This window comes from Nyctereutes procyonoides, unplaced genomic scaffold, assembly GCF_905146905.1.
Source record: "Nyctereutes procyonoides isolate TBG_1078 unplaced genomic scaffold, NYPRO_anot_genome, whole genome shotgun sequence".
Lineage (NCBI taxonomy): Eukaryota > Metazoa > Chordata > Mammalia > Carnivora > Canidae > Nyctereutes > Nyctereutes procyonoides.
In genome coordinates, this window is record NW_026575139.1 from 28,356,422 (window position 1) to 28,580,082 (window position 223,661).

The following is a 223,661-nucleotide window of genomic DNA, read 5'->3' on the forward strand; positions in this document are numbered from 1 at the left end:
AGAAATATATTTAGATTAATAACATTTTTACCAGAATATAACAACCAATACAGTTGAAACTTGTCTGATTTCATAATTCTTCTCTTGTAGCTTTTGTGATAGTACTGAGCTAATAATGAAATAGAATACACACACAAAAAAAAGATTATTTCTAGTAGTATTTCCTACTGTTACTGTTTGTAAGGTAAGAAAAAAAAACAAAATAGTTTAAAAAGATATCTTGGATTTATTCATTCATTTACCCTTGATTTTTCTACATTTTGTGGCTGGCTTTGAGAAGACAAACTCAAAATCATTAGCAAAAGAGATTAGTCATTTGACTTTTAACATAAATACCTGAGAACAATGAATGGTTGTAGCTTGGTTTCTTGCTAATTGAAATGACAACACAATATTTATAAATTTTTTTTATTTATTTACTTATGATAGTCACAGAGAGAGAGAGAGAGAGGCAGAGACACAGGCAGAGGGAGAAGCAGGCTCCATGCACCGGGAGCCCGACGTGGGATTCAATCCCGGGTCTCCAGGATCGCGCCCTGGGCCAAAGGCAGGCGCCAAACCGCTGCGCCACCCAGGGATCCCCTTTTTTTTAAATTTTTTTTATTTATTTACTTATGATAGTCAGAGAGAGAGAGAGAGAGAGAGAGAGGCAGAGACACAGGCAGAGGGAGAACCTGGCTCCATGCAGGGAGCCTGATGAGGGACTTGATCCCGGGTCTCCAGGACCACAACCTGGGCCGAAGCTGGCGCTAAACCGCTGAGCCACCTAGGCTGCCCACCTGTACTCTTATCTAATTAATATTTTCCTTAAGTAAATTTAAGACTTTTATCTAAAATTTTATTTATGATGGAACTATGTAACTATGCAAATCAGAAACCAGAACTAATTGCCTTAAGTAAGTTGTAGAAAATGTATACACTGCCAACAAAGTCTGGGTTTATATTCTTACCTGCCCTTAAGTGAAATAAGGAGACAGAGAGAGAGAGAAGAAGAGAGTAGCAATTACTGCGGGACCAATAAATACAAACTGGCACCATTTTGAGACTTTATCCTTGGTGTAATAGAGTTAATTACAAAGAAGTTTTAAAGGGAATAATCTTTTTTTTATGGTCTGATGCTGTTGTGACTTAATGCCACTTTGTTTAGTACCCATAATCATCTTGTTTATAGCCATGGCCTACTTTGGGAACATTTCTTATAACATGGTCCCCAAACAGAACACACAGCAGACCTAAATTCCTAATTGTTTGATTTTTCACAAGTTACTTCATTCCTTTAAGCCTTGATTCCTCATTGTGAAAAAGGGATAATATATTTACATTTCAGATCACTTTGAGAATTAAATGAAGTAATGCCCACAATGTGTCTAGTCCTGTGCCTGGAGTTTATTAAAATATATGAATACCTTGGGGGCACCCAGGTGGGCTAAGTGTCAATTGGTTAAGTATCCTACTCTTGATTTTGGCTCAGGTCATGATCTCAGGGTCATGAGATGGAGTCCCATATTGGCTCCATGCTGAGCATGGATTTTTCTCTCTCCTCTCTCTCTGCCCCTCCCCCCTCCCCCAACCATTAAACTTTCTCTCTCTCTCTCTCTAAAACAACAAAAACAAAACAAAACTATGTGCCAAGCACACCTCTTTGGGGCTCAGGATCTAGAAGAACATGTGACAGAAAATGGCTCTGCTTTCATGGAACTTACAGTCTGTTGAGATAAAAATCAACCATAAACTCAACAAAAGAGCAAGTCATTCCAGGCAATATCGATAAAAGCTCTATAATAAATAAAATGAGGTACTATGAAAGAAAGTGGTGTTTATGGAATGCTCATTTTCATCCTGATTTTCAACTGTATATGATTGGTATTCCATATATGGAGAAAGAGATGAAGGCTATTGAGAATATGCTTGTCAAATGAGATAAGCAAAGGGCAAAAGATGGAGAATGAGTAAGAACTGCAGTTTAAAACATAAATACATGGCCCAAATTTTAAAAGTCTGTACTGCTCTAAGATGTGCCTTCTTAAATGTTGTTCTTTTTTTATTAAATTATGTTCTATAGAACATATGATCCTCTCAGAAACAGAGAACATTTCATTGTTCATTGTCATGGAAAGGAAATACAGTTGGGGCTTTATCACTTGCTTTTGTTGTGGTTGTGCTTTAAAAAAAAAATAAAAAAACAACTTCAGAAATTACTGTATTATGTAATTATGTCATGTGTGATGAGTTTGATTTTAGTAAAACTAAGAACATCTTGTCACATAATTCAGGCCCCTAACTACACTTTCAGTCCGCAAATTCTGAGTTGGGCTGGGCTCGGAAGTCAGCGTGCTGATAGGACAGAATGGGAATAATTAGGTTTTGTATCTAAAACAAAGGATGGATTTATATAGAGAGAACCAGTTCTGAGATTTCTGAGACCTATTTTCTGGCCCATGAATGATAAATGAACTCATTTGAGGCACTGCAGATTAACTTTAGAGGGCCAGGAAAAAAGTTTCCTGTTTTCCAATCCCTTCATCTCCTAGCCACTCTAGTCATTTGCAGTGACTTTGAATCCTGTTGCTCTTACTGGACTCTGTTTAACATCCTTCCCATGTCTAAATGGCTTAATTACTGAAATTAGATATTGAAGAATCAATTAAGAGTATCTTGTTGGAGACAGGATACCCAAATAGGGAGTACTGAGAAGGCAGCTACTCCCAGCATCCTTCATCTCAGTCCTAATGGAATTCTGCTTTTCCCTCTCAAATAACAATAAATCTTTTGAGCTCTGTGAAAGAAGCAAAGATCAAGCTGATCCTCAGAATGAATCTCCTCTTCTACTTCTTCAAAGATCTAGTCGTTTGAGTTGTACTTATTTTCTAATGTTTTCCAATGCAATTACCAGACACAAAAGAAAATTACTTCCTTTATCATAACTGAAAACACCATTTCCTTTTTCTTCTAGTTTTTTATGTTACATTTTAAATCAATGAGAGTCATGTAAATTTAACTTTTTTCTCTGATAGTTCACAGCAAGAGACTTTCATGGTAAAGCCAGAAATAGTTGCCTTTTTTTTTTTTTCTCGTGTAAGAACTCTTACCTCTAACACAAGTCGTTCGAGGCTGTTGGTTCATAATTTACTTTAGAAACATAATGATTTTTATTTCCCAGAACAGCATTTGAAAATGTTTAACAGACTAGATGATGTAGTGGAAAAAACTGTGATCTACTTCTGACCCAGTATTTACTATTTGTTTTCAGCAAGTGAAATCTGAATTCTGAATCCCCAGTTTCATATCTGTGGAACAATATTTGTCCATGGTGCTATTTGGAGGATGAATCAAACGTGGAAATACATATGTGCTGTTTTTAAACTGCCAAGGCTGGAGAATCCCTGGGTGGCTTAGAGGGATTAGTGCCCACCTTCAGGCCAGGGCATGATCCTGGAGACCGGGGATCGAGTCCCACATCAGGCTCCCTGCATGGAGCCTGCTTCTTCCTCTGCCTGTGTCTCTGTCTCTCTCTCTCATGAATAAATAAATAAAATCTTAATAAAAATAAACTGCCAAGGCTGCTACAATGAAGTTTTATTATTACCACGGTGCTAGAAGAAAAACATGAAAGGGCTCATAAAGCATAGCAATAGTTAATCTCAGTTTTTAGTGCTTACTTTATGCAGCTATTTGCATTCATTTGAATGCTTTCAAATATCATTTTGAGAGTTTGAAATGCTGCTGAATGCTGTATCAGTTCTGCTCTAAAAAAATCCAGGAGATGACTACTGAGATTCCAAATACAGAATGAAAGAGCAGCTCAGATCCACCCTTACCTAGCCACACTCCATCAGTCTTGACATGTGGATCAGGGTACAGGTTTAAAGACTTCATGAAAATTTACTTCGAGCAATAATGACACAAATGATACACCATCCATGATGTGAATTCAGTGCCAAATGTGTATTAACATTTTGAGATCGGCCTGCCTCCCATACATTTGCTTCTTTCACTCATTGTCTCTTCCACCAAACCTACCATGCAGGAAAACCTCTGATACGCAAAGCTGTTGGGAATTTGGTCTTTGTGGCTGTGTCATCTAGAGAGCTCTTTGAACTCCTGATTAGTTCAGAGATTTTAGGTCTGTAGCAGATTGGAGACCCTTACAAGGCTGAAAACATATTGCATTTTATTTGGTGGAGTAAAGGTGAAACTAAGTAGAGAAGAATGAGGGAAAGAGGTAAGAGAACAGAGCCTAAGAGATAATGACACACTGTGATGGTTAATTTTATATGTTATCGTGGTTATGCTATGGTGCCCAATAGTTTGGTCAAGAACTAGTGTAGACGTTACTGTGAATATATTTTTTAGATGTAACTTTTAAATTAGTAGGCTTTGAGTAAAGCATATTACATTCCGTAGTGTGAGTGGGCATCATCCAAACAGTTGAAGGCCTTAAGAGCAAAGACCAGTTTCCTATTGAAGAAGAAATTCAGCCTCAAGACTGTGCCAAGAAACCTTGCCTGAATTTCTCATTTGCCTGTGCAATTTGGGCTCAAGACTATAACATCAATTCTTACCTGAATTTCTAGATGCAAGCTTGCCCTATAGATTTTAGACTTGCCAGCCTCCACAATTGTGTGAGCCCATTCCTTCTTTTGAAATAAAGATTTTATTGATTGATTGATTGATTGATTGAGAGCATGCAGGAGAAGGGGCAGAGGGAGAAGATAACAAGTTTCTAGATAAAAGTTGTGGTTGTTTTTCCTTCCAAATTCTAATCTTATCTTAAGGATAATACTTTCTTCTTAAATTATAGCCATTCACATATTTTCTTAAAGTCTATTCCTGTGCTTTGGAAAGAAATCTAAAATTTGCTGTCTGTACAGAAATGCTAACGCTATAAAATTTGTGTTCATTCTGGGAGGCCTGGGACACCATTTTTTTTTTTTTTTTAAAGAAAATGTTAGAAGGGAACTAACATTTAGGAGATTGGCACAGAATTGTTTGAAAAGATTAAGAGGAGTGATGACTATGGATGTAGTCTGCATGTTTGCACACAAAACAATCAAGAATAAGCTGACTTAATTATCTAGACATAACTGTGCCAGTCTCTTTGAGTGCAGAAGCCTGTGTTCTGCTAAGAGAGACAAAGCTAAAACAATTATACCAATATTTTTCGGTTCACAAAACTTTTTGCTCAGATCCATAAATAAAATAATAAAGCAAAAAGTATATATATAAAAAAAGAGTTGAGCTGCTTGTTCAAGGCTGTAGGAATGACCAGAGCAGGGCTCCACTGGTTTGCTTAAATTTCCCACTTAAAGACTACATGTCACAAAAATTATAGGAGAATGATTATAAGGCTATGGAAATTCAAAAGAGAAAATGCCAACATGACTGAACATGACTGAAAATGCCAACAAGACAGACTTTGTTGGGAAGCTGACACTCTATAGGTCGGGTTTGGATGGGAAGACGACAAGAAGGGAAGTATCTAGGGGTAGCAAGAGCATGAGCACACGTGCATGAGCACACGTGCTAGAAATGACAAACTGAGAAATTAGAAAACTTGAGAATTTTCCACATCTTTGAGTCCTGACTTCCTTTTACTTAATACCCTCAACTCATTTCTCTCTTCTTGCATTTTAGTATAAGCAGTCAGGAGGAAACGAGCTTCTTTAAAACTTTCCTGAGCAATCTACTCAGATAAATATCTGATTTTATGGTTTCCAAGTTCAAACTTCCACAAAATACTAGAACACTCGTTAAGCCAAGTTTCTGCCATTTTAGGACAAGGTTCTCCTTTTTTATGGTTTCCAAAAACAGGTTCCTTATTTCCTTCTGAGATCCCCCAGAAAGATCTTCAACATCCATATTTCAAACAATCTGTTTCTGATTAGTTATGTATTCTCCAAGAAGATAGAGTCTATCTCTGAAGCTCTTGCTTTTATTTCTGAACTCTTACCAGAATCGCCTTCAACATCTATTACTTCTACCATTAGTTCCTTCACAGCAATGTGGGCTTTTCCCAGCATGGCCCTCCAAACTCCTACAGCCTTATTACCCCTTACCCAGTTCTAAAGCTGCTTTGAGGGATCCCTGAGTAGCGCAGCGGCTTGGCGCCTGCCTTTGGCCCAGGGCGTGATCCTGGAGACCTGGGATTGAATCCCATGTCGGGCTCCCAGTGCATGGAGCCTGCTTCTCCTTCTGCCTATGTCTCTGCCTCTCTCTCTGTGGGTGACTATCATAAATAAATAAAAATTAAAAAAAAATAAAGCTGCTTTGACATTTTTAGGTATTTGTCAGAGTAGGACCCTACTTCTTGGTACCAAAATCAGAGGGGAAAATGAATGAAATGATCTTTTTGAAGATTTTTATTGAATTAAGAGAGAGAGCATGAGCGAGACAGAGCAGGGAAGGAGAGAGGGAGAGAAGGGATCTCAAGCAGACTCCCCACCCAGTGAGGAGCCCCATGTGGGGGTTCCATCTCGTGACCTGACCCAAAATCAAGAATCGTATACTCAACCGACTGAGCTACCCAGGGGCCCCTGAAATGATCTTTATTGAAAAAATATAAAATTGTATGTATAGGAAAAAGATCTGATTAGTAATCCCAGAAAACATCTAGGTGTGGAAAAAAGCAAAAAATATGAAAGTAAAAGAATAAACTCTAGAATGACCAACATTAAGGAATTAATAAACTGGAAAAAAGAACTGAGAATTTTACCCAGGATGCAGTACAAAGAGAAAAAGTGAAAAGGTTGTTCATATCGAGTGTTCTTTGAGAATCACTGTTTCATAAAATTGTAATGGATTCTAGTAAAAGATAATAGAGGAATATTGGAACAAAGTGGTCAAAGACATAATAGCTGAAAAATTTTAATATAAATAAAAATTGCCCCTTTTATTTTGATATTTAAAAGAAATTTCATACAAACATGCCATTATTCCCAAACATATCGCACACCAATATCATGTTTTTTGTATAATGAATAAAAATAGTATATCCAAGAACATGTGAATCAGGCTGTGAAGTCATATCTAAAACAAATACTCAAACCTATGTCTTATTATTGCTCCCTAAAATTTCATGTGCTGTGTTCTACAGAACTCTTGTTTTAAAACTTACTGTTTCTACCAATCTCTATAAAATCTCTATACTCTTAGAAAATTTAACATATTCATTTGTACATTTTTTTGGGGGGGGGGGTAGACATTTGGCCAGGCTTTAAAAGTAGTATAAAACTAACACAAGATACAGTTGTTTACAACAGGAATTTGGATTTTCTGGATAACATATGAGCACACCTGTGTAATTCCTAATGGTCAAAGCAGCATATGAGCTAATGTCTAGTAGGGTCAAGTGCTCATGTTTTACAAAGAACAATTAAAATGACATCAGGACACTTGACGGGATGAGCACTGGGTGTTATTCTGTATGTTGACAAATTGAACACCAATAAAAAATAAATAAATAAAAAGAAAGGGAGACAGAACATGAAAGACTCCTAACTCTGGGAAATGAACTAGGGGTGGTGGAAGAGGAGGTGAGTGGGGGTGGGGGTGACTGGGTGGCAGGCACTGAGGTGGGCACTTGACAGGATGAATACTGGGTGTTACTCTGTATGTTGAAAAATTGAACACCAATAAAAAATAAATTTAAAAAATGAGATCAGAAAGGCTTTGAAATTTCTGGGAGTGGAGAACCCAAATGGCTAACCTACTTAGTGTGTGGCAATGCAGAGTCCAAGAAGAGATGAGAATTATAGGAGAAAAGTGAGTGTGATTTGTTCAGGAACCAAGGAAATGTCTGACCCAGATAAAGTAAAGGATCTGCACTGGGAAAGAGTGAAGACAATACTCATTACTAGAGCAGGCTGCATTTGTGGAGGATCTTAAAGAGGACATTTTTTTCACGAAAAAAGGAAAAAAAAAAAAAACCCAAAGATATATTGAAATCCATTGATGGCTTCTTGGCAGGGAGTGAAATGTTAAACTATGAGTTAAGAAATAAATTTAGAGAAATGTTTAATAATGTTCCAAGGATCATTAATTAACGGGGTCACTTCAAAAGGGTCAAATAATGTCAAACAAATGTGGACAAAAAACTGGAGCATTTGACTTCCAAAAGGAAAGTATGAATTTCCCAAACCTATTTAACAAGGGAACCCTTTCTGGGAAAGGGAAAACAAGGTACGGATCATATATTCTATATGCACTGATAACAATCTCAGTCTATACACTGGCATATGTAAGAAATGTACAGTTCTGTAGTTCTAAATAGCTCACTTGATGTCTAGTTTGATTCTCTCTTCCAAGACTGGTAGAGATTTAGGATTTCTTAATTGCCCCCATGAATGTGTCTATGTTCCAGAGTATTCTAGTATTGGGGAGGCTGTAAAATGGTGAAGTGGCACTTATCTGGTTGCTCTGTGTCATTGATAAATAATAGCCACTGAGGTGTCCAAACTGCTATCTGGTCCTGGGAATTTGGTCTGTACTCCTGTTGCTGAGACATGTCTTTCAAACTCAGTGGCTTTCTATTTCTTCCATACTATTCTAGGACTGATGGAGTCAGTCCTTTTACTAACTGATCTGTTCCATGTTGAGGCATAAAAAACTTTTACTAACTGATCTGTTCCATGTTGAGGCATAAAAAACTCTGCGTGGACATAGAGGGCCCCATCTTTCTTAGACACGTCAGCTCACTATTCTGTGAGGAATTTCTGCTTCCGTTTGGTTTCCATCCAGGAAAAGGTGCAGATATCCCATGTACCTACCTAGTGGTTTTGGGCTTTCCCCATGAGATTGCCACTTAAATCTTCTACTCTAAGCCATGAATCATTTTTGTTTCCTAGAAAGCTAACTCCATACAACTCATAAGCAACATAGAGCTCCCTTTTCCTCATATTCTCCTATTGCTTTTATTCTCTGAGGAGATTTACTTACCTCTTAAGGCAGCTTAAGACAGGAAGAAGGATGAGGGAAGGAAGGAATACCTGAGGTAAGAAAGGAGTTATTTCAAAGATACCTCCTACCATACTTGGAATACCCCTTAGGAAATGCTGGTGTACAGAACTGAGGATTAAAAGCCAGTGAAGAAAAAGGGTATGTGTAGTAGTGGTGCAGCCCTGAGTTGTATTATGTGTGGTCTCTGTAAATAATGCCTCCTTGTCTTGTAAACCACCATCTTTGGCATGGTCCTTTGCACACTCCTCTCCCACATTAACTCTTAAAAAGTCTCTCTTGCTTCTGGGAACTCTTTTTCCACCATATGAAAGGAGAAGCTACCTTATGGAAGACATGGGGACCAATTGAGAGCCAGCGCCAATAGACAGATACCTAGGTTAGTTCCAGATGAGCTGCAGGCTAACTGCAAGTGCACAAGTGACCTCAGCTGAGACCAGAACTGCTCAGATGAGCCTCCACTGAAGTGCTATGTGAATCATAACCAAGTGAAATGGTTGTCTAACCTGCTGAGTTATGGATTTTTATTATCCATATAAAGACATACAACACAACACAAAAGCATGTAATATGATAGATATGGTAGACATTGAAGATAGAGGAGGTATTTTGTAGGAAGATATCCTCAACATGAATATATGGGACCCAGGAAAAAGCTTTAAATGGAAATAGCTGGGTCTTGGAAGGGGTTCATTTTCATTTATTGGCAAAATAAAGAAAAAGGAAGTGTCAAGTGCCATTATGGAGATTCCGGTCTTCAGTGAGTTAGTAAACTGTAGACATGTAGGTGGATGGACCCATGCCAGATGGGGACTTGGTATCATTCTGCAGTTGTGCCTTTTTGGAAATCACTATCACTCTCACTGGCTGGATTCAACAGGCGGTTTTTCTATCACTGATGAAATAAAAAAACAAACATTTGTCTTATATCAGAATACTCTCAGAAATGACACTAGAATCATCTTAATTCCTGATGACATGGATTACACTAAAGAAAAAACGAAGACATGTCAAAACTATGGAGGGATTGATGATATGTGTCTCTAGGTTCTGAATCTAAACTCTGTTTTACAAAATGGGGTGTTGCCAGTTAGCAATTATCTAGGCTCCAATGATACTCGTACTAGTCTCAGCGGAATTTTTCCTAGTTCTATTAATTGCTTTTTTAGAAATGTCTTTTACACAAATTATCTTATTTAAACTTTAGAACAGGGATCCCTGGGTGGCGCAGCGGTTTGGCGCCTGCCTTTGGCCCAGGGCGCGATCCTGGAGACCCAGGATCGAATCCCACATCGGGCTCCCGGTGCATGGAGCCTGCTTCTCCCTCTGCCTGTGTCTCTGCCTCTCTCTCTCTGTGACTATCATAAATAAATAAAAATTTAAAAAAATTTAAACTTTAGAACATTTCTAAGATTTAGACATTATTTTCATCCACATTTTAGGGATGAATAAACTGATACCGAGCTAGAGTAATTGACCCAAGGTCAAATAGCTGATACAAGGGGACACTGGAGTTTGTAATCTGGAGGTTGTTTGACATCAAGTCAACCTCAAGTCAAGTCCTTTTCTCTCAATGATGCTGGTTCTTTTCAACTCATTTTACAAAGCACGTGAATCCTGTGGTGCCTCTAGAGGCACTGATTAAAGAGAGGAGGGAGGAGGAATAAAAGCCCTGCGCTCTGGTTTCAACCAGAACACATTTATATATTACAAACAGAAATAAATAATTGCATATTATATGCTTAACTACCTATATAATATCATATATATGTGGGATCCATTTAAAATTTTGTTAGAAAAAATTCCCAAACACTGTATCATACCATGCTATCCCCTAATACTGTTAGAAACTTCTTGAAGTTTCTATGCTTTCTTTGGTCTCCAACAGTGTGAAACCTCCCTTGACCTGTGAGCCAGCCTTCAGAAGGAGCAGCTGGGAATCATTGCCCTGGGGATGTTGTGGGCTCCAGAACAGGGCTAAGTATCTGCCAGACCTCCCCCCAACCTTGCTGTCTGCCTCTCCCTAAAGCCAATTAAAATATTCACAGTACATGCAGCCTCTCATTGTTATCACAACTCATTGAATTCTCTCCAAAGAGACAAGTGATGTCTTCTCCAAATATCTTGAGGCAATTTTCAATCAAAAACTTTACAAGAGAAACCTGTAATACAAAAAGACCACAATGTGGTGCTCTTTTCCATATGGCATTGCTAGAAGTCACATTTTGTGTATAAATCTTGGATCTAACCAAAAATGTGAAAGACTTCTAAGAATTCAGAGTTGATAAAAATATAGAAACCCGAGTTCTCTAAGAAATATAACATAAGAGTGATACTTTCCAGTGTACTTTGGGTATAGATTTGAAATACTACTCGTCAGTGGGCTATAGTTCAATTTGTGGCCTAGTTTTATAACTTACACTGTGATACCAATGGTTACATCTTTAAAACTAGGGTAGTTTTCAAAGTAACCCAATTTATTAAACTTTACTTATTTTTTAAAATTTTGTTTCCAGTACATATTGGGTTGTGACTTCTGTTTAATATCTTATTAAAATGTATAAAGCATAGGCAAAAACTTATGAAATTCATTTCATCAATGAGAAAATATCTTATTTGAAAGTGGAGATTCCTGTGGAGTTTTTCTTTTTTTTTGAGGAAAAACTCACATGGCTGCAGAGAAAAACATGTCTGTCAAACCGCAGTCCCTTCTCATGTCTTGCTTTTCCTAATGCTGGCTCTCAACAGGAGTTTGGGGAAATGCTATCTTCTTATTAGGCATGTGTAGCTCCATTAGGATGTTCTGGAATATTCTACTAGTTTCTGTCTGATGTAGCAGAGGCAAAACAGTAGCCAAGTATTTTTCTAAATGAGCCACAACTTGCAGATGAAGGCCAATGTGTTTGAAGCCATGGGTGCTCATACTGCCCAAGTCACCTAGCAAGTGCCAGTAATGACCAGAGGAGCTGGGTGTTGTTACAATTGTGTCATGAGGAATCCATGGCTTTGCACAAGGTTACAAGCTCCCCCATCAAGGATCAGCCTGAGTTGAACCTTGGCTTGTCAAACTCCAGAGCCAAGGTTCTTTCCTACCATGTTACACCACTCTTCTCTTTCTTTTGTTTAGTCAGTCTAGTATTCTATCTCCTGGATGGAAAAGAAGCGACTCAACTGCTCTGCATTTCCCACATTAACAACACCCCTTCCCGTATTCCACCAGAGTAGGGTAAATAACGCTGCCATTCCAAGGTTCCTATGAAAATGTGCACTTTTCAGAACTGATCCATCCGATTTACTACTAAATATTGAAGATACAAAGCATGGATTCTAAAACCCAGTGGACATGAATGAGAGCTCTCTTACCTTTTTTATATACTTGTCTTCCAATTCCAAGATGCAGGACTTAGGTGGACAAAGAATGCTTGGGGCTATACACACTGATAAATTATAAGCTGTCATCTGATTGGATAAGGATTGTTGCTCAGTGTTGTATAACAACACTCCAAAAAGGTACCTCAAGAGAACAATATTTGCTTTTGGCAGCTGGGCTAGAAGCCTAAAGTCAGAACGATGCACTTTTGAATAAGGCAAGTCATTGTACTTAGGAAGCTGGAAGTATAGAGACGGAGAACAGAGAACATCCTTCTAGATCTAGTACACAACACGCTGTAGCAGAATTCCAGGCAGGAATGTATACAAAAATGTTTCACCGAATTCAATTTCTGAGCTAACCCACTCTGGTTAAATGTTTGACAAACTTAAGATTATACCACTGGCTGTTGATGCTCTAGCATCTGTCTTAGGCCACTGAATTTTGTCTACCAGTTTCATATATTGAGAAGGTGTACAATGGCTAAGGATTCCACATTAATAATGTCAGGAGTAGAACAATAATAGCCACAAGGCATGCCTGTATTCTGAAACTGGCCTCCATGGGTGTGAAGAATTTAAACTCTTTGGCACCGATCATTATTTTAGTGGACAAAGTGGCAAAATGTATGCCAATATTTTCCTAATAGTATATTGGTGTATTTCTGAGAAATTACCAGAGTAGAGTAATTATTGCATCATTACCTCTGGGCTGCATTTATTTTCTCCTCCTCGGTCGCTTCATTAATAACACCAAGCTATTTAGCATAGAGGTCAGATGACAGTATACTTCCTTGGACATTTTGAAGAAAATCCTTATGTAGATAAAAAAAAAATACACACACACACATATATTAGAAAATATATATTGGAAATATTACAGAGAAAACACTTAGTTGAAAACTTCAGTTCACTTCCTACTTCCTTCATAGATACCTAAACTGTGACCCACAGAGCTCACCTCTGACTGTCCACTGACTTGCACATGCAAAAGCAGGTGTGTGGATTTCTTTCAACAAAAACAAAAGCATTAAAGCAGAGCCTAGGCTTCAGTGGAAAGGAAGACAAAGCTCCCTTTCATCATATGGCAGTTACTCTTTTGTGTACTTTTTTGCAAAGTACTACAAAAGCTACTCATAATTGCATCATTCTTCATTTCCTTAACTGTATAAAAGTAGATGGTCTAATGGCAAACTCATGATGGCCCTAGGATATATTCATTTCTAGTGTAGGCCAATTCTCCAGATAGTTTGACATGATACTATCCAGGCCAAGGTTGCAGAGTCTGATTCTCCACAAAGATTAGTCAATTTTAGGAAGGGAAAACTTCAGAAATGTCTAAGAACTCTGCCCACGTGGTCACCATCTTCATAGTCTGTGCTTATAACACGGAAATAGAAAAGACCCTACTAAGTCTTGCTAGAAACATCAATTCCATGTGTGCACCTTAAAGAGGGCAACACTTATCATGCTATTCGACTAACTAACGTATCATCATTCTTCCCCCTCTCTCTGTATGCCTATATATATTTTAATAGTGTGTTTTACTGTAGCCCAGTGTAGTAATGGTCAGGGACTATTGTTATTTATTGCATAGCTGAAAAGTAATGGGGGACAAGGAAAGACCAAAGGTGAGAAGGAAGGACCAAATATGACCTTGATTCTAAGAGTGTCGTCATTACTGCATTATCACAGTTTTGTTGACAGCTGTTAGCAAGTGCCAAGGTACATGGATTAAATTATCTGTTCTAGTTCTCACTTCTTTCTCCATTTCCCTTCTGGCAATAGAACTGGATATCTGTGATTCAGCTGTATAATTTCAAAATTAATCTATTTCTTAGGTCGATCTATTGATTTTTCAGAATTCCAAACTACTTTTGTCTGTTGCACTTACTCCAAAAGTTAACGATTAATCAAAAGAGGCATATACCAAGAGCTGGTTACCAAGTCATTATAAACTTGGGTGGTGGGCTAGACATCACAAATATTAACAAAAGAATGCTTAGGATGTGGTGAAAGGAGACACAAATGGTGGAATCCTTCCTCCATGACTTACAAAGTAAAAGGAATTAAGAAACAGGAGACAATGACGGTTAAGAATGATCTGGTCGCCTTACTGAGTTTTGGATTCCTCATAAAGTAAACATGTGCTTACTACTGTAAACTTCAATACATATTTTCAAATGTTTCATAGAATTTTTCTTTTGTAAACTGCCTTCATTAGTAGGGTGGTGAGGATGTCGTCAAAAGCAGGATGTTTGCTTTGGTAGACATTATGTATGTGTCAGTGTATATTTTGAAATTTATTATTATTACTAGTAGTCATATTAGTATTAGTATTTTGCATGGAGTCTTTAGGTGGGCGGTGTGTGGTGAAAACAGAAAGTATTTCTAATGTATGGGGCTTTTAACTCCTACAGTAGCTTCCTTAAATTTTGATTTCATGAAGTGTTTTCCATTGTGTCAAGTTCTTCACAGTTATGCCTATGATGGTTCTTGGGCAATCATAATGAAAGACACCAATCACAGCTTCAGTTACTCACGTGTGGATAAAGCTAGAACTTTCCCCACCTTTAAAACAGATGCTACCACAAGAACAGATTCGCTGTCCAAGTTCACTGTGTCCCCAGAATTTAGTTTCTCCTTTAGGATGGTGCATGATTTTATACTGGCTGATTTTCTGCAGATGCCTTCTGTGAGTGGTCCTTTCCGATTAATAAAGGAAAGCATATCCTGTAAGATAAAAAGGAAGAGTATATGGCATTTCATATCTCAAGCCCAGAGCAAAGCTTGCTTCCTTTTTGAAAGAGTTAGGCTATGGGATGGTATACGGTTTTAGAGCTGGGGGGACAAAAAGTCAATTTAGATTCTTTAGTTAATGTTTCTCTATAGTTTCTACCCAAAAATCCACCTTACAGTCATACCCTGAAACACTGTAATCACTTATTTCAATCAGATTTTTTTTATTGAATGTACTCTTTTAAATCAAACTTCCGTGTTTCACGGCCTTTGTGGAATCCTCACCTGTCTCCTACTTTACCAGTCTTTTATCCTTATTCCCTTACATAGATGCTCTTCCCCAAGTATGGAAATCTTTTTGCCATACTCATTTCCCATTTGTTGATTCGTCTTTAAGTGATTGCATCCTCCATTCCTACTATGCCTATTTCCTTTCCTCTTTTAAAATCGAGCTCAAATGCTCTCTTATTCTCTCATTACATTCCCTTCATGAGTCTTTCACTGTCCTTTGCTCTATCTTCATGTCCTCTCCCTGCAGTGTAGAAAGATAATAGGGGCTGGAGTCAGATAGACCAAGGGATCAGAAACCTATTATGCTTCTGATCATTTGTGTGACCTGGGGCACATGCGAACTGTATTGAAACCTTTCTAATTCATTTGTAAAGTGTGGAGGATGATAGTTCTAGCTACCCCCTAAAATTGCTGTGATGCAAGGACTGGGGTAGTAGTAGCATGTAACTAATGTGGTAAATTTCTTTACACCTAGGATAACATTCCCAAATATAGTGCAGGGCTTGCAGAGGTACTGGATACTCAGCAAATTTCCACACTGACCATTCAGTACTCCGATTTGAGATAACAGGCCAAACTCTGTGGCTGTCATTTAACATACTCTGTTAGGATTAGTGGATTCATATTTGCTGCAGGAGGAGTCTTTAGGCTTAGGTAAGATGTTTTCAGTTGTTAGATTAAGTAGACTCAGTTGAAGGAGACCTGAGACTACTGTAAGCTCAGGAAGACAATGGCAGAATGTGAAGATGATTCATGCACAGTCCATTTTGACTGATCTGAACAGGCCTACATGTGTCTCTGTGGAAACAAGTGGAATAGACAAAACGTCCTGTTGTATTGGCCTCATGACTCTGCAGTACCTAAATCAAATGACACTACCAAAGCTTCTCAGCCAAAGCCAGGGGATGTCTAATGATTTCTCCATTTGGGGGTAGGGCTGCATGAGAACATTGGCCTCTCCGAGCTCCCCCTCCTCAGGAAGGCAAAAAAAACACCAAACTGAGACCTATGAGAATTGGGAAGGGCAAGTTGTCATTATCACAGATATCTGTGAGGGAAACTCCAAAGAGCGGTCCTGGTTTTTTAGAAGGTGCAGCTGTGCACTGGTTGTTCTGGCAAGTGCCAACATACAGGCAAAAGGCTGAGTTTCTGAAGGCACTGCTTTTCATGGTCTTCTGGCCTGAATCTAAGGAAGAAGGGAGATTAGTGTGTTTTAATTCACTTAGCCTTATTTTCACCATTGCCATTATACAGCATGTTCAGTGTTGTGGCTAGAAGAGGGAAACTGAGTCATTTGTTGTGTAGAACTCCCCGTGTTCCAATGTTGGCTAACAGCATCCTCATGGCGTTGATGAGTCCTTGCCCATATCCTTCAGACAGATGGTTAATCCTAGAGACTTGATCAGACTCAAGGTAAGTATTTCCTGTGCCATCAGTTACTGTTGGTTACACTGCATCAGGAGGCACTGAACCTGTTTGTTGTTTGTTTACTACTGGTGTAATCAGTGGGTTCAGGTGTCAGATCTGATTTTAAAAGCTAGAAGGATTTGATATGCAAATCAAGCTGAGTTTGGTAATCCTCTGCTTTCACAGCCAGGCCCCCCTCAGCCTCAGATTTCCTCTTTGGCTTAATGAGTGCTCAAGTTTCTACCATCCAAAATATCTGCCTCTCAGGACACAATTTGCCTGACCCTACTTCTCTGGTTCCTCTGCTCTGGGCCATCTTCAAGGATGACTTTCTGCAGGCAAGGTCCTTGGGAAGTTGTCATTACATGCGGGCTATGTGGTGGCTGTGTTTTCTTGTCATACCCCACCAACCCACCCAGAGATGATGTTTTCAGTTAAATATGTTTAACATTTACTGAAAAGAGCGTAAACCACAATGAAGTGTGGAAACACACTTCCTCACATACAGACACACTCAGACTTACATGTATATATACATCTATACACAAGTACAAGGCTTGAAAGAAAACATAGAAAAGGACAAACAATGAGAGGTTATGAATGCATTTATTGACCACCAGTTTTCAGAGATGATTTTTAATTACTCAACATTCCCTATCAAAAGAAGAGCTTTCCAAAGAAAAGGTGATCAGCAGTGGAAAGCTGAGTTGAAAGTTTCTACTGCTCAGCTGTGAATGTTGTCCTTTGAAGATACCTTAACATTGCTTAAATAACTGAATTCTTTGAGTCAACAGATGAGCCAAGCTGTCGAAGGATAAACAGATGAGCAACATTTCACCAAATAACCTTCAACACCTGTAGTGAGTGCATCACCACCTCCACTCATGTGAGTGCCAGCACTGCACCAGAAGTATCCTGGTTCTGCCACTTAGGAAGCTCAACATTTTAAAGCTTCGGTTTGCTCAACTTTAATATAAATGATGCTGCCTACAACGCATTAAACTAAATATAGAATATACTACTCAGCACAAGACAAGGCTCAGGGCAGCCTTGAAAGTGCTCTGGGGATATAGAGAAAGAAAGGAGTAATGGTCTACCTACAAGATTTAAAACAAGCAAACAACCTTCATAGAAATGAGTTGGGTCTTGTTGTCAGACTTTTGAGTTTTTCCAAGCTTGATTTAGGGTAGGTTTTGCATTCTTGCCTATACTGTTCCTCCTCATCGATGACAATAGCTCACCCAGAAAGAATATTCTGTGTGTCATGAATTGTTTTTAAGTGTGGAGACATGAGCCAAGAGAAGGCACTTGAAGAAAGGCAAGTGGCTCACCTCTCCCTTGCTTGTTCTGGGCTCGGTGCCTGGGCTTCAGGATCAGCTGGCTTTGCATCTCTGTGATCCTCTGCTCCAGAAGGAGGGACTCCTGAGTTGTGGAAGGAGAGATGGAGTTCTCTGGTTCCTTTGACAGCAGTTTAGTAGATGGAAGATGGCTCATTTTAATTCCATAGGGATGTTCATGTCCTGTATGGAAAGAAACCTGAATATTCAGACTGATGGTGATGGCTGTCCTCAAACCTACCTTATCATGAGTGTAAGCATCACCCTGGTATATTTTGCTATTTTTCTGGGACTTCTAGATAAAGAAGGCTGTGCCTCCTGAGGGAGCATCATAGGCACCCTTGTCAGGAACACTCTACACAAAGTGTGTGCCCAAGGGAAAGATTTTAAGAAGAGAAAAAACTTTAAAGCATGTTACTTTGCTTGGAATACATATATTCATGAGTGCATTAAATAATGCTGACTTTTGCTGTGTTTCTATCTGAGAATATTTAAGGTTTTCTAGTTTGTGCCTTGTTACTAACTAGATCTATACATCTTAGCCAAATTACTTGACCCCATCGAGCCTTACATTCATTCTTTGGAATGCTTGTCTGCACACAAACTTATCAGAGTGAATCTATTAATAAGCATTGGTGGTTAATATTTTTTATTTTTATTTTTTGGTTAATATTTTTTAAATATAAAAAATATTTTTTAAATATTTGGAGTATATATTAAGAATTGCTATCTTCACTATTCTCTCCAACATAATGTCAGTTGAACAGATTTTTTTTTTTTATTTCCTTTTGTCAATTCTCGAGCCAGAGCTACTCTAGAGTCGTGGTATGGGTTGCCCTTATGCTTTATGGTTCCCTCCCCACTGATGCCCTCCCTCCAAGGGATGTCCAGCCAGGCAATGATCAGAAGGAAGGCTGCACAGAGTTAGAAACACAGAAGCAAACTGTAAAATGATGGTTAGAGAATAGAAAACCACACCCAGAGCCATCCAGAATTGCCTGCCAAGTGATTTGTTTTGCTCTTTTTTGCTTTAAATTGTTTTTCCTCTCTAGAGAATTCTCAAAGATCCTATGCTATGAATTTCATTTTTTAAGAATAGAATGAAAATTCTCATTCTGTCATTTCAGATTTATTATTGAATGTACCTAAGGATGCTTTTGCTGTTCTTTTCATCTGTCATAAATGCAATGTTCACAAGAATCCCTCACAGGGATTTCCCTCTATTAAGAAAAAAGAAGCTTCTATGACAGCAATACAACCAAACCTAGATAATCAGGAGTTAATCCACAATTGAGAATTGAGAGTACGTAAAAAAAAAAAAATGCATTTTTAATGCTGCTAATGGATCATCATGAACGACAGTCTCTTCTGATTCCTTAGAGCTGTTTTCATGTGTGAAGCTATTCAAAGTCTAAAAAGTTATCATCTACATCATTTTATCTAAATTAATGCACTTCATTAAAAATATATATAAGTATTTAGCTTTTTTCCTTTTTACTGCTAACCAACTTTTTTTAGATTTTATTTATTCATGAGAAACACAGAGAGAGAAAGAGGCAGAGACACAGGCAGAGGGAGAGGCAGGCTCCATGCAGGGAGCCCGAAGTGGGAGTCAATCCCAGCTCTCCAGGATGACACCCTGGGCTGAAGGCAGCGCTAAACTGCTGAGCCACCAGAGCTGCCCCTGAACAACTTTTACAAAGATGTCAACATTAATTCAAAACAGGAAGTGTGTCAGAAAGGGAGACAGAAAATGAGAGACTCCTCACTCTGGGAAACGAACTAGGGGTGGTGGAAGGGGAGGTGGGCGGGGGGTGGGGGTGACTGGGTGACAGGCACTGAGAGGGGAACTTGATGGGATAAGCACTGGGTGTTATACTATATGTTGGCAAATTGAGCACCAATAAAAAATAAATTTATAAAAAAAAAAAAGGAAGTGGTACTGGGGGGATTTTGTTCTCAGTGATGTGCTTTGTGACTCTATAGTCTAAGACTGGGAATATATACTTTGCAGAAAGAAATTGTTTAAAGAAAAAAAGAAATTGGTTGTTTAGATTTCCAGATTATTTGAAAAAGAATCATAGCCTCACAGGTTTATTAAAAGGATAAAAAAAATTCATGTAAGAAGGAATGCTTTAAGGTTTCTAGAAGAGATTATTGTCACCATTAGCATCCATTACTATACTTCAAGGTCTGCGACAGATCCGGTCTTATTTTTCTTTTTTTTAAATCCGTCCATTACTGGAAACACTAAACAATTTTGTTAATCCAAAGATTTTTTTTCAGAGAACTTGTGCTAATAACTATTTTAGAAGAGGTGCAATCTGGGATCCCTGGGTGGCGCAGTGGTTTGGCGCCTGCCTTTGGCCCAGGGCGCAATCCTGGAGACCCGGGATCAAATCCCACGTCGGGCTCCCAGTGCATGGAGCCTGCTTCTCCCTCTGCCTGTGTCTCTGCCTCTCGTTCTCTCTGTGTGACTATCATAAATAAATAAAAATTTAAAAAAAAAATAAAAAAAAAATAAAAATAAATAAAAAAAAAAGAAGAGGTGCAATCTGTTTATCAATAACCTTAAGAACAGTGATGGAAAAAACCTGAGAAACAACAAAGTGCAGGTGATTTCGTCAGTGAAGACTAGAGGAGTTTAAATGTGATTATCTCATTTTCTTTATTATGCAGAGAAAACTGGGCACAGGGCAGGGGTGTTAAATACATAGCTATACCTGGATTCAGAGACATAACTGAATTTTAGAGGATTCTCACAAAATAGAGGCTTATTAGTAGTTAGGAACTAGAATTCAAGATTGAATATATGAAAAATAAATGTATGGGGAAAATTCCAATCCATTTTGCTTTCATACCTAAGTGAGTAAGTAAATAATAATTTTTTTTAAGATTTTATTTATTTATTCATAGAGACACAGCTAGAGAGAGAGGCAGAGACACAGGCAGAGGGAGAAGCAGGCTCCATGCAGGAAGCCCGACGTGGGACTCAATCCCGGGTCTCCAGGATCACACCCCGGGCTGCAGGCGGCGCTAAACCGCTCCGCCACCGGGGCTGCCCAGTAAATAATAAATAATCACACTTTTTCTTTTTTTTTTTTTTTTTTTTTTATTTTTTTAATTTTTATTTATTTATGATAGTCACACACAGAGAGAGAGAGAGGCAGAGACACAGGCAGAGGGAGAAGCAGGCTCCATGCACCGGGAGCCCGACGTGGGATTCGATCCCGGGTCTCCAGGATTGCGCCCTGGGCCAAAGGCAGGCGCCAAACCGCTGCGCCACCCAGGGATCCCTAATCACACTTTTTCAAGACAGCTCTGTTTGTCAGATAAAAAGAAGTAGAAGCAAAAATTTACATTTCTCTCCCTCACTAGATGATAGCTGCTGAATGAAGAGATGTTATCAGTGCTTGGGAAACGGTACCTGGTAATTATTTAATAAACATGTGAGTGAATAATGCATGTGATTTTCACTTTTAAAGATTTTGAAGCTTAAGAAAGAGCAACCATTACTTTGAAACTTAGAGTTACAATTTTGAACCTAATCAATCCCATCTTAGATTTTCCTTGACACTTACCAATTAGTGGAAGTTTTTCCTTGCCAGAACTCGCCCACAGCTGGTAGTCTTTCTCAGAGCCCTTGGAAACAAAAAGAACTAGGTGTCATAACAAATCTTTCACAGTACTTGAGGAACGCATTTCCTTAGCATATCTGTGTTTCCAAAAAGAAAGAATTGGGGCCAGGATAAGTGGTATTTGGTCCATGGAGGTAGCTATAGTACTTGTTAACTAGTTCCCCTCACAGCTTCCAATAGACTGTCCCAGATCCTTGTCATTTTTGATAAAGACCGGGAAACCACAGTACAGCCAGCCCCCCATATTGTGGGTGGCCCATGGCATAAGAAATGAGATTTGTGTCCCTTTACTAAGAGGAAAAGTCTCATCTCAGAGTCCTCTCTTCTGCTGTCTCTAGACTCCTTGGATAACATTGGCTTTTGTCTCCAAATGTCCCTGCCCAGAGATGCATATTGTCCAGAGAGCCATATACTCTGCTATGACCATTCCTGAGCAAAGTAACTTGAGAGACATAAATAGCTCAGCAGCCCTGAGCAAAAGGAGACAAATGCCCAAGAGACCTTGAGGAGATAGTGGACGGAAGTCAGCCACTGGCTTTGGTGCAGGCAAGCCCCACTTTAGGGAGAGAAAGGATGAGGACTCTAGACAACAGGTCAGATGCAGAAAACGATTACTCCCAGCAGAATTATTGCCCAGTAATACTGGAAATCCCACTTTGAAACAAACAATTCTAAATTATAAAAATTGCTGAACTATTTTAAAGAGTCTTCCAGGAGACTAAAGCAAAAAATGTTTGAAACGGAATTTTTGGTAATAGTTACCATGTTTGCCCTTGACTCTTTTTTTTTTTTTTAAGATTTTATTTATTTATTCATGATAGTCACACACAGAGAGAGAGGCAGAGACATAGGCAGAGGGAGAAGCAGGCTCCATGCACGGAAGCCCGACGTGGGATTCGATCCCAGGTCTCCAGGATCGCGCCCTGGGCCAAAGGCAGGCGCTAAACCGCTGCGCCACCCAGGGATCCCTGCCCTTGACTCTTGATTAAAAATCATGGCCTTCACCTTATGAAGGAATGTCATGGGCACAGGCACAGTACACACACACACCACACACACACACACACACGGAGCTAAATCTGCTCAAAATTGTGTTGCAAATAAGAAGTAAGAGCTAATAAGGTAGGGTAGGGTTTGGAAATGCTATGCTGGAATCCTTTAAATCAGGTATACATAAAGCCAAGTAGCCCCAGTTCTTCATTAAAATAGTAATTCTTTGCCTAGTTGACATTGATCACTTGAAGCAAAGAAAATCACAAACACGAAATAAAATGAGTTATATCATTACTCAATCTCCCCAACTTCATCCCTCAAACCACTCACTCTCTTTTCCAGGATTTAATTCTTACTTAGGGTTTATATAGCATACAGGTTAGAAACGTATGTAGAGATGTGCTTTAGTCAGTACATATAAATTCAATTTTATATTGGATGTATTATTAAATGTTGTTTGTACAGAAGTCATTGATTTCTTCTGCCAAATTCTAGTTGCTCTGAAATTTTAAAGGGCTTTATTATACCATTGGGTCAGACAGAATTTGCAAACAATCTTATGATTATGTCATGTCACATTTAGAGAGGATTTTGAATAAGAAGCTGTGCTTTCCAAGTGCTCCCTTTGGTTCTCTCCATCTATCACTGTCCCTCTTTTTTCCCTTATAAAACCTCATCCTCAAATATATTTCTCTTTCATAAAAAGATATCAGCAACTCACACGAGCACCATCAAAACATAAAGTGAACAGACAGTTAAAACCAAAACAAGATGAAAGTGATATGTACAAATGCCCCAGATCCATGGTCTTATTCAGAACTTGTCTTCGTCCTTACCAGTTCATAAAGGGTATGAGCTGCCTCATCCTCAGGATCTGCATCAAAAGGAGGTAGCTTGTAGCCATCTAGTCTTTATGTCAAAATGTACAACAGATCATGTAATTTAGGATTCATTAAACAGATTGAGTCCTTCCTTGTGTGATAACTAGGGCCAATAGGGATGGGGACATATCAGAATTGAAGACACAGAAAGAAGAGTCCAATAGAGGAGGAAATATTTAGAAATTTAGAAACATTTTGGATTGTCTGTATTTAAAATATATATAATAAACTGCATGTTGTTATTAGCACTCTAAAATTATAGCCCGGGAGGAGGGGCAAGATGGCGGAAGAGTAGGGTCCCCAAATCACCTGTCCCCAACAAATTACCTAGATAACCTTCAAATCATCCTGAAAATCTACGAATTCAGCCTGAGATTTAAAGAGAGAACGGCTGGAATGCTACAGTGAGAAGAGTTCGCGCTTCTATCAAGGTAGGAAGGGGGGGGGTGGATAAAGAAATAAAGAAACAAAAGGCCTCCGAGGGGGAGGGCCCCGCGAGGAGCCGGGCTGAGGCCGGGGCGAGTGTCCCCAGGACAGGAGAGCCCCGTCCCGGAGGAGCAGGAGCTGCACCAACCTCCCCGGGCGGGCGGAAAGGGGCTCGCAGGGAGGTGGAGCAGGACCCAGGAGGGCGGGGATGCCCTCGGGCTCCCTGGGACACTAACAGACACCTGCGCCCCGGGAGAGTGCTCCGAGCTCCCTAAGGGCTGCAGCGCGCACGGCGGGGCCGGAGCAGCTCGGAGGGACTCGGGAACGGCTCCGCGGAGGGGGCTGCGGGGCGGGAGCGCGAATCCAACAGCGCAGGCCCCGGAGCACAGGGCGCCGGGACACAGCCCAGGATCCGGCCTCCCCCGGGACAGGAAGAGGCCGGGAGGGCCCAGGACAGCGGGGACGCTCCTGCCCCAGCTGAGCAGATCAGCGGCCCCGCCCCGGAGCCTCCAGGCCCTGCGACGGAGACCGAGAGCCCGAGCCCCGAAGTTCCTGAGGAGGCTGAATCCAGGCTTCCAGAGTTGCCATAGCAACTGCGGCTGTTCCTCCTGGGGCCTCACGGGGTAAACAACCCCCGCTGAGCCCTGCAGCAGGCAGGGGCAGAGCAGCTCCCCCAAGTGCTAACACCTGAGAATCAGCACAGCAGGCCCCTCCCCCAGAAGACCAGCTGGACGGACCAGTTCCAGGGGAAGTCAAGGGACTTAAAGTCTACAGATTCAGAAGATACTCCCCCGTGGTTTTTTTTTTTCTTTTTTCTTTTCTTTTTGATTTCTGATTGCTTCCCCCGCCCCCTTTTTTTCACCTTTCTTTTTTTCTTTCTTTTTCTTCTCTTTTTTTCCTTTTTTTTCTTTTTCTTTTTTCTCTTTCTCTTTTCTTTCCTTCTCTCTTTCTCTCCTTTTCCCAATACAACTTGTTTTTGGCCACTCTGCACTGAGCAAAATGACTAGAAGGAAAACCTCACCTCAAAAGAAAGAATCAGAAACAGCCCTCTTTCCCACAGAGTTACAAAATCTGGATTACAATTCAATGTAAAATTATAGCCCAATTTTAGGCTATGACTTTGAATTTGCAGAAAATTTAAAATGGGAATATAAGAATAGCACTCATGTATAAGCTAACACTATAGCTTTGCTGCCTTCAATCTCTAAATTTGGAAGGACAAAATATGACTTGATCTACAATAATCAGCTGTCTTATGATGGGAGGTGCACAACACACACACACACACACACACACACACACACATACATACACACACACGAATCTCAAAAGTCAAAGTTGGTTCTTAAAATAAAAATAGTTTGTAGGCAACTTACGGTTATTCCCAGCATTGGTAGTAACGTTGATAGTGGCATTTGCCGTGTCTGTATTTGTCACTGTTACAGTTACAGACTGTAAAAATAAATAAGAAAAATTGCTACAAACTTTTTAAAATCTAAAGCAAGTGACCAAATCATTGTTGTCAAATTATTACCCATACTCCAAAGGTGAAGCTTGTTTTCAGGTAATGACAAAGTAAAGCACATGTAGAACACAATCCCTTAATTATATTTTCATTTTTTATATATAACATGGAGCTAGAAGGAAACATGTCAGTAAAACATATATTTCCCTCCAAGAATTTGTGGCATACAAAATACAGCAGCTTAAGCAAGGAAGAGAAAACCTGAGAATTCCAAGAGGGCACATGGGGTGACCCTCAGCTCCTTAAGGCTATTTCCAAAATGGAGGTGGGGGGTAGTATTAAAGGAAGGCACTAGATACTATTCTCTCTTACTGAGTTGTGTTTTTATAGTATGGCTCAGTTCCTTTGTAATTACATAGTCAGTTTCAGTAAAATCAGAGTAAGAACTGGCTATGAAAGACACTTTTTAAAAACTACTATTTAGTCCGTATTTTGTTTGTGTCAGGCATCATGGTTACTAAGACTTCCATTGTTGAAATCTGTTAAGACAAATAAAACCAATGAGTCTAGGAAATGAGACTGAAAATGTTAGAAGTTTATGTTCCATTCACAACTCTGCCAGCGAGTAGTTACTTATAATAGCCCTCTATCAGACCATACATTGAAAAACTGCTCCATACAACTAGGAAAAGTTTACAGAAAATTTTCTGAAAGGGGTTAATAGGAATCTGAGATGATATCTATAAAACTATCTGAATTCCAAAAGTCATTTTAAGATAAGAGAATATATAACCAGAACAGTTACTATGCATACAGTTTTTATAACATTTTTAGGCAATGGGGCCTGTGTCCTTCGGGAAACAGTGCATAAAGACAAACAGCACAAGTGGACACCCACAGACCTTGAAAATATTAAAAACAAAGTTAAAAGAAACTCTTTCATAATTCATTCCTTGTCCTTTCATTGTATTTTTCTTCTTATGAATTGAATGCAATCACTGGATATGACAGATGGTCCAAAAGTAATTCAATAGTAATTCAAATAGTAATTCAAGGGATGTATATTTTCCTGCATGTTGTAGGTTCTCCCAACAGACAAATTCCATTAGATAGAAGTCTCTCTAAACAACTTCAGAAAAATAAACTATTTTTTGAAATAATTCAAAAGAAAAAGTTAGTTTTTGTTCATGAGTCAAACTGTTGTTACTTAATATGAAGAACCAGGAAAATGTGATCAATTTTCAAGAGCTGAAGGCACACCTGAGATGATCTAGATGCTTAGACTATTAGCCAAAAACAGGTGTTAAAATAATGCTCAATGATACAAATGAAAATATGCTCACAATAAACAAAAATAGAGGCATCTTAGTATAGAAATAAGTATTTATGACTTTTCCTTTTTTGAGAGGAAAAATATTTAAAAATAGAAATTTTTATCTGAAAAATAATTTTAAAAAATTTACTGACTAGGCTACACTGCATAATGGAGATGACGAAAAGAAGTCAGTGATTTGAAAATAGATACTAGAAATTATCCAGTCTGAAGAAGAAAAGGGGGGAAAGATTGAAAAAAATAACAAAGCCTGAGGGATCTGTGAACAATGTGAAAGTGTCTGATATACAAAGAATGGGACTGTCAGGAGGAGAGAAAGAGAGATAATGAGGAAGAAAATATTTGATGTAATAATGATTAAAATTTCCCAAATTTGGTGAAGACAAATATATAAATTCAAGAAATTCAGAATATGTCAAATAGGACAGATTCAAAGAAAACCACGCTTAGGTACTTCATAGCCACACTGCTGAAAACCAAAAATAAAGAGGAAATCTTGAAAGCAGGTAAAAAAAAATGATAAATCACCTACGGAGGATTAATGTTTGAATGATCACAGACTACTCATCAGAAAGCATCAAGACCAAAAGACCAGAACATCTCTGAAGGACTAAAAGGAAAAATTTTTTGCAAACAAAATTCTACATCCCCAAAAACATCCTTCAAGAGTCAGTGTGATAATAAAACCATAAAACTACAAAAAAAAAAAAAAAGAGTCAGTGTGAAATAAAGCCGTATTCAGATAAAAGAAATTAAGTAAATCTGTTTGCACCAGTTCTGCACAAGAAATGCCAAGAATCATCTCTCTACGATGAAATGAAACAGTGCAGTGGGAAACTTGGATCTTTAAGAATGGGTGAAGAACATCAGAAATGTTTATTTTGCACAAACTATACCTCAATAAAGTTGATTTTTAAAAATTTCAAGGTAATTTTCCAAGGAAAATCCTGAATGTAAATCACTGCCACAATTGATTTCAAAGGCAGAGACAAGAATGCGCTCTGCTACTAGAGAATTCTTTCTCCTTTATGCAGTGCATCTAACCAGCACTTAGAAACAGATAAAAATATTTGCATGGCTTTTGCTTTAGCCGGGAATACCTCTTTTTTTCCACTTTCAAATACTGTTTTGTGTGATCTAGAGCTACTTTAAACTATAACAACCACCACAAAAAAATACCACTTAAAGATACCCAAAGTATCTTGTTCATCATTGTAAATGTCTTGGCTACTGTACTACAATTTCAGAAATCAAATTTTACACACAAAACTGGGCCAATTGGTTTGATTTTTTTCTCCCAACGGTATAAAGAAAATGAAATAGAAATATGCTGATCCCTTAAAAGTGTCATCCCTCTTAGTTCAATTCAATCCTGATATTCCTTGGAACAAAAGACTTTCCAAAACTCCTCTTCATTTGACATAACTACTAAATGAAACACCTGATCCTTAAGTGGATCCTATATTATTGAGGTTAACTAACAAAATGAGAAGGGAATAGCAGAGTAAAGTAATATACCAAAGTTAAATGCACTAAAGATGATAACTGTAGAGTATCTTTATTCTTAAGAAATGCTTAGGTTTAAGGAAAAAGGGCCACAGTATATATATGACCCTCAAATGTAAGTATACACATACATGTAATAGACACAGAGAAAGAAAATAAATGATAAAGCAAAATGGAATAAAGTGTTACTAATAGGTGAATCTAGATAAAGAGTATACGGGGTGTTTTTTATATTACTTTTATATTTACAACTTTTCTCTTGAGTTTATAGTTATACCAAATAAAATATCTGGAGGGGAAAAAGAACTGTGGAGACAATCCAGACCATTCTGTATGAAAGTGGTGGATATTGGAAAAAAAAAAAAAAAAAAAGGTTGATTCTAAATCACTGTATTACAAGCCACTATAAGCAATTAGATGGATCCAGAAAAATGTTATAGACACTTAACATCCAATACTCTTTCCTTGCTTAAGCACTGTAGTATGTATTCCTCTTGCTTCATATTACCTAGGATGCAGTTTTTAGGTCTATAAAGAAGTACATGGAGAGGGGGAAAAAATATTTTTCCGCATGGTACATTTCTAAATATTCTCTCTCTCTTCCTATCTTTTTGTTCTCTCCTTCCTCTCTCCCCAACTCACTGCTTCCTCCCTCTCTGTCTCTCCACCTCTATCTCCATCTGTTTCATTCAGTCAGAATTAGGAACCCGGAATTTAATTGTTGGTCTTAAAAATACTTACACAGGCGCAGTTTTTGATGTTCTCAGTGAAGATTTTGAGGGGAATGCTTTTTGGCTGCTCCTCCACTTTGGCTAGCATGATGTACCTAATCGAATTCGAGAGTAACCCAAAATAAAGTAAGATAAATTACCTTCCTTTCAAATCGATTTATATTGCTCATACTTTCAACGTACTTCGTTATTTTTAAATGCATATAAATAAGCTCAGCAAAACCAAATTTTGGGTTGGAAGGAAACATGCAAAAATATTTCAGGAAAATAAGCTGTGACTCAGAAAACAATAGATCACTCTCGTCATGTGAGATTTGACCAGCAGATCCAGTCACCAAAGCTTTCCTGCCCAGACCAGAGGGCCTATTAGCACCTTCAAATGTAGGAATGAGAAGTTGCTTTGAGCATTACTCAGTAGGGTAAACTGCACTTACGGAAATTTAATATACGTTTTGAGAATAATGTTAACTATAATCGTGAGGTTGGAGAGTGGGGAAGATGAGAGTGATAACCAGAATTTCATCAAAAATAAGCAATATATGCATGTAAAGGAGAGCAGGTTATTTGTAGTAATGGTCAGGGTACAGGTAAATAAGGAATTACTGGAGGATAGTGTAACAATTTCTACTAAGAGGAGGGAGCATAGTTTGGGGGCACTGCTTTGAAGAGATTTACATGTTTTCATCATGGGTTAAAGACTTTTAATAAGTATACTGACAAAATACCTTTGAAGGTAAGAACGCCATTTTTCCTTTCGTTCCGAAGAACTGCAATTTAAAAAATGAGAAGAAAAAAATTGAGGAACGTACAATACTCCTACTAACATATTAAGATCACCATTCCAGATTAAAAATATCAGCGGCCCGTTCTTAAGGGATGTGGATGTGTAAATTGTACTCCCCTTAGAGTTGGGCTTTTGATGGACTCCACTCTTTTGAGAGTGGTATTAAAGCAATGGGAAGTAGATCCTAAAGAGGAAGAAAAGTTGATTTCAAATCTGAAAACTTAATTGTGACTATGTGATGCAAGCTATGTGATCACAGGCATGTTGTTAACCACTTTGATATTTAGTTTCCAGAACTGGAAAAGGGTTAATTATAGCTCAGAGTGTTCCTGCAGTTGCAAGGGCTATTCGGATATAAAGAATATTACCATTCAAATTAAATCACATTTAAGAAATTTAGCAATTTGATGGAACCGTCTTGGCTCAGAAACAAGAATATCTTTTTAGGAAAAAAAACACCTGTAATATTTTTATTTCTTTTTACATATGGCAGATTTTAATATGTTAAGTTAGTTCCTAAAAACCTTATTCTTCATCACTGTGATCTTCTGAGAAAGATCAATCCACTGATGCAAAATTACTAAAGACCAGTATTTTCTCTGCTAAAATTTTCACAGCATTTAATATCCAAAGTTGCAAATGTCTTAAGGCTCATTAACACGTGGACTTATCACTTACCAGCATTTTTTTTATTGTGGTAAATTACACATAAAAGAAAATTGACCATTAGTGACAGTTAGTATATTCACCGTTTTGTGCAACCATCGTGACTGAACATTTTTTATCACCCCAAAGCAAACATGTGTCTATTAAGCAGTCACTCTCCCTTCCCTCCTGTCCCTAGCTCCTGTACCACGTTTTGTATATTTGTTGATAAACACTTGGTTTGTTTCTTCTCTTTCTTTCTCTCTTTTTCTTTCTTTCTTTCTTTCGCTGTCAACAATGCTGCTACAAAAGTTTGTGTATTAATTTTTGCGTGGACATATGCTTTCCTTTCTCTTGCATATATGTCTGGAGGTCATATGTAATTCTGTTTCACTTATTGAGGAGCCATCAAACTGTCCATGGTGGCTGCCACATTCTATAGCTCTACCAACAACACTGCTCCCCACCCCCTCCAGCACCATTTCAGGACCTGTTGCATCAAGAAAGTAGAATGCCCATTTAGTGTCCCAACCTGCCTAGGTGCGTAGACACAGCTTCTAGTTACTCATGCCAATCTGCAGAACAGTAATAATAATCAATAACAAAAGCATTAGGTGCCAGGAGTTGTTATAAATGCCTTCTATGTATTTTTACAGCCTTTTGCTTCCACATTTTCCTATTAGGGGGAAAAAAATTTCTTGGACACTCCCCTACCAAACACTTTTTATATTCCCATTTGAAACTGTTTCCTTCCACTTGCAAGCTGGAGAAGATATTAAGCAATGGGAACTGATGATCTTTATGGAAAAGAAGACATGCAGAGAGGATATAAATACATGTTTCTTCTCAATAATCTTTGAAAATTTTTCATTAAGTCAACAGCTGCATTATAGGATTAATAAATTAACAACTTGTAAACATTTTTGTTGTCTTACCTTTATGATGACGTGTGAGATTTTGGTGGAGTGGGGTGAGGAGAAGAAAGCAGTGTGTTAAGTGCAACTGCATAAAACAGGAATGAAGCTTGGGGTGTGGATGTTTCAAACAGAGATGCAAGTGTGGCATGATCCCTGTAAACTCAGAGGTGGCTGCTCAGGATATCAAGGGTCAAGAGCCACATTCCCCATCCTCATGTCAGCCTAAGAATGTGTCTTACACAACTAACCTCTACTCAATGGAATCATATTTTTGTTTTAGATTGTCACCAACTGAGATAATCTGTACACAGCAATTCAGGCAACCTAGTATTCAATGACATGATCAATTTATTTGTATAATTACATACTATTGTTAAGGGAATTAACTTGGGGGTGTAAAAGCAATCTTTCAAATTTAATTGGACCCTTTAATAGTACTTGCTCAAGAAATCTTTTCCGGTGATTTAAAAATGCAGATACTCCCTGGGAATCAGAGGGCAGGATACAGGAGAGGAGACCTTGAACCTCACTCTGTTGATTCTCCTTCCACATAACTACAACACCTAACTCAAGTGGCTACTAGAGCCCATTTGAAAAACCATTGATCAAAACCGAAGGAAATTACTCCAGTAGTTCCCACTATACATTATCTACTTGCTTCCATGTGGATATAAGCACCTTCTTAGGCAGAGTACAAGGCAAAACAAGTGTCATGGGAGGTCAAAAAGTGAGTCACCAGCTTGGTAAACAATAGATTACAATGTTATCCTTTTCAAGCCATGTAAATACAGAACACCAAACCATCAGTCTTACCTGAAGGTGGCCACGAAGTTTACCGTGGGCCAGCCCAACACAAAGGACCTCCCAGAACGGATGTTGGCATCTCTCACTATATCCATGCAGTTGGCAATCCACATGGTGTTCAGTGGTATTTTCTTTTTTATCTTAAAGTTTTTATTATACCTAGAAAGATCCCAAACAAGACCTCTGTTAGTTCATTTCAAAAATGTTATGGGAGCAGCTGTGCTCATTAGAGACCAGTTCTCACTGCTCCAGGGCAAATCATGCCTCCTGCATCTCTGTTACCCTCTGTGCACACACAGCAAATGGTTACATGGGCCTTTGCAATGTGTATGTTGAGCAAACTCTGGCTTGGAAACCTGAAAACACTTACTCTAATGGCAGCAAATAGCCATATTTTTGAATGGTGAGTGTTGAGTAACCACTGTATATTTTAGAGCTTTGTAAGAAAACCATTAATTCATTTGCTATTGCTGGATTTGTTACTTATTACACATAATTTTTATGGCTATATTGCAGTTAATTATTCATTTATGACTTGCATACTTCAAAAAGTGTTTGAGGGGCTGAACAAAGGTACCTGATACATGACTTATAAAAATATTTTACAATTTTTTTTTTTAATTTTTTTTTTTTTTTTTTATGATAGTCACACAGAGAGAGAGAGAGGCAGAGACACAGGCAGAGGGAGAAGCAGGCTCCATGCACCAGGAGCCTGATGTGGGATTCGATCCCGGGTCTCCAGGATCGGGCCCTGGGCCAAAGGCAGGCGCCAAACCGCTGCGCCACCCAGGGATCCCCCAATTTTTTTTCTTAAGAGAGACAAACCAGGGGCACCTGGGTGGCTCAGTCAGTTAAGCATCCAACTCTTGGTTTCAGCTTGGGCCATGATCTCAGGCTCTTGTCATGCCCCTGTGTAGGGCTCCCCACTCAATGAGGAGTCTGCTTCCTTTCTCCCTCTGCCCCTCCCCCTGCTCATGCTTGCTCTCTCTCTAAAATAAATAAATAAATAAATAAATAAATAAATAAATAAATAAATAGATAAATAAATAAATCTTTTAAAGAGTGTGAGGGAGAGAGATGAAATCAAACAAACAAACAAACAAAAAAAGCTCAGATTAGAAAGATTTAAGTTACTTTCAACCTTAATTAAAAAAATTTATTTTCTAGCCTTTAAAGCATAGGTTATTTTCAATTTCCCTTCTTAAAATTTTGTCCATACCATTTTCCCTTAGATTCTGGCTAAAACGAAAAAACTGTTAGCCTACAGACTGAGCCCGACTGAAAAATCATCCATCCATCCATCCATCTGTCCATCAGTCAATCCCAGATCAGTGGTCTGGAGATCTTATATGTAAGTCATGGATACTTCCCATTTCTCTGAGGAGTCAGAAGGGGAGAAACGGGTTTTTGATAATTTCTGCCTAATCTTCTTTGACTTCAAAGATGAAAACCACCACTGATTTATTTTGGTTGATTAATTCATTTTTTTTTAAAGATTTTATTTATTTATTCATAGACACAGAGAGAGAGGCAGAGACACAGGCAGAGGGAGAAGCAGGCTCCATGCAGGGAGCCCGACGTGGGACTCGATCCCGGGTCTCCAGGATCACACCCCAGGCTGCAGGCTGCGCCAAACCGCTGCACCACTGGGGCTGCCCGGTTGATTAATTCATTGATTAATTTGGTTAATTCACAACTTTGACTCGCAGGTGTGCTTGAGATTTAAATAGTTACAAGTCCTATAAGGGATGCCTGGGGAACTTGGATCCTCCACTCTGGAACTCCTTACTATTCAGAAACACATGTGGAAAACACTGAACTAAACTGAGATGAAAGACACTTTATGTGCAAAAATCCCTATGACTCCACTGATTCATGGAACAATTAAAGCTAAAACTCTTCAACGGGATTTATGAAATAAAAATAATCTTTTAGGAAGCCCACTTGAAGGATAATCTAGATTCAAAGCTTAGGACACAATGAATATAAATATGATGGATACCAACATCTTTCCACATTTTTTTATTTCAACATTACACCCAAGTACCTGTACGCTTGAAGATTTTTATGGAACATAATTAACAGATAAAATCATTTTTCTAGAGAGTAATTCCAAAGGCATTGTCACGTCAAAAATATATGGCCAAGGGGAATGATAGACAGATATCTGCTTGTTTACAGATTTTTTTCTTTCTAATATAGGTATCTGTGTATATACAGACACCTAAGATCCTGTGTGGAAACTTCCAAATACACTGACCTGGAAAAAAGCATCCAAAAACCTTAGTTCAATAAAGCACAAGGATTAGTTGAACCAAGGAATTATCCTAGAGCCCAGAGCGTGGTTTCTACTCTCCTATAACATTGTGAACACTTATCATATGCCAAGCTCTGTTCTAAATATTTTATAAATATAAATATAAAAAATTTAAAGTTCAAGCAACTACACTAAATGGTCTCTATTAGCTCCATTTTGCAAATAAGGAAACTCACAGAAAGTTTAAATAAGTTGTCAAACGCAGGAACCCAGACAGCCTAACTCATAAGCCCATGTTTGTAACCACTTGGCCATGAAGTAACCTTTTCATCTTTCCTACTCTCAGCCTCATTTCTGTCACCAGAGCCATCAGGCTTTCTCATGGGATTTATCTTGGGAGTGAGAGGTTAAATCTCAAGGCATTATATTAATAAAGCCAGTTGCTAGCTTGGAAATATTTAAAATGTATTACAACAAAGCTTTATACTTCAATAGATTCTTCTAAGGTCTTAATGTGTTTCTTTAATTTCAATTCCTGACCCAACTGGATTATCTCAGCAGAAATTAGAAAGTGTTAATCTACTGTAAACTGACTCAAGAAGGAAGAGGAGGAGAACTGCAGTTTTTATTTCTAAAAATTGTCCTTTATTATAGTTGTATTAACATGATAGATGTCCTTCTTGCTTTCCACTACCTTAAACTTTATGCCAGATGTTAAGCCCCAGTGAACTGTGGAGTTTTGCGGGCTTCTAAGGAGATCTCATCTAAAATAAGAGGTATTCTCTTACAAATGTTGGGAGCAGGGATCACAGTCTATTCTGTAACTATTTGTCATTTCACTGACAGTGAGTTAATAGTCATCTTCATCTTTTGACCAAATTAAATTCATTTTTTATTTCATTTCTACGTTCTTTAATAACTAAGAATGAAGAATGTGATGTCTAAAGAGGGTGTGAGCTAAGTTCAGTCCCTTTTTCTAAATTCTTCACGGGTTTCTACTAGTACAAATATCTTAATATTTTGTCAAATAGATACTATTCTCTCTTTTTTAAAGATTTCATTTATTTATTCATGAGAGACAGAGAGAGAGGCAAAGACATAGGCAGAGAGAGAAGCAGGCTCTCTCTGGGGAGCCTGGTGAGGAACTTGATCCCAGGACCCCGGGATCATGACCTAAGCCAAAGGCAGACACTCAAACACTGAGCCACCCAAAGGCCCCAAGTAGATACTGTTCTTAAAAATAAAGGAATTTTTATTTTAATTTTTAAAGTACTTTAATTTTTAAAGTAATTTTTATTTGAAAAATAATTTAGTATTCTATGAATGTCAAAAATGATAAGGAAGGTTCCATTTGACTTCAATTCTTGTGAACACAAGTTTCTAGTGTATGAAAGAAGTGACAAAAATCCCCAAACAATTTTCACTACTATTAACATCTTGTACAACTGGAGAAATAGAATTTCTTTGTGAAGAAACAAATATTTAATTCCCCTCATTTCACAAGCCAAAATTCACTAATTCTGACCAAAAAAATAGGTAGAAAATAATCAACTATTTATTCAATTTCTGTTAAGTTCTGTAGTGTCAACCTAAAGATGAGACAGTCTCCAGCTGAAGCCTGAGGGTGAGCTGAGGTAAAATGGAACCTGGGTCACCCTACCCCCTTTTTATAGCTAACTGGGAAAATTAGGCACTAAACTCAGATTATTAATTTGAATAGATTGATTGAGGGTATTGATTCCTCCATGTAAGAGCAAGGCATGACAAGGATGAAATTTGTTTGGTATTTCAGGGGCTATTCCTTTTTAGTTGTTTCCTTCTAGAAAAAAAAAGGTAATTTTTTTTTTAATATTAACAGTGATCATAAATATACCCAAATATTTACTATGGGAATGATCTCATAGTAGTTTTGTAAAGATTGTGGCAAGCATTAAGTGCTGCTTGCTACTGCTATGGAGGAAATTGTGTCTCCCTCCCACTGTTTTCCCGCCTTCTTACCATAAAGCCCTCTCTGCCAGTATCATCACGTTTGGAGATAGAGCTTTTGAAGGTAATTAAGTTTAAATGGGATCATCAATGTAAGGTCCTAATCCAGTAAGATGGATGGCCTTGTAAGAAGTGGGAGAGATCTGTATGTGTGTACATACATGCATTGAGGAAATACCTTGGGGTATACAGTGAGAAGGCGGCCATGTGCAAGCAGAAAAAGAGCTCTCACCAGAACCTGACCGTAATGATATCCTGAACTAGGAATTCTAAAAATCTGTGTTCTCTCTATATCAAAGATCTTGGCTTAAAAATGAAATTCAAATGCCTGTGATCACTTACATTTTCTAATATTACCAATGTATATATAAAGTATATAAGATAATCTTTTGGGAGCTGAGTCTCTTTCAAAGAACATTAACAAAAAATTGATAAAGATTTTGTCACATAAAAACCCTTGAGTAGACATAAGGACATATCTCAAAAGCAATATGTGAAAGATGAAAAATGTTCATCTTGTTTTGTCATAATGAACCACTCGAAATAAAAATTCAGCCCTTCAATAGATGCAACTCTCTAGTGGAAAAAGAACACTGTCTTTATATAAAAATCTTTTTAGCAGAACATCGTAGGCTCTGTAAAACCCGCTGAGAGGTAAGCAGCACCCAGGACAATAAATGGTTCTAGTAAGAAAAGGAAAGTCTTCTCCTCTCCCTAAATGCTATAATAATTACAAAGATGAAAAAAAAAAAAGACAAACATATTCCTCTTATAAATTGAATATGAGTAGTCTGCAAGGTCCTAACAACCAGGAAATGAGTTTGCTATTTGTTAGCATGTCTCGTGGGCTAAGGATGGAAGGGTACAACATGGTATGGGAGGAGGAACATGGCCTTGTGATGAAGGCAGGCCTGGGTTGGAATCTCTTGTACGATTTCCCTTTGTATGACTGGGCCATTTCTGAGACTTCCTCTGTCCCCATTTTCATCTCTGCAGCCTGTGGATGATAAAAAATACTGGCCTCGGAGGGCTGTGAGAAGAATTTTATTTATTCATGAGAGATACACAGAGAAAGGCAGAGACATAGTCAAAGGGTGAAGCAGGCTCCCTGTGGAGAAGCTGATGTGGGACTCGATCCCAGGATGCAGGGATCACGACCTGAGCCAAAGGCAGATGCTCAATCACTGAGCAACCCAGGTGGGTGAGGCATCTGTGACGTACCTAGTGTGGTTCCCAGCATGCATCCCACATATTTTGGTCTCCCATACTCACCTTGGTTAAATAAAGAGAACGGTAACTAGTCTGCATTTTTAAAATAATGACTTGGCCCTCTGTCAGGAGGAGTAGAATCTTTCATATGGACCTCATGCCAAGGCCTGGACATTCTTTTTCTCTTTGTCCTCCTTATGACATCACCACCTTCAAGGTTACATCTATGGGCAACTTCCCTAATCTCAAATATATTTTACTGCTATCTTTGCCTCTGATTTTTTTGATACCTATATTTCCTTCATTTTTCAATTCACTAAGCATTCTGATCTATTTCTTACCAAGCAGATTGGAGTTAGTTGTTTACTCAATGTAAAGGAAGGGTTGATTTCAATAATGAAAGAATCTAGGTATTCAAGGAATGTTCTATGAAATTCAGGAGAAAAGAGAGAATAGAAGTGGTAGCACCACATAGTGAATAAAAGCCTGTGCTTTGAAATAAATAGACCTAATTTCAAATGTAGACTCTGTCAATTACTAATGTGGTAACCTGGGCAGCATTAGAACTCTGAGCATCAAGGTTCTCCAAAATAAAAATAATCCCATCTTGCAGGGTAGTTGTAAGGTTGGACAAAATTAGGTACATAAAAGTTTTTTAGCATAATATCTGACATGTAGTAAGCCTCTGATAAATTATTAGTAATGTAACTCAGATGAGTATAGCATTTTGCCAAATTATTACTAGCATGTCTTTACCTATGACATGGCATAACTGGGATCTAGGGTGAAGGCAGTAAAAAAGAGGGGGTTAGTCTTTTCTCATGACCAAAACACTTCTTGATATTTTGTTTGTGGGAGTCTTCTTTGTCTTCCATGTTTTGTGAATAATGCAAACAGAGATGGAGTAAGTAAACAGGGGACCTTCCATGACCTGCTCCCAGACGTTTACTGAGCAATCATCATGTTCTAGACTGGATATTTGATGCATTTGTGTTCAGGGTTGAGAGGAAAGTGCACACAGTTGATTCTTTCTCCTACATTCCATCTATCTGCTCCATCTTTTTTTAAAAGATTTATTTATTTATTCATGAGAAACACAGAGAGGAGAGAGAGAGAAGCAGAGACATAGGCAGAGGGAGAAGCAGGCCCCCTGCAGAGAGCCTGACATGGGACTCGATCCCGAGTCTCCAGGATCAAGCCCTGGGTTAAAGGCAGCGCTAAACCCCTGAGCCACCCGGGCTACCCAGCTCCATCTTTCCTTTTTACTAAACTGCTAAGATAGAGCCCTGATACCATCCATCAGGGCTATTGCCTCCCCTAACTAGTCTCCCTGCTTCCCCTCTTGCTTACCCATCCATCTATTATCTACCAACAGTCAGAAAAATTTGTTAGAAATATAAATAAGATTTGGTCAGTCCCCTAGTTAAAAATCCTTCGGCAAAATATTTCCACTTTTTTTTACCATGGCCTGTGAAGACCCTGTGTGACTAAACCCCTGAGCACAGTATCATATCTGATAGCATGGCCCACGCTCTGGGCTATAGTCAAATCAGGCTTCCCTGAGCCCCTCTCTCTGAGGGGTCAGACTGTACCCATGTAGGCCTGCAAGTCCCTCAACCTCGATGGCTCAGGCACATTGTCTGGGAATGTGGCTGCTTCTCCTCTCATAGATTTGGTTTTAATGCTCCACCTCAGAGAGGCCCTCTTAGACTATTCCTCTCTAATACATTCCCACCCTCTCCGCACAGCCCCCTATCCACCTTCGATCAGTAGCACTAATCATTAGCATTCCCCCTCTTTTTTTTTTTTTTTATCATTCCCCCTCTTATTTTTATCATTTGTAAGTCACAGGCAGGAGAGACAGTGGCCTGTCACATTGTCAATTGCATTCACTGCAGGGACATGACACAAAACAAGACCTCCAGAAGTATTCATGGAATGAAGGATTCAAGCATTAGCAAACACAAAAGGGAAAAAAAATGTAATGTTTTCTTATACTAAGTGTTAATGGGAATGCAATTTTTTTGAGAATCACAAGAGCACGAAACATGGTACACCTACTTGGTATTAGACATCAGCAACGAATCGCTGTACAAGAAAAGCTGCCGCGGCTGCCTCCACCAGCCTTTCTTGAGCTCAACGGGGCCATGGATGAGCACGGTACGAGTGGCACCCTCAGATGATGTAGGGCCTTCGCTGTGGGTGTCCACCTCCACAGACGAGCTCTTCCTGCAACACATCAAACACAGAGCAGCTAGTTACTAGTCAAATACACAATATAGTTTAATGCCAAGTGTCAAGGTTCACACAACACTAAAATTTAGTCTCAACCCCCAAAGCAGAGCTCCAGAGCTCAGAATCAGGGATCCCTGAGTTACAGAAAGCTATAGAAAGAGGTGAGGTCACTTGGGGAACTGATGCAGAGGGAGGACAGTTTCAAGGATGAAGCCCTTGGGCATCCCAACACTTAGAGGTGTGGTGGAGAGAGCAGCCAAGCTAATCGTGAGCCATTAGGTAGGCGAGAGCCAAGAAGCCAAAAGTAGAGCAGATTACAAGAAGGTGAATGAACAACAACAAACTGGACAACTTGTGGCCTAATATAAAATAAAGCAATGTGTGAAGAACTAATTACAATTTGCTTTTATGTTAAGATAAAAATGAAGATAACTGAAGATCCTGGATATTGACCCCCATCTTATCTAATTCATTTTCAAAATTGGGTAAAAATTCTCAAAGATCAGCAAACATACTGGAAACCTCAGAAAGTTTCTGAACACAAGAGTTCAGCCATTGCTTGGCTAAGCTCTGACAGGACTTCCTGGTCAACATAGGTAAAACGACTCAACTGAATAGAATGTAAAAATTCTTTCATAAATAGGACAGGTATTTTCATAGACCCGCTAAAAATTCTGTCTCACGGAGAGAGAGAGTTGGCTCTCTCGTGGAGCCTAGAAAGTGCCTCTGCCTCCCCTAAGGATGTATAAAGCCTGTTCCCTTCTGCTCAGCAGCACTGAATCTTCTGAACAGGAGCAGCTTTTCAGGAAGCTGGTGCTGAAGTTACTAATTAGTTTCTATGTATCAGAAGAAACAAAAAGAAAACAACACTTCCTGTGATTGCTGGTCTGTCTGATCAGAAATAGTGTATCAGAAGACTACCTCATGCGGTGAATCCTTGAATGACCCCCTGTAAGTTCAGCATGCTTTTTGATTGATGGGAACATCCTTTTTTCTTCAATTCGTGGGACAGGAAACCGAGTGAGTCTACAGCACTTGGCAGAGTACTGTCAAATGCTTGAAGCCTGAAGATTCCGCAGTGCTCCACGATCACTGCCATTATGATGTCACAGATTCAAGGCTCATGTCATAACTGCAAAACTGACATACTGGTTTCCCTATCTTGGCCTCCAACTTTTGATTTTTTAAAAGTAATCTTTTTTATTTTGAGATAACTGTAGATTCATTTGCAGCTATAAGAAATAATAGAGAGATGACATCAGTTTTTTACAGATGGAGTCTTCCAGAGACACTTCCATCACCACAAGGGTCCTTCCTATTACCCATTTACAACCACACAAATTTCTTTCCCCCTCCACCACCTCTTTAATCCCTGGCAATCACAAATCTGTTCTCCATGTGTATAATGTTGCCATTTCAAGAATGTTATACAGATGGGATCACATAGTTTATGACATTTGGGGATTTGCTTTTTCCCATTTGATGTAACTGGAGACTCATCTGGACGGCTGCAAGTATTCACAGTTCATTTCTTAGTGTCCCTTAGTACTACATCATATGATATGAATGTATCACAGTTTGCCTAACTACCTGTTGAAGGAGTTCAGGATTGTCTGCGGGTTTTGGCTGTCACTAACAAAGCTACTATAAACATCTGCATACAGGTTTTTGTGTCAGCATTAAGTCTTCACTTCTCTGGGCTAAATGCCCAGGACTGCAAGAGCCAGGTCATATGGTGGCTGCTATGTTTTGTTTTTTAAGAAATTGTCCAACTGTTTTCCAGAATGGCTGTGCCATTTCACAGTCTCCCTAGTACTGTATGAGTCATTCAGTTTCCCCTCATCCACATGAGCATTTGGTGTTGTCATTTTTTATTTTAGCTATTCTGATAGCTGTGTAGTGTGATATCTCACTGTGGATTTCACTTGCATTTCCCTAATGGTTAGTGATACCATTGATAACATTGATTTGCCACCTGGGCATCTTCTTCAGTGTCACAGCATCTACAGGAGCCTGTTAAAAACATGTTATATGAAGACGGTGTTACCTTTCTACTAGGAAACTGGTGGTTTTAAACTATAGAACACTTCTGAAAGAAACTGAGGAACACACAAAGAGATGGAAAAATATTCCATGCTCATGGATTGGCAGAATTAATATTGTGAAAATGTCAACGTTACCCAGGGCAATTTACACGTTTAATGCAATCCCTATCAAGATACCATGGACTTTCTTCAGAGAATTAGAACAAATTATTTTAAGATTTGTGTGGAATCAGAAAAGACCCCGAATAGCCAGGGGAATTTTAAAAAAGAAAACCATAGCTGGGGGCATCACAATGCCAGATTTCAGGTTGTACTACAAAGCTGTGGTCATCAAGACAGTGTGGCACTGGCACAAAAACAGACACATAGATCAATGGAACAGAATAGAGAATCCAGAAGTGGACCCTGAACTTTATGGTCAACTAATATGCGATAAAGGAGGAAAGACTATCCACTGGAAGAAAGACAGCCTCTTCAATAAATGGTGCTGGGAAAACTGGACATCCACATGCAGAAGAATGATACTAGACCACTCTCTTTCACCATACACAAAGATAAACTCAAAATGGATGGAAGATCTAAATGTGAGACAAGATTCCATCAAAATCCTAGAGGAGAACACAGGCAACACCCTTTTGGAACTCGGCCACAGTAACTTCTTGCAAGATACATCGACAAAGGCAAAAGAAACAAAAGCAAAATGAACTATTGGGACTTCATCAAGAGAAGGAGCTTTTGCACAGCAAAGGATACAGTCAACAAAACTCAAAGACAACCTACAGAATGGGAGAAGATATTTGCAAATGACATATCAGATAAAGGGCTGGTTTCCAAGATCTATAAAGAACTTATTAAACTCAACAGCAAAGAAACAAACAATCCAATCATGAAATGGGCAAAGGACATGAAGAGAAATCTCACAGAGGAAGACATAGACATGGCCAACACGCACATGAGAAAATGCTCTGCATCACTTGCCATCAGGGAAATACAAATCAAAACCACAATGAGATCCCACCTCACACCAGTGAGAATGGGGAAAATTAACAAGGCAGGAAACCAAAAATGTTGGAGAGGATGCAGAGAAAGGGAACCCTCTTACACCGTTGGTGGAAATGTGAAATGGTGCAGCCACTCTGGAAAACTGTGTGGCGGTTCCTCAAAGAGTTAAAAATAGACCTGCCCTACGACCCAGCAATTGCACTGCTGGGGATTTACCCCAAAGATACAGATGCAATGAAACTCCGGGACACCTGCATCCCGATGTTTCTAGCAGCCATGTCCACAATAGCCAAACTGTGGAAGGAGCCTCGGTGTCCACCGAAAGATGAATGGATAAAGAAGATGTGGTTTATGTATACAATGGAATATTACTCAGTCATTAGAAATGACAAATACCCACCGTTCGCTTCAACGTGGATGGAACTGGAGGGTATTATGCTGAGTGAAATGAGTCAATGGGAGAAGGACAAACATTATATGTTCTCATTCATTTGGGGAATACAAATAATAGTGAAAGGGAATAGAAGGGAAGGGAGAAGAAATGGGTAGGAAATATCAGAAAGGGAGACAGAACATAAAGACTCCTAACTCTGGGAAATGAACTAGGAGTGAACTAGGAGTGGTGGAAATGAACTAGGAGTGGTGGAAGGGGAAGAGGGTGAGGGTGAATGGGTGATGGGCACTGAGGGGGGCACCTGACGGGATGAGCACTGGGTGTTATTCTGTATGTTGGCAAATTGAACACCAATAAAAAAAAAATTTCTTATTAAAAAAAATTAAAAATAAAAAAATAAAGCTTGATTTTATAAAATATAAAAAAAATTTAAGAGTTTTGTGTCACAGGGATTTATTTATTTATTTATTATTTATTTATTTATTTATTTATTTATTTATTTATTATTTATTTATGATAGTCATACAGAGAGAGCGAGAGAGGCAGAGACACAGGCAGAGGGAGAAGCAGGCTCCATGCACCAGGAGCCTGACGTGGGATTCGATCCCGGGTCTCCAGGATCGCGCCCTGGGCCAAAGGCAGGCGCCAAACCGCTGCACCACCCAGGGATCCCGTGTCACAGGAATTTAAACAGTGGCAATATACATAGCTTTGCAGTTTCGAGTTCTCCAACAAATTAAAATCAAATAATTGGAAATGTTTTCAATATGGAAAATATACAAATGAGATAAATGGCAGAGACCTCTTATGAGCAATGTTTCATTACTTGCAGATTATCATTAGATAATTTCAGAACCTAAACAAAGACTCTCAATATTCAGACTTCTTTTCCTGTATTTTACATTTAATATCTCCCTACCTATATTCCAGAGTCAAAGTACTTGACCAAAAGGTCTGATTTAATAAGGCATTTAGCTTTATGGCAAAAGTTATCCATCTACAATTACTACTTTCAAGGACTTGACAACAATGCTGATGTGATCTGCTAGTTCCCTTTTGAACAACGTGCAATAATTTATGCCAACCCTGTATAAAGTCATACAGGTAACAAAAATGGAACAATTATGCACAGTTCAACAGATGTATAATGTTGTGTTGTTTTCCCAGTCTAAAAATTAACCAGTGAAACATAATTTATCAACTATACTTGAGTTGGTTTCAGGAAAACTGCATCTGAGAACTACATCACTGTCCTTACCTCATCCTCAGTCATGGTGGGAATTTTATAGGCCACCATGCTATTTATTTTGTGGATAGTAGTAGTAAATGAATGAAGACAGACTTCCTCAGAATTGGTAATAAACTGTGGTCCCGACTCTTCCCATTTTTCAGGTACAACCAAATCTTTGCATAAATCAGTAGGTCAAATGAACCTAAATTGGGGATAAGATCATTAAAGTACAATTATTTTTTGAAAGGTACAACTATCCTTCCTGTCTCCCTCACATGTGAGCCACCTATCATGTCAGAAAAGCTAGTTTAGCTTGATCTCTAATCAGTTATATTAGCTAATTGCATTTCTTCAATGGAAATTTTAGTACAGAAAATACTGTACTCCTTTTTACTTAATGAAAAAACTCGAGTTTTTTTTTTCTTCAAAGAGAAAAGCCATTAAAGATATTTGCAGAAAGTATATAATTAATCACGAGGCAGCATGAATCTAAGCCAGAGAAAGAGAACATCTTGGTTCTGTGACCGCTGTATCCCAATGCCCAGAACCGTGTCAGGCATACAGTAGGCATTTAGGGTATATCTGATGAATGAAGGAGTAACTAAGCTAGAAAAGAAAGACACAGTTATACCTGTAAGTCTTGATTATATACAAGGAAATGTGTAGAAAATAAAAGTAATGGAAGAAATTACATCAAAATATTCAGGAGTACTGTAGGAAACTTTCATTCTTTCCCTATTCAGCCCTTGTAAATAAATGCAACCAGCATTACTTTAGATTCATGACGTTTTTCTCACTTATATACCATGACATGGATAATTAAGAAAAAAATTCAACAAAACTAATTCTTAAATAGCTTAGTCTTTCCACAACAAATCTGAACCAATGTGAAGTCATATAATACTTATAAGAGACTTCCAACAGCGGCAGAAACGTCACGGTATCTGTGATCTGTCGGATCTCATCCTGGATAGCCTTCTGAGACTTTTCTCTGGGTGTGCTACTGAAGAAACCAAATGAGTTGATTCATTTTAAGTTTTAACAAGTTATTTAAAACACTGGTAAGATTATTTGTTTGATTAAATGCTTCAAAACTCAAATTAAGTAATGCATTCAAAAGGAATTTTTAAAAAACGATTATAATTTCATTTATTATTCCAGTTTTTAAGGCTGATCTTAGTATCAGGTCATTAAATCACAGATGACTAGAAAACCTGCCAAGTGCTTCAACTCAGGAAACATTCAACATATTGTAAAATAAAGATAACAAGTAGTATCTAAGATCTTTAATTGGCATAATCATTTTGGCATTTTTAGTAATACCTAAATGTCTAATTCTGTAGTGCTTCAAATAAGATGTTATATCAAGTTGTTTTTATAATTAAACATTTTCTAAAATAGACCAAAGGCTTCAGGAACAAACTACATTTCATTATGAGAGAGAGTTCTGAGTTTACAGGTAAGCATGCCTAGGACAATGCTAAGAATTAGCATATAATGAGGGGCATTTCCCATCCAGGGGATCTAAGAACTTCAGTTCAGAGTGTCTTAGGAATTTCATAGCATTAAATGAAATACAGTAGAGCTGCATATCAAGCTAGGAGAAAGTCTAGGATAATACTTCATGGTTAAAAGTACCTTGACAACATCCATTAAATGGCCCACCTAATACATCATATGTAGCTTACATATAGCACCATAAATACTAAAGGTTGAAATTTATGGATTTTAGACTAAGGGCAATTATATTAAAAGTACACTATACAAGTCCATAATAGGCACGACTCTTTTGTGAGCCCAGTTTGTGAGTCTAATTCTTCTTCATGGGAGATGAAAGATCGAAACTAACATAGCTAGAAACAAACTACCTTACACGAAACGAGTTCAATATAGTTAGAACTCATTTAGTCAAGAAAACAAGTTTTGGAAAAAAAAGATCTATGAAAGTGGAAGCAGTTTAATTCATACTTACCTGTCATCTTTTGCAGTCTTGTCGCACTCAATATCAAACTGCCACCTTTCAAGGACTTCACCGCTTTCAGTATTTGAGATGACTACCACCAGTTTCTGAACTGAACACTTGTATAATCAATCTGCAGTACATAACAAGGCATCTTTTTTGGTTCACTGCATTACAAAGTAACTCTTTCCAGGTCTCACTTTCTACCCTTAGCAAATTCCCACCACGGTATTTTGGAACTCCTCCAACCTGTACAGAAAACTTGCCTCACAATAACCTAGCTCCCCTTTTCCAATTCTCAGTATCCGTACCAGATGTAGTTAGTACTGAATGCTAAGGACAGAGTAGTGAACATGCAGTATACTCTAATCCAAGGTAAACTGCAGAAGATGAGCATTAATCTAATCACTACAGCAATAAATGTAAAATTTTAATTGTAATAAATGCTAAGAAGGTGCAGTGTGTGATCCAATGAGAGAATATAGGAAAATTCGACTCAGGAATTCTCACTTGACTTCAGTTCTGCAAGTAAATACCATTAAATATGCAAAAGGTTACAGAGATTGAACAATTTGCCTTTAAGAAGAGCAATTCCTCCATTCTAAATAAAATAAAAGGGACAGATTAAATAGGGAGATCTACATACAACTGAGGTGAAAGGTCATCACTGTAGTCTTAAAGGAGACAACCTAAAAACCAGTAGCTTAGGCAGGGCTTGCTTCTTCACCAAATGAAGGTGACATAGATTCTTAGTTACTTCTACGTTTCAGGCTATATAATAATCTGAGTATAGCCCTGGGTGATTTAGCCCTGAAGATGATAAAAATACAATTAACAGAATTTAAAAAATAAAGCCTCTTGAAACAGAAAAAATATATGTATATATGACTCAGGAATTTAAAAAAAAATTACTGTAATGTTTTTTTGGAACTAGTTTTGGAAGGTCAAATGAGGAGCCAGGGAGAAACATCCTATAACACAGAAAAATTAAAAGTGAGACTCCTAAGTAGAGAAAAACATGGGGGGGAAAAGAATAGACGGAGAACAAGTATTCATTCAACAAGTATTCAGTAATTTCTTGAGCTAAGAAAAAACAATGAGTGTTCAGATAGAAATGGCTAACTTACTGGCAGGATTTTAACAAAAACGAATGAAGACAGTAAGACATTAAAAAACTTTATTGGGTACTCTATTAGTAGTATTTTTTTTTTTAAGTTTAGTTCCCAGGCTGGATCCAATTTCATTTTCTTTTATTATAAAATAATGATGGTTTTAATCTCTAGACAGCTATAGAAAACATATCATGTTAAAAATATATAGTGGATTTCTCTCCAATAATAAACACCATCATAGTTATGTAAAATTCCAACTTGTTCCACCTGGCTACACGAAATGCAAAAATCAGAGGGAGTTGATAGAGACTGTTTTGTGAAGCCAGATCAGATTCCTAACATCAACGTATTTAACCCACTCAAAATGTGGTAGGGAAGAGTGGACTTTCAACTTATTATTTGCTTCCTTCTGATTGAGAATCACTATATTTGAGATTGCAGTGTTTTACACCTCTTTGTATAGAGCTGAAAAACGAACACCAAGATGCCAGAAATTACGGGCCCAAGAAGGCCTGCAAAACTCAAAATGGTTTTCAACAATTAAATACCTTGTGAGTCCGTATTTCTGCACTCCGGTAGAGGTTTCAGATGGATATATGCCACGCTGATATAAAATGCTGTTGATGCCAAATGCTGAAAACAAAAGGAATGTTAAAGTCATTTTCACTTTGTAACTCTGTAAAATAAAACCTATTTAGATGTGGCTGCGGTTTCATTCATGGTATCAAACCGAAAAAGCTAAATGTACGTTTGTGGGTGTCTTGCTGAAAGCAGAGTAAGTGAAAAGTGCCACTGAAAATCCTTAAAAATGTTGCTTCTAAGTGAAAACAACACGATACCTGCGTTTATGCAGAAATAAAAATGCCAAACCGCATTAACCTAGTGTCAAAGTAGAACTACAAGCTCACAGGTTAACGCAAGCCCCAATTCAGGTTATGTGACCTGTTGAAATAGGTGTTGAAATAGGCTTTTGCGTCTGGGATTAGCAACTGATTAACCGGTCCAATGCTCCAGAGCAAGCCTCTCCCTCACTTTTCCCTCCTCTTCTCCTGCCGGAGTCTATCAGAGGGTACAAGACCTGGTCCAGGACAGAGTTTCCTAAATCTAGTCCATGGCCGTCAGTACCGGAATCAAAGCTTGGTGGATGGGCTGTTCAAAATAAACTGGGGCTCCACCCCGCTCGGGGTAGGGCTGGGGCCGGGGCCGGCAAGACTGCCGGACCCGCAGTTTAAAGCCAGGCTGCTGGTGGAGGGGCCGCACCTGGGCTTCCCGCCCCACCAGGAGCAAGGCGCCCGGAGGCGGCGCCTGCATCCGCCTCTTCCTAGGTTAGATTCTCCAGCCAGGGGGGCGCTGCAGCAGAGAGCCGGCCCCCCACCCCCGTCCCCGTGCCCCGCCTCCGGGGCCGGGCCCGGGCCTCCAGGGCGGCCTGGCCTCAGTTCTCCCCGCCCTCTGGCCTGCGCGAGGGGGACTTACAGAACTCGGCCAGCAATTCGGCGCTCCCGCGCAGGGAGATGCCTTGCTCCCGGGAGAGCTGCAGCGCCACGGCCAGGCCTATGGACGGGGGAGCGGCTGCTACCTGGCAGACGCCGACGCCACAGCCTCCAACGGATCCCCGCCACTCGCGTGGAAGATAACGACGCTGCACGCCCCGGGCCCTCCGCGCAGCCGCGACGAGCCTCTCCGCCCGCCCAGCGCCAGTCTCCTCGCTCGCCGGAGAGGGGCGCGTCGCGCAGGCGCAGTGGGTAGGCGTGGTCAGGCACTTCCGGGTCGTCGGGGCTCGGCGGGGTCCCGGCGGGGCACCTGTACTTGTGGTCGCGGGGCCGCAGCTGGGGCGAGACGCCCGCTCCCGAGGTCTGCGGAGTGAGCGGCCCAGGATCCCAGTTCGTCAGTTTCAAAGCTATTTTCTTTCCTTTTTTTTTTTTTGTTCAAAGCTATTTTTGAATCCCTCTTAAATTATGAGGTACTTGGCCTCATCTGCTTTTGCTCCTTTCTTTCTCACCAAAATCTATTCCATATATCTTCTTGCAAAATATTCATTTTAATCTCATCTCCTTATTCCCTCTTCCCTGGTAGCCTATTGATTTCGTCTTCAGCTGAACTGCTGGTCCATTTTCATTCATCTACGTTATTACTGATTTCTAGTCCTGGTTCCTATCACTTCCAATGAACACCTGATTTTGACATCCCTGTGACTTTGGGTTTTGGTGTATTCTCCCATTCTCCACTCCCTGATGCAAGAGTGTTTCTTATTTATTCATTGTCTACTTATTCAATAACTGTTTATTGATATGCCATCCACCATGCTAGGTACTACAAAAAGAGTTGATGAACCACACAGTCCTTTCCTTCAAGGGCTCTCACAATGTATAATAATAGCTCCTTGTCTATCTCCTTGCAGGGCTTCAGAGATATTTCAAAACTGCTTCATCCAAGCAGTTTATACCTTAGATGCCTTGCGTAGTAGTCAGAATTCAAAGATGATCTCCAGGAGCACAGCTCCCAGGCCTCGAGCCCGCGCGCAGCTCCCCCAGCCCGAGTGCAGCTCCCCGAGCCCGAGTGCAGCTCCTCGGCCCGCGCGCAGCTCCCCGAGCCCGAGTGCAGCTCCCCGGCTCGCGCGCAGCTCCCCGAGCCCGAGTGCAGCTCCCCGGCCCGCGCGCAGCTCCCCGAGCCCGAGTGCAGCTCCTCGGCCCGCGCGCAGCTCCCCGAGCCCGCGCGCAGCTCCCCGGCCCGCGCGCAGCTCCCCGAGCCCGAGTGCAGCTCCCCGGCCCGCGCTCAGCTCCCCGAGCCCGAGTGCAGCTCCCCGAGCCCGAGTGCAGCTCCCCGGCCCGCGCTCAGCTCCCCGAGCCCGAGTGCAGCTCCCCGGCCCGCGCGCAGCTCCCCGGCCCGCGCGCAGCTCCCCGAGCCCGCGCGCAGCTCCCCGAGCCCGAGTGCAGCTCCCCGGCCCGCGCTCAGCTCCCCGAGCCCGAGTGCAGCTCCCCGGCCCGCGCGCAGCTCCCCGAGCCCGAGTGCAGCTCCGCGTCCCCGAGGGGTGCTCCCGCAATGCGCTCAGCTCCCCAGCCCGCGCGCAGCTCCCCGAGCCCGAGTGCAGCTCCTCGGCCCGCGCGCAGCTCCCCGGCCCCGAGTGCAGCTCCCCGGCCCCGAGTGCAGCTCCCCCGCCCCGAGTGCAGCTCCCCGAGCCCGAGCGCAGCTCCCCGGCCCCGAGGGGTGCTCCTGCAATGCGCTCAGCTCCCCGGCCCCAGTGCAGCTCCCCAGCCCGCGCGCAGCTCCCCGAGCCCAAATGCAGCTCCCCGGCCCCGAGTGCAGCTCCCCGGCCCGCGCGCAGCTCCCCGAGCCCGAGTGCAGCTCCCCGAGCCCGAGTGCAGCTCCCTGAGCCCGAGTGCAGCTCCCCGCCCCGAGTGCAGCTCCCCGAGCCCGAGTGCAGCTCCCCGAGCCCGAGCGCAGCTCCCCGGCCCCGAGGGGTGCTCCCGCAATGCGCTCAGCTCCCCGGCCCCAGTGCAGCTCCCCAGCCCGCGCGCAGCTCCCCGAGCCCAAATGCAGCTCCCCGGCCCCGAGTGCAGCTCCCCGAGCCCGAGTGCAGCTCCCCGGCCCCGAGTGCAGCTCCTCGGTCCGCGCGCAGCCCCCCGAGCCCGAGTGCAGCTCCCCGGCCCGAGTGCAGCTCCCCGAGCCCGAGTGCAGCTCCCCGGCCCCGAGTGCCGCTCCCCAGCCCGCGCGCAGCTCCCCGCGCTCAGCTCCCCGGCCCCGCGCCCAGCTCACGGCCCGCGCGCGAGGGCAGCACGAGGCTGCGGGCCCGCGGGCGCTGCAGCGCGCTGCCGGGCGGGAGGCTGGGGGGCCGGGGTCGTGGCCGCGCCCCGGACGGGGTCGGCCCGGGCCCGGGGGCGGCGGCGGCTCCTCGCGCGGCTCTGGGGGCGCGGACACCCCGGCAGAGCCCCCCCCGGGGTGGGGCATGGCAGCCGGGAGCATCACCACGCCGTCCGCCCTGCCGGCGCCTTCCCGCCCGGCCACTTCAAGGACCCCAAGAGGCTGTACTGCAAAAACGGGGGCTTCTTCCTGCGGATCCACCCCGAGGGCCGGGTGGACGGGGTCCGGGAGAAGAGCGATCCTCACGTCAAACTGCAACTTCAAGTAGAAGAGAGAGGCGTTGTGTCCGTCAGAGGAGTATGTGCAAATCGCTATCCTGCTACGAAGGAAGGTGGAAGGTTACTGGCTTCTCAATGTGTTACCGACGAGTGCTTCTTTTTTGAAAGATTGGAATCTAAGACCTACAATACCTACCGGTCAAGGAAATGCTCCAGTTGATAGGTGGCGCTGGAACGAACTGGGCAGTATAAACTTGGACCAAAAACAGGACCTGGGCAGAACGCTATACCTTTTCTTCCAATGTCTGCTAAGAGCTGATCTAAATGGCAGCATCTGATCTCATTTCACATGAAAGAAGACGTATATTTTAGAAATTTGTTAATGAAAGAAAAGAAAAATGTGTACAGTTATCTGCTCGGTTTGGATAAATGGTCAGATAACCTTTTATATAAAAGTAAATATTTAATCATTGCCTTACTAAAGAAAAGGTAACAAAAATGCCTGGAAAATGTATAGACTTCCACCTTTTATACTGCATTTGCGGGATCCCTGGGTGGCGCAGCGGTTTGGCGCCTGCCTTTGGCCCAGGGCGCGATCCTGGAGACCTGGGATTGAGTCCCACGTCGGGCTCCTGGTGCATGGAGCTTGCTTCTCCCTCTGCCTGTGTCTCTACCTCTCTCTCTCTCTGTGTGTGACTATCATAAGTAAATCTAAAAAAATTATATTGCATTTGCCTTTATCTAGTAAAGCTTACTAGGAGCTACACTCTCTTCCTTACATTTGCTTCATTTGAAAAGAGGCTTTTAAAATTTGCACATTTTCTTCAAGTAAGTTTTCTTCATGTAAATTATACTCTGAGAAAATTAAAATCAGATATTTAGTTAACCCCAAATGTCCACTACTTTTTATAATATGGCACACATTATTCTGCACGTACAATTTACTTAAGATTTTTTAAAATATGCAAATATGGATTTAATCCATTCCTGTCATAGTTCTGTAATTGTCTGTCAGTTCCTTGTGATAGAGTTTATAGAACAAGCCTGTGTAAACTGCTGGAAGTTCTAGCGTGGTGAAATCAATCTTGTCAAACCTTTCTCTGTACCCATAGAGCAGCAGCCTAGTGACTCTGCTGGTGATGGGAGTTGTATTTTCAGTCTTAAGCATTCATGCTGGCAAAAATTTATGGTGAATGAATATGGCTTTAAGCAACAGATGATATACATATCTGACTTCCCAAAAGCCCCAGGATTGGCGTGCTGTTGCAGAATGCTCAGGAGGGACTTGAACTCTGATTTTATACCAGTCTCTTCAAAAACTTCTCGAAATGCTGTGTCTCCTACATAAAAGATAGGTGTACAAATCAGTAAGGATCACATTTTGAGAATTTTAATCACCAAAGATTTTCAGATAAAGTAGCACTATCCAAAGGTTGGAAAGCAAAACTTCAACATAAATTCTTTGCCTTCTGGACATCCTGAAATACTAAAGTATTTTCTTACAACTATACATCTTAGAAGCTTTTTGAAATAGCAAATATTTCTTTGGCTGCTATTTGTAGGCTTACCCACCTGGTATGCATATTTTGGGGGTCACATTTTTAATCTCTTCTGACTCTATTTCCCAAAGTTGAAAACACAGGTTCTTGCTGTTAACACTCTTACATATTTCTTCATTATTTCCTGTTTGTGATCATCCATCAAAACTGCCTAAATTTATACATATCAGTATTGAGAAAAATTGATTCATTCTTCCTTACAAAAGTCTGTAGAGCTGCAGAATGTTCTGAGCTGTGAAAAGTTCAAAACCTTCCTGGTGATCTTGGGTGGGACTGTCAAGCCTCTAAAGTCATAGAAGAGTTTCATTTATAACCATTTTGTTATGCTCCCCTAATTATTCTGTCAGGGGAATCCCAGTAGTAATTTTTGGCATTCCCTTTCGTTTCTTGAGATTCCAAAGAACTATTTTATCAAAAGTGTCAAAAAAAGAAAAGAAAAGAAAAGCTTAAAAAAAAAAAAAGAAAAGCTTGCAATTTACAGAATTTTATAATACAACATGGATTTCACATTTTATAAGGTTGATTTTTCAATATTATGCAAATTTCTGGGACAGGATTTTGATCACCATTAATATTTCTGTGGTTGCTTTTTCTAAATCTCCAGAAGAATCCCCTAAATGGGCTTTCTCTAATTTTGTGATGCTTTGTCAGTGTCTCCTAAAGTGTTTATGAGAAACTCTTTAAAAAGCTGCCTTCTTTGCTAAGTTTGCTTAGAAGCTTCCCAATTTCACAATTGTCACAGGTATAGATTTTTGTTCAAACACCTCTATTCAGTGCTTCTATTTCCTTGTTTGTCAAATAGAAAATTATACTGGTGAAGAATAGGTAAGGAAGAAGAAATCAAGGGAAAACATCTCAATTTTCCTGTAGTTGGACTATTGCCTTGTCTTAACAATTGCCTACATAAGCTCATGTTTGTTTTCTAAGAAAAAACTATAGCAATATGCACAGGAAAAACAAAGTGTTCTAAAATGTAAGACATTTGTCCACCATTTTAAATTACATGCTGACTTCCCCTTGAGATTTTCCATAGATTAAACATGGTTTGAAATTACTGTTTTAAACTAAAAACATTTATTTTTTATTTATTTATGATAGTCACACACAGAGAGAGAGATATAGGCAGAGGGAGAAGCAGGCCCCACGCACCGGGAGCCCGATGTGGGATTCGATCCCGGGTCTCCAGGATCGCGCCCTGGGCCAAAGGCAGGCGCCAAACCGCTGTGCCACCCAGGGATCCCAACTAAAAACATTTAAAAAAAGAATTTATGTGAATAAAAGGAGAATCTTCCTTAAGAAAGATAATCTTCAGCTGGGAATACAATAGATGTTTATTAAATTTGTTACAGGTTGTGTCACTAGTCTTAAGTGAAATCAGCAAATGACATTTACAATTTAACTATTGTTGAAATGTTTACTCTGTCAGCACTTTTAAAAAAATAACCATGGGGGTTCCGTTAAACTCTTACTACCACTAATCAAGAATTTGGCATTTCAGTCAGAATCTAGCCTTTTTTATGTATCATGGAGGCACAGGACAGGTTAGTGAGTGAATCTACCCTACTCAGTAGTCACTTGAGCTGTTGATTAGAAATCAGCACTGCCTGGGTAGTTTGATCAGTTTAACTTGAATCAACATATTATGGACTAGACTAAACATTGATTGGGTATATAAGTGCTTTTGCATCCAGGGTATGAGTGACTCCTTCCTCCTCAAAATGGAAATCTTTACCCCACAGCTTTTTTGCCATGAATTTAAATTTTGTTATCCAGATAAACTGCTTTATTCTGTTGTACCTTTATTTTAACATACTGTAAGCTCAAGTGAAATAACATTTACTATTTTATATGTTTAAGGAACATAGGAAAAACCAAGAAGTTTTCGTGTTTTTTTTTTCTGACTGAGAGATATGTTTAAATATGTCACAGTGTTTTTGTTTAGTTACAGGACAGTGGAATGGAGTTTATTTTGTTATTTCTAGTTTGTAATATTTAACAATAGGGTTAGGTTGAAATAAAATAGGAAAAACTGCAGAATGTGGATTTCCCTGATCTTTCCCTCTGATTCTGGTGCACTGATGAGCTCTGAACAGACCCCCTGCTGCTTTCTGGTCCTTTGACCATGCAGGAGATTCTCTTCCTGTGGATGGTAATGATGATATTTTAGAAAGGCAATTTCTCTGTTTTTAACCTTGTAGATACTTTTGTACTATTACGGTATTATATTAAAGCCTGAAGATTGTATTCTATTTTGTATATGCCCCCCTTAATATTTTAAGTGCTTCATTTACCTAGTATTATCAAAGAATGAAGGATTCCAAACAAATGTGTTTCCCAGTTAACTAGAGTTTACTACTCAAGAGCTAATAGGAATGTGTGCACATTTGTGATGGTTGTATTCCTAAAATATATACACTCCTAAATACAGAGTTTAAAGAAAATAATTTCAATACTTAGGTAATTTGGCTCAATCTCAAGGATAATCTGTTGTGTTGTAAGACAGAAATGCTCTAATATGGACATAGTCTCCAGAATTCTATTGTCAGTTATCATTTCTAGCTGCTTTCAGGGTTTTATCAGTTCTAAGGGAAAGCTTTAATTTACATACTCCAAAGCAATATGATGAATGCCAGCTGCTTTTCTTGTAACTCCTCATGGCTGAGGTATATATATGTTCTCTAGATAGGTAGGGTTGTTGTGCCAACCACAAATACTTAATTCAGAATTCACTACTTTTTCTGTTTGTTTTTGTTTTTTAATTTGGACTTGAAGTGTTCTGGAGTACATTTAAACCTAAAATCATGTATACTTGGCTTGAAAATGTGTTCTTCATTTGCATTTAAATATAAGTAAACTGAAAATTCACAAGATCCATAAAAACTCAAAAGGAAAAAGTCAATTCATTTGAGAAGGCAAGATGCAGAGGAGGAAGCTAAACATACTTCCTGTAGCCTAATTTTTGCCCACTATGGATTGGGTAAGGATGTAAGACATAAATTTAACTAGTTCACACACACTCTCATATATCACATAAGGATAGTATGAAATAATTAGGTGTTCCAAAATAAATGGCCCCCTCTTTCACTACTTGCACCACCACAAAATCTGTTATTTCAACAGAAGACCTAAGCAATGGAATCTAAGCAGAAGATCCTTAAGTACCTACAGGCCAAAATTTGCTATGGACATATCTCAGTGTAGTAAATTTACTTATGGTTTGTTAGGAGTTGGCTATTTACTGTTTATAGGGCATTTTTATCTGTAACATTTTTAAAAAATCAAGTTTCAAATATATATACATTTTAAAATATAAAGAACCTAGGAAGTTGCCTTTATATATAAATGTTGGCTAAGTAGGGGACATGCATATGGAGGAAAAAAATCATGGAGAATAATACTGAGATAAAATGAGGCATCTTGATTTATTATGATGCAGACTGCATTTGACCCAGTCAAGGGTCAGGAATAGGTAGGAAAACTCTGTCTTTATTCTTTCTTCTATTTACTGTAAAATCAGTAACATGAAGAGTTCTTAGCTTATTTCACATTTCCCTGTTTGAAATATTGAGCTCAGGAAGTTGTTTTAGGGAGTTTCCATTTAAGACTTTCTTGTAGGAGACATTTTACTAAGTTTTGACTTCCTGACTATTTAAAATAAATAGTAGATAAAGAGGAGAATTAAGTCACTACCGCTCTATAGGTGACTTTATAAATACTTATTTTGAGGTTCATTTAAAAGTTACTGTTCATCCTTGTGGGGTGAAATGGTCAAGAATTTGTGTTTTCTTATAGTTTAATTCCAGTAACAATATTAGTCAAATCCAAAATAACCCTTGATTGCTAAAATTTTCTAATGTATATGCAAAGCTTTTTATTTCTTTTTAAAAATATTTTATTTATTTATTCACGAGACACACACATGCACAGAGAGAGAGAAAGAGAGAGAGAGAGAGAGAGTGAGAGAGAGAGAGACACGCAGAGACACAGGTAGAGAGAGAAGCAGGCTGATGGGGGACTCCATCCCAGAATTCCAGAATCATGCCCTGGGCCAAAGGGAGGCGCTAAACCGCTGAGCCACACAGGGATCCCCAAAGCTTTTTATTTCAAACAAATTAACCTAGGAGCAATTCTAAACAGAATAGGTGTTGTGCTCCTAATGGTATTTTTTATACTAGTGGGGTAAGTTGTAATATTACAAGTTCTGCTGCTAATTTTGTAGTAGCTCTGAAGTAACCTCTCTGAAATTTCTCAGTATAAACCAGTTAAAAATTTTTAAATCTTATTTTCAGCTATAGAGCAAAAAAGTAAACACAAATTTCCTGAGCATATTCAAGCCAGTTAAAAATATGTAAGGTGTACACACCAATATCTTCTCCAGGCTCTGACAGGCCTCCTGGAAACTTCCATATATTTTTCAACTGCAATATAAAGTCAGGAAATAAAGTTAACATAGCTTCATTCACTAACACACACATGGAGACTCCACAAAATCCACCCATAATTGGTCAAGAGGCTGAGAATTTACTTTTCGGTAATTGCATGCAAATTTCTTTTACTTTCCTTTCACACTCCACCCTTTCTTCTTCTTGGGGGAAACTGGTAACTTAGGAAATATTTCCCTATTTTTTTCTTCAGGAAATAGAAGTGGTTTTGTTTGATTTATGTGATAAATTCTGTTTGAATGAAACAGTGGAGGGAAACATCTACTGAGTTTGTGTAATTTTTAAAATTTTGCTGCTAGTTAACTATTAACAGGGGAATCATACAGATGCTGCTATAAATAAGTAGAAAGTACAGTATAAATTTAATAACTAAAGTATGCTATTTTTAATTTTCACACTTATTTTTCTATATTGTATGTCTAATCAGATTTCTCTTGTTCTGTGTTAATGATTTTATGTACAAATGTAATTGCTTTTCATGTGAATAATTTGAATAAATTTGATTAGTATAAGATTGCATTTTTTGGTGGACAGGGACACAGAGGGAGAAGCAGGCTCCGCACAGGGAGCCTGATGTGGGACTCACGCCCTGAGCTGAAGGCAGTGCTAAACCGCTGAGGCACCGGGGCTGCCCTGGACTAACTTTTAGAGGCACATCCCTAGCACAGAGCTCAAGCATTCCTCTCAAGCGAAGCAGCTGAACAGAACAAGCTTCTCCCATTCAGGTTTTCCACCTAGTCACTGAGTTCCAACAGGCTAAATTCAGCTGCCACCACTCAGAGGCAAATGGGAAGATAATATACCTTAAAGTTCTTTGTTAGTAATGTAGCATGTAAGTAGGGATATTTACTGTTTTTTCCCGCTGGTTTTATGAATCTAGAGTTTAGGATTATTCATTCAATCAACAAATAATTGAATATTTTGTGCCAGGTAAATAGACCAAGAAACCCAGAGCTCATGGAAACAGATAATGGACAGATAATAACACAAAATGTAAGGTATATCAGACACTGACACTTGCTTAAGAGAGAAACAGTAGAGGAAGATAGGAAATGTGGGGGTTGGGAGTAGGTGCTGTTTTTCATAGTGTACACAAAGAAGCCTTAGGAATGAAGAAATGAGAAAGTAAGCCATGTGAATATCTGCTGGAAGAACATCCCAGGCAGAAGAAATAGCCAGTGGAGATGTCAAGTAAGAAGTTAAATGTACAAATCTTGAGTTTGAGAGAGAGTTCAAGCCAGGACATATAAATTTGGAGTGATCAGCCTGCATATGGTGTCTAAGCTGAGAAGCCAGCTGAGATCACCAAGAGAGTTAGTGTAGATGGAGAAAAAAGATGGTGTGAGAATTAAGCCCCAATGTTTAAAGTTTGGGGTGATGAGGAGCAATCAGCAAACAGGCAGATTGAATACTGCTGAAGGAGTAAAACCCAGAGAGAGTGGAAGCCAAATGAAGAAAGATTCAGTGATTGATACAATGAAATGCTGATAGATGAAGTAAGATACAGGCTGCAAACTGACCTGGTTATACAGTGGGAAAGTCATCGGTGAACTTGAAAAGGGCTATTTCAGTGTAGTAAGGACAAAATCTGGGTTTAAAAAAGCAAAGGAGATAAGGAGTCAGTGAGATCATTATTTCAAAGAGTTTTGTTATAAAGGGAAGCAGGGAAATGAAATCATAGGGAGAGAGGGGTAAATAGTAAAAACTATTTTAAAAGATGTATTTATGTGTTTGAGAGACAGCACGAGTGGGAGAGGGTGAGAGAATCCCAAACAGACTCCATGCTGAGCACAGAGCCTGATGTAGGGCTCAATCTCACAACCCTGAGATCATAACCCAAACCAAACCGAGAATCAGATGCTCAACCGACTATGCCACCCAGGTGCCCCAAAGCTATTTTTAAGATGGGAAAAATAGTAGCCTGTTTTTATGCTAATGGGAATGATCTATTAGAAATGAGAAAAATTAATGGTTTGGTGTGTGGAGGATTGCTACAGTGATGTCTTTGAGTGGTTAAGTGAAGGTGGGATCCAGTGCACAAGTAGAGGGCTTGCCCTTAGGAGTACAAACCTTCTTCAGTGTAACAGGAGGGAATGCTGAGTATATAGATAGAGCTACAGCTAGGCAGATAGATAGGGTGGTAAGAGCATGAAGATGTTCTCTTCTGATTGCTTGTATTTCCTCAGAGAAAATGGAAATAAGGTCGTTAGCTGAGAATGCAGATGGGGAAGGAGGTATCTGAAGAGAAGATGTGAAAAATCATATGGGAGTTGGAGAGAGTGAATGAACTAGGGAATTTTGTGAGATTATTGAGTGGCTCTGTGGCCCATTTGAAGTTGATGGTTATGCATTTTTAGTGAGGCCAATAGACATGGATGCATGTTTTTCTGCAGCCAAGGTTAGCTGTGTACATGTGAGCACAAAGTAGGTGTAGACACGGATTTAACCATGGTTGTAATTTTGCCACATGAAGACAAGACAGTGAGTATGAGGATGATAATGATGATAGATAAAAGGCAAGTGATGACATTAGGATGGAGTAGGGACAACAGAAAGTAGGAACAATAAGTTGCAGGAGGTTACATGAAGGATTGTTGGAGTTAAGGCACTAAAGAGAATAAGCTGGAAAGACAGGAGATGGTGATCAGGGGGTGGGATGCTTGGAAATTAGATTATAAAGGGATTAAGTGATTGAAAACAACAGGGTCTAGTAGGATGTGTCCATGGAAGTAAGTGGCAGAGAAATGATATAGGCAAGATCTTTGAGAGAGGTGAGTGAAGGAACTGACAGACCAGAATATCAGAAGGATTATCTATGTGAACATTTAAATCATCAAAAATTGTCAAGAGCGATGTTGAAGGAAGTAAGCAACAATTAACTAAAATGAGAGAAAATTTCAAGGAATGAGAGAAAGGGACCTGGGATATGCGATTAGGGTGTGGGGGCATTGGGTAAAGACAGAAACAAGGAAACTAGCTGGTGCTATGGGCCTTATGGCATGCAGTTCAATGCAGGTGCTTTATTTTTAGAATGGAGGAAGGAAGAATAATCTGAAAATAGCAACATGGAGCAAGTCATTTGCATCTTGCCTTCTTTCCTCTTCATCTCTTTTATCTCCTATAGTATATGCTTCCAGTTAGGTATTTTAGAGGCATATTGCTTCTTGGCTTTCTTTACTCCTAAACTTTTTTTTCTTATTTTGTTCACTTAGTGCCCTAGGGATCCAATGCTTAAGCCTGACTATACAGTAGAATAACCTGAAGAGATATTTGAACACTTAGACTATAAACAAGCCCTTTGAGCTTTACTGATTAAATTGTTTTGGGATGGGGTCCAGGTATCTAGAGTCTTTGAAGTTCTCCAGGTGATTCTAGTGGACAGGCAAATTAGGAGCCACTGTCCTAGGGAAAAGTTTGAAAAGGTTTGAATCTTTGTAGACATCTGCATTGTTATGGAGAATGCTCCATGGTTTTCATTATATCCTTGAATATATTCCTGACTCAAGAAGATTAACACTAAGCCCCTTATTTTTCTAATGAGAAAACTTGAACCTTAATTTATTTTTTAAAAATCTTTTTCATTAGAGATGGAGATGAGAATTGGGAAAAGGGTGAAATCTGGAAAGAATGATACCAACTATGTAAAATGATGGTGTCTTTTCCAAAACATCAGTAGGAATCTGAAACCTCCATGAATGGAATCCATGAAGCTAGCCCACTACCCTGTGCACCCAAGATCATCTCTGTTTCTCTTCCTGCCCTCTAAAAATGTGATATGTATATGGGTAGCTGACTCTGGAGCTCTCTCACAGATGGTTTCTGTGTAGGAGTGGTGCATACACCAGGCTCACTTAGTACCTGCATTTTATGATGTGAAAACTGCACATCCATCATATGATCATCACCTCAAATTGTATAATTTTTTCTCACAAAGTGTAAAAAAGAGGTTTCAGAGTATGCATTCAACCTCTGCTGGGCTCCTAAAGGAGCAAGATGGGTCAAGAATGAGGTTTCAAAATTGGGGAGCTCAGGAGGCAGAGGCCCTTTCAGGCTGTGATGGCTGCCACTATACTTCACTTACTGTGTCCATACCCTTGTTCCTTCACTGCTGCAGTAGGGCCAGCTGCCAGTGCACTCAGTTTTGTGAATTTACTCACGTATTAAAATGTTTGCCAATGTGAACTCAGTGGTTCTGGTTCCTTCATCACAGAACTTAATCCTCTGATAGGGAAGATAGAAATGTCTTGGAATCATGTACTTTAATTATAACCATCATTTTTACTTAGCCATCTTTTATCTATTCAGTTGGGATCCTGAGATGCTCAAACTAAGCTATGACATTTCTCAGCAGTCAGCACAAAGATAATAGGGAACGGTTTAGAACTTGTTAGACAAGAAAGATTCTAGTGAAAGCAGCAGCCAGGAGAAATTACTGAATATATTTGCCTTGGCTATGAAATTGCCTATCTCTAGCCTAGTGAGTATTAACACTTGCTTGCCTCTGCACATATGAAGGAAAAAAGATTGGCAAATAGAACATGTCCACAGATGCACTGGGTGAAAGTGCAAATGGCTTCTCCTTTGTCTCTTATTCTCTCCCTTTCTTCCTACCATTGACCATCATTTCCCTTTTTTTCTTTCTGCTTATAGTCCTCTACACCGACCTCACACGCACACTTGACTTCCACACCCACATGTCATCCACTGACTCATGCTCTCATAGTCACTCACACAGTTGTTGCTCACTGTGTGCTTCTTTCATGTCCATTTCTGTCCAGAAGCCTCAGCTTTTCAGCTTTTGCCTGATTCTCAACAGTAGTAATCTACAGGTCTGCAGGCCTTTGGAGTCCAAAATGCCTAAACCAACCATGGGTTGTTAACTTGTGACTCTCCTCACTACTCCATAGTATTTGGGTCAACTTTTGGAGGAAACTGTGATGACACACATAAATCTAATGAATTCAGCACAAGACCTCTGGAGTGGAGGTTGAAAATAGCAGCTCTTAGGTGATTCTGGTCAGTGCTGTCTTCATCCTACACGGAATCTTAAAAATACCCTTGGACCCATGTCATCTTTTTTTTAAATTTTATTTATTTATTCATGAGAGACACAGAGAGAAAGAGAGAAAGAGAGGCAGAGACATAGGCAGAGGGAGAAGCAGGCTCCATGCAAGGAGCCTGATGTGGTACTCCATCCCAGGACCCCAGGATCATGACTTGATCTGAAGGCAGACTCTTAACTGCTGAGCTACCCAGGCATCCCAGGGCCATGTTATCTTTAACAAAAATATTGAGTCAACATTTAAAGTTAGGGGATATTACAACTTTTATGTAACATTGAGTCTGCATTCCCACCAGGCAATTGTCAGTTAGAGTTAATTCACTCCTGTGCCCCTTTATATAGGTTTAAATTTGCCAGTTTCCCACAGTCCCCACTACCCTTCATCCATCCCAACTTCCTGCCTTTTCATTTATTTATGGTACTTGTCTGGCTCAGGGAGGCATTTGTGCTGGACATATTCTCTATAGCTACCACAAATGGAATCCAACCCAGCTGGGCAAGAACCCAAACTCCAAAAGATAAACTACCCTGGTGGTTGTGAAAAGCCAAAAGGAAGAACTGCCTCCTGGCTCTTTGATGTAATAGAAAGACCATCTGCTTTGGGAACAAATATGTCTTAGTTCAACTACTTGCTAACAGTTTAACTTTGGGTGATTCATTTATCTACTACAAACTTAATTTCTCATTTTTATCAAATAGAGTTATTAATGGAGACATTGCTATAAAATAATGTATTTAATAAAATACCTAACACAGTAAATGCTAGCTGCTATTAGTATATACTTCCCCTCTCCTTTCTGGCCATATGCATTCTTGAGTACTAATGAGTACACACGCACAGTACTGATGAAAATGTCAGCAGGAGAGAAAGTATGATGTCAGCAATACTGGGCAATAATGATGAAGCCAAACAAGCTCAATGGTATTCCTAAGATTTTGGGGTGTCCCAGAGAGCTAGATGGGCAGAAGCTCTTGCCATAGTGCCTACAAGAAGGACCTGAAAATTCATCAAATGTTTTGCATCTCTGCTATGCCGATAGGCCAGAAGAGAGATCCTAGGGATCTGTACTAGAGCAATATTAGTAGAGAAGGAAAGAATGGACAAAAACTTAAGAATTAAAAATGATTGATATGTAAGGATTATGTTGATTTTATACTCTGTCAACTTTGCTTAGTTGGAATTGCATTTTTCATAATTTCCTTCTCTGTGTGGATCAAGGGTGACCACATAGGCATTTGGCCATGATTTGGAAGGTGGAAGTAAAACAGCAGCCATCATGTTGTCACTGACCTGCTGACTCACTTAGGCAGCGCCAAGACCACATCTTGTCTAGCTGTTACCCATCTCTTCCTTCAACCTCTCCAAATACTGGGCTGATACATGAACAGTTCTCAGATTTGTGGTAGCAGCTTTTCCGCTGGTCATCAGGATTAGGTACAGTGAGAGAGACATGAACTCCAGTGTTTCCTTTTAGGTTCTAGTTTATTCTTTGATTCTAGTTTTTTCTATTTTCCACAAATGTCCATCTTTCCTTCCTAACTGCCAGCCCTCCTGACCAAGAGTGACCCCAGACTTATCATAAGATAGTTTGCTGGGATTCACAGAGGCAGTTGCCACAAAGAGCCAACAACCTTCCACAGACTTCAACATCAGCTTTCTTCATCTTTCCAACTGGAGCAACTGGTTAGTGATTTTTCTCTGATCCTTTCAGACCTTTATTTCCCTAGATTCTCCAATAATTGTATGAGGTCTAATTTCTACAATGAATTCCTTAGTCCTTAATGTCCACAGTGGTTCTGATTCTAAAATGGAACCCAGATCAGTATGGGGAATAAGGGAAGGAAATGATGGAAGGTTTCCGGGCCACTGGTTTGGAGATGAACTAGATGGATGTATATGAAGAATATAAAAAAGACAGCTAAAGACATATCTAGACATATATCTAGGGCAGCCCCGGTGGCGCAGCGGTTTAGCGCCGCCTGCAGCTCAGGGCATGATCTGGAGACCCTGGATCGAGTCCCGCGTCAGGCTCTTTGCATGGAGCCTGCTTCTCCCTCTGCCTCTGTCTCTGTCTCTGTCTCTCTCTCTCTGCATCTCTATGAATAAATAAATAAAATCTTAAAAAAAAAACATATATCTAAAGTTCTTGAAAAGACCGCCTGCCCAAAGGCTCTCAAAAGCATGGAAGAAGTACTGAATTAATCTAGAGAACTCAGATATCTAGGGAAGTTCTAATTCCCAATGCAGGACTCTCTTCTTTCTTCTCTTTCTTTCTTTTTTTTCTTTCTTTTTTTCTTCTTTCTTTCTTTCTTTCTTTCTTTCCTTCTTTCAGATTTATTTTATTTATTTATTTGGCAGAGACAGAGAGAGCACAAGTAGGGGAAACAGTAAAGGGAGACAGAGAAGTAGGCTCCTTGCTGAGCGGGGAGCCCGATGCAGGGCTGGATCCCAGGACCCTGGGACCATGATATGAGCTTAAGGCAGACGCTAAACCAACTAAGCCACTCAGATGCTCCCAGAACTCACTTTCTTTCCTTCTTTTTTTAAAAAGATTTTATTTATTTATTCATGAGAGACACACAGAGAGAGGCAGAGACATAATCAGAGGGAGAAGCAGGCTCCCTGTGAGGAGCCTCTTGTGGGACTCTATCCCAGGATTCCAGGATCACAACCAGAGCCAAAAGCTGTGTGATCTCCAGCAAGTTATTCAACCTCTCTGAGCCTCTGTTTTCTCACTTCTAAAAAGCAACTTAGTCATAACTAATTAATAATATTTATAACAGATATAAGTATTAATAATTATTAGTAGTATAATCATTAGTAATGTCTGCCTTTTTTTCAATTTGCCAACATACAGAATAACACCCAGTGCTCATCCCGTCAAGTGCCCCCTCATGCCCATCACCCATTCACCCCCTACCCCTGCCCTCCTCCCCTTCCACCACCCCTAGTTTGTTTCCCAGAGTTAGGAGTCTTTATGTTCTGTCTCCCTTTCTGATATTTCCTACCCATTTCTTCTCCCTTCCCTTCTATTCCCTTTCACTATTATTTATATTCTCCAAATGAATGAGAACATATAATGTTTGTCCTTCTCCGATTGACTTATTTCACTCAGCATAATACCCTCCAGTTCCATCCACGTAGAAGTAAATGGTGGGTATTCATCGTTTCTAATGGCTGAGTAATATTCCATTGTATACATAAACCACATCTTCTTTATCCATTCATCTTTCGATGGGCACCGAGGCTCCTTCCACAGTTTGGCTATTGTGGACATGGCTGCTAGAAACATCGGGGTGCAGGTGTCCGGCATTTCATTGCATATGCATCGTTGGGGTAAATCCCCAGCAGTGCAATTGCTGGGTCGTAGGGCAGGTCTATTTTTAACTCTTTGAGGAACCTCCACACAGTTTTCCAGAGTGGCTGCACCATTTCACATTCCCACCAACAGTGTAAGAGGGTTCCCTTTTCTCCACATCCTCTCCAACATTTTTGGTTTCCTGCCTTGTTAATTTTCCCCCTTCTCACTGGTGTGAGGTGGGATCTCATTGTGGTTTTGATTTGTATTTCCCTGATGGCAAGTGATGCAGAGCATTTTCTCATGTGCGTGTTGGCCATGTCTATGTCTTCCTCTGTGAGATTTCTCTTCATGTCTTTTGCCCATTTCATGATTGGATTGTTTGTTTCTTTGGTGTTGAGTTTAATAAGTTCTTTATAGATCTTGGAAACTAGCCCTTTATCAGATAGGTCATTTGCAAATATCTTCTCCCATTCTGTAGGTTGTCTTTGAGTTTTGTTGACTGTATCCTTTGCTGTGCAAAAGCTTATCTTAATGAAGTCCCAATAGTTCATTTTTGCTTTTGTTTCTTTTGCCTTCGTGGATGTATCTTGCAAGAAGTTCCTGTGGCCAAGTTCAAAAAGGGTGTTGCCTGTGTTCTCCTCTAGGATTTTGATGGAATCTTGTCTCACATTTAGATCTTTCATCCATTTTGAGTTTATCTTTGTGTATGGTGAAAGAGAGTGGTCTAGTTTCATTCTTCTGCATGTGGATGTCCAATTTTCCCAGCACCATTTATTGAAGAGGCTGTCTTTCTTCCAGTGGATAGTCTTTCCTCCTTTATCGAATATTAGTTGACCATAAAGTTCAGGGTCCACTTCTGGGTTCTCTATTCTGTTCCATTGATCTACGTGTCTATTTTTGTGCCAGTACCACACTGTCTTGATGACCACAACTTTGTAGTACAACCTGAAATCTGGCATTGTGATGCCCCCAGCTATGGTTTTCTTTTTTAAAATTCCCCTGGCTATTCGGGATCTTTTCTGATTCCACACAAATCTTAAAATAATTAGTTTCAACTCTCTGAAGAAAGTCCATGGTATTTTGATAGGGATTGCATTAAACGTGTAAATTGCCCTGGGTAACATTGACATTTTCACAATATTAATTCTGCCAATCCATGAGCATGGAATATTTTTCCATCTCTTTGTGTCTTCCTCAATTTCTTTCAGAAGTGTTCTATAGTTTTTAGGGTATAGATCCTTTACCTCTTTGGATACTTTTATTCCTAGGTATCTTATGCTTTTGGGTGCAACTGTAAATGGGATTGACTCCTTAATTTCTCTTTCTTCAGTCTCATTGTTAGTGTATAGAAATGCCACTGACTTATTTGAATTGATTTTGTATCCTGCCACGCTGCCAAATTTTTGTATGAGTTCTAGCAATCTTGGGGTGGAGGCCTTTGGGTTTTCTATGTAGAGTATCATGTAATCGGTGAAGAGGGAGAGTTTGACTTCTTTGCCAATTTGAATGCCTTTAATGTCTTTTTGTTGCCTGATTGCTGAGGCTAGGACTTCAATAGCAGTGAATAGCAGTGCTGAGAGGGGACATCCCTGTCTTGTTCCTGATCTTAGGGGAAAGGCTCCCAGTGCTTCCCCATTGAGAATGATATTTGCTGTGGGCTTTTCGTAGATGGCTTTTAAGATGTTGAGGGATGTTCCTTCTATCCCTACACTCTGAAGAGTTTTGATCAGGAATGGATGCTGTATTTTGTCAAATGCTTTCTCTGCATCTAATGAGAGGATCATATGGTTCTTGGTTTTTCTCTTGCTGATATGATGAATCACATTGATTGTTTTATGAGTGTTGAACCAGCCTTGCATCCTGGGAATAAATCCTACTTGGTCATGGTGAATAATTTTCTTAATGTACTTTTGGATCCTATTGGCTAGTATCTTGTTGAGAATTTTTGCATCCATGTTCATCAGGGATATTGTTCTGTAATTCTCCTTTTTGGTGGGGTCTTTATCTGGTTTTGGAATTAAGGTGATGCTGGCCTCATAGAACGAGTTTAGAAGTACTCCATCTCTTTCTATCTTCCCGAACAGCTTTAGTAGAATAGGTATGGTTTCTTCTTTAAACGTTTGATAGAATTCCCCTGGGAAGCCATCTGGCCCTGGACTCTTGTGTCTTGGGAGGTTTTTGATGACTGCTTCAATTTCCTCCCTGGTTATTGGCCTGTTCCGGTTTTCTATTTCTTCCTGTTCCAGTTTTGGTAGTTTGTGGCTTTCCAGAAATGCATCCATTTCTTCTAGATTGCCTAATTTATAGGCGTATAGCTGTTCATAATATGTTTTTATTTTTTTTATTTTTTTATTTTTTATTTTTATTTTTTCATAATATGTTTTTAAAATCGTTTGTATTTCCTTGGTGTTGGTAGTGATCTCACCTTTCTCATTCATGATTTTATTAATTTGAGTCTTCTCTCTCTTCTTTTTAATAAGGCTGGCTAGTGGTTTATATATCTTATTAATTCTTTCAAAGAACCAACTCCTGGTTTTGTTGATCTGTTCTACAGTTCCTCTGGTCTCTATTTCATTGAGTTCCGCTTGAATCTTTATTAACTCTCTTCTTCTGCTGGGTGTAGGGTCCATCTGCTGTTTTTTCTCTAGCTCCTTTAGGTGTAAGGTTAGCTTTTGTATTTGAGTTCTTTCCAGATTTTGAATGGATGCTTGTATTGCGATGTATTTCCCCCTCAGGACTGCTTTTGCTGCATCCCAAAGATTTTGAATGGTTGTATCTTCATTCTCATTAGTTTCCATGAATCTTTTTAATTCTTCCTTAATTTCCTGGTTGACCCTTTCATCTTTTAGCAGGATGGTCCTTAACCTCCACGTTTTTGAAGTCCTTCCAAACTTCTTGTGATTTAGTTCTAATTTCAAGGCATTATGGTCTGAGAATATGCAGGAGACGATCCCAATCTTTTGGTATTGATCCAGACCTGATTTGTGACCCAGTATGTGGTCTATTCTGGAGAAAGTTCCATGTGCACTTGAGAAGAATGTGTATTCAGTTGAGTTTGGATGTAAAGTTCTGTAGATATCTGTGAAATCCATCTGGTCCATTTAAAGCTCTTGTTTCTTTGGAGATGTTGTGTTTAGAAGACCTATCAAGTGTAGAAAGTGCTAGATTGAAGTCACCAAGTATAAGTGTATTATTATCTAACTATGTCTTAACTTTGGTTATTAATTGATTGATATATTTGGCAGCTCCCACATTCAGGGCATATATATTGAGGATTGTTAAGTCCTCTTGTTGGATAGATCCTTTAAGTATGATATAGTGTCCCTCTTCATCTCTCACTACAGTCTTTGGGGTAAATTTTAGTTTATCTGATATAAGGATGGCTACCCCTGCTTTCTTTTGAGGACCATTTGAATGGTAAATGGTTCTCCAACCTTTTATTTTCAGGTTGTAGGTGTCCTTCTGTCTAAAATGAGTCTCTTGTAGACTGCAAATAGATGGGTCCTGCTTTTTTATCCAATCTGAAACCCTGTGCCTTTTGATGGGGTCATTAAGCCCGTTCATGTTCAGAGTTACTATTGAAAGATATGAGTTTAGTGTCATCATGATATCTATTCAGTCCCTGTTTTTGTGGATTGTTCCACTGGACTTCTTCTTAAAGGGGAATTTTAAGAGTCCCCCTTAAAATTTCTTGCAGAGCTGGTTTGGAGGTCACATATTCTTTCAGTTCCTGCCTGTCTTGGAACCTCTTTATCTCTCCTTCCATTCTGAATGAGAGCCTTGCTGGATAAAGTAGTCTTGGTTGCATGTTTTTCTCATTTAGGACCCTGAATATATCCTGCCAGCCCTTTCTGGCCTGTCAGGTCTCTGTGTAGAGGTCTGCTGTTACCCTAATACTCCTCTCCATAAAAGTCAGGGATTTCTTGTCTCTTGCTGCTTTAAGGATCTTCTCTTTGTCTTTGGAATTTGCTAGCTTAACTATTAGATGTCGAGGTGTTGAACGGTTTTTATTGATTTTGGGGGGGGGGAATCTCTCTATTTTCTGGATCTGAATGCCTGTTTCCCTTCCCAGATTAGGAAAGTTTTCAGCTATGATTTGTTCAAATACATATTCTGGACCTCTGTCCTTTTTGGCGCCCTCGGGAACCCCAATTAAGCGTAGGTTTTTCTTCCTCAGGCTGTCATTTATTTCCCTTAATCTATCCTCATGGTCTTTTAATTGTCTTTTTTCCTCGGTTTCCCTCTTTGCCATCAACTTGTCTTCTATGTCACTCACTTGTTCTTCCACCTCGTTAACCCTCATTGTTAGGACTTCTAGTTTGGATTGCATCTCATTCAATTGATTTTTAATTTCTGCCTGATTAGATCTAAATTCTGCAGTCATGAAGTCTCTTGAGTCCTTTATGCTTTTTTCTAGAGCCACCAGTAGCTTATAATAGTGCTTCTGAATTGGCTTTCTGACATTGAATTGTAATCCAGATTTTGTAAGTCTGTGGGAGAGAGGACTGACTGTTTCTGATTCTTTCTTTTGAGGTGAGGTTTTCCTTCTAGTCATTTTGCTCAGTGCAGAGTGGCCAAAAACAAGTTGTACTGGGAAAAGGAGAAAAAGAGACGAGAGAAAGAAGGAAAGAAAAGAGAAAAGGAAAAAAGGAAGAAAAAAAGAAAAAAGAGAGAAGAAAAAGAGAAAGAAAAAAAGGGTGGGGGAAGCAAACAGAAATCAAAAAGCAAACAAAACAAAACAAAACAAAACAACACGGGGGAGTATCTTCTGATTCTGTATACTTTAAGTCCCTTGACTTCCCCTGGAGCTTGTCCGTCTAGCTGGTCTTCTGGGGGAGGGGCCGGTTGTGTTGATTTTCAGGTGTTAGCACTTGGGGAGCTGCTCTGCCCCCTGCCTGGTGCAGGGCTCAGTGGGGGTTGTTTACACTGTGAGGCCCCAGGAGGAACAACCCCAGTGGTGGCGGCCAGCTCTGGAGCCCTGGATTCAGCTCCCACAGTAACTACAGAGCTCTTGGTCTGCAGGGGCCTGGATGCTCCGGGGCGGGGCCGCTGATCTGCTCAGCTCGGGGCAGGAGCGTCCTTGCTGTCCTGGGCCCTTCTGGCCTCTGCCTGTCCCCGGGGGAGGCCGGATCCTGGGCTGTGTCCCCGGCGCCCAGTGCTCCGGGGCCTGCGCTGTTGGATTCGCGCTCCTGGCGGCGCAGTCCCCTCCGCGGAGCCGCCACCTGAGCCCCTCCGAGCTGCTCCGGGGTCCAGTCGTGCGCTGCAGCCCTTTAGGGAGCTCGGTGCACTCTCCCCAGGGCGCAGGTGCCCTGTTAGTGCCCCCGGAGCCTGAGGGCATCCCCGCCCCTCCTGGGATCCTGCTCCAACTCCCTGCGAGCACCTTTCCCTCCAGGAAGTTTGGTGAAGCTTCTGCTTCTCCAGGTGGAGCTTTCCTGTCCTGGGGACACTCGCCCTGGCCTTAGCCCGGCTCCTCGCGGGGCCCCTCCCCCTTGGATGCCTTTTGTTTCTTTATTTCTTCCCCTTGATAGAAGCACGAACTCTTCTCACTGTAGCATTCCAGCTGTTCTCTCTTTAAATCTCAGGCCGAATTTGTAGATTTTCAGGATGATTTGAAGGTTATCTAGGTAATTTGGTGGGGTCAGGTGACTTGGGGACCCTACTCTTTCGCCATCTTGCCCCTCCCTCACTTCTTTCATTTTTTTTTTTTTTACTTCTTTCATTTCTGATTTTATTTATTTTAGTCTTCTTTTCTTTCTTAATGAGTCTAGCTAAAGGTTTATCAACTTCATTTATTTTCAAAAAAGTAACTTTTGTTTCATTAATTCTTTTCTATTTTTTAAAGTTTCTCTTTCATTTATTTCCACTCTAATCTGTATTACTTTCATCCTTTTACTAACTCTGGGCTGTTTTTGTTATTCTAGTTCTTTTAGGTGTAAAGTTAGATTGTCTATTTGAGATCTCTTATTTTTCTTGAGGTAGACTTATTTCACTATAAACTTTCATTTTAACTGCTTTTGCTGTGTCTCAAAGATTTTGAACCATTGTGTTTCCATTTTCATTTTGACTCTATTATTAAAATTTCCTCTTTGATTTCATCCTTTACCCATTGGTTGTTTAGTCTCCACATGTTTGGTTTTTTTCTATTTTTTTTGCTTGTAATTGATTCCTACTTTTGTATCATGGTCAGAAAAAATGCTTAATATGTCTTCTTAAATTTACTGAGATTTTTTTATGTGTGTCCTAACATATGATCTATCCTGTAAAATGTACCATGCGCACTTAAAAAGAATGTGTACTCTATTTTCTGATGCAATGTTCTGTATATATTTGTTAAATCCATCTGTTCTAACGTTTCATTCAATGCCACTTTTTCCTCATTGATTTTCTAACTGGATAATCTATCCATTGATGTAAGTGGGGTGCCCAAGTCCCCTACCATTATTTTATTACTGTCAATTTCTTCCTTTATATCTGTTAATTTTACTTTATATAATTAGGTGCTGCTATGTTGCATGCATTTGGATATTTACAATTATATCCTCTTTTTGGATTGATTCTTTTATCATTATGTAATGTCCTTCTTTGTCTATTGTAGTCTTTGTTTTAAAGTCTATTTTGTCTGATCTAAGTATTGCTTCAATTCACACGGATTATTCATTTCTATTCCCTCACTTTCATTCTGTATGTGACTTTGGGTCTGAAGTCAATCCCTTGTAGGCAGCAAAAGATGGGTCTCGATATTTTTCAATCCATTCAGTTACCCTATGTCTTCTGATTGGAGCATTTAGAACACCTAAATTTTAAAGGATTGCCATTTTGTTAATTACTTTCCAGTTTTTTTTTGTAATTTTCCTCTCTTCCTTTCTTCTGTTACTCTCTTTCCTTGTGATTGATGAACTTTTTAAAAATTTTTTTAATTGGAGTTCAATTTGCCAACATATAGCATAACACCCAGTACTCATCCCGCTAAGTGTCCCTCTCAGTGCCCATCACTCAGTCACCCCAACCCCCTGCCCACCTCCCCTTCCACTACCCCTTGTTCATTTCCTAGAGTTAGGTGTCTCATGTTTTGTCACCTTCACTGATATTTTCACTCATTTTCTCTCCTTTCCCTTTATTCTCTTTCACTAATTTTTATATTCTCCAAATGAATGAGACCATATAATGTTTGTCCTTTTCCGATGGACTTATTTCACTCAGCATAATACCCTCCAGGTCCATCCATGTCGAAGCAAATGGTGGGTATTTGTCATTTCTAATGGCTGAGTGAGATTCCATTGTATACATAGACCACATCTTCTTTTGATTGATGAACTTCTTTAGTGTTATGTTTGGATTCCTTTTTCTTTATTTTTTGTGAATCTATTATAGGTTTGTGGATAACATCCTAAGTATATAGCAATCTATATTAAGTTGATGGTCACTTAAGTTTGAACACATCCTAAAAGCACTACATTTACTTATTTCTTCAGTGTTTGACCTATATGATCCCAAATTTTGCATCTTTTTATTTTGGAATCCCTTTACTGATTTTTTAGATACAATTGATTTTATTACTTTTTTCCTTTAACCTTCATACTAGCTTTATAAGTGACTGATCTGCTACCTTTACTATATGTTTGATTTTTTTTTAAAAGATTTTACTTATTTATTTGACAGAAAGAGAGAGAGCACAAGTGGGTGAGTGGCAGGCAGATGGGGAGAGAGAAGCAGGCTTCTTGCCAAGCAGAGAGACCTCTAGAACAGCATCAAGCAGAGTAACATTTGCATTATAGAGGTTCCAGAAAGAGAGAGAGCATGAGGCAGAAAACGTCTTTGAAATAATGACTGAAACTTTCTCTAACCTAAGGAAGGAAAGAAACATCTAGGTCTGGGAATGCCATAGAGTCCCAGATTAGAGGAAGCCAAAATAAGCCCCATCAACACATTATAATTAAGATGTCAAAAGTTATATATAAAGAGAGAATGTTAAAAAGCAGCAAAAGCAAAATAAATTGTTACATACAAGAGAAACCATATAAGGTCATCAGCAAACTTCTTATAAGAACCTTTGCAAGCCAGAGAGGGTGGCATGGCATATTCAAACTTCTTAAAGGAAAAATTACCAATGAAGTATGTGCTACTTGTCAAAGTATATTTAGATTTGAAGGAGAGATAAAGAGTATTCCAGATAAGCAAAAGCTAAAGGATTTCATTAGAACTACATTAGCCTTAAAAGAAATATTACAGAAATTAAAAATTATTTAAGCTGAAGTGATATAACAATAATTAGTAGGAAAACATGAAAGTAAAAATCACGCTAGAAACTAAAAGGTAAATACATAGTAAAGGTAGTGAGTTAATCACTCATAATGATGCTAAGAAGGCTAAAAGACAAAGATAAGATTACAATAATCAGTTAAGGGATATACAAAATAAAAAGAAGTTAAAAGTTACATGAAAAACATAACACTTAGAGGAGAAGTCAAAATGTAGAGTTTTGAAATATGTTCTAATTTGAGTTTCTATCAACTTAAAATAGACTATTATCTATTGTCACCTCATGGTAACCAAGCAAAACTTTATAGTAAGAAAATTAGAAAGGAATCTAGACATAACATAAAGAAAGTCATCAAACCACAGGGAAGAGAGAGAAGAAAAAGACCAGAGTGAAACTAAAAACAATTAACAATATGTCAATACATATATACCTATCAATAATTACTTTCAATGTAAGAAGACTAAATTCTCAAATTAAGAATCATAGATGGGATCCCTGGGTGGCGCAGCGGTTTGGCGCTTGCCTTTGGCCCAGGGCACGATCCTGGAGACCCGGGATCGAATCCCACGTCGGGCTCCCGGTGCATGGAGCCTGCTTCTCCCTCTGCCTATGTCTCTGCCTCTCTCTCTCTCACTGTGTGACTATCATAAATAAAAAAAAAAAAAAAGAATCATAGAGTAGCTGTAAAGCCGTCTATATTCTGACTGTAAGAGGCTCACTTCAGAAGTAAGGACACACACAGACTGAAAGTATAGGGATGGAAAAATATATTCCATGAAAATGGAAAAGAAAAGAAAGTTGGTATACGTATACTCAGACAAAATAGACTTTAAACACTGTAACAAAAGACAAAGAGGGACACTAAATAATGAAAAAGTGATCAATCCAGCAAGAAGGGGATCCCTGGGTGGCGCAGCGGTTTGGCGCCTGCCTTTGGCCCAGGGCGCGATTCTGGAGACCCGGGATCGAATCCCACATCGGGCTCCCGGTGCATGGAGCCTGCTTCTCCCTCTGCCTGTGTCTCTGCCTCTCTCTCTCTCTGTGTGTGACTATCAAATAAATAAAAATTTAAAAAAAAAATCCAGCAAGAAGATATAACATTTATAAATATATATACAGCCAACATAGGAACACCAAAATATATAAAGAAAATATTAACAGACTTAAGTGGATAAATTGACAGAAATGCAATAATAGTGGGTGATTTTATCGCTGCACTTACATCAATAGGTAGATCATCCAGACACAGAATCAGTATGGAAACACTGGTCTTCAATGACATAACAGGCCAGCTATGTACAGAAATTACATCCAAATGTAACAAGATACACATTCTGCTCAAGCGCACAATAACATTTTTCAGGATAAAACACATATTAGGTCAAAAGCCAAGTCTCAATAAATTCAAGAGGACTGAAATCATATAAAGCATTTTTCCTGACCACAGTGGTATGAAACAGGAAATCAATTAGAAAAAGATAAAAATCATAATCATCTCAACAGATGCAGACAAAATATTTGACAAAATTCAACATCCCCATTTATGATAAAAACTCCAATAAGCTGGATATAGAGGGGACATACCTCCACATAATAAAGGTATATATCACAGACCCACAGCTAGTATCATACTCAGCAGTGAAAAACTGAAATCTTCCTTTAAGACCAGGAGCAAGAAAAGGATGCCTACTATCCCCACTTTTATTCAACATAGTTAGAAATCCTAGCCACAGCAATTAAGTAAGAAAAAGAAATAAAAGGCACACAAATTGGTAAGGGAGAAGTAAAATTCACTATTTTCAGATGACATACTACATATAGACAATCCTAAAGAATCCACTGTAAAGCTACTCAGCTACTAAATGAGCTCAATAAATTTGCAGGATACAAAATCATTATGGAAAAATCTGTTGCATTTTTATACACTAATCATCAAGTACCAGAAAGAGAGATTAAGAAAACAATCTCATTTATAATTGCATCAAAAAAGAGAATACCAAAGAGAGGGAGAGAGAGAGAGAATGCCTAGGAATAAATTTAACCGAGGAGATGAAAGATCTGTATTCCTTTTTTAAAAGGATTTTATTTATTTATTTATTCATAAGATTCATAAGATACACAGGGAGAGAGAGAGAGAGATAGAGAGAAGCAGAGACACAGGCAGAGGGAGAAGCAGGCTCCATACAGGGAGCCCGACGTGGGACTCGATACTGGGTCTCCAGGATCATACTCTGGCTGAAGGCGGCGCTAAACCGCTGAGCCACCCAGGCTGCCCAAAGATGTATTCTTAAAACTATAAAACACTGATGAAAAAAACTGAAGAAGAAAGAAAGAAATAGAAAGTTATTGTGTGCCAGTGGATTAGAAGAATCAATAGTATTAAAAAGTCCATACTACCCAAAGCCATCTACAGATTCAATGCAATCCCTATAAAAATTTTAATGATGTTTTTCACATAATTTGAACAGACAATATCAAATTTCTGTGGAATCACAAATGACCTCAAATAGCCAAAACAATCTTGAGAGAGACAGACAAAACCAAAGGAATCACTCCCACCGATTTCAACCCATTTACAAAGTTATAGTAATTAAAATAGTGTGGTATTGGCATAAAAATAGACACATAGATCAATGGAACAGAATAGAGTCCAGAAGTAAACACACACATACATGGTGAATTAATGTATGACAAAGGAGACAAGAATGTGCAATAGAGAAAGGACAATGGCTTCAATAAATGGTGTTGGGAAAACTGGATACCTACATTCAAAAGCATGAAATTGGGCCACTATCTTACACTGTATATAAAAATCAACTCAAAAAAGGGGTACCTGGGTGGCTTAAGCGTTAATCATCCCACTCCTGATTTCAGCTCAGGTCATGATCTCAGGGTCATGAGACCGAGTCCTGTATTGGGTTCCAGGCTCAGCAGGGTGTCTGCTTGAAATTGTCTTTCTTCCTCTCCTCTGCCCTTCCCTGCCTCATGGGCATGCATTCTCTCTCTCTAAAAAATAAATAAATAAATAAATAAATAAATAGGGATCCCTGGGTGGTGCAGCGGTTTGGCGCCTGCCTTTGGCCCAGGGCGCGATCCTGGAGACCCGGGATCGAATCCCATATCGGGCTCCCGGTGCATGGAGCCTGCTTCTCCCTCTGCCTGTGTCTCTGCCTCTCTCTGTCTGTGACTATCATAAAATAAAAATAAAATTAAAAAAAAATAAAAAAATAAATAAATAAATAAAATTTTAAAAGAAAAAGATTCCCTCTCTCCCTCTACTCCTTTGCCTCTCCCTGCTCAAGTTCTCTCTCTCTTAAAAAAATCAACTCAAAATAGACTTCAATGTAAGACCTGAAATCATAAACTGCTAGAAAAAGACATAAGTGGTAAGTCTTAGCAAATTTTTTTTATGTCTGTGGCTCCTTGACATTGGTCTTAGCAATTTTTTTTATGTCTGTGGCTCCAATGGCAAGGGAAACAAAAGCAAAATTAAACATATGGAATGATTTCTAATTAAATCTATGTGAATAGACATTTTTTAAAGGCATGCAGGTGGCCTACAAGCACATGAAAAAATGCTCAATATTAATAATATCAGGAAAATGCATATCAAAACCACACTGAGATACACCTTACACCTGTAATAATGGCTATTATGAAAAAAGACAAAAAACACGTGTTGACAAGGATGCAGAACTCTTGCATGCTGTACATGGAAACATAAATTGATACAGCTATTATGGAAAGCAGTATGAAGGTTCCTCAAAAATTAAAAATATTGGCACATCTGGGTGGCTCAGTCAGTTTACAGATTGAATCTTAGTTTCAGCTTGGGTCATGATCTGAGGATTTGAGCCTCACATCATGCTCTGCAGTCAGCATGGAGTCTTCTGGAGATTCTCTTCCACTCCCTCTCCCTCCACTCGATTGAGCTTTCTCTCCCTTTCAAATAAAGAAATAGATAAATAGATAAAATCTTTTTAATAAATTAAAAACAGAGCAATCATATAACCAGAAATTCCACTTCTGGGTGTTTTAATCCAAAGAAAACAAAAACATACTTTGAAAAGATATGTGCACCCTTATGTTTGTTGCAGGATTATTTACAATAACCAAGATATGAAAACAACCTCAAAGTCCACCCATGGATGGAATGGATAAGGAAGATGTGGCACATATATAAAATGGAATACTACTCAGCGATAAAAAACAATGAAATTTTGCAACAGTATGGATAGACCTGGAGGCTGAGTAAGTCAGACGAGACAATTCTTCATGATTTCACTTACAAGTTGAATCTCAAAAACAAAACAAACAAACGAACAAAACAAAACACAGACTCCTAGATGCAGAGAAAAGATTAGTCCTTGCAAAAGGGGAGGGGTTGGGGGCAAGGCAAAATGAGTGAAGAGGATCAGCAGCTACAAAGAAACATTATAAATAAATCACGGGGATGTAATGTACAACATGGGCAATACAGTCAATAATATTGAAATAAATTTGTACAGTGATAGATGCTAACAAGGCTTATCATGGTGACAATACTGCAATGTATATTACGTTAAGTCACTATGTTGTATGCCTGAAACAAAAAAAATGTTGTATGTTAATTATTCTTCAATGAAAAATATTAACTTTTTTTGAGGTATACATAGCATACAATAATATACCTAGATTTTAAGGTAGAGACTGATGACTTTTGATGTGTAAACACTATGAATTTAACTTCTTTTAGTCACTGTACCAAAATACCATAGACTGGCTGGCTTCTTTCTCACTGTTGTGGAAACAGGAAGGTCAAGATCAAGTCACCAGCTTGGCAGATTCATTGTCTAGTGAGAGCCGCTTCTTGCTTCAGAGATGGTACCTCTGGCTGAAAACCCACATGCAGGAGAGGCAAGAGATCTCTCTATGGCACCTTTTGTCAAGACAATAATCCCATTCCTGAGGGCTCCACCCTCATGACAGGATCACCTTGCAAGGGCTCCACCTCCTGATACCACCAAACTGGGGGTTGGCATTTCAACCTCTGAATTTTGCAGGGCCACGAACATTCACTCCACAGCACACCCTCATCAATATACATACATTTCCTGTCACTTTTCCTTCGGAAAGTTCCCTCCATTCCTCCACTGCCACATCGGGAAACTACAGATTTGAATTCTAGTCTCATAAACTAAGCCCATTTTTAGACTACACCAGATTTCATCCAAATTAAAACCTACATTAGGTTCGTTTGGTCTAACTCTTTCTGTCATCACAATACCTTGGAGATAAATCCTTGTTCCTACATGATCAGAAGTTAGTTCTGATTTAGAAGGGATTATCTCACTGGGATTAAGCCAGTTTTGTTTACTCACTCATCTCTTAAAATCTGGCTGTTTATTCCCAGGTTGTGGAATAAATTCATGAATTATACTGAACATTCATATACTAAGTATGCATGGGTAATTCCCTAGGGCAGGATTGCTGGATTGCAGGGGAGTATAACTTTATAAGAAACTTCCATTATACATGCTAACTTTTCTACTCATGAACTCCATTTACAATTTCTTTCCAGCAATCATCGCCAAGTGCACTCAAGTGTTGTAAAGTGTGAGGGAATCTAATTCTCTCCTCAGCATTATTTGAAGAAGTTCCCACTGTCCTCTCCAACCTCCGTGTTAATTATGTGTCGATCGCTTATGCCATTTAGTTTGAGAAAGAGAAGTCCTTCCCTCACTGAACTTCCACCAAGTGCACTGATTCTTCCCGTGTGCCTTCTCCAAGAGACCGTGGGACCTTTTGGCCCAGGGACACACACTACTATTCCCAGTGCCTCCCATCTTTTCTCTTCTCTAGGTCCCCTGTGCTCAGACACCCAGCTCACTGAGCACAGCCTCCCCTACTGAGCACATCATTATTATGTAACAGCTTCTCTGCCTCCCCCCCACCCCCTCTGGGGAGGCCTAGTCCCCAGTCCCCAGTCCCTCTCTGCTCTCCTCAGGACTCCACCGCTAGAAAAGTTGCTGTTTCAGGGATCATCTTGCCTACCTCCCACCTGATTACATCTTCTGTGGTCACAGGCTCCTTCACTTATGGGGCCTGCCTGGGCCCAGGCCCACTTGACAGGTAATCTCTGGCTGCCTCTGCTCTGGCTACTCCTGTCCCCAGGCTGCTGCTTCCGTGCCCTCCCAGGATGGCGCTTCACTTCCTCTGAAGTCGTGATTCCCAGGAAGGTGTCCCACAGGGTGGGTGGAATGGAGAGACAAGGCCACCTCTCCTATAAGATTCACTTCGGGGGGCAAAGACATGTGGTTCACATGAAAGTTAAGAAGAACCTGCTGCCCAGACATTTTCCTGTGATCACCGATAACGATCAGGGTGCCATGCAGGAGGACTACCCTTTTGTCCCCCGAGACTGCTACTACTACAGCTACCTGGAAGGGGTCCCTGGGTCCATGGGCACGCTGGACACCTGCAATGGGGGTCTGCGTGGCATGCTGCAGGTCGATGACTTCACGTATGAAATAAAACCGCTGGAGGCTTCTTCCACATTTGAGCACGTGGTTTCCCTGCTTGTGACAGAAGGAAGATCATCAGAGGCTCAAAAGTGTAAGATTGGAGAGCAAGATACAGATCAAGCATATGAGGAGGCAATACTTGCTGGAACTCCTAGAGCAGGCCCTGTGTATTTGTGGTGGCCACATAAGAAATACTTTAAAATCCATTACACCACTACTCTCTCAGTATTTGTGATTGACAGAAATTACACTCGTATTGTACAGGATGTAGTAATTTTGAACAACATAATACATACCATCTTCAAACCAGCCCTCCTGGATGTCTACTTACGTGTTTTGTGCATATGGGATAGAGTCGATAAGTGGGATCTGGAGAGCTTCTTTGCCATTGAAGATCTCATGGCTGATTTTGGTGTGAATAAATACTGGGGTTGGTTTGAGGAAATTCCTCATGACACTTCACTGGTTCTTTCAGCAGAACCAATACTGGGGGCCTCCTATTATGGCCAACACAATGGAGCATGCAATCCTAACTGGGGCGTGGCATACGTATATATAGCAAGATACCACTTATTTTTGGCTGCGACTATTTCAGCACATGTCCTAGGTCACACTTTAGGCGCCGTTCATGATACACCCGGTTGTATTTGCTTTCGAAGAAAGCACTGCGTCATGGCTCCTCAGCCTGATTTATTGGATATGATGAGCAATTGTACTTATGACAGTCTGCATAGCAAGGTCAATACTTGGGATCCTTGTTTAAGCATACCAAATGTACCATACACCAATTATCCTTACGTAGCTGCTCGTTGTGGTGACCTGGTCGTGGACAGGAGGGAAGAATGTGACTGTGGCTCCTTAAAACAGTGCTCTAAGAATAAGTGTTGCACCACCACTTGTGCCCTCTCCCTTGGCAGTGACTGCAATGGAGGATCCTGCTGTGTTAACTGCAAATATGCTCAACCTGGACTGCTTTGCAGAGACATACTCGGAGTTTGTGATCTCCCAGAATACTGTGATGGGAGATCGCATAATTGTCCTAATGACGTTTACACCCAGGATGGAACCCCATGTTCAACGTTAGCTGTCTGTGTGAGAGGAAACTGTACTGATCGTGATATGCAGTGTCAATCCCTTTTTGGCTATGGAATAAAAGATGCTGCACCAGCATGCTATGAAAAACTGAACGTATTAGGTGATCGATTTGGGAACTGTGGTGTGAGGGTGGTACGAGGAGGAGGAAAACCTGTTAGATGTGAAGAAGATGATGTTCTTTGTGGAATGCTGCACTGTCGTGATGTTCAAGAAATTCCTGGTGGAGGTGACCACGTTACATTTCGTCATATAATAGTACATGATGTTCAGAGAGAGTTATGCTTTGGATACGATGCACACCATGGGACAGAGATCCCAGAAATGGGGCTAGTTGTGGATGGGGCAACATGTGGTCCAGGAAAATACTGCTTGAATCAGAATTGTACTTTTTATCAAGACATGGGTTTTGACTGTGATGTCAGTACATGCAATTTCAGAGGAGTGTGTAACAGCAAGAAACACTGTCACTGTATGAGAGGTTGGAAACCCCCAACATGTGAAGAGAAAGGAGCAGGTGGTAGTATAGATAGTGGCCCTCCACCTGACAGAGAATATGGTTTTCGAACCAGAATAATTTTTAGTATACACCAAACAATACTTCTACTGATTATTCGCTTAAGTCTTTTTCTGATTTCAGGCATCACTGGTGCCTCTCATCACTTAGAAGATATAAAAGAGGAGGATGAAGAACAAAAATGACCTAGACTCAAATGAATACTAACTTGATGTGCCAGATGAAGAAAATCATATTGGTAGGACCAGGAAAAATGACCAATAATCACTCTGATAATTACGTAGTCCTTTAGCCACTCTGAGGTTGTCATCTTAAAATAAAACAAGTTGGCCATTTAACATGAGGTCGTCTCTTTTAATATATGTAACATTTCCTTTCTAGCCATACCCTTACTATTCCTACAGCGGATAGTAGAACACTCTTCTATTCATTAGCAAGAGACCAGTAGTACTCTTGTTAAGATGTGGAATCCAGCGTTTTACAAATGATTGGGTAGCAAACCTTGTTTGCATGGGTATGCACCAGATTTAACAAGTTTTTGGACCATTTCCCAATTGGCCATATACTAGATTTCTGTTATTTGTTCATTTTACTGCTCCTGTTAAACAAATGGCACTTAAAGTGACAGTTGGAAGATATGGTAGGATGGTAAGAACTTTTCTGTCAAGGCACATGGGTGCCAACAGATCTACCTACCACCTGCCAAGTACCGGCTCTTGGACAAAGCCTCAGGCCATGAGTTTCAAGGTCCATGTTACATTGGGAGATGCAATGCACTTTGCCAGGATTTTGTGGTGATCAGAGGAAAGCACCCAAGAAGGGCCTGGAACACGTTAGGCACTTAATATATGCCATTATTCTCGCTATTCTCATTATTCCTCTTGGGCTATGCTAACCCTGAGGCATTTCAGCAGAATGAGTTTGGCATTGTATCTTTATCACTTTTTTTTTAGAGTTCATTTATTGATTTGAGTGAGACAGTGAAGTGAAATAAAGAGACAGAGAGAGAGAGAGACAGAGAGACAGAGAGAGACAGAGAGCACCTGCACGAGCAGGGAGGGAGAGGGGCGAGGGAGAGGGAAAGAAGCAGACTCACCTGCAGAGCGGGGAGTATGGCCCAGGGCTCCATCCCAGGATTCTGGAATTATGACCTAAGCTGAAGGCAGACAATTAACTGACTGAGCCCCCCATGTATCCCCATTGTGTCTTGATTATAAAACCATCACAGGAGGAACTGTCCATCCCTGACTGATACATCACGGCTTAAGGCCCCTGGCTGTTGGAGTCGTAGGAACTCACATTTCATACCTTAGGAATTGCCTGAGCACAGGCTGTCTGTAAAGTACGAGGCAGAACTGACCATCTAATACGTGTACGGACAAAACATTTACACAAAAGGGAACAGGAAGAGATCGCTTCAGAAATCGTGCAAGAGAAGAAGAGGGTCCCATAAGGGACATGTGGTACATTAGTGCTATGGAAATGCCTCAGGCCTCAGATCCAAGTTCTTTCTGAAAGTATGGAGTCTAGGTGAGAATAGCACGAAAGGGTCGTGGCAGGACACAGCAAGAGAGAATCAACAGGAGTGCCACTCTGAGCCATTGTGATCCGTCCATGTTTTCTAGAGCTCTCTTACCTTCTCGTCCAGGTGGCTTATGTGGTAGAGTGGCCTGGACCATCATCCATGACAGGTCTGAGCCCCTGTTGACTATGTCCTTGTCAAACATGTGCTTCTTCATTGGCACTTGGCACCAGGATCTACTGTCCGCCAATGAATAAATCATGGGAATAAAAGGCACAGCCTAGGGAATATAGTCCCTATATGATGTTGCAACAGCATTGTGACAGATGGTAGCTTCATTTGTGGCAAGCAGAGCAGGACTTACTGGAAGAAGTTGAATCAACTGTATTGTACACCTGAAAGTAATGTAACACTGTGTGTCAGCTATCTCAAATAAAGAAACATTTTAAACCACAGTAAGATGCCACGACACAGCCCCTGGGGTGGCAAAAACAAATGTTAAGACTGACAACACCAAGGGCCAAGGAGGATATGAAGCAACCATAGTTCTCCTCTATTGCCGGGGGAGGGGGGGGGATGCAAAACTATAGAGGTCATTGGAAAACGGTTTGTCTGTTTCCTACCAAGGTCAGCACACACTGGACTACACACTCAGCGATCCTCCTTCTAAATGGCACTGAGAACATGGGTCCGTACAAAGAACTGCAGGCAGATGCTCACAACAGCCTTGTTCACAATAGCCCCCAAGTGAAAACAACCCAAATGTCCATCAGCGGCGAATGAATCAACCAAGAGTGGTATAGCCACACGATGGACTGCTACTTGGCAATAAAGAGGAACCAGTTACTGACTCACGCAACAACATGGGGGTGGATCTCAAAATGGTGCTGAGTGAACAAAGTCAGATCCAGTAGACTGACTGCAGGACTGTGTGGCTCTATTTCCTATGACATCGGGGGAAAGGCAAAACTGTGGGGACAGAGAGCAGATTGGTGGTCGTCAGGGACTGGAGGGAGGGGGCTGACTGCAGAGGGGCACAGGGAAGGTCTTGGGGGCAAAGGGTATGTTCCGTGTCTTGACTGGGGTAGCGGCGTCATGACCGCATACATTTGGCGGATTATATTCTATACCAGTTATACCTCAAGAAATCTCCCTTTACAAACAACAACAACTACAACGAAGAGTCTTCCACCTGCAGCGTGATGATGAGAGCTGTTACTCCACATGCCAAGCACCCTGTGGGGATGTTGTTCTAACTGCCAAAGACACCAAGCCCAGTCATATACCTGGAGACTCGGGGAAGCGACCCCGGGCTTGGGCTGCAGACCACTGAACCCACTGTGGGCTGTGTATCAGCTAGGACTCCACTTATTGCCTGACATGGTACCTTTGTGCAGTGCCCCCACCCCCACAAGGCTGAAGAAGCTGTTCATTCACTCTGCTCTTCCTTTCTTGGTAAGAGGGAAAATTTCTAGCTGGGAAGTTCTGTCTCGGTGTTCAACAATGCTGGGCTGGGCATGGGATGATGCAGGCAAAATGAAGGCCTCCCTCTCCTCTGGTACGATTGACTGTTCTGGGTGATTTTGTTCCACCGTGTTGCTAAAACGCTCTAAGTGAACTCTAGACATCTGCCAGAGCTGTTTTTGTCTGTGGGTAGCAGTTTAACTGTTGCTCTTTGTGGGGGCATGGGAAGGCTGGGTTTGCTGGAGCCAATTCTTCTCCAGCTCTGAACTTGCCAACGTTTTAGAGCTTCAGACCCCCTTCAAACTATTGGAGACAATGAATGACACCCAGGACCCTGTCCAGGGTGATCCATTGCCATGGGAGTAAGGTCAAGGGATGGGAGGGGCCGCTCTGGGGCTTACTCAGCCTCTCAAGAAACCCTGGGTTTTGGGAAACGTGATCCAAAGACGATGGTGAAAAAAATCAATCCATCCACCCATCCACTCATCCACCCCATCCACCCATCCACCCCATCCACCCCATCCATTCATCCATCCATCCATCCATCCATCCACCCATCCACCCCATCCACCCATCCACCCATCCACCCCGTCCATTCATCCATCCATCCATCCACCCATCCACCCCATCCACCCCATCCATTCATCCATCCATCCATCCATCCAATCACTGTGGCCCACGTATGGTGACAGATGGTAGCTGCACTTGTCAGAGAGGCATAGCTGTGGTGATGTTTACACTGGCCCACTCACTGTTGTGGACCAGAAACTATGTCACATGGATGTCAACTATACTCCAGTACAATAATATCGAGTCACTGAAGCCCAGCCTTGCAGAGTACCACCTGGGGGGCTCACAGTGTCACAGGCTGGAGAGGGGGATCCTCAAGTATCGGGGTCTGGGCAGGTGCAGCTCTCCAGGCCACTGGGCTCTCGAGGCTGGTTCAGTCACCTGCCAGAGCCAGGGAGGGGGTCGGAGAGCCCTTGCTCTGGGAAGAGCTGAAGGGGGTAGCCTAGACATTGCTCCCAAATCCTGTGTAGGTGTGTGAGTTCTGCTGCTGCCGGCTATGAGTTTTAGCAGGTCTCTGCGCCCCCTGGGCCTGACTCCTCACCACCTGGTCTCTGTGAGGATAATGGAGTAAGGTGAGTTCACAAAGCGCCTGCCCCCTGGGGGCCTCAGTAAGGGTAGCTGCCACAAAGGTGATGGTGATGGGGTACCATCTCCAGAGAACGGAGTCCAGTCCAGGCCCACTGCTCCCCCAACCTGCCCCACCCTGCCCAGGTAAGAGGGTGTGGCTGTGTCAGCATTGTTGACCCAAGAGGACGGTGACCAAGATAGGGCGCCCAGGCTCTGCCAAGCATCCCTGAAGCGCGCGCGCGGCCGCGCGCCTGTGTGCGCGGGGTATCCCTGCCACCTCTGAGAAGCCCTACCTGTCCCTTGCAGGATTCAGCCCACTCTCCCACTCACTTCGTTACCTGCACTGGGGGTTCCCGGCACGCCGGCCTCTGTGCCCTCGACCTGGGGGCTGTCCCCACCCTGCACTGCAGCTTCTTCTCAACCCCGAGTCTTGCTGAAATGTCCTCTCCTCAGGAGATCCTCCCGGACACCTGACATCTTCTGTTGGCTGCTTTTCTCATTTGTCCTCGGTCCCCTCCACTGGACTGAGTTCTGTAAGGATCTCACCCACCCATCCTACTCCCTGCTGCAACCCCAGCTCCAAGCCCGAGCCAATTTGCTCTCCACCCAGTGGAGCACCAGTCACCCGACTGCAGTCTTCACATTCCCCCAAGACCCTGTCACAGCCCTCGGGCACCCCTTCCCTCACCTCGGCCCCATCCCCATGGGGGTAGCCATGCCTCTCAACTCTGCATCAGGCAAGCCCAGAACTGTGTGTGGTCCTGCTGAAGGGGACTGTCTTGATGAGGGCTAGCCATATCTGTGGGCCTGAAACTCCACCATTAGCACTCATCCCTCTGGCTTGTCCCAAACGGTCACTGGGTATCTGCCTATCTGGGCTGGGACCCCGGCTGGGCGCTGGGAACACAGGGTTAGTCTGACTTGGAAAACTCCCAGTCTGAGAACAGGGATGCACAAGGCAGGGGACACAGCCAATCACAGCAGGTGAGGCCTGCTATGATGGATGAGGCAAAGAAACAGGGGTTGGGGGACATGTGGCCCCTGGCTCAGTGGCTCCCAGTCACACTTGGGTAGGGGAATTTGAGCAAGTGGTGGTGGCCAAAAGACCAGCAGCCACCTGCTCCTCCGACTCCCACCCAGCAGCCCTGCCAGGCCATCTCCATGTCCCTTCTCCTGGGCCGTGGGGCAAGAGCCACTTCCCACTCCTGGCATGGCTGCTCCCTCAGGCCCAGTCTGCTCCTCTCTATTCCAGGCTGTGTGTGTGTGAGGCAGTCAGAGCCCTCAGGGCACTTCCAAAACATGCACGTCTGCCACTGCCCCAGGTCTGGCATCTGTCTTGCCCTCTGAGGTTCACATGCTTCCTTCTCTGCCCAGTGGGGGCTGGGGGCGCTGGAGATCCAGCATGGAGGATGCCCATCTCAGAGTCCCAGGCCTCTCTGAACTGAGAGTCAGAGACCTGGGTTCTGATTGCCGTGTGACCTTGGCCAAGTCACTGTCCTTCTCTGGACCTCAGTGCCCTCATTTGTGGAGTGCGGGTGGATTCACACTAGGGGTTTATGCTTTCTGCACCCTGCACTTCAGTGACGGAGCCATATCGGACTTTAAGCACACAGGAAAAATGCTCATTTGTTCATTCTACAAATTCATGCTCCATGTTTTTTAGGTGCCAGCCGAATGAATATGGTCATTTTACAGTGGTCATGCTTCAGAAATTAGAACAAAAGATTGATTCCAACACAAAGGTTTTCAGAAGTGTAGGAGATAGACAATTGATGGCTCCCTAGATGGTTTGCAGCTTCAGTAGTTTAGTTACTGGTGAAAATCCCACCAAAATCTCCAATTTGAGCCATTTACGGCTCTTGGTGAGTAAACATTTGTTTTGAGGTTATAAAACACTTTTTTTCTGGCTAGGAGGTAGATTGTTCATGTTCTTTGTTTCCTTTCTGGTACGAGGAGAAAAAGAGATCAGTACTCAAATGCTGTTTATTTTTGTAAATAAAAATTTACAGGACAGGGTGGGGAAGCCTTTGAGTCCTTTAGGAGAGATTATCATCCCAGTAGTTTCCTAGGAGTATTCACTATGTCTCATTACAACATCCTTTCATATATAAGGTGACACGGTGCCAGACTATGAATTCTGTGTATTATTCAACAAAATACATTGCATAGCAACTTCTCTCTTTTCCTCTCTTGATTAGCTCAAAAGTGGAAAAGAAGATATGTCATAACAACTTTAGGGCACCTGGGTGGCTCAGTCAGTTAAGCGTCTGCCTGCGGCTCGGGTTGTGACCTAGGGGTTCTGGGATGGAGCCCCTTGTCAGTCTCCCTGCTCACTGGGGAGTCTGCTTCTCCCTCCTCCTGCTCCCCACTTGTGCTCTCTCTGTCTCTCAAATAAATAAATAAATAAATAAATAAATAAATAAACAAACAATTAAGTAAAATCTTTAAAAATACTAATTGTGACTTTAAAGGTCGGTCCCATAGTTGTGGACAACAGGGTGACCATGGTGCCGCTGGGACCATGGGCCCCCGTGAGCTGGGGAATCCGATGCAGACAGGGCATGTGGTCGCCTACAGCCTGACACCCTGTGGAGTAGCACACCTTCCTGTCCTGCTTCAACAAAGGCATCCCCAGCATGCGGCACTGCACCTGGTGTCCATCCTGTGTGACACCACCATCTGTAGTGTATTGTGTACACGGTGGGGACCGAGGAGTTCTGAGTATTCCCAGAGGAAGACTCCAGCTGCCTATGAAAACGACAAATGAGCCAACTCACTGGGATAAAGATTCTCTGTCTCTGAGAGACCGTTCTCTGTCTACACTTCATCCTAAAGACACCATAAACTGTTTATGAGTCACACACACACACACACACACACACACACACACACACACACACACACACACAAGTCTCTTTAAGCCTTCAGAATCCAGCAGTCTGCAGCCCCGAAGAGGGCTCCTCTCAGAACCGGACCAAGCTGGCATTCCCCTCTAGACTCCATCCCCTTCCAGAACTTTAATCACTCTAGAGGTGAATGGTATGCTACTTGGACCCTAGGAGATCATGCCTGGAGCAAATGGGGAGAAAAGATGAGTGAAAAGTGACATTGGCCACATGATGGCCCAGATGAATTCAGAGCACCTTCCGACCAAGCCTCACTCTGGATCTTTCAATAATACGTAGATATTTTCTGAATAAAAATAAATAAATAAATTCAAAAAGGGTGTTGCCTGTGTTCTCCTCTAGGATTTTGATGGATTCTTGTCTCACATTTAGATCCTTCATCCATTTTGAGTTTATCTTTGTGTCTGGTGTAAGAGAATGGTCTAGTTTCATTCTTCTGCACGTGGCTGTCCAATTTTCCCAGCACCATTTATTGAAGAGACTGTCCTTTTTCCAGTGGATAGTCTTTCCTGCTTTGTCGAATGCTAGTTGACCATAGAGTTGAGGGCCCATTTCTGGGTTCTCTATTCTGTTCCATTGATCTTTGTGTCTGTTTTTGTGCCAGTGCCACACTGTCTTAATGATCACAGCTTTGTAGTATAACTTAAAGTCTGGCACTGTGATGCCCCCGGGTCTGGTTTTCTTTTTCAATATTCCCCTGGCTGTTCGGTGTCCTTTCTGATTCCACACAAATCTTAAGATGATTTGTTCCAACTCTCTGAAGAAAGTCCATGGTATTTTGATAGGGATTGCACTGAACGTGCAAATTGCCCTGGGTAGCATTGGCATCTTCACAATATTAATTCTTCCAATCCATGAGCATGGAATATTTTTCCATCTCTTTGTGTCTTCCTCAATTTCTTTCAGAAGTGTTCCGTAGTTTTTAGGGTATAGATCCTTTACCTCTTTGGTCAGGTTTATTCCTAGATACTTATGCTTTAGCGTTCAATTGTAACACCCTTTCTGAACTTGGCCCCTGCAACTTCTTGCAAGATATATCTGTGAAGGCAGGGGAAACAAAAGCAAAAATGAACCATTGGGACTTGATCAAGATAAAAGGCTTCTGCACAACAAAACTAAAAGACAACCAACGGAACCGGAGAAGATATTTGCAAATGACGTATCAGATAAAGGGCTCGCATCCAAGGTCTATAAAAAACTTATTAAACTCAACGGCAAAGAAACAAACAATCCAATCATGAAATGGGCAAAAGACAGGAACGGAAATTTCACCCAAGAAGACATACACATGACCAATAAGCACATGAGAAAATGCTCCGCATCCCTTGCCGTCAGGGAAATACAAAGCAAAACCACAATGAGATACCACCTCACCCCAGTGAGAATGGTGAAAATGAACAAGACAGGAAACAACAAATGTTGGAGGGGATGTGGCGAAAGGGGAACCCTCCTGCACCGTTGGTGGGCATGTGAACTGGTACAGCCACTCTGCAAAACAGTGTGGAGGTTCCTCAAAGAGTTAAAAATAGAGCTACCCTACGACCCAGCAATTGCACTACTAGGGATTTACCCCAAAGATACAGATTCAGTGAAAAGCGGAGACACCTGCACCCCAATGTTTATAGCAGCAATGTCCCCAATAGCCAAACTGTGGAAGGAGCCTCGGTGTCCGTCGAAAGATGAATGGATAAAGAAGCTGTGGTCTATGTATACAATGGAATATTACCCAGTCATTAGAGACAACAAATACCCACCATTTGCTTCGACGTGGATGGAACTGGAGGTTTTATGCTGAGTGAAGTGAGTCAATCGAGAAGGACAAACGTTATATGGTTTCACTCACATGGGGAATATAAAAAATAGTGAAAGGGATTATAGGGGAAAGGAGAGACCATGAGTGGGAAAAATCAGAGAGGGTGACAGAACATGAGAGACTCCTACCTCTGGGAAACGAACAAGGGGTAGCAGAAGGGGGGAGGTGGGCAGGGGGATGGGGTGACTGGGTGACGGCCACTGAGGGGGGCACTTGACGGAATGAGCACTGGGTGCTGGGTGTTATATGCTGGCAAATCGAACTCCAATAAAAAAAATATACAAAAAAAGTAAAATAAAATAAGTTAGATGCCTCCAAGATACAACAGCGCAACAGGCAAAGGATGGACACTGCCTTTCCAAAAGGAAGAAATAGGGAAGAAAGGACTGACAGATCCCAAGCAAGTCCAGAACCTTAGGGCAATAGAGTAATCCTCTTTGGCTCCATGCTCCTCTCTCCGGGGATCTCATCCCACCTCCTGGACCCACTAGAGTGGAAGGCCTGCCTTCCAGATACACCGCGGTAGCGATCCTACCTCCGCAGCCTTGCCAGACAGGGGTGGGACACCCATACCACAGTTCTCCCTGTGCCTATGGCTGTTGTGGGCTGAAACAATGTATGAGTGGCTCTAAAAGTCTGGGGACTGACTTGTTTTATTATACACGCTAACTTTTCTGCTCATGACCTCCATTTACAATTTCTTTCCAGCAATCATCGCCAAGTGCACTCAAGTGTTGTAAAGTGTGAGGGAATCTAATTCTCTCCTCAGCATTATTTGAAGAAGTTCCCACTGTCCTCTCCAACCTCCGTGTTAATTATGTGTCGATCGCTTATGCCATTTAGTTTGAGAAAGAGAAGTCCTTCCCTCACTGAACTTCCACCAAGTGCACTGATTCTTCCCGTGTGCCTTCTCCAAGAGACCGTGGGACCTTTTGGCCCAGGGACACACACTACTATTCCCAGTGCCTCCCATCTTTTCTCTTCTCTAGGTCCCCTGTGCTCAGACACCCAGCTCACTGAGCACAGCCTCCCCTACTGAGCACATCATTATTATGTAACAGCTTCTCTGCCTCCCCCCCACCCCCTCTGGGGAGGCCTAGTCCCCAGTCCCCAGTCCCTCTCTGCTCTCCTCAGGACTCCACCGCTAGAAAAGTTGCTGTTTCAGGGATCATCTTGCCTACCTCCCACCTGATTACATCTTCTGTGGTCACAGGCTCCTTCACTTATGGGGCCTGCCTGGGCCCAGGCCCACTTGACAGGTAATCTCTGGCTGCCTCTGCTCTGGCTACTCCTGTCCCCAGGCTGCTGCTTCCGTGCCCTCCCAGGATGGCGCTTCACTTCCTCTGAAGTCGTGATTCCCAGGAAGGTGTCCCACAGGGTGGGTGGAATGGAGAGACAAGGCCACCTCTCCTATAAGATTCACTTCGGGGGGCAAAGACATGTGGTTCACATGAAAGTTAAGAAGAACCTGCTGCCCAGACATTTTCCTGTGATCACCGATAACGATCAGGGTGCCATGCAGGAGGACTACCCTTTTGTCCCCCGAGACTGCTACTACTACAGCTACCTGGAAGGGGTCCCTGGGTCCATGGGCACGCTGGACACCTGCAATGGGGGTCTGCGTGGCATGCTGCAGGTCGATGACTTCACGTATGAAATAAAACCGCTGGAGGCTTCTTCCACATTTGAGCACGTGGTTTCCCTGCTTGTGACAGAAGGAAGATCATCAGAGGCTCAAAAGTGTAAGATTGGAGAGCAAGATACAGATCAAGCATATGAGGAGGCAATACTTGCTGGAACTCCTAGAGCAGGCCCTGTGTATTTGTGGTGGCCACATAAGAAATACTTTAAAATCCATTACACCACTACTCTCTCAGTATTTGTGATTGACAGAAATTACACTCGTATTGTACAGGATGTAGTAATTTTGAACAACATAATACATACCATCTTCAAACCAGCCCTCCTGGATGTCTACTTACGTGTTTTGTGCATATGGGATAGAGTCGATAAGTGGGATCTGGAGAGCTTCTTTGCCATTGAAGATCTCATGGCTGATTTTGGTGTGAATAAATACTGGGGTTGGTTTGAGGAAATTCCTCATGACACTTCACTGGTTCTTTCAGCAGAACCAATACTGGGGGCCTCCTATTATGGCCAACACAATGGAGCATGCAATCCTAACTGGGGCGTGGCATACGTATATATAGCAAGATACCACTTATTTTTGGCTGCGACTATTTCAGCACATGTCCTAGGTCACACTTTAGGCGCCGTTCATGATACACCCGGTTGTATTTGCTTTCGAAGAAAGCACTGCGTCATGGCTCCTCAGCCTGATTTATTGGATATGATGAGCAATTGTACTTATGACAGTCTGCATAGCAAGGTCAATACTTGGGATCCTTGTTTAAGCATACCAAATGTACCATACACCAATTATCCTTACGTAGCTGCTCGTTGTGGTGACCTGGTCGTGGACAGGAGGGAAGAATGTGACTGTGGCTCCTTAAAACAGTGCTCTAAGAATAAGTGTTGCACCACCACTTGTGCCCTCTCCCTTGGCAGTGACTGCAATGGAGGATCCTGCTGTGTTAACTGCAAATATGCTCAACCTGGACTGCTTTGCAGAGACATACTCGGAGTTTGTGATCTCCCAGAATACTGTGATGGGAGATCGCATAATTGTCCTAATGACGTTTACACCCAGGATGGAACCCCATGTTCAACGTTAGCTGTCTGTGTGAGAGGAAACTGTACTGATCGTGATATGCAGTGTCAATCCCTTTTTGGCTATGGAATAAAAGATGCTGCACCAGCATGCTATGAAAAACTGAACGTATTAGGTGATCGATTTGGGAACTGTGGTGTGAGGGTGGTACGAGGAGGAGGAAAACCTGTTAGATGTGAAGAAGATGATGTTCTTTGTGGAATGCTGCACTGTCGTGATGTTCAAGAAATTCCTGGTGGAGGTGACCACGTTACATTTCGTCACATAGTAGTAACATGATATTAATCAAGAGAATATGCTTTGGATATGATGCACACCATGGGACAGAGATCCCACAAATGGGGCTAGTTGTGGATGGGGCAACATGTGGTCCAGGAAAATACTGCTTGAATCAGAATTGTACTTTTTATCAAGACATGGGTTTTGACTGTGATGTCAGTACATGCAATTTCAGAGGAGTGTGTAACAGCAAGAAACACTGTCACTGTATGAGAGGTTGGAAACCCCCAACATGTGAAGAGAAAGGAGCAGGTGGTAGTATAGATAGTGGCCCTCCACCTGACAGAGAATATGGTTTCAAACCAAAATAATGTATAACATAAACCAAGCAATACTTCTAATGACTTTTCGCTTAATTATTTTCCTGATTACAGGCATTATTGGGACCTTTTGCTATTTGAAGACAGGTAATAAGAGGGGTGAAGAACAAAAATTACCTCCATAAGGTAAATACTGACAGGAATGGACAGATGAAGAAAATCATACTGGCACAGACTAGGAGAAATGATCAAGAATATCTCTGATAATTACATAGTCCTTTAGCCACTCTGAGGTTCTCATCCTAAAATAAAATGACTTGGCCATTAAACATGAGGTCGTCTCTTTTAATATATGTAACATTTCCTTTCTAGCCATACTCTTACTATTCCTACCAGGGATAGTAGAACACTCTTCTATTCATTAGCAAGAGACCAGTAGTACTCTTGTTAAGATGTGGAATCCAGCATTTTACAAATGATTGGGTAGCAAACCTTGTTTGCATGGGTATGCACCAGATTTAACAAGTTTTTGGACCATTTCCCAATTGGCCATATACTAGATTTCTGTTATTTGTTCATTTTACTGCTCCTGTTAAACAAATGGCACTTAAAGTGACAGTTGGAAGATATGGTAGGATGGTAAGAACTTTTCTGTCAAGGCACATGGGTGCCAACAGATCTACCTACCACCTGCCAAGTACCGGCTCTTGGACAAAGCCTCAGGCCATGAGTTTCAAGGTCCATGTTACATTGGGAGATGCAATGCACTTTGCCAGGATTTTGTGGTGATCAGAGGAAAGCACCCAAGAAGGGCCTGGAACACGTTAGGCACTTAATATATGCCATTATTCTCGCTATTCTCATTATTCCTCTTGGGCTATGCTAACCCTGAGGCATTCCAGCAGAATGAGTTTGGCATTGTATCTTTATCACTTTTTTTTTAGAGTTCATTTATTGATTTGAGAGAGACAGTGAAGTGAAATAGAGAGAGAGACAGAGAGAGAGAGAGACAGAGAGAGACAGAGAGCACCTGCACGAGCAGGGAGGGAGAGGGGCAGAGGGAGAGGGAAAGAAGCAGACTCACCTGCAGAGCGGGGAGTATGGCCCAGGGCTCCATCCCAGGATTCTGGAATCATGACCTGAGCTGAAGGCAGACACTTAACTGACTGAGCCCCCCATGTATCCCCATTGTGTCTTGATTATAAAACCATCACAGAAGGAACTGTCCATCCCTGACTGATACATCACGGCTTAAGGCACCTGGCTGTTGGAGTCATAGGAACTCACATTTCATACCTTAGGAATTGCCTGATCACAGGCTGTCTGTAAAGTACGAGGCAGAACTGACCGTCTGATACGTGTACGGACAAAACATTTACACAAAAGGGAACAGGAAGAGATCGCTTCAGAAATCGTGCAAGAGAAGAAGAGGGTCCCATAAGGGACATGTGGTACATTAGTGCTATGGAAATGCCTCAGGCCTCAGATCCAAGTTCTTTCTGAAAGTATGGAGTCCAGGTGAGAATAGCACGAAAGGGTCGAGGAAGGACACAGCAAGAGAGAATCAACAGGAGTGCCACTCTGAGTCATTGTGATCCGTCCATGTTTTCTAGAGCTCTCTTACCTTCTCGTCCAGGTGGCTTATGTGGTAGAGTGGCCTGGACCATCATCCATGACAGGTCTGAGCCCCTGTTGACTATGTCCTTGTCAAACATGTGCTTCTGCATTGGCACTTGGCACCAGGATCTACTGTCCGCCAATGAATAAATCACGGGAATAAAAGGCACAGCCTAGGGAATATAGTCCATATGATGTTGCAACAGCATTGTGACAGATGGTAGCTTCATTTGTGGCAAGCAGAGCAGGACTTACTGGAAGAAGTTGAATCAACTGTATTGTACACCTGAAAGTAATGTAACACTGTGTGTCAGCTATCTCAAATAAAGAAACATTTTAAACCACAGTAAGATGCCACACACAGCCCCTGGGGTGGCAAAAACAAATGTTAAGACTGACAACACCAAGGGCCAAGGAGGATATGAAGCAACCATAGTTCTCCTCTATTGCCGGGGGAGGGGGGGGATGCAAAACTATAGAGGTCATTGGAAAATGGTTTGTCTGTTTCCTACCAAGGTCAGCACACACTGGACTACACACTCAGCGATCCTCCTTCTAAATGGCACTGAGAACATGGGTCCGTACAAAGAACTGCAGGCAGATGCTCACAACAGCCTTGTTCACAATAGCCCCCAAGTGAAAACAACCCAAATGTCCATCAGCGGCGAATGAATCAACCAAGAGTGGTATAGCCACACGATGGACTGCTACTTGGCAATAAAGAGGAACCAGTTACTGACTCACGCAACAACATGGGGGTGGATCTCAAAATGGTGCTGAGTGAACAAAGTCAGATCCAGTAGACTGACTGCAGGACTGTGTGGCTCTATTTCCTATGACATCGGGGGAAAGGCAAAACTGTGGGGACAGAGAGCAGATTGGTGGTCGTCAGGGACTGGAGGGAGGGGGCTGACTGCAGAGGGGCACAGGGAAGGTCTTGGGGGCAAAGGGTATGTTCCGTGTCTTGACTGGGGTAGCGGCGTCATGACCGCATACATTTGGCGGATTATATTCTATACCAGTTATACCTCAAGAAATCTCCCTTTACAAACAACAACAACTACAACGAAGAGTCTTCCACCTGCAGCGTGATGATGAGAGCTGTTACTCCACATGCCAAGCACCCTGTGGGGATGTTGTTCTAACTGCCAAAGACACCAAGCCCAGTCATATACCTGGAGACTCGGGGAAGCGACCCCGGGCTTGGGCTGCAGACCACTGAACCCACTGTGGGCTGTGTATCAGCTAGGACTCCACTTATTGCCTGACATGGTACCTTTGTGCAGTGCCCCCACCCCCACAAGGCTGAAGAAGCTGTTCATTCACTCTGCTCTTCCTTTCTTGGTAAGAGGGAAAATTTCTAGCTGGGAAGTTCTGTCTCGGTGTTCAACAATGCTGGGCTGGGCATGGGATGATGCAGGCAAAATGAAGGCCTCCCTCTCCTCTGGTACGATTGACTGTTCTGGGTGATTTTGTTCCACCGTGTTGCTAAAACGCTCTAAGTGAACTCTAGACATCTGCCAGAGCTGTTTTTGTCTGTGGGTAGCAGTTTAACTGTTGCTCTTTGTGGGGGCATGGGAAGGCTGGGTTTGCTGGAGCCAATTCTTCTCCAGCTCTGAACTTGCCAACGTTTTAGAGCTTCAGACCCCCTTCAAACTATTGGAGACAATGAATGACACCCAGGACCCTGTCCAGGGTGATCCATTGCCATGGGAGTAAGGTCAAGGGATGGGAGGGGCCGCTCTGGGGCTTACTCAGCCTCTCAAGAAACCCTGGGTTTTGGGAAACGTGATCCAAAGACGATGGTGAAAAAAATCAATCCATCCACCCATCCACTCATCCACCCCATCCACCCATCCACCCCATCCACCCCATCCATTCATCCATCCATCCATCCATCCATCCACCCATCCACCCCATCCACCCATCCACCCATCCACCCCGTCCATTCATCCATCCATCCATCCACCCATCCACCCCATCCACCCCATCCATTCATCCATCCATCCATCCATCCAATCACTGTGGCCCACGTATGGTGACAGATGGTAGCTGCACTTGTCAGAGAGGCATAGCTGTGGTGATGTTTACACTGGCCCACTCACTGTTGTGGACCAGAAACTATGTCACATGGATGTCAACTATACTCCAGTACAATAATATCGAGTCACTGAAGCCCAGCCTTGCAGAGTACCACCTGGGGGGCTCACAGTGTCACAGGCTGGAGAGGGGGATCCTCAAGTATCGGGGTCTGGGCAGGTGCAGCTCTCCAGGCCACTGGGCTCTCGAGGCTGGTTCAGTCACCTGCCAGAGCCAGGGAGGGGGTCGGAGAGCCCTTGCTCTGGGAAGAGCTGAAGGGGGTAGCCTAGACATTGCTCCCAAATCCTGTGTAGGTGTGTGAGTTCTGCTGCTGCCGGCTATGAGTTTTAGCAGGTCTCTGCGCCCCCTGGGCCTGACTCCTCACCACCTGGTCTCTGTGAGGATAATGGAGTAAGGTGAGTTCACAAAGCGCCTGCCCCCTGGGGGCCTCAGTAAGGGTAGCTGCCACAAAGGTGATGGTGATGGGGTACCATCTCCAGAGAACGGAGTCCAGTCCAGGCCCACTGCTCCCCCAACCTGCCCCACCCTGCCCAGGTAAGAGGGTGTGGCTGTGTCAGCATTGTTGACCCAAGAGGACGGTGACCAAGATAGGGCGCCCAGGCTCTGCCAAGCATCCCTGAAGCGCGCGCGCGGCCGCGCGCCTGTGTGCGCGGGGTATCCCTGCCACCTCTGAGAAGCCCTACCTGTCCCTTGCAGGATTCAGCCCACTCTCCCACTCACTTCGTTACCTGCACTGGGGGTTCCCGGCACGCCGGCCTCTGTGCCCTCGACCTGGGGGCTGTCCCCACCCTGCACTGCAGCTTCTTCTCAACCCCGAGTCTTGCTGAAATGTCCTCTCCTCAGGAGATCCTCCCGGACACCTGACATCTTCTGTTGGCTGCTTTTCTCATTTGTCCTCGGTCCCCTCCACTGGACTGAGTTCTGTAAGGATCTCACCCACCCATCCTACTCCCTGCTGCAACCCCAGCTCCAAGCCCGAGCCAATTTGCTCTCCACCCAGTGGAGCACCAGTCACCCGACTGCAGTCTTCACATTCCCCCAAGACCCTGTCACAGCCCTCGGGCACCCCTTCCCTCACCTCGGCCCCATCCCCATGGGGGTAGCCATGCCTCTCAACTCTGCATCAGGCAAGCCCAGAACTGTGTGTGGTCCTGCTGAAGGGGACTGTCTTGATGAGGGCTAGCCATATCTGTGGGCCTGAAACTCCACCATTAGCACTCATCCCTCTGGCTTGTCCCAAACGGTCACTGGGTATCTGCCTATCTGGGCTGGGACCCCGGCTGGGCGCTGGGAACACAGGGTTAGTCTGACTTGGAAAACTCCCAGTCTGAGAACAGGGATGCACAAGGCAGGGGACACAGCCAATCACAGCAGGTGAGGCCTGCTATGATGGATGAGGCAAAGAAACAGGGGTTGGGGGACATGTGGCCCCTGGCTCAGTGGCTCCCAGTCACACTTGGGTAGGGGAATTTGAGCAAGTGGTGGTGGCCAAAAGACCAGCAGCCACCTGCTCCTCCGACTCCCACCCAGCAGCCCTGCCAGGCCATCTCCATGTCCCTTCTCCTGGGCCGTGGGGCAAGAGCCACTTCCCACTCCTGGCATGGCTGCTCCCTCAGGCCCAGTCTGCTCCTCTCTATTCCAGGCTGTGTGTGTGTGAGGCAGTCAGAGCCCTCAGGGCACTTCCAAAACATGCACGTCTGCCACTGCCCCAGGTCTGGCATCTGTCTTGCCCTCTGAGGTTCACATGCTTCCTTCTCTGCCCAGTGGGGGCTGGGGGCGCTGGAGATCCAGCATGGAGGATGCCCATCTCAGAGTCCCAGGCCTCTCTGAACTGAGAGTCAGAGACCTGGGTTCTGATTGCCGTGTGACCTTGGCCAAGTCACTGTCCTTCTCTGGACCTCAGTGCCCTCATTTGTGGAGTGCGGGTGGATTCACACTAGGGGTTTATGCTTTCTGCACCCTGCACTTCAGTGACGGAGCCATATCGGACTTTAAGCACACAGGAAAAATGCTCATTTGTTCATTCTACAAATTCATGCTCCATGTTTTTTAGGTGCCAGCCGAATGAATATGGTCATTTTACAGTGGTCATGCTTCAGAAATTAGAACAAAAGATTGATTCCAACACAAAGGTTTTCAGAAGTGTAGGAGATAGACAATTGATGGCTCCCTAGATGGTTTGCAGCTTCAGTAGTTTAGTTACTGGTGAAAATCCCACCAAAATCTCCAATTTGAGCCATTTACGGCTCTTGGTGAGTAAACATTTGTTTTGAGGTTATAAAACACTTTTTTTCTGGCTAGGAGGTAGATTGTTCATGTTCTTTGTTTCCTTTCTGGTACGAGGAGAAAAAGAGATCAGTACTCAAATGCTGTTTATTTTTGTAAATAAAAATTTACAGGACAGGGTGGGGAAGCCTTTGAGTCCTTTAGGAGAGATTATCATCCCAGTAGTTTCCTAGGAGTATTCACTATGTCTCATTACAACATCCTTTCATATATAAGGTGACACGGTGCCAGACTATGAATTCTGTGTATTATTCAACAAAATACATTGCATAGCAACTTCTCTCTTTTCCTCTCTTGATTAGCTCAAAAGTGGAAAAGAAGATATGTCATAACAACTTTAGGGCACCTGGGTGGCTCAGTCAGTTAAGCGTCTGCCTGCGGCTCGGGTTGTGACCTAGGGGTTCTGGGATGGAGCCCCTTGTCAGTCTCCCTGCTCACTGGGGAGTCTGCTTCTCCCTCCTCCTGCTCCCCACTTGTGCTCTCTCTGTCTCTCAAATAAATAAATAAATAAATAAATAAATAAATAAACAAACAATTAAGTAAAATCTTTAAAAATACTAATTGTGACTTTAAAGGTCGGTCCCATAGTTGTGGACAACAGGGTGACCATGGTGCCGCTGGGACCATGGGCCCCCGTGAGCTGGGGAATCCGATGCAGACAGGGCATGTGGTCGCCTACAGCCTGACACCCTGTGGAGTAGCACACCTTCCTGTCCTGCTTCAACAAAGGCATCCCCAGCATGCGGCACTGCACCTGGTGTCCATCCTGTGTGACACCACCATCTGTAGTGTATTGTGTACACGGTGGGGACCGAGGAGTTCTGAGTATTCCCAGAGGAAGACTCCAGCTGCCTATGAAAACGACAAATGAGCCAACTCACTGGGATAAAGATTCTCTGTCTCTGAGAGACCGTTCTCTGTCTACACTTCATCCTAAAGACACCATAAACTGTTTATGAGTCACACACACACACACACACACAACACACACACACACACACACACACACACACAAGTCTCTTTAAGCCTTCAGAATCCAGCAGTCTGCAGCCCCGAAGAGGGCTCCTCTCAGAACCGGACCAAGCTGGCATTCCCCTCTAGACTCCATCCCCTTCCAGAACTTTAATCACTCTAGAGGTGAATGGTATGCTACTTGGACCCTAGGAGATCATGCCTGGAGCAAATGGGGAGAAAAGATGAGTGAAAAGTGACATTGGCCACATGATGGCCCAGATGAATTCAGAGCACCTTCCGACCAAGCCTCACTCTGGATCTTTCAATAATACGTAGATATTTTCTGAATAAAAATAAATAAATAAATTCAAAAAGGGTGTTGCCTGTGTTCTCCTCTAGGATTTTGATGGATTCTTGTCTCACATTTAGATCCTTCATCCATTTTGAGTTTATCTTTGTGTCTGGTGTAAGAGAATGGTCTAGTTTCATTCTTCTGCACGTGGCTGTCCAATTTTCCCAGCACCATTTATTGAAGAGACTGTCCTTTTTCCAGTGGATAGTCTTTCCTGCTTTGTCGAATGCTAGTTGACCATAGAGTTGAGGGCCCATTTCTGGGTTCTCTATTCTGTTCCATTGATCTTTGTGTCTGTTTTTGTGCCAGTGCCACACTGTCTTAATGATCACAGCTTTGTAGTATAACTTAAAGTCTGGCACTGTGATGCCCCCGGGTCTGGTTTTCTTTTTCAATATTCCCCTGGCTGTTCGGTGTCCTTTCTGATTCCACACAAATCTTAAGATGATTTGTTCCAACTCTCTGAAGAAAGTCCATGGTATTTTGATAGGGATTGCACTGAACGTGCAAATTGCCCTGGGTAGCATTGGCATCTTCACAATATTAATTCTTCCAATCCATGAGCATGGAATATTTTTCCATCTCTTTGTGTCTTCCTCAATTTCTTTCAGAAGTGTTCCGTAGTTTTTAGGGTATAGATCCTTTACCTCTTTGGTCAGGTTTATTCCTAGATACTTATGCTTTAGCGTTCAATTGTAACACCCTTTCTGAACTTGGCCCCTGCAACTTCTTGCAAGATATATCTGTGAAGGCAGGGGAAACAAAAGCAAAAATGAACCATTGGGACTTGATCAAGATAAAAGGCTTCTGCACAACAAAACTAAAAGACAACCAACGGAACCGGAGAAGATATTTGCAAATGACGTATCAGATAAAGGGCTCGCATCCAAGGTCTATAAAAAACTTATTAAACTCAACGGCAAAGAAACAAACAATCCAATCATGAAATGGGCAAAAGACAGGAACGGAAATTTCACCCAAGAAGACATACACATGACCAATAAGCACATGAGAAAATGCTCCGCATCCCTTGCCGTCAGGGAAATACAAAGCAAAACCACAATGAGATACCACCTCACCCCAGTGAGAATGGTGAAAATGAACAAGACAGGAAACAACAAATGTTGGAGGGGATGTGGCGAAAGGGGAACCCTCCTGCACCGTTGGTGGGCATGTGAACTGGTACAGCCACTCTGCAAAACAGTGTGGAGGTTCCTCAAAGAGTTAAAAATAGAGCTACCCTACGACCCAGCAATTGCACTACTAGGGATTTACCCCAAAGATACAGATTCAGTGAAAAGCGGAGACACCTGCACCCCAATGTTTATAGCAGCAATGTCCCCAATAGCCAAACTGTGGAAGGAGCCTCGGTGTCCGTCGAAAGATGAATGGATAAAGAAGCTGTGGTCTATGTATACAATGGAATATTACCCAGTCATTAGAGACAACAAATACCCACCATTTGCTTCGACGTGGATGGAACTGGAGGTTTTATGCTGAGTGAAGTGAGTCAATCGAGAAGGACAAACGTTATATGGTTTCACTCACATGGGGAATATAAAAAATAGTGAAAGGGATTATAGGGGAAAGGAGAGACCATGAGTGGGAAAAATCAGAGAGGGTGACAGAACATGAGAGACTCCTACCTCTGGGAAACGAACAAGGGGTAGCAGAAGGGGGGAGGTGGGCAGGGGGATGGGGTGACTGGGTGACGGCCACTGAGGGGGGCACTTGACGGAATGAGCACTGGGTGCTGGGTGTTATATGCTGGCAAATCGAACTCCAATAAAAAAAATATACAAAAAAAGTAAAATAAAATAAGTTAGATGCCTCCAAGATACAACAGCGCAACAGGCAAAGGATGGACACTGCCTTTCCAAAAGGAAGAAATAGGGAAGAAAGGACTGACAGATCCCAAGCAAGTCCAGAACCTTAGGGCAATAGAGTAATCCTCTTTGGCTCCATGCTCCTCTCTCCGGGGATCTCATCCCACCTCCTGGACCCACTAGAGTGGAAGGCCTGCCTTCCAGATACACCGCGGTAGCGATCCTACCTCCGCAGCCTTGCCAGACAGGGGTGGGACACCCATACCACAGTTCTCCCTGTGCCTATGGCTGTTGTGGGCTGAAACAATGTATGAGTGGCTCTAAAAGTCTGGGGACTGACTTGTTTTATTATACACGCTAACTTTTCTGCTCATGACCTCCATTTACAATTTCTTTCCAGCAATCATCGCCAAGTGCACTCAAGTGTTGTAAAGTGTGAGGGAATCTAATTCTCTCCTCAGCATTATTTGAAGAAGTTCCCACTGTCCTCTCCAACCTCCGTGTTAATTATGTGTCGATCGCTTATGCCATTTAGTTTGAGAAAGAGAAGTCCTTCCCTCACTGAACTTCCACCAAGTGCACTGATTCTTCCCGTGTGCCTTCTCCAAGAGACCGTGGGACCTTTTGGCCCAGGGACACACACTACTATTCCCAGTGCCTCCCATCTTTTCTCTTCTCTAGGTCCCCTGTGCTCAGACACCCAGCTCACTGAGCACAGCCTCCCCTACTGAGCACATCATTATTATGTAACAGCTTCTCTGCCTCCCCCCCACCCCCTCTGGGGAGGCCTAGTCCCCAGTCCCCAGTCCCTCTCTGCTCTCCTCAGGACTCCACCGCTAGAAAAGTTGCTGTTTCAGGGATCATCTTGCCTACCTCCCACCTGATTACATCTTCTGTGGTCACAGGCTCCTTCACTTATGGGGCCTGCCTGGGCCCAGGCCCACTTGACAGGTAATCTCTGGCTGCCTCTGCTCTGGCTACTCCTGTCCCCAGGCTGCTGCTTCCGTGCCCTCCCAGGATGGCGCTTCACTTCCTCTGAAGTCGTGATTCCCAGGAAGGTGTCCCACAGGGTGGGTGGAATGGAGAGACAAGGCCACCTCTCCTATAAGATTCACTTCGGGGGGCAAAGACATGTGGTTCACATGAAAGTTAAGAAGAACCTGCTGCCCAGACATTTTCCTGTGATCACCGATAACGATCAGGGTGCCATGCAGGAGGACTACCCTTTTGTCCCCCGAGACTGCTACTACTACAGCTACCTGGAAGGGGTCCCTGGGTCCATGGGCACGCTGGACACCTGCAATGGGGGTCTGCGTGGCATGCTGCAGGTCGATGACTTCACGTATGAAATAAAACCGCTGGAGGCTTCTTCCACATTTGAGCACGTGGTTTCCCTGCTTGTGACAGAAGGAAGATCATCAGAGGCTCAAAAGTGTAAGATTGGAGAGCAAGATACAGATCAAGCATATGAGGAGGCAATACTTGCTGGAACTCCTAGAGCAGGCCCTGTGTATTTGTGGCGGCTACATAGGAAATACTTAAAAATTCACTACACAATTTCTCACTCTTTATATTTGATGAGGCCTAATATAACACAGATAATAGAGGGTGTGGTGATGATAAACAGCATACTTCACACAATTTACCAACAATCTCTTATAAATGTCTATGTACGTCTTTTGTGCATATGGAATGATCGGGATCATGTAGAAATAACAAAGAAAAAATCAGCATATTCTGCTGTAGAAGACTTTGGCTTGTGGAAATATTATGGATTTTTCTATAAGATTGAACATGATACTTCCCTACTTCTTACAGGACATAAGATTGTAGGAAGTATATACTTTGCCCACCATGGTGGAACATGCAACCCCAACTGGGGAGCAATGTTTGTGTATGTAGCAAATTATCACATATTCTTGGCTGGGGGTATTTCAGCACACACCTTAGGTCACAGTTTAAACCTAGTCCATGATGTATTTGGTTGTAAATGTTTTAGAAGAAGCCACTGTGTCATGAGTGAACAGCCTGGTTTAATGGATATGTTGAGTAATTGTTCTTATGACAGCCTGCACCGTCGGGTTAGTGGATGGGATCCTTGTATGAGCATACCGAATGTACCATACACCAATTTTCCTTATGTAGCTCCTCGTTGTGGTGACAAGATTAGAAATCAGTTGGAAGAATGTGACTGTGGCTCCCTTAAAGACTGCAATGACAATAAATGTTGTGAGACCAATTGTGCCCTTTCCCTTGGGAGTGACTGCAGCGAAGGATCCTGTTGCGTTAACTGCAAATATGCTCAACCTGGACTGCTTTGCAGAGACATACTCGGAGTTTGTGATCTCCCAGAATACTGTGATGGGAGATCGCATAATTGTCCTAATGACGTTTACACCCAGGATGGAACCCCATGTTCAACGTTAGCTGTCTGTGTGAGAGGAAACTGTACTGATCGTGATATGCAGTGTCAATCCCTTTTTGGCTATGGAATAAAAGATGCTGCACCAGCATGCTATGAAAAACTGAACGTATTAGGTGATCGATTTGGGAACTGTGGTGTGAGGGTGGTACGAGGAGGAGGAAAACCTGTTAGATGTGAAGAAGATGATGTTCTTTGTGGAATGCTGCACTGTCGTGATGTTCAAGAAATTCCTGGTGGAGGTGACCACGTTACATTTCGTCACATAGTAGTAACAGATATTAATCAAGAAAAATGCTTTGGATATGATGCACACCATGGGACAGAGATCCCACAAATGGGGCTAGTTGTGGATGGGGCAACATGTGGTCCAGGAAAATACTGCTTGAATCAGAATTGTACTTTTTATCAAGACATGGGTTTTGACTGTGATGTCAGTACATGCAATTTCAGAGGAGTGTGTAACAGCAAGAAACACTGTCACTGTATGAGAGGTTGGAAACCCCCAACATGTGAAGAGAAAGGAGCAGGTGGTAGTATAGATAGTGGCCCTCCACCTGACAGAGAATATGTTCTAAAAAGCAAAGTAATCGTTAGTGTAAACAGGGCACTAGCTTTAATATTGATTCGTACATTACTTTTCCTGACTGGGTTAATCATTGGACTCTTTTTCCAATTAAAAAAAAGGTACTGAGGAGCACAAAACATAAACCTTCGAAGCATCAATATTTCAGTTAGTTAATACCAGTATATGCACAAAATGGACAAAATAACATTGACCGCTGGAAAAAATGATCAATAATCACTCTTATAATTATACATTCCCGAATTTATCCTGAGCTTGTCATCCTCAAATAAAGTGTCCTGGCAAAAAAAAAAAAAAAAGTAACCTGTGTGTTTGTTAAGATGTGGAATCCAGCGTTTTACAAATGATTGGGTAAGCAAACTTGTTGGCATGGGTACGCACCAGATTTAACAAGTTTTTGGACCATTTCCCAATTGGCCATATACTAGATTTCTGTTATTTTTTCATTTTACTGCTCCTGTTAAACAAATAGCACTTAAAGTGACAGTTGGAAGATATGGTAGGATGGTAAGAACTTTTCTGTCAAGGCACATGGGTGCCAACAGATCTACCTACCGCCTGCCAAGTACCGGCTCTTGGACAAAGCCTCAGGCCATGAGTTTCAAGGTCCATGTTACATTGGGAGATGCAATGCACTTTGCCAGGATTTTGTGGTGATCAGAGGAAAGCACCCAAAAAGGGCCTGGAACACGTTAGGCACTTAATATATGCCATTATTCTCGCTATTCTCATTATTCCTCTTGGGCTATGCTAACCCTGAGGCATTCCAGCAGAATGAGTTTGGCATTGTATCTTTATCACTTTTTTTTAGAGTTCATTTATTGATTTGAGAGAGACAGTGAAGTGAAATAGAGAGAGAGACAGAGAGAGAGAGACAGAGAGAGACAGAGAGCACCTGCACGAGCAGGGAGGGAGAGGGGCAGAGGGAGAGGGAAAGAAGCAGACTCACCTGCAGAGCGGGGAGTATGGCCCAGGGCTCCATCCCAGGATTCTGGAATCATGACCTGAGCTGAAGGCAGACACTTAACTGACTGAGCCCCCCATGTATCCCCATTGTGTCTTGATTATAAAACCATCACAGAAGGAACTGTCCATCCCTGACTGATACATCAGGGCTTAAGGCCCCTGGCTGTTGGAGTCATAGGAACTCACATTTCATACCTTAGGAATTGCCTGAGCACAGGCTGTCTGTAAAGTACGAGGCAGAACTGACCGTCTGATACGTGTACGGACAAAACATTTACACAAAAGGGAACAGGAAGAGATCGCTTCAGAAATCGTGCAAGAGAAGAAAAGGGTCCCATAAGGGACATGTGGTACATTAGTGCTATGGAAATGCCTCAGGCCTCAGATCCAAGTTCTTTCTGAAAGTATGGAGTCCAGGTGAGAATAGCACGAAAGGGTCGAGGAAGGACACAGCAAGAGAGAATCAACAGGAGTGCCACTCTGAGCCATTGTGATCCGTCCATGTTTTCTAGAGCTCTCTTACCTTCTCGTCCAGGTGGCTTATGTGGTAGAGTGGCCTGGACCATCATCCATGACAGGTCTGAGCCCCTGTTGACTATGTCCTTGTCAAACATGTGCTTCTGCATTGGCACTTGGCACCAGGATCTACTGTCCGCCAATGAATAAATCACGGGAATAAAAGGCACAGCCTAGGGAATATAGTCAATGATGTTGCAACAGCATTGTGACAGATGGTAGCTTCATTTGTGGCAAGCAGAGCAGGACTTACTGGAAGAAGTTGAATCAACTGTATTGTACACCTGAAAGTAATGTAACACTGTGTGTCAGCTATCTCAAATAAAGAAACATTTTAAACCACAGTAAGATGCCACGACACAGCCCCTGGGGTGGCAAAAACAAATGTTAAGACTGACAACACCAAGGGCCAAGGAGGATATGAAGCAACCATAGTTCTCCTCTATTGCCGGGGGAGGGGGGGGATGCAAAACTATAGAGGTCATTGGAAAATGGTTTGTCTGTTTCCTACCAAGGTCAGCACACACTGGACTACACACTCAGCGATCCTCCTTCTAAATGGCACTGAGAACATGGGTCCGTACAAAGAACTGCAGGCAGATGCTCACAACAGCCTTGTTCACAATAGCCCCCAAGTGAAAACAACCCAAATGTCCATCAGCGGCGAATGAATCAACCAAGAGTGGTATAGCCACACGATGGACTGCTACTTGGCAATAAAGAGGAACCAGTTACTGACTCACGCAACAACATGGGGGTGGATCTCAAAATGGTGCTGAGTGAACAAAGTCAGATCCAGTAGACTGACTGCAGGACTGTGTGGCTCTATTTCCTATGACATCGGGGGAAAGGCAAAACTGTGGGGACAGAGAGCAGATTGGTGGTCGTCAGGGACTGGAGGGAGGGGGCTGACTGCAGAGGGGCACAGGGAAGGTCTTGGGGGCAAAGGGTATGTTCCGTGTCTTGACTGGGGTAGCGGCGTCATGACCGCATACATTTGGCGGATTATATTCTATACCAGTTATACCTCAAGAAATCTCCCTTTACAAACAACAACAACTACAACGAAGAGTCTTCCACCTGCAGCGTGATGATGAGAGCTGTTACTCCACATGCCAAGCACCCTGTGGGGATGTTGTTCTAACTGCCAAAGACACCAAGCCCAGTCATATACCTGGAGACTCGGGGAAGCGACCCCGGGCTTGGGCTGCAGACCACTGAACCCACTGTGGGCTGTGTATCAGCTAGGACTCCACTTACTGTCTGATGCCCATAAGCTCCCACTCTAACATGGTGTATGATGATGCTTTGGAGTTCTGAGTATTAATGTCAATGCAGAGACAATGTGTGAGAATCCAAAGTATTTCTCTATTCCTAGTGTACAGGCTCTCAGGGTAATGGCCATCAAGCTCGTGTAGGCGTGGGACGGGGAGAATTGATAGGTTACCTTGTGTCCCATTATGTTGATAGGTCCTTCCTCCTAGGGACACTGTTCAATCTGTTCAGTTCATAGTTGTCTGCCTCTGCAAATCCTCTTTGCTCCAGGAACTGCACAAGCATCATGATTTTTTATTGTTGTAACCATTCTCAGCCTCCTCCTTTTCCAGTTTTGCCTTCTTCCATTGTAGATGTTAGAAGCGCTCTGTTTGCCACTGGAGATCTTGTGCTTGTGACCACCACAAAAGTCCCTATAGTTGAATCCCCTTTGCTACCTCTCCAATCTTGAGCAGTTTTAGGGTCATCGTGGGTCCCTGGCTGCGGCCACTTGGGTTCTGTTACTTGGAGAGACCTCATTATTGCCATAGGTGCTAAAAAACAGCGTTCCGTGCCAATCTGTCTTATCAATCAGACTGGCCTGTAGAGGAGAGACACAATTGAACTCCTAAGAGGTGATGTTTCTACTTGCACCAGCAGTTTGGTTGTTTTCCTTTCATTGAGGTATAATTGACCTGTAGCATATTGACCTGTAGCATCATATCCGTTTCAAGTTGGCAGTGTAATTGTTCAACGTGTGTACATATGGCAATAGACACAGCCATAAGTCTAGTTAACATCTGTCACCATAGTTACAGGAAAGCTTTTTCTTGCCATGAGAACTTTGAAGATCTACTCTCTCAATAACTTTCAAATACAGAATGCAGTATTATTAACGATGGTCACCATGCTGTACACCACCTCCCCAGGGCTTATTGATGACACGACTGGAAATTTGTGCCTTTTGACCCCCCACACTCCTGTATTGCTCACCCCTCTGCCTCTTCCTCTGGCAACCACTGGTCTGTTCTGTGTCTTTACCAAGTACATTCCGATGGGTCCTCTGGGCTCACATCATATATGCAGGGTAGCATGCCTATCTCTCTCAGCCTTGTTGTGCCAGCAAGCATGGTAAATGAGCATTTCGACTTTGTCCAGGACAGGCTATTGTTTTCTACCTGCTTCTGAGTTCCTCTAGAAGTGCGTGGGCCTCATTCCCTGGGACCATTGTCCTTGCCTCACACGGATTCTTGCATCTACTTTGGTGTGATCCCATTCTTCTCAGAGTGGTGCATGGGACTTATCCAGCCAGGTTATGCCAGGTATGGCACTGCAGCCCCCATGTGAGGGAGGGCAGCCAGGAGGAGGAGTGGGGACGGTTCCTTGTGGGAAGACAAGCTCTGAGAATTCATATGGTCCTGTGGAGCCCATATTTTCAGGGATATATACCCAGAGGTCACAATCTCCTGTTTAAAACACCTGGTTTCCCTAGCATAATTATATACTTGCTCTGGAGGACTATGGAAAAGTCCCTGCAGCTCTTGGGCCCTCTGATACTGAGATTGCTCCTCAGCTATGATTTCTCTTCCATGCCAGGAGATAAGGGCCCTTTGGTAAGCAACTAAAGAAGCTTTCTGGCATTCATATATGGCCTTTACTGTTTAGTAACCTACAAGAGTCCCCCAGTTCCCTTTTTTCTCGTTACCTTTGACAGGGCCTCAACACAACTTGGTCATAACCCACCAAATCTGCCATCCTTGGAGACATTACAGCTTGCATGTGGTTCAAATGCCTAATTCATTGCACATGAGAGGGTGTTGCCCTGTCAGGACCTTTCCCGGGGTCACCACTGGTAAATTCCTCAGCGTTAGGCTACCTACCACCTTGTGCCAGGGATTACCTTTTCTTCACATTCTTCTTGGGAGAGAGTCCTCCTTGACAGCTGAGTGTTGACTGAGCATGGCCCTAAGCTCATCTTTCTCTTATGGCAGATCACTATCAGCACCACTGTCTTTGGAGAAGTGGATGTCAAGACAGGATTAGACCTTCGGGAGGTTCATGGAAGGAAAGTTTGTAAGGATAAAGGGGGAGGAGTTAACAGTAGACTGAGCGAGCCTTTAAGCCACCATACCTCTCATGCTAAAGGAGAGAGGAAAGATACGATCATATTATAAGAGCCTCAGACAACAGAGTAGGTGTGAATCTGGTTTACCCAGGCCAGTGGGGAGCCCTTGAGCCACAGCGACCCTTTACAGCCTCCTACTTTGGGCAGCAGTGTGGCCCTGGTTTAGTGCCACCACGCTCAAACATGGGCTGGAGCTTCCCAAAAGAAACATGGCCTGGGGTGAATTTCTTGCAGCCACAAAGGTAAGATAACTGGAGGGTGTCGATGAGCCTTGCTCCCCGTCTCAGATGATTCCCCTGAAGGGTGACCGGAGGTCACAGAACAAGCAACTGCCATATTAAGGATTTTTCAGGGGGCCACAAAGGGATCTCAATTGGGAAGAAACGTGGCCCACCATTCTTAAGTCCTTTGGGTAAACATTACTTCTGCTCCTACCTTAGTTGCGTATTGCTCCTGTGTTGGTGGAGAAGGCAGTTGGGAGGGGCTTTTGACAGAAGGCAGTTAGGAGTAGCCTTGGCTACTGTAGTGACTCCGTCTCCCTCTGTCAGGGAACCGGTGAGAGGATTCCGCCAGCTGCTAAGGACATCTGTTGATTCTTCAGCCAAGGGCCAGGAAGAGGACACCATGCATGGCATAAGTCACGAGGAGGACGTGTGCCAGCAATGTTTGTTACCTTGCCTCTGTCTGTCCCTGCGCTAATGGATGATCACCATCACATTATCTGCCCTGTTATCAATGGCAGCTCAGCAGACCCTGTATCAGAGAACTACTGCTAATATTGGAGTACTTCCCTTTCTTCAGGATCTCAGTATCATTTGAGGAAGGAGTGAGGGAATGGGTTCTATGAATACATGTACGATTGCCTTCAGAGTCTTTGCTTGAGGTGATCTTACTTCCACTTCAGTCAGTGAGTCTGGGTCTGAGAACTGGTCCAGGTCTGGACACTGGGGTGAGAGGGTCACAATTTCCCACTGCAGTCACTAACATTGTTCTTGAGAGCTTTTTTGCTTGCACAAATCGTGCTTGCCCTCAGATACTCATCTGTCTCTCTCATAGCAACATGTTCTAGTAGACATCTTCCCCTGTGGCTGAAAGGTTACTGGGTAGACATTCCAATTTGAGCAACGTCACATTAATTACAGACACTTTGCTTCTGATGGCTCAGTGCTGCCTGTGGACCCTGCCATTCTGGAATCCTGTCATGTCCAGTGAGAGATGGAGTCCAGGTCTGTGGCAGCATCAACCCAGGTCTGCTAGAAGACCGCCACGACAGAGATGCTCAGGGGTAGCAGTGTCCCTTTCACCAGCCGTTCCTTACCAATTCAGTAGAGTACCTCTGGGCCGTCCTAGGAAACATATCCAGCTGGTGGGTTTTATCTTCCAGTGCTTTGGTGGTGTCCTTACTCACTTTATTTTTTTTAATTTTTTAAAAGATTTTATTTATTTATTCATGAGAGAGAGAGAGAGAGAGAGAGAGAGAGAGAGAGGCAGAGACACAGGCAGAGGGAGAAGCAGGCTCCATGCAGGGAGCCCGATGTGGGACTCAATCCTGGGTCTCCAGGATCAGGCCCTGGGCTGAAGGTGGTGCTAAACTGCTGAGCCACTCAGGCTGCCCAGTCATTGCTCACTTTAGCTAAAAGTTGGAACAAATTTCTCAGCATTGTACAGAGCTGCCTTTAATATGTGCAGTAATGAGTCAGTTACCTCTCTGGTAATCTTTCCTCATTTTGGGGAAAGCTCTGCAGTCATTTGAAGGCTACCTGGTCTACTGGTCATGTATCCTTAAACACTTGGAGACCCCTTATGAGTATCCCTAAGATGAACGTGTTTTCAGGTGACAGGACAGTTATGCCTGGTATTCACAAAAATTATGCCAGGAAGGTACACAAAATGCCCCCAAAATGTTGCATTGTGTAAAAGGACCATTGAGGTACTTCCATCAATCATAGCGTATAGGTTGAGAGTAGCTCCGGTATGATTTTCTAAAAGCTGATAGCCTTGTGTTTCTGCATTCCATTCAAATAAAATAATATAGCCCTTGTACTTACTTACAGGGATCAAAGACAGTTCTCTGATTTGTCATATTTGTCTACCCCATCAGTCAGGTGGTATTCGTCCACATCCAAGAATGAGGGCTAGCTATAGAATGGGGATGACAAAGGCACCTGAAGGTTTCTTCAGTGTTTTGCATGGTGCAGGAACTGGGGCCACTCTCATTTTTTTCCAATTACTTCTCAGTAAGGTTAAGTAAGATAGTCAAATCATGGCCAGAGCTGTCTGATAGAGGATGCCAGACTCAATAGTTGGTTAAATTTTAGATGCCTGCAGGAGTTTGGCAATGCTGCATCAGGGCAATGGCCTTCATGAGGAAGGTTCCAGTGAAGTTCTGAAAGATAAAAAAAATCTTTAATGTCCCTCTTTCCCCCAGGTCTGAGGTATTCCCTCCTCCAGTTCCAGGGTTTTCTCTTTCTACTGCCACAAAATTGTTGTCATCCCTGTAGATAAAAAATTTCATTTAAAAATGTTTAAAAAAAAGATTTGAGAGAGAGAGAACGAGCAGTGGGGAGGCATAGAGGGAGAGGGAGAAGCAGACTCCCTGCTGAGCAGAAAGCCTGATACAGGACTGGATTCCAGGACCCTGGGATCATGACCTAAGCCAAAGGTAGACATTTAACCAACTGAGCCACCTAGGCACCACAACATGTTTCTTTTTTTAATTAAGTAGGCTCTATGGCCTACATGGGGTCAAACTCATGATACCAAGAGTCATATGATCTACAATCTAAGACTTCTAGGTACCCCTAAAATCTTTCTAAAATCTACTCATAACTAGCCCTTCGCTCTGGAAGGGACTGGTATGGGTGATTCCATGGCACTTTCATAAAATTCAGTAAGAATTCGGTTTAAGGGGGGCGCCTGGGTGGCCCAGCAGTTGAGCATCTGCTTTCAGCCCAGGGCCTGATCCTGGAGACCCAGGATTGAGTCCTACGCCCGGCTCCTTGCATGTAGCCTGCTTCTCCCTCTGCCGGTGTGTCTGCCTCTCTCTGTGTCTCTCATGAATAAATAAAATATTTTTTAAAAACAATTTTTTTAAAAGATTTTGGTTTAAATTCCCTAAACCTCCTTCTATTCAGGCTGTCTTCCAGAGGATGTACTGCCATGGTGATAAATATACCAGCGGAATAAAGGATGCATCATGCCTAGGAATGGTCACAGCAGAATCCAGAACTTTTAAAATAGTGCTATATTACTTCCCACCCCTTGTGTCCTTATCATTACCAAGGAAAGAAATAGCCAAGATGGTGCTGCGAAGACTAGGGAGACCCCGAGGCCCTAAGGCCTCCTCCGGCCAAACAGTCCCCAGTGTTGCTGGAGGCTCTTTGTCTTGTGGAAAAAGGATGATGATAGACTAAACAAGCAATGCAAGTGAAGCATTTTTTTAAAGTGGGAGTACACTCCAGGGATGTGAGACATGTTCTCTCAAGGGCAAGCTGCATGCCCCCGGGTGTGGGTTTCTAGCTTTTCTTGATAGTTGCTAACTATGGGGTGGAATAGTTATTACTTGGAGAGGAGAGCTTTTCAAGAGCTGGGTTTTGTCCCTTGCCTTGGGCCTGCCTGTTTAACAGTCCAGCTTCTTGTAGCTTTGTCTTTGGGAGTGCTGCCAGCACAGGCCCTTGACTTTCCCAATAGCGGGCCAGGCCCCCCACCTTGGCTGGCCTCCAGGTGTTCTGTTAAAGTCTAATTAACTGCCAACTCTAACAAAAAGGCAATGATCCCTTTTTAGAAATAGCTTCATTGAGTGATGAAATCATCTTACACTCTGTGCAAGTCAATAGGTGAAGGAGGCCGAAGCATCCATCTTTTTGAGTTGAATTCTTGGAGACGCTTCCAAAACTTGAATACTACCATGGCTGTGGATGTTGAAGGTTTGTGGACTACCTTTACTGTCAGCTAATCGTTGAGTGGTTTTAGGGATAAAATGTGTGCTTTGTGTAGATCTCTCGGTCTGTCCCTATTGATACTATTGGCTAGGAATGCCTGGGGGCACTCACCTGCACGTGTACCACTTCTGGTGACTTTACATTTCCCCACCAGAGCCAATGTGGTGGTTCTTATTATGACCACAAGACACACCTTAGCAACAAGCATCAGGAAACGTTGAAAAAGCAAGGTTTATGACTTACAAGTCCTACAGGGATACGTTGCACAACTGGGACCACATAGCCAGGTTAGGATTGAGGGACAGTGCATGTATCTCGGGTTCTATCTTTATTGGGGTTGAGAGTGTCCTGTTTACTCTTTATTGGTGAATTTAAAACAAAAGAGTGGGAATTAAAGTGCAGGAAAGGAAAAGCATTCAAGGGATCAGTTATCTAGATTACCCAGGGCTTTCCAAAAGGGGAACATGATGGGTAGAGTGGCCTGGCTCTTTATCTGTGTAGCTAAGAATATGTTTATTTGAGATGGATATCTTTGAGGTGAGTGGCTCAGCAATCAAAAGTTTACTGTCAGGCACTTAAACTACAATGTGTACTATTGTCAGGCTACAAATGGTTCAGAAAGCTGAACACATGACCCAGATTAGTTTCAAAGGCCCCAACTGTGTGGCTGAGGTTGGTTGATCAGATTGAAACAGCAATACTGTAGCTTCAGAAAGTGTCAACAGTGGCAAAGTACCACTGGTGGCCCCCAAAAAGGATCAAAGTTCTGATGTCAGTTGGCCAGGAGCTTGCAGAGGCAGCACCCATGCAACCTGGGCTCTCTTACCTTGAAACATAAGCTTTTGGCAGGAATCACAAACCTAGCAGGCAGTGGTAGGCTCTGCATCAGAAAGTCTTATTTTCTGCCTCATATAGAATTTCTTTTTTATTACGGTAGTTAATTTTATTTGTTCAAGGCTCATATTGCAAGCATTAAACCAAGCATGGGCTTTGATTCTGTGAGCCCAGATTCACATATTTAGGAAGATAAAAGCAAACTGTGATCCATGTATATGGATGAAAAACTAAAGGCTCACAGTTAATCACATCATGGTTTTAAATTTCTACAGCCTAGAAGCCAGAAGTCACAGATCTTTTAGGTCTTTCTGGATGTCCCACAAGGTATCTGCACTTTTCTTGAGCTGGGCAACCTCATCATCCTTCAGCTTCTGATTGATCACACTGGTTAAGTCCCGAGCGTTCAGGATACATGGAAGACTCAGGAAGACTTCGTTCTCAATACCATACATGCCCTTCACCATTGTTGACACTGGATGAATCCTGGAGATTTTTCAACATGGATTCAATGAGATCAGCCACACTTAATCCAATAGCCCAGTTGGTATATCCTTTTAGCTTGATGACTTTATAGGCACTTTCAACCACCATCTTATGCACTTCCTTCCAATTTTCACTGTCGTTGTCTGTTCCCATTTCTGGATTCAGTTCCTGAAGAGAAACACCTGCCACATTCACTCCACTCCACACAGCCACACTTGAGTCACCATGTTCTCCCAAAATCCATCTATGGCAGCTGCTGGGATGAATGCCAAGTTTTTCAACCATAAGATAGCAAAATCTAGCAGAATCCAGATTACACCCACTTCCAATCACATGGTGCTTGGGTAGTCCACTTAGTTTCCAGGTAACATATGTAAGAATATCCCCTGGGTTGGAAACCACAATTATGATACAATCAGGACTGTACTTGACTATCTGAGGAATAATGAAGACATTAACATTCCTTTGCACCAGATTGAGGCAGCTCTCTCCCTCCTGCTGGTGGACTCCTGCAGTCACCACCACAATCTTAGAATTGGCAGTCACAGAGTAATCTTTATCTGCCACAATTTTAGGTGTCTGTTGAAATAAGCTCCCATGCTGTAGATCCACCATTTCTCCTTTATCTTTTAAAACATCCACAAGGGCAAGTTCATCAGCCACAGACTTTCCCAGAATGCTGATGGCACATGCCATACCAACTTGTCCAACACCCACTACAGTGATCTTATTGTTTGGGATTGCAGCCTCTTCTGCAACTGGTGCAATCAGTTTTTCCTTAAGAGTTGCCATTGTGCCCCGAGACCAGCGGCTGTAAGGGTTGCGCGAAGGAGACCAGGTTAGCTGAGCGCGTCTCCTCCGGCGCAGGATCCGCAAGGAGAGAGGAAGAGGCGGGTCATATAGTAGAAATTGATGCTATATGCTTGTAATTCCTGAACCATAAATTTGTGCTCAATATATGATGGTACAGGTTTTGCCACGATAGTAGTACAAAGTTTTCCATCAGTTTGATTCCTGTTGGTCTCATTAGAAAACCAATCTTTACCAAGGACATCTACATGAGTGACCTGGATGGTTCAGTTCCTACAATTCGTTTCCAGGGTTCATGGCCCCAAAGGGGTGTCATTAATGTGCCAGTCTGTTGTGTTTCTAAGTAGCAAACAGCCAGGCCATTGGCGATAGGGAAGAATCAAGAGAAGAATAGCCAAGGCACAGAGGTGTAAGAGCACCAGCTCTGGCGAAGGAGGTGGGGGGAAAGGGGGAGCAATCCCAAACAAACTAGGTTCAGCCACTTTCTGCTGATGAAATCCGAAGGCAGAGAGACAAGTGATGGTGAAACAAGAAAGTAGTTTATTTCAGTGAGGCCAAAACTAGGAAGACAGCGGCCTAGCATTTCAAAGACAGTTTCCCAAGTACTGAAAATACTTAGGTTTATACAAGGAAAATGTGGGATAAGGGTCAGTGGGTACATACAGGTGGGCAGTGCAGATCATCATTGTCATGGGTGGGGTCTTCCTGGCTCAGGGCAGCCCTTACTACTTGAGGGCGTAGTTGTGACACTTTGCCCACAAGTCTTTTGCCAGATTTAAGAGATAAGCTGGAAAGAACTTGATCAGTTAGAAAGGTTGAGGTCAGAGTGGAGGTAGTTGAAGTCCTCTTTCAAAACTACACCAGAGGATAGAGGCACCTGCGCTAAATAAACCCTGACCACTCTGCTTAAGGCTCAACCAAATTAGCTTCTAATATTTTTGGCCACTCAATTTCTAAATCTTCATTGTGGACATCATTTTTTTCTGCTTTAAGGATGCCTTGACTCAGCAGCTACAGCCATACTGCATTTTGGCTAAGGCTGCAGGGATTTCCGCCTTTTGTTATAATGACATCCTTTCCTCATCCCACTTTGGAGAATGAACAATCGAAGGAGCATTTGATTGACTTATTTAATCCTAACTCATTGCCCAGCCTCTAAGCATCTATTGACAATAGGGCAGAGAAGAACCCTTACCCCCTTCTTGCCCACTATTTGATCAAGAGCACTCAGTAGTGGATCCTGGGGAGTCCTCTTTTATCCTCTTTAATCTGGCCTGTGTAGACCTTCATTCTCCATTTACAAAAAGCATGTTTTTGTTACCATCACATCTTTGTCACCACATATGGTCAAGAAATGTGATCAGTCTAAGATTTTACCCTATGTGCAAGCTAACAAGTGAGCATGCCACAGTTTCGTAGGACACTTGATTGGATGGGTGGGCCACCAAATGTGAGGTGTCCCAATTGGGTGGAATCCAGTAGGGTGGACGGTGAAAGATTCACCCAAAGCAAAATAGGAGATAGAATTTTACCGAATACACTGTAAGGGAGCTGTAGGCAGAACAGCAAAGGAGACTGGGACAAGGCAACAGTGAGGGGCCACAGGTAGAGTGCAGAGTGAGGAGGTATGGGAACATGTGCAATTTCCCTTTTTTTGTTAATCTTAGGAACTGTGCCTGGTCAGGTAGGGCCTATGGCTATTTCAGCATGGATTACTTAACAAGCCGGTTTGCACTGCCTATTTGCATTCAGCTTGGTGGCCACTGTGGGCCCTTTTACCTTAAAGGTTTCCATTGCTCAGGCTTGTTGCCTAAAAGTGGCCTAAGTTTCATGGATAGTAGCAGAAGATGAGATGCCTGGTTCAGAGACAAAGGACTTTATTTCTCATGGCAGGGCAAAGAGCATGCTCTTGTCAATTTAATGTATTCCTAAGTCTCATGGGGGCAATGTAGAGAAGTCCTGAGGATACTGCACATATAATGATTTTACAACATAGCTAAGGAACTGTGAGCTTTGGGAAACCACACCTTTTATGATATGTTGCTCACGAATCTGCCCAATTTCTGCCCTGGAGGAAGACATTACCTTTATTAAACTGGACAGTAAACAAACCAGGTTTTCCAGAGCAGGTTTTCCAAATTGGTCCACTATACAAACATCCTTGAAAAGATACTCTGGAATAATATCTGTCAGTACTTCTGCATGTAAGATATATACAAATGTAATAAGCAATCCATGGAGAATTGTCTCCCAAGAGATAAAGATATAGAAACGTCCATATAATAGATAAATGTATTCTCTGATTCAGTCTTCTGAGAGGGACTAGGAGCAATTATACCCCAGTAATAATGAGTACACTTAGTCCTCAGATCTTGTCTCATAAATACCACTGTCTGCTCAAAAACACCAGAGATCCTTGGAGAAAATGGTAATTCCAGGACTGGCACCAGTGAAATACAAGAGAAGCCTAAAACGTTTTGTGGCAAAAAATAATGCAATGCTCGAGGAATGATAGAGATAGGTTGAAAGGACACAGATGCAAGCTTAAAGGTGCTCCCATGGGTCAAATCTAAGACAATTTAGCTTTAAAATAAATAAATGAGAGGGATACCTGGGTGGCTCAGTGGTTAAGCACCTGCCTTTGGCTCAGGGTGTGATCCTGCAGTCCCAGGATCAAGTCCCCCATTGGGCTTTCCACAAGAAGCCTGCTTCTCCCTCTGTCTCTCATGAATAAATAAATTTAAAAATCTTTTAAAAAATCTTTTAAAAAATAAATAATAGATTATAAACCATTTAATTATATTGAAATTCAGGAATCCATACTGATGATAATAAATGAAATAAGGGAAAGGGGAAAGCTGTTCTTTATAACAGAATGCCAAATAATACATGTAGATGGAATTATGGGTAAAAAAAGATCATTTGACAGACTTTACAGTTAACTGTTTCAGTGGAGGATAATCAATGAATGCTGAAACAACTGGGTAAAAATTTGATGGAGGAAAGAATAATTTACATGATCTTAAAGTAATTCTCCATAAACTTCCTATTAATTATAAAAAGAAATACAGTCACTTTTCAGTAGAGCCATCTACTGGACAGCATTATAACTAAGTGTTCAAAGGTAACATAACCAGTAATAGGACTGACCAACATTTTGTGCCTGATAATATGGACTGAGAAAGACATAACATCACTTTTATAGTGCTGCTTCTAAAGCTAAACCACAATTGGGACACCTGGGTGGCTCAACAGTTAAACATCTGCCTTCAGCCCAGGACGTGATCCTGGAGTCCTGGGATTGGGTCCCACATCGGGCTCCCTGCATGGAGCCTGCTTCTCTCTCCGCCTATGTCTCTGCCTGTCTGTCATGAATAAATAAAACCTTTTAAAAAAATTAAGGTACAACTGATGGGATTTCTACAAGATGATTGTTCTATATTCTTGTCATGAGAGACAGAATTAAGGAGCTGATCCAGCTTAAAGGAGATTAAAGATATGGCAACTAAATTGAGTCTGTGACTCTTGGACTTTGGACAGGGAAATATAAGATGTAAAGGCCATTTAGGGAACAGTTGATGAATATAGTCTGTAAAATAGATAGTAGTATTGTATCAGTATTAAAATCTTGATTTTAGGGCAGCCTAGGTGGCTCAGCGGTTTAGTGCCACCTTTGGCCCAGGGCCTGATCCTGGAGATCTGGGATCGAGTCCCACATTGGGCTCCCTGCAAGGAGCCTGCTTCTCCCTCTGCCTGTGTCTCTGCCTCTCTATCTCTCATGAATAAATAAAATCTTAAAAAAAAATTCCTGATTTTAATAAATATACTGTACTTATGTACTAGAAATGCCTTTTCTTTTTTTACGATTTTATTTATTCATGAAAGACAGAGAGAGAGAGAGAGAGAGAGAGAGAGAGAGAGAGAGAGAGGCAGAGACACAGGCAGAGGGAGAAGCAGGCTCCATGCAGGGAGCCCAATGTAGGACTTGATTCCAGAACTCCAGGAACACGATCACACCCTGAGCCAAAGGCAGATTCTCAACTGTTGAGCCACCCAGGCATCCCATAGAATGCCTTTTCATGTATATATCTGTCCTTATTTTTCTTCCTCCATTCCTTGCTTTCCTTTCTTTCCTGCCTTCTTCTATTAATCTATGTACACGCTATATATGTATGTCCCTATACATATGTGTGTACTGCCGTGCATATTTTTTCTTTCATATACCAAGAACGTACCCAAGAGTGGGAGGAGAAAGTAGAGCAGGGTAAATTATAAGAAACTGGAGAAGTGGGTAAAAGGTATACGGAAGTTTTGTGAAGTCTTCTTGCAGCTTCTAAGACTAAATATTTCCTATATGAAAAAAGAAAAACATTCCAATAGAAAAATGGACAAAGAGCAAGAGTTTTCAGAGAAATAAAAAAGGGTAATGATTAAACAGAGCCATAAATATATGAAAATAATCTTTTTAAAAAAGATTTTACTTTTTTTATTCCTGGGACAAGGGGAGAGCTCTCAGAGGCAGAGACATAGGCAGAGGCAGGAGAAGCAGACTCCATGCAGAAGCCCAATGCGGGACTCAACCCCGGAACTCCAGGATCATGTCTTAAGCCGAAGGCAGATGCTCAACCACTGAGCCACCCTCAACAGCATTCATAAGTAAAAAATTCAAATTAAAATATTATTTTCCACATCATTTTGACTAAGATGTAAAGCTGTGATGCTAATTCCAGTATGGAAAATAGCATTCTCACATAATGCTCACAGAAGGATGACTGGTACAAGCACTTTGAAATAAAATTTAGGGGGCACCTGGGTGGCTCAGGCCTAATCCAGGTACTGGGATCAAATCCCACGTCAGGCACCCCACTCAGCAAGGAGTCTGCCTCTCCTCCCTCCGCCTGCAGCTCCCCATTTATGCTCTGTCATCAAATCTTTAAAAAAAAAATAAAGAAGTAAAATTCAGTAATATTTTCCATAAATTAGTACATACCTACCCTTTGACCTGGAAGATCTCCTTCTAGAAATTTTATTTTCCTAAGACACACAGATTCTGAATTTTCACTTAGAATTGTTTGTTGTAGGAATAAAACTAAAAATAATCCAAATGCCTATCAGTAGAAACTAAAATCTTATGAAATATCTCTAATATGAATCCTATACTCTGGATAGTATATGGATCAAAATAGACAGCAGCAGTAGACTGTTAAATAAACAAATCAAGTTGCACATAATTATAGAGTGGGAAGTAACATTCTGATACTTCCCACCACATATGCCTCTTGATCTACAGAAAACTCCAATTCTCTAAAGCCTACAACCACCTGCTTCACAAACGTAACTATCTAATGGGTCAGGGATTGACCCTCTTAGAATCAACTTTATAGGCCAATGCATTGCCAGCCAAGGCTCCCTAGCTGTTCTCAGCCCCCCTCTGCCCATGCTCCCAGAAGCAGGTCGTTGCCCCCATTTATGCAGCAACAGTGTTAGCCACTAATCTCCGAAACCTGCAGGGTACTTACTAAAGTATACATTTTACACTTCTCATCTTTAGCCGAGATTATAAACTGTATTTTCTGACACAGCTTTATGAGAAGCACTAATGTTGGGGGCTTAGGGTGCTTGTTCAAATTAACAAAATCAGGGACGCCTTGGGTGGCTCAGCGGTTGGGTGTCTGCCTTCAGCTCAGGGATGATCCCCAGACTGGGGATCAAGTCCCACATCAGGCTTCCTGTAAGGAGCCTGCTTCTCCCTCTGCCTGTATCTCTGCCCCTCTCTGTGTCTCTCATGAATAAATAAAATCTTTAAAAAAAAAAAAAAGAACAAAATTGGTACCAGTTTGTGATATACCTAATAATGAGAGAGAGGGAGCAGAGACACAAGCAGAGGGAGAAGCAGGCTCCCCGCAGGAAGCCCAATGCAGGACTTAATCCTGGAACACTGGCATCACACCGTGAGCCAAAGACAGACACTCAACCACTGAGCCACCCAGGCGTCCCCGTAATGATCATTTTATGTTTTCTCTACTAAAAAGAAACCAGAAGAAATAGGTGTGCTGGTGTTATTTGGGTCACCTACCATTTATAATGTGACGCATTAAAAAAGACAAGTGTTTAGTTGTGTGAATGTATGTTTGTGTATGTTTTGCTAGTTATTGACTGGTATCACAGCAGCAGGCCTATCCTTCTCTAGTATTCTTTAGCGCTGGAGCTAGGACTGCAAACTACATTTCCCATATTCCCTTGATGCCTGTCTTCTGCATAGGTTTTGCCAACCTGGAAACATTGGCAACATTTTAGATTTGACTACAAAATTGGTCACGTAAGAAACTGTTGATGTGAGTCATGGAATCCTCCCGTAAAAACTGTTGATGTGAGTCATGGAATCCTCCTGTAATAAAGATGTTCTAGAGAACCACTAGGAAAATAGGAAACATTTAGAGTAAAATTTCTCTCCTCTACTTATTTTAATTTTATTAGGTTCTTTTCTTGGATTTAAATGTAACTCACTGAAACCCACGGTGTGAGTGGTTCTTCTCTCATATAAAATCTATTAGATTTTTGAGTAAAGGAAAGCTGAGGAGAAAAATGGGTGGAAAGCAGCATTTAATAGGTACCTACTAAGTGCTAGGTAATTAATATTCACTCTATAACTTACTGATCACAAAATAGTGATTATCACTTCCACTGCAAAACATGATCAAAGCTTAGAATAGTTAAAAACACACTGCTCAAAGGCCTGCAAACATCCAAATACTCTTTACAAAGAACAAGGCTGGAGAATCACATTACTTGATTTCAAGACCTATAAAAAAACAATAGTAATCAAGATAATGTGGTGTAAATGGTTTCAGAATTGACACACCCATCAAGAACAGAGTCGAGTCCAGAAACAGGTCCACACTTTACACCACTTGTTTTCTGACCAAACACAAAGATAATCCAATGGCAGGAGGGAAAATTATACATTATGTACTGTTTTGTAACTGATTTTTTTCTGAACATGGCGTTCCTGAAATTCATCAATTTTACTATGCTGATCAAATGTTTGATTCTTTTATTGCTGAGCAGTATATCCTTTGTAAAAGTAGATAACATGTATACACTTACCCAGTCTCCTCTTTTTTTTTTTATTCAGTCTCCCTTTGATAGATATTTGCGTTGTTTACAATTTGGAGCTGTTAGGAAAAAGTAGTTAAAAACATTCTGGCAATAGAAGAGAGGAGAGGAGAGGAGAGGGGAGGGGAGGGGAGGGGAGGGGAGGGGAGGGGAGGGGAGAGGAGAGGAGAGGAGAGGAGAGGAGAGGAGAGGAGAGGAGAGGAGAGGAGAGGAGAGGAGAGGAGAGGAGAGGAGAAAAGAGATTGACAAGAGTTTGCAAGCTGGGAAAAGGGATTTCCTTCCTGTTTGTAACCTGTATCAGCTTTTCTCTAGAAGCAAAATGCAGCTCTGGCTCCAACCTCCACCTTGTCTTGGTGACTTCACTGCCAGCAGCTCTGTCCCACCTGAGAAGTACCACCATTAGCTACCTGTGAGCCCCAGATAGGTAATTCCCTTTATAGGCACACCTAGAGATACTGCAGGTTTGGTTCCAGACCACTGCCATAAAGTGAATATTGCCATAAAATGAGTTAAGAGAGTTTTTTTGTTTCCCCATGCACATAATATTTTTACACTACAATGTAGTCTAAATGCACATTATGTCTAAAAAGGAAACATTGTACATATCTTCAAAGTATTTTATTGCAAAAAATAAAGTACCTTATTGCTAAATTGCTAAATAACAGGAACCATCATCTGCAGTTTCAGTGGGTTGCAATTTTTCTGCTGGTGGAGGGTCTTACCTGGATGTTGGTGGTTGCTGACTGATCTGGGTGGTGGCCTGCTAAAGGTTCCCGTGGCTGTAGCAATTTCTTAAAATAAGACAATGAATTTATCTTAAAGTTGTCATGTTTTATTGTGCACATTTAAATCTCACCATTAATACTGAGCCTAAATATATGCTGGCTTTATGTCAAGATTTTTGAAATAAAAAAGAAAATGGACAGCTCTTAGGATATAGAATATATTAAATAATTAGAGAATCTACAGGATGGTAAATTCTATCTATAAAACATTTACACATTCAGTGGTACAAAAACAAACTAGAGGGACTAGAAGACATTTAAAACTTTGGGTTGCAATGAGAAAAAAAACTAATCAGGACTAAAGGGAGAGAGGTACTTGGTTGCTGACAAGAATCTCCCCTTGATTTCAGACTTCAAATTAAGGAGTCAGCATACAAAACCCACCAAATTGTACAAAATCCCCATTATTCAGAAGAAACAGTAGCAACATGATAGATGGAGGAACTAGCCTGCGCCAGTTAGGGTTGTGGGGGCTGGCCAGGCTGCACTGAGGAAGGATGGCTGGGCTGGAAGTTGGAAATCCAGTTGGAGGCTGCAGCTCAAGGTCAGGACCTACAATAGAGTGAAATGGCAGGCTGGAAACAGTCTATAGAGGCAGAGTGGTTACTGCATTTTTTAAAAGTCCTTATTTTCCAAACAGGGTCCTAGGATGCTTTCCTCAAACAGGGAATACAACAATAAAGTTTGGTGGATGAGCAAAGAAGGCAGTTTCTTAAGATGTGATTTATTCCTGGTGAAGATTGCTAAAATGACAACAAAAGATTTGGACTATTACATAAATTTAGTTGCCCTGTTCATGCTCTCCTCTCTCTCAAATGAATAATTTTTTTAAATAAAGCACAAGCAGAATAGATTTAGCTTAATTCTTAAGGGCTCTAGGATTTTTAGAATGGTCCATGAGCATTGGCTTCAACCTAAAGTCACCTTGTGTGTTAGCTTCCAACAAGAGAGTCAGCCTAGACTCTGAAGCTTTGAAGCCAGGCATTGACTTCTTTCTAGCCACGAAGGTCCCAGATGGCATCTTCTTCCAATAAAAGGCTATGTCATTGTATTATACAGATGAGGGTTTCTGTGATTTGTCCTGCATAACTGACAACACTGACCTGTAGGCAGGCAGGCTAAAGATTTTTGCTCATGAGACTTGTGCAGCTTAAGTGACCTTAGGAGCCTGATTATTTGACACTAGCTGGCCTCCAGGTCAGAACTGGCCCTTCTGGTCTGGATGCCAAAAGGTATAAATTTTGCCTTGCATCCCCTCCTGCTCCAGTCTAGGCTGGCCCCCCAGAATGGAATCCAGGAGGGGAAATGAAAACACCTAGCCCAGACCCCTTGGATATGTAAAGACATGATGATGCAGCTAACTCCAAACTGCAAGAACAAGGCTGGAGAATCACATTACTTGATTTCAAGACCTATAAAAAAACAATAGTAATCAAGATAATGTGGTGTAAATGGTTTCAGAATTGACACACCCATCAAGAACAGAGTCGAGTCCAGAAACAGGTCCACACTTTACACCACTTGTTTTCTGGTGTAAACATAGGCAAACAAATGTTTAACTTCAGACCCCAACATTTGCCCTATACATGCAACACTTACGGAGATGGTTAGTTGGAAGTCTCCCTGAGGGCAGGACTCCAGCCTGGCTGTCTCCACAGGGCTTCCCCAAGTAATGAGATTGGATGTTGTAAGTATCAGCTTTGATGTAACATTGTCTTATTCTCCTTTACTGCTTACTATTATTGCCCTCATCTATGCACAGATTTCTCTTTTCTTCTGTTTCTATTAGATTTTTTTAATATCAATAAAGTGGTGTTTTCCCCTTTGAAACTGAGTACAGCTGCTTTGAATCATTTCTTCACAACACTCATTCACATTGAAAATCTCATTTAGTGCAACCACCTTGGTTAATTATCTTGCAGCAGCTTCTACGTCAGAACTTGTTGCTGCTTCACCTTGCACTCTGATGTTATGAAGATGGCTTCTTTCCTTAAACTTCATGACCCAACCTCTGCTAGCTTCAGACTTTGCTTCACCTATCTCAGCCTTCATAGAATTTGAAGAGTTGGGACTCTCCTCTGGATTAAATTTTGGCTTAAAGGAATGTTGTGGTTGGTTTGATCTTCTATCCAGACCATTAACCTTTCTCTGTAACAGCAATATGACTTTCACTTTCTTACATGCGTGTGTTCACTGGAGTAGCACTTTTAATTTCCATCAATAACTTTTCCCTTGCATTCACAACTTGGCTGTTTGGAATAATGTGGGGAACCAGCTGCGGGGCTTATCTGAGAACTGAATCTCGTAGTCCTCAGCATGCTGGGGATACATGAGGTTCTGAGTCCCACACTGACTCTTTTTTTATATATATATAAACTTATTTTTTATTGGTGTTCAATTTGCCAACATATAGAACAACACCCAGTGCTCATCCCATCAAGTGCTCCCCTCAGTGCCTGTCACCCACTCACCCCCACCCCCCGCCCACCTCCCTTTCTACCACCCCTTGTTCATTTCCCAGTTAGGAGTCTCTCATGTTGTCTCCCTTTCTAATATTTCCCACTCATTTTTTCTCCTATCCACTTGATTCCCTTTCACTATTTTTTATATTCCCCAAATGAATGAGACCATATAATGTTTGTCCTTCTCCGACTGACTTATTCACTCAGCATAATACCCTCGGTGTCCATCGAAAGATGAATGGATAAAGAAGATGTGGTATATGTATACCATGGAATATTACTCAGCTATTACCCACACTGACTCTTGATCACATTGTTCTCCAAATACAGCTCCTCTGTTCCCCCCTCCTCGAGTCAATCACCTATTCTTTTACCCTCAGAGGTAAACATTTTTCTCTGCTTCCCAAAGTTAATCATTCCTATAGCCAATCTGCTAGCTCTCTTAATAAAAGCGGGAGGAGACAATGCCTCGAAGTGAGTCTGAATCCAAGTCTCGGTCCCCTTTCCCTCAAATTAAAATTCAGTGAAACTCCAAATCTTTCTTCACATCATTGCCTCCAAGTATCCTGGCTCCAAGGCAGGACAAGTGTAACTTTTGGCTTATCTCAGCTTTCTCCATGCCTTCCTTCCTAAGCTTAATCATTTCTAGCTTCTGATTTAAAATAGGAACACGTGACTCTTCCTTTCACTTGACCACTCAGAGGCCGTTGTAGGGTTATTAGGCTAAATTCAATATTGTTGTGTCTCAGGGAATAGGGAGGCCTGAGGAGAGAGAAAGAGATGGCAGGATGGCTGGTGAGTGGAGCAGTCAGAACACACCCATTTATCCACTGAGTTTGCTCTCTTATGTGGGTGCAGTTTGTGGTACCCAAACAATGACATCAAACATCACTGACATTACAGATCACAGTAATAATGAAAAAGTTGTAAATACTGCAAAAATTATCAAAATGTGACACAGAGACATGAAGTGAGCAAATGTTGTTGGAAAAAATGGCGCCAAAAGACTTGCTTAATGCATGGTTGCCATAAACCTTCAATTTGTAAAAAGCACAGTATCTGCAAAGTGCAATAAAGGGAAATGCAACAAAACAAAGTATGCCTGTATAAAGTAAATCCACTTAGTCTAAATATTAGTATATTTTCATGACTAGATCTTGAAACATTTATATATACTGAGAATTTTTAGACACATAAGAATTACTCAACAATGGTTCCCTTTAAAGAGTGGAACTGATAAAGCTGGAGGAAAGAGGAACTTTTATTTTTCATTTTTTTCCTTCTGAATTTTGTTTTATATCAGCTACAAACTATTTTATTCCTACCATAAGTTTTGTTATGCTATCTGTAACCTATTTCACAATAGCACAATAGAATATATGCTTAGTTGCTTACCAACTTCAGTGATGACTACTTAGGACTGAATCAAAAACCTATACTCCAGATATGATTACTACCAGTCTTTTAGCTATTTTTACTCTAATCAATACCAGAGATTTTACTGATTAACCTAGCAGATTTTAGGTGTAGGTTTTTGTTGTTCTACTGAATGAGGAATAATTAGAAGATTTTTTGAACTTCTGACAAACTCATGGTCAAAAATTGGTATCTCATTTTAGTATGTGAGTCTGGTATCTTTTCATATGATTTTTGTCTTTTTTTTTTTTCACTTTTAGCTATTTATAGAAAAACTTTTTTGAATAAATGCCTTTTTGTTGTATTATCAGGACAAAACCAACCAAATAAGCAAAAAAAGTCTATGTATAGTAGAATTCCGCTTTTTTGGTGAAGAAAAAAATCTAGATATTGATACAGATAGGTAGATAGGTAAACACATTTATATTTGTACCAGGACCTTGAGCTAAACATTTAAAAGTCTGACCTCATCATTTTCTTTCTCCAAGATCTCTAGTACACATAAAGCAACTAACGAGCCCCACATTCCTTAAATGCTTTGACTAAAATGTCTTATGGCATCAGATATTTGACTCCAGCATCAGATATTTGACTCCAATTATTTGATGATAATTTAAGTAACCATTTTGAATGAATGCTATGAAGAACCAATTCCATATTCCCACTTTAGGTTCTATTCTATACCAATAACTCTATCATTCAGGACTCAGTCAGGGATGCAGAATCACTATCAGTGTTTTAGGATATGTGATCCACATTAAAAACTAGACCTTACGTAACTGGAGAAGTTGAAAGTAAAGGTCCAAAAGGGGGTCTTGCTGAATCAGAGAAGGGTTTGCCAACCAACCAACCTGAAAAGCCACCTACCCACATCCAACTTCTTAAGTAAGAACTGGAAAGGCAGCTGTTGCCTCTGTGTTCTTACCTCATGTATGCGTCCATACTCAAGTTTCCAGTGATAGACCTGGGTCTACTCTTGATCATCTTGGACAAGTTTTAGGAAGAAGACTTATAAATGGAACAGAGGGAAAAAACTCACCCGGCACCTCTGCATCTGTTCATCGTACACAACTACAAAAAGAATTCCAAAAACTAATTCACTTCTGCCTTCCAAACTAAGTACATGTTTTTTTCTTTTGTCAAAGTCTGCATTAGAGTCACATAGTTAAACTTAGTTTGAGAACTCAGTTTCTAAGTTGACACAGCACAACTCATCACAGGAACCACGAACCACTACTATTACTACTATTTTGCTCTATTATTATTATTATATTATCACTACTACTACTAATTTGCTAATTTCACCTACCCTATGAAAAACAGATGTGAAATTCAGAATATGGTTTTTAATGTAATCAATCAGAGACCTATCTACATGCTAATCTTATGAAGTCTGAATAATTAAAGCAGGCTACTAGGAATCCTAATTACATAAGTCTCTGGGTTCTTTGGGAAAGGGAGGTGTATTAGAAAGACCATAAATACCTAGGCCCTAAATTCAAACCCTGATAATGCTTCTTTCTAGCCATGCACTCTTGGGCAAGTTAAAATTTTTCCTTGATCTTTAGCTTCCTCATCTACCAAACAGACTTAACTATAATTATTCTGAAGGTTACTATGAAGGCTAAATCAAGTAACATACTGACACAAATCTACCTTGTCCCCACCATTAAATGATAAAGTGCACTTTAAGACTGTCACTAGAATTGTTATACAGCAGATAAAATCTGCACTATCAGGGAAGTAGGCATGAGGAGAGAGCTGGTTTAGAAGGAATAAGGTATTCTGAGAAGGGATCTTATAGTCTAGTCAAGGGTAACAGTTCATAGTGGTAGGGATCCCTGGGTGGCTCAGCGGTTTAGTGCCTGCCTTCAGCCCAGGATGTGGTCCTGGAGTCCCGGGATGGAGTCCCACATCAGGCTCCCTGCATGGAGCCTGCTTCTCCCTCTGCCTGTGTCTCTGCCCCTGCCCCTGCACCTCTCATGAATAAAAGAAATTAAAAAAACAAACAAAAACAAAAACAAAAAACAGTTCATAGTGGTCTGTGAGAAACTGATCTTGTTACTCAAATGTTCTCTGGCCCAATCCCAGGACAATTAACTTATTTATTCATTCAACAAGTATTTAGTGAATAATTACTAAGGATATTACAATCGCTGTCACTGTACAGGGGATATGAATAAGAAATACACAATTTGTACATCTAAAATTTAACGTAGGAAGGATTCAAGATGGTGGTGTAGGAAGACTCTGAACTCATCTCTTCCCACAGACACACAGAATCTACACCTACATACAGAGTCATTCCTCCTGAAAAACAACTGAAGGCTGATGAAACAGCTCTGCACAACAAAGGGTAGGGAGCCACACAGAGAAGAGACAGACACAGGAATGACCAAAACCCCAACCTGGTGCTATGAACTGTGAGGCAGGACAGGGGCCTGGGGTGTGGGTGGTGGGATGTCATTGAATGGCCTGTGCACAGATTTACCTAATGTGGGACACAGCAAAAAATACCATAGTGGTTTAAAGGGCAATTAGACTATTAGTCTAATTGATGAGCCCTCCAATGTACACCAAACAGTTGGGAAACTTTTAGAACTCTGAGGCTGGAGCTGCTGGCGAGCACCATTATCTATGTTGCCCCTCCATTCTGATAGTGCAGATGGATGCTCCAGCCAGGCTGCCAGCTCAGTGAACCCTGGGCCATTAGCCCATACAAGCTTTAGCTGTTTCACAAAAGTGGCTCCCCAATTATGCCTACCCTGGCTCCAACCTTTCCACCAAAGCTGCCCTGGCATAGCATACTAGGACACCCCTGGTTTCTGTCCACTACAGCTCCAACTGATTAAGGCTGCCCAAGCACAAAGCACCTCAGGACACCCCAAACCCCAAGCATGCTTCAGCTTCAGCCATTCCCCAGAGTGCCCCCTGCATGGAGTGCCATACTTGTTCCAATTCCAGCTGTCCTGCAAGGGCAGCCATCATGCAAAGCACCTTGGGATCTGCTGGCTCATGCCCACTTTAGCTCCAGCTGTCTCACCAGGGTGGACTCTGTGGAGTGCTCTAGAACCAACTAGCCTGAGCTCACCACAGTTTCAACCAGCCAGTCAAAGCCAAAAGGCACATGTAGTCTACACAGTGTACATTCCCACACAAACCTACTCCTTCAAGACTGGCAGAGGTATGTTTCACCTAACCCACAAAAACAAACACAAAGTCAGACAAAATGAAGAGATAGAAGAATATACTCAAAATGAAAGGACAAAACTTCAGAAAAAGAACTAAATGTAATAGAGATAAGTAATCTACCTGATAAAGAATTCAAAGTAATATTCATAAAGATGCCCACCACATGAGAGAAGACAATGAATCCAGTGAGAACTTCAATAAAGAGATAGAAAATATAAAAGAAACAGAGCTGAGGAATACAACTGAAATGAAAAATTAATCATTAATTGAAGAAGACATAACAATTTTCTAGACAAACAAAAGTTAAAGGAGTCCACCAGCATTAAACTGGTCTTAAAGAAAGAAATTTTCATAAGAAAATTATGAAATAAAAACATATAACTAGTAAAAGCAAACGTATAATAAAGGTTTGATCATTAATAAAAAGTGATTACTTTTTATATAAAAGATTTTATATAAAAGATTGATCACTTATAAAACTACTATGAAAGCTGAAAGACAAAAGTAAAACCTATTATATAAAAAATTAGTAAAGGAATTCATAAAGAAATATAAAATATGATATATATAAAACATGGAGGAGCAAAGTATAAATGTAGTGCTTTTACAATGTGTTCAAACTTTAACCATCAGCTTAATACAGACTGTTACATACTTAGGATTTTATACATTAACCTCATGGTAACAAACTGAGAACCTATGATAGATATATAAAAAAATAAAAAAGGAATCCATGCGTAACACTAAAGTCGTCTATCACAAGGGAAGAAAGAAGAAAAAAGGAGCAGAGAACTACAAAAAACAATTAACAAAATGGCAGTAAGTACATGCTTGCCAATTAATTACTTTAAATGTAAATGGTCTAATGTTGCAATCAAAAGACATAAAGTGACTGAATGCCTTAAAAAATAAAAAAGACCTACCTATATGCTGCCTACAAGAGACTCATTTCAGACTTAAAAACACACAGATTGAAAGTGATAGAAAAAGATATTGCATGCAAATGGAAGTGGAAAAAACAAAAGCAAGGTAGCAGTACTTACACCAGACAAAATAGACATTAAAACAAGGGCAGCTGTGAGGCTCTGAGAAGGAAGGGCTAGGTGGGGAGGCGGTGGCTGCTTGTTGGATGCAGCCACAGGTCAAGAGACCGAAGGGCTCCTAAAGGACGCCCACTGGCCCTCCTGGCCTGGCCTGGGTGCCTAACCCGAACCCAGCCATGGAGTGCTGCTACAAGCAGCAAAGAATGAGGACTTGGACCAGGCCCAGGACCAAGATGAGCAGAAGCTACTGCTGGACCCTAGAAGCTCCTCTGCCAAAGCCCTCAAAGGAGTTGACTACCACAGCCTACTTTCCACTCACACAGATGAGCAGGGCCTGCTCTCCTCCTCTTTGCTAAGATAGCCCCCAACATTGTTGACACATCTGCTGTGGACTCCCAGAGCATGGAGCAGCATGAGTACATGGACTAAGCAAGGAAGGCAGCACAGCACCCACTTGGCTATGCTGAGCAGCAGTCTGCCCCACCGGAAGAAGCTGCTGCCGCCACATCTCTCACCAGCCAGCCCCACCAAATGGCGGCCAGCAAGCCCATCCCCTTCTCCGACTTGCAGCAGGTCTCCAAGACAGCTGTTTATGCCTACAATGCACTTTCTCAGATCCAAGTGGATGCAAAAAAGGAGCTGGTTGTACAGTTTGAGGCTCCTTGAAGAGAAAGATCCTTGAACAGGTCCTCTTCTCGCTTTATCCTACCTCCATCCTGCCTCCCCCAACCCTCAGCCTCTCTGGCTCACACAGAACCCTGACCTGCTACTTAATCACAGATAAGAGTGTGGAAGAGGACAAGGCTGAAAGCCTGAGCAAGTAAGGATGGAACAAGGGAGGGTAGAAGCATTTGGGACTGGTATTCAAAGCCCTGGCCAGGGATGGGTGGGATCAAAAGGTCAGGGCCTAGAAGGTCTTCACTGTCACTGGAAAAGTAGAGGTTCGACCGTGAGGGTGATCCCTAGGGGGCCTATGGGTCCCCTTCCCACCTTCTCTTGGCCTCACTCCTGTCTTCCTCTCCCTGACTTGGTGCTCACATGCACCTCACTAGGATTTGTTACTACAATATTGGCTATATTTCCTATGCTGTACATTACATCCCCATGACTTATTTTATAACTGGAATTTTATACCTCTTTTATCCACTTTACCTATTTTGCCCACCTCCTAATAACCTCCCCACTTTGTTAACCAAGTTTTTTTCATCTAGGAGTCTATTTCTCTTTTTTGTTTATGGATTTGTTGCGTATTTCTTCATTGATGATTTGCTATTCTCATTTGTTTCCCCTTTTCTCTCTCGATATTTATTTATTTATCTCATATTTATTTGTACTTTTTTTCGCTTACCGCATTCTGCTTTTTAGTATGATCATTTTATCCACTCAGTCAACATGTTGAGGCGGCTTAGAAGTGAGGGTGGCATGAATCTAAGTTTGAAGGTGAGAAGTAACTTTCTTGTAAGGTTTACTTATTTGAGAGAGAGCACGTGTGTGAGCACATGATGGGGGGGGGGGCGGGTAAGCAGAGGGAGAGAGAATCTCAGACGCCCTGCTAAGTGCAAAGCCCGACAGAGGGCTCAGTCCCAGGACCCATGAGATCATGACCTGAGCCGAAACCAAAAGTCAGATGGTCAAAGGCCTGAGCAGCCCAGGCACCCCTGAAAATGACAAGTAATTTTTAAAATGTCATCTCATTTAATCCTTTCGACATTTTAAAGACTTATTATCATGCCCTTTTTCAGATGGGGAATCAGTTAAGAAATGTATGTTAGATTATTCGCTCAAAGCCAGACAACTCCAAAAAGATGGAACTGAAACTCGAGACCAGATCTTCTGACATCATCTCCTGCATTCTTTCCATTATTCTACATTAACTTCTTGCAGGATTGGCAAGTAAGAGGTGTTCCTGCTGAATCCTCTTGTTTTTCGTTTTTTAAGATTTTATTTACTTATTCTTGAGAGAGAGAGACAGAGAGACAGAGAGAGGCAGAGACACAGGCAGAGGGAGAAGCAGGCTCCATACAGGGAGCCAGACATGGGATTCAATCCCAGGACTCCAGGATCACACCCTGGGCGGAAGGCAGGTGCTAAACTGCTGAGCCACCTGGGCTGCCCTGCCTCTTGTTTTCTTTGTAACCCCGGTAGGTTCTGGTTTGATTATTTAATCAGAATTTGAATGCCTTAATAGGAACTGCACTTTCAGCCCTCCAAGGTACCCCACCACTCCCTGTGGTCTAATTCCGGGTTGTCTCCCATATTTAAGTGTCCTTCTTGCCCTTTAAGGCTCTTGAATTTTTTATCTGAAATCGTTCCTTAGAACTCTGTTTTGGAATCCTACTTCAAAAGTCAGGAAGGCTGCTGAAGTCACAGTGCATCCACTCGTCTTACTGTAAGAATTAAACCAACAAATAAAAACTGTGAATTTTCCGTTACCAAAAAGAAGAAACCTCTACCCCTCTTTCCTTTTCTCAGAGGACTTTTCTTGAGCAAATTTGTACTTAATAAATCCTTCCTTTGTCTCTTTCAAAAAAAATTTTTTTTAAAGATTTTATTTACCTATTTGAGGGAGAGAGCAAGAGCACAAGGAGAAAAAGCAGAGGGAGAGGGACAAGCAGACTCCCTGCTCAGCCTGGAGCCTGAGGCGGCCTGACCCTGTTGTGCCCAAGATTGCGAATCAGAGAAACCACCAAGGAGCCGACACCGATGCAAACACACGAGGGTTTATTTACAAGCTCGAGCTTGGGTCCAAATGTACCCGACATAGCGGAGCAGGGACTTGGACCCGAGGTGGGTTTCAGCTTAGTTTTACGGGCTGGTCTAGGGGACCTCCAGAAGGGGTGGAGGGATTTCTCAAGTTCTTTCTTTCTTTTTTTTTTTTTAAATAATAAATTTATTTTTTATTGGTGTTCAATTTGCCAACATACAGAACACCCAGTGCTCATCCCGTCAAGTGCCCCCCTCTGTGCCCGTCACCCATTCACCCCCACCTCCCGCCCTCCTCCCCTTCTGCCACCCCCCCTAGTTCGTTTCCCAGAGTTAGGAGTCTTTATGTTCTGTCTCCCTTTCTGATATTTCCTACCCATTTCTTCTCCCTTCCCTTCTATTCCCTTTCACTATTATTTATATTCCCCAAATGAATGAGAACATGTAATGTTTGTCCTTCTCCCATTGACTCATTTCACTCAGCATAATACCCTCCAGTTCCATCCACGTTGTCGAAGCAAATGGTGGGTATTCATCGTTTCTAATGGCTGAGGAATATTCCATTGTATACATAGACCACAGCTTCTTTATCCATTCATCTTTCGATGGACACCGAGGCTCCTTCCACAGTTTGGCTATTGTGGACATGGCTGCTAGAAACATCGGGGTGCAGGTGTCCCGGCGTTTCATTGCATTTGAATCTTTGGGGTAAATCCCCAGCAGGGCAATTGCTGGGTCGTAGGGCAGGTCTATTTTTAACTCTTTGAGGAACCTCCACACAGTTTTCCAGAGTGGCTGCACCATTTCTCAAGTTCTGTTTACATTCTGATATGGGGCTTTCAAGGGCATTGAGCTCTGTTCTTATTCTAATATGGGGCTTTCTAGGACGTTAAGCTGTAAGCTGTTTTTTTTTCCTGTAGCTGAAGTAAGGTAAAGTTCAGCTCTTATTCACAGGGGCCTGGGATGGCTGTACTTGTGCTAACACTGAACTCAGAGTGGAATGGCCTTAATATTCTCGGCCTCCACAGACCCCACCAACCTGAGCTCAAGGCCCGGCCAGATATCAAGAGTTGGAGGATTTAAAGGACCGAGCCACCTAGGTACCCCTCCTTTGTCTCTTCCGTATATACATACAATTTTCTAAAAGCCCAAAAGCCTCTTGTGAGGTCCAAGTCTCTGAAATGTAAATATCAAGGAAGATAGTGCCCCGTCTCCCCTCACCCGTAGGAGTTACCGCCTCAGCGCCTTGCTCCAAGCTTTTAAGTACCTGCTTGTCAGAGTTTTACTTTTCTTTTGGATCACGGCAATTCACTAACAAAGTGGGTGGCCACGACAGGGGTGACTTACCGAAGAACGAATACAGCAAACTCTTACACGAGAACGCGCATCGCACGCGTGGTACCTGCCCGGCTGCTCGGTTCTCGGCAGTCGCAGTAGCGGCAACGCCTGGCACGCCCCTCCGACTTGGGTCTCAGGATTACTGAGTAACAGAACTTATTTCCCACCCCCCCACACCCAGGTTTGTAGCGATTTTCTAAGATGTCAGGAGGTTTTATGTTTAATTTCTCCTCGCCAATATCAACTGAGTGACCTCGACGACGCCCACTCCCGACGGTAAAGGAGGAGGGCAAGCGGCTCTTCGCTCACCTCAGAGCTGGCGGCGCGGACCCGGGCGAGGTAAAGATGGCGGGCTGGCCGCCCGAACCACGACTCCCAGCATGCCCCGCGCTCCCAGCGCGCCCGCCTTCCTCTTCCGGTCCGCGGGCTGCTGAAACCGAAAGCGTTGTGCCTCGGGTGGCGGGCAGAGATTGGTTCACCTTCACCTGCGCGAGTCCCAGCCGACCCGGGCGCGGAGCCGGCCGAGCGGTGAGACATGAACGGAAGAGTGGATTACTTGGTCACTGAGGAGGAAATCAATCTTACGAGGGGACCCTCGGGTACGTGCGCACAGGTGGTCTCCGGGAGCAGGGTGCTTGAGGTTGTAATTGCAGAGCAGACAACCTCCTCTGCTGAGCCCCGGTTGGTTTGGCCTTGGAGCAGACAGGCCCCAGCCTAGAGGTTCCCTGCGACGCTTTGAGCACGTACAAGACCATATTGGCATCCTTCGTTAGCCAGACCCGGATCTGAGGAATCCACCTCGTTTTTCAGTCGGATTGTCACATGTATTTATAGTCAGGGAGGGTTTCCTTGGCGGGCAAATTGTACCAGAAAGTTCTGCCCCAAGCCTGCTTTTTAACACCACACCCCTCCTTCCGTTGCCTGCTTTTTATCCCTGTTCCCGTGAGGACCTGTTTAGTAAAAAATGGGAGCGTACACGGTGTTGACTGTAAAAGCATGGCCGTTTTTTGTTTTGTTTTTGTTTTTTAACTGCTGGAATCCCTCCCCTCCTTCTTTTCATTTTTTGGGAAATTCATTTAGAGTGTCGACTGGAATGCTAAAACGCTAAGAAACCTTAGAGATCTGCCACAGCACTTTTTAAAGCTTACTTGGGCCTCAAAATTACCCAAGGTTTCTCGGTTATGCTTTTGCTTTAAAAAAAAATTTTTTTTTCCTAGGTCCCATCTCTTAGGAAATTGGATTCAATGCAGGTTTTGTTTGTTTGAGTTGTTTCTTCTCTCTTTTTTTCTTTTTTTCAAAACAAGCACGTCCTGTGATTCTGATACCGCTAAATCCTCACTTAGCTTTCAGTCATCTTTCTCCTCAAACCCCCGTGTTTCTGCCAACGCTCTCACTCCACTGGGCTCTTAACGCATTATATGCAGCCTGCATTGGGTTTTGTTGCCTCCCCTTACAGCTGTCTGCTGATTAAGAGCTCTGGCTCCGGGATTATGTAGATCCATCTGGTATCTAACCTCTTAATAGAACTTTGACATCGGTTGTCTGCCTAACTCTCCTGATAGAAGCTAAGCCTGAGTTTCTCATCCGTTAAAATGTGCGTGATAATAGAATATATTTCATAGGGTTATGAGAATGAAATGAGTTAATCTATGTAAAACGCTCAGAACATTGCCTGACACCCTAGATAGCGCTGTGTTTGCTTCCATTGTTGTTATTATTAACAGATGAATAGCTAGGTTAGCACAAAAATCCTGCTAAATAGTGTTATTCCAAGAGTCATCAAGTACCATGAGCTCTAGTTCTGAAATGTTTCCATAAATCTCTGCTCCTTTTGGCTCCATTACCATTTACTAGAACAGTCCATCATCTTGTCTCATGTGGAATTGTGCAATATCTTGAATACCACTTAGAGACTGTTCTTCATAAAATATACCTTTCAGAATCATCCATACTTTGCCTTTTTTCTTGTCATAGAAGATTGGAAGTCAGCTTCACTTATGGATGTAATTCATTCTAATCTGCATGACTTAATGTCCTGCTTCAGAGGAGCACCTAAATGTTTGTTGAATGCTCATTCAGTGTGCTCAGTTTTTTTTTTTTACTCCTTCTTCCTACTTTATATAAATTTCTCCTTTTTTTTTTTTTTAAGATTTTATTTATTTATTTGAAAGAAAGAGCACAAGCAGCCAGAACCAAAAGGAGAAAAAGACTTTGATGAGCAGGGAGCTCGACAGACAGGTCAATCCCAGGACCCTGGGATCATGCCCTGAGCTAAAGGCAGACGCTCATCCGACTGAGCCACCCAGGTGCCCCTCTCCTCTCACTCTTCATATTTATTGACTTCTGAGGCTAATATGGAAAAGTATTGTTAAGCCAAATCTGCATTCTTGTACTGTTCATCCACTGATTCTTGTTCCTAGGGCCAGTTAAAACAATGCTAGTTCCTTTTCTGATTATCCTGCACGTATTTAAAGACATCTAGTTGTTCTGCTCCTGTTTTGTCTTTTTCCTCTATAGCTTCAGTATCCCTAATTATTATATTAGCTGCCTTGATGTGATTTGGGATTTGATTCGTGTCTCCTAAGAATTTAATGTACTTTGACATAGTTCTTTTGCTGTGGCATCCACAGCAGAGCAGAACTCTGATATTATCTTGGGTGTTCAAGTCACTGAATATATTTTTAAAGTTCAGTGTAATATCACTTCACCTTTTCTGGAGTTTGCATAGTAGGGTTGACTAATGTTCAGCTCACTATTCTCCAAAATTTCTGATCCTGCTGATCTTTGAAACCTAAAGTTCTTAGTGTTGACATTTTTCTGAATCATTTGAGTTAGGACAAACTTCAAGGGACTAATTAAAAAGAGTAATTACATCTAGTTAATATATTTCCCTCAAAAGTAATTTATTTCTATAGTATATGTATGTTTATTCACAATGAATATTTATTTACCAGGTGACTCCTTTAATTTTCCTAAGTATTTTCATGTCTTACTCATATAAGTTGATAAATTTAAGAGTTTAGGAGAATAGAGTCACAAATTTAGGATTGAACTGGGATAAAACAGTCATTTGATGTTTGGTTGCTTCAGTTATCAAGAGAATGTTTCAAGTTTCTGTCACCTCTCAGAGCTAGTTACCTGGTATGTTGTAAGAAGTCTCACATTCTAATTCAACTTTTCTTTACTGTGTCATCATGAACACACAGAGGGAAGAAGTCATTTATCACCACCAGAAACTTCTAGTAACTTTGGTAGGGTCATAGAGATCTTTTGTCCTGTAGAAGAACTATGAAAAGCCACTAGTTATAAATATGTATTTCTGTTTGTAGGCAACATTGTCACTCTGTATGTACAACTTCCTATGCAGAGACCTGATAGTTTAATCAGGTAACAGCAAAAAATGCATATTCTGCACTTTTGTGCCAGTGTTCTATCAAGGGCAAGAGTCTTGAGGTATTTTCAATGTTTGGGCCCATTTTGCAAGGTAAGTTAGCTTGTTCTGTGTGATCATGCTTACTTCAAGGGAAAAAATGAAATCTTAGGGGAAGTGAATATCTGGTGAGGCAGAAAGAGACTTGGCATGTAGCTTGGCATCTCTCCCATTCCTACCTCCTCACTTAGGCTGGATGACTTTGGAAGTGTCTTCCACTTCTAAGAATTTATTATTTTTTTGGCCCATCTCGCATGTTATGTTATAACTCCTGCCATTTTGGACTAACAGTGGGTGATCTGAAGAGGTGGTGGTCACAATTTTAAATGGTTTCAAAGGTTTGAAGAATTCACCTTTTATCCTTTATGGAACACCGTTGATCTTTTTACTTTCTATGGGTGTTCAGCTTGGTTACAGTCTCTCAGCCTCCCACATTGTCCTTTATCAAATTAAGTGTTCTTAATTTTGAAAAGACCCAGTTACTCTAACAAGTATCACAAGAATCTAATCTAGGAGCCCCCCTCCAGCCCTTCCCTCTCCCCTCCTGGTATCCTCCCCTCCCCCATAACAGGTAGCGATTGACCATAAAGACAACCCTCTGATCCACTGGATATTAGAATTAAGATTCCTTGTTCAGGACTGAGGCCTCAATGGGTTTCAGCAGGTTGCTCCTGATATCTTTAAAGAGGGAAGAGAATCCCTATTTTTTTACTTTTTTTTTTTTTTTTTTTTTTTTGCAGAGAATTGTGGATTAGTTTGATGTTTTAATAATGAATAATTAGAAGGGTATTATATTTCTGGTACTGTGCTAGTTACTTTATATATTAACTCATTTCATCTTCACAGCAACCTTGAGTGCTTAAGTGATTCATCCACATTATTAGATGAGAAAATGATCTCTCAGAGACGTTAGGGATTTATCCAAGTTTTAAAGCCAGTAAGTTTAACATAGATCTGTTGATTCTACTATTCCATATACTACCTTCCATTAAAGTAGCCGTTTCTAAGGAGTTGTCACCAGCCTTTCTCCTGACCTTTATTTGCTTATATTATGCCTTAAGGATTTGAGGCATCTTAAATGACTAGCATAGTGGAAAGTTTTCATAGTTAGCTGTTGATAGAGCTGAGGGCATATCAAGGTAAGAACCTAAAAACAAGAAACCATATTAAGTCCAAGCATTTAAGTCTCTACAGATTGGTCATGTGTTTTGCATTTGACCTTGACACTGTTGCTAAGAGTTTTCTGAACTGTTCCCTCATGTACCAAATAGATCTGACACTAAGGTGCACTATCTTTGTCCTGTTTTCTCTTGCTTGCATAAAGTCTTACCCTCATGGAATTTACATTCCAATGGAGACATTACATTCACATGTGAAAGTGAAATTTCAGTGCAAAGGATGGTTAAGGACTATGATGAGTGTGTATGTTGTCAGAGGGCAGAAGAAATGTGGTGGGGTGTGTGTTAATCTGACCTTGTGCTGGAAAAGTTCAAAGAATGGAGGCATTGATAAGGGCCAGACTCCTCAGAAGGTAGAATTTGGGGCTTCTGGGTGGTTGAGGTCATGATCCCAAGGTCCTGGGTTCGAGTCTCTATCCGGCTCCCTTTGAGGAGCCTGCTTCTCCTTCTGCCTATGTCTCTGCCTCTCTCTCTCTCTGTGTCTCTCATGAATAAATAAATACATCTTAAAAAAAAAAAAAGGTAGAATTTATGTTGGTCTTATAGATAGTCTGTAGACCAGTGCCAGGCATAGGGAAGGGTATGGCCTAGGTAGTAATAGTAAAGGGAAAATTAGTAAAGCATATTCTGAGGTCAGTGAGTATACCAGCCTGGATGGAAAGGAGCCTTCTTTTAGGAGAGTTAAGGGAGATGAGGTTGCTGAGGTACTTAGAGACTGGATTATAAAAAGTTTTAATGCTAGAGTGGAAACTTAACTTTTCTCTAAGGTTCCGTTTTGATTCCTTCCCCTTCCTGTTCATTGATTATGACTGAATTCAAGAGTTACCTCCTCCAGGAAGCCTTATAGGCTAGCTGCCCCCTTGTTAATGAATGTCATACACCATTTATTGAGTGCTTATCGTATATTGTCATACTAAGCACTTTGTTTCATGTACTCTCAACAAGGAACAGATGAAATGGTTATTATTCCATTTTAAAAATGGGAAAACCTTGACTCTTAGGTCACACAGTTCTTTGACAGAGCTAAGGATCAGATTCAAGTCTGTATGACTTAAAAACCCAGGTTCTGAATCATCATACAAAGTTTTTATTCTCTTTATGTTCCAGCTGGACTCTGTGCATATCCCTTAGTGTTTATTTCTATATTTGCTTCCTTACTTGTGTTTTCTCCCCCTCTACTTCACTCTGAGCTCTTCTGATTCAAAAGATACATACTTCATCTTCTTTTTTTTTTTTTAAGATTTTATTTATTTATTCATAGAGACACAGAGAGAGAGAGGCAGAGAAACAGGCAGAGGGAGAAGCAGGCTCCATGCAGAGAGCCTGACGTGGGACTCGATCCCTGGTCTCCAGGATCACGCCCTGGGCTGCAGGCGGCGCCAAACCGCTGCGCCACCGGGGCTGCCCCATACTTCATCTTCTGTTTTCCTAATGCCTTGCTGGGTATGACACAAAGTGGTGGGTAAGTGTTCATGAAATGACTAAGAAAACTGATAAAATGTCAGAAAAATATAATAGAATGTTGTAAGTAAAGAGAATTAGTAACATGGTCTATTTCAGCTTTCAAAAAGTCAAACAGGGCTCTTCAGTAACTTTAAGAAAGAATGAATTTGAACATAAGGTATTATAATGCATAGGAAACTAAAATTCAAGGAACAAGGAGACAGTATAGCTATAAAATCTGGGATAGGTTGGTAAGAGAGTGTAGATAGATTGAGATTGAGAGGAGTGTTTTATACCAGTCTCTAAAGATTGCTTCAAGGATCATTCTTGTTAATATTTTTCCAAGAATAAAAATTTTTTTTTTCCCAAGAATAACTGTAAAGTAAGACATCTAGAAATTACTTTGGAGAAGTCGAAAGGCAAGCTGATAGATGCTGAACTATAGAAACATTTTTTTAAATCCATGTGACTAGGCAGGAAGGTCACCAGTGACTGAATAAATACAAAATTGCTTATTGAGGAAAAAGATCCCAGATGATAGAATAGGAACAAACTTGGTTTCAGGACTCAGAAATAAAGGGAAGCTGTTTTTAAAAACATTCATGTAGTGTTTACTACGTGCCTACACTATGATTAGGAATTATATATGCTAAAATAAAGACTAAAAGATCCCTATTTTTAAGAAGTTTACAGTTAGGAGAATAGAAGGGTAATTATTAATTATGAAAGGCATATGCCAAGTACCTTCAAGAGGTAGAAAAACTGGGACACCTGGGTGGCTCAGCAGTTTAGTGCTTGACTTCAGCCCAGGGCATGATCCTGGAATCCCAGGATAGAGTCCCACATCCAGCTCCCTGCAGGGAGCCTGCTTCTCCCTCTGCTTGTGTCTCTGCCTCTGTGTGTATGTCTCTCATGAATAAATAAACAAAATCTTAAAAAAAAAAAACAAGGTAGAAAAACCAAAATAGTGATGATCCTTCATAAGATATGTTCTGTCCCTTGTAGAATCAGACAGAAGACTTGAGACCATATTAAATGTCTTTAGGAAATGTTTCAGAAATAAATTAGATAATATTCTCCACTTAACAAAACTATGGTATGTCCATGCCTGCTACAATGTGCAGATTACCATATTTGGGGCAAGAAGCAGTAGAGTAAGAGAAAGTCGAAAAGAGGGCAGTAGGGGAGGGTACAGATTGTAATATGATGTAAAAATGAAGAGATTGAAACATTTTGAAAGCAGAAGAGCAAATGGAGACATCCAGTAGAGACCTGGCCTATACATTCAGTGTTTGAACAAAGGTTTATAATGGAATGAGAGATTAAAGATATCTACATAAATATTTCAGAGAAAAGTTGGGGAGCTGTCAGTCAAAACGAGGAGGCTATAAAGCAACCAAAATGCTTATTTGGGGTTTCACTGGGAGATACGGTCAACCGAAATTGATAATGTGCCCTGGATTGTGAGCTGGGAGTACAGGCTTATAAAGGTAAAAATCACAAGGTCACATAACTTGTTTTGAAAAAATTATGGTGCTGGCAGAATTTAAACTGATTTGTGCAGGATTGGCTATTTAACTAACAGGTGTTACATTATATCTCACTTTTTTTTTTTTTAAGATTTTATTTATCTATTAATGAGAGACAGAAAAGCAGAGACACAGGCAGAGGAAGAAGCAGGCTCCGTGCAGGTAGCCTGATGTGAGACTCGATCCTGAGTCTCCAGGACCCAGCCCTGGGCTGAAGGTGGCACCAAACCGCTGAGCCACCCGGGCTGCCCATATTACCTCTCTTGTCCACAGTAGAAGGATTTATCCAATTGGCAAAAGTCAAAAATTCATGGTATTCTGAGAATTGAAACCAGAGAGGTGCATAGGGCCTACTTCCTCAATGTCCTTTGCACTCTGTTTTGAGTGACTCACTTGGCAATGCTTCCTTTACTTTGAATCTTCTTTTATAGAGTAATAAGAGGTCCACATATACATCCTGGCAGGTACTGCCTGAACCATCTTTGGGAAGCCATATTCTTTGTTGCTCCCAGGAGATGGAGCATTGTGATATGGGCATAACATGTTTTTGGGTTGTTACACCATCTTTTTGTTCCTTCAGTGTTAAAGATTTTTTCCTCTTTCTATTTGTCAATAGATATTTACTTGTTCATGTCTTGTGGAAGAGGTAGCAAAGAACAAGTGACTTATTTTATCTTTGCACCAGAGGATTTCTGTAGAGCATATAATAGTTTTGAATGAAAATATACTTAGTCTTTTCATCTCTTGAGTCACATATTTGAATCATTCTTTCATTCTTTAAATCCACACATATTTCTTGAGCAGCGACTATAGGGCAAGGGTTTTTTTGCTAGATACTGTGGATACAGAAGAGAATTGAATTTTAATATAATTTCAGTGAGCAGCAGAGCATAGTGATTAAGAGCCAGAATGCGGAGTTACTAGCTGTGTGACCTTGGGTAAGTTACCACACTTCTTTCTATATGCCTCATTTTCCTTAGATGAGAGTATTACTCGAACCTACTCATGGAGTTGTGAGACTTAAATGAATTTCTTTGTTTTACAAATACTTTTATATAACAGACTCTGTACCAGGCACTGTTCTAAGCATTTTACCAAAAGATAATTCATTTAAAGTGCTTAAATGGTGCCTACCATTACCTCTGCTATGTGGAGAATAGACTTCAGCAAGATAGGAGGTAAGTCATCCAGGAAAGGCAGAGTGACCTGTGTCATAGGAATTTTAAAGTCATTGGCCTTTCCCTTCTATATTTTTCTTTTTCTTTTGTGCCGCCTTTTTTAGGATTATGAAAAAGCTTACTAGAGTCTTACAGAGACATTTTTAAACCTTGCTAGATTTCCTCCGAACTAGAAATGTTAGGAGTTCCTGACCTGGGTATTATTTCCAATGGCATTAACAGTCACTTGACACAGGCTGAGGTCTGTATATTTAGGAGGTGCTGTATGGGCACAGGAGACATAAAAATGAACAAAAGCCAGTTACCTGTGCACAAATGTTTATAGCAGTTTATTCATAATTGGAACTAATTATTGTAGTAGGGTGAAGAGATCATTAAACATGTAATTACAGTGAAGTATGTTTCCAGGTAAAGGGAAGAAGACAAAGTCATGGAGATATGGAACAGCTGTGTGTGTAAGGGTAAAAAACAGGGAAGTAGTAGTTATTAATTAAATAATTTTTAGGGGTGCCTGGGTGACTCAGGCAGCTGCCTTCAGCTTAGGTCATGATCCCAGGGTCCTGGGATTGAGCCCTGAGTCGAGCTTCCTCAGCTCTTCCCCCTGCTCATGCTCTCATGTGTACTCTCTCTCAAATAAATAATATCTTTAAAAAACTTTTTTAATTTTAATTCTAGTATAGTTAACATACTATAGAATATTAATTTCAGGTGTGCAGTATAGTGATTCAATAACTCTATACAACACCCAGTGCTCATCAGGACAGATGTACTCCTTAATTCCCATCACCTGTTTCACTCCTCACCCCCTCCCCCACCTCCTTAGTATCAAGGTTATCTTATTCTCATAAAATAGGCTGAGAAACTTATCGTGGATTTTTTTTTTTTTTTTTTGCATAAGGGAATTATTTCTTCCTTAAATGTTTGCTATTATACACTAGTGTAACATTCTAGGCCTGAAGTAGTCTTTGTGGGAATATTTTTTATTGTGAATTCAGTATCTTTAACATGGTTGGAGATATTTTTAATAGATATGAGGATATTCAAATATTCTGTTTCTTCTTGAGTCAGTTTTGATAATTTGTGATTTTTTTTTTTTTTTTTTTTTTAAGAACTCTCCCATTTGGGCAGACTGGGTGGCTCAGCGGTTTAGCGTGGCCTTTGGCCCAGGGCATGATCCTGGAGACCCTGGATCAAGTCCCACGTCGGGCTCTCTGCATGGAGCCTGCTTCTTCCTCTGCCTGTGTCTCTGCCCCTCTCTCTCTGTGCGTCTCTCATGAATAAATAAATAAAATCTTTAAAAAAAAAAAAGAATTCTCCCATTTTATTGAAAATACCATTATTATTCATAATATTCTCTTATTTTAATATCTTTAGGATATATAGTAATAATCCATTTTGTATTCCTGAAATTGGTAATTCATAAATTACATATGCTGGATTAGTCTTGCTACCAGTTCATCAACCTTATTAATCCTTTAAAGAACTGTCCCTTGGCTCTGTTAAATTTTTTTCACTATATTATTTTCTTTTTTTACTTCCTTTAGTCCTTAGAAGACTAAGATCAATGAACCTGAAGACCTAGAAGGGAAACCACAGTAACATGTAGGATAATGACAATACATAACTGGAGTTCCAGAAGAAGAGGAAAAAAGGAAGATTGATCTTAGTCTTCTTTTTCTAGCTTTTTAAAAAATAAATGTTTTATTTATTTATTCATGAGAGACCCACACAGAGAGAGAGAGACGCACAGACACTGGCAGAGGGACAAGCAGGCTCCATGCAGGGAGCCTGACGTGGGACCCATCCTGGGTCTCCAGGACCACACCCTGGGCCGAAGGTGGTGTTAAACCACTGAGCCACCTGGGCTGCCCTTTTCCTAGCTTCTTAAGTTAGAAATTGAGGTCATTGATTTTGTACCTTTTTTTTTTATTCTGTGAGTATGTAAAGCTACAAATTTTCCTCTAACTGTTCCTTTGGCTACATCCCACAATTTTTAATATACTGTGATTTCATTGTCTTTGTCATTCAACTACAGTGTTTTTTTATTTTCCCTTATAGTTTAATCTTTTACTCATGGGTTATTTGTTTACCAAATATTGAGGGATTTTTTTTTTCAATATCTTATTGTTTGGGTTTTTCTTTTTAAGACTTTATTCATTTATTCATGAGAGACGCACAGAGAGAGAGAGAGAGAGAGAGGCAAAGACATAGGCAGAGGGAGAAGCAGGGTCCCCACAAGGAGCCCAATGGGGACTCGATTCCAAATCCCAGGATCACGCCTTGAGCCAAGGCAGATGCCCAACCACTGAGCCACCCAGGCATCCCACAATATCTTACTGTTATGAACTGAATGTTTGTGTTCTCCCCCTACCCCCCGCCCCGCCCCCAAATTCATATGTTGAAGCCTTAACCCTCAGTGTGACTATATTTGGAGATAAGGCCTTTGCAGAATTGATTAAAGTTAAAAGAAGTTAAGGATGGGGCTTTGATCCTGTAGAATTAGTGTCCTTGTAGAAACCCAGAGAACTCCTCTCTCTCTGCACATGCACAAAGAAGCATATAGTGAGATGGTGGCCACCTATAAGTCAAGAGGAGGCCTAAGCATGAAATTGTCTTGTTGGTACTTTGGTTTTATTATTTATTTTATTTTTATTATTATTTTAAGATTTTATTTATTTATGCATGAGAGACAGAGAGAGGCAGAGACACAGGCAGAGGGAGAAGCAGGCTCCATGCAGGGAGTCCGATGTGGGACTTGATCCCGGGACTCCAGGATCAGGCCCTGGGCCCAAGGCAGACGCTAAACCGCTGAGCCACCCAGGGATCCCCGGTACTTTGGTTTCAGACTTCCCAAGCTTCCAGAAAAGAAATTTCAACTATGTAGTCTATGGTATTTATTTTTACGGCAGCCCAATAAAAGAAACCATTATTTTTGCTGATTTCTAATTTAAGTCTATTGAAATTTATCGAGACAGACTTACGGAGCAGTCTATGGTCAATCTTTGTGAATATTACTTCTACATTAGAAAGGAATGTTTATTCCATAGTTGTTGGGTGTTTTGTTCTGTAAAAGATAAATTAGGTCAGGTTGGTTCTTAGTGTTGCTCAAGTGTTTTGTATTTTTACTGATTTTTCTGTTTACTTGTTCTATCAATTATAGGGAGAGAAATGTTGAAACTTAGAACTGTCATTTTTTTATTTGCCTTGTGTTTGCTCCATAAATATTTAATTTCTGTTATTTGTGTCCATTCAGATTTAATGCTTTAATGTCATCTTGATAAATTGACTCCTTTTTCTTTAGGAATTGTCCTTCTTATCCCCTATTCCATCTTCTGAAGTCTGCTTTTTATATTTAAAGGGCCTATCCAGCTGTTTAGTGTATCTATGTCCTTCCCTTTCATTTTAAATTGTATTTACCCATGTATTCATGATTTCTGGTAGTATTCATTCCTTTATATGATCCAGTTTCTATTCAATATTATTTCTCTTTTGCCTGAAAGATTTAACATTTATCACAGTATGGATCTTGTGACAAATTCTCGCAACTTTTGTTTTTCTAAAAAATATTTATTTTGCTGTTCTTTTTGAATGCTATATTCATTGAATATAAAATTCTAAGTTGCTTTATTTTTCTTTTAGCTTTTTAAAGATGATGTTTCATTGCCTTACGGCATGTATAGTTTCTGAGAAGATTATTGTCACTCTCATCTTTGCAACTTAGTACTCATGTGTCCTTTTTTCCTTTGACTCCTTTTAAGATTCTCTTTATATTTGGTTTTGAAGAATGTGGTTATGATATACTTTGCTGGGGTTTTGTGTGTGTGTGTGTGTGTGTGTGTGTTTATTCTGATTGGAGTTAGTTGAGCTTCTTGGATCTGTTTGTGTATATTTTTTTGCAAATTTGAGACAGTTGTGTTTTTTTTGTTTGTTTTTGTTTTTTTTAATAGAGCAGAGCTAATGACGGAGAACACAAGTGGAAAGAGGGAAAAGCAGGCTCCCACTGATTAGGAAGCCTGATGTGGGGTTCCTGGGATCATGACTTGAGCCAAAGGCAGATACTTAACTGACCGAAGCACCCAGGCACCCAAGCCAATTGTGGTTTTTGAATATTTTTTGTTTCCTTTTTTCCTCTTCTTCTGGAACTCCAGTTATGTATTGCCGTTATCCTACATGTTACTGTGGTTTCCCTTCTAAGTCTTCAGATTCATTGATCTTTTCCTCTGTGGTATCAAATCTGCTGTTAATCACATCAAGTATATTTTTCCTTTCAGACATTGTAATTTTCAAACCTGTAAGTTTCTTTCTTTTTTTTTTTTTTTTAATCTTCCATTTTCATACATTACATCAATGGAACAGAATAGAGAACCCAGGAATAAACCCATGCATGTATGGTCAATTAGTTAATGACAGAGGGACTAAGAATATACTATAGGGAAAGGATAGTCTCTTCAAAAATGGTGTTAGGAGGTATCCCTGGGTGGCGCAGTGGTTTGGCGCCTGCCTTTGGCCCAGGGCGCGATCCTGGAGACCCGGGATCGAATCCCACGTCGGGCTCCCGGTGCATGGAGCCTTCTTCTCCCTCTGCCTGTGTCTCTGCCTCTCTCTCTCTCTCACTGTGTGCCTATCATAAATAAATAAAAATTAAAAAAAAATGGTGTTAGGAAAACTAGACAGAATGCAAAGACATGCAAACATGCATAAGAATGAAACAACTGCTATTTTATACCATATACAAAAATCAACTCAGTAGATTAAGACTTGAAAAAAAATCTTCCATTTTGTCATTATGTTTGACTTTTATCTTCACATAGCTACAATAGCCTTTTAAACATCCTTGTCTGCCCATTTCATCCTTTATTATTTCTGGCTTTGTTTCTAATGACTGATTTTTCTCTTGATTATGGGTCATGTTTTCTTGCTTCTTAGCATGTTAATTTTTAATTAGATTCTGAATGTTGTGAATGTTATTACATTGTTGCATATCTGTATTTTGTTTTATTACATTACCATTGTTAATGTTATAATGTTAAACTTTGTTTAGCAGACAGTTAAGTAACTTGTAGATCAATTTGACCTCCTGAAGTCCTGTTTATAACCTTTTCTTGCTCTAAAGTAGCATTTACTTTAGGTATAGTTCAGCTCTACAAATGAGGTATGCTCTTAGTGTCCACAGAATTTTCAAGGGAACCATTGAAGATTTCCATTCTGGCTGGACAGAACTTGAAAATCTCCGTACACTTTGTGAACTCTGAGACTTATTCAGCATACAAATTCCTAGTTTTTGTTTTTCTGACTTTGTGGAGTTTGACTCAACATATGCATGGGCCAGTATTCGGTAAAGACTCATGCAGATACCTGGATCTCTTTTTCTGCGTACATTCCTCTTTTGCAGAACTTTGCCCTGCAGCTTTCAGCGACCTCACCCTCTTCAAACTTTAATCCCCATTTCATCAACTCAGTGAAGCTGGTAGGTTCTGCTTGGGTTGTACTTCCTGTGGTTGTGATCAGAAATTGCCTCCACATGGACTACTAAGGGTGATCATCGAGCTACACTGTTTTAATTCAACAACACATTAAGAGAAATATATGATATGACAAAATGGGATTTACTCCATGAATGCAGAAGATTCAGTGAAAGAAAATCACTCGGTGTAATTATATTAATAGAATGAAGGAAAAACTAACATGATCATCTCAGCAGATACAGAAAAAGCATTTGAAGATATTCAACACCTTTCCTTGTTAAAAACAAAGTAGGAATGGGAGGGAACTTCCTCAATATGTTAAAGGCCATGTATGCAGAATCCATAGCTAACATCATACTTACTTATGTAAGTGTGAAAGCTAAGATCAGGAACAAAACAAAGGTGTCTTCTTTCACCATTTCTGTTCAACATGATGTTAAAAGTTCTAACCAAAATGATTAGGCAAGAAAAGGTATACAGATTGAAAAGGAAGAAGTAAAATTGTCTCTATTCACAAATAACATAGTCTTACATGTAGTAAACTCTAAAGGTTCCACAAACAAAACTTGTTAGAATTTATAACAAATTCAGCAAAGTTGCAGTATACAAACTCAAGACACAAAATCAGTTTAGTTTCTATACATTAACAATAAACAATATGAAAAGGAAATTAAGTAAATCCATATACAAAAGCATCAAATACAATAATACTTATAGGGATGCCTGGGTGGCTCAGCAGTTGAGCGTCTGCCTTTGGCTCAGGGTGTGATCCCAGGATCTCAATCCTGGAACTCCAGGATCATGCCCCAAGCCAAAGGCAGATGCTCAACCACTAACCCACCCAGGCGTCCTGGTTTGTTGATTTTTTGAATATAACATCAAATTCATAGGCAACAAAAGAAAAAAATAATTTGGGTTTTACCAAAAATTGAAAATTTTGTGCATCCAAAGACACTAAAGAGATTTAAAGATACACAGAATGAGAGATATTCGCAAGTCTTACATGTGATAATGGATTAATATCCAGAATATAAAGAACTCTTAACAACTCAACAACAACAAAACAATTCAAAATAAGTGAAGGTCTTGAAGGACGTTTCTCCAGAGATGATATTCAAATGGCCAGTAAACTCAAGAAAAGATATTCAATATCACTGGCCTTAGGGAAGTGAAATCAAAACCATAACGACATACTACTTCACATCCACTAGAATGACTTTTCTCCAGAAGACAAGCAAAGATAAATAGTATTGGTGAGGATATGGAGAAATTGGAACCCTGGGCATTGCTTGTTGGAATGTAAAATGATGCAGCTGTTCAGGGAAACAGTTGAATAATTCCTTAAATTATCAAAAAAATTGCCATGTGATCCAGCAATTCAGTTCCTAGATAATTGCCCAAAAGAATTGAAAGCAGGGATTCAAAACAGATACTTCTACACCAGTGTTCATAGCATTATTCACAATAGCCAAAATGTGGAAACAACCAAATGTCCATTGATAGATGACTGGATACACAAAATGTGGCATGTATATACAATGGATTATTATTTAACTTGTAAAAGGAATGAAATTCTGATACATGTTACAACATAAGTGAACCTGGAAGATACTATGCTAAGTGAAAAAAAGCAAGTCGCAAAAGAACAAATATTGTAAGATTCCACTTATATACGGTATATAGAATAGGCAAACTCCTAGAGACATAAAGTTACCAGGGATGAAGAGAAGGGAGGAGTTACAGTCCAGTGTGTACAGAATTTTTGTTTGGGATGATGAAAATGGTGTAGATCTGGTTAGTGGTGATGGTTGTACAGCATTGTGCATGTACTTAATGCTGCTGAATTATACACTTAAAAATGGCTAAAAAGTTAAATTTTATGTTACATGTATTTTACCATTAAGCAAACAAACGAGTTTGATTGACACCTAGGGAAAATTGAGATTATCTTGGGATAGAGAAACCTGCAGGTTGATGGGGAGGAAATAGGGTGTTTGTCAGTCAGGTATTCATAATTCAACAAGGGGCTACCATTGTTGGTGTTAATGGACTGTTTTGTTTCATTTTAATTATGTCTAGAATTGTTTCCAGAATAATATGGCTAAACATTGTTGGTTTGGGTTTTTTTGGGTTTTTTTTTGTTTTTTTACTTTATAACTTTTAGATTTTATAGACAAAAATCTAAAATACATGAAGAGTTTTTCCTTCTCTTGCCTGAAAGTAACCAATAGGGACTCTGAGTAAGGTGACAGACCTCCAGAATGACCAGTTCTTCCTCTGTAATATCATATTCTTGGAAACTGTTCTATAATGATTATTCCAACATAGGCAGGTTGACTCTCAAGATAGGCAGCCTTGCTTAGCTTGCTTTCTTTCTTTCTTTCTTTCTTTCTTTCTTTCTTTCTTTCTTTCTTAAGATTTTATTAGAGAGAGAGAGAGAGCACGAGTGGGGGGAGAGGGAGAAGCAGACTCCCTACCGAGCAGAGCACAGAACCCGCTGCTAGGCTCAGTCCCAGGACCCTGAGATCATGACCTGAGCCAAAGGCAGACATTTAACTGACTAGCCACCCAGGCACCCCCCAGACTTCTTTTCCTAAAGCAGTTGTTTCTATTTCCTACAAAGATAAAGTATGGCAAAATGGTTTAAAATTCACACCTCAGGAATCAACTATCCTGACTTAACTGTCTTGGCTTTTTGAAGAGCTGTATGACCTTTTGTACAATTAGTTCATCTCTTGCCTCATCTTCAAATTCATCTGTAAAATGTGAGTAATAATCATTTCACGTGTTCATTGAAAAGATTAGATGTGATAACATATGTAAAGCACAAAACTAGTACCTATATTAAATGCTCAATAAATATTAACTGTTCTTCTGCTGTTACTATTCTTAGGCATAAGGAAGCTCAAAGTCTCTAGACCTGGAGATGAGTGGGGGGGCAGGTGTCCACAAAAAGGCATTTCTTGTTTAACTTTACAAAGCTCTTAAACAAAACAAACTTCCTTTCTCAGTCCTACAGTGGTGTCATTCTTATGCCATCTTTTTTGCATTTAGACTTCTAAATGCAAATTTCAAATTAAGACCAAGCACCCATTTTAATCTTATTACATTTAAAAAACTTATTGTCACATTATAACCAATGTTCGTCATTCAATCACTTTTTTAAGTCATTTGAGTCCCAGTCTTTTTTTCTTTATCCCTCTCCCCTCTTTTGGATTATAGATAATGATAGCTGAATTAATTATATCCTTTAGCTCCAGAACACATTGTCATCATCAGTACATACAAGGTTTCTCTCTGGCTTTATTTTTGCCCTTCATCCCTAAACTTCATCCTGTATCCCCATGGCTCACACCTCAGTGGGACTGTCCAAGAGCCCAACTCTCAGAAAATCTCCGAATCAGCAGCTACTCACCTTTCAATATCCAACCTGAGCAGTTTATATAGCGCTGTCATGTTTTTATAAAGACAAAAGTAAGCCATCCTCAAATAAGAAACCCGTGAGTAGATATTAACCTTAAAAAGGGTTTTCTTTCTCATATATTTTATTCTCCAGCAAGATGCTCGTCTCATCCCTATGCACTTGGACTTAATCTGTGGATTCAAACTGGACTAAGGAACATGTTACCTTGGTATTCTCTCAGAAATTGTGCCCCCTTCGAGTTCTGTCTCTCTCTTCTTTCTTCCTTCACTGGATAAATAAAATATGTGACCAAGCAGAAAAAAAAAAAAAAAAAAGTACCCATTCTAATGCATCTTTTGTAAGTAGGTATACTGTTTTGTGTGTATGGGTTTCTTTTTTGTGTGTGTTTGTGTGTGTGTGTGTATGGGTTTCTAATTTATAAGAATATATTGTTGTATTATTGACATTACATTTTAAAACTATTACCTTGTATATGATTTTTCAGATATTCTAACTCTTAACCATATTTTTTCTATTCCTTAATGGATAGATACCTAAATTGCCATCAGTTCCACCCTGCCACAAAACATGCTGCAATTAACATTCTTACATTACCCACCCCCCCCTTTTTTTTTAAAGATTTTATTTATTTATTTTAGAGAGAAACCACAAGCAAGGGGATGGGGAAGCAGACTTTCTGCTAAGCAGGGAGCCCCATGCAGGGCTCGATCCCAGGACCCTGGTATCATGACCTGAGCCAAAGGCAAACCCTTATCCGACTGAACCACCTAGGCACCTCTTATATATTACCCTTATAGAAAGGATGGTCACATTGTTCCAAAATGAGATGCTTTTTAAATTGAAGGGAACTCTGCCAAACTATCCATTTTGGGGCATTAGCAGGCACCAATGTTTATTGACAACTACTCTTATAGTGTATACTTTGTAGGTCATAAAGGATTTTTTTTCAGATTTCACGTTACTGGACATTAGCAATTATCTTTTGAGGTAGAGAGGGCAGAACTTGTAATCCTTATGTTACAGAAAAAGAGACCGAGGATCAGAGGTACACTGACTTATTTTAGTCCACATATCTGGTCATTTATGGAATTGAATTTGTGACTAGGTCTTGAGACTTTAATTTGTTTTTCCAAAATCTGAAAGGGACAGGGAAAAGGATAAATTTCTGTGATTAAGACAGGGACTGTCCCAGTTAGCTTTATGTCTTCCTTAGAACAAAAGACAGTACTTGACACATAGTAAGTGATCAGGTTTGAATCAGTAGTGCTGCTACTCAGCGCTTTGGTGACTTTGGTTATTTCAGTAATGCTTCAAATTATAGGTAAGTTCAGTTCTATAAGTGTTCTGGCTGAACAGACTTCAAGTCATTCTCAGAATTTTCGTGTTAAATGGTGTAGTTCATTTACAACTGATTTAGCAATCCTTATATCCATGCCTATTTGATTTGATTTTTAGGTGAGAGTAGACTATACTTGTATGTTTATAGAAAATTTCAGTAAGATTTCTTCCACTCTCCCTTTTTAGACACTGTTCTGTAGCTTTCATTAACCAGTAGCAAATCCCCTCCTCTTTCTAACTACTGTATTGCATTTAGCTACTTACCTTGTGCCTCCTATTCCCCAAGTCCCCAAAGTCATCTGTAACATTTGGTGAAGATGTTAGATTTGAAGGATTTTCTCCAAATAGTTTGTGCTAGTATTGTGAGCATGGTTGTTGTCAGCCACCTTGCTGAAACTTGCCACAGTTTAGAAGTGATTTCAAAGCCTTCAGTAATCAAGCTTCACCCACCTTTCTGTCTTATCTCATAACTACCCACCATCCCCTTTCCAGTACTTCCCACCCACTATGATACAAATTAAGAGTGTTCTAAGAGAAACCATTTAGTAACTTAAATTTTCATGTCCCACCCTTCAAGGAAGCTTACAGAAGGAACTCTTGCTATCTTGTATCTTAAACCGTTTTCATTCTCTGGCTTAGATAGTCTTTATAAAGGTATGCTACCTAAATGAGTTGTTTCCTACTGCTTCTCTCCCTTTGGCCATGTGCTTCCTTACATTGCAGATTGATTTACTAGTACTTATGTTAATACTGTGAACTTCACACATAAGCTTTCATCCCATCTATGGGGACAATTTTTTAGAAAGCCCACAAATGTCTCCTTAAGTATCTGTTTTCTATTGAAATCAATAAATAAGCTAGTGATTATGGCTGTTCCTTCTAATTGTGCCCCCAGATTTTTGTTTTTTATTTTCAAACTGTTTCTTTTCTCTTGGCATTATGGCTATGAATTCTACAGTGTCTGACAGAAAACCCTAGGGAGGTTCCTTTTTTTTTTCCTTTTCTTTTTAATGCATAGATAAATTCCCTTTATAACAATGGTTTTTGAATAGTGAAATTCTTTCCACAACTTGGTTGGTTGGTCCATAGAAATGACACTTTACTAGTCATCTTTTTTTTTTTTTTTTAGTTGTTATGGTAAGAACACTTAAATGAGATCTACTCTCTTAATAGATTTTTAAGTGTACAATAACACTGTTATCTATAGGCACCATGTTGTACACCAGATCTCCAGAACTTATTCATTGTGTATAACTGAAATTTTATACCCACTTAAATTAGTCACTTAGAGAAGCAAAGAATAGAAGGGTGGTTGCCAGGGGTTTAGGTGTGGGGGTGGAATGGAGAATTGCTGATCAGTGGGTAGCTGGTTTCCTACAGTGAATAAAACTAGACAGACTACCCAAATGCATGGTTGTTTGCACTGGTCATAGAAAAGGAAAAAGTAAATTTGGTGGTTTAGTCCTATCATGAAGCCTCAGTTGCCTTTCTAGTTCCCAGGATTCCTGCCAACACCTACACTCAAAATAGAAAAATAAATTAAACTCCTAAGACCATTTTTTTCCAAAACACCTCCATATGCAAACTGTCCTGAATGTTGGGAGAAGGGAACTATGAAGGGGAAACTTTGATTAGGAAACTCTCCTCCACTAAATTAAAGATAGTTCATTTGCTTCTTATGAACTCACCCTGTTACATTAATAGCAGGAAAGTCAAGAATTGGGTCCTTTAAATGCCACCAGCAGAATCAAAATTGAATATGAACAGAAGTACATCTTACAAGAATCACTGTTATTCTTTCACTGAGTTTAGAATATAGATCTTTCTTTTTATACTAAACAGACTATGTTGATCTCTGTGTTTGTATTTTTAATCTTGCATGGCCTAAGTGGGCAACTCTGGGTACTCTTGACCTCTGTTGATGATCCTCTTCACTAACCTTGCCTGTATCTATTGACCAGTTACATCACAGTTTGACTCACCAGCCTCCCCTCCTCACTAGGCCTCTCCTCTTTCTCTTTCTTCTCTAATCCCTTTCTACTTCATCACTATCTCCTTCACAACTCCTCCATGATTTTCTCAGGGCTGGGCTTCAACATCGTCGGTGGGACAGATCAGCAGTATGTCTCCAACGACAGTGGCATCTACGTCAGCCGCATCAAAGAGAATGGGGCTGCGGCCCTGGATGGGCGGCTCCAGGAGGGTGATAAGATCCTCTCGGTGAGAACTGGCTTCGGCCTCCTTCACTGTTTCTTGCTCCCTAGACCCCAGTTCTTACCCTTAGCCCTTTCCTTGGGAAGATTTCTGCCTGCCTTTTTGGATCTGGAAATATCTGGATTGTAGAATATGGTGGGAGGGACCTTGATCAGTCACCTTTTCCTGCCCGAACTTAGAGCAAAGAGGATAATTCCTTACTTGATAGACAAGGCATCTTCAGTCCAGAATGTGAAGCTACTTAAACAAGTTCAAAAAACAGGGAATAGGAACGGTTGAGGGGCTGATGTAGGGGAAAGAGACTTAAAACCCACAATTGTTGTCCTTTTTCAGTTATACTTTATCACCTCCCTTTCATTGAAAGATTAATGTGTGTCTTCCTTTACTCCAAAGAGACAAAAAAGGAAGGTAGAAATTAAGCTTCCTTTTTAGACTCAAATCCCTTCTCACCCGTCACAAAGATGAAAAATTTGAATGCATTCTCATTTGGGTATCTGTCCACTGTGCTCCCATTTCATTCAGCTAATGTTTGTAATAAGACACTTACTATATGGTGAGCTTTGATTTGATTCTTTTCTAAAAGTTCCTCAAGGGCAGGGACTAGATCTTTTTTTAACCTTTTACATCCTTGCAATGCTCAATATATACTTAACAAATGAACAAGTTAAGAAATTCAGGCAAGCCCAGAAAGGTTGGCTGATCCAGAATATAAATATAGTATCTTGGATAGTAATAGCCTATTTTTGTCCTTCTCACCAGCTATTTTGCCTCTTTTCAGACCATTAACCTTCTCCTAGATCCTGTTTATTAATTTGAAAGATACAAACAGTGATAAATACCTTTTATCTCAAAATGATACTGTGAGCTTTACAAGTAGATTATTTCATATTAGCTCCCTGGAGAAAGACCTCCTAAAAACATCAACTTGAGTGGGACATTCAGGAAAATTTAAGAGTGGGTTGTTAATGGTATAGCATGTAGGCAGAAATTATGCAGTTTATAGTGACATATACCACATTCTCTCCAGAATACTGGGGCCTGGGTTACATTTGAAAAGTATAGGGGTTCAGAGGACAGCCATATTATTCAAAAAGGTTTGGTAAAGGGTAGATTATATGAGAATGGTTAGAAGTTTTTGAGCACCATATGCTAAGCAATATGCTGAGAACTTTATGTTTGTTTAATATTGTGGCAACCCTATGAGGTGAGTACAATTATTATAACTACTTTGCTGCTAAGGAAGCTGAGTCTTGGTGAGGTCAAACAGCTTGCCCAAGGTCACACAACTGGTAGGTGACAGAGGACTAAAACTGTTCTGTCTGAATTTGGAGCCCCTACTCTTAATCAGTATGCTGTACTGCCTCCTAAGAGGTAAATGAGGAGCTAGGACTAGGTATCTAAACAGAAGGTTGCATGGTTAATAGATATTTTGTATGGTTTTATATAATAACAAATCAGTCTTTAAGGGTATAATTGGAGGGAAAAGGTCATTTAGCTCAGTATGAGAGAATTTATTAGACATAAGCTAAGATGAGCAGCCTTTCTTATGTGGACCATTGCCTCATAGAGAAAAGAAATTATTGGAAGGCACTCAAGTTTTTTGTTTTTTTTTTTTTAGAGGGTATGGTAGGAGATGGATGTCCATGGAGCGAAAAGTAAATGTCAAAAAAACTCTGCTCTCTTCACCTTGAAATTTACACCAAGCAGGATTTTACTTTATTAAAGTAAAACAAATATGAGAAATATTACAAAGACCTATACAATATATTAAATATTACAAATATATGTAGGACATATAACAAAGAATGATTCAAGTTTATGTTTTGGACAATTAAGATATGGGAAAGAAGAGAGGGAGGAAATGCCTGACAAAGAAAAGGCAAAAATATAAAACAGATAGGAAGAGAAAGAAGACTGAAGAGAAAAAGATGGAGCATATACAAGAGGAGAAGGCCAGCATATTCTTTCTTTCTAGGGCTATCTTATTTATGACTCCAGTCTCCCTATCAAGAGTTTGCTCCAACATAATTCTTTTTAGACCCTTTTCCTAAGAAATACTGCCTCTCTCACCTTCTCACTGTCTTTTCCACTCTCTCCTTAAGTGAACTCATTGGGCATTAACCATTATATGGTTATGTCTCCTTTGTAACTCACTCTCCCTCTGATTTAACTAAGTGCTCTAATACTGGCCTTGGAGTCTCTAAAATGATGGTGCTGAACTGTTTATTAGCTTATATTCTCCTTGATTCTTTATGGGTTTTTCTTTTCTCTTCACATAGGCTATTTTCCCATGTTGTAAAATATGCCCCAGCTCTTTCTTTTAACTTTTGCTAGATAATCAAACTAAATATGTCACTTCCTTGGCACATCCATTTTGGATAACTAATACAAATCTTATTTAGTGATCTAGATTTCCTATGAGTTAGTATTGACTAATAAATTAATCTTTCCATTTCTCTTGAAATAATGCCCATGTTTTGTCTTAATTTCAAGTAAAACTAAATAATTGCATGACTTCTGCAATTCCCTCTTGCTCATTAAAAGTTAAATTACATTTTTTTGTGACCTCTGTGGAATGTTTAAACTTTAAAAAATGGGAGGGGGAGGAAGAAAAATTTCTTTAACATAAATTATTTTTAAGGCCCTATTGCATCTGACAACCATAAAACAAAAACAGGTATTACTAATAGAAGGACCTGAAGTTGAGATGAGGGCTGGAGATGGAGATTCCTCACCCAGAGTTTATTTTGTGTGTGATGGTTAGGGCAATTTAATATTTGTATAGGTTACAAGGGAAAGATTTTATTTTTGAGGGAAAAAAATGTAAACTGTTTAGGTTTGTCATTTCTGTTGTGTGCCTGCCTAAATGACGGGAGGTGGATAGTTAAGAACAGTCCATGCTCAGTGAATGCTGCATTTTTATGAAGTTTAGGGTGATGTGAGCTAATTATTACACTGAATAGATGAATATTCCCTTTTGTCCAAACCCTTTATATAACAAAATGGCACAGATCAGGCACTAGTCAGCCACATTGCATGTTTTCATCAAGTGTAATTCTTAAAAAAAAATCTTAACTTGGTGAATGAAAGAGCTGAGTAGTCCTCAGCATTTATAGCTGTTCTACTTGACCGCCTGCAGAGCACCATACCAGGTGCTCTGGAATGATTTGAAAAATGAAACACTCACCTTCACACATAGCTTAGAAATCAGTGGGAAAGACCCACCAGAACCCCTCATCTGCTTGGCTGCAAAGACATTGGAATATGCGGAATCCTTTAGACAAAGGATGCCTAGAGGCACTTTGTCCTCCTAGCTCGGTATCCCCAGCTTAGGATCTCCCCCGCCTATAGGCTTGTAGCTGGCACAGAGTATGTATGTAGTAGGTTAGTTGCTCTGTGAATGCATCATAGCATAACGGACTTTTTTGGTTTGGTCTGACTAATTAGAACTAGATAATCTATTTTTTTTTCCTCTTCAACTCTGATGAAAAAAGAGCCCCCTTCCCTCATTGTGATTCATTTCAGGATCTTGGCAAAAAATTAAAATATCCAGAGTGGTCAATGCTTATTAAATTAAGTCCATTCCTTTTCTACATCTTATGCATTTATATCGATATCGATGTTATTCTATAGTTAGAGCTCTTGAGGCAATTCAAAATTATTAATCATCAAAGAAAATGAGTTTGGGATAACCTGGATGGCTCAGTTGGTTAGGCATCTGACTCTTGATTTTGGCTCAGGTCATGATCTCAGAGTTGTGAGACTGAGCCCTGTATTGGGCTCCACACTGGCTGTGGAGATTGCTTGAGATTCTTCCTTGTCCTCTGTCTCCCTCTGCCTCTCTAAAATAAATAAATAAACAAACAAACAAATATATAAATAAATAAATGTCACACAGGTGAGAAATTAAACTTTTTTTAATTAAACTTTTTTTAATTTTAATTTAATTTTTTTGAAATATTTTATTTATTCATGAGAGACAGAGAGAGAGAGGCAGAGACACAGGCAGAGGGAAAAGCAGGCTCCCTGTGGGGGAGCCCAATGTGGGACTCAATCCCAGGACCCCGGGATCTCAACCTGAGCCAAAGGCAGACGCTCAACCACCGAGCCACCCAGGTGCCCCTTAATTTTATTTTTTAAAGATTTTATTTATTTACTTGAGGGAGAGAAAGGAAAGAGCACAGAGGGAGAGGGAGAAACAGACCAATGTGGGACTCAGTCCCAGGACCCTGGGACCATGACCTCAACCAAAGGCAGACACTTAACCGACTGAGCCACTCAGGTGCCCCAAAAGTTAAACTTTAAAAAAAGAAGAAGAAAACTAATTTTAACTCCATTTATCCATTTCCAAAGGCAGAAAATCGGAGACTCATTTTAAAGATTGCTAACAACCATAGCAAAGAAAAAAAAAACCAGTACTTTTCCCCATCTGGTTAGCAGAACACCACCATTCCTATTCTCTGAATATTCAGTCAGCAAAATTTTCTAGCATGTTGCAAATCTGCCGTATCTCAGGTTCAGTGAAACTGTGCCATGAATTAAGGAAGCTGAAGTAGCAAATTTGGCAGCGTTTTAAGATTTCTCCTTTGAGTACCTCTTGGTACTAAAAGTGAGGTCCAAGGACCATCTGGGGGCTTATTAGTAATGCAGTCTCAGGAACCCTCCCAGACCTATTAGAATCAAAATCTGCTTTATAGCAAGATCCTGAGTGTGAATAAAGTCTGAATAAATTGTAAGAGGCACTGCTATAGTCAAGTGTTTTAAATTATGACCTATAATAGGTAATACACAGTGTACACATACATACATACATATAATTGAAGCAAAGTTTAAGAAAATAATATTTAGCTCTTCTATATGTAACGCATTCTGTGTTGTGTTTTCTTCTAATGTCAGTTTTAAAATTAAATACTGGCCTTGACCCACTGGATTAACTTCATTCACTATCTTCTGTGGTGGGTCCATAGACTCATTTGAAAAATCACTACTTTGGTAAATGGAAAAATCACTGATGAAATCTGTGTATTCACAGAATTTGTATTAAATAGGGCAAGTGGGCTGAGTATAGAGACCAGATAAAGATTGTTTTGGGCAGTTTAGGTTAGAAATAACTCAAACTCAGAATCACTTGGAGGGATTGCTTTTAACTTTCAAATTCCCCAGTGAATGTTAATGCTCCTGGTTCTAGCATTGCACTTTGAGAACCCTTGGTCTAGGGATCCCTGGGTGGCGCAGCGGTTTGGCGCCTGCCTTTGGCCCGGGGTGCGATCCTGGAGACCCGGGATCGAATCCCACATCAGGCTCCCGGTGCATGGAGCCTGCTTCTCCCTCTGCCTATGTCTCTGCATCTCTCTCTCTCTCCGTAACTATCATAAATAAATAAAAAAATAAAATAAAAAAAATAAAAAAAAAGAACCCTTGGTCTATATTAGTATGGATGGGACCAAGAGAGTGAATTCCACATATATTTAGGGAATTTGGTGGTTAGTGGTTTTTTGTTTTTTTTTTTTTAAGTAATTAGAGTAACAGTTCTTTTATATTAGAATACCTTCAGGCCTAACTAGGAGGGTTGAAAGGCATAATTAGTCTAATTGGCCTATGCTCTGTATGACACCTTCTTTTGCCTGATACCACTAATGTCTTTCTTCCCCGTTAGCAGAAGGAGACTCAGGTAAGGACCAGAGTTATACACTGAGTCACTGGTGGTCAGATTCCAGGCCTTTTGGCTTTGTATAATATTGAGAATATGTCAGTTATATTTGCAGGGCGCAATCTGCAAGCAAGCCTCAGAAAATCATGTGACATTTATTATTTAAAGATTTTATTTATTTGAGAGAGAGAGCAAGTGAGCAAGAGAGTACAAACAGGAGGGGTGAGGGAGAAGGAGAAGCAGACTCCCCGGTGAGCAGGGAGCCCGATGCAGGGCTCAATCCCAGGACTCTGGGCTCATAACCCGAGCTGAAGGCAGCTGCTTGACGGACTGAGCCACCCAGGCACCCTCATGTGACATTTATTATACTCATTATATTCAAGTGTTGTTCAAAGTACTCTTCAGATATAGGAGTTGTCATGATGAGTTTTGCAATACAACCTCTCCAAGTTATTTACAGAAGAATGTAAAGTGATACAATATAGGTCAGAGTCCACTTTGAGCTTTATGATCATTATATAATATGGAGATTCAAAGAAGTAAATCAGTCACATCAGCAGAATTATCTGGAAAGGTCTTGTCAACAACTTGGCACTTTACTAAATTTTAGCTTCCTATAAATTTTAATGCTGCTTCAAAATATGCGAATGAATAAAAATATTAATATAGAAACACCTTATATTGGGGGCAGCCTGGGCGGCTCAGCGGTTTAGCGCCGCCTTCAGCCCAGGGCGTGATCCTGGAGACTCAGGATCAAGTCCCACATTGGGCTCCCCCTGCATGGAGACTGCTTCTCCCTCTGTCTGTGTCTCTGCCTTTCTCTCTCTCTCTGTTTCTCATGAATAAATAAATAAAATAGTTAAAATTTTTTAAAAATTTAAAAAAATAGCTTATATAAAACTTTAAAAATTTAAAAGTATAACATATTAGATATTAATGAAACTGCAAAACCAGTAAAAATTCAATTTAAAATATTAATATGATGGATAGTGGTATGTTGCTGAAATAAAATCCTTGCTTATAATATAAATTTCTGTGGGTTAGTGTTTTAAAGTGGAGGTTTTGCAGCCAGGCGATTTGGATCCTGGCTTTACTACTTCCATTCTATATGCCCATGAACAATTTGCATACCTTTCTAAGTTTTATCATCTATAAAATGGAAGTTCTTAACTCATAGGATTATTGTGAAGACTAAATAAGTTAGTACATATAGAATGAAGAGACAGCTCCAGGCATGATAATAAATATGTGGTGTTTGCTGGCAATTATTAATTGACTGTGATTGCAAAGAAGATTTTGAACTCAGTACTCCTGCCATTGAATGGCATGTAGTGACTCAGTTCTCCAACTTGCATTCATATTACTATGAATCTTGGCTCTTTTTCTGAGCTCTGATATCTTTGGCATTTGTTGACACGACCGCATCATTAACTTAATTTGTCTGTCTCTAAGAGAAAATACCTATTTTCTTACAATGAGAAATACAGTTATCACATGGGCTAGATTAGTTAGTTACACAAGTCTTCCCACTACAGTCAACAGTCTCACACCGATTCTGTCCCCCAGGAATTAACTAGAAAGTTGAGACGTTGAGAATTCATTGTGATGATTCTAGGACTCCTGAAATTCTTTACCTGTGGCATGTCTACCAACAAACAAACGGAAGGCATAATCAGAAGGTGGCTTGATAGCATGAAATCAAAGTCCATCAACTAGGAAACTATTCATTTCTACACTATAGATAGCAGGACTGAACCTTTTTAAGATTAATCTTGGAAGATACATAGAATTTTTTATTTTTTTTTATTTTTATTTTTTTAAAGATTTATTTATTTATTTATGATAGACATAGAGAGAGAGAAAGAGGCAGAGACACAGGAGGAGGGAGAAGCAGGCTCCATGCACCGGGAGCCCGACGTGAGACTCAATCCCGGGACTCCAGGATCGCGCCCTGGGCCAAAGGCAGGCACTAAACCGCTGAGCTACCCAGGGATCCCCTAGAATTTTTTAAAAGGGAAGCGTATTCAGGTGGTAGAAATAGCTAGAGCACAGGTATGAAGGTAAGGATATGTTTTATGTCCTAGAGACACTGGATTATGTGATTTAAAGCACAGGATTTATGAAAGGGAATAATGCAAAATTAAACTGGGAAAGTAGGTTGGAGCCACTTCCTGGAGAACTTTGCACAGCAGAATGAGAAATCAGGCATATACTCCCTTTTCCCCTACTTCCACTTTTGTATAAACAAAATCTTACTTTAGGAGGCTTGATCTGGAGACAATGTCTGAATAGGATAAGAGTTGGGGAGGGCCTAGAGGAAAGTGAATCAGAGAGAAGGTGATCATAACAGTTCATCTAAAAGTATCCACCGTCTAAAAAGAGAGGCAATTGAAAGAAAATAGCGTGTAAGGGATGGTGTTACGTTAGGCTATGGGATTTGACAAGGGATTTGTAAGCGAACACTGCTAAGGAATGGAGTTTTAAAATATCAGCATTTTAGTCTGAATTAATGGTAGTGGCAATAAGAGGGAATAGGGGACAGTCTGGTTTTGTGGGAAGTAAAGGGCTTTGGATATGTTGAATTGAGGTGTAACAGAACATTCCAGTACAGGAACCCAGCAGGAACCTGGCAAGTCCAGCAGTAGAAATAAGGATAAAAATGTGGGAGCTGTCTTACAGAGTACAGTTGTAATTGTGAAAGATCACCGTGGGAGAGAAGATAAGGGGACAGAGAGACTACAGACTTTGAGGAATGCTTACTTAAGGAAGAAGAGGAAGAGGAATCAAGAAAGGAATCCCTCAAGAACTAAGAGAGCTAACTATTAAAAAGCTGAGACCAGAGAGAATTGCAAAAGGCAGGAGGTCTGAAGACTGGGAAAGGGCTGTAGGATTTAGTGATTGGAAGTCAGTGCTGACCCACAGGACAGAATATTCTTTCCTGCCACCTCATATATCACGGCAGTACCAGGGAATAGAGTGAATGAACTGCAGAGGAAGTAGAGGCCAATGCTTTCAAATAGCTCTTTGAACAAGTTTTGCAATGAAAGGAAGAAGACAGAAGATGGGAAGAAGGTGATCGTGGGTTCCAAGAAACATCTGTATTTCTTCTTTATAGACGAAAATAGTTTTAGTTGAGAAGGAGCAGAGGGCAATAATAATGAAGGAATCAAGAGAAGCAAGTGATCACTTAAGTTCTTTAGAAGGCTGGAAGGAATGAGTACTAGTGGGTGCTTTAGCCTCTGTAAAGGAAATGGATCCTAATTCAGAAACAAGGACAAAGCAGCAGTGAGAAGCTCTCAAGAAACTTTGAAAGGGAAGGAGAAAACATGGAGAGAGTGTGAGAAGTTAACAGTATTCTCAAAAAAAGATAAGGCAGGGGCACCTGGGTGGCTCACACTCAGGTGGCAATTGAGCATCTGCCTTCAGCTTAGGGCGTGATCCTGGAGTCCTGGGATCGAGTCCCATATTGGGCTCCTTGCATGGAGCCTGCTTCTTTCTCTGCCTTTCTCTCTGCCTCTATGTGTGTCATGAATAAGTAAATGAAATCTTAAAAAAAAAAAAAAAAAAGATAAGGCAAAGGAATCTGGAGAGAGGAGATAGGATCAGAGTTAGGGTTTAATGACTGGAAAGGTCTGGAATAGCTGCTGCTGGGAATTCATTAGGGAGTTCACCAGGTGAGTAGAGAGGGCATAAAGATGGAAGTGTCAGCCAGCATGGATGGATCTGTGCTGGAAGGTGTGTGTGTGTGTGTATGTGTGTGTGTGTGTGTGTATTTTCCCCAGGAATATTAAACTCAGTGATGATAAGGAAAACAAATGCAGTGTGTTGTGCAGGACTGGAAAGATGGAAGAAAATCATAGGGATAGGGATCCCTGGGTGGCGCAGCGGTTTAGCGCCTGCCTTTGGCCCAGGGCGCGATCCTGGAGACCCGGGATCGAGTCCCACATCGGGCTCCCAGTGCATGGAGCCTGCTTCTCCCTCTGCCTGTGTCTCTGCCTCTCTCTCTCTGTGTGTGACTATCATAAAAAAAAAAAAAAAATTAGAAAATCATAGGGACAAGGGATTATAATAACCAAGTGCTTTGTTGAAATAACAGCAAGAACTCTTAGATGGGTAAGGATGCATGCAAGTAAAGTCTAAAAAGGTTAAAGATTTTGATGAGGATAATGAGCAGATTCAGTAGAGGAATAGAAAGTATGAAGTGCGTAGAAATTTTGATCAGTTTTCTAAGAGTTTGAGATCTTGGAGCTGAAGCGTGCCTAATGTTGAAGTCAAAGGCTTATGCCAGTTGGTAACTAAAGTGGAATAGGACAGGAAACTATTAATTTGGGAAGTTAGATAATCTATAATGCCAAAGTGTTGTTAGATTAATTCACCAAGGACTTTGGCAGGAGATTGGAGGAACAATATGAACCTCTTGGAGAAGGGAAACAGTAACAAGGAAGATCAGAGGCTTGAATTAGTCAATGGCTTGAGTTTCAGCTAAGAATAGTTTGTGAGTCAAGGTTGAAGAATAATAGTGCAGAAGGAACAGTAAATTGCAGGGGCACTGTACCTTTACTTCTGGTATTTAAAAACACTAGGCCTAGCTCCTACACTTACTATGACTTTGGGTGAATTATCTACCTTGCTAAGCTTCAGTTTCTTCATATGTGAAAACAAGATAAAAATGGTGTCTACTTCATAGGATTATTGTGAGAACTACATTAAACAGTATATATAAAGCATTCAGCACAGAACCTAACAAGTAAAACCATTAGGTGTTCTTGCTGCTGTTAATGACATTGATGTGTACAAAAGATGTGTAGATCTTGCATAAGGTGGGCTATGCTGTGTCAGTACAGCATAGAGTAGATATCACTTATGGACAGTCACTCCTAACACTAAAGAGTATTAACATCACTGGTCATCTCTCACCTCTAAATGGTAGGGCTGACCTACCCTTAAAAATTTTTTAGGAGTTTGTTTCATCAAAGAAATTTTGTATGATTAGTAAATTGGAGGAGAATGGGAGTATCCATGGAATCAAGGGAAGTTGTCCACAATTGGACAAGACCAACAGAATGGGCCAGTAGGTTTACACCTCATCAAGAAAATTGTTTCGTAGTTATATTACTAGAGTTTCATAAAGTTATATTTCTAGAGTTGAAGCTGACAATGCCAAGGATTAGGAATGTAAAGGATCAGATGGTAACCCAGAAGACCATGTTAGCTATAGGGAAGCAGGCTGATGCTCATGGAAGACACACAAGTACAGTAACAGAGACCCAAATGTCAAAATGAGACAGGCAGCAGGAGCTAAGGTGAAGGAGAAACTACTTTTTTTTTTTTAACCTTGGTGTTTTTCAGAGGGCCCAGGGAACCTCAGCTCTAGGAAAACCGCTTTGAAAGTGAAAAAGTTACTCAGCTCTACATAACCTGACCCATTCTCCTAGCCCTTGGAATTAGCTCTCTAGTTTTTAAATGTTTAGTCACATGAATGTAAATCTTTGACTTACGATTCTACCTCTCAACTACTTGCTGTTTTTGACAGGTAAATGGCCAAGACCTAAGGAACTTACTGCACCAGGATGCTGTAGACCTCTTTCGTAATGCAGGCTATGCTGTGTCCCTAAGAGTGCAGCACAGGGTAGGTGTTATTTGCAACCAGCAAGCTGGCACCAAGCTTTTGTGTCATTCTTGGGAATAAAGCATATAGTATAATGTTCAGTAGTGCATTTGCTTTTTTTTTTTTTTTTTCTTATTTCATTCTCATTCTTGAGGAGCTTGTCTGGCACAGGCCTGGGTCTTCAGGGACTTCTGCTTATCATGAAAGGAAATTCAAACAGTCTGCTTGCAGCCTGGATCCTAGCTTCCAGGCAATATGCTTTAAGCGTAAAGCTTGACAACCAAATTAAAATAAATGAGAAAATACAACCAGAATCAATTTCATTTTTCAGCAGGGAAGGCAACCTGTATGCCCTTGAACATACTAATGAAGCTTGAAGTGTGGAGGTGGTGGGTTTTCTGATAGCCACTGTGTGCTTTTCCTGATCATCACCAGGAACCCTTTTCTTGTCATCTTGGTGACCCTCTTGACCAAAGCTCTAGTGCTCAAAGAGGAGCTCCAGGAAAAAGAAAATCGAATTCAGAATTGAGTCATAGTCGCACCTCTCCCTGCATCCACTTCTTAGTTCCTAGTGTTAAATAATTTGGATGATGGGGAGAGAAGCCAGGGAGAACTAAGTCCTCCCATGGCACTAGGGACTCCCATGGTACATTTACCACACACTCTCAATGTGCTGTCTTAAATGATGCTGTCTTTGCCCCACTCAGCTCTTGAGTGAGGCTTCAAAGGCTGAGGAAGAGTTTGACAGGAGAGTTTACAAAGTGGAAGGGGCATGAAAGATACCAGGGTTGCAAGCAGAATCTGTGTGATGAATTAGAAAACAGGTTGATAGGAAACAATATTGGTAATCAGCTGCTTCTGCCTTAGCTCTTCTGTTTCTAAAGCATGGAAGGCTTTATGCAATAGGTAAAGGCAAGTAATGAATGTAGGTATACACTTCAGGTATGATGAGAGTTCTTTTTGAAGAAATGTGGAAAATTATTTTCAAAGTTCACATTTTTGGGAAACATCCACAAATAACCCCTAATAAAACATAGTAACTCCTAATAAAACTCTGGTCAGAAAATTGGCCTAGCCCTAAAAACCACATCTTACTATTGAGCATGCCCTCGGGACATCTGAACAGTAAGTGAAAAATACAGCAGTAGGCTAGAGGATAGAAAAGCTAAGTCTACAGCATTGTCTTTTAGATGGAAGGAACACGGGTTATAAAGAGGTTATATTGAACTGAAACAAGATGGTACTGTAACTGTTGGAAGTTAGCTATTAGAAGTTAATATGAAGAGTGGCGCTTGGGGGGCTCAGTTAGTTAAGCATCTGACTCTTGGTTTTAGCTCAGGTCATGATCAAGGTCATGGAATTGATTCCTGCATTGGGATTCACGCTGGGCAGGAAGCCTGCTTAGGATTCTCTCTCTCCTTCTACCCCTTCCCCCACCCCATTCACTTACTCACTAAAGAAAAAAAAGTTAATATGAAGAAATGCTACCAGCTTCAAAAGGGAATGCTTAGGCAGTGGAAAATGATGTTTCCTCTTTATCTGTGTGCAGTGTTAGAAAATAGAGATGAAGGACATGACCCCATGTCAGGAGGGAGTGGGTGCCTTTTGGGAATTGCAAAGTATTTCCAAAAATGGCACTGTACCTGTGTTAACATTGTTCAGATATGCCCTTATTGCTTTCCGATGACTGGCAGTCTTTCTAAGTAAACATTTCTAGGAAGGTGGGCACCCCTTGCCCCCACCCACTAATTTCAAGGTTCCCTACAGGATCAATAGGTTTCATCTTGTATCTTCATTTTCCTAATATGATACACAGAGAGCTTGGTTGAGGCAGTAGAAAAACAGAAAGAGGTTATCTGCTCTCCCTTGGGTCCCTTTGGGTCAGTATCGCACAGCAAGGTTAAATGCTTCCCCATCAGACTTCTTTCCAAAAAATTGACACTGATGCATCAATTTAGAACAAACCGAGAGGACTCCTGCCAGGTAGTGCTTGGAGGTGACAGCTTTGGGTGGTCTAGACCCAGGTAACGGGTCAAGCTGGACCCCTTGGTTGGGGTAAATACATATTGGTGACTAGAGTTAACGTTTTTTTCTCCCTTCCAGGTACAAGTGCAGAACGGGCCTCTAGGACATCGAAGTGAAGGGGAGCCAAGTGGCATCCCCATAGCTCTGGTGCTGGTGCCAGTGTTCGCCCTCACCGTGATAGCAGCCTGGGCCTTCATGAAATACCGGCAGCAACTTTGAAAAGCTTAGTCTCTTCCAGTGCTCCCAATAGAAGACACATTTCTCTCTCCCTCTCACCTTCGTCCCCTGCCATTCTCCCATATCCTTCCCTCTCTCTGCACAGCCAACACATCATTGACAGAGACTGCTACCCAAACAGGACCTCGCTATCCCAAATCTCCACATCCTCATATCTCATGGGAGAGTGAAGGCATTGTTTGAAAGAAGACTGAAGAAAAGACCTGCCTAGAACAAATGGGGAGTTACATATTTTGCTAGGACCACCAATAGAAGTTCAGCTACAACCCAAAGAGGGAACAGTCCAGTCTTCCCATCAGCACGGGTGATACCTTTCTCTTAGCTGGCATGCCTCAAAGGCCAGCTCTGTGATAGAAGAGAAGAGAGGATTTTTCTTCTTAATGATCTTCTTGGAAGTTTTTATGGCCTTTATTTAATTTCTATCTACATACTTGGGTGCCTATATGAAATACAGGATAATGACAGCATTTTTACTTTTTTTAAAAAAGCAAGTGTGTGTGCACACATACATCCATACATGACAGTATGATAGTAATGCCTTATGGAGAATTAAAAAGGTGGAAAGCTGCTCTGTGGTTTCAGGTTTCTGATATAAGGGAAGTTCTTAATGGAAGAATTTGATATATAGCAGGAGTGAGAGAGTAAGCCTTGAAAGAGGATGGCCAATCTGAGTCATTTTAAAAAGAAAAAAGAAAAACCGAAGCAACTAATTAAAAATCTTAGAAAAATATTTCTTATACTAGCTATGCTTCGGAAGTGGAAGTATGCCATAATCCAGCTTTGTGAAGTCCATCTGTTCCCCAAACTTTGAAATTTAGAGAGATAAATCTTACCGGTTTTCTGGGCCTTCCTAGTCACTTTTCTGATACCTCATAGTCCTAGTAAAGGATCAGCTAGAAAACTGTGGTCAGAGCTTTGGTGATGCAGCCAAACCAACCCAGTGAAAAAAAAAACTAGAAGACAAAAGGATAATGCTTCCAGGGTAGCCCCTGAACCCTCTCAGGCCATCTAATAGACTTTTTGGTTTCTAGTAATAGGCAAATTGAGAGCAGGAACTGCTCTCCGGCAGGATGCACATGAAATCAGCTCTGCTTCTGATTCAGTTGAGAGGGTTTGGATTGCAGGGGTTTTTTGAATGGCTCTAAACACCGGCTTTGGCTTCTAATGAGTAAACCGTTTTTGCAGGGAAGAAGAAAAGAGGTTTTATTGTTTTTGTGGGTAGGGAAGTTTGGTGGATGTTTCGTGGGGAAACCTTGAGAGAAGGATATGTTTGAATGGATGCTCAGGATGCCCACGGATATTAATGAGGTGGGAACCACATTCTGTTCATTTGATAGCAAACATTGGTTTTAAAGCACTAAGAGCTAAACCAAGGCTAATTCTCTGGCTTTAAAAAAATAATTTCCATCCTCCAAGCATACTGGCCAGACTATAGCCCTTATATAATCCTGGCAAGAGTATGAAGACTCCCTGAGGCAATCATTTGTGTCCAATTTTCAGCATGGATAATCCAGTAAGTGTTTTAGAGCTGCTGCTTGGACACCAGCTTTGTTAAGGCACTTTTACAAAGAAGATCACATTTATATTGTGGATAGCAAAAGGGAATGATTACTGAGATTCAAGACACAAGAGAAAATTCTATGGAGGAAGAGGACAAATTAAGGACCCTAGAGGAGCTCAGGGTCTAGTTAGGAGATTTCATAAATAGATGAGTAAAAGTATATTATCAGGTTGAGTGACAGTCAAAAACAATAAGTGGGAAAAATTCAGAATACGACGTAGCAACAGATGAGCAGACAGCCATCCTATTTTTCTATTCAGGAATTCCAAAAAAGAAAGCTGTCACATATGGGATCAGGCCAGAGCAGAAAGGGAAGGCTTATAAAAATAACCCTCGTAAGACTGGTACAGGGAGAAACTTGCTTTAAACAATCCTGATAGGACTGAGGCCTTAGACCCCAAGTATTCAGTATCTTCCAGCCTCACTTAGCTGCCCCTGTAGGTCAGCGACACACAGTATTCCAGGTCTCACCTCAGACAGCGCTGCTGTGGGGACACAAGCCCTGCCCCTCCCTGCATCTGGAGACTTGTGCAGCAGTTTCTGCAGTGTACTTGTTTCCCTCCCAGGATTCATCTCAGGGTTTGGACATTAACTCCTGAGAGGACCTTGAGATACTCAGAATGAAGCAAATGGCAAGCAGGGGGAAAGCTATCTAGTTTTTTTATTTGTTGGTAGATGTAAATAGAACGGACCCTTATCTCTTTGTTGGTAGAAGTTTTGCTTTGTTTAATAATTAGGGATTCTTATGCACTTTAATAATTTAGATTTTCTTTGGAATTAAGTAGCATTTAAAGATCCATGATTAAAGTTTTTAGGCAAGTATGCTATTCAGTTTTTATTTCTGATTCTTTAAGAAACTATTGTCCTAGATGAGGTATCAGAGTCCATTGTAGGTCATTAAAAAGATTCATGATCTTTATAGATTGAATCTAAGTTTCTTTCACTTTATAGATTTTATCAAATATTCCTGCTACCTAAATTACTATGTTCAAAGTTTTGAAGATTGAAAGTAATTTTAAGACAATATGCTGAAAACACTTCTCTGTATTTATCATCTTCTATGACACCTATGATTTTGATAAGACATTGTTTGCTTCAGTTGTCTCTCTTTTCCTTCCAAGTTTTAATATGTGCAATTGATTTAACTTAATTGCTCACGCCATCTTGCCATGTGTGATGGAAAAAAGAAATTAATATTTGATACTGCATTTTGTGGCAGGTAGTCTACTAATCACAGTGGGTACACTATTTGTTCATGACTCACCACTCTGAGATCTAAGTATTGTTAAAAAGACACTAAAGAAAAGAGAATAAATTACTTTCCCTAAGATTACAGATAGGTTAATGATAGAATCAGGATATAACTTAGGACTTCAGGTGCCACTGTCAATGATATTTCTCACTGGCAGCAGCTCTCAACAAAAGCATCAGCATCACTGAGGAAGTTGTTAGAAAAGTAAATTCTTGGGCTTCACCCCAGACCTACTGAATCACACTGTGTACAGCACCCAGCAATCTGTTTTAGCAATACCTCCAGGTGACTGATTCGCGGTAAAGTTTGGGAATCACTGCTCTATGCCAATAGTTGTCCCCTTTTTCTCAGGTTAGAATCATCTGAATAGCTTATAAAATTCTGGTTGCACATAGACCATTCAAATAAAATCTCTGGGGATGGGACTCAGGCAGCAGTGAACTCAAGTTTATCATGTGATTCCACTATGCAATGTCACCAAACAATGCCCTGTGGCATTTAAATTACTAAATAAAAACTTTAAAAAATAAATTATCAAATCATATACAGGCATGCCCTCCAAGGTAAAATGAGAATTTCACTTGGGCCTTTTAAGAGCCCAGCTCTCTGAGCTTCTGCCCAAGTACAGATGTGGAATAAGAAGTGGAGCATTCTACGGCTTATTTGCTAAGGACTGGCCAGCAAAATGTATTAGTTTTTCAGTTTGTGCATCTATTAAATTAGAACCCAATCAAAGGACATTGGAGCTAGGGACGCCTAGGTGGCTTAGCAGTTGAGTATCTGCCTTTGCCTCTGGAATTCCAGGATTGAGTCCTGCATCGGGCTCCTGCATGGAAGCATGCTTCTCCCTCTGCCTGTGTCTCTGCCTCTCTTTGTATGTCTCATGAATAAGTAAATAAAATCTTTAAAAAAAATATTGGCGCTATAAAAAATATTGGCGCTAAAAGGGAATGAGAAAGATTCTGGATGAGTCTATCTGAGAGATGAAAAATCAAAGCTCAGAGAGGTAAACTATTATCAAAGACTCAGTCTGTTACAGAGGTGCCCTTTCTGTCTCCTATTTATATCATGAATGTATCCACTACATGAACATAGATGAAATTATCCTTTTTATCTCAATTCACTTCTATATTTCTCTTGGGCCTTGAATAACGACTGGGGATTGCAAACTCATGCAGAACTGGGAGATTCCACAGAATAACCTCCGAAAGCCCTAATGTAAAATTCAATCACATGAGTTCTGTGACTAGTGTATTTTTTGATGTTGGACATTGTTTTTATTGTGGAAACAGCAATTTAAACAGTATATTTAAAGAAATGGAACAACATAAACAGGCTGTCAAGTATGGGCGGTGGGGGGAAGTGGCATTCATGTAATTTCATGTGGAGCCAATAAAGATTTTATTCTAGTCCATTTTAGTCCATTTATCTTTGGACAGATGAGGGTAAAATTTTTCCTTCAGTGCATGAGTGCCTACTATGTACTAGTTGCTGAAGATACAGAGATGAATAAGCTCTAGTCACTAAGCTGAAATAGCTCATTATCTGAGGTTTTAGTATTCTCCATGTATTTTGCTAACACCATCTAGAAGATAAGTTACAAAGCTCTCAACCTCTTACATATAATAGATTTAGAGTTGGCTACTATCCTGAAAGAAGCCCCTTTTTCTGTTTCACTTTGATCTATAAGCAGATCTTTTGAGACCATCACTCACATCCAAAAGGGCAATTGTGATCAAAAGAAAGACAGTATTTTAAGGAATTCTGATCAGAACCAGGTTCTTAACTGCCATAGTTGCCTGATCTTGATATTTATATACACACACATAAAGTACTTGATGTGCTTGACTGATGCCCTTGATACTGTAACAACCTATATTGTAAAAAAAAAAAAGTGTCTAAAGGAGTTCTACAAATGCTAGATCCTGTTTCTAATACCAACTTATGCATTTACATTTGTTTTCAAATTTACTTCATTTTCTCATCAGTGCTCTAGTCTCCAATCCTTAGACTTCTAATTTTTCCCTGGGCATCAATTCTGGGGTTACACAGAAAATGATTCTTTTTTGACAGACACCAATATATATACACAGTAAGAAGCTTTGCACTCTGTCCTCATAAAGGACAGGCCTTAAGAATGCAAATGCTTCCAGAAGCCTTCATACAACTAGCAAAAGAAGTTAGTATAAGCCCTATGACCGTGCAGTCAGAAGGAAAAGGCTGTGATATTCATGAAATGGCAAATTTCTTTAAGGTACAGTAAAACTACCTATATAATAGTCCCCAAAAAGAACCTAATAGAGGAGAAATAAAATTTTGTATGGGGATGAGGGTATAGGAAACACATGCTCTTTCCTTCTGTTTCTTTTTAAGTAGGCTAATGCGGGGCTTGAACTCACGACCCTGAGATCAAGACCTCAGCTGAAATCTAGAGCCAGACAATCAACTGAGCCAGCCAGGCACCCCAAGAAACAACTGTTTAACCTTGGTCTGGTTGCAGGTAGAGTACAAGTATAAGGAAATTTAACAGCATCATTAGGAGTCACTTAGTGCTTGTCTTGGCTAGAACAAAGTGAATGACAGGCTGCTGAGATCGGGAAAGTATAAAACGGTTTTCTTTATCTCAGCATTATTTTAGCATTTTTTAAAAGATCTTATTCATTTTGAGAGAGAGAGCATGAGCAAGGGGGAGAGGGAGAAGCAGACTCCCCAGTAAGCAGGGAGCCCAATGCAGGGTTTGACACAGGGCACGATCCTAGGACCCTGAGAACATGACCTGAACTGAAGGCAGATGCTTAACCAACTGAGCCACCCAGGTGCACCTGGAAACTTATTTTAGATTTTAAATAAATTTGGTTTTTCTGTGGATGTGCTAAGTAGAGTTTAATTCTTTTAGATAAGAAGTGTAAGACCATAAAGTATCTGTCAAAGGGATGCTTTATCCTTTCTCTTCACATCCTATTTTCTACTTTCTCCTTTTCTCTACTATCCTTTGTAAAGGGAGCATGTGCTGTGATGGATGTTGAGAAATAAGTAAAATATATCTTATTTCCACTTTTGTTAAACCTTGCCCAATCTACTCACCCTGCTGTTGCTAGAAAGACTATAGTTTTTCATTGGAGTTTGGAAATTTAGTTCTGGCTTGACTCAGGATGAATTTTTCCCCTATATCACAGCCAAGAGCCTAGTCTTTCTTTTTCTTCTTCTTTTTAAAGATTTTATTTATTTATGAGAGAGACAGAGAGAGAAGCAGGCTCCATGCAGGGAGCCTGATGTGGGACTCCATCCCAGGACCCCAGGACTACACCCTAGGCCCTAGGCCAAAGGCAGGCACTCAACCGCTGAGCCACCCAGGCGTCCTGAGCCTAGTCCTTCTTAATGGCAAATTTCCAATTTCCTCAGTAATTGGTATGTTTGACTTTTAAATGATCCTTTATGTTTTATCAAAAAAACATCAATTTCTGTAGGTGTCTAATGCATTGTAATAGAACTTGAAATTTTTTTGGTAATCTTTTTTACTTTCTTCTAGAAATGTTTCTGTTTTCTGTCTCATTCCTAACAGATTTAAATATTTTTTCCTCAATCTATGAGTTGACTCTTTCTAATAACCAGCTTTTGGTTTTATATTAATCCACTCTTCTGGTTTTCTTCTCCATTTCTTTTATTATAGCTTGCTTTTTTTTTTTTTTTTTTTTTTTTTTTTTTATGATAGTCACAGAGAGAGAGAGAGGCAAAGGGAGAAGCAGGCTCCATGCACCGGGAGCTCAACGTGGGATTCGATCCCGGGTCTCCAGGATCGTGCCCTGGGCCAAAGGCAGGCGCTAAACCGCTGCGCCACCCAGGGATGCCTTTTATTATAGCTTTTATTTTGACTAATCCTCTATACTTTCATTCATTTTGGAGGGGTTCTTTTTCTTTACAAGTCAAATATTTATTTTCTATCATCTAAAATCATAGGTTTTTTCTTTTTTATTGATTGTCACGAAACTTATAGTTTTTAGTTTGGTATCTTTCATGGTTTGGGGATTATTCAAAATGGTGTTATTGATAATGTTATAGGAAATCTTAAACGTTCTTATTACAGGAGGAAATACTCTGTGTGAGGTGATGGATCTTAACTAAATTTACTCTGGTGATGATTCACAATATGTACCTTAATCAAATGATTATGGCATACACATTAATCAATTAATTAATTAATTAATTAAGCATCTGCCTTCTGCTCAGGTTACGGTCTCAAGGTCCTGGAACTGAGCTCAGTGGAGAGTCTGCTTGTCCCTTTGCCCCCTCCCCCCGCTAGTACACACACTCTCTCTGCAACAGATAAATAAAATCTTTAAAAATATCTTATGCACTGTTATATCTCAATTATATACCAATAAAACTAGAAAAAATTTGAATTTGTAAAAGTGTTACTTGATTTTGCAATGGTTACTTTAGGAAGTAGATTAACTTTTGAGGTGTCAAGTTCTAGTTTTATTGGGTTTGCATGTTTTGATTTATAGGAAACTTTATATGTACAATGATTTTTAACTTTTTTTAAAGATTTATTTATTTTTTTTAAGAAAGAGAGTGAGAGAGAACACATGTGAGCAGGGCAGGGACAGAGGGAGATAAAGAGAGCGGATCTCAAGCAAACTCCTCACTGAGCCCAGAGTTGGATACAAGGCTCAGTTCCACAACCCTGAGATCATGACCTGAGCCAAAATCTAGAGTCAGTCACTCAACTGACTGAGCCACCCAGAGCGCCCCTACACAGCTGTTTTTCAAACGTAAATTTCAATAGATAAAATCCTATTTCACAAAAGCACACATTTGCCTACTTAGTTAACTGACAATATTTAGAAAGTTTTCAAATAGGCTTTAGTCTCATGGCCATTGGAAGATTAGAGTTTTCCTGATTTGCTCTACATGATGAAATTTGTTGTAATCCACTAATACTGCACTTTGAGACAATGCAGTTAACTTTAAATTTCATCAATATTTTGGTTTCATTAATCTACAGAGGAGATCTTTAACACTTTTGTACAGGAGAGTTACCTTGGAGTCTCTCCATGGTGTTACTGAGTAGGTTTTTGTTTGGTTTAGGGATCACTACTTAGAAAGTCTTCACTGTATAGCATGTATGGGAAGCTCTTGTCACCTTTCCTGTTGCCATTTTATTTGTTTTTTTCCCCCAGAAATTATGCATTGTGGTTTAGGACTACAAAGGAAGTCATGGAAGACAGAAATGTATTAGACATGGTCCCATTCATCCCATAGCTTATATTCCATAAGAAGTAATAAGATAAATGCTGCAATAATTCTAAAACTATAATGTTAATGATCACTACCATAAGAGAAATGTGCATGAAGGGAGAAACAATTGATTTCCTAGCTGAATAATGTCCAAAGCTTACTTTTAACTGATTTGATTGGACTGAATTGGAAACTGAGTAGCCAACTCTTAGCCACTCTAGTTCTAGCCATAGAAATTAGATAGAATGGAGGGAAGGACCCAAAACAAGAAGAGGAAAAGGAAGAAAGGAATGGAAAGAAAGAAAAGAAAGTGAAAAAGAAATCTCTGTGGCATGTTGACTTTGAGGTGTAAGAAACCATTTACGCTGTTGGAAATGTACCAGAAGTCATCCACACCATGATAAAACTTGATGCCAAAGCAAGAGTTGAGTTTACCTAGGGAAAGAGGATAGAGCCTGAGGAACAAGGACAGAGCAGTGTTTCTCACAGTGTAGTCCCCAGACCAGCAGCAGCAGATGAAAACTTGTTAGAAAAGCCTATTTTTGGGATCCCTGGGTGGCTCGGCGGTTTAGTGCCTGCCTCTGGCCCAGGGCGTGATCCTGGAGTCCTGGGATTGAGTCCCACATCAGGCTCCCTGCATGGAGTCTGCTTCTCCCTCTGCCTGTGTCTCTGCCTCTCTCTCTCTCTCTCTCTCTCTCTCTCTCTCTCTCTCATAAATAAATAAATAAATAAATAAATAAATAAATAAATAAATAAATAAATAAAATATTTAAAAAAAAGGAAGAAAGAAAAGTCTATTTTCAAGCCATCCAAGCCATCCCAGAGCTATTGAATCAGAAACTGGGGAGGGGGCCCAGTAATCTGTGTTTTGGTAAACTGTCCCTGGGATTGTGTGCACACTACACTTTGAGAGTCTCTGGGACGGACAGAAAACCAGCGGAGGGCTAGGACTCCAACTTAAGGTGTGTAAGGCTAAGGAACACAAGCCTCAAAGTTGGAGAGGATCCATGAGAGCCAAACATCCACAGAAACCACAGGAGGAGATTTCAAGAACGAGGTAGTTAATATCATCAAATGTTATAGACATCTGGTTCGAGCTGGGGCATTTGTACTCTTACAAAGTTTTGACCTTATGCAAATCTCTTAACCTTTCTGAGCCTCAATTTGCTCACCTGTAAAATGGGTCTGGAATCATGCTCTTCTAAACCTTATAAGGTTTTTTTTTTTTTTTGAGTGAATCAGCTTAGATACTAGATGTTAATTACGAAACCAAAGATTCATGAAGTAACCAATCTTTCTACACTCATAGCCATTAAATGTGGCCACAGTTCTAAAACCTAACCTTAGTGCTAAAGCTCTCAAGACTGGTAATTTTGATAAGAATGCTCCTATATACTTGCATGAGTTAAGTGATGATATAGCAGATGTTGTAGGATAATATAACTTTCTTAGATAATAAAAACATACCAGTCCTAAAGGACTGGCATGGGTGGTGGAGATGCCTTGTTTTTTGGATATACATTTTTATAGCCTCTCACTTCAAAGTATGACAGTTAAGATGGCTGAGTCAACATTGTGACTGTGATTTGAGTCGTATTTCTGAGAAGGCAACAGAGCCTATACTGATGAATAATCTTGTTTTTCTGTAAGAATTATAAAAATGATGCCAAATATCACATACTCTGATTTAACAGAGAAACTGAGGTACAGTAGTAGTGCTTAAGGTGAGCACTAAGCATAAACAATAGAGCTTATCACTTATATAATATTATTTGTTAGGCATTTAAATTCCTCACTGCTTGTGGAGCACCTCAGTTGGCTTAGCATCAGACTCTAGATTTCAGCTAAGGTCATGATTGTCAGATCTTGAGATCAAGCCTCAAGTCAAGCTCCATGCTCAGCCAAGATCTGCTTTTCCCTCTCCCTCTGCTCCTCCCCCTACTTGTGCTCTCTCTCTGTGTATGTCTAAAATAAATGAAATCTTTTAAAAAATAAATTCCTCACTGCTCTAAATTTTGTCTGCTGACAATCTTCCAGCTGCTCCTTGAGGGCTACCTCAAGTTTCTCAATAAGTGCTTTTTTAAATATTTATTTATTTATTTATTTATTTATTTATTTATTTATTTAAAGAGAGAGCAAGCCCAAGTATATGAGCTAGCCCGAGTACAGGATCCTGAGCCTGAGCTTGTACACAAGCAGAGGGGGATGGAAAGAATCTCAAACGGACTCCTGCTCTGCAGCAAATCTGACATGGACCTCAATCTCCCTGAGATCATGACCTGAGCGGAAACCAAGTATCAGTTGCTTAACTGACTGAACCACCCAGGTGCCCAATACATGCTTATTTAAATGAGCAAATGAGAGACTGAAGACCTGTATTTACCTAAATTGAATATATTTTTTTTCAATCTTTTGGGTTTTTTTTCTAAGATTTCATCTATCCATTCATGAGAAATGGAGAGAGAGAGAGAGAGAGAGAGAGAGAGAGAGAGAGAGAGAGAGGCAGAGACACAGGCAGAGGGAGAAGCAGGCTCCATGCAAGGAGCCCAATGAGGGACTCAATCCTGGGTCCCCAGGATCACATCCTGGGCTGAAGGCAGCGCTAAACTGCTGAGCCACCGGGGCTGCCCTGAATATATGTTTTATCCAGAAAGGGTACAGATTATTAGCTACAGCATTACCTAGAATATATGTATATGACTTAATCCATTATTAACACAGCTGAATGTAGGGCTTTATTGGTGTCAGGTCTGGTAGGGTGATGTTTTCATGTAGTGAAAAAGAGGAAAAGGCCTGGTCTTTAGAACAGTGCCCTTGACATCTAGGATCAGAGGGAAAGTGGGAGAAATAATACTTACCTAACCAGGATGCTCTATGAATTCTGAACTATCAAAAAGAAGTGAATGAAGAAAGGAGGCAAAACCATGTGCAAGTCTGGCATACTTCACAATATATTCTCTAATTTAAAATCCTATGGCCCTACATGGTTCCTTCTCTGCAGAGAGATGAAGTAAACAAACATACAACAAAAAGCAACAAATAATTCAAAATAAAGTACAAAATATCACATTCAAGGAGACTCTGTTCATAAGCCATAGCAACGCTCTTTATATGCCCATCCCTCCAATCCTAAATTCTCTTGCCTTCTGTGACTGCTCCTCTTTCCCATGAATTGACATAATTTTTTTCCAGCACTCCCCACAGTGCAGTTTGACTTAACCTCTCAGGTTAAGTGCTTCCACCTTATTGCTTCAGTCCCCAGATTTGCAAGGTGTCTCTTCCTTGGAGAAATTGGGGTGACAGAAGATTGGAGAAATAGGGGTTATAAAACTTCAGTCTCACTTTAATCAAGCTTGTCCTATCAGTTAAAAATCTCCCTTGGCTCAGCTCACGTAGATGCTTCTTTGGGGGAACAAGGGGTAGGGGATGGGGAGGTTTGATTCATTTCCTCAGCCTCAGAACCAAAAATTAAACCCCAAGGTTCAACTTCAAACTCTGAAGTATCTTTCCCTCTCTCCTGTTTTGATCTTGCTTATATGCTGTTTGGACCAACTATGACTTTATACACTAAAACTGATAATACGGTGTGATAATGTTCTGTGATACATATTGGCCACAGGCTCCTGGAGCTCTTGAGGAGGGAATCACCTGTACCACCTGTGGGGTAAGGGAGGCTTTTAGAACCTGCTCTCCCCAAAGCTGCATGCATTAGAAGATGTGGAAGTTAACGCAATATTCAGGGAATATCTCCTCCAAGATGGGAGTATGGAGTGAAAGAAGAAGAGAAGCAGAAAAGGCAGGCCAAAGTCATATCATAAAGGACCTTCAATTCCTTGCTAAGAAAATTGGAGTAACTCATGTAGGCAAGCAGACCAATAAAACCAACCAGGAGCATCTCATCGTTTATGCTTTTTAGATAACTTCTTTGAAGAAGGTTATGTTTGTTTTTTAGTTTAGTCTTTTTTTTTTTTCCCCACATTTGACCTAGTTGGGCCTATGGATATGGGTGCTATTATAACAGTTGAAAGGTAGAGCTGGAGTTTCTCTTCCGAAGACCACTTAGGGGTGACTTCAATATGTGGAAAGATGACAAGGGATTAAACCAGGAACATTTCAGTGGCAAGAGAGGCAGGGAGAGATGGGAAGATCTCAGGGATAACATGGGAAATGTTGCATTTTCTATAGTATTGACATCTCAATTAGTACTTGGTAGGTGAGGCTGCCTCTGACTCACCCCGCAAATGGCACGTGGGGGCTGTGTCCTAAGCAACTGTGGTCATGAAGCCACACGTTCATTTGCCCACCAACCTGCCAGCTTCTTTAAAGCAGAGATCGTCTCTTTTCATCTGTTTTCCTCAAACCTTCTAATGATCTGCAAAAATGTTGCAGAATGAGTGGAAAATAGACATTCGTAAATAGACTGAAGATTACGAGCTATGTAGTAGTCAAAGCACGTGCATTAAAGTTGTTCAGCGATATCAAGGCACTACACTGACTGCCACACAACCTACCATTTTGTGGTGATGTATTTATTCCTAAAAAAATCTTTACTAACTCGGTAAACTCCCCACCCCACAAAGAGGCAGAGAACCAGAAGCTGCATTCCCATCTCCACAGTTAACCTTTTCTTTTTTTTTTTTTTCTCAGCTGATTTTATAGAGCGGCTATATGCTAAGGAACGTCAGAAGACGCTGGTCCAGACCCACAACGTGGGAGGTACAGGTTTCCACATCACTTGATGATGATTACAAACACGGCTTGGGTCTCTAAGTCCCCTCTGCTAACCAGAGCTCCGGAACCAAATCACGAACCCCTGGAATTTCCGCCCGGACGCGCGAGCGTGTTACGACGCATCGATTGCTTTGGCCTGGCGGAGGCCTAACGGGGGAGGACGGAGCGCCGGGAGGCCAGGGCAAGGAGACGAAGTCAAGGTCTCCCTCCTGGGGAGGGAGCTTGGATTCGGGAGGCCGCGCTGGGCCCGTTGGACTAGGCGTCCGCGTGCGCGGAAAAGCTCAGACATGTCTGTCCACGCGCTGCTGCGCGCCCTGCGCAAGAACAAGACCCTGCGCTACGGGGTCCCCATGCTGGTGAGCGCCGGGAGGAGAACGTGCGGGGCGGGATTCCGGAAGGGGTGGGGCGTGTGGGGGGCTGGGTTCCGGCGGCGGGGGAGCCCGGATGCGGAAGGCGGGGAGCCCGGATGCGGAAGGCGGGGCCGGCCGCCCCGGGGCGAGGAAGGGGCTGGCGGCGGCTGCTTGAGTCTTTCCGGTTCCGTGGTCCCAGGGTCTTGAGGGCCCTTTCCCCCCTCCCCTCGCAGTTAGCAGGGAGCGAGCGCGCCGGATTTCACTCCAGCCCCCTGCTCCACCTGGACGGTGCTGCGGGTCGTGGGAACTGGCTGCCTTCCCTTAATTCGGGCATCTCCACCTTTCTTCGGCTTCCTGGTTTGGGAACCGGTGTCGTTCTTCCCGGGTGGTTGTTACGAGCGAAAATACAACCTCGTGCAGATGGGAGTGTTTAGGACCGTTGCCGGGACGCATTGTAACAGCCTTCCAAAGGCCGCTGACTTGCGGTTGGTCGTTTCGAGTGTACTTTTGGCGTCCAGCCCTACCCTGCGCTCCCCGAGGACTTCGTCCTGAAGATACAGGTAGAGGTTGACGAAGCACGAGCCGGACTTGGAACCCAGCCAGACAGCTCCCCTCCCTGCGGCCCCGCCTTTTCTAAAAAAAAAAAAACAAAAAACAAAAAATTTTATTTTATTATTATTATTATGTTTTGCTATTGCCCCTTGGCAAGTTATTTTGCTTCGGCAAGCCTGGATGGCCTAGTAAACGAAACCATTTCAATAAAGCGTGTGGACCAAAGCCACTTTCTTTTAATAACATAACGATTTATCATTTTGATACGGATATTGGTATAGGTGCAGGTACCGCTTTTTGCATCTAAGCAGAACTAAAGAAAAGTGACCTTAAAAAAAAAAAACTGTCGGGATCCCTGGGTGGCGCAGCGGTTTGGCGCCTGCCTTTGGCCCAGGGCGCGATCCTGGAGACCCGGGATCGAATCCCACGTCGGGCTCCCGGTGCATGGAGCCTGCTTCTCCCTCTGCCTGTGTCTCTGCCTCTCTCTCTCACTGTGTGCCTATCATAAATAAATAAACAAAACAAAACAAAAAAACAACTGTCTTGGAGCAGCCGGGTGGCTCAGTGGCTGAGCATCTGCCTTCGACTCAGGTCATGATCCTGGGGTCCTGGGCTCCCTACGTGGAGCTTGCTTCCCCCTCTGCCTGTCTCTGCCTCTCTCTCTCTCTCTCTCTCTCTGTGTGCCTCTCATGAATACATAAATAAAGTCTTAAAAAAAAAAGGAAACGTAGAAAATGTAGGAATTATATTTGTGTAGATAACAGGGCATGTGTGAAAACTATCCTTTCTGTAGATTCCTCTTCCCCCTAAATGGAGATCCATTCAGAAGTGTGGTTGTGGTTGTGGTCAATAACTTGAGGTCACCTGCATGTCCCAGTGAAACCCCATTTGATTTTGTTTCTTATTTTTCAAAAATCAGCAGAGCTGGGATATTAAAACCATTAGTGGGGAAGTACCTTCTGGGTACTTAGGGGTTTCCTCTTTTGTTTTATTTCAGGGAATAGAAAGTGCCACAGTAGCCTTTTCCCCAAATGTGTTACTCTGTCCTTGTCTCTATCTCCTCCTGGACCTAGAGGATCATGTTTCAAAATATGAGCCCTAAATATACAAATATATCGGGAGAGGAAAATGGAGTTCAGTACTCTGAAACCAAGCACCGCTAGGAAGAACCCAAAAGATACCTCCTCTTCATCATGTATCAGCTGCACACGCCATAATGACTATACTACATTTATCTTAGAGCTGAAATTATTTCCTCTCTTGGATAAATACTAATGCTTCATAGGACATACAGAAGAGGACTTGAAATACCAGGTATACACTAATACTATTCTCCTTCCCTTCTTGTCCAAACTACTTGAAAAGGAGGATATATTTGTTTCAGCTTCCACATTGCCCATTTAGTCTTCAGAATTTACCTTTCTGATCTGACCAGTGATGTACTGGTTCCAGCACACCAAAAAATTAGCCCATTTTGATGTGTTCAATTCAGCGTCTTTAGGATATTCATGGTTATGCACTTGTCACCACTGTCTTATTTTATTTTATTTTATTTTATTTTATTTTATTTTATTTTCCTTTTAAAGATTTTATTTATTCATGAGAGAGAGAGGCAGAAATGCAGGCAGAGAGAGAAGCAGGCTCCATGTAGGGAGCCCGACATGGGACTCCATCCCGGGTCTCCAGGATCATGACCTGGGCCAAAGGCAGGCGCCAAACCGCTGAGCCACCCAAGGACCCCCACCACTGTCTAATTTTAGAATAATTTTATCACCCCAGAAGACACCATACTCACTAATAGTCATTTCCTGTCTATATGTTTAATAACACAATACAACATGTGGCATTTTGTAACTGACTTCTTTCACTTAGCATAGTGTTCAAGATTCATTCATGTTGTAACATGCTTCAAAACGTCATTCCTTTTAATGGTTAAATAATATTCCATCATTTGGTTAGACAATTTTATTTATCCTAATCCTATCCTATTTATCATTTTATTTATCCACGGATGAAATTTGGACTGTTAAAAAAAAAAGAAATTTGGATTGTTGCCATTTTTGACCATAATGAATGTGGCTATGAACATTCATGTACAAATTTTTGTATGGATGTATGATTTCATTTCTCTTAGGTAATATACCGAGTGGTAGAATTGCTGGGTCATCTGGTAACTCCATGGTTAACATTTTGAGGAACTGTGAAGCTGTTTCCCAAAGTGGCTACATCATTTTACATTCCCACCAGCAGTGAATCCTCCACCTCCTTGCCAACACTTGTTATTGTCCATCTTTTTAAAATTATGTCCTTCTCAGTGGATGTGAAGGCATTTCATTGTGGTTTTGATTTGCATTTCTCTTATGACATCCTTTCATACATGGTTATTGGTCATTTGTATTTCTTTTTTAGAGAAATTTTTATTCAGATCTTTTGCTCATTTTTAAATTGTTTTTTTTTTTTCTTTTATTCATGAGAGACAGAGAGAGAGGCAGAGACACAGGCAGAGGGAGAAGCAGGCTCCATGCAGGGAGCCCCATGTGGGACTCGATCCCAGGACTCCAGGATCACGCCCTGGGCCAGAGGCAGGCACTAAACCACTGAGCCACCCAGGCACTCCCAAGGGCTATTTTTCTTTTTTTAATTGGATGGAGGCTTCCTTAACACCTGGGACTAGTAAATCTTTGTCAAGGGCCTTGTTTTGGTGTGTCTTCAACACTCAGCCAGGCAGGATGCAACTCTGCCTTGAGCTTTTACTTCTTGCTTGCTCAGAGCCTCAAGGTTAGCCATATATAAGTGTTTAGGACTTTCTCATTATCTTTCCTGAGCTTATATACGCCACTCGACATGGGCACAGTTCTATTTATGAGTATTTCTTTATAGATTCTCAGGAATATGTTTGAACTTTTCAGAGTCCTCTGTGGACACCTTATCTCTCCTATTTTCCTTTTAAGCTTTTTTTGGTTAGACTGTTATTTGCTCTGTTGCCTACCACTGCAGTCAGTCATGATGTTAAACAATTGCCTCTGAATTTTTTCAACATTCTTCCTGGGAGTGTTGTGTTAGTTGAGCTCTAAGTCAGGAAAACTGAAGACAGCCTTGTGACTAAGGTTTCTGTTGAACCACCAGATTGGTCAAGCAGTGACAGTTCTCAGAGAATAAAATTTTAAAGAGCCCCCAACCCCATTTGGCCCCTTCAGAGGTTACTGCTTTGTACCACTATTGCATGCTGTTTCTTTTCATGGTACCATGGAGCTGGGGTGAACAGGTAGGAATAAAAATGCCACCAAACTTTCTGTTCTTACTGAGATTCAGTCTTCTTTAGGAAATGTTTAAAACATTACTATAAGCCTTTGCTTAATTTTCAAATTTTTGAAGAAGTTGATTTGAGAACTTTTGCCAATCTTTTCATTGCTTTGATGGAGAAGATTTTTGGAGATTCTTACTGTGCCATTTCACTGGTGTCACCTTTTGTTTCTTTTTTCTACATCTTTGGTGAGATTTTCTAATTTTTCATTTGTTTTAAGAACATCTGTTACTGCTTTCTGAAACATTTTTATAATGATTGCATTATTAAAAATTTTTTTAAAAGATTTTATTTATTTATTCATGAGAGACAGAGAGTGAGGCAGAGACATAGACAGAGGGAGAAGCAGGCTCTCCACGGGGAGCCCGATGCAGGACTTGATCTCAGGACACTGGGATCGTGACCTGAGCTGAAGGCAGACACTCAACCACTGAGCCACCCAGGTGCCCCTAATGATTCCTTTAAAATCTTTGTCAGATCATGTGGTGCTTGGGTGGCTCAGTTGGTTAAGTGTACAACTCTTGGTTTCACCTCAAGTCATGATCTCAGTGTCCTGAGATCAAGCCTGAATGGGGCTCTCTGCCAAGCAGGGAGTCTGTTTATTTGAGAGAGAGAGAGCACAAGCAGGGGGAGAGGGTGAGGGAGAGGAAGAAGCAGGCTCCCTGCTGAGCAGGGAGTCCAGTACCGGCTCCATCCCAGGACTCCAGGATCATGACCTAAGCTGAAGGCAGATGCTTAACCAACTGAGCCACCCAGGTACCCCTTCTTGATTCCTTCTAAAGGTGGAATGTTAATGATCAACATGTGAATATTTTTAAAGTTCTAAGATTGATTGAGATCACAAAAGAAATTAATGTAGATAGAGAAGACTAACCATTGTGCCCTGGGGTACTCTAACATTAGAGGATTGGGTATACAGGAAAAACCAATAAAGGACACTAAGAAGTATTCTCAGGTAAAAGAAAAACCAGGTTTAAGAGAAAAGGGGGAAAATGATCAACTGTGAAATTTTACTCATGAAATAAGATGAGAACAGAGAGTCAACCATTGATTTGGTAACCTGGATGTCATTGGTGGTTGGAATGGGTCTAAGAGAGGGTGGAAGGGACAGTGAGCATCAACAACTTTGAGAAATTTTACAGCAGATAGGAACAAGGAAAGAAGATAGTAATATGAGAAAGTGAGGTCTAGAGAAGTTTGTTAATAAGTGGAGAAATAGGGATCCCTGGGTGGCGCAGGGGTTTAGCGCCTGCCTTTGGCCCAGGGCGTGATCCTGGAGACCCGGGATCGAGTCCCACATCGGGCTCCTGGTGCATGGAGCCTGCTTCTCCCTCTACCTGTGTCTCTGCCTCTCTCTCTCTCTCTCTCTCTCTCTCTGTGACTATCATAAATAAATAAAAATTAAAAAAAATAAGTGGAGAAATAACATTTTTATGGTGAATCATATAATAATAAGCAAGATTTTCATGATATAGAAAATGGAAAATTGATGAATCAGGGTCTTTCAGTACATAAGACGACATGGGATGTATTGCACAAATGAAGATATTTAGTTAGGAGTGTAGATACTGTAGTAATGAGTGGTAGGTGATGCAATACAATTCTGACACCAATCAGAATTAGCACAGAGTTCACAGATTAAAGGAATAATCCTTCATGAAACTCCCCTTATTTCAGACACTAGCTGAAAGCTCTGGGATTCTTAGGCTACCTATACTTCTGATCAACTGGTTACAAATTCTTGGGTTCCTATTAACTCCCTCAAGTTCAATAATTCACTAGAATGGCTCACAGAACTCAGGAAAGCACTATACTTCAATTATAATTTTTATTATAAAGGTTAAAAATTAGGAACAGCCAAAAGAAGAGACCCATAGGGCAAGGTCTGGGAGGGTCCCAAATGCAGAGTTTCCATGTTTTCTTCCTGTGAAATCAGGGCCTGCCACCCTCCCTGCACATTGATGTGTTCAGCCAGGAAGCTCAACCAAGCTTCAGTGTCCAGGAGTTTTTTTATCGGGGTTTAATCACCCAGGTATGGTTAATTGAATCATTAGCTATATGAAGGAACTCGGTGTCTAGCCCCTTTTCCTTGGAGGTGGGGAGGTCAAGTTAGTATCATATGACTTAAAGCCCCACCCTTCTAGTCATATGGTTGGTCATTCCAGCATGGCCCACCTGTATCCTGCAACTGTCGAGGGGCCTACTCTGAGTCACCTCATTAGCATAAACTCAGGCATGGTCCTTGGGACTCACCATCAATGACAAAGATATTCCTGTCCCTCAAGAAATTCCAAGTTAGTACTTTCCTCCCAGGAACCCAAGACAAAGGTCAGACAACTTCTTCATTATGTACCATGTGGGTACTGTGATTGCAGTAGTCCCAGAAAGAGTTCCAGAAAGAGGTAGCCTGGACTAGAATATTAGAAGAAGGTATAGTCAGAAATTGTCAAATTCAAGAATTATTTTGAAAGTGGAGGTGAGAGAACTCAGGGATGGTTTAGACATGAGATACGAAGGAGAGGAGCTTTTGAAGATCACAAGGAAGTTGGCTTGAGTCATTGGATGAGAGCAGTTGACATTTACTGGGATGTGAAAGATTGAGCCAGAAAGTTTTGGGGTAAAAGTCAAGAGGGTTTTATTATTATTTTTTAAGATTTTATGTATTTATTCATGAGACACACAGAGAGAGAGGCAGAGAGAGAAGCAGGCTCCATGCAGGGAGGTTGACACAGGACTTGATCCCAGGACTCGGGGATCATGCCCTGGGCTGAAGGCAGACGCTTAACCGCTGAGCCACCCAGGCGTCCCTATTTCATTTATTTGTCAGGATAGACATTTAAAATTTTTATGTGGTCTGACTTGCTGGGTTTTAAAATTTATATCCTCAAGGTTTTGTTAGTACTTCAACTTCAAAATTGTGAAATTTTATATTTTACAATGTTTTATATCTTCATATTTCTTTAATTGGTAATATTAGTATATTTTTATAAAAAGGAAGGTAGGGAATAAACTTTATTTTTATCCAAATTCCTAGACTTTTGCAGCTTTAAGTTTATGGGTGAAAGCCCTTTAGGTTATTGGAGGAGATGATAAAGCAGCATTGGCAGTTGGAGGGATCTTTTAAGGTTTGCCACATATTGAGAAGTGTGGTGTATTTTATTAGATCCTTTTATTAGATCCTTTTATTAGTTGGTAAGAAAATGGAGAAGCCAACTACTGTGTAGTTGGCTGATTTTGCAAAATCATGAAATTGGAAGAATTCTAGTCTTTTTTTTTTTTTTTTTTTTTAATTCATAAGAGTCACAGAGAGGCAGAGACATAGGCAGAGGCAGAAGCAAGCTCCCTGCTCGGAGCCTGATGTGGGCTCAATTCCAGGATCCCAGGATCATGCCCTGAGCCGAAGGCAGACACGCAACCACTGAGCCACACAGGCGCCCCAAAAGAATTCTGGTCTTGAAGAAATGAGGCTAAAATGGAATTTCTAGCTTTACTGAGTGTAATTATAGGCAAGTCTTTTAGTTGGCTATGCTTTTATTTCCTCATCTGTTAAATGGATTTTTTTCTTAGCTTAATGCTTGTGATGATGTTATTTAAACCATAAAGTGGAATGTAAGTATGGGGTACTGGGGACACCTGTGTAGCTCAGTTGGTTAAACATGCAACTTTTGGTTTTGGCTCAGGTCATGATCTCCGGGTACTTGGATCAAGCCCTGTGTCAGGCTCTGCGCTCAGTGCAGAGACTGCTTGTCTCTCTCCCTCTCCTTCTGCTCCTTCCCCACTCTCTCTCTCTCAAATAAATGAAATCTTTAAAAACAAACAAGCAAGGCTAGGGTACTGACTTTGATATTTGGTAATAGGATAAAATGTTTCCTAGTGACAGTGTATATATACTGCATCTACTCTGAGCAGATGAATGCTAACTCACCAGGAAAGTAACCTATTGGATTTCGTGTGAGCTGCCATTGTTGGCATTTAGATAAGTAATCTGTAGATAGACTGAATTCTGACCTTCTATTTTGTTTGATTGTTTCCTTTCTTTCAGTTGCTGATTGTTGGAGGTTCTTTCGGTCTTCGCGAGTTTTCACAAATCCGCTATGATGCTGTGAAAATTAAAGTAAGGACTGTAATTGGAGTTTGATATGTGTCTGTTTATACATATGTTCTGGCTTAGATGTGTATACTCAGTGTACTAAGCTGTCTGAGTTCTGTCTAATTTTTCAAGGTGGACATATGATCTTTGGGCTCTTATTCTTTTTTTTTTTGGCTCTTATTCTTTAAGACAACATTAATCATCATATGGAAATGAATCATGAAATGCACAGAATTCAGTAATCTTATTCATTAGAAAATTTGCAATACTGCATTCTCCAATAAAATATATTCAGCATAGTTATTTTTAGGATTTAAAAGGGACTGAAGAATGTTGGACAATTTCACTCCCATTTTATTACTCCAATTATAAATTAGCTATTTCATATTAATACCAGTAATTTTATAAATTATGTTGATATATAAAGTATAATGACATACTAATACTGAAGGAAAGAAAAATTATTTCTCATTATAAATAATGGTAGTTACCTTTTATATATATAGGTATATAACATATTTATATATTATATGTAAAATTATATATACATATATATATGTGTGTATGTGAAATTTATTTTACTGGTGAGGCAACTGAGGCTCAGAGAGCTTAAGTAATTTACCTATGGTTATATGGCTATTTAGAGGTAGTGCAAAAAAAAAAAAAATAGAAGTAGTGCTAGGATTTTCACCCTCTATGATTATGTAGTTACTAACAAATTTAGGCCAAGTGTTACATAAGAACTCTGGTTAATTAACTCTGGTGAATTCATTCAGAAATACGTAGTTTTGGGGGCATCTGGGGGCTCAGTTGGTTAAATGTCTGTCTTTGGCTCAGGTCATGATCTCAGGTTCCTGGGATGAGCCCTGCATCTCAGGACTCCTTGCTGAGCAGGGAGTCTGCTTCTCCCTCTCCCTGTGGTCCTCCCTCTTGTCCTCTCCCTGCTTGTATTCTCTCTCTCTCAAATAAATAAAATTTTTTAAAAAAAGAAGTATATCATTTTTGTTTGTGACTACATCTGATATTTGAGTTATTTCTCATGTTATAAATATATATATAAATACAATATATATAAATTAAATAAATAAAATAAATATATAAATATATATATATGTATTTATGTGGAGTGCCTTGGATGGCTCAGTTGCTTAAGGTCTGCCTTCAGCTCAGATCATGATCCTAGGGTCCTGGGATTGAGCCCTGCAGTTGCAGGGACTGCTTCTGACCCTCCCATTGCTCGTGCTTTCTCTCAAGTAAATAAAATCTTAAAAACATATATATAATTTCCTATATGCATATACATATATATATTATTTACATATAAGTAAAATTTTCTACCAGTATTACTGAAGTCTGCTAATGAAATATGTTATATAATGTATATTCTATTAATTAATTATTTTTGGTAGGAAAGTAAAGAGAATTAAAGACCTTTTCAGTTTTCTCAGTTAATTCATGGTTTAAGAGAAACATCAATTGAACACCAGTAAAAAATAAATTTATATAAAAAAAAGAACAGAAAAAAATAAGAGAAACATCAGCTCCAACTAGTTTTAAAGACCATAAGTATTAGAGTAAATATTAAATTTAAAAAGAATATACAATTTCTCTGCAAGAATAGAGCAATTATCAATTGTATTAGAAAGTTTGTTAGCATTCCACCTATCTTATTAAGGAATTATTTCTGAGGCACCTTGGTGGCTCAGGTGGTTGAGCACCTATCTTTGGCTCAGGTCGTAATCCCAGGGTCCTAGAATTGAGTCCTTCAGCACTCTCTCTGTGGGGAGCCTGCTTCTCCCTCTGCCTGTGTCTCTGCATCTCTCTCTGTGTCTCTCATGAATAAGTAAATACAAACTTAAAAAAAAAAAGAAAAAAATTTCCCTTTCCCTTTAAGATGAAAGTTATAATAATCTGACTTTTGGAAATGGGATAACATGTATATATTTGAAATTGCAGGGGCACTTGGGTGGCTCAATTGGTTAGGTGTTCATCTTCAGCTCAGGTCATGATCCCAGAGTCCTGGGATCGAGCCCCATGTTGGGCTCCCTGCTCAGCAGGGAGTCTGCTTCTTACTCTGCCTCTGCCTTTCCTCCTGCTCGTGTTCTCTGTCTCTCTTTCACTCTCTCTCAAATAAATAAAATTAAAAAAAAAAAAGAAAAACAATTTCATATTTGTCATGTGCTTATCATGTGTCAGATCTTACAGATAAAGATTCATTTGTAAGAAATTAGTTCTTACAAAGCTTATGGCATAATTGAGGCTGGAAGACATCCAGTATAAAAATGTACTCAAACAAGTTATATGATTGCCTAGTAAAATGCTGTATTAGAATTTTGCATAAAACATTACTAGAACTTCAAAAAGAGGAATATAGTTTAGATCTAGACAAAGAAGGTTTGCTAGAAGCATCAGCCTTTGAATTATGACCTTAAGAATGAGTGCTAGTGGGACGCCTGGGTGGCTCAGCGGTTGAGTCCTGGAATCCCAGGATCAAGTCCTGCATCGTCCTCCCTGCATGGGGCCTGCTTCTCCCTCTGCCTATGTCTCTGCCTCTCTCTCTCTGTGTGTCTCTCATGAATAAATAAATAAAATCTTTAAAAAAATAAAAAAGAATGAGTGCTAGCTAAATGGTGGAAATTATTAATTTTCTGTAACACAAGCAAAGCATTGGGCATATGGTCAGAGGTTCATTTTAAAAATCCCTCTCTGGCCATGGAGGACAAGATGGATGGGGATTGAACAAAGTGGGAAGGGAGACATGAGATCTGTTAGGGCACTTCAGCGGTAGTATACATGGGCAGTAATGGAACTTAAAATGAAACATTTGTAATGAAGATTGAAACAAATGAGTTCCAGAGCAATTTTTAGCAGCTAATTGATAGTATCTGATGACTAATATGGTACATATAATATAAAACTATGAATAGATCTTGCATGGCTTGAGATTTTGGGTTTGAGGACTACATAAATGGCAGTGTCAATCACTAGGTTAAGGAGAGAATGAATGAGATTGGGTTAAGAGGAGAGGTCTAGAAGATGAGGTTACACTAAAGAGAATAAAGTTGAAAGATAAAGTTAAAAGAATGAGGTTCATTGCAATTGAGAGGAGAAGGTTGGTTGAAGAGAACAAGGTTGAGAGGATGCGGTTGGTCAAGGTCTACAGAAGGAGGCTGAGTGGACAGAGTTCAGGTGAGAAGGATCAGACACAAGACCTGCGGAGATTGAGAGGTCCAAGTTGGTTGATGTTCAGAAGTCAGACTCAGGTGAAGTCTAGAGTCAGTGGGTGAGATTGAGTTCAAACAAGGTAGAGAGGATGAGGTGGACTAAATATGAGAGGGATTGACAGGATAAGATTAATTGAAGTTGGTAGGGGTTATAAGGGTTGAGAGGTTGAGAGCAAGCAGGAGTCAAGAGGGCAAGATTGTGGAGATCAAGGTGGGGTCAAGTCTGAGGTTGAGAGTACAAATGCAGATGAGGAAGATTAAGGGAGGGTAAATTCAATTGAGATGTTTTGAGGAGGGGGGAAAAGATATTGATTCAGACTGACTGACCTGAATTTGCTTGTAACTGTTCCTGATTTTAGGATTGAAAGTCTGGCATTCCAGAAAGCAGAAATTCCTGCTTCTCAGTCATGGGTTAGGAAAGTGGAAAGGCAAGTACAGAACCCAAGAGGTAGGCTAAAAAAATAAGTGTGAAATAGATGTGGCATAGTTTATCCATCATCCTTAGTGGTGATAGTTCTTTTTTCCTCTTGACTTCTAATGCAAACAACCACAGACCCACGATAATAGATCATCATGTTACATCATTCCAAGTAGTATGACCTTAGTGTACATTTAAGTACATTATAATCCTTAGCATGAACAGTCTTTTTTTTTTACTTTAAAAGAGTACTAGTTTAAGTTTTAAGATTGTAAATGTGTGACCATGTTTTCTAAGATTTAGATCATGAGAACAATTATAATACCAATGCCAGCATGATCCAAACATCACTAAAAGAGAAAGCTAAATGATTGTGTTATTTTATTGTTTTAACTCTTTTTTTTTAAAGATTTATTTATTTAAGAAAGAAAGGGAAAGAGTGTGGAGTGGAGAGAGGGAGAGAGAGAATCTCAAGTAGACTCCCTGCTGAGCACAGAGCCTGATCCCACGACCTTGAGATCATGACTTGAGCTAAAATCAAGAGTCAGACATTCAACCAACTAAGTCACCCAGTGTCCCAATGGCTGTTATTTTAATGACAGATGGAAAGACACACACAACTGGATTAGGGAGTTAAATAACCAAAACAGAGCATACTGCAAAACATGCAAAAAAGAACTTGAGATTGGACATGATGAAGATATGGATGTGAAACACATTTGAAGACTGAATTACATAGGTCCAGAATGAGATAGGCTCAGTCCCAAATAGCAGCTGCCAAGTCACCTTGTGCACACCACACTCACAAGAACGTGTGTTATCATCCTTTTCCCTCCATTGGTGTTTGAAACTGAAAACAGTTATATTTTTCTGATTCAGAGGTTAGAACTACACAAATCCTGTGAGTAACAAAGGGGGAACATGTGGTACCTGATGTGCTGACCCCCTGCACTATAGAGCTGATTCTATTAAATTTTACCAAGGATCTTGCTTTCTGTAGAATATCAAGTGATGGTTTGAATCATGGCAACAAAGTGTTTATCTTAGCTCTTAGGTATTCCAATTTGAAATGGGATTCCAAATTGTCTGATTTCTTTGAAGAATTTAATGAAACCACAGAAAACATAAAAAATTGTTGATATTTTGTCAGATGTTGCTTTTGCCCAGTTTTTTCTCTACTTCCTTTATGAGACTCTAATCCAGATGTATCCAACATTTTTAACAGCTTTTTTTTTATGTTTTGTTTTTCCCCATTCTTTTTTTAGTTTTAATTTTTATATTCTCTGTTCTATCTTCTAGTCACTAACCCTGTCTTTTGCTGTGTCCAATCTCTTATTAAAGTCATTCGTTGATTTAGTGATTTTAGTTATAGTATTTTTTTTTGTTTTGAAAAGCACATTTAGCTCTTTTTTAAAATTGATTTTATTTATTTAAGAGAGAGAGAACATGAGCAGGAGCAGGATGGTGAGGGAGAGGCAGAGGGAGAGAGAGAAGCAGACTCCCAGCTGAGCAGGGAGCCCCCTGCAGGGTTCCATCCCAGGACCCTGGGATCATGACCTGAGCTAAAGGCAGACACTCAACCAACTGAGCCATGCAGATGCCCCAAAGTACATTTAATTCTTCACTATATATTCTAATACTCTGGAGAAATCTTCAATGAAGTCATGTTTTTACTTTTTCCTTTAGTATCTTGAATATATATGAGTTACTTTAAAATCCTATCCCCAAAATACATTAATTATAGATCTGCTTCTATTGTCTAATTTTTTTCTCTTGTTGGTTTTGTGAGTATATGTTCTGTCTTTGAACATACCTTGTAATTTTTAAATTAAATATTAGATATTGTTTGTAAACAGTTGTAGAGATTCCAGGTGATATTGTTTTCCTCCTGAAAGGGTTTATCCTTTTTTCTGGTAGGCAGATAGACTGGGGGCTAATCCCCTTACTACTCTCCAGGAGTGAGTTGTTTTTTTGTTTTTGTTTTTTTTAGGCTATATTTATTCATGAGAGACACAGAGAGGCAGAGACAAAGGCAGAGGGAGAAGTAGGCTCCCTGTGGGGAGCCTGATGTGGGACTCATCCCAGGACCCCAGATAGCACTCTGAGGCAAAGGCTCAACTGCTAAGCCACCCAGGAGTCCCTTTTTTTCTTTCTTTCTTTTTTTTTTTTCAGGAGTCAGTATTAAGGTTGATCACTTCTATTTCTATTGGCCACTTAGGTTTCCTTTTTTGTTTATCCTCTATTGTGATATTTCAGCTCTTAGTTGCTCATTGTTCCTGTGGCTTGTTGGCCTTTTTCATTTTGTTTTGTAAGATTTCTTTATATATGCCAGATTATAAAATTTTTAGTCATCTTAATGGTATCTTTTGATGAACAAATTTTAGTGTAATCTATTTTTTTCCTTTTGTACTTTATAGTTACTTTTTTTGTCCTTTTAAGAAGTTTCTTAACTCCAAGTGTATTTTTCCAAATATAATCTTCAAATATAATTTTTTACTCTAAAATATAAAGATTTTTGTATGAATGCTAATTCATACAAAATGCTAATTTTATTTTGCCTTTTGTACTCAGATCTGCAGATATAAAACCCAAATGGGATTGATTTTTTTTTCTTTTTTTGTATACGATTTGAGGAATTGTGATGTTCTGCTTAATAAAGAAATATGTAGTTAGTCTTTGCCCTAGTTTCTGGCACTGAGCTAAAATCCCTGGAATTTCCCAAGTGCTGAGAGCAATCAAGGTGTCTCTTGTTCTCTTAGTAAACTTATGAAATGCCCCTGGGTAACTTAAAGATGGAGGCTGGTTGCTAGGAGAGCCAGCCTTGTAAGACAGGATTGAGTTTTCAGTCCCACCCCTTGACTTCCATAGAGGGGAGTAAGGCTAGAGGTTGAATCAGTTGCCAATGGCAAGGACTCAGTCAATTATCCCTGTGTAATGATGCCTGCATAAAAACCCAAAAAGGTAGGGTTTGGACAGATTTCTAACTGGGGAACTGGTAGAGGTGCGGGAGAGTGGCTGTCCTAGAGAATACCTCTTCCATCTGGCATTTTATACATAAAAAGTTTCAATTTTGTGAGCTGCTCTAACAAATGGATCAAACTCTGGGAGGGGTTGTTGGAACCTCCAGTCTATAGCCAGTCAGAAGTACAGGTGACATCCTGGATTTGCAATTTGTGTGTGAAGTGGAGTGGAGGGCTGTCTTGGATGACTGAGCCCTTAACCTATGGGATCTGACTCTATCTCCAGGTAGGTGGTGTCAGAATTGAGTTAATTGCTCGGTGGTTTGGAAAAAACCCACATGCATTGGAGGAACTATAACTGAGCTGATTGTAACTACACTATGTGAGTCCATTTGCTCCTTGGTGAGTTACAGTTAGATTACAGTAGGTGATCTACAGGTAATTACAGCAGGTAGAGTTGTCACACACAGGAAACTTTATTTGCAGCAGATAAGGAGATCACAGGAATAACTTCCAAATCCGTGACTACCCAAACATGGGTGAGAGAGTTCTTTTTATTTAAGATTAGGATGAATATTCAGAAAGAGGAGCTTTGTCATCACACATAAAGGCAGGAATAAGGTTGTGTAGATATACTTAGAAAACATGCCGGGATCCCTGGGTGGCGCAGCGGTTTGGCGCCTGCCTTTGGCCCAGGGCGCGATCCTGGAGACCCGGGATCGGATCCCACGTCGGGCTCCCGGTGCATGGAGCCTGCTTCTCCCTCTGCCTGTGTCTCCGCCTCTCTCTCTCTCTCACTGTGTGCCTATCATAAATAAATAAAAATTAAAAAAAATATATTTAAAAAAAGAAAACATGCCTAGGGATCCCTGGGTGGCGCAGCGGTTTGGCGCCTGCCTTTGGCCCAGGGCGCGATCCTGGAGACCCAGGATCGAATCCCACGTCGGGCTCCCGGTGCATGGAGCCTGCTTCTCCCTCTGCCTATGTCTCTCTCTCTCTCTCTCTCTCTCTCTCTCTCTCTCTCTCTATGCGACTATCAAAAATAAATAAAAATTAAATTAAAAAAATAAAAAAAAAAAAAGAAAAGAAAACATGCCTATACCTTCATCCTATATTATGAAGCCTTTGCTCCTCCTGGGGCAGAGACTTTAACATTACGATGAAGCAGAGTAACTGTTGGACAAGGGGAAGGAGCTATGGACATGATCTGTGAGCCAATATGAACTGGATGGGGTCTTGGACTGGTTATCTCATGTAAGGTATGCAGGGCCTTGCTTGTTCCTGGGCTGAAACTGATGAGGAAACAGAAGGCTAGCTGAGGACAATGCAGAAGCTGACACTCTGTAACCCCCTACCTTCTCCCCAGGTGGGATATGTGTGACATTCCTCAGGCACGCCTGGCTACCCTAAAGTTAAGGAAAGGAAAAACAAATAGTTAACTTACAGAGATCATAATCCTGCAAGACATGAGTCTCCCTCAGGTTACAGATATCTTAGTAATTTAAAAGAACAAAGCTTTTTTTTTTTTTTTTATCAATAACCTAGCTTCCAGAAGGAAATGTAGATACCATTAAATGTCCTTATAACCTGCAGCCCACTGACAGATACTTGAAGTGGGCAGAGTGTAATGTTCCTCCAGGAAGCTCCCAACTATCTTAATTTTAATGCCCTGCTAGAAGGAAAAAAAACCTTAACTTGACAATGGCAAGGCCACCAGTATCCTGTGAGTCTTCTTTAACATATGAAAATCCTTTTGAAACCTCCCTTTTCCTTACCTCCCCCAATTCCCAAGTATGTAATCAACCAGCCCTCACAACCTCCAGGGCAGTAACTCTTCCAGCCCATGGGTCCTGTCCCCATGCTTTAATAAAACTACCATTTTGCACCAAAGACGGCTCAAGAATTCTTTCTTGGTGGTCGGCTCCGGACCTCACCCCAGCCAACCTCACCTGTGTTCCGAAGCTACATCAGACCATATCACCTGACCCAGAGTCAAGCTTCTGAAGGGACAGCCAGTGTATTTGTTAGTGGGGTCTGAAAAGAAACAGTAGCTGATGACAGAGAGTTCTTTGAAAAACAAGCTTTAGGGACTCCTGGGTGGCTCAGTGGTTGGGCTTCTGCCTTTGGCCCTGGGTATGATCCCAGGAGGCTGGATGAGTCCCACATCGGGCTCCCCGCAGCGATCATGCTTCTTCCTCTGCCTATGTCTCTGCCTCTCTCTCTGTGACTCTCATGAATAAATAAATAAAATCTTAAAAAAAAAAAAAAGAAAAACAAGCTTTAAATTTTCTGCTAGTTTCAATCCTGTAAAGACAACTCAAGAATATGCTAGGTCAATCTTTACTTTTGAAACAGCACTGGAAGTTTTTACCATTGATTTTTTTTTTTTTTGTCTCTGATATGTTAGACTGTCTACTAGCCTATTAGAGACACTTTTTGCATTCCCATTGTTCTCTTAAAATTCTTAACTACCGTGGGTTTTTTTTGTTTTTTGTTTTGTTTTGTTTTTTCATTTCTTTGTAATTCTCACATCCCCCTAGATAGTTCTGCAAGAAGTGTGTTTGGGCAAGTAGAGTTGGTAAGGCACAGTTTGGGGTGGGGGTGTGTGGGGAGAATGGTGGTAGGGAATAGCTGGGGACCTAAAATGACTTCTTTTGTATCAAAAAAGCTATGTCTGGGTCTTTCTTTTTCTGGGGACGCCTAACTCTGCTTATAGGATTTCTTCCCTAATGTGGATAACAAGTTGTCCAAGTACCATTTAGAGACAACATTTTTTCCTTCCTGCTCTTCTGTGCCTATTTTGTTGTCTGTTCTGTTGTATTAGTTTATTTACAAATTCCATTGTGGTTTTCAAATTAACTGTGCCTTCTTGGGCAATGAGCTCACCTTGATCATGGTATACTGTCTTTTGGTATGTTGCTGAATTCTTTTTGTAGTGTGTTCTTCGGGAATTCTGCATTAGTGAAGTTGGCCTGTCCTCTTACTGTCTTTTTCAAGTTTTGACTTCAAGTTTATGCTCACCACATAACTAGAAGTTTTTTTGTACACTGGCATTATTTCTTTAGTAGAATCCATTGGTAAAGCCATCTGAACCTGGGTTTTTCTTTATGTGAGATTTTATTCTATTTTTTTATGTGAGATTTTAAAGTACAGATTCAGCTCTTTATATGTTATAATACTGTTTATTTTTTAATTTTTATTTATTTATTTTTTAAAAGATCTTATTTATTTATTCATGAGACACACACAGAAAGAGAGAGAGAGAGAGAGAGAGAGAGGCAGAGACAGAGACATAGGCAGAGGGAGAAGCAGGCTCCATGCAAAGAGCCCGATGTGGGATAAGATCCTGGGACTCCAGGATCACGCCCTGAGCCAAAGGCAGATGCTTAACTGCTGAGCCACTCAGGTGTCCCTATTTTAATTTTTTTAAATAATACTGTTTAAATAGTTTATTTTTTCTCTGTTACATGTTAGAAAGTTGTATTTTTCTATGCATTTGTCCATTTTGTCTAAATTTGCAGGTTTATTGGCCTAAAAGTATACATATTATCCCAGTATCTATTACCCATAAAATTTATGTTGTTGATCTTTTCATTCTAACTCTTACTTCTCTTCTAAGTCAATTTTACTTGAGATTTATCAACAGCTTTTGGTTTAGCTGGTTCTTTTGTCATGCATTTGTTTGACCTTTAATTAGTTCTGTTCTTAATTTACTTTTTCCTTTGAGTTTTTTTTCTTTTTTTCTGACTTTATGAGGTAGTTCTCAGCTCATTACCTTTCCATCTTTTTTTGTAATATATGCTTGTAAGCTGATGAATTTCCTTTTAAATATGGGCTTAGCTATGCCATGCAAGTTTAATATGTAATATGTTCACAATCATTTTTTTTCAATTGTCCATAAGCTATTTAGAAGTGTTTTTCCTTAGTTTATATGTATAGGGGATTTTCTAGTTAAATTACTTTTTTATTGATTTCTAACTTCAATGCATTGTAATCAAAGAATATTTTCAATGAGTTCATTCTTTGAGATTTGTTGAGACTTGCTTTGTGACCCAGCATATGATCAGTTTATATATAAACAATGTGTGCTTGATAAGAATGTATATCTGGCATTGTTGGGCATATTTTAAAAATTAATAAATACATCCATTTGGTCAGGAAATTAATAAGTACATCCATTTGGTCAGGTTTGTAGTGTTTTCTCAAATTTTCAGTAGTGTTGACTTTTAAAATCTTGTTTTTCTATCTGCTACTGAGAAAATTGTGCTAACATCTCACTACATTTCATGATATTAGGCACATTTAATTTCAGAGTTATTACATCTTGATGAGGATTTGAGTTTTTATTGTGAGAAAACTTCTGTTAAAAAACAAAATTCAAATAAATTTAAAGATCAAATTGCTTTTATTCAGTGATTCATGAATCAGGCAAATGGAAAGGAGATCTGAAGAGCTGTATAAAATAGAAGACTGTAGGATGAATAGAGCAGAGACAAAGAAAGAGTACATTATTTCATCTTTCTTTGGGGGACAGGAGGGACAATCAGGTAGTTTATTTACCTTACTACTGCTGACCAGGAAATTCCAGACTGACTGGTTAAGATTACATTCCTGAGGGAGGATAGAACTTATATTAGATATTAAGTTTCAGTTTGGTGACATGAACTTAGCATAACTGACTCTATTTGGGCCTCTTGTCTTTTTCTTTTCTTTTCTTCTCTTTATTTTTTTTAAAGATTTCATTTATTTATTCATGAGAGATACATAGAGAGAGGCAGAGACAGAGGCAGAGGGAGAAGCATGCTCCATGCAGGGAGCCTGACGTGGGACTCGATCCCAGAACTCCAGGATCATGCCCTGAGCTGAAGGCAGATGCTCAACTGCTGAGCCACCCAGACGTCCCTCTCTTGTCTTTTTCTTAATACTTGGCTTGCTAATAATGCTTTTTTTTTTTTCCCTTAAAGCCTGACTTCATTAGCTTTCTATTTAATCTTAACCGTTCTATAAACTTAAGTTTTAAATAGATCTTTTATAAACAGAATATGTTTTTAATAGTCTTATTTTTTAATGGATCATTAAATCCATTTACATTAAATGTAATTTTTTATATATTTGGGTTTAAATATGCCTTCTTTTGGTGTACTATTTGTTACAATTATTTCTTTTTGCCGTTTTTTAGTTCTCTTTTAGATTAATAATATTTTATTAATTTACTGTTGTTCTGTTAGTTTGAAAGCTATTTTTATTCTTCCACTAGAGATTCCTCCAGAGATTTTTGTGGGTTTTAGTTTTTTGTTTTTTCCTCCTACTATGTGGTCTTGAGGGGAGGAAGGATATGCTGTCCCAAAATGAGCCATTTGGGCATGTGAATTGTTTTCAGCTGAAGTTAAAACCCAGTTTACTGTGGGAAAGCTTTTTATCTCTCCTTTAACTGCCTAAAACAACTTAGATGGAGGGCCTATACTAGGAAGAGACCTATTACCAGATATAACTTATATCAGAAAGACTTAACCTGCGTGGCATGGTAGACATTTGTTTACCAAACATATGCTCTTTTCATCTTCCTGTGAATTGTCTTCTTACCCTTTTAAGTCCCAGTTCCATATCTCATTTTTCTTAGCTCAGAATGGTATATAATTGCCTGACTCAATTGCCTGGCTACCTGTGAGTGTCATGTCTTTGTGGGCCTCCATACATACATAATTAAATTAGTTTTTCTCCTATTCCTCTATTTTATGTCAGTTAATTATTAGGCCAGCCAATGAACCTAGAAGGGAAGAAGGAAAAATTCCTCCCCAACAGTCAGGTTTTGGTGTCAGGGTAACAAAGCTGGCTTCATAACACGAGTTGGGTTGCCTCCTTTTTTATTTTCTGGAACAGATTGTGTAAAATTGATGTTACTTCCTTAAATATTTTATAGAATTTACCAGTGACACCTGCTGTGCTTCAGTATTTCTTTTTAAAAATGCATTTAGCTATGGATTTAATTTTTTTAAATAGATAAGACTATTCTGGTTATGGATTCTTTTTTCTGACATTTCCTAATTGGTTTTCACTTGAGTAAAGAAACCCTAATGATTTTGTATGTAGATCCATGCACGTTGATTGATTTTTGTGTGTCAATCTAGCCACTTTAATTCTATTAACTGTAATCATCGTAAATATTCTTTTTTTTTTTTTGTAAATATTCTTAATAAAGAAACATTAGAAGTATTCTCATTTAAATTTAATTAAAATTAAAGCTAAGAATAAGAAAAGAATATCCATAATTATAGCTACTTTTTTAGTACTATTTTAGAGGTAATAGCCTCATAGCATGGATAGTCAAACAGCAAAAAGAAATAAGTGGTATGAAGTTTAGAAAGAAAGAATTGAAAATGTGATTATGTGCAGATGAAATGTTGCCTGCCAAGAAATTTGTCCGCCCAAGAAGATTAAAACTATTAGAATGAAAAAGATGGTTCAACAAGGTGACTCTTCCCTTTTTTTTAAATTAATTAATTAATTTATTCATGAGAGACATTGAGAGAGAGGCACAGACATAGGCAGTTGGAGAAACAGGCTCCCCGCAGGGAGCCCAATGTGGGACTCCATCCTGGATCCTGAGATCAGGCCCTGAGCCAAAGGCAGATGCTCAACCACTGAGCCAGCCAGGCGTCCCTCTAGAACAAGTTCTATTCTTATAAATATCTTGTGTGTATTTGAGGGGAAATGGCAATCTAAATTTTCTGGGCTCAAAATTCTTTATATGCCTATTAGAAAAATCCTATTATTTTATTCATATCTTCAGTAATCACATTATAATCTGCTTGATCTATTAGATTCTGCAAAAGTTATGTTAAGCTCTTCTAGAATGTTTGTGTTTATTTCTTACATTTTTATCCATTTCACTGCATATATTTTAAAGTAGTGTAGTCACATATCTTATAATTCTTTCTTTTTAAAGGTTTTATTTATATATTTGAGAGAGCAAGAGAGAGTGAGAGATAGCACAGGGTGAGGGGGAGCAGAGGGAGAGGGAGAATTATAAAATATGCGTAGGGTGCCTGATGTGGGACTCAATCCCAGGACCCTGGGATCATGACCTGAGCCAAAGGCAGATGCTTAACTGACTGAGCCACCTAGGCACCCCTATATTTTATAATTCTTTTTTAAAATATATTTTATAATTCTTAGATATTTTTGAAAAGTTCCATTTATCAATATAAAATGTTCCTTTTTGATACTGTTTGCCTTGAACTCTGTTTTGTTCATTGTAAATACTGGTATTTATTGATCACTGTCCCCACAGTTTTGTTTTGTTTTTTGCTATAATTTTTATAACCCTCTACTGTCAGCCTGTGCTTTCATTCTTTTCTAAGTGCATTTCTTATAAGTAGTGTATAGCTGGATTATTTTTCAGAGTTCAGAAAATCTCTCATAGTTAATAGATGAGTTCAATATTTACTATAATTATTGATGTTTGTATATATTTCTACCACTCAAAACTGAGAAAAAAAATCAAACAGAAGTCAAGAAAAAAGAAAAAAGATAAAATAGCAAAAATAAAACTGAGTTTGAAAGTAATCCTCCCTCAATAGCAATACTGAAGATATAATTCTATCATCTTTTAGTGTACAAAGTTGCTAATGAGCAGTCTTTTTTCTAATCCATACTCCTTTGTAAGTATACAGTCTTTACACTCTTTTTTGATTTTGAGATTTTCTTTTTTTATCCTTAGTATTCTAAAGTTTTACTGTTACTTAAGAATGGGTTGTTTTTATTTTGTTGCAGTTATTTTTTATTGTGTTGTTTCAATCTGGGGACTCATGTTTTTCTAAATGTGAATTAATTACTGGTCAATTATTTAATTATATCCCTTCTTCCATTCTCTTTGTTATCTAATTCTGAAACCCCTCATAGATGTGTGTTGGAATTTTTGAGTATGGCTTTCATAATATACTTTTTCTTTCATTCATCCCAACTCTTGTGCATCATTCTTATGGAATCCTCAGGTTGTATTTGTAGTGTATTAATTTGGTCTTAAGCTGTGTTCAGTCACGATTCTGCTATTGCATTTATTTTAATTTGGGTTTTGTTGTTTATTGATTTTAGCAATCACATTCTTCTTTCCCAAACACTTTGCCACATACAGGTAACATGGCATCAGCTCCTATTTACCACAATGGAATCCTGTCCAATTTTTTCTTAGATACTTCTTTATTTCAGGTGTATTGAAGGTATCCTTTTTTGTTTTCAAGAGCAACGTTATATTTATTGCACTTTTTATATTACTTATATGTAATAACATCATTTAGGGTGATGGTTAACAGCATGGACTGTGGGGGCACAAGGCCAAGGCTCAAGGCCAATTTCTTCCTCTTCAACAAGTAATTAAAACTCTATGTCCCATTATCTTTACTTGTGATCATTATCATAATAATTATCTTGTATATTTTTGTGAGTACTAAAAGATAATATATGTCAAAATGCCTGGCACGTAAAAAGTGCTCAGTAAAAATTAGCTGCTGATAGCTGTAGTAGTAGTGGTAGCAGTATGCTAGTTATCACTATATGATTCATCTGATGGTGGAGATTTTATCATGTTTGTGATCTGCCATACAATCCCAACCATCCCTTATATGACTTTTTAAATTCAAAATTGGATCTAACAGACTTAAACAACTTATGGCTCTTCTTTCTTTTCTACAGATTGATCCAGAATTAGAAAAAAAACTGAAAATGAATAAAGTGTCACTGGAATCAGAGTATGAGGTACATATGTTAACATGTTATATGTTAATGTAATCTCTCTTTTGTAACAGTTTTCCAAGTCAGTGACTAATTCTGTCTTAAGGTGAACTTAAATTATTACTAGTGCAGAAAAAATTATTTACCTTAATATAGTATTGGGGCAACTGTGTGGTCATTTGACAAAATAAAGATGGATCTGTATTTCATATATCAGAATGAATAAATTCTAGGTGGAACAAGAATTTAAAAGTACAAAGAGGCTAAAAATACTAGGAGAAAAAAATAGAGATTCTTTTTGGTGGCCTTGAGTCAGAAAAGCTGATTTAAATGTGATACAAAATTCAAAAGCTTTTATTTATTTTTTTTTTTTTTTTTTTTATAAATTAATTTTTATTGGTGTTCAATTTACCAACATACAGAATAACACCCAGTGCTCATCCCGTCAAGTGTCCCCCTCCGTGCCCGTCACCCATTCACCCCCACCCCCCGCCCTCCTCCCCTTCCACCACCCCTAGTTCATTTCCCAGAGTTAGAAGTCTTTATGTTCTGTGTCCCTTTCTGATATCTCCCACACATTTCTTCTCCCTTCCCTTATATTCCCCTTCACTATTATTCATATTCCCCAAATAAGTGAGAACATACACTGTTTGTCCTTCTCCGATTGACTTACTTCACTCAGCATAATACCCTCCAGTTCCATCCACGTTGAAGCAAATGGTGGGTATTTGTTGTTTCTAATGGCTGAGTAATATTCCATTGTGTACATAAACCACATCTTCTTTATCCATTCATCTTTCGATGGGCACCGAGGCTCCTTCCACAGTTTGGCTATTGTGGACATGGCTGCTAGAAACATCGGGGTGCAGGTGCCCCGGCGTTTCATTGCATCTGAATCTTCGGGGTAAATCCCTAACAGTGCAATTGCTGGGTCGTAGGGCAGGTCTATTTTTAATTCTTTGAGGAACCTCCACACAGTTTTCCAGAGTGGCTGCACCAGTTCACATTCCCACCAACAGTGTAAGAGGGTTCCCTTTTCTCCACATCCTCTCCAACATTTGTTGTTTCCTGCCTTGTTAATTTTCCCCATTCTCACTGGTGTGAGGTGGTATCTCATTGTGGTTTTGATTTGTATTTCCCTGATGGCAAGTGATGCAGAGCATTTTCTCATGTGCATGTTGGCCATGTCTATGTCTTCCTCTGTGAGATTTCTCTTCATGTCTTTTGCCCATTTCATGATTGGATTGTTTGTTTCTTTGGTGTTGAGTTTAATAAGTTCTTTATAGATTTTGGAAACTAGCCCTTTATCTGATATGTTATTTGCAAATATCTTCTCCCATTCTGTAGGTTGTCTTTGAGTTTTGTTGACTGTATCCTTTGCTGTGCAAAAGCTTCTTATCTTGATGAAGTCCCAATAGTTCATTTTTGCTTTTGTTTCTTTTGCCTTCGTGGATGTATCTTGCAAGAAGTTACTGTGGCCAAGTTCAAAAAGGGTGTTGCCTGTGTTCTCCTCTAGGATTTTGATGGAGTCTTGTCTCACATTTAAATCTTTCATCCATTTTGAGTTTATCTTTGTGTATGGTGCAAGAGAGTGGTCTAGTTTCATTCTTCTGCATGTGGATGACCAATTTTCCCAGCACCATTTATTGAAGAGACTGTCTTTCTTCCAGTGGATAGTCTTTCCTCCTTTGTCGAATATTAGTTGACCATAAAGTTCAGGGTTCATTTCTGGATTCTCTATTCTGTTCCATTGGTCTATGTGTCTGTTTTTGTGCCAGTACCACACTGTCTTGATGACCACAGCTTTGTAGTACAACCTGAAATCTGGCATTGTGATGCCCCCAGCTATGGTTTTCTTTTTTAAAATTCCCCTGGCTATTCGGGGTCTTTTCTGATTCCACACAAATCTTAAAATAATTTGTTCTAAGTCTCTGAAAAAAGTCCATGGTATTTTGATAGGGATTGCATTGAACGTGTAAATTGCCCTGGGTAGCATTGACATTTTCACAATATTAATTCTGCCAATCCATGAGCATGGAATATTTTTCCATCTCTTTGTGTCTTCCTCAATTTCTTTCAGAAGTGTTCTATAGTTTTTAGGGTATAGATCCTTTACCTCTTTGGTTAGGTTTATTCGAGCAGAACTCAACGAAATTGAGACCAGAAGAACTGTGGAACAGATCAATAGAACCAGGAGTTGGTTCTTTGAAAGAATTAATAAGATAGATAAACCATTAGCCAACCTTATTAAAAAGAAGAGAGAGAAGACTCAAATTAATAAAATCATGAATGAGAAAGGAGAGATCACTACCAACACCAAGGAAATACAAACGATTTTAAAAACATATTATGAACAGCTCTACGCCAATAAATTAGGCAATCTAGAAGAAATGGACGCATTCCTGGAAAGCCACAAACTACCAAAACTGGAGCAGGAAGAAATAGAAAACCTGAACAGGCCAATAACCAGGGAGGAAATTGAAGCAGTCATCAAAAACCTCCCAAGACACAAGAGTCCAGGGCCAGATGGCTTCCCAGGGGAATTCTATCAAACGTTTAAAGAAGAAATCATACCTATTCTACTAAAGCTGTTTGGAAAGATAGAAAGAGATGGAGTACTTCCAAACTCATTCTATGAGGCCAGCATCACCTTAATTCCAAAACCAGACAAAGACCCCACCAAAAAGGAGAATTACAGACCAATATCCCTGATGAACATGGATGCAAAAATTCTCAACAAGATACTAGCCAATAGGATCCAACAACACATTAAGAAAATTATTCACCATGACCAAGTAGGATTTATCCCCGGGATGCAAGGCTGGTTCAACACTCGTAAAACAATCAATGTGATTCATCATATCAGCAAGAGAAAAACCAAGAACCATATGATCCTCTCATTAGATGCAGAGAAAGCATTTGACAAAATACAGCATCCATTCCTGATTAAAACTCTTCAGAGTGTAGGGATAGAGGGAACTTTCCTCGATATCTTAAAAGCCATCTACGAAAAGCCCACAGCAAATATCATTCTCAATGGGGAAGCACTGGGAGCCTTTCCCCTAAGATCAGGAACCAGACAGGGATGTCCACTCTCACCACTGCTATTCAACATAGTATTGGAAGTCCTAGCCTCAGCAATCAGACAACAAAAAGAAATAAAAGGCATTCAAATTGGCAAAGAAGAAGTCAAACTCTCCCTCTTCGCCGATGACATGATACTCTACATAGAAAACCCAAAAGCCTCCACCCCAAGATTGCTAGAACTCATACAGCAATTTGGTAGCGTGGCAGGATACAAAATCAATGCCCAGAAATCAATGGCATTCCTATACACTAACAATGAGACTGAAGAAAGAGAAATTAAGGAGTCAATCCCATTTACAATTGCACCCAAAAGCATAAGATACCTAGGAATAAACCTAATCAAAAGCTTTTAAAAGTAAAGATTGAGGAATGTATATATAAAAACTCAAAAGTTTAACCTAAAAAAATAATGTATATAAAGTCACTAGTTAGATGAGGAGTCCTAAAAATACTGTATATTTTATCATGATGAATTAACTTATTTAAATATGAAAAGCATCTACAGATCAATATGGAAAAGTTTAATATTTTAGTTGGTCAGTGGAACATGGGCAAAGAATGTAAAGCTTCAGAGAAAAGGAAAAAAATACCATTCTTAAACATATGACAAGATACTAAACTTATAGGAAAGTTAGTTAAAATTATAATGGGGTGTTATTTTCCACCCATCTGATTAGCAAAAATGAAAGTGTTTAACTTTCACATGGTATTACAGCATGTGGTGAGGGAAGATGTTCTCCATTTCTTATGTTATTTCTGTATTTCTTATGTCTTATGTTTCTTATTTCTTATAGTTTGTTGATTTTTTGGCTGTGGATCATATTTTCCTCTTTCTTTGTATGTTTTGGTATTTTTCCTTGAAAGGTGAACATTGTGAATAGTACATTGAAGAGACCTGTGAAGATTGTTGATTCTCATTTTAGCAGGCAGTTCCATTATTGGCTAATCATTTTGAGCTTGACTTTATCTCTTTAAGGGAAGATCTGTGAAAGGCTTTGGTGTTTCCTAAAGTTCTGTAACTCTATGGGACTCATTCTCCAAATTGTCTCCCTAGAGGATCTTGTCAGAGGTTGGCTTTAAGCTCTGTTGGTGTGAGTCTAAAGTAGGTCTTACTCTTGGCATAATCCTTATTCCTAAAGAGTAGCATTTTTGGTGTCTCAGGTGTATGTTAAAGTAGCAGCTAGATACTTAGCTAGATACTACCTTTACCTGATAGTAAAGAGAGGTCTCCAGTGTAGCAGGGCTAAAAATCCAACAGTAACACTGCTTTTCATCAGCATTTCTTGATTCTGTATCATGCACAATTCTGTAGAAGTTGGTTGCTAAGTGGTAAGCCTTAGATGGTCTTGCCCAACACACGTCTTCAATGACTACATGTTTTCCAAAATTCCACAGAGACTCTTTCAATTACTAAAGATCTTTGAAGACTGAAACACTTTTATGTGAAGTTGTTCTGTCAGCCTTGCAGCCTTGCATCTTTGAAGACTGAAACACTTTTATGTGAAGTTGTTCTGTCAGCCTTGCATCCCGTCTAAGAATAATTCTTAAGTTCTCTTGAACATATATATCTTATGTTATCTGGGTGAAGGTCATTCTTTCTTTAAGCCTTTTAATAACTTTGGATAATTGCATAACTATACTTGAAAATAATTGACTCCCTTGCACATTAAATTAGTAGAACTTTGTTTATCCACATATATTTAATACAGACTCCTAGCAAAATTCTAAGTGACCTTTAGGGAATGGTTTCAGTTCCCTACTTCCCCATTATTTTGTCCAAACTTCTAACTTGTTACTTCTCAATCTGTAAGCACTTTGTGATGTAGTGATGCTAGGGAAGGTTTGGGAGTAAATTTTCCTTTAGTTATTTTGAAAACCATAGAATTTAAGAATTGAAGACACCATGTAGACCATTTGGTTGAGCCATTTTATTATTACTTATGAGAGAATTAATGCCCAGATGACTTAAATCACTTGCCCAAGGTTGTTAGTAAAAGAGAAATGCTTATTATCCAAGTGTCAATGTAAATTTGTATCATTTTCCCTATATCTGGATATAAGCTATTCTGTGTTATATGAGCCTCTTTTTCTATTTTATTTATTACTCAATAAGTCCAGAATAATCAAAGCAGATATAGGAAAGTTAGTGTCAGAGTGGTGTCGAAGGATGAAGAAACATTTATATTCTATCCTTTATCTTACCTTCATTTCTGTGCTGAGAGGCATTTCACACTAACTGTGAAGGTACAATGATCCAAACTGTAGTTGAAGCTAGGTTTTATTGACTGAAAGGGATTTACTCCTGGTATCAGTGGGGAATGTCCTTTCATTTGCAGGCTCAGGCTTATTTCTCAGGTGCAGGATAAATCATCATTTCTTCATTTTAGCAGATTGTAGGGTCTCCACCTTTGTTCTTTTCCTCTCCTTTACTACTGTCACCCATGCTAACCCATGCTAGTCATTATTATGGTGAAACAGCCTTTAGAGTTGGACTCTTGTTTTCCCGGCTTCTTGCCTTTCTTTGTGCTCTCAAAAATAAAGTATGTAGACTCTTTCTCTAATTTGGTAATTTTATTCTGATGGGGAAGGGGAAAGTATGAAAGATAGTCTAGTTAATATCAATAGCAAACAAGAGAAATTCTAAATCCTAAGAGATATGCCATTACTTCAGTTATTATGTGTGATATGCAGTTGACTTTTTAAAATTACAATTGAGGGCCTATTGGATTTTTCCACTCACTTACCTATTCATTCATTCAGTAATGTCCTAATAAAAGTCACAGGGATTTTACCCTAATATATATACTTTAATTTTTGTGACCCTACAGAAAATGAAGGACTCCACTTTTGATGACTGGAAGAATATTCGAGGACCTAGGCCTTGGGAAGATCCTGACTTCCTCCAAGGACGAGATCCAGAAATCCTTAAGACTAAGACAACTTGACTAAATTGATTCTTTTTTTTTTTTTTTTTTTTTTTTTTTTTAACAAAAATGTTATCTATCAACCGGAATACCCACTACATATTCAATGGGAAGAAAATTTCAGAACTGCAGAAGCCTGGTTATGAGTAATGTGATGACAGATAATCTTGATAAAAAGTTGCAGTAACATCGGGCAGTGATTTTATGTCAAACCTATGTGGGAAAATAATATCGATCACAGGCTGATGAGAGTTTTGGTTTTACTTATAGTCCCTCACATGGTATAAAATCAGTCTCCAAAGTATCACCTGATGATTGTATTGATACTATTAAAACACGTTAAGAATATTATATTGTTCTTGGTTAAGGCAAAAATTATGATGTAGTACATATTATATATAGATATGGCAAATTTATTCAAGTATTCCATAAATGACTACAGTTTGGAAATACTGATTTAAGGTATGTTTTATGCCTCAGCATAATTTACAGTTAACTGTAGTTTTGTTCTTATTTTCTTAACTTAAGGTTTGCTGTGATCTAAATGTTAGGCAAAAGGATAGAATTGAGGGAAGTTGGTTTTTTTTTTTAACTTATTTTCTTCTTTTTACCCCTATCTTAGCCAGCCTTGTTGCCCCACCCTCTGATATTTTTACATTAATTTCCAGATGCCTAAAGTCTCAACTGAAATACTCCCCTTTATGTTGCCAAAAAAATTATAAATCGACCTACCTCTTGTCCAATCAAGAACACTATTTTCAGTGGCTAGTTTTAGCAAAAAAGAAGCCAGGCTGATTATCTAGTGATGAGAAATCATGATAGAGATAGAGATCTGAAAGAACAATTGAATTTCATGGGCCCAAAAAAGTAATAGACCTCCACTTAGACATTGTTCCTTATATAAAAAGTAACTCAAAGTGGATCTAATTTAAATGAAAAACTTAAAACTTTTGGGAAAAGAAGGCAGAAAGTCTTCAGGATTTAGTGTATAGTTCTTGATGAATAGTTCTTAACAAAACATTCATAAAAGAAGAACTTGATATATTGGATCTTAACAAATTTTAAAACTTTTGTTTTCCAAAGACCCCATTAAAAGGTGAAAAGATAATCCAGACTGAGAGAAAATATTTGGAAACCACTTATCTGCTAAAAGACTCCTATCTAGACTATATGAAGAATTCTGAAAACTCAATAATTGAAAAGCAAACAGTCTCATTAGAAAATGGCCTGAAGACACAAAGTGACATTTCACTGAAGAGTGTATATGAGTATGTCAAATAAGCACACGAAGAGAATGGTCGACATGACTAACCACGAGGGAAATACAAAATTGGGACTACATTGAGAAATCACTACACACTTACTAGAATAGCTGGAATAAAAAAGTGACAATTCTAAATGCTGGGAAGGATATAGAGAAACTAGACCTCTCACATGCTGCTAGCATAATATAAAATGGTACAATTGGTTTAGAGAATTGTTTGGCAGTTTCTTTAAAAACAGCACAGGTACTTCAGTTTCTGGTCCAACATGTAGGAACCTTGGAAGTCACACCTCCCATCCTAACACAAAGGAAAAGCTGAAAACCTGAAAATCAACAACTATCTTTTGATCCATGGGAGAATTGAGGAGGACACAGAACAAAACCACCACCTGAAAATGTGAGAAAGACAAATAGAGGAGATCACAGGTACCTGGAGGAGAAACCACCTTGAAGCCACTGTTGGAGCCAGCATCAGATAGGAATGCTTGAAGGGCAATTGACTAATTACTAGAGAGTGAGCATGGACTAACTTGAGTTAAAAAAAACTCTTGGAGACTAGGCCAGGGGCACGTTTTTGTGTTTTAGTTCCCAGAGTCCCACCAGGTTCTCACTGTGAATATTAAAGAAAAATCTTATGGTGTCAGCAGAGGGAGGAAAAATTAACCATTCCAAAATGTCTCCTAAATTTTGTTCTTCTTAACAAAAAGCCTGTCATCCAAGGAAGCTTTTACTATAGACTAATCACACTGGATTTTACCAAAGTTTAACCAACTCTGGGGCAAGGGAATTACCCAACTTGAGTCCCTTCTAGCCTCTTGTTTCACCTAAATGGAGTGGGGATGAGGGGAGGAAGACTGAGAGGTAGTAGTGAATGTCATGTAGGACCACGATCACTACAAGACTACAAGACCTAATCATAAGACTATAGAATGTTTCCTCCCCCCTTCACATTACTACCATATCTACCACATTCTATTACTACCACATTACTAAAGGTTATTCACTGGAGTTTTTTTTACCCAATCCAACTGGGTATCATGTCCAACTTTGAACAAAGAAACTACAAGGCATGCTAAAATATAAAAAGCACAGCTTGGAAAGACCAAGCATTAAAATCAGATTCATGGAATCTGGGAAGTGGAAGAGAAGTTGGACTTAAACCAGACTAAGAATTTAAAATAACTATAATTTATATGTTTAGAGCTCTAATGGAAAAAGTACACAAATGTAAGAGTAGATGGATAAAGTAAGCAGAGAGATGGAAATTTTAAGAATCAAAGGGAAATTCTAGATTTCAAAAACAGTATAACAGAAATGCTTTTGATGGAGTCATCAATAGAGTGGGCATGATTGAGGAAAGAGAACAAGAGGGAAATGATACCAGACAGTAATTTAAATACACAAGAAAAGATAGGAGCACTAATAAAGATATTTAGGTAGTTATTTTTTTAAGTACAATTACAATTTTTCCCTTTCTTAATTCATTTAAGAACATATAAAACAGTTTCTATAAAATGTATTTTGAGGTCTACATATAGAAATGTAATATATAAATATATAATAGAGTAATAATATAATAGAGTAATAATAGAGCAAAAAAAGGAGGTGGTAATGAAGTTTTATTGGAGCAGGGAAATGACACCAGATGATAATTGAATCCATAGGAAGCAAAGAAGAGAACCAAACTTGATAAGAAGGTTGATATTTAAATTTTTAAATAATTAAAAAAAAACTTCTTTAGGAATGCCTGGGTGACTCTCAGTTGGTTAAGGATCCAACTCTTGATTTCAGCTCAGTTCATGATCTCACGGTTATGAGATCAAGCCTAGCCTCGGGCTCTGCTTGGCCAGGAGTATGCTGGAGATTCTCTCACACTCCCTCTGCCATGTGCCCCCAACCCCACACATGTGAGGACACATATTCTCTCTCAATAAATAAATCTTAAAAAAAAAAACTTCTTAAAAACACATCGAAGTGCATAAATCAGTAATTATAAAAGGTTTATTGGGTTTATGACATGCATAGAAGTAATATGTATAACAATAACAAAAAAGGGAAGGATTAAGCTAAGTAGGAAGAAAGTTTCTATATCTTATTGATATTAAATCAGTGTGATTCTGAAGTAGATTCTGTTAAGTAATGTGTATGTTGTAAGCCCTAGGGTAAACTTTAAGAAAGTCGCTCAAAAATGTAGTTAAAAATCATTAAAGGAATTAAATGTTACACTAGAAAATACCTGCCTAAAACAAAATAAGGCAGTTAAGGATTAGAGAACACTACAAAACACATGTAGAAAATAGTAAAAATAGCAGATGGAAGTCCTACTTATCAGTTTGAATTAAATATATAAAAGAATTATATTCACTAATTAAAAGGCAGAGATTGACAGAATGGATAAAAACCACAATCCAACCCTATGCTGTCTATAAGATTCAAACACACTAAGTTGAAAGCATAAGGGTAGAAAAATTGATGCCATGCAAATAGTAACCAAAGAGAGCTGCTTCGGCTTCTAATATCAGAGAAAGTATACTTTGAGGCAAAAAATTGTTACAAGGGACAAAGTGGAACATTTTATAGTGATAAATGATCAATAGTCAAGAAAACATATGCAACTGTTATAAAACATATGCAACTAACAGTACAGCCCAATAATACAAGAAGCAAAAACTTAGAAAAAGGCAATTTTACAATAGTATGGGAGACTTCAGAACCTCAGTTTTAACAAGTAGCAGATTGTCTACTTAAACAGAAAACTTGAACAATACTGTCAGCCAACTAGACCTGACATCTGTGGGTTACTCTGCCCAACAACAGCAGAAAACACATTCTTCTCAACTGAACATGGAACATTTTTTAGGATACACCTTATGCTAGACCATAAAACAAACCTCAATAAATTTAAAAGGATTTCAATCATATTAATCTCAAACATGTTCTAGGAATGTAAGAAATCAACTATAGGGGATCCCTGAGTGGCTCAGCGGTTTGGCGCCACCTTCAGCACTGGGCATGATCCTGGAGTCCCGGGATCGAGTCCCGAGTCAGGCTCCCAGCATGGAGCCTGCTTCTCCCTCTGCCTCTCTCTCTCTCTCTCATAAATAAATAAATAAATAAATAAATAAATAAATAAATAAATAAATAAAAATAAAAATAAAATCTTTAGGAAACTTCCGGGTGGGACCAAAGAGAGGGGCTGGGCAGGGGTTCGCAGCTCCGCGGCAGCCATGGCGTACAACGGCCTCACGGTGACTCTCATTGTGATGAGCGTGATCTGGGGCTTTGTCGGCTTCTGCGTGCCCTGGTTTATCCCTAAGGGTCCCAACCGGGGAGTTATCATCACCATGTTGGTAACCTGTTCAGTTTGCTGCTATCTCTTTTGGCTGATTGCAATTCTGGCCCAACTCAACCCTCTCTTTGGACCACAGTTGAAAAATGAAACCATCTGGTACCTCAAGTATCACTGGCCTTGAGGAGGAAGACCTGCTCTCCAGCGCTCAGTCATTGAGGTCACGAAGAGAATTCCTCTAGATGCAAAATCAACTCGAAACCCAGACCGCCTTCTTTGACTTCCCTATTTTGGCCATCAGCTGCCTTAAACATTCACACCATATTTGAATATCTTATTTTACAATGCAGTATTTTTTCCTGTTGCCTTTTTTTACATTTTGATGAATTATGTGACTACTTAACCTAAACTGTGCTGACTCCATAAAATGTTTATGCACTCTTCTGAGATGGAGGGTGCTATTCTTCTGAGAAATACATTGCTCTCTCCTTGGAACCTGTGAATTTGAAGATGACTCCTGCCTGGTCACAACATGGGAATCAGCAAAGTGTTTAAAAACTGTCACAAGACAAGGCAGTCAGTAGGAGAGCATGTTCAGAGGGAATATCTGTCCCAACAGAATTACACCAAAGTATATTTTCAGGATGACTTTCTTATTTCTGCCGTCTCCTGGAGTAAATTATTTTTCAGCTTTCTGTGGAAAAATAAAAAAAATAAAATAAAATCTAAAAAAAGAGAAATCAACTATAGAGGAAATTTTGGAAATTTACAAGTATCTGAAAATGTAATTGAGTATCCAACTGGTCAGAGAAGAAATTGAAAGTATAATAAATACTTTGAGATGAATCAAAATGAAGATACAACAGACCAAAACTATGGGATGCATCAAAACAGTAGCTAGTTGAAAATGTGTAGCTATAAATACCTATATCAAGGAAAGATCTCAAGGGCACCTGGATGGCTCAGTGGTTGAGCATCTGCCTTTGGCTCACAGTCTTGGGATTGAGTCCCACATCAGGCTCCCCAGCAGGGAGCCTGCTTCTCCCTCTGCCTATATCTGTGCCTCTCTCTCTGTGTCTCTCATGAATAAATAAACTTAAAAATCTTAAAAAAAAAACCTCTCAAATTTAGTGGCTTAACCTTTCACCTTAATGCACTTGAAAAAAAGAACAAAACCTAAAGTAAACAGAAGAAAGTAAATAAAGATTAGAACTAAGTAAATGAAGGACAACAGAAAGACAACAGAGAAATCAGTGAAACCAAAGGTTCTTTTTTTTTTAAAGGTCAGCAACTTGACGTCTTTAGCTAGATTGACTAAAATAAAAAAAAAAGAAATGACAAATTATTAAAATCAGGAATGAAAAGGGACATTACTAGCAAACTTATAGTAATTAAAATAAAAAAAACTATAGGGGAATGCTATAAACAATTCTGTGCCAATAAATTAGGTAATTTAGGTTAAATAGACAAATTCCTAGAAAGACAAACTACCAAAACTGATTCAAGAAGAAATATAAATCTGAATAATAGACCTATAACAAGAAATTGAATTGGTGTTAAGAAAAATATACCCACAAAGAAAAAAGCCTGGACCCAGATGGGTTCATTGTGAATTCTACCAAATATTCAAAAGAAGAATTAATATCATTCTTTATAGACTTTTCCAAAAAAAGTAGAAAAGATTGAAACCCTTCCCAACTCATTCCATCAGGCTAGTATTATCCTGATACAAAAACTAGGAAAAACAGCAAGAAAGTTAAGGATTAATATCTCCTATGAATATAGATGCAAAAATCCTCAACAAAATACTAATAAGCTAAATCCAGTCATGTATAGAGAAGGTTATACATCATGATCAAGTGAGATTTACCTCAGGAATGCAAGACTGATTTAACATTCAAAAATTATTATGTAATATATTCCATCAATAGAATTAAGATAAAAACCACATAATCATATCAAGATGCAGAAAAATACTTGTCAGAATTCAACGCCTCTTCACGATGAAAGCACTCAATAAAGTAGGAATAGGAAGAAACATGTTCAACTTGACAAGTCACCAACAGAAACACCTCACAGCTAACATACTTAAAAGGCAAAGAATGAGTGCTTTCTTCCTAACTCAGAAAGAAGGCAAGAATGTCTGCTCTCGGGGCACCTGGTGGTTCAGTGGACGAGCGTCTGCCTTCGGCTCAGGTCATGATCCTGGGGTCCTGGGATTGTGTCCCACATCTGGGTTCCCATGGGGAGTCTGCTTCTCCTTCCGCTTGTGTCTCTGCCTCTCTGTGTGTGTTTCTCATGAATAGATAAATAAAATCTTAAAAAAAAAAAGTCTGCTTTCACCACCGCTTTGACATTGAACTTGGAGGTTTTTAGCCAGGACAGTTAGGAGGGAACAAAAGAAAATGAGCATCCAGATTGGAAAGGAAGAAGGAAAACCATCAATCTTTGTAGATGACATGATCTTATATGGAGTACCTTATAAGGAATCCACACTAAAAACTATTATAAATGAGTTTGGCACTCAAAGGATTATTAGTTATAGGAATGACAAAGGACTATTAGTTATAGGAATGACATTATTAGTTATAGGGAATGTTTCCTTTTAAGTATCTCGCCTGATCTTTCTTCTCTCCACAACTCCAAAGACAGTGCTTTATGAACTGACCTTATGTCTTTCCTGGTAAGGAATGAATGTATCAATTTAAGACCTTGATGTTTTCATGTAAACATTTCAATTTACAATTCAGTTGATTGGTTATGTTCTATCATTGTCCTTGAGTTTTCCCTATAGTAGGGACACCAAGTATTAGTAATCTATGTAAAATTTACTGAATTTACTGAAGATTTCATAGAGAAAAGAGAAATCCCTTATTAAATTTCTCTTTTCCACAAAAGCCATGATGGGCACCCCATCCTTTTTTCACTTGGCCATTTCCCTATATAGGGCCCAGCTTTGATAGATCCTTTTTTTGTTTCTGGATCTTCTCTTGCTCTTAAGCAGTACCCTCCCAAATCCCTTCCTTCTCTCTGCCCCCCAACCAAACTCATTACTTTCATATGCGCAGCAAGTTAGCTTTCCCCCAGCTTGTGCAAACCTGCACACCCATCCCCAGATCCTCTGTAAATAAGCTCTTTTCTGTCACAGGGAAATAATGAGGAACCATAGTGAGGAACATTACATTCTACACAAATATACATGTATTATCTTGGGGAAATTATTTAACTATTTGGTGGCTCAGTTTCCTCATGTGGAAAATAGGGATAATGGTAGCAATGTAGCAGAGCTGATGTGAGTTAATTATGTTAAGTTTAGAACAATGGCATACAGAAAGTACTTGGCAGATGGTAGCTATTATTATTAAATAGGTAAGAATTATTATTTTTAAAAATATTTATTTATTCATGAGAGACACAGAGAGAGAGAGAGGCAGGCAGAGACACCGGCAGAGGGAGAAGCAGGCTCCATGCAGGGAGCCCAATGTGGGACTCGATCCAGGATTCCAGGATCATGCCCTGGGCCGAAGGCAGGCACTAAACCGCTGAGCCACCCAGGGATCCCAGGTAAGAATTATTAGTGACAACAAACTTTTTATCAAATGACATTGTTCTAAACTTTACACCTGGGTGGCTTAGTTGGTTGAGCTTCTTGGTTTCGATTTAGCTTGTGATCTTATGGTCATGGGATCCAGCCCCATGTTGGGCTCTGCGCTTGGCTTGAGTCTGCTTTGGATTCTCTCACTCTCTCTCCTACTCCCCCCACCCCTCTCAAGTAAAATCTTTTTTAAAAAAGTCGTATCTAAAATAGTATTTTAATGACATTGCACAGCTGTTTATTGATAGCAATTAATCCTGTGTGAAAGCTCTGTCTGTATGATCTTATATGTCTCTTCTGCAAACAGCAAAGTTCAGTGGGAAGACACACAAATTGATAGACCAAGTTGGAATCTTGTCATTTTGTCAGATTACAAACCGTGTAATCTTACACAAATTACATAACATACTTCAGTCTCAGTTAACTCACTTGTGAATTGGGAGTTGTGAATTGGGAATCTGTCAGTTAACCTAGGTGAGGCACACAGTAAATAAATAGGCAAAGAAGATAGATGATAAAGGAATGGCTGTTACTATCTTTGTTACTATCTTTGAGGTGAAAAATAATTTGCTTACAGATAATAGACATTCTGACCTAAATCATTGCTTCAAATAATTCATTAAAAAATCTTTTTTCCTGGACACCGGGGTGGCTCAGCCAGTTAAGCAT

At 40.6% G+C, this 223,661-nt stretch overlaps 4 protein-coding genes, 2 long non-coding RNA genes and 3 pseudogenes across 7 annotated transcripts; 5 read left to right on the top strand and 4 right to left on the bottom strand.

The window, feature by feature from the left end:
• Positions 1 to 52,701: 52,701 nt before the first annotated feature.
• Positions 52,702 to 57,810, bottom strand: LOC129496375 (nucleoside diphosphate-linked moiety X motif 6-like; annotated as a pseudogene).
• A 22,779-nt stretch (positions 57,811 to 80,589) lies between these two features.
• On the top strand, positions 80,590 to 82,647 carry LOC129495931 (disintegrin and metalloproteinase domain-containing protein 20-like). Its single transcript, XM_055303713.1, has one exon. It carries the CDS (start codon positions 80,590 to 80,592, stop codon positions 82,645 to 82,647), a length of 2,058 nt encoding a protein of 685 aa, XP_055159688.1.
• A 5,723-nt stretch (positions 82,648 to 88,370) lies between these two features.
• On the bottom strand, positions 88,371 to 96,431 carry LOC129495987 (uncharacterized). The gene is made up of 3 exons (XR_008661644.1): positions 96,199 to 96,431; positions 92,872 to 93,006; positions 88,371 to 90,529 (listed from the first exon to the last, which is right to left on the bottom strand). It is a non-coding gene; the product is annotated as an uncharacterized LOC129495987 (long non-coding RNA).
• Positions 96,432 to 100,466: 4,035 nt separating this feature from the next.
• Positions 100,467 to 113,136, bottom strand: LOC129495986 (uncharacterized). Of its 2 annotated transcripts, none has more exons than XR_008661642.1 (3): positions 108,207 to 113,136; positions 104,969 to 105,103; positions 100,467 to 102,626 (listed from the first exon to the last, which is right to left on the bottom strand). It is a non-coding gene; the product is annotated as an uncharacterized LOC129495986 (long non-coding RNA). The 2 variants fall into 2 exon arrangements; XR_008661643.1 differs by having other exon boundaries at positions 104,969 to 105,106.
• A 1,561-nt stretch (positions 113,137 to 114,697) lies between these two features.
• Positions 114,698 to 138,044, bottom strand: LOC129495985 (L-lactate dehydrogenase B chain-like; annotated as a pseudogene).
• LOC129495933 (ragulator complex protein LAMTOR1-like) lies at positions 133,827 to 135,155 on the top strand (annotated as a pseudogene).
• Positions 138,045 to 138,132: 88 nt separating the features above from the next.
• Positions 138,133 to 176,650, top strand: SYNJ2BP (synaptojanin 2 binding protein). Its single transcript, XM_055304004.1, has 4 exons — positions 138,133 to 138,303; positions 158,773 to 158,909; positions 170,087 to 170,182; positions 172,265 to 176,650. Exons 1-4 carry the CDS (start codon positions 138,240 to 138,242, stop codon positions 172,403 to 172,405), a joined length of 438 nt encoding a protein of 145 aa, XP_055159979.1. The 5' UTR covers positions 138,133 to 138,239; the 3' UTR covers positions 172,406 to 176,650.
• Positions 176,651 to 185,358: 8,708 nt separating this feature from the next.
• LOC129496059 (cytochrome c oxidase assembly protein COX16 homolog, mitochondrial) lies at positions 185,359 to 215,195 on the top strand. The gene is made up of 4 exons (XM_055304005.1): positions 185,359 to 185,561; positions 193,454 to 193,525; positions 208,795 to 208,857; positions 214,749 to 215,195. Exons 1-4 carry the CDS (start codon positions 185,493 to 185,495, stop codon positions 214,863 to 214,865), a joined length of 321 nt encoding a protein of 106 aa, XP_055159980.1. The 5' UTR covers positions 185,359 to 185,492; the 3' UTR covers positions 214,866 to 215,195.
• A 4,096-nt stretch (positions 215,196 to 219,291) lies between these two features.
• LOC129496060 (V-type proton ATPase subunit e 1-like) lies at positions 219,292 to 221,653 on the top strand. Its single transcript, XM_055304006.1, has one exon. The coding sequence runs from the start codon at positions 219,336 to 219,338 to the stop codon at positions 219,579 to 219,581; it is 246 nt and encodes an 81-aa protein (XP_055159981.1). The 5' UTR covers positions 219,292 to 219,335; the 3' UTR covers positions 219,582 to 221,653.
• The last annotated feature ends 2,008 nt before the right edge of the window (positions 221,654 to 223,661 follow it).

What these genes read in the sequence shown, in the direction of transcription:
- LOC129496060 (XM_055304006.1), top strand. Translation starts at nt 219,336, where the DNA reads ATGGCGTACAACGGCCTCACGGTGACTCTCATTGTGATGAGCGTGATC.
- LOC129495931 (XM_055303713.1), top strand. Translation starts at nt 80,590, where the DNA reads ATGGAGAGACAAGGCCACCTCTCCTATAAGATTCACTTCGGGGGGCAA.
- LOC129496059 (XM_055304005.1), top strand. Translation starts at nt 185,493, where the DNA reads ATGTCTGTCCACGCGCTGCTGCGCGCCCTGCGCAAGAACAAGACCCTG. An exon ending in ATGATGCTGTGAAAATTAAA is followed by an intron (nt 193,526 to 208,794) that starts GTAAGGACTGTA and finishes TCTTTTCTACAG; the next exon opens with ATTGATCCAGAATTAGAAAA. An exon ending in CACTGGAATCAGAGTATGAG is followed by an intron (nt 208,858 to 214,748) that starts GTACATATGTTA and finishes GTGACCCTACAG; the next exon opens with AAAATGAAGGACTCCACTTT.
- SYNJ2BP (XM_055304004.1), top strand. Translation starts at nt 138,240, where the DNA reads ATGAACGGAAGAGTGGATTACTTGGTCACTGAGGAGGAAATCAATCTT. An exon ending in TCTTACGAGGGGACCCTCGG is followed by an intron (nt 138,304 to 158,772) that starts GTACGTGCGCAC and finishes TGATTTTCTCAG; the next exon opens with GGCTGGGCTTCAACATCGTC. An exon ending in CCCTAAGAGTGCAGCACAGG is followed by an intron (nt 170,183 to 172,264) that starts GTAGGTGTTATT and finishes TCTCCCTTCCAG; the next exon opens with GTACAAGTGCAGAACGGGCC.